At 40.3% G+C, this 266,843-nt stretch overlaps 2 protein-coding genes across 4 annotated transcripts; one reads left to right on the top strand and one right to left on the bottom strand.

Moving 5' to 3' along the window:
- Positions 1 to 9,062: 9,062 nt before the first annotated feature.
- On the top strand, positions 9,063 to 9,980 carry GJD3 (gap junction protein delta 3; the record flags this gene model as incomplete). Its single annotated transcript, XM_081343333.1, has 1 exon — positions 9,063 to 9,980. One exon carries the CDS (start codon positions 9,063 to 9,065, stop codon positions 9,978 to 9,980), a length of 918 nt encoding a protein of 305 aa, XP_081199459.1.
- A 14,981-nt stretch (positions 9,981 to 24,961) lies between these two features.
- RARA (retinoic acid receptor alpha) lies at positions 24,962 to 255,033 on the bottom strand (the record flags this gene model as incomplete). Of its 3 annotated transcripts, XM_081343819.1 has the most annotated exons (9): positions 24,962 to 31,027; positions 31,478 to 31,636; positions 40,561 to 40,765; positions 41,442 to 41,618; positions 42,631 to 42,791; positions 49,607 to 49,748; positions 55,468 to 55,616; positions 194,452 to 194,942; positions 254,812 to 255,033. In XM_081343819.1, 8 exons carry the CDS (start codon positions 194,624 to 194,626, stop codon positions 30,813 to 30,815), a joined length of 1,383 nt encoding a protein of 460 aa, XP_081199945.1. In that variant the 3' UTR covers positions 24,962 to 30,812. The 3 variants fall into 3 exon arrangements, with proteins under 3 accessions (XP_081199945.1, XP_081199946.1, XP_081199947.1); XM_081343820.1 differs by lacking the exons at positions 194,452 to 194,942; positions 254,812 to 255,033 and adding an exon at positions 102,045 to 102,213; XM_081343821.1 differs by lacking the exons at positions 194,452 to 194,942; positions 254,812 to 255,033 and adding an exon at positions 67,021 to 67,135.
- Positions 255,034 to 266,843: the final 11,810 nt, after the last annotated feature.

Genomic DNA, 266,843 nt, shown 5'->3' with positions numbered 1-266,843 from the left:
CTCAGCATCCTAACCCGCTGAGCCACCGCGTCCCTATAAAAACATTAGGGCTGGGCAATAAAGGTAATACATGCATTAGAATAGATTTGACTAGGAAGAGGATCTTTGGAGTTCAAGGAGCACAAGTGCAGTAAACTACAACTCATGAAAGTAACTGCCTTTTTGTGATCATCTGGTTACTTCATAGAAGTATAGGACAGATTGGCTTGTCCTCTGATCCAACAAGGGTTTTTGAGGGCCTAGCATCTTAACAGCTAGGAATCTGGAAAGTTAAGCCCTGGAGTAAGATACTTATTGAATTCCTTTCCACAGAAAAGTACTTGGCAGTCTTAATGTTATCTAACTGCATCATGAATTGGAACAGTTACACTTATTTATTTATTTAATTATATTTATATGCCGCCCTTCTCCCGAAGGACTCAGGGCGGTGAACAGGGCACATATAAAAAATACAAAATACAAAAATTAAAAAAGAATTAAATAGCCCAGCTAAAACAATAACAATATAAAAATCCCCATTAAAACCCCAACATATCCCCCATCAGGCCAGGCCGGCTTGTTCAAATAGATGGGTCTTCAGACTTGTTTAGATATTTTCTTTATTGTTTAGCCTTGTTTAGATATTTTCTTTATTTCAAGGGGAAAAAAGTGTTTTACAAAATGCTCCCTTCCTCTAAATCAGGGGTCTTCAAACTTGGCCCTTTGATGACTGGTGGACTTCAACTCCCAGAATTCCTTAGCCAGGCATGCCTGGCTGAGGAATTCTGGGAGTTGAAGTCCACCAGTCATCAAAGGGCCAAGTTTGAAGACCCCTGCTCTAAATAGATAGTAAATCATTTTCAACCATTTCTGAACTTTCCAAATAATCACAAAAAGGCAGTCACGTTCATGAGTTGTAGTTAAGTGCTGCACTTGTGCTCCGTGTACTCCAAAGCTGCTCTTCCCTGGTCAAACCTATTAACAGTATAATGCATGTATTGCCTTTATTCACAGAAGGACACATCTGAATTTAAGAGTGCTGCCTCAGAAAATTGTCCTTCCACTAAGATAACATTTGGGGGGAGGAGGGGGGCAATATCAGCACTGTGCTTTATCTAAACAATTAAAATTGAATATATTGATTTCTGCAGACTTCTCCAAGGAAGTCCCAGCTTGACAATTGTTTTAGTAAATTCCAGTTCAGGACATCACATTTTGAGTGAATCATTCATCTACTGAGGGAAGTTTTACTGAAAAACTGCATATTTAATGGCTTCAAGTCAGCAGTCATTTTCCTTTGTTGCTTTCTGTGGTCCAGGCAGAAAATCTTAGTAATTTGGATATAGTAGTCCAAATCTAGAATGTAACTTCAAAATCCTAAGAATAAAATCTGCCTTTCTTTTCTTGCTCCAGTTCTGGTTAGCAGAAGGGAAGAAATAGTAAGAGGCCATTCAGGAGTCCTTTCAAAAGGAATTTATTTGTCAGAAGTACAAGTTTTGGGTGGGGTGGGGGTTTCATCGGAGATCCAAGGTACAATTATCTATATTTACAAAATGCCTGACAGCATTGCCAAATCATAGAATAGATCAGGGGGGTCAAACTCAATTTCATTGAGGGCCGCATCAGCATTGCGGTTGCCCTCAGGGGGCAGGGTGGGCGTGGCTAGAGTGCGTATGGCCTACTGGCTGGGCGTGGCCAGCTCTACATCGTTCGCATCAAAGGTGCCTATGGGGGCCTAGGCAGGAGTGGGACAGGTCTGAGGGTCTCTGGGCCAAGGCAGAGGGGGCCGTTCCCTCACTGTTTCCAGGATGGCTTTGCGGGCCGGATCCAGCCCCCGGGCCTTGTGTTTGACATGTCTGGAATAGATAATATTGCTTGATTTTTGTATTACATTCTGTTTTACAAAAAGAGAGCAAAGATTCAAGTTTAAGTAGATTTTGGAGACTGTTAAAAAGCAAGCTATCAAACTAAAATCCTGAGAATATTTACAATCAAGCTGAAATGTAAAATGTTGGAATAATGAAATTTGTCCATTAAGAAATATCTTGTACCTCACCTCCCCGAATCTGCATTACTTGAGCAGAGTAAATAAGCATCAGATTGGAAGGCAGAAAATCTAGAACATACTGATACATAATAGGCAGCTCTGGAGATACATCATTTTGTCACATGGCAGCAGTGAGAGCAAGTGATAACGTAATTCCACAGCCTTGGGAAAAAAATAACATATCACCTGCAAAAGGTTATTCAGAAAGCCTTTTTAGGGCCAAACCCCAACTCTGTGTTTTGCCTTCTCTTCCACTGATGAATCTCATTTTTGAAAGAAAAAAAAACATTCTGAGCATGATGTTATCTGGCCCGGACCTTTGGTGTGGCCCCTTCCTCCCCACCCAGCATGGATCATCCAAATGACATTCCAGGGCCCTCTATCAGTTAGACCAAAGTGTTTATTGGAAAGCAGTCAAGTGTCGAAAGAGCTGTCAGAGTTTCCACTGGGGGGGTAGAGAGAGGGAGGGGGCGGAATGGAAAGGGATGACTGCAGAGTTTCAACCAACACTCCAATCTCCTGGACTGTGCTATTTAAAGGCTCTCAAATCACTAAGAAAAATCTCAGTAGTATTGAATGCACCTTATGGAAGAACCAGATGTCCAATTCCTTTGTCTAACAAGAGCTTTTTTAGAGTTATGGATGTGCTGTTGGACTCGGTGTGGATGTCCTGCTGGAAAACAGTTTTTGGTTATTTATTCTTTATAACAAGTATAGTTTACTTTACTTTCCCTTTGTTTTCATAATAATCATGTGCAGTATGGAAAGTTAAGAGATATCAATATACAAAACTGTATTTTCACTGTTTTCTGGCTTAATAGCTTCCCTGAACCTAGCCATTGTTATTTGCAGTTGCAAAAAGCGCACTGTTATTTTATGTACAAATGGTTTTTCTGTTTTTGCAAAATTTAAGACAAATTTCAGAAGTGTCCTTTAAGCCAGATGATAAAGTCATGAACGTGCTACACTGGTCCTGCTTCTTATAAACAAATAAAAAACAAAACAAGGAAATGTCTTCTGCTTCAAAGACTGGAAGAAAAGCCCTCAAAGCTATATAGCAAAGGTGTGTCAAACTCGCAACATCATGTGACGTGTTGCAACATATCACGACTTTTTCCATTGCCGACAATGGGGTGGGTGCGGGTTTAGCATGACGCATCCAGCCCACAGGCCAGCAGCTTGACACCTCTGCTATAGAGAACTACTCTTCAGGTGTGTTAAAAGGCTGTATTTGAATCTGAATGCTGGACAGCCATGTGAGATCATAATCAATAGAAAAAACAAGTTAGAAAAGGACGAGACAGTAAAATTATCAATATTTTAAGAATAGCTAGCAGAGAACAACTCAGTATTACCTTGGAAAGCAAGCACATATTAATAACTTCAGAATAAATAATGCCACACTATGGTTTAGTAGTGAACCCAATCAATGAAATTGGGTCAAAGGTTAATATGTTCTCATGTTTCCAAAATACTCTCAATGATAGCCAGCAACCAATATTTCCATACTGGCCCCCAATAATGCATTAGGAACAACAAGTAAATGTTCTAAGGGACGCACAGCTTGTTAATGATGGTAGGCCTATAAACTATTGTTGAGGGCATGATGTCATCATAGCTGCAGAGTCTGGAAGCCAAGATATCAGCTGCTCACCCTGCAGACAACCATTCATTTGGGTGTCAAGAGTTTTCCCTGATCTCTCTTTTTCTTGGCTTCAGACAGAGAGATTAGGGGGGAGGGAAACAAAATCAAACCTGGTGTGGCTTTGTTTATGGAAGGAAACAGGTCTGTTCCACAGGTGGAAAGCAGAAGACCATCCCAAACAGAATTGCACAGCAGAAGTTGGCAACGGTCTGGACTAGATGATCTTTAAAAATCCCCTCTATCTTTCCAGCTATGAGATAGATACACATTTGTAGCAGCTCAGAGGTACATCTATCCGGTTTGAAGGTCTTATGTTTAGTTCTTGGCATCTTTACTACAAAGATCTTTTCTACAGAGCCAAAAGGGGAAAGGAAAAGAGTCCAATTCTGAGAAATGAGACGTCCCTAGCTTGGGAGACATTTCCAGATCCCTTCTAAATGCAAGAGGGCATGAACCTCAGAATCAAAAATAACAAGGAAGAATGAGGGCTAATGACATATTTTTCCAATCTTCTGAAGTTTTTTTCTAATCTATTATCTTTTATTGGAGATTACTGTAACATTTAGTTGTGTTAACAGATGGGGCAGAATTCTGTTTACTTTTAAAATTGAGATTAAATCTGAAGAGACATCACCCCTGCCTGCTGCCCCTAAAGCATGAAAGAGTACCTGCTTCCTAGAGAGGAGGAGACATGGGGCATTGTCCACTTGCTGGGAAGACCACTCGGCAGGCCAGAGTAACAGCCCTGTCACTTTAACAGTTGAATATTTCCAGGCTGAGCTAAAGGAAAAGCCCAACCTCTCTCTCTCTCCATGCCACTGTCCCAGCTAGAGCTGAAGTCTGCAGGAAGAGAACAAAAGATGCCAGACAAACTCAAAGCCCAGCTTTAGGTAAAACAGGTGCCAGCATCCCAGGCGACGAGATATAATGGAGAGCTGAGATCCCTGAGCAAGCCAGAAGGAAGGCACCACATCAGAGCTGAAATACAGGTAAGATGGAGAAAAGTTACATGTGCTTTCCAAAAATAGCCCTCTGCAAATTTTACTGCCATATGGATATTTTTATTTAGAAAAGTGGGGTAGGCGATGCAGAAAAAAACAATGTGGAGTCTAAGGGAGAAGAACACCTTGCTGGACGTATGTGTATATTTCGTGTATATACCTTTGCAGTATAATATTTCCAGGTCTTTTCTTAGAATGAGGATTATCAGAAGCAAATATTTCATAGAAAGGAGTGGGCTGAAAAAGTCTACTAATCCTCCTCATTACTCCCAACTGATTTTATGCAAATATTCAATGATTTCAGGGATAATGTGGACCTTCCTCTATTTTATAAACGTTACAGGACAAAGAGGGGACAAACCATTTTTTCTGGAAGGGTCATAGGAAGAAATAGAGAAACAGCTAAGGGACTAGAATCATAAAATCATCGGGCTGGCAGGGACCTTGGAGATCTTCTAGTCCAACCCCTGTCCAGAGCAGGAATCCTTATTCCATTCCGAACAAATGGCTGTCCAATCTCTTCTTGAAAACGTCCAGTGATGGAGCACTCACACCTTCAGGAAGCAAACTATTCCACTGATTAATTGTTCTCACTGTCAGGAAATTTCTCCTTAGTTCCAGGTTGGCTCTTCCTCGGATGAATTTCTGCCGATTGATTCTTTTCCAAAGCTCTCGGGTGCTTTGGAAAATAATTGATCCCTTTTTCAACTATTGAAATATGGCTTTGATGCCACTACAAGCCTTCTCTTTCTTAGGCTAAACGTATCTTGTTCCATTAACTGTTCAGATTATTGTGCAGTTCATTTTCTTATTTGCACTTATATGTGCTGAAAAATTAAGAATCATTCTAGGTATAATCATCTCCGTTACTAAAAGAAATTTCATGTAGACATTTATGGTTTATTAAAAAGATTTCCCAATGCCTCTTATAAGTACACAAATATTCTTTTGTTTCCTAAACATTTATGCAGTAGCTTTTTAACTACACTGAAATTATGTTTGTATGTGTGTGGCTATTAATGAAAATAAGCTCATAGGCAAATAAATGACCATGCATATTATAATTTAACTATAGTGAGGCATACAATTATTAATCAATGAATTAGGATTAAGGCTTTGGGTACTGAATAGCCTGATAAATTTATAAATATGTGTAAGTGCGCATGAATACTACTATTTCTTTATAATATGAAATAATGTACAATTTAGTATACAAAAGCTAATCAGGGCTAGAAAAAAAATCTGCCATATATTCTGTAATATAGTCTAATTTAATCCACATACAAATCTTTGGTGCTTAATTATCCTATTAGAATAATTTAAAATAAGAAGCAAAAATGAGCACACCGTATATAAACATCTGCTTAGTGTGAGATTAAAAAAAATCTGAGTAATTCTTATTGTTCTATTATTGTTCTATCAGAAGCAATCATTCCTTGAAACTATATGAAAAGAAGAATTCAGAATGAACTACTTCCTCACAAAATTCATAATATATTTGTGGTAAACAATCTCCCTTGAAATACTAATGGCTAACCATTCATTCAGCAACCATTCAAAGTTATAACTGAACTGGAAATTTGACATACAAACAGTCCTTGCACTTAAAACTATTGCAGCATCCCCACGATCATGTGACCAAAGTTTAGGCTCTAGGCAACTGGCATGTATTTTATGATGGCATCCCAGGGTTGCGTGATTGACATTTGTGACCATCTCAGCCAGCTTCCAACAAGCAAAGTCAACAGTGGAAGGCAGATTCCATTCAACAACTATGCATTTAAAATTGCAGTGATTTGCTTAACAACAATAGCAAAAGATATTATAAAATTGGGCACGGTTCAATTAACAACCTTGCTTAGCAATGGAAATTCTGGTCCCAATTGTGGCTGTAAGTCGAGGACAGCCACACAAAGCCTCTCATGGTTCCAGAATGTTCTCATGTTCACAGCTTAGATTCTGTAGGTTTTGGCAACTTTCTTCCTACTTTTTTTGCTGGAGAAAGATCCTTCATGGAAAGCAGGACTGGTTAGCATGGGCTAGATATTTTGATCTACCCAGTGGTAGATGTATTTTTTAAAATTGAGACCTTGAGAAAAAGAGTCTATTTTTAGCATGAAAACTCCCCACTCCCCACTAGCACCACTTTCCAGTTCAGATGCCAGAGCCATTCCTAGAAAATAAAAATGGTGGAAAGTTTTAACCTAGTGTTGGAAAAGTGCATCCCTGCCCAGAGAAAGATCCCTGAAGTGAAAGAGAGCAATGTTTATAGAAAGGTGTTTTGTGAGTGTGCCTACTCTCAACATTCTAATTTTATCCACTAACCCCCAATGTTTGTGAACCCTTTACTCTAAAAGCACAACTTTTGAAGTGCAAAGATGTACTTGTCCTCTTTTAGTTCGAAAGATGTGCTTCATTCTCCTACTGCACATTTAGTCCACCTTGATGACTGCTTCTAGGCACTGATTTTCTCCAGGGACTGCTCCTGTCTCTGCAGTGCCCAGTGGAAATTCTTGTCTCAGCCTAATGAAGCAATCTCTCCCCAAAGCAATTTACCCACTTAGCTAGCTGGGATTGGGATAAGCTTTGAGATAGTAGTTGAAATTCCTTCTTTCCAGATAAGTTAACAACAGGCCAAAAAAAAAGAAAATAAAATCCAGCCCTGTTTTGATGTTGTCATTTACCTCTCTTGATGTTGCCAAGACTTTCAAGTTCCTTTCAAAGCAAAATGATCTCCTGTGGAATAGTTGAGATGAGAATGGAGAGGCTGATTCACCCTGATCTTTGGTACTGCCTCTACAGTGTAAATATTTAGTTCATGTATGGTGTAGCTAATTTGTTCATTTAATCCCATTTTCTTGAACACATGTGGACTCTTGGACCACATATCCTACATGGAGATGCTCTTGAGAATTGCTCAGAAGCTACAGTTGGTCCAAAATACAGCTATGCCTTGATATGCCCAGGCAAACCTCTGTTTTGTTAGCTACACTGATTGCCAATAAGCTTCTTGGTGCAATTGGAAGTACTGGTTATTTGTAAACCTGGCACACAAACCTATCTGGCACAGGGCCTTGTCTACTTGAGGAAACATGTGTTTCCTATCCCAAAGGTGCTTTTCCAAAAGACAACTGGACTTCCTTGGTTATTTTCTTTGAAAATGTTTTGATTCTCATCCTAGAAGCTTCATTCTGAAGAAACTTCTCGGATGAGTAGGAAAACATTTTCAAGAAAAAAAAATCAAGAAAATCCAGTTGTCTTTTTGAAAAGCACCTTTGTGAGAACCATGACTTGGATGATTGAGAACCTCCATAGACATGTGTCTCCCATGGTTTCTAACATCTTAATCTGTTCAGACAGTCAGGTGCTCTGGATCCCATCCATTAAGTAATATCATGTGATGGGATCTTGGAAGCATGATTTAATTGTTATAGGGCCTGCCCTCAGGAACAGCTTCCCTCCAGAAATTCAGATGGTCCCAGTCCCACTCTCCTTCTAATATGCTTTGAAGACCTGTCTCTTGCTCAAACCCTTCAGATACGGTGACTGCAGAATTCCTTTGGGATGGTATGTGGAAGTGAGACTGGTTGTGGATTGACCCTTCAGGATTAACCATTAAGGTTTTTAGTTGATTTAGATGCACAGCTGTCAGCAATAAAAGGTCCATTTGGAATTTACTGCATGGCTGGGGAAGGGGTATTCAGTTCATGGTGCGTGTTCTTTGTTTAGGTGTATAACAATTCTGTGAATAAATCTAGACTAAGGTCATGTAATCTGCATTAATTCTAAAAGAGGATTTGAACCCAGACATCTCTTCTCCTAAGACAGTACACCACATTGGTTATTTCAGTTATTTTCCTGAGAAAGTAGTCACCATGTATCTAGATATATTAGAGCACTTAGTTTAACAGAGCTTGATAAAAAAAATCTCTTTGGGATTTTATTCAGTTACAACAGCAAACCATGGATAACTTTAGGGGTTGCTTAACTTAAAATTGTCATTTCTCCTCTTAGATTGCTCAAAGGTTATTCCCAATAATGTGTTTATTTCTTTAATTTAACTTTTGATGCAGTCCTAAGCTTCTACCAGGATCAGGCAGAGAGGCTCACAATTGAAACAGCAAGATCTCCTGCTATTGCAAAATCATTCATTTTATTCTACAATCCATTATTAGTAGGATATTACCTACTATCTAACTGTCTGCTGGTAGATAATACCAAGTTATTCACTGCTTGTGTAGGTCCATCATTTGACTGAATTTGTCCTCTATTGCCTCTTCAGAATACCAATTTGTTATAACCAGTTGCTTTTAGCAAGATGCCAATTCCCTTTATTGAATGTTATTGAAGATGATTTTTCTGTTCTTCTTTCCTTTCTCCTGCAGCAGCCATGGGCGAATGGGGATTTTTGAGTTCCTTGCTAGATGCAGTGCAGGAGCACTCACCCATGGTCGGACGCTTCTGGCTGGTGGTGATGCTCATCTTCCGTATCCTCATTCTAGCCACAGTGGGCAGTGATGTCTTTGATGATGAGCAGGAAGAGTTTGAGTGCAACACTAAGCAGGTGGGATGCAAACAGATTTGTTATGACTTGGCATTCCCCATTTCCCATTACCGCTTCTGGGTTTTTCACATTGTAGTGCTCTCAGCCCCAGCTGTTATGTTTGTCATCTATTCTATGCACCAGACTACCAAGATCAACCGTGGCTTGAAGGAAATTGAAGGAAATCAGGAGGAAGCCAATCAGTCAGGGAGGAAAGTTCAGGAACAATTTGAACTCCAGCCCAGTCAACGAACCCAAAATATTCGGACTTTCTATATAGTCAATGTCATAGTAAGAATCTTGGCTGAGATGGGCTTTCTAGTAGGGCAGTGGATGTTGTATGGCTTCCAAGTAGGATATCAATACATCTGCAAGCATCGTATGTGTCCTCATCTCATTGATTGCTTTGTATCTCGACCAACTGAGAAGACCATCTTCATTCAGTTCTATTTTATGGTGGGGCTTGTTTCAGCTTTTCTCAGCCTGGCGGAGCTGGCTCACCTTTTGCTGAAGAAGCGGTGCAGGAGATGTCATGTGATCGCTCCTCCTGCTATTGCATCATATGAACAGCAGGACAATTGGTCCAATCAGAAACAAGAGAAATCACAGCACTTTCTCACCCCAGCTGATGGAGGTATCAAAGGGACATCATCTCATGATGGGATTGCTAACCATTATGAATCCAAGACTCATTATCATCATAAGAATTCCACCAAGAGCAGCCGATCTTCTCGTTCTTCGGCAAGAGGTGACTTAACAGTGTAAGAGCAGAGAATACTTCCTTGTCTCTTTGTTTTGTTCCCTGGATGAGCTGGATTCTTCTAGGGCAGGAAAATGAATGGACATCTATTTTCAGCTGAAGCTGAATAACTTAGATCTAAAATGCAACATTCTGCACTATGGGAATTGGTCATATTTGCAACAATTCATTATTTACTTTTGCATACATTTTAAGGGTAGATTGATATGTCTAAAAATGCTTAAATTTACTACCATGTAAAATACGTAGATTGAGAAGGGTCCTAATATTTTAGAAGGAGTAAAGGAATGAGATGATTTTCCAGTATTCTGGGATTTTCCTAAATAGTTGATCAATTCCCATTTGAAGCTGGAATTTATCTGGCTGTAGAAGAATATATCAATGGAAAAAAAGCAAAGATACCTTTATTTTTAAGTGAATATACCATGGAATTACAAAATGCCAGGGCAAAGAAAATTCAGGCCAATGGATGTCAGAGGACTATAAATCAGTTAAGGGGTATTAACCATTGTTCAAAAACAAGACTACGTGGTTTCTACTGAGATATCCACTAGGGCTTAATGTGCAAAACAAAACTGGGTAGATGTGGTGATGGGTGCACTCTCATTGTGGTTTATCTTCCAGAGAAATAAAAACTGCCCATTGGCATAGAAAGCCTGAGGGATCTTTGCTGAAGAATTTAAATTAAAAAAAAATTAAATGTATGTTTCAAATTAAAAACAATAATCACAGGGAGGGGGGGTTATAATATGTTGCAGAGTAAAGCTTCATTTTAATATGATCCCAATTTACCAGGGTGACTTTGAATACCATCTAGGACTCATGGACTTTCTTTACATATAAAAGAGGCAAGATGCTGTTTTGCTTAAAAATATCTCACAAGTAAGCCAAGAACAGAAGTCATTCTGTTAGAATTATAAAAGGGAGCAACCTGATCTAATTAACTTTGGGTACAGGGATGTTTTATGGTAAGCCCAACCCAATCATACATCCCTCTTGGCAGTTATTTTCTGATTTGATCAACTATATGCTCTCAAGATTTCAAGAATACCTATAGCCAAGGTTTTCTGCCCATGTGTTCAATGGAAGTTTTTCCTCTCAAAAAGTATTTAGGATAAATCTGTACCCTATAGCTGTTCCATATTTTTTTTAAAAAAAGCAGTGTATTGAAATATGGCGTTGCCTTTCAGTAGTTGAATCATAAAGGGACCTTTGAATGCTGTTTATTGGGGCAGGGGCAATCCAACTACACTTACCCTTCATTTAATTACCATTCACACTTATGATGGTGATGAAAAAAATAACTCACATTTAAGACCTTTGGCAAAAGAAAGCTGAAGTAAGATCAAACTCAATTGCACTTTCACTTAAATGACCGATTTGCTTAACAACTGAGTTACCACTTCCAATTGTGGTTACTAAACAAGGACTACTCATACATATTATGGACACCAAATCCTTGATAGCTAGTTCTGAGAAAAGATAGCATGCCCACATTTCATTTTGTTCCCTAGCTGTCACACAGCTCCAAAGTTAACTTAGGTAGAACATATAGTGGGAGATAGATAGTGAGAGGGCTGATTGTACTCAGGATCCATCAACAGCAAGTCATTTTTTTTTGCTTGACTTACATCATAGTCCCAACCCTAGAAAGCACCCACCTTGGGAACTGCTAAGCTCTTGGAGGGGGGGGCTCAGTAGTAGATTATCCCTCCACCTTACATCAAAGGTATTGCTCTGATCTCATTGAAGAAACTAATGTTTCATCATAAAACAAAAGGCTACTGTGAGTAATGTAGTCATTTTAATAGCAACCCGTTACACTGTGTACTTAAATCAATTGTTCAAAAGATTTTAACTATACCATTATGCTATTTATTATGTCCTACATTTGGGTAGGAAAAATGAAAGCATTGGGGCCTTCGCAGGTTTGCTTCTGCTCTCACAATAAATGCTCATTGGGAATGCACACAAATATTGCAATTACAGGAAATGATTTTTTTTAAAGAAACAAAGGCCAGAAACATTGTGCCTATGGAACCAGAGAAAGATGCTAGAGAAAGAGTGGGAAGTGAAAAATAGATCGGATCGGTCTATATGGAGAAGCCACAAAAGCTCTGTTTCCAGTTCCTTGTATTTTCTTTCCACATGGTCCATTTTTTTGTCCCAAAAGTCTCAGTGGGAATATTTTCATCTGCTTTTAAAAAGAAGTGCAGTTTGAACCATATACACAAGGTTTCTACAGCCAAAGGCAGCATTCTCCAGATGTCTGTATGATATGTAATATTTTTGAGACAACAACATCTTCAGGTCAAATAACTTGATAACTTCATTACTAAATCCATGCAGTGGTAACCAAAGATGGTTTGCCATTTTTTTTCCAAGATGCTAACCCAACCTGAACTAAATTCCTGAGGTCAACAAAATTTAAGTGCCATAATGTTTTTTTTGTTTTTCACTTTTTCATTCTGGAGTATATCGTCTTTTTTAGTCAATGATCAGTTTATGGGAATCTGATGGATACAATGTTAAGCATTCAACAAAATCTGGTACAATATCCTAGAGAAGAAAAAAAAGGCAAAATCTGGGCTTGATTAAATTACCATTCTATTGATAGACAACTGGTAAAGCATTTGTGTGCCTTTCATACACTAATGTCAAGTTGGAAGGAAACGTCAAATGGTGTACTACAGTGCTCCATTCTAGAGCCAATGTTGTTCAGTTTACTTATAAATGTTTGGATGATGAGCTACAAAATATGATTCTGACATTTGCAAATGATACAAAGATGAGTGATAACAAACACCCCATGGAGGACAGCTTGAAGCTTTAGGAGAACATTGGCATACTGGAACAATAGGTAGAAACCTTCAAGATGAATTTCGATCAGGACTAATGCAAAATTCTACATTTGAGTAGGAAAAATGAAAGACAGGAAAGAGTAAGAATCACATTGAGCAACACGTGTGAAAAGGATTTGGGTGTGTCAGTGACTCACAAGTTGAATGTGAGGCAAAAATTTGAGGCAGTTGAAAAAATTGCAAATGAAATTCTAGACTATATCAATTAGAAGTATATTGTCAAGATCAAGAAGAATCACCATTCTCCTATCTTTCTTCTCTATTATGTGTTGGTCATACCACATCAAGAATACTATCTCCTATTCTGGACATATTTTAGGAAGAACTGACAAACTTGAGCACACTCAAATGGCAGCAACCCAAATAACAAGGGACAGGGAAAAAACTTTATGAGGAACACTTGGAGGCACAGGAGATGTTTAGCCTGGGAGAGTAAATGGCTACCCTGACCTAGCACAAGGGCTCTCATTCTAGAAGACAAGGTGGAATGGTTCAATACAGGATTTTTAAAAAACAACAATGGATTAAATGACAATAATTTTGGGTATAAAACTGGGGGGCAGAAACATTTCTAATCCTAAGAGCTGGAACTGATTGCCGTTGAGATGTAGTGGACACGCTTTCACTGGAAACATTTAAACAAACTTTGGATGGCCATTTGGCGAGGATGTTTTACTGGTGGCTTTCTGCCTTGGTGGAGCAGTGGGCTAATGCCTCCTTAAGTAACACCAGCTGCCTGCAATTAGTGCAGGTTCGAGTCCCACCAGGCTCAAGGTTGACTCAGCCTTCCATCCTTCCGGGGTAGATAAAATGAGGACCCAGATTGTTGGGGGCAATTAAGCTGACTTTGTAATAATGCCGCTTGGGGGGGTGAAAGCCCTACTAAGCAGGCATATACATAGAATGAAGGCTACTGCTAAGTTTGTAAAGCCGCCCTGAGTCTTCGGAGAAGGACGGGATATAAATGGAATTTAAAAAAAAGTTGATCTTCAAGGTCCTTCTGACCTTTATATACTATGTATCCATATGTGTACATAGACATACATAAATATATAGACATACATAACAGTTGAGCCATGGAGTAGAAGAGATAGTTGTTTCCTTGTCATCTCTCCAACCTATTAATATCAAAACATTAAACTTGGAATATTTCATTAAAAGAAGTTCATTTATTTATATTTTAAATGTTCTGCACTGGGGGTTTTTCTAAATAGGTTTTTCTTCATCATGCAATGAGCAGCTCAGGGAGGTGATTTTGGACAAGGTTGTGTAGTATGCTAAACCAAAATTGTCAACCCTTCCAAAAATATATATTTATCCAACACTATTTTTAATATTTCCAGTGGCAAATGTTCCTCTTTTCCCTTGGGACATTATTTCCTTGGCCAATTGTTTTTAGATTAAAAACAGTTTTTTCTCTCTACTGTATTAACTCTTGTGTAGCATCACCTAGTGGGTTACAATTTTGAATGCATATCTTTCTGTGCTAGAGACAATTTAGTACCTAATCTATTTATGGATGGAGAAGGAATTACACTGCCAAACAGGCATCTTTTCAAACCACAACTGTTGCAGGCTCAAGAAACTCACCCTCTCAAAGCTGTCCAGAAAATGTCTTTTGAACTTTGAACAACAGAGAATAAAAAGATGATTGTAGGCTTATTTTTAACCTTATCCTATTTGTTTCATGCCTTCCCTCTTCAACAGAAAAGAGTAGAGAAAGCTGCTGCTCCTAGTTGTGGCCCAATAAGCTCAGTTGTTTAGGCACATTGTAATTTACAACTCTCTATATCACTTTTCAAAAATTCATCACGAACATAAATGTATTATTATTGTTGTTGTTATGGTTAATGTTTAATTTGAGTCATAGTCTGGGACTGGTAAAAACAGTTCAAGTCTTATTCAAGAACCTAAGACCTGTTAAGGTACCGTCTGAATATATAGGCAGTTCTGAGTAGGGTGTTTTTTTGTAAAGTCAGGATATTCAGGTCTAATAAGTTCAAAATTTCCATGTATCTAGGCAGCCTTTGGGTATTGCTCCAAAGGGCTCCTATTACTTTTGGTACAACCATTGATTTCTTCCTCCACAGTTGCTCAAGTTCAATATTTTTATATATTTTATATATATATTTCTAGCTGTTTCTCTTCAATTCGTGGATCACCTACTATTGCAATATCAATGAACCAGACTTTTTTCTTTTCCATGATAGTGATGTCATGCGTGTTGTGAGCCACGTCTATCTCTTTGGATCCGAATGTCCCACAGGATCTTGACTTGCTCATTTTCAAGAACTTTGTCAATTTGGTGTTCCCAGTAATTTTCGCTGCATTCGAACCCAAACTTCTGGCAAAGCTTCCTATTATTATTATTATTATTATTATTATTATTATTATTATTATTATTATTATTATTATTATTATTATTATTATACTTTTATTCATTAAACATGAACCTTAGTCAACTGAACATTCAAATTGACTGACACAGGTTGCTGCCAGCATCCTAGGTATCAACCAGGTATCTCCTTAAAATGTAAGATGTTCCGAGTAGCGCAGTTTTTTGTTGCTTTGCTGGAGTTATTGCAGGAAGCTGCAATTTCTTGATGTACTTTGCAAAGTTATACTACTACTACTACTACTACTACTACTACTACTATTATTATTATTATTATTATTATTATTATTATTATTATTATTATTATTATTATTATTTCTAACTCCCAGAAACTCTGGATAGTTTACAAATAATTTAAAACACAAAACAAGACAATAAAAACAGGAAACAAAAAAGGGGAGACATGGCAGGTTAAAATGAGGCTTCACTCATAACCACCAAAGGCCTAGACAAAAAGCCAGGGCTTTAGGTCCCTCTGAAACACCAGGAAGACTGGAGATGGGGGAGAGTGTTCAGATTTCAAAGGGTAACCCCTTTCCAGAGGACAGGAACTGAGAAAGAGAAGGCACACTTGTAGGATCCTGATAAATAACATTGCTTAATTGAAGGAGTGTGGCAATACTGCCAGATAGACCAGGCAGGTACTATGAGAAATGGGCATTATGTTAAGACCAACTTAACAATGGCTTAAACAGATCCAATTTGGGAAAAATGTGTTGTTGTTTAAGTGGGAAGCCTTTACCCTGTCTAATGAATAGTTGCATCCCATCATACAGTAGCACCAGCTTATGAAGGAGAAATATGCTCAAACAAATATCAAACCTGCCACCACCAAGAATAAAGGAGAAGATGGCAAGATCAAGCCAAAATTACTCTAGTTCAGCATTTTATGTTCTAGAATGGCCAAGCAGAAGGAATGCCTTCTTTTATTCCTGCTCCCCATCAACTATTTCAGATTAGATCTCCACTATCTAGATATTAGATAAACCACTATCTAACCTAAAAGCCCAGGGGTTTCTTGGTCCAGGGACAGTTGACACCTTTGGTCTTGGACTCTTGGATGGAGTGGCACTGCCCCAAAAACCTCCAGGAGCAGGTGGCATCCATGGCCAGAAAGGGTTAGGGTTAGGGTTAGGGAACCAGCTACCGGCTTCATTTGAATGGGAGGAAGAGGACAGAAGAAGGATATGTTAAGATGTAGCTGAATACATGATTGAAAGTGGTCTCTCTCTATAACCTTACAGAAATCCCTTTGGAACGAGTGGTTGACTGAGTCATTTGAACTGCAGAAACCTACAGTTTGACTGACAGTAATTACCAAGCTAGTTTGATGTGACTGGAATCAAGACGTGAATAAAGTAGCATTTGTTGTTGTATTTCCTTTGGCAAATATCACGGGTCTCATCAGTGATTCAAACTGGCCTCAAGAGTTGATCCTGGCCTGCTTATCATTACTGTCAACACTTGCCAATCTTTGGGAAGTTATTATGGGGAGTGACCTTCTAAGCTGCATCAGGGACTTAAAGGTAAAGGTTCTGAAGGTACCCAATAGGTGTGCTCCATTGGTCTCACAGCATCCTGTCTTCCAATCAAGGTTCCAGGGCTGGTGCTATTCCAAAGTAGAGATGATAAATACAATTTTGGGGTTCAAAAATTAATTGGCATCTATTTTAAAGTAAAGGCAAAGTTTCCTTTGAGTCAAGCTCAGCTCCTGCCGACTTTTTACTTACATGAAATGATACACATCTATGGTATGATGGACATGTTCTCTGCCTTTAAAAATAATAAAATACAAATAAAAATTTATAGTTTGCCATTATGTTTTTCCAGAATATTTTTTGATCCAGTATTTTACTAACTCATCTTGACTTTACTGAATTCTTAGCCTGCCCAATGTTATTTAATTTACACATAACATCTGCGGGTTTGTGGTTTACCCTTTTCATTAGGCAACCCAGTTTTGCTGCTTGTGTTCCATTTTGAATCATGAGAGGGTAAAGAGTGGGATAGGTGGATGGGTAGAGATCTCAGCTTGTAAAACAAAGGAGACCAAAATGTTTGCAGTAAGGAACAATTCCTGTTCTTTGCTCCTCTGCTATTTGGGGGTGGGGACTGCCAATGGGGGGGTGGAGTGGGGGGATAGAGACATGATGGCCAGGGGCCAACCATGGTGCTTCCTGTTGCAGATGGAATGGGACCCAAAACTCAGAGGTGGCTGTCAGGGGAGGAAAGTAAAAAGAAAAACAAACAGAGTCATCTGGCGTCGTTCACCCTCCCCTTCATTCTCATATTAACCCCTTTTTTCTTTTTTTCTTTTTTTTATTAAAGAGTTTTACAAAAACAAAATTTTACAATATATCCCCAAATCCCTCCCACCCCAAACCCACCCACCTCCCCCCCCCACTTCCCAGAGCTAAATTTTTTTCTTGACATGCATAAAAAAATATAACTTGCAGGTAGAACTTCATTAGAAGCTGTAATTATGGAACTGAGATATAAAGTATAGGTTTTCTAGGCCGATTTGAGCATTTCATATCAGAGGAGTGCAAATAATGTTCTACCACCTTTACAGTCTATTCTCTTCCAGTCACTCCACTTGTACCATCTCACTCCCTTCTTGCCCTTCAGTCTTCATCCAGACTTTTGTTGTTGTTGTTTCTAGAGATGATGTCCTTGAGCTTCCTAGGTTTTGGCAATACAGGCTGCTGATGGGGGGTTGCGTCTTTCCTCTATGTACTCAATATATACACTCAATATATCTGCATGGAGCTACTGTGGAGGGGAAACACTTCACTAACATAAGCGAAGGAAGACTTGCAGAACCAATAGCTCCAGATTTTTTTACAGTGGCATGTCAAAACCAGAAAAGACTTATTAAAATCAGAAAGATTTCCTTGCCTCGCCGACTCCCCATAAAAAACTCCAATGGCATCCACTCTCCAAAACAGGACCAAAGCTGGTACTCAGTGCAGGAAGAATTTGATCTCTCTTGTCTTTATTTATTTTTCTTAAAATGAAAGAAAAATGTCAACCTTTCTTCTGGAAATTGTCAAAAGTCAGTAGACTACTTAGTTTAGTTCAGCACTATTGATTGGTTTCAAATGCTGGGCAAAAGGGCTGTCTTAAATAGATCCCTTTCTTTCCAGCTTTTCTCAAAGCATTTGAACACAATTACTGTAAGGATTAGAATAACTAAAGTGAGTTGCCAGAAATGACTGTGATACTGTGCTGCAGTCCTTTAGGAAGGAAGGAAGGAAGGAAGGAAGGAAGGAAGGAAGGAAGGAAGGAAGGAAGGAAGGAAGGAAGGAAGGAAGGAAGGAAGGAAGGAAAGGAAGGAAGGAAGGGATTTGACACAGGTTTAGGAAAATTTCACATACAGAGATACAAAGAACCAAAAAGTGATGGTTTCTGAGGACTTTCCTAATGAGGAACCACGCATGGTGAATAATAATTGCAGTTCAATTGTGCCAGATGCATAAATACTTGAGAAATCTTCCTATCTTGCATTGTATGCATTGTTCTGTAACCTCGCCTTGTCCAGTTTACTACTTTTGATGTCAGTGGTAATTGCAGTTTCCAGAATTTAAGCAAAAAGAGAGAGAGATCTGGCCTAACAATAAGGGTATTACCCCTTGCCTGGCAATCCCTGCACTGGCTGGGTATTCTGAGAATAGTCATCCTGACATAGGCCAGGGGTGGGGGATGGAGGGCGGTGGGGGAGAGTTGAGTTTAGAGTAAGGAAGTATCAGCTATTCTCTATGCCCCAACTTTATGAAATCTCTGTTTCAACCTCAATGGTGGTGGGGGGAATGGGAAATGATTTTAAAAGCAAAAATGGCATGTTAAGAAAATGTCAAGCAAGCTGCTCTACCAGGGATGTGGCTTCAGTGAAGTTCACAGCCCCAAGCACCTCTCAAGGACAGAAGAGGGGGAGAAGGGGAAGGGAAAAGGAAAACAAAAATAGTCAGAAGACGGATCACAGGTCTGGTGACACAGTGAGTAACCACAGTATGAGCAAAGCTTATCTGTACAGGCTTCAGTCTGCAGCTATCTGAGGCTCTCAAGGGCACTCTGGTTTCCCATATCCTGAGGCCAGGTGCTTCTGCCAACCAAGTTCCCACAACTTCATATAGTTTAGTCTGAGTTTTATCTTTGTCTGGAGATAGGCATTTGTTTCATGTTCTTCCCCAGGGATCGCAAAGGATGTTTAAAGAAAGAATCATAGCTTCTAGTGAATATGCCCATCCTATTATATGCTTCAAGGTGTCTGTCAATCATTTCTGAGCCAGGCTTCTGTGTTAATGCTTAGCTAGCCATGGGATGAGACCAATGGTTGTGATTCTTGAGGTTCTTTGTGGATAAGCATGCAACTAGTCTTTAACTCAAATGCCAATATTAACTCAAGTCTTTCTCAACAGCTCTAATGATTACAAGGACATGGGCCTATTGCTTTCTTAGAAACAAATATGGAAGGGCTTTGTCATAACATCCTTTCAGGTTACAGGTAGTCCTTGACTTATGACAATAACTGATCCCCAAATTTCTATTGCTAAGCGGGACAATTATTAAGTGAACTTTGCCGCGTGTTATGACCTTCTTTGCCACAATTAAGTAAATCCCTATAGTTGTTAAGTTAGTGGCACAGTTATTAACTGACTTTGCTTGTCAGAAGTCACAAAAGTTGATCACATGATCCCAGGACACTGCAACCATCATACATATGAGCCAGTTGCTTAGAGTCCAAATTTAGTCATGTGAAAAAATCATAAGTAATTTTTTTCAGTGCCCTTGTAATTTTGAAAGGTCACTGAATGCATGGTTATAGAGGATTACCTGTAGTCTGGTTGGGGTGGGGGTGGGATGGGATGGAAGACAACATTGTGCATTTCTGTTCCCAAGAGTCAGCCAATAGTTGTTATTCACATTGGGTAAACTTGTTTGTATGGTACAAGCCATCCATCTGGTATTTTTAGAGGAATGGCAAGGACAACGGTTGGGATTTGGGGGAGACACAATTATCACAACTCTGGAGGTAGGCTGCTTTTTAACCATTATTCTGTTTTTAGGAACGTTTTTACTATATTCTAGCTCCTCAAGCAAGTCAAGGCAGTGAATGCATCCAACCCATCTTCCTCCTCTTGCTTTCTCCACAACAATTCTGTGAGGTGGGTTGGGCTGAAGAACACAGTTGGCTTTCATGGCTAAGGTCACACAACCTCTTGTTTTCTAGTCCGGGGGGGGGTGTTTGGTTTTTTTTTATTGAAAAGTTTTACAGTACATTTTAAGTTACATTTTAAGGCTACTGCTAAGCTTGTAAGCCGCCCTGAGTCTTCGGAGAAGGGCGGGATATAAATGGAATTAAAATTAAAAAAAATTAAAAAAATTAAAATAAGTATACTCCATCCTCCCCCCCTCCCCCCTGACTTCCCAGAGCTGAAAGCAGGATATTGCCTCTAACAAACTTAAACTAAAATATGCTAACCAACTATGAATACACTTTAAATCCTATCGCACTTTAACTCCCCTTATACATAGGTAATTCTATAATTCTAATATTCATTCATATGCTAGATGAAATTTTTTAGTCCCATTTTATTTATTTATTTATTTATTTATTATTTTATTTTATTTTATTTATTCTGAATATATTCAATCCATCTTCTCCATTCCGAAATATATCTCTGTTGCGATTGTTCTTTCAGGTATGCTGAAATTTTTGCCATTTCTGCCAAGTTTGAAAATTTTAAAGCCCACTCTTCTATAGTAGGCAGTTCCTCCTTCTTCCAATATTGCGAAACCAGAAGTCTTGCTCTAGTCTGGGGTTTTAACTACTAGACCAAACTGGCTCTTCACAAATTAAAGTCCCTGCTTTAAGCTTTAATTCAACAGCCAAATTAAATGGAACTGGGCACTCTGCTAAGAACACCTGGGAGGAAACCAGGATAACTGAGTTCATTGGGGGGGGAAAGGGTACAGCCACAGGGTATGGTCAAAAAAGTTGAGATGGCTGCATCAATAGTTGGGATGCTTGATTGCACAATAACATCTGCACATTTGACACATAGGTAAACCAAGCATAATTTCCATCACAGTGTAGTGACTGTCATTTTTACTTTTTTGACTCTACCCCTTGGATATTCTGCTTCATGTCCATCTTCCAATCTAAACAGCAGCATCTTCTTCTTACTTGTGTGGTTGGGATTCACAGAATGTGAACAAGGAAGGCTACTGCCATGCAAGGTTTGTCCGTCAGAGACTGCATCTGCTGAGGTGCTAGAAATATATCTTCATCATATTGTCATCATATTGTTTTTTGCTGGCCTCTTGTGGCCAAAAGTAGCAGCAATAAATAATTATTTCTGAGTGTTGTTTGTGATGGCTGCATACTCAGATCACCAATCTTTTAGGGTTAAATTAGACAAGGTCTTAGATAATGTGTGTGTCACATGTTAAGCAAAACTGCTCTAGGATTGGGTGGAATAAAAACAAGGAATCAAAAAGCACTTTCCAAGGCTAGTGAGCTGCAACTCCCATCACTTCAGCAGCCAGTTTAATAGTAGAGGACTGGGCAGGGAAACATTAGCTTAGGAGTGGAAAGGGCTGACATTGCATAAATAATAAATCAACAGCTGAAACTGACAGACCTCATTTTAAAAATGCCTAAGTAGGAGAGATAAAACACTGAGACAGGCATCATTTTCTTATTTTTTATTTAGGAAAAACTTTTCATGGGACTGAGCTACACTTCAAGTCCACAAAAAGGTGTGCCTTCTTTAAGCAGGCACCAACAGATACAACAAACATGGTCACTCCCCCCCTCCCGAGGCCTTTAGGACTCACAAGACCTGCACATCCCATTTTGAATGCAATTTCTGCATTGTTATCCCAATATTTTTTGTGTTATCTACAAATTTTAAACTACTTACTTTCTTTACTCATTAAGGTTTGAGGAATCTCCAAGATCCATCTGGGCCTGAGATTTAAACTTGTTTGAAACAAACAGGTATACTAAGCTATTGTTGAAATTATCTTTAACCTCGTGCTCCTCACAACTACATCTTTTTGGAGAAGCCTGAGCCAAAATACCGATAGGAGTGGCTGTCTTGGTTACTTTACTTCCTTTAGCAGCCAGCATGTGAATTCTGTTCCTTATATTTTGAAGACATCTAAGGATGACCTTTGTGATGTTTGAAATATTCCTTATCAAGCTAAGCTCACACTGAGCTTTAGCTTTCTTGACCCCCATCTCTACATTTCTGATCTATTTATATGTGTTTTCTTGATGACGTATTCTAGTTTCCATTTTCTATACATTTCCTCTCACTTGTTTCAAATCTTCGCAAGTTTTACGTATCAGACTGGTTTCTTCTACTGTCCTATTCCTTTTCCCATTGGAATTTATTTCTAATTTTCTTTCAGTTTTTCCTTTTGTAGGAATTCAGACTCAATTTGAGTCCTTTTCCATTTGCTCTGCCTGCTATGGAATTCTACTTATTATTGCTAAATGTGTTAAAACCGTATGGCCTGAAATCCAAGGTATGAATTTGAATATATTTAGCTGCCTGATAATCAAGAATTTCATGGTTGCATTATCATTATCCTATACCCACTTTCTAATGTTTCTACTATTTCTACTTCCTCTACTTCCTCAACTATTTTTATTAGTTGGATCAAGTCAGAGTAAATGCTCTTGACTTCTTCTATCTCCTGAAGGAGAAATTATAAGTGACACAAGTTAGGAATTTACTTCTTTTCCAGTAGGTGTTGATGTAATTAACATCCCCTATTATTTAAGAAACCTGCAGTCTGCTTTTGGAATTATCTGCAATTCCTTGAGAAAACACCAGCGGTAACAATTTTTCACAAGTTTTACACTCCCAACTCTTCCTATAGAAGTCAAAAAGTCTTTAAGATTCCCACTTCAGAATTTTCATTTCCATCTCTCATAGGATTAAATTAAAAGCCCTTCTATCCAGCTCATGCTTTGGCCAAAAAACATTTTTACCAGGTCTTACGAGGAATAACTCATGCCAGTAATCCATCATTTAGATAACTCTCATAACTCCAAAAGTAAATGTTCCTACCAACCCCATTTGCATATCCAATTATTCAAATACAAGTAGTCCTCGACTCAAGACTATTTTTTAGCTATTTTTCGAAATTACAATCGCATTGAAAAAAGTGACTTTATGACTCTCCCTTGCACCTACAAACGGTCCACAGCATCCCCAAGTTCATGTTATCAACACTCAGGTGCTTGGTATCTGGCATGTATTTATGACAATTGTAGCATCCTGTGGTCACTTGGTTGCCATTTGCAACATCCCCAGGCTGCTTCTGACAAGCAAAGTCAGTGGGGGAAGCAGGATTCGCTGAACAACAAACAGTATGATTCGCTTAATAATTGCAGTGATTCACTTAACAACTGTGGTAAAAAGGTTGTACAGTTGGGTGCAAGTCACTTAACAACCCAACTTGCTTAGCAGTGGAAATTCTGATCCCAACTGGATCGTTAAGTCAAGAACTTAGGATAGTTTGGAAAGTCGGAAAAAAACATATTGGAAAATAATGGCACATCACTTTTATTCAGTTATCAAGATGGATTGGTCCATTAAGTCACTAAGCACTGAAAGTGACTTTGAAACTTTTGAACTTACTGTCTTATTGGCTGAATTATGGCTGATCACTGCTCCAATCCTTTGACTCTGTTCCCCCCCTCCCCCCAGTGTGCAGCAATTGCTACAAGCCTGCATTTGATGCAACTACTATACGCCAGGTGGGTTGGGGGCAAGAATACAAGAATGTTATAAGCATTGCAGGTCATGAGTGTAACTACTTGGTTTGTTTGCATGTTTGGTTACTAAGGCATCACTAACAACCAGCTTTTATTCCTTGTTCCCTTCTCAGGCTCTCAGGTTAGTTGCATTCAGTGCTTGACTTAGAAAGTTAGATATTTCGTGGGAAAATGTCTGTTTAAATTCCCTGTTCAGTCAGCTCACTCCCTGGAACCCAGCTACCCTGTATTCTTCCTACAGTCTCTGCTTACTTAGCAGGAATCCTATTCCCAGTCACCCACAACAGACCATCAGCGGGTCTATGACAATTCGCCATGGCCAACTTACCACGGCCAAGTACTGCAGGACAACTCACCACAGGTCAACTTGCCACAGGACAACTCGCCTCAGGACAAGAGTTACATTAATATCAAAGAAATGGTGGAAGGGATGCAACAACAGGGACAAAATGAAATGTGAATGACAAAATTTAAAATATTTTTTTATTTATTTGAAATAATTAAATTGAATTGTTAAATTGCCCCATGGCAAGTTGTCCCTCTTCATCCTGTGGTGAGTTGCCTGTGGCAAGTTGGCCGGAGCATGTTGGCCACAATGTGTTGTCCCATTCCGCCAACAGCAGCTATTCTGTTTCTCTGGCCATTCTTTTCCTCCTGCTAAGCTATTGGGAAATATTCATTTGCTATCCCTAAATGCTGCACGATGTATAAGACGAAAGCTGGCGGTGCAACTATCAGTACTCCAGATTAATTAAAGTGACTTCTGAATAATTCCATTTGTGAAAATTCATGTCGCCAAAAGGCTTGTGTATGTCAACAGCTTCCGAGAGTCTTTTGCTCTGTCTTCTTGGTAAAATACTTCCAAAGATAAAGAACTCAAATACCATTCTCTCTTAAGGCATCAACACATTTCCTCATCAGAGAGTTACTCTCCAGTTCAAATTCTCTCTTTATTTCAGAAGCAGTTTATCACAACCATTCCCATAATTCTCTTTACATTTCTTTGATTTTTAAAGCCCTCCCCATCTTTGGCTACTGTTCATCATTTTGGGCCTTGCACAAGGGGTGTTCTCATCATTCTTGGAATGACTCCACATTTGTGTACAGTAATCCCATGCTTTTGTCTTCTTTATGCCTCCAGAAATGATGTACATCTGGCTCAGCTGCAGTGCAAAGGAACCTGCTTTGAAAGTTCTTTTCAGCTGGAAAAGCTTGAGCTTCGGGTCCTGAAATGGAAATGCTGGCCTCACAGCTTTGCAATTTCCTCACTAGCCTGGCAAAGCAGCGGGGGTGCCATTGACAGTTTCACTCTGACCTTCAACAGGAAACCAACATTTGTCAAGTCTGTTGTTTCCCCCATCTTTCCCTTTGTACAGAGAGAGAGGGAGGATGTTACAGAATAGGATCAGTTTGGACCAAGGCAATGAGATTTTGAAATAGCAGAAATAGTGACCAGGATACGAATTTTTAAAACGATGAGGGAGGAAAATGTTGTCTTTGTGGAATAGGCTTAATCAAGACACACTAATACACTCTAGCCTATATTTTGTTACATTTGTAGTCTCAATGTTAAACTTGTTTACCTATGGGTCCTATATTGAGGGAAGGAGCATTGTGCATAAATGAGATGTTGCATACTTGGTAATTTACCTTCTCACAGTACTTGGCAAAGAAGCTTGATTAATGAGTGGCAGTTATAGCTGTGTTACACTGTTGTGTACCAAACATACCCCTAAGTCTTCAGAAGCAAAGTTTTGGCTTTAGAACAGTTGAAACAAAAAACACTTATACAGGCTGAAATCAAATGAAATCTCATAAATGAGAGTTGACACAAGTATTTGATATGGTTACTATCGTACTGCAGCACAATGTAGAAATTATTCTTCCCTTCCCCGCCACCTACTCAGCCAGCCTCCATATTTGCCACCTGCACTTAAAAAGAGGAATTGACACCTTATTTCATTTTTACGAACTCTTACAAAGTATGTTTTCCAGAGCTAAGAGTTGCAGTTTTTAAAGGAAGGACTGAACTTCATTTCCAGAGCTGTAATTATTCCATTTTGATTAAGTAACAAAATACCATTAGCCTCATTTCTATGTCCACTGCTGAACAGGTGATAAAGCAACTCCATCTTTTCCTGGACTTGATTCTAGGTGCTGGCATCATTAAAACAAGGCTGAGTAGCTGCTATATCTCTTAAGTCACTATGCCCACCCCATCATATTATATAATTGATAAGGGGTGACAAACCTCATAAAAGGCTAAATTCAGCAATAAATCACATCACCAAAAAGAAAATAGAAATGGACAAAATTTTCCAACCCCATCTACTTGAATCATGTGATTGTATTACTTTAAATCCTGTGATTCTTCTGAGTCCATTCAATATTAATACATGATAAGCAAGATCCTAACAAAAAGAGATTGTTCATCCTTACATTAAAGGTGCAGCCTGATAAGCCTGATCCATCAAACCTGTCTGCCTTGTGTAAACAAATGTAAAAGCACAGAAGCACAAGAGGCTATTTATTCCACATGACAGCTGATCCACATTAGGGTTGTTGTCTTGACTCTGTGCAACAAAATGCTATTCAGATTGTCAACCTCCAATTTTTAATAGGTTTTAAGATAAACACTAATGGAAGGAGAACAAAATGCCACTGCCTGTAACAGAAGAAAACTCCAGGAACAAACATAATCTCATCATTTGAGAAATGTCAATGATCAAACAAATGTGGTATTTTTTTCTGAGTATCAAATAATGTGAACAAGTATTTTAGCTTATTTTTCCAATCACAATTTTGGGGTACCAGAAGATTATTGGCAACTATAAAATAGACATTTCTATTTTTCTTTCTTCATTCCATTTTCTTCACACCAGAGAAAGTTTATCTCGTAGAATTTCTGCCTGCACTATTCTTAAAAAGTTCTGGTGGAGTATTGGAATAAAGCTGCTGCCCAATCATCTCTCTACAGGAGAGTTTTACGAAAGATTCAAAAGCACCATCCCACTTCTTTAGGAGCCTTGCAAGTCAGATGTTCAACCACAAACAGTGCATTTTGGTAGTTAAGATACATTTTGTTCTCATGAATTGGGAACAGAGGATTTACCTTCCGCCTTCTCAAATGTCATATTCTCTAAAACAAAAGCATGAGGAAAACTGGTTTTTCTCTCAAGTGTTTTTCAAATGCTATTAGTATCTATATGTTGGAAGATTGTAGTCCAACATAACGGGAGGGTAGCAACTTGAGGAAAGGGGCTTTATGAACCTAAACTTCTTCATGCCCCTAACATTTCAATTGCAGCTTCATCAAAGAGATGCTCAAAAGAATTACAACGTTAAACAGCTGGTTTCCTATTAGAATGCTTCAATATGACTTTAAGGATTTCACACAACTAAACGAGAGAATTTTTTAAAGAATCTTTCTAGTCCAATATTTTGTGGGGTTATTTTAACATAGGTCAGGCAGATGATTTGGAAAGAGTATAGGTAATTATTTACTTTTAAACCTATTTATTATTCTCAGCCCAGAACGATATTGACAAACTCATCTGAAAAGGCCATCCAAACTTCTGTACTACATGGTTTTCATAATTAATCCATACATTAATGTTAATGTATGGTTTTTGTAATTAATCCATACATTAATGATAGGTTAAATATGGTCATGTTTCTCCACTTTGATTGGACAGCACTGAGTTGCCATGCAGAGTATTTCTGCCTCTACTGCCAAAAACATAAAATTGGGTAGTTGTAGTTCATATAGTAAACGGTTACTAAACAAAGCTCACTGTGCCATCAAAATTCCACCTTAGTGACCTTAAAGATGCAGCCTTTGCTATGTGCAAGGTTATAGACAATACTGCACATTGGTGTAATGAGAACTAAGATGTGGATTTACCTTATCATTGATCTAGTTCTATTTTCAGGGTAACCAGCCAAATATTTCTGAAATTTCAAAAGTAATTATAACACACAGAGGTTTCCTTCATTGTTACTCCATGGCACCTAATATTTAAAAGTATACTATCTTGCCATGTGAAAGGTGCATTGGATTACCATGGCTAACCCCTGTTGACTTAACTCTTCAATAAATTGCTGATCACTAATGCAATACGGCTGAGAATAAGGTAATTCATTTACACGAGAAAATCATTTGTTTAACTTTAAGAGGATTTAAACTCACCAGGATCTTTTTATATGAAATAACAGCTTTATATACATATCTGAGAAGTGTGGAGCACATGCCTTACAACCTGAGGGAGGAGCTTCTGTGAGAATAAAAATCTTGTTGCTACCTGACCCTCCATAATTCTGTTTAAATGTTATGTCACATATTCTACAACACTCAAATATCAACACAAAGAAAGAACCAAGAATAAATCATGCTGGAAATCCCCTCAGTATGCCCTAAAGAGATTTGGAGCTGGCTATATCTTTATATTTCGGCTTTGAAATGGAGATGAGCACCGGCCCCTAGAGTCGGAAACGACTAGCACGCATGTGCGGGGGAACCTTTACCTTTACCTTTTTATATCTTTAAAGCACGGTGTATACTCTACAGATAAATCAGGAATCCACCCATATAAGTTGTTTTGAACCTAATGGGACAAGCTTTTGAAGGACCTCATTTCTATTTCCATGGCCTTGGAACTAAGCCTCGCTGATTTACTTCTGCATAAACACAAGCAGGATTTACAGTTAGAGAACAATCCTTATTTCCAGATAAACAGGCATAGGGAAGAGGTCTAGTGGTGTCATGTTATGCATGGAACTTAGAAGCAAGTCCTATTATGTTCAGGGACTACAGTGATTATCCACCTGTCTTGTTCTCCTTGAAAAGCAATCCTTCCCCAAACTCTTGGTCCACATGACACAAGTTATCTGGTGATAGGGCAATTCAGATGTGTGAGTTGTTGTAGAAAAGAAACCCTTCAACCACCACACAGCTTCTAACATTAGCCCTTAATCTTTCTCCTCCGAAAGAAGATTCAAATTATTCAACCCAAAAACCAATAAAGTAAACAAAGGCCAGTGGAGTGAAGGGAAAAAAGTAAGATGTTTCCCCTGATAAAATTCTGTGCCTTACAAAATTAAGGGTTGCCCTTTCAAAAGTATTTCATAATAAGAATTAAGAGTTGAGTAAGAGGGGGAAATTGGCTTTTTGTTAGTAAGAACATGTAACAACATAGGTGTTTTTGACACACACACACACACACACACACACCTTTAGAAAACAAAGCATTTTGCTCAAAACAATACTTTTATCACAATGCTCAGAACCCCCTAATTTCTCAATTTTTCATTTGCCAAAATAGAAATAAAAAAAGAGAACGGTGAGATTTTGGCTTTGTATCCATGTGATCCAAATAAGATATATTGCAAATAAAAGCAGCCAGTAAGTACACGACTAGCCAAAATTAAGTATCTTTAACTCATATTAGTCACAGTTGCAGGAAACACTGAAACTTAAACACACTCCAGGAAATTCTGGTAGCAAGGAATGTTGTCCTATTGCTTTCAATTAGCTCTCCCTGAAAATAGGACCAAAGCAAATTAGAACAGTGGCTTGTGGGTTGTTGTTTTTTTAAAAAAAAAATGCTCTGCAGACTCTGTATTGTTAAATAAGAGACCAGCCAAGAATTCAGTTTTGAATGCAGTGCTAACTTTTTCCCCACCGTGCATTTCTGGCTATTTAAAACTGAGCAGAATTCATGAGCAACTTTGCATGAGCTGATTATTACTTACCAATGCCAGGTATCTCGGTCATTCCTGGCATAGTGAAGAGTGGCTACCAAATTCAAGTACTTAACTCTGGTTAGATAATAGTTTTGAATCTATAAAGAGAAGCGTGACCAACCCCATACATGAATCTCCATGGTTTGGTTTGTTTTTTTCTGGCCTTTTCCTTGCCACCCTCTTTTTAGAAACTCTTCAAATTCCAAACTTGTACAAAGTTTTTTTTTCAAATGTATTTATATATATTTATAGATATTTGTATATATAACAGTTATTCTTTCTTAAATGAATCCTTCCCTCCATGTTGTACTGTACTTTTAAAAAAAGAAACGGAGGAACTAATGTTTCTTTTTTTAAAAAAAAAATTGCTGGTGACATTTTTAGGAGTATGTGAGTGGACAAGAAGTAGAAGGAGGCAAGAAAAGAGGTAAGATTGCATGGTCAAATTGAGGATGAAGAGAAGGTTTGAGCAATTAAAAAAAAACATTATACCCTTTCCCCGAAATATCCAAAATGCAAACTCAACTGGAAAAAAAAAACCCCACTACTTCATTTTCACTGCAACAAGAAGCAAGCAACACCTTTGTGGAGGCATGTACGTGTGCATGACAAGACTGAAGAAAGAGTGGGTGGGGATGCGTGCCACAGAGAAGGGTTTTTTTTTCTGTAACTAGTTTCTTTTTTTAAAAAAAAAATCTTGCTCCTAATTTTGGGCAGCCGTCCTTCAGATCTACTTGCTGATCTGCTTTCAGAGGAGGTCTGGGCCTCCCTTGCAAGCAGAACTCTGAACGGCTAAGTGAGAAATAGTGTGCTGGTACAGGAGAACATAAGAAGCCTCCTCTCTTGGGTCTGAGCAGGACTGATGTGGTACACAGAGGGAGGAGAAGAATGCCTGCTGCAGCAGTCTGTCTCACTGCTTCGCCATCACCCCACCTCTGCTCCTCCTGAGACGTGTGTCCAGGCAGACCCAGGAAGCAAAAGACCAATGTGCGCAGAGGGAGGGGGGGGGGGAAAATCAAGCAACTAGTTCAGGGGTCCAGCATGGTCAGGGTGAATGTGTGGCAGGACTGCTTCTGTTGGAGCTGGGTGAGAGGCTAGGGCTGCAGCTGCCTGGAGGTGGAGCTAAGCTACTCATACGGGAAGGAGCTCCTGTTGAGCCCCCCAAAGAGTCCATGCCTTCAGAGTTCTCCAGCATTTCCTGGATGAGGGGTGGCATTGATCCAGGAATCTCCATTTTCAAAGTTATCACTCTTTCAGCACCTGCGGGAGAGAAGACAGCTGATTTACCAATACAAAACATAACCTGAGCATTTTCTAAGTAAGCTTAAGAGAATATACTGAGGGGGCAAGCAGTGCTTCAAAAACCTTCAAAAGTGCAGTATATATTGAAGAAGGCTCACTGTATTCCCAGAATTACCTTTCAGTTTTGAACATGACCAGAGGTGGGATTCAGCCAGTTCGCACCACTTCATCTGAACCGGTAGCTAATTTTTTGTTGCCCAGGCCCAGAATGGACTTCCGAAAGTGGCATCCACACAGAGAACTGGTTGTTCACATATTTGAATCCCATCACTGAACATGACGTTTAACACGATCCTACCTACCAGAAAGTTTTTAGTTGTGAATTCATTTTTTAAACCTTTGCTCCTTACAGATTTAAGAAAGAAGAAAACCTTTTTTTTTTTGCAGGATCTGAAACTCTGTCCTTACCTTTTGCACTGATGCTCCGTAGATCTGTAATCTTCATCAGCATTTTGGGGAACATATGGGGTTTGCTAGGTCTCCTCTTCCTCACATAAATTTTCAGGGCTTCCAACAATGGTTCTTGCAACTGATCCACTCGGTCTGGTTGTTCCAGATCTTGTCGGTCTGGAGAGGAGGGAGAGATGAAACAATTAAGATGGAATAGAACACATTCCACTTTTCATATCTTCTCTATAGTAATACAGTCTTTGCCTTAAAATGTATCACTTAACGTTTCTTTTGTGTGTTTCTGAACTTGGTATCCTCCAGATGTGCTTGACTTCAGTTCCCATTATCCCATTAAAGTTCCCACGGCACTTTCTTTATAGGGCCGTGGTGGTGGCCCACAGACCCCTCTCTGTGGGCACACCTGTCGTTGCCCCAGTCCTAGGCCTTCAATCCCATCCATGAGCAACCTGCATCAATACTGCACAAGGTAAGGTTGCCACACCCGCCCCCGCCTCCCCAAGCGTTTTTTTTTTCTTTTTTACTAACCTGCCTTCCAGCTGCATTCCGTTTCTCCATTCGCTTCTCAGCCTTCGCCGCGTGTTTGAGGGACTTTCGGTAAAAAAAAAAGTTCCACCAGACTTTCTAATTTCTTGCGAGATGTCAAGAAGTTAGAAAGTCTGATGGAACTTTTTTTTTTTACTGATAGTCCCACAAACACGCGGCGAAGGCTGAGAAGTGAACGGAGAAACGGAATGCAGCTGAAAGGCAGGTTAGTAAAAAAAGGCTTGGGGGAGGCGAGGACATCTGGGCGGGGGCGGCAACCTTACCCTGCATGGTGGCAGGAGGGTGGGGCGTGTGCCCTTCACATGCCAGCCCAGCCCCTGCAGCCCCAGGGCGGCCATGCTGGGCGGCAGTGAGCAGGGTGTTGAGGGGGCTGGCAGGTTGACCAAAACAACAGGCGGAGTGCCGGAGGCTCAGGGAGGGAGGGAGGGTGCTGAAGTGGGGAGTTGGGCCATTGGCAAGAGCAACGCGTCTGAGCGGAAAGCAGCCTCGGAACAAGTGGGGCAGGTAAGGAAAGAAATCCTCACTCCCCCAGAAATTGCCTTTCTTTCCTTACCTGACTTCCAGCCCTGTGCTGTTGCTCCTTTGCAATCCGCTGCCACCCCTTGCAAGGACAAAGGAAGGTTATTTTGGGGGGGGGGAAATGGTCAATCAATCAATTCCAGCTTCTCGTGAAAGATCGTAAAGTTGGAATTGATTGATTGACCTTTCCCCCCCCCAAAAAACTTCGTTTCTTTGTACGCAGCAGCGGTAGCAGATTGAGAAGGAGAAACAGCACGGGGTTGAAAGTCAGGTAAGGAAAGAAAGGCAATTTCTGGGGGAAGCAAAGGATTTCTTTCCTTACCTGCCCCACTTGTTCCGAGGCTGATTTCCGCTCAGATGCGTTGCTCTTGCCAATGGCCTAACCGCCCACTTCAACACCCTCCCTCCTCGAGCCTCCAGCGCTCCACCTGCTGGCTCTTCTCTGACAGAGAAGAGAACTTCACAGCTCTGCCTACAGAGCCACTAAAGCTGTAGCTGAATGGGCAGGTGAGTGGGAAACCTGCCCCACTTGTTCAATGGCTGCTTTCGGCTGAGCTGCACTGCAGCAGCATTGGACGCAATATGTGAGGTGGCAAACAGCCACGTCATGCCAAAACTGGCCGTTTGCCGCCTCCTGCCCAATGCCGCTGCCATGAGGCCACAGAACAAGCCGGGCAGCAGTAAGAAACCGGTTCCCTACCTCCACCCAGCTTGTTCCATGGCCTCATGGCAGCGGCACTAGGTGCAACGCACAAGGCGGCGGCAAACAGCCACGTCACACTGAAACTGAGGGGCCGGCAGGCTGTGGCTGCTGATGGACACAGTTAGCTCCCAAGCACTGTGTGCAGGGGCCAATGGCTTCAGGCAGCAGTCGCCCTGGCCCTTACCTCCTCTTGCCTTGTCTTGTGGCAATGGAACCCCTGCCCTGCCCCCTGCCTCACCTCACCCTGCCGGACAAGCCTCCTGCCCACAGTCCCACCCGCCAGAGACCCCCTAGTCAATCTCTATTACCTACCTTGCAGGGTTGTTATGGTGGTGGGAGAAGGGCGCCCTAGGCTCAGCAACTTAAATTAATAAAAAATAAAGGTGGAATATCAATAAAAAACAAACCCATGATATTTATGTTTTTACCTTCCATAGTGAAAGTAAATGTTTGGCAGCATCCAATGAAAGCTTTGTCACAGGAACAGAGAGTCCTCATGTTACAACAGCAATTGGGACAAGGATTGCTTGGCAGATGAGCTGGCTTGTGTTCTCAGATATTTTCAATCTCTCATTTCAGCAGGCAGAGGTCCCATCGTGTTTTAAGACGGCCATCATCTTGCCAGTGCCAAAAAAGTCCACAATTACAGGCCTCAATGATTACCGTCTGGTTGCACTGACATCCATCATTTTGAAATGCTTTGAGAAGCTGATAAAGGACATTATTGTATCTAGTTTCCCGCCAGCATTTGACCCGCTTCAGTTTGCTTACTGACCAAATTGCTCTAGGGAGGATGCTATTTCTTCTGTTCTCCATCTGAGCTTGAAGCACTTAGAGGAAAGAAAAACTCATGTGCGTTTGTTGTTCGCTGACTTCAGTTTGGCGTTTAACACAATCATTCCCCAGCATCTAGTAGACAAACTGGGCCTTTTAGGTTTAAACACTCCTTTGAGCAACTGGATTCTTGATTTTCTTATCAACAGGCCACAATATGTGCGAGTTGGAACAAATATCTCTAATACGATTTTCTTGAGCACAGGTTCTCAGGGCTGTGTCCTAAGTCCGCTGCTGTTCACCCTGTTGACCCATGACTGTTGTGCTAGGTTTGCCACCAACCATATTGTGAAGTTTGCAGATGATACAACAGTAGTGGGCCTTATGATGACAATGAGGGTTCTTACCGCAAGAAGGTTGAGGGGTTGGTGAACTGATGTAAGGAAAACAGCCTAGTTTTAAATACTGGAAAAACCAAAGAAATCATTGTCGATTTCAGAAAAGGCAGGCAGAGCCATACTTCTCTGTGCATTAATGATTCACCTGTGGAGAGGGTTACCAGCATCAATTTCCTGGGTATGCAGTTAACAAGTAGGCTGGCTTGGTCACTCAACAGCGAGACACTGGTGAAGCGGGCATAGCAGCACCTGCATTTTCTGCGTTGCATGAGAAAAGCACATATTCCTTACCACTTTCTACAGGGGGACAATCGAGAGCATCCTGTCATACAGCATCACAGTCTGGTTTGGAAGCATCACTGCTTCAGACAGGAAGGTGGTGCAGAGAGTGGTGAGGATGGCTGAAAAGATCATTGGCAGTTCCCTCCCTCCCATCGAGGACATAGCACAGAAGCGTTGCTTGAACAGGGTCCGTAAGGTTATCTGGGACACTACACATCCTCTTCACAACCTGTTTTCCTTGTAACCTTCAGGGAGGAGGCTTCGTGGTATCCGCAGCAGAACATCCAGTTTCAGCCAGTTTCGTTCCATACAGTATAAACCTTGTGAACTCTCAAGCTTCCTCCTTCCATTATACATTAAAGATGGACAGTGTTTAATATTCATATGTTATGTATATGTAGGGGTCTAGGCTCAGTGGGTTAGGACGCTGAGCTTGTCGATCAGAAGGTCGGCAGTTTGGCGGGTCGAATCCCAAGTGCCGCGTAACAGAGTGAGCACCTGTTACTTGTCCCAGCTTCTGCCAACCTAGCAGTTCGAAAGCACGTAAAAATGCAAGTAGAAAAATAGGGACCACTACGGTGGGAAGGTAACAGTGTTCCGTGCGCCTTTGGCGTCTAGTCATGCCGGCCACATGACCACGGAGACGTCCTCGGACAAGCGCTGGCTCTTCGGCTTTGAAACGGAGATGAGCACCGGCCCCTAGAGTCGGAAACGACTAGCACGCATGTGCGGGGGAACCTTTACCTTTACTTAGGTCTATACATATGTTGTATATAGTATGTTTATATGTGTGTCATGTGTGTGTTCACTTTGAGAGCAGGCAACTAAATTTCATTTTTGATGTGTGTCATTGTGCCCACAGTAAAAAATGACAATAAAGGTTATCTTATCTTATCTTAATCTTAAAGCGCATTGCCACATGAGTGTATTGCTTAGCAATGACAATCCTGATAAACCTTGTTGCATCATAACACTAAAATATGTAAGTTGCTTAATGAGAAGGGGTGGGAATCCCATGGAAAGAGCATGGCAGTACTGAGGGGCTGGGGGGAAGCAAGCACAGGTCTTGGAGGGCCAGCACAAGCCATGCACGAGTTGGTGAAAATGGGGTACTGCAGCATGCATGCAGGAGGGATTTTCCAGAGCTACTTGCAACTTTCCCAAATATTGACCTTGCTTATGGGAAGGCTTTAAAAAGTGATAGCATGGCCATGGAACACTGCAACTGTCATTATGTGCAAACTGGTTGCAAAACACCTGTGATTACATGATTGTGGGGACTTTATGATGGCTGGAATTTTGAGGATTGGTCGTAAGTACCATTAAGCAAAGTCCCAAAGGTGCTTTTTCACGAGGCAATTGGACTTTCTTGTTTTTCTTTGAAGACATTTCGCTTCTCATCCAAGCAGCTTCTTCAGCTCTGACTGGATGGTGGGGAATGGAAAAGAGTTGTATTCCTTGAGGACAGCTGGTCATTTGCATTCTTTTAGAGAGCCGTTGAGACCATTTGGAGGTTTATCTACAGGATGTTTTCAGCCCTATGTCCCTTCACTGCTGAAGACAGATGCAGGCTGTTGGGGATGATTCTGTGTTGTCTGCATCTTAAACTGAAGCGCAAATGGTTCCTGTAGACTGCATTTTTTTTCTGTAAATTCATTCATACTCCCGCACCATTCGAACACATGCTTCAGTTTGAGATGAACACATGATATTATGAACACATTTCCTCTATCTTTTCAGTCAATAGTATTAGTATTTGAAGGAATTAGAATAAATGGATACAGGCAATTCCCACATCACATCTCATTTATCAAAAGTTTTACAAAATACCAATTATCATTACAGATTTTTTTTAGTTCTAACCACCTGGTGGTGCTATTGGTCAGGACACAGCGCACTTACTTTTGGCCTCCCTCCCTTTCTTTCTAGAAATGTACACATACAATGAGTACCAGTAAAAAGCTGAATCTATTACTCTCTAACATACAATTGTGATTTTAGTAAGCAAATAAATCACATGAATTGTCTATTAGTATAACTCTGCATATCAAGGCACTACATATACTCCCTGGTTGGTGCAATGCAGGCAATGTGTATTGGCTTGCAAGAAAATTTCTAGATTAAAGATCCTAGCACACACAGAATAGTGTGAGCATCCTGAGAATAAAACAGGGTTCTGGCTACCCTTGTCCCATATTGGTCAAGATATGCAAAAATTGACCATTACTGTCCTTACTATTAATAGAGAATGTGGTATGTTACAAAGGTACCACCAAGGCTGGTAACCAAAACTACCCATCCACTATTCTACTGAAAAATAATTTGTAAAAACTGAAAGTGATCAAAGCCATAAGGTCTATTATGAATTTATCTGATCATGACTGTGTCATATGGATAATAAATAAAATCTTTATTACGGTCATAAGCTAGCATAAGAAGAGTGAAATACAAATAATAATTTTAAAAGCTAAAAAAATAATTAAAAAAAGATTTTTAAAATTAAAAAATATAAAAACAAAAATATTTTTTTAAAAATCTATTAAAAGGTTTAAAAGCACTAAGCAAACACAATCTCCCCTCCCCCACAAAACTTAATATATGGCTAAGTAAATCTATCATAATACAAAATCCATCTTAACTAACTACGGTATATTTTATGTTTAATTTTTAAAAGTATTGTATTCCATCCTTCTCATGTTAGTCCATGATCGTAATAAATATTTGATTGATAATTGATTGTCATATGGAAATTGTAATTTGGAATGTACCATGTTTCCCTAAAAATAAGACCAGGTCTTATATTAATTTTTGCTCCAGAAGACATATTAGGGATTATTTTCCGGTTAGGTCTTATTTTCGGAGAAATACGTGGGGCTTATTTTGGGGGTATGAGCATCATGCTAGGGCTTATTTTTCAGTTGGGTCTTATTTTCGGGGAAACACAGTAGTAAATACCAAGAACTAAAAAAATAGAATGAATTAAGGAAGAAAAATGGATGTAAAATAAAGGAGGTTTTAATAGATATGACTGAACGTTCTTTGATCTTGTGGAGCAGAGCTGATTAATCTTGCGGAGTTGATGAACACATGTAGAAAAGTGAAGCTGCAGGCAATTTAGAAATAAAAGCACTAAAATATATGTCAGAAAAAGCAAACTGGTGTGCAGGAAAGCAGGAATCCATTGGCTGGTGACAGCTACAAATTATAATCCAGTGCATGCCAATATCAAACTGCTTCTTCCCACATTGTTACATGAAAGCAAGAGTTGGATATCTCAGAAGAAACATAAAAGTAAATTGAATACAATGGAAATCAGTTATTTTAAAAAGTTGGGGTAATTAATCTGGATTGAATACAGAAGCTAAATGAACAGTATGAAAAACGTATGAGTAAGCAGTCTGATGATATAGAGAATGAATGAGGATGAAATCACAAAACAAGGAAAAAAATGGTCTTGAAAAAGAAAGAGACAGAGAAAATTTTGTTGTTTGGAGTTAATGAACCCTTAAAAGAGAAAGATATCTATTTTCAGGGAGATGCTGTCCCAGAATCCTGGAAGGAGGGCAATTTCGTTACCAAAGGAAGGACAAGACTTAACCTCTACTAAAAATTACAGACCAAATTACCTTACTGAATAATTATAAACTATTCGCATTAATTATTTAACCTATAGATTTAAAATGATTTTACAAGATTTTATTCACTTCATTCAATGTGGATTTTTATCTAAAATAATTAAAAGATATGAGAACTGTATTGAATGTAAGAATATTACAACATAGCGTAAAACAAGCCACATTAATCCTAGATGCAGAGAAAATTTTTAATAATTTGAATTGGCCTTTTTTCACATTAAAATTCTGGAAGATATGAACTTTGGCAAGAACTTTATTCAAGGATTCAAGTTGATACATATGCCTCAGAAGGCTCCAATTATGGTTGAACCATGTGATATCCAGAAGGAGTCAAGGCTTTTGTCTTTTGTCCCTTTTGTTGTTTATTTTGGTTCTTGAAGTGTTGAATAGAAATATCAAATAAGGCAAGAAGACAGTGTTCCAATATCTAAGGGGCTGCCACAAAAAGAGGGGGTCAATCTATTCTCCAAAGCACCTGACGGCAGGACAAGAAGCAATGGATGGAAACTAACCAAGGAGAGAAACAATCTAGAACTAAGGAAAAATTTCATGACAGTTACAACAGTTAATCAATGGAACTAACTGACTGTTCCAATACTGGAAGTTGTTAAGAAGAGATTGGACAACCACTTGTCTGAAGAGATATACACCTTCCTACCTGAAGAGGGAATTGGACTTCCAACTCTATTATTCTGTCAGAAGAAAGGAGAGTGAGAACAATTAATCAATCCTTCTCCTGGAGTTGTGGGTGTGCCATCATCATTGGAGATTTCAAAAATAGCAAAACAACCATTTGACCGGCGTAGAATAAGATCTCTTGCCTTAAGCAAGGGGTTGGACTTGAAAGACTTCCAAGGTCCCTGCCAGCCCTATGATTCTATGTTCTATGTTCTAATCTGAATTGCAAGCCTACACTACATTGGAGTTGGGTGGCCATAATAAATTTAAATAATAAATCATACATATACACTTTTGGTCATTTGTTTTGCTGATACCTTCTTAATAGGCTTTGTTTCTACTACTGTTATTTGTCTTTAACAATTTTGCTGATTGATTTTTTTTTCTTTTTAAAAGGTCAGTATATATTTGTCTGACATTTATCTATTTATTAATCTTTTTTAATCTGTCATTTTTTCTTCCCATGCATTATTTTGATTGAAGGTCTGCATTGAAAGAAACAATTAGAAACTTGGATTAATCAATCAATCAATCAAAACAAACTTCAAAGAGATGGTATGGTACTTTGGAATGTAGGTTGTGGTTAGAGGTTTATATGACTGAAAATTCATTTTGTTTGTAAGCAGCAAAGATTTTATAATACAGGAACAATGAAATCCCTTACTTCAAAATAAGAAAGCTCACATTCTTTCCCAATGAGAACTAGCTACATTGGTTCTCATCATTGGCTCCAGGAGGTTCAATGAGTACCAACAACGATCAATACCAAACAAACTTTTCTCATAAGAGAAAAGAGAATGTAGTTGAGCCATGCGTTGAGTACCAAATTTGATGAGTTTCAAAACAGTCGAGAGCCAAGGTACAACTGTACTTGGCTGTTTAGCATATAGAATAGATATCTCTCATTTTTCCCTAATTTGATGTGCTCCTTACTGTTGGACTACTACTTTCATACCCAAGTACAGTAGGCAAACATCATGCAAGCCTATGTTTCGCAACCTCAGAACTTTAAGAAGTGTGAACTTCAACTTCCAGAATTCTCCAGACAGCATGAAAATGAGAAATGCTAATATAAGAGACAACATATTAAGAAGCCTAGATTGTATATATTAACACCACTGCATTTTGTAGCAACAGTGGCATGGTGGAAGAGAATTCCAAAGATTTACAGACACAAAAGCAAGAAAAAGGAATAAAACTGAATATTAATACTATTAGGAACTACCTAAAATTAGTTCTGGGTCAATTTTGACAGTGGTTGGAGTTTACAGAGTTTTCATATTTACTCAGGAGCTGCTACACATAGAAACAGTAGGTCCAAGCAGGTATTATGACACTTGTCATCAGAGTGCTATCCAATGTACATTTTTCTTAGCTGTCTGAAATCCAGGTACCTAGCTGCATAGGCATGAATAGCTTGCTCTCTGCCTTTGGCAGGTAATGGTCAATGCCTCTGTGCATTCCATAGGAAAGCCCTGAAAATATGCAAATGTCCAAAACTTAATCTTGATCTTATTTATTATTTATTAGCCCAGTAATGGCACTCACCTCCACATATGAGGCAGATGGCGCTGAGGAGTCCTGTTTCAGCATCATCCATCTCAAGTGGCAGCAGCTGGTTGGCAAATGCAAAGACCAGGTCTGTAAGGGGTCCAAAGCCTGCATTATGCATCTGAGTGCGGTTGAGGGTCAGGCCATCAGAAAAGGTCATGGTGTCCTGCTCTGGTGTGTAGCGTGTGCATATCCGAAGGATCTGTGATAGAAAATATGTTAGAGGTATGCATCACAGTTGTTCCCCCATCCTTTCTATGTTCTACCTACAACATTGATCACATTTAGTGTGTAATATATTACTGCAAAATTCAGCTGCAGGACTTGTAATATTGTTAAACAGAGTAGGTCATTTGTTTCAGGTGGCAAATCCCTGGGAAGACACAATAGCTACCTTTCAAGCAATACTCTCAACATCCTGGCCACTCTGTTCTGCTGGACATTGTTGTGTATGACCCAACACCTGTCCTGAGCTTATCACCATAATTATGATAGACAGCACTTTTTGTTTCTTCCTAATGTTTTTTTGTAAGCGCAGGCTGTGCTTTTTTATCAACCAAGTATTGATCCATTGATTATGAGAAAAGGTAGCTAACAGCTAGCCAGTTTTCATGCTGAAGGCGGGCTATAACGCAAATCAATGTCTTGATTTCTAATCTGGTGCCTTGCCCTCTAGACCAAATTGGCTCTCCAAATAATGATTATATATAAGAAATGGAGATAGGGTACCACCATATCTTTCTCCTTTAGCCTTGGGCTGATCCTGTGAAAGTATGGCTTATGTGCTAATTAACTCCTCTCACTCCATAATTCTATACATTTCCTCATTTTTTTTATTGCTGAGCTTTATTTGAAAAGAAAAAGGATCACCTACTTACCAAGATATCAAGGCAGGCAGCTTTGAGGAGTGTGATCTGGTCAGCAATTGTGAGCGTGGTAAAGCCTGGCAACTGCTTGGCAAATTCAACCGTCTTGATGATGCACTTTGTGGACAATTCACTGAATTTGTCCCACAGATCAATGTCAAGAGATATCCGTTGATCTGAACTGTTGTTCTATTGGAGACAGGGGAATTGCATTTGACAAACAAGAATTACTGGATTAGTTTTTCAGCAATAAACCGTTATGCTTGAATCCAGAGTTCGTTACTAGCTTATTGATTATAATTCTTTGTGTGATGCGAGAAAGGCAATAGTTTCTTTTGATGGTTCCCTGACTTTATTTTGATTTGTTTTGTAACTATACAAAAAACAGTTAAAAAGGAGAAAAAGCAGACTAGGAATTGGCTAAACAAGCCACAATTAAACTGCTTGTCCAAAAAATTGACTTGAATTTGTTCAATGATCCATGCCTATATTAACTCAGGGCTTAACATGATGTATTAAAGTGGTAGTTTTTTAAAAAAAAATGTTTCCCATGTTATTTCTGGTGGTCCAGATATTTTGTCTACTCATGGAATAAACAGTTTTTCACTTTATCAATCAATCAATCACATTTCTAAACTGCTCATTCTCCCTCAAAATTCGTCTAAAGTTCTTTGTAGTTTTCTTCTGGCCATAACATAACTAATTCTTACATATTAAAAATGAAATTAGAAACTGATAAAAATAATCCTTAATAATATGGGAATAGTTAAGCCAATTCTAGCAACAGAAATGAGGACCTCTGCTTTTGCTTTCAAAAAACATGTGTTGAATGTAATCTTTAGTAGGTTCTATACCAACTAAATGAATGGACAAGGTGATTTTTGATCTTTATTGCTTAAAGAAATGATTTTTTAAAATGTAGAAAATTGCCTGATGAAAGCCAAGAAAGCTTGATAGACTGTTTAATCTAAATAGTAGCATAAAATTTCATTAACAAAATGAGGACTGTTTATATCTCTGTTCAGAACATCTAAGACTTTGAATTCTGAATCATCTATTATTTTACAAATTTCTCTGATGGATTGCAAAGGCTTAAGTTACAGGTTGCAAATTCATCTGGAGGACACTGAGTTTGGACAAAGTTGTCCTGCTGAGCTTTCCAACCCAGTCTTCTTTGGCCCTTATCTTGGCGGTCACTCACTGTGGTATATTTGCCCAACTGGCAGAGGGCAGGGAAGGTCTCCTGATGAGCCTTGCGCACTTTCTCAATGAGATCCTCCACCTCAGGTGTAATGATGTAGCTCTCTGAACATTCCTGTTTTGGAGCGTCTTTTTTCTTCTTGTTCCTATCATTCCGGACAGCTGCAAAGGGAAGCAAAGGGACAATAAACAATCAGAAGCTTCAATGAGCAACCAATCCATTCCTCGTGCAGATTTATACAAATGATAACAGTAGCATTACACTTATATATCACTTCACAATGCTTAACAGCTCTCTCTAAGAGTTTTACAGAGTCAGCCTATTCTCCCCACAATCTGGGTCCTCATTTTACCAATCTCGGAAGGGTGGAACCTAGAGTCAACCTAGAGCTGGTGAGATTCGAACTGCCGAGCTGCTGGGAATCAGCAGTCAGCAGAATTAGCCTGCAATACTGCATTCTAACCCCTACACCATCACATCTCTGTTGATGATGATGATATAGTTAATTTAAGATATTATAGGAATTTCTGGAATCAGACAATCAATTCTGAAAACAGAGTTAGTCGCACTAGAGAGAACTGGTTAGGTGATCTGGCTAAAAGAAGCTGTGTCCTGCCTTTCTGCAAAAGACAGCAGTATAGCCAATACAACTTTATTTTTCCTTGTCAAGAAAGATACATATTTCTTACTTTGTTTCTGATTGCTGATCTTCTGTGAACCTCATCCCACCCCCCACATTCATTTTTATTATATAATTAAATCTCAAATAAATAAGGTAATTTTTATGAGTGGTGCTTCCTATCCAAAATGTAGGTGATTTCATTTAAACTCCAAAAATAAAGAGGTGCTAAAAGATAGTGCTGCATTTCCCAACCTGGTGCTCTCCAGATGGAATAAAAACTTTTCTCCTCAACAATACCTGGTCATATTTTTGGGAAATTATGGAGGTTGTAAACTACTCAGTACCAAGTCAGGTGTGAAGCACAGAAAATCAGGAAAACCCAGGCAGTTCAAATGAATACATACATTTATTGTATGCTTAAGCTCTCTACAAGAATCTAAGCTACTAATGGTCAAAGCAAATTGGCAGTAGGTAAGAGTCAACAGACGCGGTGGCTCAGTGGGTTAGGACGCTGAGCTTGTCGATCGGAAGGTCGGCAGTTTGGCGGGTCGAATCCCGAGTGCCGCGTAGCAGAGTGAGCGCCTGTTACTCGTCCCAGCTTCTGCCCACCTAGCAGTTCGAAAGCATGTAAAAATGCAAGTAGAAAAATAGGGACCACTACGGTGGGAAGGTAACAGCGTTCCGTGCGCCTTTGGCGTCTAGTCATGCCGGCCACATGACCACGGAGATGTCCTCGGACAAGCGCTGGCTCTTCGGCTATGAAACGGAGATGAGCACCGGCCCCTAGAGTCGGAAACGACTAGCACACATGTGCGGGGGAACCTTTACCTTTACCTTTACCTAAGAGTCAACAGAATTCAGGCGGGCTGGACTTAAATCTTTTGTGACTGTGAAGGGACTTGAAACTGATGACACATTTGACCCTCCCTTGGGCTCAGCCTGGGTCATTTCCTACATCAGGGAAGGCAAAAATAGAGGAATACCATTCTGGGTGGCTCATGATGAATTTAAGTTTTACCAGAATCCCAGACTGTTTTTGTTCTTGTGCTTGCTTTTTTCTATAATGTAAATATGGGCTTAGGTCACAAGCTGTGAACCAGAATTGCTCCAGCGCATGTATCTCTCTTCACATTATCACATGTGGAAAATCATGATTTGGTAAGGAAAATCTCAATAGCAAGCATGAGACAAGGAAGGAAAACTAAAAAGTTAGTTATTAAATGTATTATGCTTTTATTTTCTTATGTCAGCTGCCTGATAAATAAGTAACCGCTGGAAAGGAACACAGAGATACTATCCAGATAGTTGGAAATCTTTAAAATTTGACTGAAAAAGAAAACAAAACTGTATTCCTGAAAGAGTGCAGAGAGAAGGCAAAGAGAAGGAAAAACAACAAAGATGCTGAGTTAGGAAGAAGAACTAAATGGGAATGCAAGTTGATAGAAAGCAGCAGGGGTCAGAGAACAAAAGAGACTATGGGGCATTTGCAAGAAGGTGCTGAAATGGAGATTTAAGATATGCATTTAAAAGGGGACACTGAAAGGAGGAAAGTCCCAGGACAATTATGCATTCCTAGAATTTGAATACTAGTTAACTAGAAAATTTGCAATGATTTCCCATATTGTGTAGAAGCAAGCTCAGTAAAGGAAGGGTAGAACAAAACATATAAAACAAAACAGTAAACCCAGGACGGAATATATTCATACAACAGAAGAAATTTCAGCCAGTAATGGATTTTTTTTTTAATCACCATCTTCTCTGGAAGAAAGAATCAGACTTGGAAATACAAGACTATAGCAGATCTCTCTATCATGCAGCTGATATTCCCTAGGATTGTTGGTTCCCAAGAACTCAAAGAGGGCGGCAGACTGCTTTCTTCACCTCTTGTAGATGACCTAAATGCCTCCTAACTCCTTCTTAGCCCCAAACCAATACACGTTGCCATGTGTTCCAAGTAGGACTAAACACAAGTTACAATACTGCAACGTCATATTGCATGGGAAATAAAAATACCTCTTGCATATTATTCCACAGCAAGAATACAAGCAAATAATTCATCCAATCCACCAAAGTATCATATTTATGTCATACTTATGGAACAACCTGCCTCCAGAAGTGGGGAATGCTCCAACACTGGAAGTTTTTAAGAAGAGATTGGCCAGCCATTTGTCTGAAATGGTATAGGGTTTCCTGCTTGAGCAGGGGGTTGGACTAGATGACCTCCAAGGTCCCTTCCAAATTATTATTATTATTATTATTATTATTATTATTATTATTATTATTATTATTATTATTTCAATAACTCTTGCCTTTAGTTATATTTTTAATGCCTTAGCATAAGTGGAAAAAAGAAAAAATGTGATTTTATGATACATATGTAGGCATGTGCACAAATACGTTCAAAGAAATCTCAAACATAAATATAACCCTATCTAGTCCTGAGAGATTCTTTATTCCCACAACATTTTTGAATTATTCTGATTACTCATTCAATTCCAAATTGCCAAAGCAGCATTTGACGAATAACAATTATCACATTGATTGTAAGAAAATGAAAAAGAACTAAAATAAATAAATTTAATAACCATCTAAACTATTAACATAAAAGTCAGCAAATTTCATTAAAAGCATTCTAAAGAACACAGAAATTTTAAGAAGACATTGAGATGCCAAATAAGACTTTGATATGCATTCACTAGATACAGGTATTCCAGAATGTCAGCACTATCAAATATGCTTCTCATCACAATTAATAACCCCATTCTACAGAAGAGATCAAAGGGACCCAGGAGGAATAAATGGAAGAGGTCTTCGCAAAGTGCACAGGCTCCAGAATTCAGCCTAGAAGCCGTTCAATACCCAATGCAGTTGGCCAGATTATGAATTTGCCATCCATTGTCCATGCCAGAAGGCACGACTCAGCACTCAAGATTAAAAGCAGCCGCTGTCAAGTCTTCTTCCAAGGTCTTCCCCACATATTACAGCAATCAAAGCACACAGTAACCCAAGGACTGAGGAAGTATTTCTATCAATTTATACAAATTAAAGTAGCTTAATTGAATGCTCTCCCCACAGCTGTCCTAGAAGGGAAATCTAGAAAATCCCATATGAAACCCAATACTGCCCCTGTGATATGGGTACCATAGAAAAGAAACTACAGTTCCTTCCTTCTGTATTGTCAGATCTACAGGGACATTCACCACTGATTAAGGTAAAGGTAAAGGTTCCCCCGCACATGCGTGCTAGTCGTTTCCGACTCTAGGGGCCGGTGCTCATCTCCGTTTCAAAGCCAAAGAGCCAGCGCTTGTCCGAGGACGTCTCCGTGGTCATGTGGCCGGCATGACTAGATGCCAAAGGCGCACGGAACGCTGTTACCTTCCCATCGTAGTGGTCCCTATTTTTCTACTTGCATTATTTTTTACGTGCTTTCGAACTGCTAGGTTGGCAGAAGCTGGGACGAGTAACAGCCGCTCACTCTGCTACGCGGCACTCGGGATTCGACCCGCCACTGATTACCCCTCTTTTATTTAAATTTATGGGGCACCCTGATAATTTTTATCTGTTAAATAATCACAATAAATTTATCTCTCTAAAAGTAGCAAAATATTGCTATATTATGTGTAAACATGGCCCACAAATGGCTGCTAATTGTTCTTGTTGTTGTGGAAGTTGTGTTTGTTTTATTGAATGTACTTTTTTTGCTTAATGATCAAAATAAATTTTCTGACTGACAGAAAGAAGTAATTACTTTCAGTCCATTATAGTTACCTGATAATTCAATAACAAAGTAGGTCAAATAAATACATACATATATACATACATGCATGCATACAAACATCTTTGAATCAAGGGAACTATCTTAGTTAGGGGAAAAAATGGGGCAAAAACCCTTCCAACCTAAGCTGGCCTGCTCTCATGATCTCTGCCTTGTCTGTTATGCTCCACTCATTCCTCACTTTCTTCTTTCTCTCTATTAGGGCTTCCTAAGGCCTATTTCAACCTGCCATTTTACTACCTACCTACTATTGTTCGCTAACCTAAAAAGAACATTCTTAGATCATATTCAGTGTGAGTTGTTAATTGATGTGTAAGAAGGAGCTAACCTAAATTAACAGAATTTTACTTCTCTTGACTAATTATTAGATATTTTATTCTAGATTTTAACTTAAAACAATTAACCTCCTAGAAACTTTAAAATAAGTGAAGCTTCAAGTTTCAAAAGACAAAAGAAATTCAGACCGCAGCTCCTACAATTATGAAAATTAATCTACAGAAAACAAAATTAAGTTCTGTTGGCACAAAAAGCAATAAGCAGGTGTATTAGATTTGAGGCACTGCTTTTTTGCATGCTGGATTTATGGAAGCATTACAAAACCTTGTTCGTTGTTGTCGTTTTCTGTGTGGTGTATTTTTTTTTATAAAGAAACCATATGAGAATATCCTGGTATAGGAAGCAAAACAACCTTTTTCAAACTGCAAGGTTTCTTGACTTTTATTTGCTAGGAAAAAGAATCTTCCTTTAAATTAATACAACTGGTGAGGGAATGCCAGATGTGTCTTTTGCTTGGGGTATGCTGGTACATATCACCATCCTGCCTGATGGAGGAGGGGGCGGGGGATAATTCGGAAATCAGTCATGTCTGCCTGGCAAATTCAATAAAGCGCAGACCAGACAGGCAGTTAGGAAGGGGGAGGGAGGAATGGTGCATCCATCATCGCATAGAGGGTGTGGGGTAAGCAAAAGCAGCTGTCATGAAAAAAGTGAAGAACACCAAGGGAAATGAGTAAGGGAGGGATTCAAAAGCACATTGTGCTCTGTGTTTGTGTGTGTGTGTGTGCGCACACACACACACACACACACACACACACACACACGTGCACACGGCACATCTTAAAAGCAGTCTCGGTTAAAGTGTCCACATTTTCGATTCCTGGACTCTCTACCACACCTTATTTTTGCCTACCAGAAATTTCTCCTTTCTCCCCACAATGCCTAGGAGAAAGGTGGAGCGCTCTATCCTAGATGGATGTTTCCATTTTCTCACTGAGACTTCAGAAAGTCCTTGCGTATAATGGAGTCCTTAGTCTCCTTGTTGCCACATGCTTCATCAGCAGGTAGCATGCCCTATTTGTTAAAATCTGGGGAACAAAACCAACTTCTCACCCCCACTTTTTCTACCCTCTGTGACAGACAGACCTAGTTCTTTGAAATATACAGTTCTATATTGTTAGCAAGCCAAAAAGAACACAAACTCACAAAGAATACAGTCTGCCCACATTCCCCTTTCCATCACCCTCTTCTCCTCACTTTTGAATGAACAGGGAAAAAGAGACAATAGGATTTGGGATGCCCCAAATTAACCATCGATTCTCTACACATCTGAGACATTTCTTTTCATTCCATGGATTTATCAGTCCAACCCTGGCAAACTGGGGTTCCGTCCCCCACCCCATTACAGTCGGGAGCCATGACAACTAAGTACTGCAGATGCCAGGAGGGTCCTGTCTGCGTCATTTATCTCTGACATCATCAATCATGGTTGCCGGGGAAACACCCTCATAATTAGAACAAAGCAGAGGGGTAAGTCCCCTGCACCGGGCCTTTGGGGAAAAACTAGAAAAATTCCCAGGTTTCTTCTTTTTTTAAGTGGAAAGAGAATGCTATTTGACAAAATATGCTAATGCAAACTTTCTGAAGAGTAGCTCAGTTAAGAACTAGTCACAGGAGGAAAGAGTCGTCCATTTCTTCTACCTAACATACAAATCTGGTTAAAAAAAAAAGTTAGAACCTGAAAATGTCTTTTTCCTAGCTAATGCTCCCTGGCTTTATTGGGACCATTTCCTTAATGTGGAATTGCTAGTTGGGAATTATGAGAATTGGAATCTAGTACTTGCAGATAGCATTGGGTGGGATTAATTTTTGTTGTAAGACTGCAAATTGAGTAATCATTACAATAATCATAATAAGTGATAACAAAAAATCTGTTTTTTCGTAGTTAAATGACTTGCCTCTCTCATCTTAATTTTTTTCTCTATATACAGTATACTATAGAATCAGCAGTTGTCTCATCTTTGCTTACAACGTCTCCCTTTCTGTCAGTTCTTTGCCTTCTTTCCTTCAAGGACCATTGTCATTCTCACCTTCAGAATTCTATATAGCTGGGGATTTTATACAGCATTTTGACTTGAATTATAATTTGAAAATGCCTTACCAAACAGTGGCTTCTAATGGATAACTGAGATTTAAGTCTTGGTCTTCATATGGATGGACATTTGAAATTTGCTATTATAACAAAATATTAATGGCCAACAACTTGGCCACCCATATTTTTCTTCTCTTCACAACTCACTCACATTCTTTGGACATGCCAACTTCAAAGCACTTCTGTAGGCGGCAGTACTGACAGCGGTTCCGGGTTACTTTGTTGATGATACAGTTCTTGTCCCGGTGACAGGTATATACCATGTTCTTCTGGATACTACGACGGAAAAAGCCCTGTAGAGTTCAGAGAAGAAAAAGAATGGCGTGAGCAAATCAACTCTCTCTCTCTCCCATGGTATGGAAACATATGGCTTGGCTTCTTCTCGTATCCCTGCTCCCTGAGAGCAGGTGTAGCATTAAAAAAAATCACAATGTCTCCAATTCAGAATTAACTATAACTTTAATGCTAGTCTTTAGACAATTATGTCACTTGCTACTAACATTTCTGGGCAGATTTAGCTAACAGTATTAAAAATGTGGCAATTCAACCATTTCAAAAATTGGTATAATGTTTTGAGATTTTAGGTATTAAAATGGGATCGGAAATCAACAATGGCATGTAGCACACTGAATTATCTATTATGTTTGTCAATGTATTCAAGACAGCATAATATTTGTCAGTTCATTCATTCAATTTATATGGTCTCCCATCTCAAACTGACCCTAGGTGGCTATCAGGAGTAAAAAAAATATGCAGCAAAAATCAGTAATAAAAATACAAAATAAACAGTCCATAGTAGCCAGAATAAAAACGAACAATTGTATTTTTGCTTTGATTTGTGAAAAAAACAACCATTAATACAAATACAATGAAAATACAGTAATATGAGGTCCTTGTATTATGTGTCATCCAAAACCTGCTTAGATTCAACAAGATGGCAAAGTTAAATTACATTCTGGGCCCATAGCATTTTCACTGTCCAGATAGTACAGTGCATATATTTTTTCTCAATAAAATAGGTTAATACTTTTATTTGATATTGCAGATGAAAATAAATAATAATAAGTCAGTAGCAGACCTGCCTAATTCTCTTCTACCTCAACATTCTAGAACCGTGGTGGCGAATCTATGGCACGCGTGCCCCAGGAGGCATGCAGACATGTGGGCATGTGCGCAGTCGTCCCAGTCCTAGGTCCTCAGCTGGGTTTTATAAAATGTTTTCGCTTCAGGCGAGGGCTGGGGTGGGGCCTGTGCATGGGGTAGAGATGCAACGTGGCAGCGCTAGCATGGTGGTAGACCAGTTGCTTCCTCCCCCTGCCAGACACCTACCGAAGCAGCACTTGGTAAGGTTGCCGTCCCCACCCCCGCCCAGATGTCCTCGCCTCCCCCAAATGCTATGGGCCCAGAAGTTAGAAATTCTGATGGAACTATTTTTTTAACTGATAGTCCCACACACAGCGAAGGCTGAGAAGCGAACAGAAAAACGGAATGCAGCTGAAAGGCAGGTTAGTAAAAAAAACACTTGGGGGAGGCGAGGGCATCTGGGTGGGGGCGGGCATGGCAACCTTACCCTGCATGATGGTGGGAGGGTGGGGTCTGCCCCTGCAGCCCTGGGGTGGCTGTGCTGGGTGACGGTGGGCAGGGTGTTGAGGTGGGGGCTGGCAGACTGACCAAAGCAGCCTGGAGCCCCGGGGAGGGAGGGTGCTGAAGTGGGCGGTTGGGCCATTGGCAAGAGCAATGCGGTTGAGCGGAAAGCGGCCTCAGAGGATGTCTTTCCTTACCTGGGCCACTTCAGTGCCCTCCCTCCTCGATCCTCGGGCGCTCCAACTGCTGCTTTAATAAGTCAGTAGCAGACCTGCCTAATTCTCTTCTACCTCAACATTCTAGAACCGTGGTGGCGAATCTATGGCACGCATGCCACAGGAGGCATGCAGAGCCCTCTCTGTGGGCATGTGCGCAGTCGTCCCAGTCTTAGGCCCTCAGCTGGGTTATTGTAGGCAGAGCTTCGCAGCTCTGCCTACAAAGCCACCATAGCTGTAGTTGAATGGGCAGGTGAAGAGAGAACCTGCCCCACTTGTTCCACAGCTGCTTTCAGCTGAGCTGCATTGCAGCAGCATTGGGCATAATACACGAGGCAGCAAACAGCCACATCACGCCAAACCGGCTGTTTGTTGCCCAATGCCGCTGCCATGAGGCCGTGGAACAAGCTGGGTGATGGTAAGAAACTGGTATACTGGTTCCTTACCTCTGCCCAGCTTGTTCCATAGCCTCATGGCAGCGGCCTTGGGTGCGACATGCAAGGCGGCAAATGGCCATGGCCAGCAGCAAACAGCCATGTTGCGCAGGTCCACTAGGCTGCTGCCCAGAGCTGAAGGCCCTCCCAGCATGAAGGAGGCAAACTAGTCAGCTAGGAAGCCCCACGTAGCTACCGAGCCACCAAAGCTGTAGCTCAGGGGTCCTAAAATTATGGCCTCACCTGTCTTTTTATCCGGCCTCCCTCAACCTCCCAAGCAAGCCGTCTAATCGCGAGGAGAGGATGGGTGGGTGGATGGTGGTGAGCCCCAGCCAATGGTGGGATGGCGAGTTGGTGGGAGATGTTTTTTCCCAATTTCTCCCTCGCGTGCTCACGCTTTGGCCACACTCCCTTCTTCTCCTCCTCTTGCCTATTCGCATTTTTACCTCAGGGTTGGGCTGAGAGGTTTAGGCCTCACTTGCAACCTCGGCCTCGCTTAGGGCAGCCAAGCCTGGTGATGACGATGCCACTGCTGCTGCTGCTTCAGAGGCGGGTCCCTTACTAGGCACTACAGAATGCGAGCCCCAGCCATGCTGGCCAAAAGGAAACTGGTGCCGCTGGCCTTCAACATCACCCCCACCATAGCCGAGGGACCCAGCTCCACCGGCAATTGAAGTGGGGCTGCTGGAGTGGGGCAGCGGTTATGGGTCTGAGGGGAGTGGGTGAAGGGTGAGGTATTTGTGAGGGGCAGCCGAGGTGAGTAAGAAAAAAGGAGAATTTTCTCCTGGAAGGTTATTTCAGTGTTGTGAGGGGTTGTGTGCAGCTGAGGCAATGAAAGGTCAGGGGAGTCGCCGGGAGAGAGGACCCTAACCCTAACCCTTTGGAGGAGCATCTCAATCCATGAACACGGGTGGTGGTGCCGCATCCAGGTGAAGCCCCGAGAGGTAGGCAAAGCTGGAAGTGGTGGAGCAGCTTAGAGGAACCGGGAGTGCCAGTGCTGGTGGTTGAAAGAAATTTCATTGGCCTTTAGGGTCCAGGAAATACTGGAGGAAGGATGGGGGCATTGGGATGTCCCCCATGGGAAAGAGGAATGAGACAGTCTGGAATGCCAATCAAGGAGAGTATTTCTGGCTCAAGAGTTAAAATGAAGGGTCCTTGGGAATGGTGGTTTTCTTACAGACGTTTCAGGACCCAAAGTGGGATAATAAGTGAACTAATGATGTTACCTAATTTAGGTCATGAAACATCTGCAAGAAAGCCACCAAGCTCAGAGAGAAGCAAAGACTCCACAGCCACCCTCCTTCTCCTCTTCTCCTCCTTCATTCCACAAACCTCCTCTCTTCTGGCATTGCTGATGTTACCTTGTTTGGGTCATGAGACGTCTGCAAGAAATGCTGAATGGAAATGGCACCCCTGCCTTGCCTCTCCCCACAGGACGAGCCTCCTGCCCATCGTCCCACCCGCCAAAGACCCCCTGGATCTCCCCCAATCATGCCCGGCCCCCAGAGGCATCCTTCCCCACGAGCAACATTGAGGTGGCCACACCCACCCAGTCTGCCATGACCAGTGCAGCCATGCTCACTCAGTGAGCCACACCCGCCTTGCACCCAACAATAAATAAGTGGGGTTTGGGTTGCAGTTTGGGCACTCGGTCTCTAAAAGGTTCGCCATCACTGTTCTAGAATAATAGTCATAGCTCCTGACCCATCTTAGATCTGTTACAGAATTAACTGGAATTAAAATTACAGAGAGATAATTTAGAAAGATAGTAATGGCTGAGTTTGCATATTATGTAAGATTTTCTCTCTCATACACACAGGCTACCTTCTTACAGACTGAAATCTTTTTACATATGGTGTGCTGAGAAGCAATTTAGTCTTCTGTTCTGTCTTCCAAAAAATTGTGGAATTTAAAAACGAATGCCATTAATCCTCAATCCTCAGTTCAGTGGAGAAAAACTGCAGTTTAGTCAGCAACAACAACCAATGAATAAGCCTGGAAAATCTTCATAATTTTTAAGCATATTTTAAATACAGGATATATACACATAAAAGGCCATTTGCCACTTACAGATATATCGTTTTAATGGATGCTCCATTGCCCTACTAGTGCATTAAATTTCTCTCCCTCTCTCTGTGTGCGTGCATGTGTGTGTACATACAAACATACATATATACATGCATATCAGAAGTAGTTCACCCAGCTGCCTTTGTGTCTAAAGTGGGACTAGAACTCATGATCTCCTAGTTATAGCGTGATGCCTTAGCCCCGCCTAGAGCACAGTGGAACTCTAACTGTATAAAAATTGATGATGATGATGATGATGATGATGATGATGATGATGATGATAATAATAATAATAATAATAATAATAATAATAATAATAATAATAATAATGAGGAGGAGGAGGAGGAGGAGAAGGAGAAGGAGAAGGAGAAGAAGAAGAAGAAGAAGAAGAAGAAGAAGAAGAAGAAGAAGAAGAAGAAGAAGAAGAAGAAGAAGAAGAAGAAGAAGAAGAAGAAGAAGAAGTTGGAAGGGCTTCATAATTTGGACTATATACCTGCAAAAACAACCCATCTAACTTGGAGAACACAGATTTTATGCTCAAAACAATGCAAGAGATTAAAGCTTTTAGCAAGGAAAAGCTAACAGAGAAGGAAGATGAGAAATGGAAAAATTATTTTAACAATTATTATTTTAAATTATTTAATAATTCAATAATACCTTCTGTTTGAAACCAAAGGCCCACAAATGTACAAATCATTTCAAACCGATTTCTAAAAGTAAGCTTACAATTTTAATCTGATTTTGAAACCAAAAAATAGTAAAGAAATGGCTTTTGTTTTTAACAAAAAGGTGGCTGTTGACGCACCTGACTGGTCTCTTAAAGCAGAAGCCAATTGATATGGAAAAGGAAGGAGGCAGAGATGGTAACCACAGAAGCAGCCAGACTTTTCAAGAACCCAGGGGAATGAATTCCTTAATGAGATTAAGGGACTTGGGGTGGAGAGGAAGAAAACCCTTTCTTTTGTGTCAGAGGCATATAGAGTTCTCTGTTAATGGAGGGAAAGATCAGCTGTTTGGGCCATGTCTTCCTCCCCAGTCTAATTTCTGACAGCTTAACTTACACAAAGTCATGATGATGGCCTAGTAGTGCAAGTGGAAGCACATGCCTGAACAGGTAATGTCACAGCAGTTCATCTTTCTTAGATATCGAAGTGAGGAATATGTTTAAAAATAATAGATAAAGTATCAAGAAGGGAATAGAGAATAAATAATTAACTGGTAGCCTCTATTACAAAAAGCAATCCAATAAAGCAAATGGTTATAGACAATGGGCGTTGTAACCCAAAATATCAAAGACAACCCAGCATTTCCTAGAGAAATAGAGGGACTGAGAGCTTGGCATCACTCTCAAATCTTCCCAGCTCTGTAAAAAACACAGTTCTGCTCCTCCACATTTTTAAAATCACAGGACATGGGCAAAGCCCATGATGACAGTTGCCAGATGATGACTGGACACTTCCACAAACACTCTTGAAGCCCTCTGGAATAGTTGAAAAAGACAGAGAAAATGGTACTTCCTGGGCCAGGAAAAATACACTAGTCATAGCTGATACCAGAAAGCGTGTTCTAACATTTGTGACTTCCTCTAAACCTCAGTGCTTGCATTAGCATTCTGCATTCCACAATTCTTCTTTGGAACCTATATATTTGAGTGACCCATTTTCTCTTTAGCTTTCCTGCTTACATATCCCTCCATCTATTTTTACTCTCACCTTGCATCCTTCACAGGCGCTAACACCATAGTGGTAGCCAGATGACTTATCCTGACACACAAAGCAGGGTTTGTAGATTCGGGGCAGTGGGGGTGGTGAAGGAGGGCTGGGTACAATCTCTTCTGAGCTGGTACTTTGTGTTTCAATGGCTACAGAAAAAGAGAGAAAAAAAATCACATAAAGAACTGGTGAAGTTTCAAACCTATCTGGAACTTATATGTGAGTTACTTAATCAATTCACCTTAGTTACACTACTTTTGAGCAAAACGTGTATGGCATTGCTTGATCTTCCAGTGCTTGATATGGAATAATGCTGTTAAAAGGATATGGTTTAATATGTTCTAGGGGGAAAAAGATGGAAGATTGGTCCACAGAGTTCTATCTTGGTTTCCCATTCACACGTACACAGATATTGATGTGGAATGTGATGCTGATCACTTGCAAAATGGACATAGATGAAGAAGGACTCGGCAAGAGCTTATGTTCTTAAAATGCTTGCATAGCAGAAATGCTTACTCTACCTTACCATATCATCATTTTAGATTAAAAGAAAAACTCCAACATTTCTGTTGAAGACTATTGGCATGAATAACAAGAGAAAGATACTTGTATAAAATTATCTATAATAACAAACTGATTGCTGTTTTTGTAATTCAAGTGGACCCCTTGCACTGACTATGGATTTTCAGAAAGGAATATGGAAATTGAGAAGGGGAAACATTCTGCAAAGCCTGTGAAGGTTGCTGATCAAAGATTGTCTCAATATAAATACCAGCAAGCTTCTTGGGAGCACCACTTTGTGGTTTTAACAACATCATTTAAGAATGAAACATCTCAGTATCTCCTGCTGGGGAATGCTTTCTAGTAACGTATATTTTGGCCAGACTGATTTTGCAACCCAAAAAGCTTTTAACGTAGCACATACTTCACAAGAAAAATGGAAGAGGAATGTAGTAACCCAGTGAGTAAGAAAAGCCCCAATTCTGTAAATTTGAAAGCCTGGAAGTTTTGAAAGCCGCCTCCAGCATGCTTTCTGCAAAGGAGGGATGGCATCTCTTCAAGATGCAATCTGACATTTTCAGGCCAGGGAAATAAAATGTGGAGTTAAGGCAGCCATAATCAGTCCCAGGTACATTAAATCTTGGTGTTGCAGCTTAAGGTGATGGAGGAGGAGAGAAGCAGAGGGGAAAGGAAGGTAAGCAGCACAGCAATAATTAGGTTTCCTGGAACTGAAAGCAAAAAGGGTTGGATAAAGCCATAATAAAAAAAGAAGTGTTCCAGAGCACACACAGAGGGCTTTCAGCAAAACAATAACTAATTTAATCTTCTTGTTCACGTTAATTTTCACTAAGCCATATACAGCACAAAATAGTGGATCACCTGTCCATCAAAGGACAAGAAAGGGAGGAAAATTCAAGTTGGGCCATAAGAGATATTTAATATTAGTTAAATATAGAAGTGATTAATGGCAAGCAGGCTTAATAATTTCTAGAGAAAAATGGATAAACAGCATAAGAATTAACAATGGTTTCATTTAACTGGGATATGGTTAATGAAATGGGAAGGTAGCTATTATCTCAGCTTCTAAAATGAAAATGAGTAACAAGGGGAATGGAGAAACAGGATTCTGAAAGGCCAGTCTTCAAAAGTAGACAACGAAAGAATTCCATCCATCAAAATTCCATCAGCATAAGCATGCAAGCTTCCAAGTTATGCAGAACTCATCAGCAGGCAAAATGAAAGAGGCACTTAAACAAGTGAAGGAAAGGGTGGTTGGGTCAATCCGGATAAAAGGGTGGCATTTATCAGCAAGGAAACCTCTCCTATTTTGGGGTTGCAGGTCCTTTTTAATATTTCAATTTGACTGAAATAGAACTCAGCCTTGGGCCATGCCTGTCAGGTGTTAAACAGGGGCCGTAATATTTTTGTTCTACTTTGGCTGGTAAGCTAATGTTGCTTTGTGTTCAAGACATTAGCCTGAGATCTGGATTTAGATTCCCATTGGTCAGGAAGCTTGCTAGATGTTCACACAACATTCAATCTCTCTGTTTACTCAACCTTCAAGGTTGTAGGGAGGAAAGCCTGAATTTGTTAGAAGCTACCTAATTTGACATATAAATCTTGGCTATGTTCAAGTTGGATCAGTACAGTGAGGGCTGCTTTTTAATTACATTTGGAAAACACAACTAATGTAAAATGCTGCTGCCTGGGTGGCATTCGAGATCTGTTACACAGAATATATTGCTCTACATTTTTGAATTTGGACTGGTTTGCAGTTTGTTTCCAATTCAAAAAAACCCTTTTTCCATTTGTATAACCATAATAGGTTGGGGCCAATCCATCTGGAGGATGGCTGATTTTCCTACAATACTGCTATCATGCTGAGATCATTGGCAGACCTTCCATGGTATAATGGATGAAGGCTTTTTCCTCTGAATGTTTACCCTTCTAAGGTAATTTTTAGTCTTTTCTTCCATCTATCAGTGTGGACTATAGTCTTCCATTAGGTTTCTAAGCCAAATTGAATTTTGGCATAGCCTCAGTTATTTTATTTAAGTGTCTTGTCATAAAAAAGATTTAAAAGTAGGATCACTCTATTACCATATAACATTTGGTTTAAAATTAATAGTTTACCATTTTTATTAATTTTCACGTCTTTGTGTTATTTTGCAGAACCCTTATGTAGTACATAAGATAACACAAAATATAAGAGTGTAATGTAATTGTATGTGGTTATATAACTTATCTAGAACCTGTTTGCACCACAGGTCCACACCACATATAGACACTTCTAAAGAAAATTCTATCCAATGACATCTAGGTTCAGATGGAGACCACCCTCTAAACTTCCAGCAGGCTGTCCTCTAGCTCCATGAAATCCACCAATCCTACTGACACTCACATACATAAATAGGTTTGTTGATATAGCCTCCACTCTGGCACAGCTTATTTCAAAAGACGATTCCCATGACTCCTGATTGAAGAAATAGCCCTGACTCCAGACACAAATATGACAGGGTTATTTGCTTTCCTTAACAATCTGGGGAAAGAAGATCTTAAGGTTGGGGACAGAGAAAAGATTGGGGACAGAGTAACTTGGAGGTTGCACTGCTGCGCTGAAAAGCTGCAAGGGAAGAAGTCACATGAATCCTGGCAAACCATAATGGCAGGACCAGACTTGCATGTGCACTGGGCAACAATAACAAAAAAGAATACCCAACACATGTGTGAAGGGTTTGCTGCTCTCCCAGACACGAAAAGGTTAAGGCATTTGGCTGCACATCCACAGCTCTTTTCCTGTAGGATGTCTGCCGATGTTTTTCTTCAAGTTATAGTCCGGAGTAAACCAGTCAGACAGGATATTAAAAAGTTTGGCCCCATTCAGGGAGAACAGGCCTTCAGATGGGAAAGGCCTCCAGGCCAGTCCCCCAAGGATGGCTTTGATTACCTCCTTTTTAGCAAAAAAAACAAGTAATTCCCCTATACATACATACGCACATGTGCGCATACACACACAAACACACACACACAATTTGCAGGGAAAGGAGCCAGGATGTGAACCCAGCAAACAAAAGAGCTGGCACATGCCAGGAGATTAGACATGAAAGGGGATGCATTGAATGGGGCCTCTACTCAGGAAGAGGCTCACAGCTGGGGAATGCACCCTGAGGATTTCCACCTACTCACAGCCCATAACATCCCCACCCTGACAGTGCAAAACACAAGTTTTCCCTGGACTAATCTCTCCCTCCATTAACACACATAGGTGTGGCCCAGAGCCAATTGCAAGTGAGGCTAGAGGCACACATCTTGCCACAGAAAAGCAATAAGGCAAGACAGCTGTACAACTGAGACTTGGTTTCCATTCCTAATTCTGGGCAGGATAACCATGGTCAACTAGGAGGAGAGGCTAGAAGTCTTGTCTGATCTGGAGTCCACAAATTATGACAATGAGTTAATTATAAGGTAAAAAGATACGCCGCAGATGATCAGAGGAACTCTTTTGTATTATCAGAAATTCATTGCATATCTATGGAACTGAAAGTAAATATTAGCTATGCAGTCCCACAAGAAGGCACCACTGCTTTAAAGAGTTGCAGACACGTATTAAGTTGAAGGACCTCTGAGAATTAAATCAGATATGCTGCACAGCCTTATATTTTGGAGGATTCCAAAATGTGATTACCTCCCTCAGCCAATGTGGCATAATCCAGGAAAGGTTTTATTATATAATTCTGCTGAGTAAATTTATTAAAGCTCAGAGTTTCTTACACTGGAAAAGAACTAATGATGTCCGGGTAGGGGAAAAAATAGGGTTCTTATATTAAGAGTGTACTGTGGCCTTCTAGAATGGAAAAACATGGATATTTATTTGGGAAGCCGAGTCTTTGGTTTTGATTTTCAATCTAGAAAATAACCATGGAAGAAAACGACAAAGGTCCAATACGTAAATTTTCAGAGTCCTATCTTTATCCTTATTTATATTATATTGGTAGATGCATAGATGCTCTCTACAAGTGGGGTAAAATACCATCATGGAATTGTGACTGTGGGGCGGAAAATCAAACTATCCAATGTATAGTATCTGATTGACAAAATAAAGCCTCTAACAGAGACTTTCCTGATTTCCTGGCTGAAGCAAAAACTATACCTGTAATCTAGGCATACATTTACAATATTTTAGATTTTATATTTCATATTTTGTATTTCTATTTCCCGTGTTTTTATCAAAATGTGATGTGAATGTTCCATATGACAGACAGACAGACAGACAGACAGACAGACAGACAGACAGACAGACAGACAGACAGATCTTAATCCAGCTACCACTCTTTCTCTTTGAAGAATAACCCAAATATCCTGAAGTGCAAGAACATATTCTGATTTGGAAATGGAGAGACTTTTCTGCCAAGAGTTGCCATCCAGCAGTGAGTTAACAGTGGGCAACTTAAGAGTAGGTGGGAAAGTCTAGATTTTCTACTTCTGCAACCCTCTTTCCTCCCTTTTTCCCATTCCTTGTCATCTGTGTAAAATAAAATTATTCAAGCGTCACAGACTTTTCATCATTACTCTGAAGTTTGGGGAAATATAGAACAACATAATCAATGCATTCTGGTATTTATGGTCAAGACACTGAGTGTATATAATTCAACATATTTTAAGTAAGTGATACGTGTCTCTTACTTCACTATTCCTGAAGAAAAAAACAAGCTTGTGAATTTATACCTTCCTCTACTTGATTGCCTGCTTCTCTTTTTTCCTCATTCTTAAATGTTCTAGATCTCTTTGAGATACTCTTGAATGCATACAAGAATGCATATCTAAGGGAACACCTGCTGCCAGCATCAGCTGCCCATCGTCCTGTGCGCTCCCACAGGGAGGGCCTTCTTAGGGTACCGCCGGTTAAGGAATGCCGGCGGGTTATCCCCAGGGGAAGGGCGTTCTCTGTGGGCGTGCCGGCCCTTTGGAACCAGCTTCCCACGGAGCTTAGGACCGCCCCCGACCTTCGCTCATTTCGTAGGGACTTGAAAACTTGGTTTTTTGAGTTGTCTGGCCCAGACTGAGGGGTTTTAATTTTTAATTAATGGGGTTTTAGTTAAGTTCAGGGATTAATTTAATCTTAGTTTTAATCATTTTTAATTGTATATGATGTATTTTAACTTTTAATTTTCCCTGTAAACCGACCTGAGTCCTACGGGAATAGGGCGGTATATAAATATAAATATAAATATAAATAAATAAATATACACACAACAAATGCCATACCTCGTTTCCTTCCTAATGTCTGCCATTTCTTGTTTCTTTCTAATATTTGCAATTTTGCCATACACATTGAAGTTTTATAAACATTGATGTCACCAAATAAAACATGAAACAATAGATTATGTACATTGATTTTTGAACTAGAAGCTTCTCCAGCTGATTTAGAGGACAAGAACTTGGAGGCAGTCTATGCTTCCTATTAACATAACTACAATATGTTCTAAAGCAGTGTTACTTTAAACTTTTTCTTTTGGGACCCCGATGCAATTTTAAACATGATGGAGACCCCAATAAGTATATGGTTATACTTATTGATATTTACTGTTATAAAACCTAAAATGGATCCATTCACTGACATTACCACTTGTTACAGTTGTTTGATGGGATTTTAATATTGCATTATTTTTGTAAACTGGCAAATGATTTTAAGAACCCCTGACATAATCTCAGGGATCCCCAAGGTTCTAGAAGACCACACATTAAAACCAATGTTCTAAAGGAGAATTCTAGCTCCACCAACCAACTTGGAAAAAATAAGCATTTTCCCAAATTTTCTTTCCACACTGATCTTACCAATCTTACCAATCTTAGTATCATACCAAAAGCAATCTTGCAATATTACCATCTTAGCAAAAGATCCAACATCAACTATAAAGTTCTAATTTATTACCATTTTCTGGAGTCAATATTTCCAGTAACAACACTTTTTTCCATCTTTCAAGTAGTTTTTCCTCACATTTTAAGGAACAGTAGCTGCCCAATCTACCTAACTTAGGATCTTAATTCTTCAAAATGGGGTGGTTGCCAAAAGAAAAGGCTATTCAGCACCTTACAAACGGGCTTAGCCCTAGAAAAAGGAATGTATAATTCAGAATGGATTGTTTCCAGCGCCCCCACTGCTAGAGACAAAGACAAAAGGCAAAGTTAGTAGCTGGAACAACGAGCGACTGTTCCCCTGGCCAAGAGAATGATTGTTGGGTTACCCAATTATGCCCATAGAGAAGCAAATTAACTGTTCCCTGACATGCCCTTACTGGGACGATGCCCACCTCCTACGATGCCCACCTCCTACCCAGGGGCTGAAAACAGACTTTGCATTCTTTGACAAAAACTGCAGGTGGGTGAGGAGAGACGTCCATGCTTCTGGACTTTGCAGAAAAGGAGACTGGGTATCATGCTCCCCATCCTATTTTCAGATTCATCCCTTTAAGTCACAGAATTTGAGGAAGGGACAATTATTCTCAGTAAAGTTTTCACAATCCTCTACTTTTACTGTAAAAAAGGAAGTGTTTCCAAAGTAGAATCATGTTTTAAAGTGTGAATTCCTCAGTTCTTTTGGAACAAACTTGTGCAAAGAGTGCTCATTTTCTCTCTTTATCCACATCCATTTAGCAGCATGTGCCACTAATCCTATTAAGTATTTAAAGTAATGGATGTGAATGAATAAAAAGAGAACTTCTGACCACATATACATATCTTCCCTTATCATTGAAGTTTGTCCCAGACTTGCACTTAAGAACCAGAGTTTGCTTCTAGAACATAAGGCAGGTTTACCAATTGTCTCACTTTTCTTAATAAATTCTGGAGAACATACAAAATACTTAAAAAGCATTTTAATAACACAATACAAAACCCTTTTGAACTCCTTAAAGCTGTTTCTTTCATTTTTGATAACATTTATGCTCACTCTCCACACCTTATCCCCTTAATTTCAATGAATGTGATGGGAATGGGAAGGGAGCAAATGTCAAAAAGGTAAGTCATTCTGCTAAAAGAAAATTCTTAAGAAAATAACTAAAAAGGAATGTGAACAAGATTGTTCCCATTTGGCAGAAAAATGCCAGCAATACCTTTTGACAGTCCAACTAATCCAGAAGTCAAATGGGAGAACATCTGAGACACTTTCAGATGAAAATCAGCTACTGCAAACGACTTTATAGAAGTAATAGCCCACTTTTCCATCTCACAAATTTTATTTACTAATGGGCACTGGAAAGGACTGTAAAATTAAAAATGGAAAAATGTATTATCAACTTTGTTATTCCAGAAAACAGAGCCACTAGAAGATTCCTTAACTATCAAATGTTAATTCCTTAACTCTGCTTTTTGGTACTATGCAGAAAAGTGAAAAAGGTTTTGTCAATTATAAAATGCAGGATGAAGGATTTGCCCATGAACACATGCTCTATTAACTAAGAAACAAAACAGATATCATAAGAGCTACTATAGATATAGAATAAGACATTGTCTTAAGCTAGGATTTCTGGTTTGCCACCGCAAGCTCCATCTCCAGCATCTGGTTTTATCCCTCTGGGGGACCCTGGAAAAGGTCGAAAGTTGCCCTGTAGGGGTGACGAGCAAGGAGAGGATCCGGGGCAGCTCTTCAAACCAACGGGAAAAAGATTGGTCATAGCAATATGGCCCGTCACTTAGCTGCTGACAGCCGAAGTCAAACTTACTAACCAAGCACACTGAAAGCAATGCAGATGAAGCTGGGTGAGATCTTATCTTCTCTTTACCCTAAGTACTTTCCTGTAAAAGCTTTTTGAAGTATCTTCCCCTGTGAGGAGAGAGTGAGAAGGGAATTTCTATCCCACCCTCTAAGAATAGCGGCAGCTGACTACCCAGGAGAATCAAGCATCAAAAAGAACTATATTAATTTAAATTGGATTTATATGCTTCTGAAACTTGGGAACCAAAAAGTGTCCTATTTTTACTGGAGACTCTTGTTATTATCTGCAAAAAAAGAAATAAAATTGGTAAAAGAACCTAGAAAAATTTGGGATTAAAAAAAACCTTAAATGGTACCGGTGACATCTTGTGGTGAAGCTTGGTATGGCAATTTGTTATTTCCTAAAAAGAGACTTGGCTCACAGTCCAGTGAAACAACCGAATATTAAGACAGAGGACTCAACTGACCAACAAATACGGCTGATGGATAATTCAGTCAAGGAAGGGACAATACTGAAAAAGGAAATGATTTTCTATATAAACCAGAAGAAATTTGAGAGAAGAACAGACTGAATTGAAGACAAATATACTGGATCAAATATGGGGGACTGGAATAACAGGGCGACAATCTAATGAATACAAATGGGCCAGTCCTTACAGAAAACTGGTAATCAAATGGTCTCTTTTAACTCAAATAACATATATAAGAATGGAGGGAGATTTATTTGATGATTTAAAAGTGCTGATATGGAAGCCTAGTTGGCAAAGGAAGAAAGCTAGAATAAGGTTGAAAAAATTAGGGTTTTTGATTTATTAGAGGGGATTTTATATTGTCAATTAGAGGGTTAAAGGGAGATGTTGAGATAAAGGGAATTTTGGTTATTAGATTTGAAATAGTTGGAAATCAGTGGAAAATAAGGATTTGATTTATTTAATATTGAAAAAATAGATTTAAAAGGGAAATGAAAATTAATTATCAGGAATATGTTTGATTTATTGATTAACCCAGGCAATATATATAATGTTTTTGATCTATCAAAGGGGATATTCTATTATTAAGTAGATGATTTAATATGATGGGAAACAGATAATTTTTAGGAAATAGAACAAGATTACATTTAAATAGGTAAAATGTGTATTTTGGACTTTATACTTTTATAGATATTATAGTTTGTTATGAAGAGAGATAAAGGAAATTTTGGTTACCCAAAGTTGGAAAATTATGGATATTAAAGGTTAAATTGGAATATTGATGAGAAATTAAAAATTAGATAAAAATTAATAACAGGATATGGATTGTTTATGAAGACTAATTAAGATATGTATAAGCTAAAAACGTATTGATAAATGTAATAATGATGTTTTCATTGAGTTGATACAATTAGCAAATGTACCAGCTTGAATATGAGATAGTAAATGTTAAGGGAAAAAGAGAAGAAATATTCGAGGATGTAACCAGAGATTTCTACTAAAGATTTTGTTAGTGAACTATTGATTAACACAGCCACCACGATGCTTTTTAAATTTGTTATCGCTGTTGTTAGTTACGAAGTCGTGTCCGACCCATTGCGACCCCATGGACAACGTTCCTCCAGGCCTTCCTGTCCTCTACCAACTTCTGGAGTCCATTTAAGCTCACGCCTACTGCTTCAGTGAATCCATCCAGCCACCTCATTCTCTGTCATCCCCTTCTTCTCTTGCCCTCAACCTTTCCCAGCATTAGGCTGTTCTCTAGTGAATCCTTCCTTCTCATTAGGTGGCCAGAGTATTTGAGTTTCAACTTCAGGATCTGGCCTTCTAAAGAGCAGGCTTTTTAAATTCTCAAATGTAAAATTGGAAAACCAATAAAATATTACAAAAAAAATTGTCTTAGGCCAGTATATTTTATAGATTAATAATATACTCGGTGGTAAAGTTCCTTCCAACTATCTTGACCAAGATGCCAAACAGATATTAGTAGGTTGTTACAGTATTGTGAGAAAGATAAAAACATTTTTATATCTATACCCTGTACCAATAAAGTGAAGAAATAATACCTCCTGGTCAATTCACTGAGGAAGATGGAGTTCATTTCCAAAGCTACTGGGAAACCAATAGCAGAGGAGGTATTAAAAAGAGCAGTTGACAAAAAGCGCAGGCTAGGAGGTACACCAAAGCAGATGCTTGGGGTGAGTGAAAGGGTCACTGAATGATAAAGGGGGAAAAAGGGATTCTAGCAGAGAGCTGAAAGGGCGAATTCAAGCTAAGTGAATTATCTCCCTCATCCAGAAATGCCTGAGGAATGCCTAGCCTGTCTCCTGCATGTGCAGTGTTCAAAACAAAGAACGACAAGATGTAAACTATGATTTAATTCTCTGCACATATTTATGCATACCTAACTAAGGAAAACTAAGTTTAAAACATTCTACGAGGAATCTCTTTGAATGGAAAAAGACATATATGAAAGATTTTATACTGAGTTAGATTGCACCAAGGACTGAGCGCTAAAGTTTTCTGTAAGCATAGTACGTATGTCTGGGAGGATCTGATGGGGCATAAGAGAGCCCAGTGACAGATCAATCCCTGTATGGATACAGCCTTTGCATTTGATCACTGTAAGAAAGAGACAGTTGTATATGCCTCCCATATCAAAGGCCAAGCCCTTGACAGAGAAGGGTGAACAGAATGAAATGGGAAGTGGGAAAATATCAGCTTCTCATTCCTAGAAATGACTTGGTATGGAGATTTTCCATATGTATACATCAAAGAGGGAGAGAGTAGGATCCTACTGTGCCTCATGGGAATTTCTTCATCCATAAAAAATGTGTCAGTGGTTGGCAGAATAGAGTGCAGTACATTTATCACATATTAAATGTCAATACCTCCCTAAAAGACATTCGCTCTGAAAATTTATCACCATCTTCTTGTTTATTACCTTTGCAGGAACCTGCTTTATATGAGATTAGATTATTGTCCACTATTATCTAGGAGTAGTAAACTGAAAACTGCTGTTTTCTCTATTCACCTCCTTTCAAACAGAGCAGCTAAGAACCTATTGTGAGCAAAACAGGCGCAGTGCTATTTTTTCAGGAAAAACCTAATATCTGTAGCCTCTCCAATGGACAGCAACATTATTATACTGAATTTGGAAGAATATTATATTTTAAAGAAAAAAGTTGCATTTAAATTTGATTTTGAATTTTTTCATTTTCAATTACTATCTTAATTATAAAATATAATTAAACACACATTTCAGTAGAACAGGGTTATGAAAATGAGAGGAAACAGAGATTAAAAGCAAGTTGACAAACATCTTAACAGTAATTATCCAAGCAATTTGCTTGGGGAGAATTGAATTACTTTTTCAGAGATGAAAATCAAATCTAAATAACATGAAGATTTATTCTGGTCTGAGTTGAATGAAGGCTTTTAATATGTATTTCAGATTGCAAAGATTGTTGTTGTTGTTGTTAGTTGCAAAGTCATGTCCGACCCATCGCGACCCTATGGACAATGTTCTTCCAGGCCTTCCTGTCCTCTACCATCTGCTGGAGTCCATTTAAGCTCACGCCTACTGCTTCAGTGACTCCATCCAGCCACCTCATTCTCTGTCGTCCCCTTCTTCTATTGCCCTCAATCTTTCCCAGCATTAGGCTCTTCTCCAGTGAGTCCTTCCTTCTCATTAGGTGGCCAAAGTATTTGAGTTTTAGCTTCAGGATCTGCCCTTCTAAAGAGCAGTCAGGGTTGATCTCCTCTAGGACTGACCGGTTTGATCGCCTTGCAGTCCAAGGGACTCACAGGAATCTTCTCCAGCACCATAGTTCAAAGGCCTCAATTCTTTGGCGCTCAGCCTTTTTTATGGTCCAACTTTCACTGCCATACATTGCAACTGGGAAGACCATAGCCTTGACTATACGCACTTTTGTTGACAGGGTGATGTCTCTGCTTTTTAGTGTGTTGTCTAGATTTGCCATGGCTTTCCTCCTGAGGAGCAAACGTCTTTTAATTTCTTGGCTACAGTCCCCATCTGCAGTGATCTTGGAGCCCAGAAAAATAAAATCTGTCACTACCTCCATTTCTTCCCCATCTATTTGCCAGGAATTGAGAGGGCCAGATGCCATGATCTTGGTTTTCTTAATGTTAAGTTTCAACCCAAGTTTTGCACTCTCCTTCTTCACTCGCAACAAGCTTGTAAGCCGCCCTGAGTCTTCGGAGAAGGGCGGGATATAAATGGAATTAAAATAAATAAAATAAATAAATAAGAGGCTCTTTAGTTCCTCTTCACTTTCTGCCATTAGAGTGGTATCATCTGCATATCTTAGGCTGTTGATATTTCTTCCGGCAATCTTAATTCCAACTTTTGATTCATCTAGCCCTGCCTTTCTCATGATGTGCTCTGCATATAAGTTAAATAGGCAAGGCGACAGTATACAGCCTTGCCGGACTCCTTTCCTAATTTTGAACCAATCAGTGGTTCCCTGTCCAGTTCTCACTGTTGCTTCTTGGCCTGCATATAGGTTTCTCAAGAGACAAATAAGATGGTCTGGTACTCCCATCTCTTTAAGGACTTGCCACAGTTTGTTATGATTCACACAATCAAAGGCTTTAGCATAGTCAATGAAGCAGAAGTAGATGTTTTTCTGGAACTCTCTAGCTGTCTCCATAATCCAGCATATGTTGGCAGTTTGATCTCTAGTTCCTCTGCCTCTTCGAAATCCTGCCTGTACTTTTGGTAGTTCTCGAACCACATACTGCTGAAGTCTAGCTTGTAGGATTTTAAGCATAACTTTACTAGCATAAGAAATGAGTGCAATGGTGCGATAGTTTGAACATTCTTTGGCACTGCCTTTCTTTGGAATTGGAATGTAAACTGATCTTTTCCAATCCTGTGGCCACTGTTGAGTTTTCCAAATTTGCTGGCAAATTGAGTGTAGCACTTTTACTGCATTGTCTTTTAAGATTTTGAATAGCTCAGCTGGAATACTGTCACCTCCACTAGCTTTGTTGTTGCTCAGCTTTTCTAAGGCCCATTTCACTTCACATTATAGGATGTCTGGCTCAAGGTCAGTGACCACCTCATTGTGATTATCAGGGACGTTAAGCTCATTCTTGTACAGTTCTTCTATGTAATTTTGCCACCTCTTCTTAATCTCTTCTGCCTCTGTTAGGTCCCTGCCATTTTGGTCCTTTATCATGCCCATTTTTGCATGAAACGTTCCCTTCATCTCTCCAATTTTCTTGAAAAGATCTCTGGTCCTCCATATTCTATTGTTTTCTTCTATTTCTTTGCATTGTTCATTTAAGAAGGCATTCTTATTTCTTCTAGCTATTCTCTGGAATTCTGCATTTAATTGGGCATATTTTTCTTTTTCTCCCTTGCCTTTCGCTTCCCTCCTTTCCTCAGCTATTTGCAAAGCTTCCTCAGACAGCCATTTTGCTTTCTTGCATTTCTTTTTCTTTGGGATGGTTTTGGTTGCTACCTGTTGTACAATGTTGCGAACCTCTGTCCATAGTTCTTCAGGCACTCTATCAGATCTAATTCCTTAAATCTATTTGTCACCTCTACTGTATATTCAACAGGGATATGATTTAATTCATACCTGAGTGGCCTAGCGCTTTTCCCTACTTTCTTCAGTTTAAGCCTAAACTTTGCAATGAGAAGCTCATGGTCTGAGCCACAGTCAGCTCCTGGTCTTGTTTTTACTGACTGTATACAGCTTCTCCATCTTTGGCTACAAAGCATATAGTCAATCTGATTTCTGTGTTGACCGTCTGGTGATGTCCATGTGTAGAGCCTTCTCTTGGGTTGTTCTCTTGACAAAATTCTATCAGCCTGTGCCCTGCTTCATTTTGTACTCCAAGACCAAACTTGCCTGTTATTCCGGTTATCTTTTGGCTTCCTACTTTAGCATTCCAATTCCCCATGATGATAAGGACATCATTTTTTAGTGTTAGTTCTATAACGTGCTGTAGGGCTTCATAGAACCGGTCAATTTCATCCTCTTCAGGACTGGTGGTTGGGGCATAGACTTGGACTACTGTGATATTGAATGGGTTGCCTTGGATTCGAACTGAGATCATTCTGTCATTTTGAGGATTGTATCCCAGTATTGCTTTTCCTACTCTTTTATTGACTATGAAGGCTATTCCATTTCTTCTGAGGGATTCTTGCCCGCAGTAGTATACCTGATGGTCATCTGAATTAAATTCACCCATTCCTGTCCATTTTAGTTCGCTGATACCTAAGATGTCGATGTTCAGTCTTGTCATCTCTTGTTTGACCACGTCCAGCTTTCCTTGATTCATGGATCTTACATTCCAGGTTCCTATGGAGAAAAAATCTTTACAGCATCGGGCTTTCCTTTCACCACCAGACACATCCACAGCTGAGCGTCCTTTCGGCTTTGGCTCAGTCACTTCATTCTTTCTGGCATGACTAGTACTAGCCCTCTGCTCTTCCCCAGTAGCATATTGGATGCCTTCTGACCTGAGGGGCTCATCTTCCAGCGTCATATCATTTTGTCTTTTGGTACTGTCCATAGGGTTTTCATGGCAAAGATACTGGAGTGGGTTGCCATTTCCTTCTCCAGTGGATCACATTTTGTCAGAACTCTCTGCTATGACCTTTCCGTCTTGGGTGGCCCTGCACGGCATAGCTCATAGCTTCATTGAATTACGCAAGCCCCTTCGCCACGACAAGGCAGTAATCCATGAAGGGGATTGCAAAGATATGTACTGCCAAAAAAGAGAGAATCTGAATTCTGAGCATATTCAGAATTTGTCTTTCCCAGTAGATTCATAACAATATCATTCAAATGCACACGTAAGTAACAGAAAAATCTGTATGTGTGAATGACCAGAACACACAACTCATAAAATACACACCACAAAGATGGTTCAAACACAATATAAAATATATGTAATGAGTCAGAAGGGACGCGGTGGCTCAGTGGGTTAGGACGCTGAGCTTGTCGATCAGAAGGTCGGCAGTTTGGCGGGTCGAATCCCGAGTGCCACGTAACAGAGTGAGCGCCTGTTACTCGTCCCAGCTTCTGCCAACCTAGCAGTTCGAAAGCACGTAAAAATGCAAGTAGAAAAATAGGGACCACTACGGTGGGAAGGTAACAGCGTTCCGTGCGCCTTTGGCGTCTAGTCATGCCAGCCACATGACCACGGAGACGTCCTCGGACAAGCGCTGGCTCTTCGGCTTTGAAACGGAGATGAGCACCGGCCCCTAGAGTCGGAAACGACTAGCATGCATGTGCGGGGGAACCTTTACCTTTACCTTTAATGAGTCAGAGGTGAGCCAAAGCCACAATCTAGGTACAGTTCTAAAGCTAGCAAAAGTATATTATGTCAAGAGTACACAAGACTAGAATGCACTGGATTAATACCAAGACCAATTTCACTGCTCCATCCATGAAGCTCAGAGGATAACATCATTATCAATGTTTACTTCTCAGCATAACTTATCTATTTTATCCTACCTCAGAAACTACTTGAAGGGAATAATATAATAAATACAGTGTTTTGCTTTGGAAACAAACAAAAAACCCGTTTTTCCCCCCACCCACATTTTTCTGTTTTTCCCCCTGAGGGCTTCCCATCTCCTGTTAGGGTTGGGGGGCAGTGGGGGTTAGGCCTGGCTATGGCCTTGCGTGGGTCAGATGGGGGGGGAATCCACCAGGCCTCATGGCCGGGCCATTGGCGAGTACAACGCCGTGTGTTTGTGGGGGGGAAAAAAGTTCAATCAGACTTTCTAACTTCTCATGAGATCTCAAGAAGTTAGAAAGTCTGATTCACCTTTTTTTTTTTACCAATAGTCCCACAAACATGCGGTGAAGGCTGAGAAGCAAACGGAGAAACACAATGCAACTGAAAGGCAGATTAGTAAAAAAAAAATGCTTGAGGGGGCAAAGGCATCTGGGCAGGGGCATAGCTTCGGCAGGTATCTGGCAGGCTGAGGGAAGCAATTCCTCCCTCCTACCCGGCAACCTTATCCTGCGCAGCTTCAGCAAGTGTCTGACAGGCGGAGGGAAGCAACTGGTCCACCACCACGTTCTCACCGCTGCATTGCTTTCCACCTCATGTACAGGCCCCATCCCACCCCCACGTACTCGCGGCCTACTGGTACCGGTACTGGCAAAAAGTAAGCCCTCCCCAAAAGTAAAACCTAATGCTTACTTTATAGAGCCCAAAAGAAAGTAAGACAGTGTCTTACTTTGGGGAAAGCATGGTATTAGAGGTCAAGAAACAATCCGATTATTAAGATCACTGGAGGCTGTTGATCCTAAATCATTATTTTCTCACTGTTCTTAACATGTATCTTGCCCAGGTTTCCTGGGGTCAGAGAGACAGTAGAGTTCAAGTCACACATCTCTCCTTAAAAATTCCATCTATTAAAAAAGCAGATTGTATGAGGGGAGATGCATGCAGGTAGTCCTTGATTTACAACCATTCATTTATCAACCAGTTACAATGGCAATGAAAAAAGTGACTTACAACTGCTCTTCACACTAATAACCACTGCAGCATCCCCATGGTCACTTGACTGAAATTCGGGTGCTTTGCAACTGGCATGTATTTACGATAGTTACTGTGTCACTTGATCTAGTGATCGCCATTTGCAACCTTCCCAGCCAGCTTCTGACAATCAAAGTCAATGGGAGAAGTCAGATTCATATAATAATCCCATGAGTCACTTAAGAACTGCGGCAAATCAGGTTATAAAATCGGGCGCAATTCCCTTAACAACTGCCTTGCTTAGCAATGGAAATTCTGGTCCAATTATGGTCATAACTTTTTGAAACTATATTAGACAGAATAGAAACACTTCCACATTTCTAGAATTGTTTGTTTCCACTATATTGTCTGTGTTCTGCTGCTGAGTATATTTATTTGTAGCTCAGTTGTGACGTATTCAAAATCATTAAAAAGGTTCAACCTTCCCATTGTCAGCAAAGAGACCAGAGTTTATGACCAAAGTCTCTGCTTTTTCAAAAGCAAGAATTTTTGGTTGACTTTGCAGATGAAGTAGCATTAGTAACAGGTCCTTAAACGGTAAGATGACTTGATTGGTTTGATCTCTTTTGAAAGTGCAGATCCTTGCAACTTTTCTGTTTTCACAAGTAAAACAAAAACATAGAAATTGACAGGGGTGGTAACTTCCCCTTGCCCCACCTCTCTTTTTGAGAAGGGAGTGATGGCTGAAAAGAATCGAGTTGCATCCTGTACTTTGTTTTGTTTGAATAACTGTTGCATGGATTGAGACTGCTACAAGTTTCTTTTCTTTCCATTTTGCCTAGGATAATGGGAGTGATGGGATTTTTTTATTGCTGCAAAACTGTTCCCACATCCCAGCATAGGGAACTTTAAGCTTCCTGTCCTGGTGACTGACTGTAGTTATTGTTTAGAATGTCTGTCCCTGATGATAAGGTATCTCACCCTATTCTTCATATAGTCATAAATGTAACACACAAATTGAATCACAATTACTGAGAAAAAAATACCTCACTGCAAAATAGCCAACACATTATTTTTTCACCACCATGGAAAGCAGTTAGTTTTTAAGTTTAATAAAAGAATGGTGAATTGGCAGCTTCACAGTTAACTTTTTCTAGCAGTCAGATACCTAAACAGAAATGGGCAACTATTGTCTTGGCACTATGCATTAAGATATGCACCTATATTGAATCTACAGCAACTTTTCAGCCAGCTACACATGTGGACCAATCAATATATCCTGAAAACATGGATTGGTGGAGCATGGCATTTGGAATTTATTTTATTAAGTTTTTCCATGTGGGCCTTCTTTTTCCTCCAAAATCTAGCCTAGAATGGGGCACTAACTGAATGATGGTTTCACAGCTGAAAAGAAGCATTGATTAATAATGAAAATAACTGCCTAGCCAACTTAAAAAGTCTTTGAGGGGGCTGGTAATTAAAATAATGTCATGTACATAAGCCATATGTATAAGTGTATGTAGATGAGTTTAAAGAGAGTGGGATAGAATCTATATATCTGTGTAGGCACACAAAAGGCATCACAGATAAGCACATAAACTTTCTTCATTCATAATATCCCCCAAAATATCTGTTACATCCCTTTAAAAAAGAGATTCTGCTATTGAATGATAGCAGATGTACTATCTGCTATCTGCTAGTACCAAGATAGATGTACTAGTAGTAAAGGTAAAGGTTTCCTCTGTCCAGTCTGTTTCTTAGGCAAGTAACAGGAGCTCACCCCATTGCACAGCACATGGTCTTGATCCTGGACTATCAAGTTTTCCAGCTGACAAGTTCAGCATCTTTAACCACTGAGCCAACTTGCCTCTAGATCAGGGGTCTTCAAACTCGGCCCTTTTATGACTCATGGACTTCAACTCCCAGAATTCCTCAGCCAGTGTGCCTGACTGAGGAATTCTGGGAGTTGAAGTCCATGAGTCATAAAAGGGCCGAGTTTGAAGACCCATGCTCTAGATCAGGGGTCGGCAACCTAAAAAAGGAAAAGAGCCACTGGGAACCGGTTCCATCACAAATTAAAAAAAGTGGGAGCCGCGTGCGTGTGTCCATGCACGCGCATGCGAAAAAAAAGTTTTGCGCATGCGCAAAACGTTTTTTTGTGCATGCGCAGACGCACGCGGTTGCCATTTTTTTTAAAGTGAGATGGAACCGGTTCCCGGTTGCCCGATGGCGACAGCCCGTCTGCAAAGCTGCTGCTTTCGGCAGCTTTGCAGACGGGCCGCGGCAGCTTCCTCAAAGAGCGGCGCCGCTGCCCGTTCGCGCGGAGGTACGGAGAGGTCGTTCGGAGAGGTGCGCGCGCACCTCTTGGAATGGGCAGGGGCGCCGCTCTTTGAGAAAGCTGCCGCGGCCCGTCTGCAAAGCTGCCGCTTTCGGCAGCTTTGCAGACGGGCCGCGGCAGCTTCCTCAAAGAGCGGGGCCGCTGCCCGTTCGCGCGGAGGTATGCGCGCACCTCTCCAAAGGTTTGGGGAGGGGCGTGTGCACCTCCGCCCATTCGGGGAGGTGCGCGCACTCCTCTCCAAACGGGCGGTGCCACTCTCCATTTGGAGAGGTGCGCGTGCACCACTGCCCGTTTGAAGAGGTGCGCGCGCACCGGGCGGCTGGGAGCCGCAGGAGACGGCTCAAAGAGCCGCATGCGGCTCCGGAGCCGCGGGTTGCCGACCCGTGCTCTAGATGGACTACTATCTGACTCAGTATTGTTAGCTGGATCCTGGACCAGCTGAGTGGTGAAAACATACCAGCATTAGTTTCAAAGCATTAAAAAATGAAATTAAAAACAAACTCATCCCTTTTCTTACTCTACTCAATAACATAACTACTTTCCTTGAATCAAGAGAACAAGTCCTGATTTTGAAATAACCAGGGTCAAAATTGTTTGGGGAGCTTATTTTCCCTCCCTCTTTCTTCTCCAGAAGGATTACTAAGAGGCCACAAAAAGAGCTTTTACTTTTGTGTTCACAGAGCACACCTTTATTTGACCAAATGAGTCAACTAATATTACTCCCCAGGATTGTTTAACTTCTAATTTACAAAAGAATTACTGAGAAAGTTTAGGGGATAAAGGGAGGCAGGGACAAAAAAAAATCTTAGTTGGGAAATAAGCATTTGAAAGTTGCTGATTTTTAAAACTGTTTTGTCAGAAGATGAAGGAGCCTTTTTCTCATTTAGAAGCTTCAACTTAATTATGGTATGGTTGCTCTAACATCTGATGGAGGGAAATAGGAGCACCTGAATTTCAAAATACAATCAGAGCTATGTTAAGTGAGCCAACTGATTCATTGAGGTCTGGACAATTCTGTTCTCTATCTAAAAGATCTAAAAAAAAATCTAAAAAAGAGGAAGTGGGTGGCTTGTCAACCAATTGCTAATAAATTAAAAACCTCTTCTTTTTACAAATTAATCACATAAATTACTCCTAGGTATTTTTGGAGTTACCAGATTATTCATGGTAGGGAACAGGAGAAAGTTAGAAATGCAACCTCTCATACCTCTCTGTGCTATATTACCACTTTCCTAATTTTCAGTCAGCACTTGAAAACTACATTTTAATCATTGCAAACTACTCACAATTAAGGTAATGGAAAACCTTAATCCCTAACCTCAAAGACTGACATAGAAGAACTAAGAAGGATCAGCGAAGTCATCTGACACAACTGGAGGCAGGTTGGGTAAGGCAGAGATGACTAATTTCACTCATATTGCTCTTCATTTTGGTCCCTGATTCATGTACATAGCTGAGTAACAAGCTTTATTACTTGGTGGAGTATCTAGTAATAAGGTGACCAAAAGGGGGAAGGGGGGTAGAGAACAACTATTGCTACATCTTTCTCAGAATTGGGACAATGTGAAAGGAAAGTGTGAGCCCACTAATGCTGTCTGGCATTAGTTCGGTGAAAAGGCTTGCAGATGAAAAATACAGATGTCCCTGTTGCTATTTCATGGAGTACTGAAGGGAGCACTATTGTTTCCTCACCTTATACCAAATTTTGATAATCATCACCAGGGCTTTTTTTTATCATAGAATGCCCAGAACGGAGTGCCAGCACCTTTTTTGGATGGAACCTTGTATGGTAGGCAAGGTGGGTTGTATGACGTGTATGAGTTCCGGCACCTTTTTTTTTTTACACAAAAAAGCACTGATCATCACTATTTGATTGGGCAAATGTTAGAACAAAGCAACCCTTTAGATCGGGGACGTCAAACTGGCGGCCCGCAGACCGGATGTGTCATGCACAGGCCACGCCAACCCTGTCTCCACAAAGGCAAAAAATGTCATGATATGTCACCATATGTCACATGATGCGATTGAGTTTGACACCTGTGCTTTAGATGGACCATAGAAAATCAAAATAAGCGATGTTGTCTTTGGAATGATGCTGTTCAATACACAAAGAAAGCCAGCAATCTCTGGACATCAAGATAGTGAAGTGATGACAATCTTTCCTTTATCATCAAACAATTTAAGAAAAAAGGAGGTAATATTTAACCTAGTTTAAATGGAATGCAAAAATGGATTTTGAAAGAGTGGAGAGATTTAAGGGAAGGACTATTTTTATTCCTATGAAGAATAAAGATAGGTGGCTTTATATGCAAGGCACATTACACCTTCATTTGAAAAAGCAATGTCATAGCAGATAAAAATGCCATGTTCCATAGTAGAAGATGATTAGGAATAGTAGACATCAATTTTACATTCATGGGGGCAAAATGAGAGAAGTTCACAAATAGGCAAATAAAAGTAAAACCAAACCTTTCATGACAAGCTTTACAGAGAGGAAAGGAGAGAGGAGAGGAGAGGAGAGGAGAGGAGGGTGGGGGAGGGGAGGGGAGGCAGGATGAGATGAAGATCAACATCTGCAAAGAATTCTTGCACTGCATGTATCAAAAGACTGAAGCTAAAGTGGCAGAAACCATCACACTCAGGCCAGAAATAATTGTGATATAAATAATGTAAGTACCTTCCAATTTCAAAAAAATGCTGAAAGTTCATGGGCATGAAAGGACAGGAGGAAGAGAATTAAAATTTAAATCTTAAGGCTGATATTATCATTATATAAATATCTATCTAGCTTGACTTCAGAGTTTTGCACTAGGCAGATCTCCCACATATGTATGACTCCTTCCTTGTCTTTTACAAAACAACTTACCTAGAAGCTTTGAACCTGTGAGGCTTCTAATGTTATGTAGTCCATGAATATGGGAAGTTTCTGAGAAGTAGAATTCTGAGCACACACAGCCTGATTTCTGCTGTAAAAACTCCCACTAATAGATTTCAAAAAATTAGTTGTACCTCCTTTACTTTGGCTTTGAGAGTAGGCAGGATCAAATTCTCCAAACTATGAAATGAAAGAAATTGAGGTGCAGGTAGTACACTATCTCTTGATAGATGAAGAGTAAGTTGGATCGAGATGGTTGAGGAAATAAGAAAGTTTCAGCAAGTAAAATGCAATTGGAGAATGAGTTGTGACTATAAAGGTCATCACAATGTGACAAGCATACAACTTTTAATCTTGAGTGGTCTTTGAAAAGACTATGGTGCATTAGCATTGCTAAGCTGGTTACCCAGGGTACTGTTGTTCAATGACATATGGATAAGGTGGTACATAGGGTGACCAGTATATATATATCTGTAACTTATTTATGGTCCACAATGTTGTTTGATACAATCTCCTACTCCATACAAAATCTACAAAAGCTCAATGTGCCTTCCAAATTATAAAAAATGCATGTTACAATGACTTTAATGTGGACCAATTGCCGGCTGCAAAGAAAACATGTTCCCTATTCAGACTGGATGTTTAAGCTCAGAAAGATTACAAAGCTATGAGCTAATAACATCTAGATGAAAATTTTTCAAACAGAGGGGAAAAGAACAAAATAAAGAAATATTTTAATATAATTGTGAGTTTAGAGAATGAATATGCTACTCCTGTGGTTGTTTAAAATGGAATTTATTTATTATTGCATTGTATGTATGTACGTTGGAACTCCTACCAAGAATTCTGGAAGCTCTGGAAATTTCTAAAGAGGCTCTACAACAAAACTACAACAAACAACATGTAGTAACTGCAGGAAAAAAGTGTTAGTCTGGTAATAATTTGCAGGCTACAAAAGATATAATTCATCAAAAAGCATAATTTTAAACGTTCAGATGCTATAGCTGTCTTCATCAGATGCATGGAGCAAATCATTATGGTAGATTAGCTGTAAAGAATTGTAGCCTCTGACTGAAAGGTTCTCCACACCTAGTTTAGAACGTTATCAGAAGTCCTTCCCTGAGAGAACTGCAATGGAAAAACATAAAGAACATAAGAGCTACCTGAGGGATAAGAGTAATTTGCTCTGGTATCCCTTTTCCACAGTAGGAATCAGCAGTTCACTATGTGGGAAAGGAATTCAACCCAACCTCCCCTCAAAGTTTTCATACTATTCTTGAATGTCTTAGACAATCTTAATACACAGGCCTGCCTGCTGTTTTTTGAAAGTATCTTTGGAGTGTACTCAGCACATTTGGAATGGTAATGAAGATTGTGTTCACAGGTTGGGGAGAATAGAAGCCATTTTCAATGCATAGTAAAACTACATACACAGCACTTCTTTTGAACATCCTCCCTATCTCCTGGGCCTGTACACTGAATAAATCACAGTTCCCATTTGAGCAAGGAGATCCATTAAAGTGATGGAGAGAGAGGTGTCAATAATTTATCACTTCTTTTATATAATTTAAGAACTTCCTCAGTGAAGAGCAAACACCAGCAAAGTATAGATTTGACAAGGTTTTGATGCATGGTGGCCTGTCGCTGGAGGGAAACGAGGCTTGAAGATGAAGGACTTCCTTCAAACAGAAAAATAAAGAAAATAAGAAGTACTTTGCATATTTGGCATTGTTGCTCACAAATAGAAGGATACTGGAGCACTCCTTTCATCCAGAAGAATGACAGAGAGGTTTGATTGAAAGTTCTAAAGTATCCCTCATTAGGTAAGTCCATGATGGAATTTGGACCAGGTGATTTATCTGGAATGGCAGATTACCTGAATACTTAATGTACAATATAATACTTCAAGAACAACCTAGCTTAATCAAATTGAATATCCAAGAATTAGTCTAGTATACTATTTCTAACCATCAAATCTCATGCCTGGATGTGCATAAGCAGGACATGAATTGCATTCCCTCCTTTATCAGTTATTTGCCAATAGCATCTGGTATCCAGAAATACATTCTTCCCAGGGGGGCCCATTTAAGTAATATCTCCCCTATCTCAGCACCATTTATTGAGGCTTGTTTAACTGCATCTTAACATGACTAAATTTATTCATATATATCTTCCCTTCCCATACTTCCAGATGTTCAGACTGGATTTATGAGATTTGGGGGGGGGGGAAGAACATGACTGGATTTAAAGTACTTTGTATTGTAAGTTTTTGACACTTGTATAATTAATGCCAATTTACAATTATTTTCTTTTTTAAAAAAATATTTCTACTTGTTAGGAGTAACAAAGAACACAGCACAAAAACTGTCTTTCTTTCTTTCAAAAAAATTGTGCAGTACAAAATAAACAAAATATGCAATTACCATGTTACAGGGACAAAAGTTAGCTCTGATTGCTGTAACCTTCTACATAAGACAAACTAATCAGCTTATCCAACCCTGAGCACAGTTTAAATCTAGCATCTTCTAGTAGCAACCAAAACTTTCACAGAAAAGACCAGTCTCCTAGTAAAAAGTGCACAATCTCAAATTCAAACCATCCTGTGCATTTAGTAATAAGGGGAAAGCAAAGTTCCAAGTACAGAATATAAGGGTGGTACAGGAAGTCATGGGGAATTATTGTAATAGCTTCATCCAAGAATGGAGAGGAGAGAGGCTCTGTGAGCATATTATTGACAGACTCCTCCAACATACTCAAAGATAAAGAATTAATTGTTGCCAATGTAAACATACTATGTATAACGAAGAGAATGAAAGAAAGACAATTACAATCAGTCTATATAAAAGTCCACAATAGAAGTTTCCACATTAATTATTTGAAATTTTGGATCTACTGTTCTGAAGATTCAAATTAGGAGCACTCAGTTTGATCTCCACCATGGCTTTCCTTGGGACAAACCAGTAGCAGAGATTGGACTGAGAAAGTGCAGTAAGACAATTCCAAGGCTAAGTACTTTTCCAGCTAACTTTCTCAAAATGACTGGACTGAGGACCCACCCCAGAAAATCAATCTACTCAGTATTTCAAACAGCAAATTATCTTGGGGGCTTCAAAAGAGGAAGCCCAGCTCAAGCCAAATAAGTTCATTTGGCATCGACTAAGGACACATACCGTACGTTTTTTACTGAATTGCTTCTAAGGCTTTCGTATCTTTATAAATGCAAAACTGTCCTCATAGCAGGAGCATCTTGGTTTTAAATAATTTACTGTTGCAGAAACCAAATTTTTATTGTTGCAACTAGCAAATCTATTTACAGAATTGGAAGCCTCAGGGGTATAGCCTGTGGTTTCTTGAGTTTGTTGCTCCAAGCTGTGATAGATTAAAAAATAAATTCCTGGATATTTAAAAACCTTGATCTGTTCAACTTGAACGTCATTAATTTTGTGCTAGTAGTGGCAGCTGGCACAACACTTGGTAAATAAAGCCACTTACATTTTTAAGTAATTATTTTTTTATTTTTTGTCATGGCAATCTGCTAGAATATGTAGGCTCGATCAAAAGCCAACCTGAATTTGGTACAGAATGATGATACCAATAGCATAAAGGATGATAAATATACAGTTGCTGTTTAACTGTGGATGTTAACATCTTTTTTGAAAACACATATACAATGCTAATCTCCTCTACTTCCATCACAACAAATTATTTAGGGGCATTCTTAGAACTGACACCTACTACATGAGTACTCAGCATCAACATTATATATGATTGATCTCATGGAATATAAAAGTCCAAGATCACTCCCAATTAGATATTTGCCATTAAATTTTCCAAGCCATCATTTAATATAAAATATATTATAACCCAAACTAAGTCAGTTGATGCATGTTGAGCCTCTACATTAAATAAAGAGCAATAGTCTCAGGATATTTTTTTTTAATTTTGAGAAATTTGTTTAATTTGTTTCTATATGTATAATAAAGTGAATGAAAGGCTGACCTTCATTATGAAAAGCAGAGACCATCCCTTGGTCTTGTTCAAAGCATCCTACAACTATATAAGTATAAGGGGCAAACTGGACATTTTATGAAACCTCCATGAAAGAAGGTCTCAGTATAATTTTGCCCTCATTTTCCCCTTACTATGGGAAGGGAAACGAATAGTGTCTTACCTCATAGAAACCATTGTCAGAGGAATAGCCAAAAAGGAGGGGGAAAAAACAGAACAGGAACAAGTAAGAACAGAACCATGCCCCGCCCCCATGTAAATATATCAGGGTAAGGCAGGGACTTATTGACATATATTAATCTAAAGTAAACAAGGGACAGTATGCATGTGCTTGCCTTGGAGAAACTCCACATTTTCTGTTTTAACCTACTAGCCTTCTGTTTCCTTTCCCTCAAACAGATAAGTGTGGAAACAGAAGTTTGGCTTTGAATCAGATATTAAGGCTGCATCCAAGAGAATCCTCTTTCTTTCTAAGAGGAATAACAGCTTCATTTGCCTGCCTGAAATCCACAAAACGTTGCTTTCCTTGAGCCCTTTACAAAGGAAAACGATCAGACATACTCAGGCATCTTCACACAGGAGGAACCGCTCATGCCGACTGCATGTTTTTCGCCATACACCATAATCTCCACCTCTGATCCACTGAAATGTCACTGAATAAACAGGACCCTTGTCCCTGACACTACATCTACACATTACATCTCACAGCTGGATCAACAGATACCCTTTTGCACAACCCGCTTTAGCTGGTAGTGTTTGCACTTGGAACAAGGACAGAGAGAAGATAAAACTTGCTTAGATCCAGTACATAATTTAATAGCACTTAATTCTTATAAATGATATACAGAATATAAGAATAATGAAGTTCTGTCCCATGCCTAAGATGTATATATTACGAACCCATCCTTAAAAAAGAGAACAATATCAAAAATACAACCTTCAGCTTCAATAAAAGAGAGATTATACAAAATATTGGGATACCGGTCTGCTTGATTTACACTATCTCATTCTGAAATTAAGATGTCTACAGTCAAGAGGAAAAAGGATACAGATATGCACATTTGTTAAGCTATACCTGTAGAAATTTAAACAATAAATTAACATTTATAACAGCAATTCTAACAAGGGGACATTTGGGCTGCTCCACAATTTATCCAAGTGCTAACAACTGAAGAATTTCCAGCCCCATTCTCCATTATGACTTAAGAAAGATTTAAATTGGACAGACCTTCAAAATAAAGGACTGATATCTATAAAATATGGACACAAATGTTTTAATTTGTTGAGGTTATAGTTTCTATCTTTCCATAATCTCCAACTAGGAAGGCCATGGCAGTGAGAGAACTGATTGTGATTGCTGAGAAATAAAAGTTTCTGCCTATGCTGTGAGACACAAATGTAATTTTGATTATTTAAATAAACTGTTAGTTTTAAAGATGTGTCCATTAGACTTTTATTGCTCCCAAATGAGCTTTGCCTGTCAAACTTAAAAAGGGAGCAAGGCCAGAAACTGAGAATCCACATTCTTATGTTCTAATTCAGTTTTGCCAATATGTCCATGCAGTTTATTTATTTACAATATTTATAGCTTAATTGTTCAAACATTATTCAAAACAGCTTTTGGAATCTTAAAATATCATCTAAAATAGCAGAAAAACTACTAGGTCCATGCATATTTTTACTGCCCTTACCTGCAGTGTCTGATTGGCAGAAGATGGGAGGAGGAATCATTGCCTGATTGCAATTCTATGTTGCCATAGAAAAGTGACTATTTACAAGCCTGCTATAATTCACTGGCTCAGGAAAAAAAAGACAAGAGAGTGAAGAACTCCAATTCTTAAGTACTCCTTATTTTAAATCCACTCCATTTGAAAATAAGCACATGAGAATCCAAAATCATTTAATCTAGCCTCCATGCTTCCTGTCTCTTTAAGATTTCCAAAGTAAGTCTTTCCAGATGTTTTGTTGTCCAAAAATAAAAAGAAAAAAAGATGCTTCCAACTGTGTAACAATAACAACAACAACCTTGGGTGCAATCCCAAAACAACTGGAGCACCACTTGAACACCATTGGCATTGACAAATTCACCATTAGTCAATTGCAAAAGGTGGCCTTACTAGGAACTGCTTCCATCCTGCAACGATGTGTATAATACCATCAAACATCCACATCTGCCTATCCCAGGTCCTTGGTAAGGACTCAATAGGTAGACAAAAATGCCAAATCCAGACTGAACATCTGGCTGACTGTGTGAAGATTGATGATGATGATAAATAAATAAAATAATAATAATAATAATAATAATAATAATAATAATAATAATAATAATAATAATAATAATAATAATAATAATAATAAATGGAAGGGAGGTCATCTAGTCCAACCCCTTGCTCAGGCAGGAAACTCTATACCATTTCAGACAAATGGCTGTCCAATCTCTTCTTAAAGACTTCCAGTGTTGGAGCATTCACAGCTTCTGGAGGCAGATTGTTCCACTGATTAATTGTTCTAACTATCAGGAAGTTTCTCCTTAGTTCTAGGTTGCTTCTCTCTTTTGTTAAGTTTCCATCCATTGCTTCTTGTCCTGCCTTCAGGTGCTTTGGAGAATATCTTGCCTCCCTCTTCTTTGTGACAACCCCTGAGATATTGGAACACTGCTATCATTCCCCCCTCGTCCTTCTCTCATTAAACAAGACATACCCAATTCCAGCAATTGTTCCTTGTAAGTTTTAGCCTCCAGTCCCCTAATCATCTTTGTTGCTCTTCTCTGTATGCTTTCTAGAGCAGGGGTGTCAAACTGCTGGCCTAAGGGCCAGACACGTCATCCCAAAACCGCGCCCACCTCACTGCTGGCAATGGAGAAAAAGCTCCAATACGTTGCGCGACGTCATGTTACGTCACAAGTTTGACATATCTGTTCTAGAGTCTCAACATCTTTTTTACATCATGGTGACCAAAACTGGATACAGTATTCCAAGTGCGGCCTTACCAAGGCATTGTAAAGTGGTATTAACACTTCACGTGATCTTGATTCTGTCCCTCTATTAATGCAGCTAGCACTGTGTTGGCTTTTTCGGCAGCTGTAGCACACTGTTGGCTCATATTTAAGTGATTATCCACTAGGACTCCGAGATCCCCTTCACAGTTACTACTATTGAGCAAGGAACCTTGTAAACCAGGGGTGTCAAACTGCCGGCCCACGGGCCGGATGCATCATCTGGAAGCCACGCCCACCCCATTGCTGGCAATGGCAAAATTGTCCCAATATGTCTTGCAACGTCACATGACGTCCCGAGTTTGACATATACCTGTGCACTTGGTTTTTCTTGCCTAAATGTAGAACCTTACTTTTTTCACCATTGAATTTCATTTCGTTAGATAGTGCCCAATGTTCAAGTCTGTCAAGATCCTTCTATATCCTAAGCCTGTCTTCTGGAGTATTGGCTATTCCTGCCAGCTTGGTGTTGTCTGTAAATTTCATAGACAAAACTTGATCAAACTGAAATTTATTTAACCATCATCACTCCCACTGCATTTAAGGATAGAAACCAATCAAGGATTGCTGAGAAATGTGTGTGGGATGTATATTGATTTACCTTTTAATATTTTGGAATCAAGGACCAAATGTAGCTTTTCAGAGGTATATCACATTCACACTCCCCATTTGGGGGGAGAGTGAAGGGAGGAAAAAAGGACAAAAACACATATAAATGCAATTAAAATTAAATTGAGTTTGTATTCTTCCCCAGGAAATTCAATTATTTGGACTGTGAAGAAGCAGGATAGAAATATATGCTTTTGAACTTGTAGAAGATGCCAGAGAATGCCCCAGACAGCCAAGAAAACAAATGGATCATCGAACAAATCAGCACAGAGTTTGACCTAAGATAGAAATAAGCAGGTTCAAAATGTTATTTTTCAAACAAATTATGCACTAAAGATCTAGTCCCCTGGAAAAATCTATACAGCTGTGAAAGGTGAAAAGAAGGAGGAGAACCAGCAGCAAGATGAACAATTGTACCCATGATGAATGCACACTGGAAGACCTGAAGGACCAAGTTGGGGACAGATCTTCCTGGAGAAAATCTATCTGTTTGCTAAGAGCTGACTCTTAATAATTTGACTTAATATTACACCACCAACTTAATTAGTTCTTTCTTCCCTCACACTATAAATAATTGTTTCATGGAAATTTTTGGTAGGCTCTTCAGAACATCCTCAAAATGCTGCAGGCTATGTGGGACTATGGGATCATTTTGTGCATCTCTGTACTGTGATCTGCACTGCCAAACGGGGAAAACTTATCATCACTCATTGCTTTCTTGATTACTAAAATCAGTTGGTGCACAGGCAAATGAAAGCAGGCCTTGGGTTCCTAAAATTATTTACTCCTACGTATTCTTTACATGATCACTGCAGGCAGAGTTAAGGCTTGTCTTTTCCATTATCACAAAGCCATGGACCAATATTAATTTTTTTATTCATAATACTTAGGTTTGCAAAAGGATCTTTAGGTGGAGGAGAACTCTAGAAATCCTATAAAACAGCATCTATCTGTTTGGTAGATCTATCTTTTTTTGACTAAAGATTTCAAGCCTGCTTACAATGTTAATAAAATCGATTTAAATTTTTATTAAAAGCCATTTAACTCATAATGACATAAAATAATACTGTATATGTCTGTTTCATAAGGGAATTGGGTTGTCAATGTGGATTTAAACTTTGGGCTCTATATTAGATTATTTGTCTCATATTTATCATTTTCAACAACAATGCCTGGAACTATCTGGGGATTATTTTCTGCATATTATGTATTCCACATCAGTTCCTTTCTGAAGAATCTAGCCAAAAGGACAGAATCTAAAATTCAAAAATTGGGAGTAATTTGGATTGGAAAAAAGAAGACTCTGACCTCTCTCCTTTGATTCAGGGCAGCTGCATCTCAGGGTGTGGCTGGGAGGCAAGGGCTGTATGTGGCTTCCTGACTAATGATAAGATCTCAGCACAGAAGGGCCCCAGCATGCTTCGCATTCCTGTGCTGGTTGGAAAGCGCATAGAGCCAGCCAGTCTTTTACAAATAACAGCAAACCGATAACACAACCAGGGAGGCCAGAAAAATTGTTGAGCTGAGTGTCTTAAAACGTCCCTTATTCCAGACTCAGGGGATTCTGCATTCTGCAAGGATATTCAACAAAGCAATGGGCTCACCCTTGGCAATACATTCCTCTGAGCCACTACAAAATATACCTCCTTCTGAATGTGGCAGTACAAACAGAAGACTTCCAAGTCTACAGTTGTGGCTTCTAGAACTGGAACTCTATAATCATTTTCCATGAATGAGTTTCTCTTCTTTCTATAGTAATTTTGCTTATTGAGTTTATCTCCCTCAACTTTTATTACTGCTATCAGCATTTATATACAGGAAATCCTTGACTTACAACTTTAGTGACCATTTGAAGTTACAATGGTACTGAAAAATTGACTTATGACTAGACCTTGCACTTACAACTGATATAGCATCCCCATAGTCCAGGGGTGTCAAACTCAATTTCATTGAGGGCCGCATCAGCATTGCGGTTGCCCTCAGGGGGCCGGGTGGGTGTGGCCTACTGGGTGGGCATGGCTAGAGTGCGTATGGCCTACTGGGTGGGCGTGGCCAGCTCTACATCATTCGCATCAAGGGTGCCTATGGGGGCCTGGGCAGGAGTGGGACAGATCTGAGGGTCTCTGGCAGGAGGAGGGTCTCTGGGTCTCTGGCCAAGGCGGTGGGGGCCATTCCCTCACTGTTTCCAGGATGGCTTCGCAGGCCACATGAAACCGCGGGCCGGATCTGGCCCCCAGGCCTTGTGTTTGACATGTCTGCCATAGTCACATGATCAAAATGTGGGTGCTTGGCAACCAACATGTATTTACAACAAATATAGCAGCCTAGGTTCATGTGATTGCCATCTGTGACTTTCCCAACCAGCTTCTGACAAGCAAAGTCAACGGGGAAAGTTAGATTCACTTAACAACTGCATTAATTTGTTTGATAACTGTGGCAAAATAGGTCATAAAATCCAGCACAACTCATTTAACAACTTTAACTTGCTTAGCAATGGAAATTGCTAAGTACATCATAAGTCAAGGACTATCTGTAGTTAATAGGCCTGATACATTTACAAATGAATTTTATTTAATGTTTATAGTTCGTCCTAACCTAAATTAGTCTCAGAATAGTCATTAAGAGTCAGTGAGAGTCAGTCAGCATTAATATTATTATCACAGGATGTGGGTCAAATAGAAAAACAGATCAATGTGAAGACAAAACACTACTGGTGATCTAGAACATTCCTTTCAAAGGATACTTATCTGTTAAGGAATGCCTATATGGCTGCAACATGTGGAGAATTCTGGAGGTCATATTCAAGCAACTTGAAGGTCAAGCCTGAAGACCTCATGATAGCCTCATATACACAATATCTGTCCTACAGCATATTCAATAGTTTCTGAGCACCTTCGGGCAAAAACAGATGAACCAACAAATTTCAATAAAGCTGATCCACCATTCATTTTTTCCCTTACTGAGGTTTCTCAGAGTCTGTATAAAAGGTATTGGTCTATATCCCTAAATAGTATCCCAAGAACTTCCAGAGATCAGTACAAGAATGTACTTATATTACACAATGACAATAAACAGATATTAAAGTGGTACATAAGGAAAAAGTCTCATCCCACAATGTATACAATTATGCAAATGAAAACCTACATTTGCTTAGGGCAGGGGTCGGCAACCTGAAAAAGGAAAAGAGCCACTGGGAACCGGTTCCATCACAAAAAAAAAAAAGTGGGAGCCGCATGCGTGCATCGATGCACGCGCATGCGCAAAAAACTGTTTGCGCATGCACAAAACGGTTTTTTCTTGCGCATGCGCGGACGCGCGCGGTTGCCATTTTTTTTTATGTGTGATGAAACCGGTTCCCGGTTGCGCGACGGCGACGGCCTGTCTGCAAAGCTGCCGCTTTCGGCAGCCTGCAAACGTGCCGCGGCAGCTTTCTCAAAGAGCGGCACCGCTGCCCATTCCGAGAGGTGCGCGCGCACCTCTCCGAATGACCGTAGGTGCGTGCGCACCTCCCCAAACCTTTGGAGAGGTGCGCGCGTACCTCCGCGCGAACGGGCAGTGGCGGCGATTCTTGGGAAAGCTGCCGCAGCCCGTCTGCAAAGCTGCCGAAAGCTCCCCAAACGTCGGCAGGTCTCCGGATGGCGGCGGCTTGGGAGAGGTGCGCGTGCACTCTCCAAACCGCCGCCATCCCGTTTGCACAGCCGCTGTGTTCGTCAATGTTTGACGAACGCGGCAAGTCTCCGGATGGGATGGCGGCGGTTTGGCGAGTGCGTGCGCACTCTCCAAACCGCCGCCATCCCATTTGCACAGCTGCCGTGTTCGTCAATGTTTGACGAACGCGGCAGGTCTCCGGACGGGACGGTGGTGGCTTGGAGAGGTGCGCGCGCACCTCTGCCCTTCGGAAAGGTGCGCGCGCACCTCTTGGAACGGGCGGTGCCACTCTCCATTTGGAGAGATGCGCGCGCACCACTGCCCGTTCGAAGAGGTGCGCGCGCACAATGACAATGACAATAAACAGATATTAAAGTGGTACATAAGGAAAAAGTCTCATCCCACAATGTATACAATTATGCAAATGAAAACCTACATTTGCTTAGGGCAGGGGTCGGCAACCTGAAAAAGGAAAAGAGCCACTGGGAACCGGTTCCATCACACATAAAAAAAAGTGGGAGCCGCATGCGTGCATCGATGCACGCGCATGCGCAAAAAACGTTTTGCGCATGCACAAAATGGTTTTTTCTTGCGCATGCGCGGACGCGCGCGGTTGCCAATTTTTTTTATGTGTGATGAAACCGGTTCCCGGTTGCGCGACGGCGACGGCCTGTCTGCAAAGCTGCCGCTTTCGGCAGCCTGCAAACGTGCCGCGGCAGCTTTCTCAAAGAGCGGCGCCGCTGCCCATTCCGAGAGGTGCGCGCGCACCTCTCCGAATGACCATAGGTGCATGCGCACCTCCCCAAACCTTTGGAGAGGTGCGCGCGTATCTCCGCGCGAACGGGCAGTGGCGGCGATTCTTGGGAAAGCTGCCGCAGCCCGTCTGCAAAGCTGCCGAAAGCTCCCCAAACGTCGGCAGGTCTCCGGATGGCGGCGGCTTGGGAGAGGTGCGCGCGCACTCTCCAAACTGCCGCCATCCCGTTTGCACAGCCGCTGTGTTCGTCAATGTTTGACGAACGCGGCAAGTCTCCGGATGGGATGGCGGCGGTTTGGCGAGTGTGCGCGCACTCTCCAAACCGCCGCCATCCCATTTGCACAGCTGCCGTGTTCGTCAATGTTTGACGAACGCGGCAGGTCTCCGGACGGGACGGCGGTGGCTTGGAGAGGTGCGCGCGCACCTCCGCCCTTCGGAAAGGTGCGCATGCACCTCTCGGAACAGGCGGTGCCACTCTCCATTTGGAGAGATGTGCACGCACCACTGCCCGTTCGAAGAGGTGCGTGCGCACCGGGCGGCTGGGAGCCGCAGGTTGCCGACCCGTGGCTTAGGGTACCAAATGTATAATGTATTATAAGAAGGAAAGTAAACAGTTTTCACAGCCCTGAAATTTTGAAATTCTGTTCTGCTCCATGATGTTTAATACATATAGATATAGAATTGCCTACATCTAGTTTCTAAATATCTCCTTCTTTTACACACATATAAAAATGGAATCTACAGATTCCTATCTGGTTGAGTAGCATCATACCTACTTCATGGCAAACACTTGGGGGAGGGGAAGCAGGGGGGACATTAGCAACATTATTACATCTCATCAATTTGGCCAAGAGCCTTCTCCAACTCCTCCACTGAGAGTCATCCACCAAGCAAACAAGCTGCATTTCTTTATTAACCTGTCTGTAAGTCCCAAAGAGAGAATTTGCTTTCTCACAAATGGCACTTTTAATTTCCTTTTAATGAAATGGGTATGGGGTCTTTTTGTGTGGCCACTGTTTGACTAGATCAGATCAAAAACTCTTGAAAAAAATCTTTACTGTTATATTTCAGTAAAAAAAGCTATCATTTGTTTTATTGTGGACCATATGAAAGAAATCAAATCAAGTCAACAAGGAAAGCAGTAACCTGTTGTAGAAATGCAGCAGTTAATGGAGCAATTACTCAGCATTGTAGCAGCATATGCATGAATTCACAATATTTTTTTAAAGTGCATTTCAATGATTCTTCTATAAACCTCTCCCATATAATACCAAATGTTCCCAGTTTCCAGATTAAGAACCGATATTGGCAGACAGGGATAAAAAAAATACATGTCATGATTTTTAACATTTTTAAATTTACGTAACTCTATCTTGTCATTATAATCTGCTATCATTATTATATTTCACTTATCTTTTCCTGGTAAAAGTCCAATGAAATCCTAACTTCCTTTGTCTTCTTTACTTCTATTCATTAGTTGCTCTTGCTTGTTTATTTTTATTATTCATATTGCATTAATAAAGTAGAATGTTCTACTCCAACTCTTCCTGTCCAGAATACTTGCTATTTAGATTTAGAGATAAACAACTGAGTAGGCACAGGCCTTAAACTAGTCCCAGGGTGGATGGCTATCAAACATAGCTTTTGTGCTGTTCCTCAACTAAAGCAAAATTAAGCTACACAGACATTTTACACTAACCATCTGAAACAAGAAATGTAACTCCTTCATCAAAAGACTGAAGTAACCTATTATTGCTCTCTGAAGATTCACATTTGCCTTACTCCCTTGCCCTACAGCACTAATAACTTCATAGGAAAGACGTAAGGGCAAAGAGACGGCGACATTAAGGCTGGCAGAATGGGGAAGAAATTAATAAATACACATAGGAACTTTCTTCTTGAACTACTTTCCTTCTCAGCGGGACTTGCGCAAGAAAACTTCCTAGTAGGCTTCCTTGTTAATTTGTAAGTAAACATTTGGATTTTTTTTAATCTTGGACTACAAAACATCAGGAGGAAACTGTGATAACATAGCTGACTTGAAAGATAGAAGGCCTAATGACCACAATTACTTTTGAGAGTTCAAAGTATTTATCCATACATTATCTCAGTAATTATTATGATAAGCCTGAACCAGTAACATTAATAAAACATGAGATAATAGGAGCTTTCCTAAGTATTTGTGGTAGAGGAAAGAATTAAGCCAAAAAGCCCTTCATTTACAATTACAATTTGGGCAAGGATGATAGTTGATACAATCCAATATGCGACCCAAGTACTTTAGTCTATGTGTGTGAAAAATTAGTGTTAAAACTATTGCAAGACTAAAATGGGTATACCACCAGAGATCTTGGTTTTAAAAAGACATGGGGAAAAGCAAGGCAAGATAAAGTTGGAGAACAAAATAGCAAAAAGTAGATTTATTAAAGCATGATTTCCTATCTCATTTTCACCCATTAAATACAATAAGAGCAGTCTAATGCAGGATCAAAATGGCCTAGGATGTTTCAGATTCAAGGAAATCCAGTCACTTTCCTCAATCTCCCCTTGCTATATATTATATTTCTCATAATTGTATAAAGTAGTAACTTCAGCCTTTATAGGAAAATAAAGAACAATTCACATTCACGAGGTTATCATATATTATCTTCATAAGAATCCTGTGATACAGGGCTGACTGTGATATGATAGGCCAGGGGTCTTCAAACTTGGCCTCTTTGTGACTTGTGAACTTCAACTCCCAGAATTCCTCAGCCAGCATGCCTGGCTGAGGAATTCTGGGAGTTGAAGTCCACAAGTCATAAATGGGCCAAGTTTGAAGACCCCTGTGATAGGCTGTCCAAGAGAAAATTGAATCTGAAAGTGTATTTTTATTGAACCCACACATTTGTTATTTGCCTTAATTGTAAATGCTCATTTGACTGAGCTGTCTCCTTGATACAAAGCAATATAATTTCCTGTACAACTGGAAAGTATATTTCAGGGAGAGAATCTAGATAACCTTCCTTTTCTCTTGCATGTTATTTTTTAAATTTGTGGAGACATTTCAAATTGCTGAAGGTACATTCAATAATATGAATTCCCAACCAAAATGCAAAGAATACAACTGACATAAACGTTTGGGAACCTAGGAATCTGCAGCCAAGTCCTCTATTGGCAAAACTGACTAGCTCAGATTTTCAGGTAAAAATATTTCTGCTTTCTGAAAATGCCAGAGGTTAGACCTAGAACTTTCTGTATCCAAAGTAGAATCTCCAAAACTTGGACATTAGATTTTTGTTTCCTTGTTCAACTAGGTCTGTATTTCTGAAATAAAAACTGAACAGACCATTCTACCATTCCCATTCTTTTAGCAGTGCCCCCTTCATCCATGCCATGTGTTCAACTTATTCAAAGGTTGGGAGATGTTTAGAATATTGCATTAAGCATTAAAGTGAGTTACCTATCCAATATAAAAAAACCAGGAGCAAAAAATTAACCCTAGACACAATGAAGCTCATTAATGATCAAGAGGATTTGCTTTGGTGACAGGAGATGGCCTTGAAGGACAGAGGATATATTGTGTGGTTTTTATATATCCTACCTTCTGCAACTAGCTCCTTTCACAATGATTTTAACTGATAAATTAAACCCTACTTGAAGGTTCTGGCCAGTTTTTCTAGGTGTCTCTTTCAAGTGTATAAGTGAATTGTATGTTCTGGTGCTGCCAAAATCCTACAAATCTGGCTTGCAATAAAATATTGCTGGCGAAGCTTATTTTAATGATAGAGTAACTAATCTTCTGAATAGTTGCCTTATATATCTCCCTAATAAAGTACAATAGCAACAATAAAAATTTAACTACAACTTATACACAGCCCAATATATAAACATTATTTTAAAGACTTGGACAAATAAAAGAGGGTTGTCAAGACAATACACACAAAAAAACCCACCAACCAATAGGAGAACTATTATAAAGGTAGCACACAAAACAGATAAAAAGTTGTCAAAGGCCACTTTCAAGTCCCTTATTCATACAGTATCTCTTCAGCTTTCCTGCATTGATCACTAAGATCTGTGCAAAGATTATGTCGATAAACATATGTGTGAAAGGAATTAGACTTGTTAAAGTTCTCGGTAATGGGATTCATTATAAATATCCTTTGTAAAGTACACTAAAACATTAATTAGGATTGTGTAACACTGTAGGATTAAATTTAAAAAAGTTATTTGAGACCATTTAAAATTATAAATGTAGCACTTGCATAAAATCTTTAACACTGTTGTGTCTTTTCTCTCATATTCCTACAGGAATCTAATTACAGAATTACAGAACAACAGAGTTGGAAGGGACTTTAAAGGTCTTCTATTCCAACCCCCTGCTCAAGAAGAGACCCTATACCATTCTGGACAAATGGCTGTCCAATCTCTTCTTAAAAGCTTCCAGTGATGGAGCACCCACAGGTTTTGAAGGCAAGCCATTCCACTGATTAATTTTTCTCACTGACAGGAAATTTTCCTTAATTCTAGGTTGAATTTCTTTTTGTTATGCTTCCATCTGTAATTTCTTGTCTTGTTTTAAAGTGCTTTTAGATTGTCCCTTTCCTCTCTGTGATAGTGCCTCAAATATTGAAAGAATGCAATCATGTCACTCTTAGTTCTTCTCGTTGTTAGACTAGACATTTTCAGGTCCTGCAACTGTTCATTGTATAGTTTAGCATCCAATCCCCTAATCATCTTTGTTGCTCTTCTCTGCACTCTTTCTAGTCTCAACATCTTTTTTTAAATGTGATGACCAAAACTGGATGCAGTAGTCCAAGTGTGGTCTTACCACTTCAGTATAAAACCAGCAGTATACTGCAGCTGCCAAAAAAGGCAATGTAATCCTAGAATATATTAACAGAGAGATATAATCAACATTATGTAAATTGTTAGTACAACTTTATAAGCCCTTGGTAAGAACACTTTTGGAATACGTTATCCAGTTTTGGTCACCATAATATAAAAAAGATGTTGAGATCCAGAAAGAGTGCAGTGAAGAGCAACAAAGATGATTAGGAGGCTGGAGGCTACACCATATGAAAAAACAGTTGTGGGAATTGTCTAGTGAATCTAATCTAGTGAAAAGAAGGACTAGGGATGACATGATAGCAGTGTTCCAATATATGAGGGGATGCCACAAAGAAAAGGGAATCAAACTATCTTCCAAAGAACCAGAAGAGGAGAGAAGGAGAGAAGCAATCTAGAACTAAGGATAAATTTCCTGACAGTAAGAACAATAAACCAGTGGAATGGCTTGCCTTCAGAGGTTGTGGGTGCTCCATCACTGCAGGCTTTTAAAGAGACTGGACAGCCATTTGTCTAAAATGGTATAGGGTTTCTGGCTTGAGCACAGGGTTGGATTACACGACTTCCAAGATCCCTTCCAACTCTTATTTTATTATTCTGTTAAAGCGGTACTAACACTTCATGTGATCTTAATACTATCCCTCTATTGATGCAGCCTAGCACTGTATTGGCTTTTTTGGCCCCTGCAATACACTGGTGGCTCATACTTAATATTTTATGTAGCCTGGTTTCTTGCACATTAAGAAGCCTGATTAAGATCAGCATGTATTCTTATATGCAAACTAAACTGAGCCACAATGCCATTAAAAATTATGATATTTATGAATCAAACATTTGCCCTAAATCTACAAACATCATATTTTACCAGGTTCTCAATATCGTAATTCATTTTGAGCAAAATCAGCTAACTGCTAATTTTCTGCCTAATTTTTGGAAATCTTTAATATATTTTAATATCCTGGCATAAAGCAAAACCATAGTGCTTTATTACTGTTCTCATTTATCATCACATGTTTTTGACTATTATATCTTCAAGACTGAATTAATGTCTATTAGAACAATTATAACTATCAAATATTATTAATATAATTATCCTTCAGGCATTATAAATAGCATTTTAAGGTTTAAAAAAATAAATGTTTACAGTTATGTAAAAAAACTGAAAAGTAATTGTTTCCATACATCAATTAAGAAATTCTCCTGAAGCTGTTTCTCCTGAAAGTTATACTCTTCATATTGGACCTTTTATTCTGGTTATATTTCATCAATTCTGTTAAAATATGAACTCAGGTGGAAGTCAAATTTGCTAACAGAAAGGAGGTTGATTTAATAGCCACTGCAATTTTTGTTTGCAAAATTTTTATCATGGTACATTTCTTTTAATAATCAATAAAGAAAGGTATTTATTTTTATAGCTGAAGGAATTAAAGCATCTTCTACTAAATACGAATAAAATAGTATGCAGTAGTCTGTCATATTCCCCTGAAATTCTACACCTATGTGTTCCTGTTCATTTTCACCACAGATTACAGTTTTTATAATTTTATCTTGTCTTCTTGATCTGAACATAGAATTTTTGCTTATATTTCTAATCATGAATGCTAGCTGGAGAAGGCTTCTAAAATATGCATATTAACTTTAGTCCTACTACGTAACTGCTGAATGCTGCAAATGCAATATCTTTATAGAGATAAAGGCAAGGCAAGCCTAAGTCTGAAAAGATTCTTAAATATTACCTAGGTCAGGGGTAGGCAACCTTGGCTCTTTTATGACTTGTGGATTTCAATACCCAGAATTCCTGAACCAGCCATGCTGACTCAGGAATTCTGGGAGTTGAAGTCCACAGGTCATAAAAGAGCCAAGGTTGCCTACCCCTGACCAGTTGTCATAAATCCATTTTATGTCTCTATAAAAGGTTAAAACATCTGGGCTCTGAAACTGCCCTTAACTTGACTTCCTATAAAAGCAAACAAAATATTATTTCTTCCTCCAAATAATTTCCAGTTTTAGTTTTTTGATATATTGTAACATAACCAAATTTTATTCCTTGGAAATGTTGTAATCTAAAGATCACGAATGGGGTTAGAATAAACTTCCTAAGATTAGAAGTATGAACTTTGATCATCTATATACTTAATAGCCATTGTTCCTATTAGTTGGACATTCTCCATCCCTATTGTTCTTATAGGAAAAATCCAAATTTAAAACAAAAGAAAGCAGATTTTACAATATTCACTGCAAAGTAGTTTGTGTTATTTGCTAAATTCTGATGTTTGAGGCTGAAGTATGATTAGCGCACAATATGCTGCATAATAAATAGGTATAATTATGTTTGTACAGTACACAAACATAAAGCACAATGGATGTACAGGAGAATGTACAAAATACGTATGAATCCAGAAATGCAGGGATAGACTAGCAAATATGTAGTGTTATCTGGATCTTTAAAAAAATATGCAGCTGTCCCATGAAGAAAAAAGAAAAAGAAAGTCCTACAGAGCATGTGATAAAACTTCACCATCTTTTGTGATGATGTAGGGTTCCTTTTCCCACTTAAATCTGTGCCAAAAGGATTTCCCTAGTGAGCCTTACGGAATTGGTAGAGATTTCCCTTCTGCGCCATGCAAAGCATCAGGAAAGCCAGCTTCAGCTATAAATAACCCCTCTGCAGACATCCCTGACTTCCGGTTCTACAAGTCCCTCCTGCTGCCTGCCCATCCCTCCCAGCCCGTTCTTCAAAGACAGAGATGAAAATTACCAAGGAAAAAAAAAGAATGCAAATTCCCCAAAGACTGCAGCCAAATATGGGGTTTCTTTCTTTCCCACCCCGATTTTCTCATGGGAAAAGCTTAAATCAAGTGGAGAATGAAAGAAAGACAAATAGCAAATATTCCCTCCCCCTCCATACACAGAAAAAACACACATGGTGCTCTACATAGCTATCTTTGAGTTATAAACGTATTTATTCATCCATATGCCTTTACTTACTTGAAGGAAGGGTTGTTCTGTTTTATTTTGCTTTCCTTTAAAACTGCAGGAACACATACATAGGGGTAACAAGGAGTGGACCCTGGGTGAAAACCAGCAAAGCAGCTATCCCAGGGGGCAGCTCTCATTTTATTCACTAGTGTCTATTCGCAGAAGGGGATCAAAATACCAGGAGCCAAGCAAAGCAAACAAACCTGGCTGCCAGAGAAAGAAAGTGGGGCTGAAGGAAAATCCAATGTAGACAGTGAGGGGACGTCAAGCATTTAGGAGAGATGTTGTTTTTCAAAAATGGGTGAAGTAAAAAAAAAGATCCAATAAAAACAGCTCTTAAAGATCTAATGAGCTCACTTGTAGATTAAAGGCTAAAGGGAATCTCCAGGGCAGGTGTTTTTTTATAGTATTTTCTTCAACATCTATTAATCCTAGTTGTATAAAAATATGAACAATCCCTTTTGGAGAGCAGGAGTTGTTGATTTTTAATTTGATGTTATTTTGCTACTTGAAGAAACACAGGAAAAGAAGAGAAAAGCTTATTAAATAATTTAAAATATTAATAGTAGCAGTCATGTATTGTGCCTCATAAATCTTTACTCCTCTGCCTTTCTTCCACAAGAAACAATATGATTTGCTTGTTTATTTATTTTGTATGGCCACTCATCTCACCAAGTGATTCTGGGTAGTGAACATTTTTTTTAAAAAAAAATTTAAACAATTATCATACAAAAATTAAAATATTTTATAAACATAGCCCACATGCTGTGCTGAGATAGCTTTCCTCACATGTGGTCACACCATGAACTGCATACTGTACATGTGAATACTGAACTGTGAGGCTGAAAGGAGCCTATGTTAGAGCAAGTCAGTTTCTGCATTTGATTGTGAGGATTTATTTAATGGCATTTCAAACTGCTTGAGGGCATGCCGTCTTAGCTATAGGTTCTTGAATAAGCATATGCTCCTCTATTTTAACATTCTTTATAATCTTGTATATTTCAATGTTAATGCCTGAAGATTCTTTACACGAGTTTGTTAATTAATTCTTCATGATCAATGCAGCCACATTTGCTACAACCTAACCTGTCCAAAATGGTAGCTAAAATGAAGGGAAATTTAAATATTTTATGAAAGCCTTGAACATAGTGCCTCTTCTAATGTATTTCTCCGAAAATAGGACCCAACTGGAAAATAAGCCCTAGCATGAATTTTCAGGATGCTCGTAATATAAGTCCTACCCCCAAAATAAGCCCCAGATAAGATTGTCATCCAGACATACATATTTCGTATTTCCCTCAAAGTAAGACTTAACTGGAAAATAAGCCCTAATGCGTCTTTGGGAGCAAAAATTAATATAAGACCTGGTCTTATTTTGGGGAAAAGATGGGGTATGGGACACCTCTATCTGAGAACCAAAAGGCTAATTAAGCCTTTTAAAATAAGAAGGGCTTTTAAAAATGTTTATCAGCTTTATCTATACTCTGATAAAAGACATAGATATGATAAACCATTTAACAGAAGTCCATCTTAAATAAATACATAAACCTTAGGGAAAGACAAGGAATCATGATTAGATTGATCATCTGTGGTTAAAAGAGTGAGCAATAAATTAAACTACTGGAATCTTCAAGGAACCAAGATTCAGGACCAACCTCAGCTCTAGAATCACCAGTGGATTTGGGGCAACTGTATCCTAGCTTTCTCCAAATTCCACCTACATGCACACAAACAGTCTTAGAAAGAGAAGGGATTGCAGCAAAAATGATTTTTTTAAACAATTATATGCTTTCTTCCTACCAAAGTCTTCTGGGTGGTTCACAGGGGATTATTCATTTTATCCTCCTAGCAACCTTGTTAATGAGTCTGTTATCTAACAGGTTTTCAAATATAGCTACATTCTTGTCCCTGTGATTCAACATGAACTCAACTATACCATAAGCAGATAAGTAATTGTGGGGCAGAGGAAGTGTCACTAGGACTCTGATGAACCTGTTGAACTGCAGAAATGTATATTCTACTTTTTTGTTCCAGCATTCAGTTCAGAAGATGCTCTGTAATACTTGCTTTCTCACTTGAAAAAATGGCTGTTGGTACTGAATAGTCAGGCTTGCAAGAAGTTTAATATAGAGCGCTGTTGCTAACAATGGTTGAGCAGTTATTACTACAGTATCAGAGACTCATCCATATCTGTTGTGTAAGACCCAATGCAAATTTTTATTTTGCCAAAGATATTTTTTTGAAGAGATAATACACCAAGGAGCTTGTTATTACCATTTATCTATGTCACTGGCTTCATTAAAATCTTATATTCAAGTTGTTCTTGTTTTACCAGAGATGACTGGCACATGATCAAAGGTATAAACAGAAATAACAGTATTCACAGGGTTTATTAAGGTAGATCTGTCTAGCTTTAACCTATGATTCCTAGGGATCACTCTTATAGCTGAGATTTCCCTCATTCAAAGTTCCTGTGAGACATGGACTCCCTGGGTGGTCTTAGACAAGTTTGTATTTTCAAGTCTTACTTTTGCAAAATGGAGATTGCAGTGTTTATATATAACCAGTGGTGGGATTCAAATATGTGAACAACCAGTTCTCTGTGTGGATACCAGTTCCGGAAGTCCATTCTGGGCCTGGGCAACAAAAAATTAGCTACCGGTTCTGTGATAGTGGTGCGAACTGGTTGAATCCCACCACTGTATATAACTGTATGGACTGCCTGGAGCAGACTCAAAAAATGAGCATTACCAAATTGTCAAACTTGCCCTGGATTGTTCACTGCAGGAAGACAGCTGTGTGTTGATCAATAAGAAAGATTAAACGGAATCCTTTTCTGCACATAGAAGATATCATATTAGGAAAATAATGCCAGAACTCAACTCTCCCTGACATGCTGATTTTCTGCAGATAGAATAACATCCCTTAGGGAAGCATTAAATACAGCACCTTTTCATCTCTAGGCTGAGCTGGCATGGTCCAAGAAAAACCTTACCGCTCAATTCTGTTGACTGTACAATTGCCTCTAAATTAAAATATATTAAATGTTTTGGGATCTCAGAAACTTTTATTATTAGGAAAAGACAAAGTGGACCTATAGTCTGATATGGTCCATGAAAACAAAGGTGTTAGGTACAAGAGGCATGTTGTAAATGAAGAATCCAAACTTATATTTATCCCTTGATTTAAGTCTTCCTACTGAAGAATAAAACAGGTGTTAAAGGTTATTAGCAAATCAAACTAACACTTTATGCAACAATTATTCCAAAAGGCATAACATTATATCTGCGAAATGCTTATTTCTTTCAACTTTGGTGGGTAGTTTATCCTTAGGTCCAAAACGTTATAGCAATTTATCTAAGTAGTATTTTTTTTAATTGCTGCAAGCTCCACCCTCAATGCTGCTTCCCAAGTCAAGAGTCAAATTGTGCTTCACAGATTATTCCCTGTTCCTGTTCCCACCCATATCTACCTTTTTGGAAATAAATTAATTTCAAAACAAACAAGCCTATATTTCTCTGGGAAAGAACAAAGAAAAAAATGAGAGAGAAGAAAATATATAAAATTAAAATCCAAATCGTAAGCACATTAGTCAGTCCATTCCAGGAAGAATCTGGGATAGATATTAGGGAAGGGATTAAAAACAATAATATTTACTTTAAAAAATATATTTAAGCTAGGGGGGAAAGTGCATTCACAAATTTTCGGTAGAAAGATGTGTGATTTTAAGGAATGTTCAGGCAGAGGGAAAATTACAATGAGGTGCAATATTCAAAAAATATATATTCTGACAAAGATCCTGAAGGACTACACCCAACTTTTGATTATTTTCCCAAAATACTACTTTCCTTTTTCCACTTGCTAACTCACCCACCTAGAGGCAATTCACATATGTATATATAGAAAGATTAAAAACGTGGTGTACTCTTTAGTTAATTGGATTTTGTCAGAGATCGTATCAGATCACCAAGATGGAAAAAAGATGGGAGGGGAGCTTATTTGGCACCACAAGTCTTTCTTATATCTTCTTCGCTAAAATTGGTTCATATTTTTCAAACACACACACACACAAACCCTTTACAATTTTAAGTTTCATGTATTACCTAAAAAGCATGGCTTAACAACAGAAGGAACAAATTAAACAGGTTGTGGAACTAGATATCTAGAACTGTGAAGTGAGAAAGGCACAAAGAAGAGAAAAAAAGTACTAAAATGTGTATGTGAAGAATAGAGACAGTTTCCTCCATGCAAATGCGGAGGACTATATTTCAATCTGGGGTGATGATAACATAAAGTTTCACAAGAATTAGAAAGAAATTCCTGATTCATGCAGAATTATTTTAAATACCATAATACTCTTGCTCTAATATGGATTTCTATTTTTTTTAATGGATTCATTCTGCTTTCTGCGGCTTTTCATAAAATGAAAAAAACACCTAATAACCAAAGCAGAATTCAATACTTTAGACGGATTAAAGCAAGAGGTTAGGATGTGATGCATTTAAGGAGAAAAGTATATTGGGAAGTCCTATACCATGGGAAGATGGGGGAAAGGGGGAAAGGAGAAGGAAAGCAAGATGTCAATATGCATACCTTTGTAAAAGCAGTATCCAAGCACTACAAAAGCAATGCATTCTCAATCCTTCATCCTCACCTCCACCCACCCAATTAACCTATAATACAACAGAATAGGTTTTCACTTGCCATAACCAACCAAGGATTTCAAATTCCATGGATGACAGATTCCCATACTGCAAATGTCCGCACCATTGTATAGCTCTCTATCTTTCTTAATAAGGTCACCTTAAAAGCTGGGAATAACGAAACAGGGCAACGGGGTGTCAACTTAACACGGTCAGGTCCCAGAGGATCACATTATACGTACAGTGGTTGGAACTGTTCCAGTGCTGGTTACGAACAGGGGTGCTGTAGGGATTGGGGTTCACAGCTCCTTTGTCCTGGATCAAGCATGCACGGTTCTGGTTGTAAAAATCCATCATGAAGAAGGAGTTAGGGCTGCTGTTTAAACCAGCTACCTCCACACTTTCGTACATCTTCTCCAAGCAGAAGAAGGGGTAAGAGGGGTTGGGATCTAGTGTGGAATGGGAATGAGGCAATCAGAACAGAAGTTTGGTGATGAAAGAGCAAAATTCTATAGTGATACTGAATTCACAGAGCTGAGGGGAAGTTGACTGGTTGTTTTCTGTTTTCTGCGCTGCTCTTGCTTGCTTGCTTGCTTTCACTCCCCCACCCCCTTGATCCCTGGTGGAGAGGTATTTAGGGAATCCAAAAGCAGCTGGGGAATCCACCAAACAGACCAGGTTGGTCACAGAAGTTTTTAAAGAAAAAAAAACATCCAAAGGACAATATTCAACTCTCCAATCTTCTATTCCAAAGGCATCCCTTGAAAATTAGGCTAGGAAGTTAGCCTGAAGTATGCTTCACAATCAAGATAGATTCATAAATCCAAACAAATATTTTTTTAGAAAATAAAATTGGTATTTTTACTTTTACAAAAATAATAGAATCCAAGACGTTCTGCCTTCCAAAGAGTAAAATTCTTTATAGAAATAGCTCCCTGGTATTAGATAGCATTTTGGACACATTTTCATCATTCAGTTCCATGCTTCCTTCTCCCAAACTAACAAGAGGAAAGGAGGGAAGGGAGGGGGATTCTTTGCAGTAACTCTTTTCAGAAAAAAATGGGAGAAAAAGTTTCAAACACACAGGCATACAAAAAATAAGACTTCCTGCTAGAATTCAAGAGTTGTTTTCCTATCTCTCAGATAACTGCAGGCAATCATGGATTACATTTACATGTATTAGAATTGCATCTCTATCCCACCACATAAAGAGGAAGGAAAGAGAGGGAGAAAAATAATGGAATTATACAAATGTCAGGTTCCCAATGCTTGGGAAGATGCCAGAGGCCTGAAACCCTTGAATCGCCTTGGATGCAGAAGGATTTTTCTCCAGCCGCTTGGTTCTTCTCTCCCTGGGAAAAAGGGAGGTTCGTCTGTGTGTGTGTGTGTATGTGTGTGTGTGTGTGTGTGTGTGTGTGTGTGTGTCTGTGTGTCTGTGAGGGGGGGGAGGGAGGGAGAGAGCACACGCGCATGTGTTTTGTGTGTGTGTGTGTGTGTGTGTGTGTGTGTGTATGTATGTGATGTATAGGACTGATAGATTAAAGGCAGCACAAAATCTTTCCTCTACTCGAAAAGTCGGCTCTCAACTGGCTTAACTCTTTCCTTACCTGCTGCGTGCTGTGTCTTGCGCAGCCCCAACCAAATGTGGAAAAGCATAGGCTGGGGGAAGAGGGAAGAAGGAAACAGAGAGAAATGAATGAATGAAATAAAGGAAGGGGAGGAGGAATGGAAGGGAGGAGAGAAAAAGGACGGGCATTAAAAAAAAAAAAGTGCCTCTCCAGCAGCTGTCTGTAGCTAAAAAACTGCAGACATCCCATCATCGTGTGTATTCTCCATCCCTGGAGTGCTGCAAGGAAAAAAAGCAAGCAGACCCCTCCCCTCTTTTTTGTTGCAAGGAATTGGCCAGGGCCGCCCGTTTTGCCTGCATCACCCCCTCTCCAAATCGGAGGTTTCTGCTGCTCCTTCAGCCACCCCTATTTGCGTAATGTTATGCAGCTGAACTCCGCCTGAACTCTCCTCACAAAAAGCTTCACCTCCAAATGACCCACTCACAGGCCCTCTCCTTCCCAGTGACATCACAGGGGCGCTCCCCCCCCACCTCCTCCTCCTCCTCCTCCTCGCCTGCCAGGGCAGCCACCAGCATGCGGCAGCCACACCACTGAGCCAAAAGCAGACCTACCACAAACAGATTAAGAGGTGTTCTGTGTGTTCAGGAAGCTGGTAAGCTGTTCATATATTTAAGAAAAAGACGACTAGCTGAGCAGTAAGGACATATACACACACACAAGGGGGGGGGAGAGAGAGAGAGAGAGAGAGAGAGAGAGAGAGAGAGAGAGAGAGAGAGAGAGAGAGAGAGAGAACATGATATTATTTAATTGATGAAGCCTTACAAACAGCCGTTACATATTTTTAAATTTGTTACCACTGTATTACATATATTTATGCTGCAATTGTATGTATTGTGTTGTCTTTAAAGCAAAGGGTATTAACACAGTAAAATCATTTCTTTTTTCTTTAAAGATCTTGAACAGTCAATTGAAATGTTAAATCTCACAATAGATCTGTCTGCTGAATAGCTGTAACATGCTTTCAGCAATATTTAGTCATCAAAAGGGATATTCAGTCTTTGTACAATCTCCAAACTGTCAGTTTGCAACCTTCCATTCTAGACACGTAATTATCCAAATAATATCATGAGTTCAGAACGAGCACAGCACTTGCAGTGGTAGCCTTTGTTACAGACACACATATACAACAAGCATGCACTAGATAGATAAGAACATTAAGAGCTTACTGGAGAACACCAGTGGCTAATCTAGTCCAGAATTCTGTGTTCCAAGGTGACCAACCAGATGCATTCAGGAAGTTTGCAACAGCCTTCTTCCACTGTTAACTCCCTAGTAGCTGGTATTAAGAGATACAGACAGTCTTTGACTTATGACCACAATTGAACCTCAAACTTCTGTTACTAAGCCAGACATGTATTAAGTGAGTTTTGCCCCATTTTATGAACTCTCTTGCTACAGTTGTTAAGCAAGTCCTTGCAGTCGTTAAGTTAGTCACATGGTTGTAAAGTGAATCTGGCTTCCCCACTGAGTTTGCTTGTCACAACGTTGCAAAAGGGGATCACATGACCCCAGGACACTGCAACTGTCATATATATAGGAGCCAGTTGCCAAGTGTCTGAATTTTGATCATGTGACCCTGGGGATGCTGCAATGGTCATTAAGTGTGGAAAATATCACTCTTTTCAGTACTGTTGTAACTTTGAGCAGTCACTAAACAAATTGTTGTAAATTGAGGATTACCTGTATTGCATTTGATTCTCAAAGCAATAAAAAGCCATTAAGACTACTTACCCAATGATAGCCTAAACGTCCACAAATTTGCTCAGTCCTTTTATAACCACGTTAATTTTACATCACTGCGGGCTTGTGGCAACAGACTCTGCCAATTGCTGGTTTGAATAAAAAAGTACTTGTATGCCTTTTTAAAGTTCATAAATTCCTTTTGTTTAATTCTAATAGATGAACCTCCAAACTCTACCACTATGAGAAAGGGAGGAAAAATGTCTCTAAACCACAATTGCCACACTATGCACAATTTTATATTCCTACTACTTTCACCTCAAATTAAAAATCCCAGAACCTTTAGCCTTTCCTCATAAAGGAGTTTCTGTATCTCACAATCACTTCTACTGTTCTTTTCTTTCAGTAAGATGTGCTTTTCTCTTAAAGATTTGATTTACAAAAATTGCACGAAGGAGGCTGAAAGCAGGACAAGAAGCAACGGATGGAAGCTAGTCAAGGAGAGAAGCAACCTAGAACTAAGGAGAAACTTCCTCACAGTTAGAACAATTAACCAGTGGAACAACCTGCCTCCAGAGGTGGTGAATGCTCCAACACTGGAAGTTTTTAAGAAGAAATTGGACAGCCATTTGTCTGAAATGGTATAAGGTTTCCTGCCTGAGCAGGGGGTTGGACTAGATGACCTCCAAGGTCCCTTCCAACTTTATTATTATTATTATTATTATTATTATTATTATTATTATTATTATTATTATTATTATTATTATTATTATTATTATTATTATTATTATTTTCACAATAGAGAGTATTAGTTAAAAAGAGGATTGAGCAACAGTGATAAAGAAAACCCCCCCTAAATCTCTTCAGAGCAAGTTTTTAATCACATAAATCAAGAAAACAAGCTTTGCACTGATTCAGACCCACTAAGCCACATTCTGTATACATGAATGGGAAATTACGCTAACTCTCTAAAGCAACTTTTTGCAGTTTAATGCTAAACTATATATAAAACACTTGGACTAAGATTAGTTATGATGATGAAATCTGCAAGCCAACATCATTTGCAGTCCAGGACTTCAAACAAATATAAGCCCTTTGTAGGGCAACGATAATTGTCACATATTCAACTCCATGTGATAGTTCTCTAGATTTTGAGGGTTTTTTTAAAAAAAGAAATATATACTTCTTAAATTTGAAACATTACATTCTAAATAATATCTGATGAAGCCACATGAAAACTACTAAGATGTTTGGGAGTCAGGAATTCCATGCTTTTATCTTGCCCAAGAGGAACAAAACAAGTTATATAGAGTAAAATGCTTAAACTGAACAATTCAAATTTGTTGTCTTGGAATTCAGATAACATACTGCTCACAGATTTACATTCCAGGTAGTACTGGCATAAATTCTTCAAGAAAGATCTGTTCTATTTGAATTATTTGTGTAACTTTTACAGTATGGAATGATTGAACACAAGAAACTAGAATGGGGCTTGCAGAACTGTGACTATATAATTAAGCTTTTTCAAGACAGAATAAGTATACAACATTTACAAGAATTTGGAGGGATAACAGTAGCCCAGATTTGGTGCAAATACTTTTAATTGGGCTTCTTTGGGCTTAGGAAGATCAATACTGAAAAAGAGTTCATCTTGAATTCTACCACTCCAACAAAGGAACTATCAGTGGATCAATGGAGCAGGATACAATTTACCATCTAGTCAAATGCCTGATTTAAACCATGCCAAATAGACTGATGAGGGATAATCAAAATAGGCTTGTACCATTCCTACTAACCACCAATCAACTGATACTTCCCAAGAAACCTCCAACACTTACCAAACAAGTTTATTTATTTATTTATTAATGGGATTTAATTCAACAGAGACCACAATACTGCAAAGCAACCCATACTTGCCCTATGAGAACCTTGTTGGAACATGAGGCAAAACATCTGTTAAAATGATATCTCTATTTCAATATTGATTTCCCCAATCAAAAGAGAATACCCGCCTCCATGTTCAACATTTACACTGACTGCCAAACAGATAATTCACAAATAAAACTGCAGTGAAGACAATCATTTCTGCATTTCTCCTTGCCCCAGACTGCTTAGTCAACTTGACTCATGAGGCAGTTCATTTCTAATGTTAAACGTTATCCTTAGCCCTTGAAGAATTAATAGCATCACCATAGGAAGCTTTTCACAGGTAGTTATCTACAGTAATTCATCAAACATTCCCTACAATTAATTCCCAATCTCCACCCCTCATTTTAAGTAATGTTCAGTCCTCCGTATCTTAATAAATATCATAATTTCCCACAAACAGAAAGATGCACAGATTCATAGATGCAATCACAAAGACCATGTAATGCAAATACTAGTGCATGCTTGACTGTTATACAGAATTTACCTGTTTAGGTAGATAATTCTGGTTTTCTCAAAATAAGAATTTTTATGCTGTTCTTTGCACATATTGAAACAACCTTTCTCCAGATGTCCATGTATCAGAAAAGACAGAATGCTTGCCATAGTACATTTATATCACCAGAATCAAATTAATCATCCAGCAAGTTTATGTGAAGTCCACCCAACATCTTTTCTAAAATACCAAGTCTACATTTCTAGCCAATGGATAATATCATATACAATATTTAATCTGTGCAATACTTATAATATTAATGTCCAGGCCTTCCATATTTGTTAAATGCCAGGTTTATCAAGGATCATGGGACAGAGGAAAAGCATTGAGGAATAGAGTCTTGAAAGAAAGAATGTATTTTCAAACACCGAAATGCTCAAACCATATTTTCCTATAAGTTAAACTCTGCCAGAAGTCACAACAGAAACCTAAAACAGACAAGTACTTGCATCTCACTTTCAAAAAAAAAGGTTAGTATTGGGAAATAAAAAGAACTCTAAAATCCAAACACAGAGGATAAAAAATAGAAATAATTCTTCATCTGATAAGGAAGCTCCTAAGGGCTTTTTGTCAAACTGTTTGATATAGTGTGAAAGCGTTTTTATGACACTCCTATAAACATATACCAATCCAACATAAGTGTGCCTTCCAAGCCCCCCTAGGCTTCAGATCTTTCCTAAGAACATTCAGAAACAACACGCACGTACCCCCATTCTCTTCTCCCTCCTAAAAAAGAAATTCTTGCACAAGATACATAAATATTATAATATGTGGGAGTTGTATATGGGAAAGATCACTGAAAAAAATGCTTTTTTTCTTTCACAGGACAATTCTCATTCTGGTTAAAACAGTAACAGATAAACAGAGGTCTTTTCAAACCTTCAAAAGTCTTGTTATCCCATACTTTAAAAAAATCATTCAAAATGTGATAAGGTTCAGGACCATGAATCACATACATCCATTTGCCTCCGTGTACAAAGTATACAAAACACACACACATACACATACAGCATTCGAAGTAATTCTTCAGTTCTGGATTTAGCATGGGAAAAACTGAAAGAAACATATATTCTAACCACCAAAAGAGTTTGTCTTAAAAATGCCTGAAAGTTTCTGCTAAACCCTGGACCTTCCCTACAGCACGTTAATTTCAGATGAAGAAAGGATAGCACTAACACATCCTGGGAATGCTCTCTGTTGCTGTCCAGTGAGTGCATTTTTGCAGCCAGATCTGCTAGCCTAAATCTGTGGAGGTAGCTTTCTAGTTAATGAAGATGTGTAATGAATACTTTAGCTGCTCAAATTTTATATAGCTGCAACAAAAAAGAAGCAAGCATAGTTATCCTCATTTTAAAAAATATTGAAGTTATAACAACAAATAACACATTTTATGAAACACACAAAATTGTAATACATGATTAAATCCAATACTAAATGTGATGGCTGAGTCTAATCAGCTTGATTTACATTAATGAAAATAATGATAATATACACAATATTACAATATGATTTAGAAATCTATTATACCAGTATGTTTATAAAGGTTCTTAGTGCTCATAAAAAAGTCATTAGCTTAAACCTTAATGGTAGAGAATTAAAATACTTCCATTTCTTCATTTCCACCACAAATTGAATCATGGAATAATTAGTTTTATGCTGATACATGCAACATAATGCAGGGCCTTCAATAAAGAAGAATATCCTGTTTAGCAAGTTCATTTTCTGGCCCACCCAAAAAAACCCTTTTATGTATTATATGTGTTATATGTTATATATAATTAATATATATGTTTTGAAAGGATTAAAAATACTGTATGAGTTATGTTAGTTACATACAGTATATCTGGGAGGATTCCTAATTTTATTTTATTATTCCAACTCTGCCTCTATAGTGACTCCACAGTGAGTTGGGCAAGCTTAGATTTTAAAAGTAAAAAGAAAACAAAATCTATCAAAGAAAAAGAATATAGTTGACCAGAAAAACCAAAGGGCTAATACCATTGTAATGCAAAGCCAAGGAGAATAAGTTCTTTGATAACTCCTTCCCAATATGACATCAGCATATGTATAACATTAAACCTGTATAAGCATTTCTATAGTATTAACCAGATGTGAGACAACCGAAATTATTAATTTAAAAAGACTTGAGTTTTTAAATCTGACCCCCAACCTGAACAGAAAAATTCAGCTTATGCGCATGTACATGCTGCTTGCATTGAACAGAAAAAGCTCAGTGGGCCCTGTTTAAATAATAATAGAAAGTCAGAGACTCTGCTTAGCCAGCAGATTTTCAAACAAAAAACCCCCAAATTTCCTGTAGGGAACATGACAAATGTCTGTTTTGACTCATTTAGTAAAAGACTGGCATGAAAGAGAAAGAAGGAAACATACAAAGAAAGAAAAAAGCATAAGAAAGAAAATAAAGCATAAATCAAGAGCCAAAATAGATTAAATATAGGAGGAGAAAAAGATGATATGCATAAGAAAAGAGCAACATAAGACAAGAATGAGAAGGAACAGAAGGACAAGTAAAAGAAAAAAAGAAGGGGAAAGAGCAACTAAAAGAAGAATTTAAAAAAGAGGTAAAGACTGAAACTTAATAAGGAAAAATTAAAAATTAGATGAAGAAGAGTGAAAGGGAAAGAAATGAAATACAACTGATGTTTAGAAGAGGAGAATAGGTTGTAGGAGGAAAATACAAAAAAGTCTGAGAAACTGCTGATCTTGCTTGTAGAACAGGGGTGTCAAACTCAATTTCATTGAGGGCCGCTTCAGCATTGCGGTTGCCCTCAGGGGGCCAGGTGGGTATGGCCAGGGTGGGCGTGGCCTACTGGGTGGGCGTGGCTAGAGTGCTTATGGCCTACTGGGTGGGCATGGCCAACTCTACATCATTGGCATCAAGGGTGCCTATGGGGGCCTGGGCAGGAGTGGGACAGATCTGAGGGTCTCTGGGCCAGGGACAAGGGCAGTGGGGGCCGTTCCCTCACTGTTTCCTGGATGGCTTCGCAGGCCACATGAAACCACTTTGCGGGCCTTGTGTTTGACATGTCTGTTGTAGAACAGTTCCTATTTAACTTTCCCACCAAAGTTAATGGAATTAAAAAGAATTCTAGCTAGATCATATCCTGAATCAGAAAGGACGTTTGGGGCCTACCAGTAAATCTCTTGCTGAAACCATGGATTCCTAATTTTCTCAGATCCTTCAAATTCAGTTCAATTCCTAGTGAATGCTTGGAAATATCCATGCATTTCCTTGGAAACAATATATGAAATCCCTAAGGATTTCCTGATTGCTCCCCATCCAAATAGTAGTCAGGTCCAAACCTACTTAATTTTTCCAGATCACCCAAGCGTAGTTAGTTGCTGCCACAATCAAAAGTTCCAAACAAGTTGCTGAAAAATGTTTGTCCGCGCACGCACCAAAACAGAGAGAAAAAGATATAGCAGGGCTTTTCAGGAAGAATGGATTTTCATATGGAAAAATATGAGTTTACTTCTAATACTTTTATATATTCCTATGCTCAGAAACATCCCTTCCTTAAGGCTTATTACATGTCTCTCTGCCTAAATCATTATGGTGCTTCAGGCAATACTTGCTAGAGCTCCAGGTTCTAATAAAAAAGTAAATTAGTTAGATTAAGTGAAATTAGATTACTATGTAATTCTTTTCATTATTTAAAGCAGAGTAATTTCTTCAAGAATAAATCAATATCATTATCAACTCCTCATTTGAAAATACATTTTAGTTGCCATTTCTAGTGCTCCCACATATTTTGGTCATATAACATATATGGTTAATATTATATAAGTAGTCCCCAACTTACAATTACAATTGAGCCCAAAATTTATGTTGATAAGCAAGACATTTGTTAAGTGAGTTTTCCCTGTTTTACAACCTCTTTTGCCACAATTGTTACTGCAGTTGTTAATACTGCAGTTAGGTTAGCACAGTTCTTAAGTTAATCTGGCTTCCCCATTGATTTTGCTTGTCAAAAGGCGATTGCCATGACCCCCAGACACTGCAACCATCACAAATATGAGTCAGTTGCCAAGCATCTGAATTTTGATCATGTGACCATGGGGCTGCTGCAATGCTAAGTGTGAAAAACAGTCATAAGTCCCTTTTTTTTTCAGTGCTGCTATAACTTTGAATGGTCACTAAATGAACTGTTGTAAGTCAAGGACTACTTGGATGTGGTAATCTTGTATGCTTTATTTGTATTTATGTGCAATTGCGTGGCTTGTATGAGATTCAGGGAATCTACAAAAATGTTATCTGTGGCTACATTCTGTCATCAGAGTAGAAGAGTGGGGATAAATAAATGTTCTAAATCTATGGGGACTTTCTCAGGGAATGTGTATAGTTGTGGCTACCTTCCTTTTAAACAGGTATAAAAAACAAGAAAAATTCAAAGCACATATATAAGAAAGATCACAAAACATACATTAACTTAAGCACTCTTACCTATTACTGTTTTGCTTTCTACTGATTCAGCAAAAGCAGAAGGGCAGGTTTTTAGTCATTTATACCTAATAAATATAAGGCAAGGCTACCCAATAATTGACAACTCCAGGGCCAATTTTGAGCAGCACTATAAAAATTCCTTCTCTATCTAAAAGTACTCTGAAGCCTCAAAAATGCTGGAAATTAAGGAATAAAGGTAAAGGTAAAGGTTCCCCCGCACATGCGTGCTAGTCGTTTCTGACTCTAGGGGCCGGTGCTCATCTTCGTTTCAAAGCCGAAGAGCCAGTGCTTGTCCGAGGACGCCTCCGTGGTCATGTGGCTGGCATGACTAGACGCCAAAGGCGCACGGAACGCTGTTACTTTCCCACCGTAGTGGTCCCTATTTTTCTACTTGCATTTTTACGTGCTTTCGAACTGCTAGGTTGGCAGAAGCTGGGACGAGTAACAGGCGCTCACTCTGTTACGCGGCACTCGGGATTCGACCCATCAAACTGCCGACCTTCTGATCGACAAGCTCAGCGTCCTAAACCCACTGAGCCACCGCATAAACCCCTTCAATTACAAACCAGCATTTTCAAAAAAGAAGATGGGCAGACTTAAATCCTCCTTACCTGTTAAGTTTGTTTTACAGGGTTTGTTTGTTTTATTTAATTCTGGAAAGTTCCTTCTTCATTTTATGGTGTGTATATAGATCAGGCCTCATTCAGGCAGTTCTACTTCATCTTTAACAATCCTCTTTATCCCTCTCACTCCACTGGGCACTCAGCCTCTACAAACAGATTCTGAGAATCATGAGAAATGGTTGATGTGGCAAGTTGTGTAATTCACCCTTCAACTGATATCCTGCAGATTTGTTAGGATTAGAACTCCCAAAATTCCTGGTGAGATCTGTACATGAAGGCAGAACTATTTGAACGCAAGGAGACTTTATTCGCAACAAATATTTATGCATCACAAGACTGTTCAACAAATGATATGAAATCCACCTTTCAGCCTCTCTCATGTGTGAAACTGTATTTGTATGTGATTACTTTTAACAATGAATTTAAAATGGAATACAGGCATGCTTTAAATTGTAACCCGTCTAAAAATTAATATTGACTTTATTGATGCAAAGAATGCCAGAATCAAAGTTCAATTTACAAAACAACCTAATTGTACTGTGTTGACTCAGAGAGGAGTTAGTAATTTATTCCCATTCCAGCTTTGATGCCTTCCAGAAATATTGAACTATGATTCCATAATCTCTTTTAATGCACAATTCCTATTTAAAACACAAAGCATAGTGTATTCACATATATATCCAATTTTGACATCCCCTCAAAAATGCTTGTGGATTCCATTTCAATATCTGCATACTCACATCTAAAATGCTATTTCTCCCTAAGTATCTTAAAATGCTAAGCTCTTTGAATGCATGTTTACAGGCCAATCTGTAAGGAGAGAAAAATAAAATGGAGAATTCTATTAAAAGACAAAACAGTATAAAGATGAAAATGATACTGGGGGAACATTGTGTGATCAAAGAGAAAGAGAGGGCACAAAATACTTTTGATCTTCTCAATTTCAAAGCTGACTCTTAAAATTAATTTAGAAGATCGAAACACAAAGCCTTTCCATAGATAGTGGCTAAAGAGATTCACAGAACATGCTACAGACAACACTAAAACAGGATGAGTAATTTGTGATTCAGGGGGCTACAGGAAGCCACCCATCATCTTAGCATAATTATAGGAACTAGGTCTTCAAGATTTATTGGGAGAATATAGCATATCATGAGCATATACCAACAATGTTTTTGTTTTTGTTGCTATGTGTATTTTGAAAGCGAGGAAAGTCTACAGAGTAGTCTGGCTGCCAGCAATTGCTGAATGATAGGTCCTTTCAGATAATAAAGGCGGACATAAGGAAGTTTAGAAGATTAAACAATGGCTTCCCACAAGGCTTTGTAATGGCACCTATACTATTCGAGTTATACATATCAGATATGCTGGCAATTAGGGGACACAAATTTGGCTACACTGATGATTTGGCTGATGATTACAAGAAAAACACATGGAGATAGCTGACAGGCTCCTGTCCAAAGATCTTAAAATCTTGGGAAAATTCTTCAATGACTGGAGGCTTACTCCTAACACGAGCAAAAGAGTAATTACGTACTTCCACCTTAATAACAAACTAGAATATGAAGACCCAAAGGTCTACTTAAACAGCAACTTACTCCCCTATAATCTAATAAGATTATAATACCTTGGAGTAACACTGCACTGGACTCCCCCCCTACAAGATACACCTACAGAATATGGTGGCAAAATCGATACTAGGAACAATATACGCCAGAAATTATGTGGAACTAAATGGGGAGCTTCAGCTGCCACCCTCAGGCAATCAGCCTAAGGTTGATCTACACCACAACAGAATACTGTGCTCCTGTATGCTTAGCAGCTGCCATACTAGTAAGTTGGACGCCAGACTCAACGACACATAAGGATTATGAACGCATGTATTAAAACCACTCCAACTTGTTGGCTTCTTGTTCTGAGCCATATAGCACCACCAACTTTATGAAGGCAAGATGCACTAGTAAGAAAATACAGGAAAAACTATGAACAACTCACTCCTACAGGTGCATGCTGACCTTCCTCATTTATCAGCAGGAAGATTCAAATCCAGGAAGCCCCCACTGGCACTTGCATATCTGCCCAACAACTTTAACATAGATTCCCAATGGAAAGCCAAATGGGTCACTGAACACCCAGACATAAATGACCTCACAAAAACGGTGTCAAGCTTTGAACTACCACATCAAAATGGACAATCCTAAATAGGATTTGCACCTGATATGGTGTCTGCCAGAACTCTCTGTATAATGGGGCATAGTATCCTCCCCCTCAGTGTGACTGTGGAGTCCCATGTCAAACTGTGGATCACATTGTAACCAGCTGTAATCTGAGGGCATATACAGGTCATCTGATTTTTTAAAAATATAAATGATGCTGTACTTCAATGGTTAAATGCCCTAGACCAGGGGCAGGCAACCTCGGCTCTTTTATGACTCATGGACTTCAACTCCCAGAATTCCTGAGTCAGCTAATCATAAAAGAGCCGAGGTTGCCTACCCCTGCCCTAGACATTGGTATTTGAATGTAGACCCTTTTAACATTTATATTTTATTGGATTCTACTAATCTAGTTGAAATGTTAATTTATATTGCTAGCCGATGTATGATATGCCATACAGTAAATGAATAAACAGTAAACAAACAAACAAATAAAAAGTAAACCAGTAATGTTTTAACCTGGGTTTAAACTTTAGCAGATTGTATTAACACAACCAATGTAAATAATTTTAAAATCTGATGCACCTTGAGTTCCAGCTAAGCATATATAGCATTTTCAGTCTTTAACATTCAAAAGAAGAAAATACTTTTTGAGCAAATTAAACTGTTTGTGTATTGAGCACATATCATAAGTGAGATATAACAAGCCGAAAGATACTTCATTCAGGTGGTCCTTAACTTACAACCACAACTGAGCCCAACATTTCTATTGCTAAGCAAGACAGTTGTTAAGTGAGTTTTATCTCATTTTACGACCTTACTTGTCATACTTTTTATGTGAATCACTGTAGTTGTTAAGTGAGTAGTACAGTTGTCTGAATCGTGCATCTATCAAGTAACTGCAATATTAGTGCTGCTCAGAAGGACCCTCTTGAATCAGGACCTGAGATTAGTTGTTGCGGGCCAAATCTGCTGCCATCAACAGATGTGCATCAATCCAAAGGAAAAACTGCAGAATTCCAAGTTTCTAGTTTTGTTATAGGCCTAGTAAAGGTAAAGGTAAAGGTTCCCCCGCACATGCGTGCTAGTCGTTTCCGACTCTAGGGGCTTGTGCTCATCTCCGTTTCAAAGCCGAAGAGCCAGCGCTTGTCCGAGGACATCTCCGTGGTCATGTGGCCGGCATGACTAGACGCCAAAGGCGCACGGAACGCTGTTACCTTCCCACTGTAGTGGTCCCTATTTTTCTACTTGCATTTTTACGTGCTTTCGAACTGCTAGGTTGGCAGAAGCTGGGACGAGTAACAGGCGCTCACTCTGTTACGCGGCACTCGGGATTCGACCCGCCTAACTGCCGACCTTCTGATCGACAAGCTCAGTGTCCTAACTGCAGTCTGTAATTCACAATTTGCCACCTAATCTTCAGATAGCTCACCAGGCTTGCTTCAAGTTCCAGAACCCGTCCCTCTGCCCTCTCCATTGCAAAGCCTCTGAAAGGATGATGACAGCAGAATTCAGCAAAAGGCACCAAAGGTATACCAGGCTGTAGTATGAAGGAAAGAAGAGGAACGATATGCTTGTAGGGATCCTTTCCTACAGGAAGAAAGCCTCAGTATAGATAGTCCTCAACTTAAAACAGTTCATTTAGGCACTAAAAAAGGGACCTATGACCATTTTTCACATTTTTGAGTATTGCAGCATCCCCATTGTCACATGATTTACATCTGAATGCTTGACAACTGGCTCATATTGATCACAGTTACAGAGTCCCAGAGTCAGGGGATTACCTTTTGCAACCTTCTGACAAGCAAAGTCAATGGGGAAGCCAGATTTACTTAACAACCATTTTAGTGACTTAACAGCTGTAGTAATTCACTTAACAACTATGGCAAGAAAGGTCATAAAATGGGGCAAAACCCACTTAACAAATTTCTCACTTAACAACATAAATGTTCAGCTCAATTGTGGTCGTGAGTCGAGGACTACCTATACTTCAAGTACCCCTTACTTGGAAGGTTTCTGCACATATATATCCTGTTAACTGTATGGTTGCTTCTAACTCTTAATGAACATACGGCTTAAAGACAACATAATTAATTGCATGGCAATTGCATGGCCAAGAGAACACTTTTCATCCATGTTTTAACATGGGAGGTGTTTAATGTGAACTCTCTAATGGGGTTCATCACATCGAAACAGGCATAAGATGGCATATTTTCTGTATATGGTAGGCAAGTGTGTTAAGGAGCAATTATGCAACTCCCAACTAACTAAATTCACATAGAAATAAATTTTAAGAAACTGGCAGGCCATCTTCCTCAAATTTGTTAAGTAAAAATGGGAAAATCTATATAAAGAGGTATATTGGTTGGTTAGAAAAAATGTTGGGAGAACATGTAGTATTTAATCCTGAATTTTTTCTGTTAGGTATAATACCAGAAAAGATTAATAAGCAAAGTTTATATTTGGTCCTATATATTACAACAGCAGCAAGAATAATTTTTGCACAATACTGGAAAAATGAAGGAACACCACCAGAGGAAGAAGTAATTAAAAAAATATTGGAATGCGCTGAGATGGACAGACTAACTATGAGATTGAAAGATAAAGAAGAAATAGAATACTATCAAAGCTGGAAATTTTTCTACAAATGGCTAGAGGAGAGAACCAAAGAGTAGGATTTGATTATGTATTTGACTTCCGGTGGCGGTGCGGCGCCGAAGACAGCCTTCCCCGGCTGCCCGCGGCTCAGCTGTTTGTTTTTTCGCCCGAAACAGCGCCGATCAGCTGTTCGGGCGAAATTGAAGCCCCCTCCTCGGGAGAAGAGGAGGGGGTGAGGCCCCTGGTAGGGGTAGAGTTCTCCGGGGCCGCCTGAGCATGGAGCTTGGGCGGCTGAAGGATTGAACTCCCCCGAAGCCTGGGTTGCTCCCAGCTGGCCGGCGTCTCTGCTCTGAACTTCTTGGAGCAGAGCCAGGCGTCTGCGAACCATCCCTGCCTGAAGAAAGGACTATGATTTAAAGGAGCAGGCAGAGCGGTACAAGTGGCAAAGGTGAAGAGGATTATTTTACTATACTTTCTAGCTTGTTGGACTTTTTAAACTTTAAGTGAAAGTGCGTCATAATTGAGGACTAAAAGATGGCGGCGAAACCTCCCCCTAAAACTCTTCGGAGCGGTGGATCCTCGCCGGTGCAACAGTCATCACTACAGGCGTTGCACCCTTCTGAAGCGCTGACATCGAAGGACTTACGAGATGCTCTGGATAAACTTTTGGAATCAATCAATCAATCAATGAGTGATAAATTTGCACAGATGGAGGAGAAATTGGAGAAATTGGAGGAGAGAATGGAAGAGAGGATGGAACAGAAGCTCAGCGTGATGAAGGTAGACATTTTGTCTTCAGTGCATAAAGTGGCGGAATGTGTGGAAGAATTAGATGAAAAAATGGATGATTTGGCTCAAAGGAATGCTATATTAGAAGTAAAAGCACGGGAGAATGAAATTGCAAGAGACAAAGTGGAAAGGGAGGTAAGCCTAGCCCAATATTACCAGATGCAGTTTGCTGTCAGAATCAGAGGTTTAAAAGAGAACATTAAAGAAGATTTAAAGCAGCTGATCTCTGAGGCTCTTGAAGTGGTATTAAATCAGCCAGCATCTGAAATAAGAGCAGCTATGGATAAAGTGTTTCGGGTGAATTCATGGATTGCCAGACAGAGAAAGTTGCCTAGAGATGTGGTGGTTTATTTTGCAAAAAGAGAGATTAGAGATCAAGTTATACAAGCTGCCTATGATGCTAAAGTGGTGATTGCTGAACAAGAAGTCTTGGTTTTAAAAGAAATTCCTCCAAGGATTTTAAGGGGAAGGAAGGACTATACATTTCTCGTGCATGAGCTTAAGCAAAGAGATATAAGGTTCAGATGGGAGATTCCAGATGGGCTGATGGTGATGCATGAAGGTAAAAGGTATCGGCTGATTACTGTAAAGCAAGCGCGTGATTTCTACAATAATGTCTTAAAAGCAACCCCATTAACACTTCTGGAAGCTGGAAAGGGATCTGGAGAAGGAGAACATCAAGAGGATGAAACAGAGGAAAGTGGTGCTGGAGGAGATCAAGCTACAACTTCTTTGGATGATCCTAGAGAGCAAAGAGTAACGCGTGCTGCTTTAAAACGAGCAAAGAAACTAAAAGAACAAGATCAGCAAAAGTCTTCAGATTCTTCACAACGTACATATAGTCAAGCTGTGGGAGGAGCACGGCCTAAAGAAGTTAGTCCTATCAAAGCTGTGGTCCAAGAGCTTTTGGAGGATATGCATGGCAACTAAATTTCTAACCTGGAATGTTAATGGACTAAATTCACCGCAGAAGAGAAAGAAAGTTTTTCAATATTTAAAACAATTTAAGATAGATGTTATATGTTTGCAAGAAACGCATATTAGAGTTTTGGATCAAAAGCATTTATTGAACTCGAGACTGGGTACGCAATTTGTTGCCTCTGCAGAGAATAAGAAAAATGGAGTGGTTGTTTATGTTAAAAGCGCCTTAACAGCAGACTTAATTGAAGCAGATAAGCATGGAAGATATGTTATGATTGAGCTGTTGTTAGAAGGTAAAAAGACGCTTCTAGTTGGATTATATGCACCTAACCAACAACAAGCTGATTTTTTTAGCTTACTCCACACAAAGCTTACCCAGTTGGATTATAAATCTTTTATTTTTATGGGAGACTGGAATGGTGTTTTGGATGTACAGTTGGACAAGGCTGGAGCTTTTAAGCGCATTCCAAGTCATGCTAGACTGCCTAAATCTTTTTTTGAAATGAAGGATGACCTGGAATTGCGAGATATTTGGCGTGAGAGACACTTGCAGGAGAAGGATTATACTTTTTATTCTGACAGACACCAATCTTTTTCGAGGATTGATTTTATTTTGTTGACTAATGATTTTTTTTTTGAGAACTAAAAAGGTGAAGATTTGTGCAAGAACTATTTCTGACCACAGTCCAGTTTGGTTGGAGATTGATAAGGAGAAAAGAGACAGGCGCTCGTGGCGCGTAAATGAGAATTTGTTTAGAAATCAGAGAAATGTGGAAGAATGCAAACAGCGGATGAAGGATTTTTTTGAGATTAATATGAATAAGGGTACCTCTATGGACATGGTTTGGGATGCTAGCAAGGCCTATATGAGAGGGGTGTTGATATATATGAATAATAGATATAGACGTGCAGTGGAAACTAGAAGGAAAGAACTGGAGAATGAAATAAAGGAAAAAGAAAAGGCTTTGATTTTGAACCCAGAGGATGTGAAGATCAAGGAGGCTATTAGACTGCTAAGAGGACAATTTGATAAATTAATGGCAGATCAAGTGGCAACCAATCTGCGGTTTGCTAGGCACAATACTTTTTGCAACGCTAATAAACCAGGCAGATGGTTAGCTTATAGACTGAGGAAAAAACAAAGGGCCTCTAATATAGATAAGATTGAGTATAAAGGAAGGGTTGTGTTTCAACAGAATCTTATTAAGGATGCTTTTGTGGATTTTTATTCGAAATTATATACTAAAGAGGAAATTAATGTAAAAGATATTGATATATACTTGGAGAATGCTAGCATCCCGGTTCTTACGCAAGTACAAAAAGAGGGGATTAATCAACTGATTACAGAAGAAGAAATTCTTACAGCAATTAAGGAGCTGAAGGTGGATAAAGCGCCAGGCACGGATGGCTTGACTGCGGCCTATTATAAAAATTTACAATTTGAGATGATAAAGCCGTTAAAGGAACTGTTTCAGACAATTCAGCGGGGGGGAAAGGTGCCACCGTCTTGGAGAACAGCTTTTATCTCTTTGATTCCGAAGGAAGACCAGGATGCTACTCAAGTTAAAAACTACAGACCGATATCGCTTTTAAATACAGATTATAAGATATTTGCTAAGGTTTTGGCTAATAGACTGATGAGGGTTCTGCAACAGGTGATTCATGGGGATCAAACGGGGTTTATTAGTGGCAGGCAAATGAAAAATAATGTGAGACATATAGTTGATGTGTTAGAGTTTTTGGAGAGGCACAACCAGATCTCTGCAGCGCTAATTTTTTTAGATGCTGAAAAGGCCTTTGATCAATTGAATTGGCAATTTTTGTTGAAAGTTTTAGATAAAATGGATTTTGGGGAAAATTTTTTACAGCCGATTAGGGCATTATATCAAAAACAAACTGCCCGAATCATAGTTAACAATAGCCTGACAGTAGCATGTAATATTGAGAAGGGCACAAGGCAAGGGTGTCCGTTATCGCCCTTGTTATTTGTGTTAACATTAGAGATACTATTGGTTAAGATTCGGAACTCGGAAAAAATTAAAGGGATAAAAGTTGGAGATCAGGACTATAGATTGAGAGCATTTGCAGATGATCTGGTTGTTACAGTGACCCAGCCAGAGAACTCTGTTGTGGACCTGATGGAGATAATAACACAATATGGGAAGGTTTCTGGATTTAAAGTAAATACACAGAAAACTAAAATTTTGGCTAGAAATATGACAGTTTCACAGAAGGCTCTCTTAGAAGGATTAACTGGATTTGAGATTGTTAAAAGGGTTAAATATCTGGGGGTGATTTTGTCACCCTCTAATACAAAGCTATATAAAAATAATTATGAAAAACTATGGGGGAAAATTCAAAAGGAATTGGAGAGTTGGCAAAAATTGCAATTGTCTTTGCTGGGACGGATTGCAGCAGTGAAAATGAATGTCCTGCCCAAATTTTTATTTTTGTTTCAAATGATACCGATTCTTAAGAAAGATTCTAATCTGGAGGAATGGCAGCGAGGTATCAATAAATTTGTGTGGGCAGGGAAAAAGCCACGAGTTAAACTTAAGATTATGCAGGATACTCGTGAGAGAGGTGGCCTTAAATTGCCTAATCTTAAATTATATTATGAAGCTGCTGCATTAGTAGGAATAAGCGATTGGTTTAATTTGACGCAATTGAGGTTATTAAATCTTGAGGGCCATGATTTGTTGTTTGGCTGGCATGCATATTTGTTGTATGATAAGAAGGTAGATACTGTGTTTAGGATGCATATTTTAAGACAGGCATTGCTGAGAGTTTGGAAGAAGTATAGACATAAGCTAAGCAGCAAGATACCATTGTGGGCAATTCCAAAACACGCAATAGAAAATATACATGCTGGTTTCAAACATGATGTGACTACGTACAAGGAAATTTTAAGCCTGGAAAGGAATGTTTGGTGTTTGAAATCATATAGCCTCTTGCGAGAAGAGAAGGTTGTTCAATCTTGGTTTCAATATATTCAATTACAGGCCAGGTGGAAAGAAGACCAGAAAAATGGATTTACAATGACTGATGGAAATTTGATAAAGCAGATTAGAAATCAGGGGTCAGCACATATTAAACGGATATATCTTGCATTGATAGAGATTGACTCGGAAACAGAGCTTGTTAAGGATTGTATGATAAAATGGGCCCAAAATATCCAGGAAGTTATTACAATGGACACGTGGGAAAAGATTTGGGTGAGGAACGTAAAATTTACTCAAGCTCAAAATTTAAGAGAGAACTTTTACAAAATGTTTTATAGATGGCATCTAGATCCTAAAAAGCTTGCAAGTATGTATCCGAATTATCAGCCTAAGTGTTGGAGGTGTGGTGATGAAGATGCAACGTATTTTCACATATGGTGGACATGTAAGAAGGTTAAGGCTTTTTGGATAAAAGTCTGGTGGAATATGCAGAAGATTTTTAAACAGAGGATAAAGTTTTGTCCGCAACTTTTTTTGTTGGGAATAATTGCAGACGCTACAGTTGTGGACACCAAGCTGATGTTGAACTTAATTACGGCGGCAAGACTTTTGATAGGCCAATATTGGAAGAAAGAGGAACTGCCGACCATAGAAGAGTGGACTTTCGAATAAGTCTTCTTTCGTTTTTTTTTCTTTTTCTTTATTCTAGTTTTTTATATATATTTAATATTGTTAAGGTGTGTCTTATCCTATATAAGCTAGAGAGTGATGGATTTTAGAATTTATAGTTGCTAGTATATGGTTGCTTATGGTTGTCTTTTTATATATATATACCTTGTATTTAGCTCTGGGAAGTCGGGGGGGGAGGGGGGGGTGGAGGGAGAGGGGGAGGGAGGTTGGGGGGAGGTAGGGGGGGAGCAGGGAGGGGGAAGGGGGGTTTCTTAAGGGAAAACTGTATTTTAAAACTTTTCAATAAAAAAAAAAGAGATTGAAAGATAAAGAAGAAATAGAATACTATCAAAGCTGGAAATTTTTCTACAAATGGCTAGAGGAGAGAACCAAAGAGTAGGATTTGATTATGTATTAGTGCTTTTGAACCCAGACTGCACGCTGGTTGAAAAATTAACATATGTATGTAAAGAAAAAAGAACTAATAAAAAGCTTATAAAAAAGAAATTTATTTTATTTATTATATTTTTATACCGCCCTTCTCCTGAAGGACTCAGGGCGGTGTACAGGGCAATAAATACGAAAACAGGATACAAAAGTTAAAAGCGATTAAATAAATGCCCAAGGTTAAAACAATAATTAAGATGTATTAAAACCCCAACCCTAACCCATCAGACCAGGTCAGACTGCTCAAATAGATACGTTTTTAGATCGCGCCGGAAGGAGCGAAGGTCGGGGGCCGTCCGGAGCTCAACCGGCAAGCGGTTCCATAGGTCTGGCGCGCCCACAGAGAACGTTCTCCCCCTGGGGGCCACCAATCGACATTCTTTGATCGGAGGCACCCTGAGGAGGCCCTCTCTGTGGGAGCGCACTGGACGGAGGGAAGTTGATGCCGGCCGCAGGTGTTGCCGTAGGTAATCCGGACCCATGCCATGTAGGGCTTTGTAAGTCATTACTAACACCTTGAATCTCAATAAATTTTAAGAATCTGGCAGGCCATCTTCCTCAAATTTGTTACCGTATATACTTGAGTATAAGCCGACTCGAGTATAAGCCGAGACCCCCAATTTCACCCCAAAAACTGGAAAAGGTTATTGACTCGAGTATAAGCCGATCTGCCGTTCTGCAAGCCTCCGCCACCGGCGGAGGCTGGATCCGCGCTCTGCAAGCCTCTGCCGCCAGCAGAGGCTCAATCCGCCATTTTGCAAGCCTGAATACACAGGAATACCCTGTGTGGCCGCGGCTCTCGGGGAAGCCCTGGCTGTCCGCTTCCTTGCTCCACGCTGCCATTCGGGGCCCGCGCGTTCCCCGGGCAAATCGCGGCACCCAGCAGGCGAGGAAACACGCCCGCTCCAGTCGCCCCCCCTTCCCTCAGGAGACGCGAAGCAAGTGACCGCCCGGAGCTTACCGAGGACTTGCGCGCGGCCGAGGCTTCGGTGCTTCCAGGATCGCGCGCACCTCTCCCAAGCCGCCGCCGTCCGGAGACCTGCCGAAGTTTGGGGAGGTCCGCAGCGGAAAGAAGCAGGCAGGAAGGGCGCGGAGGAACGGAGACCTGCCGACATTTGGGGAGGTTTGGGCGCCTCCCCAAACCTCCCCAAACGTCGGCAGGTCTCCGTTCCTCCGCGCCCTGCCTGCCTGCTTCTTTGGCAGGCAGGGCGCGGAGGAACGGAGACCTGCCGACGTTTGGGGAGGTTTGGGCGCCTCCAAAAAGTGGGCTGAAAAATTCGGCTTATACTCAAGTATATACGGTAAGTAAAAATGGGAAAATCCATATAAAGGGGTATATTGGTTTTTATTGGTTGCAATGCTGAAGACTAAGCATTTGTTTCTGCTATGACTGGAGCTCCTGTCTCCAACAGAAGACTTGGGGAACCCCATTTTCCATGGATGAAAACATGACAATTTTTTAAGTCAGAGGCTTCATTTTAGGAAGGATGCATTACTTTTTCAGAGGAATAGCAATCCTCCAATCTGCCTGCAATTCCCCTCCATTTTACAATGTACATTAAAAACTATTTTAACTTCTTTTATATATCTATGAACACTTAAAATTATGGACTCAAAAAATGGATAATTTACCTAACAAGTGAACTGGGAGTTAAGGGAATTCCCAGTTACTAAATTTCCATCAGTTTGATTATCACAAGCCTAATGATTCCGAGGTGAACTTTATTGCAGAGCTCACTTTCCAGAATCATAACTATTTTAAATTTGCACAGAACCTCCTTCCATTTAATTGAAGCCTCTGAGAGTGAGAGAATGGGCAAACATTTTTTCACCAACCAATAAAGCTTGGGAAAGAGACAGGACCCACTCAGTTCTCATTGTGCTAAACAATACTCTCTAAACCTGCTATAACTCCTGTTCAGCAACCAGTACAGGCATGCATACCTACACACAGAGAGAGAATCAGGTCCAAAGATATGAAATTTATAATCCATTTGAAATATGTAACTAGGGCAAAGTCAAAATCATGAATCCTGATGTGTGAAATGCGGGGGACAGGTGTAGAATCTTTGTTCCAATTTGCTGTGGGATTTTAGCTAACCTAGGCTATAGCAGCAAAAATATTTTTAAAAAATAAAAAATAAAGCTTGAAAAAAGGCTTTGATGGAAACAAGTGGAACTAAGATCTTTGGGAAGGAGAAATCAAAGAAAAAGAAGGTACAGCACAAAATTGATTGAACTGATGAGATTTCTTTTTTATACAACACTTAGTGATGATAAAGGCCAGACCAACATTCTCGATTCAGATGGATAAATCTCAAACTGATGTCAAGGATTTGATGTTTGCAGGCACTATGTGAATTAAACAAGAGAAAGTAATCTAAGCAAAATGTAGTTTACTCCTTGGAAATCCACCAACTACTAAAAGAAAAGGTTTTCTTCTAGGTGAAGGTCACAAAGATAATGGGCCACTACAATGGTCAACCAAGTCTGCAAGCTGTTGCTAACTATAGGCTGGTTCATATATGCATATCTAATGCTTTACAACTGCAACGTATCCTGGCATGCAAATCTGTCATCAACATGCCAAATTGGAGCCATTATACCATTATTTTATTTTTATTTATTTTAATTCCATTTATATCCCGCCCTTCTCCGAAGACTCAGGGCGGCTTACAAGCTTAGCAGTAGCCTTCATTCTATGTATATGCCTGCTTATTAGGGCTTTCATACACCCCCCAAGCGGCATTATTACAAAGTCAGCTTAATTGCCCCCAACAATCTGGGTCCTCATTTTACCTACCTCGGAAGGATGGAAGGCTGAGTCAACCTTGAGCCTGGTGGGATGCGAACCTGCACTAATTGCAGGCAGCTGGTGTTACTTAAGGAGGCATTAGCCCACTGCTCCACCAAGGCTCTTTTAGCATACACAGTCAATAAAACTAGTTCAAATGTTTAATTTTCAGTCATGATGCACGTTGAATAAACTGTGGCTGCTTAAACATGTTTTGAAAATAGCTGAAGTCCACTGATTCTTAAAATCAATGTGCCCTTTTTTTCTGAAATAGGTTTCCAATTATGCTTCAGGTAGGTGTACCCATTTTAATTTCCCTAAAATTACAATCTCTATCCCTTCACCTAACTTCAAAAATAAGAAAAGATGGAGCAGATCAAAGCCCATTTTAGTTTCTCAGTGGTCAACTGGGAGCCCAAAAGCAAACAGATGTGTTTACAGTAGTAGCATTTTCTCACTTGTCTTCCCTAGCAAATTGCTATTTGACCTGCTTACAGTCCTAATAAGCAACTATCTTGATGTGTAGCCAGTGAACATCCCACTTGCTATAAATTATACAACCTCCTTTAAAACCCATTCTGATTATGGCCATCACTAACTTGAGATAGTAAATTTTATAGTCATCTACTCTGAAGTGAAAAAGGATGACCTTTTGTTCTTTCACAATCTCTTGAGCTTTAGCTTAGTTGGATAATCTCTATGCTTACAGTAAGAAAAAATATTCTATTGATTCTAGTCACACAATGAATTATTCCATATATTTTTAAAATCCCAACCCCCACTTTATTCACTGTTTTTCTAAATTAAAAAGCTCCAAATATCTTAAATTTCTCTCATAGATTAATTGTTCCAGTTCAAGACTTGTTTCTCCAAATCATCTAGGAGACATTCTCCAAAATGTCATCTGGGGAGTAATGAGTTTCAAGGTCTCAAAGTTCATCTTTCAAATTTGTAAATGGAGTTGCAACAGGCATTTAAAACTTGTTTATAAAAGGACAAGTTTTTTAATGCCTGTATCAAGACTTCACTTCAGAACAGAACCAGGAATTTCTGAGCATGGGCATGGACATAACTTTTGTTGTTGTTGTTGTTAGTTGCGAAGTCGTGTCCGACCCATCGCGACCCTATGGACAATGTTCCTCCAGGCCTTCCTGTCCTCTACCATCTTCTGGAGTCCATCTAAGCTCACGCCTACTGCTTCAGTAACTCCATCCAGCCACCTCATTCTCTGTCGTCCCCTTCTTCTATTGCCCTCAATCTTTCCCAGCATGAGGCTCTTCTCCAGTGAGTCCTTCCTTCTCATTAGGTGGCCAAAGGATTTGAGTTTTAGCTTCAGGATCTGGCCTTCTAAAGAGCAGTCAGGGTTGATCTCCTCTAGGACTGACCGGTTTGATCGCCTTGCAGTCCAAGGAACTCGCAGGAGTCTTCTCCAGCACCATAGTTCAAAGGCTTCAATTCTTTGGCGCTCAGCCTTTCTTATGGTCCAGCTTTCACTGCCATACATTGCAACTGGGAAGACCATAGCCTTGACTATACGCACTTTTGTTGGCAGGGTGATGTCTCTGCTTTTTAGTGTGCTGTCTAGATTTGCCATGGCTTTCCTCCCAAGGAGCAAGCGTCTTTTAATTTCATGGCTACAGTCCCCATCTGCAGTGATCTTGGAGCCCAGGAAAATAAAATCTGTCACTACCTCCATTTCTTCCCCATCTATTTGCCAGGAATTGAGAGGGCCAGATGCCATGATCTTGGTTTTCTTAATGTTTAGTTTCAACCCAGGTTTTGCACTCTCCTTCTTCACCCGCAACAAGAGGCTCTTTAGTTCTTCTTCACTTTCTGCCATTAGAGTGGTATCATCTGCGGACATAACTTACTTATGCTTAAAGTACATATCAACAGTTGACCTTAGTATCTATTGAAGATCTTTTGACATTATCAGTTGAATTGCACAGCACTTAAATGCCTTTCTGTCTACTGTCTATTCCTTGCCAGACCACAAATCAAGTCAATAAATGCAAGAAAACAGTATATAATTTATGTGATTTTTTAAAAATCCCATCTTTGTTACTTTATAATTTAAGGCAGCAGATAGAAATAATAATCCTTCCTTCTCTTATTTTCCTACACAACCAGGGAGTGGGTTGGGCTGAGAAAAAGTGACTGGCCCAAACTCAGCCAACTGGCTTTCATGCCTAAAACAGAATAAGAATTCACAGTCTCCTAGTTTCTAGCCCAGCACCTAAACCCACTATACCACGGGAGTCAAACTTGCTGCATCACATGATGTGTCACAATGTATCTCAACTTTTTTCACATTGCTGAAGCTGGAGTGCGCGTGGCCTCCACATGATGCAACCGGCCTGTGGGCCGGCAGTTTGACACCCTTGCACTACACCAATCTTACAGTACATTTCTACCTTGACTTTCTGGCTTTTTGAATAATCAAGGCAGTTTTACAACAAAATATAACTTAAAAATCAAAATATCACACTGACCATTTGAATAATAGGGAAATATAATTATTCCCACTTTATGGATAGGAGAACTGAAACAAGAAAAAGATTAGGAGTCCTTGCGGATCTCCAAGCTTAGTTGTTTTCTTGAAGATGTTTCATTACCTAAACTAGGCAACATCATCAGTGCTAGACTAGCACTGAAGATGTTGCCTAGTTTGACCAGCACCGATGATGTTACCTAGTTTGGACAATGAAACATCTTCAAGAAAACAACCAAGTTCGGAGAGCACCAAGAATCCTTAATTTCAATCCAGAGCTACAAATATTCTCCTTTATTGCAAGAGAGAGATTGCAAGAATATCTAAAGCTAAGAGAATATTGAGAACATATTATAGCATCCATGCAAGACTATCTACTGAGAAAATAGACATCATCTTAATCAGTTTCATTGAGCTTTCCAGATTCAAATTCTCACACAACATACATAATCACATCCATTTAAAAACCCCACTAAAGATGACTAAATAGCCTTCAAGGTGGCATTTTAGACCCTGATGTCTCCCAGAAAGAAGCATAGGAGCCACAGAATTCTAGAAATATTCCCAAGGCATCTTTGTGCTGCTACAATTTTTCCAGAAGAAAATTCCAGACTTCATTTATAAAACATAAAGAGCTCATTTGCAAAATCAAAGAACTCACTGCTATTTGCCTTGAAGAAGAGGCTATATCTCATACTCACATCCACACCCACATACCAAGAGAGAAAAGAAAAGATGTTTTTTGTGCCAAATACCAGGAAGGATTCCCTATCCAATCAACCCCCCCTGTTGAAACAGGTCACATAAGCTTCACAACCTGTCTATGATAAACATTAACTCAAAGCAGAAATTCATCAGCACATGCACAGTATTCCTTCAGCAAAGCACTGTGAGGGCTATTGTCATGTACAATTCACTTCCTCCTTTCTTCTCTTTTTTAAAAGGATGGTCTCTGATGAAATATTTTGGCTTTTGTTCAAGGGATTCTCCCCTCCTGCGGTTTCTGTCAGCCCCTCCTTACTCCACCGCCTCCAAATAAGAAAAACTCATTTATCCAATTCAGCAGGCCCCTTTTAAAAGCAGGCAAATTCCAAGCAGAGAATTATGAGGTCCTCCAATACTACCAGCTTCTGACAGAATGATAAAAAGCCACCCTTCTATTAATGGGTATTTCCCATCCCCTGAACAACCCAGCTGGGAAAGACCAGTTATAATTAATCTAACTCTGCATCAAAAGGGAGAAAGGCAGGTGAAAGGATATGGTGGCAAATGAGAAAAGGGGGAACATCAGATCAGATCAGAGAAGAATCTACTTTATTCTCAGCCTCATTGGGAAAATATCACAAGAACTTATTACAGTCCACAAACCATCATATCGTTCTTAGGCATATAATGCTTCCTTCTTGTTTTTTCCCCCTCTAGAATTTGAAAAGCAAGAGGCATACTTCTTTAGTTCAAATTTTAAAGAAATCAGTTTGGTAATTTTGTAGAAATAAGTCTCATCTCATTAGGCAGAAGTCTTCATAATATTAGTATAATACAATACAAAATTGCCCCCTTCTAAACCCCCCTTCCAAACTATTCATTTCAATTGTGTCTTCATTGTGACATCACAACAATCCCAGTCGTACAATGCCTATACAAATGTTAATTCCATTGTACTTTGAAATGCAGACCAATTTTAAAAGTGGAAAATAACTCAAAAGTGGATCCAGCACTCATGGGAAAACAAAGAAAAAAAAATCAGCTGACCAACCATCTACAAACACAAATCTGGCCACCAATTTATTTTTCTGTAGCAAAAATGCTGGTCATCAACTGAAATTACCTATACTGAAGAATGTATTTTATTTGTAAAATAAAACAAATGTGTTATTATGCTTTAAACAAGCATATTCTTAGAAGATTATCACTAGTGGACATTTGTAGTTTAGTCTTACCACACCAAAATAGATTGTATAAGGAAGCAAGCTAGAATCAGATTAGAAGTCTTTATAAATTAACTTTAAAAAGAAAAAGAATGTATTAATCTTCCTCAACCTGATACTTTCCAGGTATCTTTGATTGTGAATTCCAGAATTCACAATCAGCATTGCCAGTATTTCTGGAAGGTCAGTCCAATGTATCTACAAAAGTACTCAGTTGGGAAATACAGTTGTTTTTTGAAAAATAGGGACCACTATGGTGGGAAGGTAACAGCATTCTGTGCGCCTTTGGGGGTCTAGTCATTCCGGCCACATGACCACGGAGATGTCCTTGGACACGACTAGCACACATGTGCGGGGGAACCTTTACCTTAATGTTAGCCTTTACATTACGAGTATAAAAATATATTTTCCAGCCTCATCTCCTGGAGAATACTCTCACATACATATCCAGCTCACTCATGTAATTAAGCAAGGTGAAAAAGAAGGTAATATAGAAAGCAAGGATGCTTGCTTGCTTTTTCAAAATTGTTTTTATATGAACATTTTATTATTTTTAAAAAATATCATATTAATTTCTATCAGCCAACTTGTGTTTAACATGAGCACTATATAACAGCTTTTTCTTTCCACCCCGAACCAACCCAGTGATGCCCTCGACGTGATGTCCCGTTGCCTGGAGGCGGTCCGGGTTTGGATGGGGAGAAACAGGCTTCGTCTCAATCCTGCCAAGACTGAGTGGCTGTGCATACCGGCATCTCAGACTAACCAATCTTTTCCATCGTTAACTATGGGGGGTGAGGTGTTACCCCCCGTTGATAGGGCCCGCAACTTGGGCATCCTCCTGGATTCACGGCTCAGTTTGGAAGATCATATAGGAGCCGTGGCCAGGGGGGCTTTTGCCCAGGTTCGCCTGGTGCGCCAGTTACGGCCCTATCTGGACCGAGATGCCCTACACACAGTCACCCATGCGCTCGTGACCTCCTGGCTAGACTACTGCAATGCTCTCTACATGGGGCTGCCCCTGAGGACCACTCGGAGGCTTCAACTGGTGCAGAATGCAGCCGCGCGAGTTGTGATGGGAGTCTCCCGATACTCCCATGTAACACCTCTTCTCCGCGAACTGCATTGGCTTCCAGTTGCCCTCCGGGTGAGATTCAAGGTGCTGGTGATGACCTATAAAGCCCTAAATGGCATGGGCCCGGATTATCTGAGGGAGCACCTGCTGCCAGCGTCAATTTCCCATTGTCCTGTATGCTCCCACAGGGAGGGCCTCCTCAGGGTACCGCCGGTCAAGGATTGCCGATGGGCGATCTCCAGGGGGAGGGCGTTCTCTGTGGGCGCACCTGCCCTATGGAATCAACTGCCAACGGAACTCCGGACTGCCCCCGACCTTCGTTCATTTCGCTGGGACATAAAAACCTGGCTCTTTGAGCTATCTGGTCTGGACTGAGGGGTTTTAATGTTTTTAAATTGTGATTTTAATTTTTGGGGGGCTAGACTTAATTTAATTTTATTTTTATTTTATATTGTATTGTTTTTAAATTTTGCCTTTGGGAGTAGGGCGGTATATAAACTGAATAGATAGATAGATAGATAGATAGATAGATAGATAGATAGATAGATAGATAGATAGATAGATAGATAGATAGATAGATAGATAATAGAATAAATAAGTTAGTAAGTTAAGTAATTTTTACCTAAAATATTTTTCTGAAGCTGTCCTATCTTCTGCTCCTTAAAACTTTTGGTATTATAAGCAAAACAATGAAACAAATATTAGAAAACCCAGGAAGATCGCAAAAGCAGGATAACTGCAGAATTCTGCACGTAAATAAGAGTGACTCTATAATAAAGCTTCATCTGGAAATACACCAGTAGTGTCCCTTTAAGGCCCACAGAGCCAGATGGCACTTAGGAGATGAAGACTTTGTGCTGAATATAGTGAAATGGAAGATGGAAAGGATGGTGTGTTTTAAAAAGCAATCCCAGCTCTGCTCCCTAGAGACCTGAAGACCTACCCTGAGAAAGTCTGATTTGGGAAACTCATGTGTTGTGAAATGTTGTGTGGAACAGAGGTTTCTTTCTGCAAACATGGAAAATGTGAGCAAAGGATCGGAGTTTTGAAAGCATGAAACTCTGTGTTCTTTTCCTCCACCGCTGTGTAAAAGAGAAAAGATTTTGGAAGAGTTGTAATCATATTTTATGCTGGAGACGACAGACATGATCAAGGAAAGAGGTGATAAATCAAAACCATTAGAGAGCCCCCAAAAGCCCAGGAATGAGTATAATGGAATGTGCAATGTAGGGGATGGTATAATACTTTTTGCCATCAACTACACCTCCCTCTGACTATTTTTCTTCACTGTTGAACTGGGAAGAAGGTGGCTGGTACTAGCGAAATGGGGAGGAAAGTTTACAAGTGTTGGCAGTTAAGTGTGAAAAGACAGAATGGCAGGGTGTTGACAGCAAAAAATCAGGGGTGTCAACAGGAGGCATTAATGGACTATACTGGTACTGACATTAAAGAAATGAAAACTATCTACGCATGCGTGCAACAGTACAATGAGAGCAAAAGCTCTCGACTTGACTTACAACCACAACTGTGACCAGAATTTTGATCATAAGTTATTGTGGTTATAAGTTGAGGCATCCACGTGACTAGATATGACTTCTTTTTTACCATTTTTACTGTGGTTAAGCAAATCACTTGGTTTTAAGTCCAAATCAAGATCTCATTTAATCGAATCATGCAGTCATTAAGCAAATCTATTATCTCAAATAGTCATTGGGATAAAACATTGCAAATTGTAGTTATGTGACTACAGGGCAGTGCAACCCTTTGTATATGTGAATCCATTGCCAAATGCCCAAAATGCAGTCATGTGAAACTTGTGGGGTGCGTTTTATCACATCCAGAAGTGCTTGTTCAGAAGTGCTTTATGGGTACTTAAAGCACTTTTCCCAAGGCTATCATAACTTCAAACAGAACAGTCATTAAAAACTGGTCATAACCTGAGGACTAACTGTACTTTATGGACATCTGCTTTGACGGTCAAGATTATGTATACTGTTATTCTACAACTGCACTAAGCACAAAAGTAATTTGATACAGTGTATAAAAACCAGCACTTTAAACTTCTAAAATATCTTTTCTTTGACATTTTTTTCCTCAGTTAAAAAAAAGTCAACATCCTATATCTTACTTAGGAAAGAGAACTTTCAGTTTTTCAATAAACAAGTTTAGATAGTCTGTGTTTGCCTCTCAAATGTCTGGTCCATGCTCAACCACCGGTGCTTTGAACATGCCAGTTTGTGTGGAATTATGGAAATAGTTGTGTAATGCAGGACCCAGAAATTTAACCTACTCAAATGTTATGTTACAACTGACATGGAGGGATCACATATGTTCCCCAGCATCTTTACCCAACACCATTCCTAATTAAGAGAAAAACGTCTTTGCCATCCCTTTTTATTTCTTTTTACCCAGAAGCAATCACATAATGCACGGGAAGTCCTAAATAATGGACGCTCAGTTCGAAGCGCTTTCTAAGCCTTTTAAAAAAGCACGGGAGATGAATATTTTATTGGCCACACTTGACTGGTCCCATTCTGTTATGGCAAGAAAACAGTCACAGTGAGGAATAGAAAGGAAAGCTATGGAAGAAGTGGGGGGAGATGGGGAAGGAGGGACAGAGGGGGGAAAGGGAAAAGAGGAGAGGGAGAGTGGAAGGGAGGGAAGGAGAGGGGGGAGAGGGAGAGGAAGAGAGAGCGCACAGTACTTGTAATGCTGGGAGAAGAAGATATGCTAATTTATCTTTTAGCAAAACTGGAAGTATTTAGTGTTTTGTGAATTGGGATTGATTCTCACTTATAGAGACATATAAGGCCAGTCCTGCAATTAGGCAACAGAGGGTGTTGGCTGCCCTAATAGATAGTTATTAAAAAGAACATAAAAGAATGTTACCGGATTAATCCAAATAATCCATAAATAGCACCCAGCATCTTTGTTCCACATAGTAGCTAAACAAATTATTTTGGGAAATCCACTAGTCCCCAGCAGAGGCGAATGTGTGTAGAATTAAGAGAGACAAAGTGTCAGTTTTTATACCTACAATACCAATAGCAACTTAGATCAGGGATAGTGCATTCTGACCCTCAAGAGCAGGGGTCCCCAATCCCTGGGCCACAACCCACTACTGGGTTGTGGCCCATTCAGAACTGGGCCATGAAAGCGGCAGTTGAGCACATGCGCACACTTACCTGCCAGTCATGTGGAACCATTACCTCCCCCTCCCAGTTGGTCCACAAAGCTGGAAAGGTTGGAGACTTCTGCTCAAGAGGTTTTGGAATAGAGCTATTCTGATATGATGGCTGAGACAGATGAGTTGTTCCTGCAAACCTAAGATGGTCACATTAGATCAGCAAAGCATTTAAATCCTGGATTCTGCTCTCAAGTGTAAGGGTCCACTCAACAACCAGTCCCAAAAGAATGCATAAATAGTACAAAGTTAAGATTTTTTCCCCAGCATACATTTTAATATTCACTGTAAAAGTTGGAAGGAAAGAGGAAAATTCTTGCTTCCTTGTACTCATATCACCCTTATTCAAATCTTATTACAGTACTGAAACTGTCAAGATTGATCATTCGGGATGAGAACACTTTGCTAAGTGGCAAAGTAGGAAATAAAAATGGAAATACATTAGTTAACTTATACCAAATAAGATATTTTGTTACAGATAGATTGCTATGGCTGGTTCATGGTAGCATTACAAGATCTTGGATAGTCTATTTGCCATGGTATCTTACTTTTATTCATTTTAACCAAAAAAGCTAAAGATACTTTACATAATTGTATTATCTTATTTGTTTAAATGTCAGGAGAGTTATGATTTCTTGTCATATTTTTACTTAATGATTTCTTGACATTTTTTTTTAATTTCCATCCCTAATACACCACCTCCCATTCCAACCTGTAATTTTCCACCAACATGACTGCAGAGTGATAAGCTTTTGACCTACTTTCATATGCCAGTACAGCAACATGTCCCCATTCCCAGCAGTTGCATCAACAACACTTCTCACCCTTCCACCCTCCTCCTCCTTTGGCATTTTCTTGGGCTGGTGGAAACACTAATTCTTCAAAGATACACAAAGTAGTTTCCTCAAACATCTGACTATTTTCCCAAGCCTCCTAGAGACATACAAGTCAGCCATATTTTTCAGTCCATCTGGAAACAAAGTTCTGCCTAAGATTCCTTCTCTTCCCATTCCAGCACTCACAAAAATGTGAGTGAGAAGTTGTGAGAAGAATGACAACGTAATGTTAGTTGGGCACATTTAACTTCCTAACACAGATATAAACTTACACAGTGTAATTATTTATCCCACTATTTTGGAGGACAAGGACTGATTTCCACCTTTGTGTAACTCTAAAAGTAGCCGGAAGAAAAAGAAAAAAGTAGGTCAGGGCAAAGTAATAAAAGTGATTGTTCTAATACAATTACATATAATTAAGTGCAATTAATATGATTGTCTTCTGATTTAGCGCTAACCCTATTTTCTTTCTTTTCATAATTTGCCTCACTACTTATCATCAGTGAAATTCCATGCTACATGATGAGGCCAAGTCCATTAGATTAAACAGCTTCAAAGAAAAAAAATATTTATGCAGATGAGCTTGTCAAAGGCTATTAACAGCAATAATTTAATTGAACCTCCATGTTCAAAACAAGTACATAAAGGAAACAAACAGATGTTCTGTTCTCGATTTCTCAGAGGCTTCTGATAGGACTAGTTTAGAGGAATGAAAACTAAATAAAGACATGGTCTAATCCATCAGTATTGTCCTTGTGTTCCCATTTCATACTTCATTTGATTCTCAATGCAACTAAGTTTACAAACAAGGAGACAAATTTAGGTTAAACAAATTTTGGAAAAGCAGATGACAACAAGCACATTTTCTGGTTCTATTGTACATATGGAGATAAGGGAAGGAAGATAAAAATAGAACTAGCTCCCCAACCTACCCCTCTACCTACATAGTAAACCTAGTTTAGCCCCCTCTCTTATTCCATCAACCCCTCTCATTCTCACACAGCCTCAACACAGTGGCCAGCCCAAGAGATTCAATAATAACACCCCTTGAATGCAGCTGACGACTTAGATCACATCAGATGTTCAACTGGCAACACTTTAAATGTCACTGACCTGGAAGGGTGGATAGAACTAGAGAATTAATTCAATTCCAGACCAAACAGGGTGGGGTGCATAGGGAGAAATGAGATGGCAAGGTGAGCTAAGAAGAAAACGACTTAAATAGCTGAGTCTCTCTACTACCCTAAAAATTGGAATTTCTCCCACTTAGCAAAATTCTAACATGCAGGATATAAACATACATGCAGGGAAAGAAAAAATAATAGTGAAATTAGAAAATTATTTCTTGCTTATATTGGTTTTTTCCTAATATTTCATATTTCCATTTTACAAGCATACGCTTGCATTTTTCACTTACATCCCAAATCCTTCAAATTAGACACATATATCCAAACTCTGAACCTACAACCTTAGGGGAATAGCTTCTATTTTTCTGTGAAAACTTCATTCTCTACAGAACATCACCATAACATGCTTCTCCAACTTCCTCACCAGTCACTGATTCATCTATTATGCCACCAAAAACATAAAAGGTGGAAAAAGGGAAGTTGATATAATGAAATATATGTTTCACACATCTTTAAAAAGTATATATACACAATCAGATCTATTTTTTTAAAATCACACAATGATTTAAATCTACAACCAAAAAAATCTTGTCAATACTGTAGTATCTAATTAATTATACCAGCAATGGGAAACTGAATCCAGATCAAGTGCAGATAAGCTGGGCCTTGGGCCAAAGTCTACAGTTGCACAGGACAGGATGAAGGCAGGGTGAACTTTCAAAGAATCACCAGGTGGAGCAATGTTAAGAAGACCTGGCATCAGTACTTGGGCTAGCAAATTCTTACATTAGGGATCTTCTCTCATTCATATATATATATATATATATATATATATATATATATATATATATATATATATATATATATATATATATGTGTGTGTGTGTGTGTGTGTGTGTGTGTGTGTGTGTGTGTGTGTGTGTATACATATATATATCCTACGGTGAACATCTCTGATGTGAGAATACACACACACACACACACACACACACACACACACACACACACATATATATACACACACTTTTCTTCAGTTTTTAAACTATAAGTGGTGTCAATTTCTTCAAAACAGACATGGCTGTTAAAGGCCTCCATAAATGAACACCCTAAGCTTAGGATCTAAAATCCCCAACTGTACCACTGATCCAACTGATATGATATTCTATGTTCTACATCAATTCCACACATCGTAACAGACTATTCACAGTTCTTGTATGATATTTATCTCGAAGGATGGGACTTTCAGTTGCCAAGACCAAGCATTTAGTATTGGTAATATTTCTTGCAGCCATTAATTAAGAATAGAATAGAATAGAATAGAATAGAATAGAATAGAATAGAATAGAATAGAATAGAATAGAATAGAATAGAATAGAATAGAATAGAATAGAATAGAATAGAATAGAATAGAATAGAAGAGAAGAGAAGAGAAGAGAAGAGAAGAGAAGAGAAGAGAAGAGAAGAGTTGGAAGGTCTTCTAGTCCAGGACTTTTCAACCTTTTCAACCTTTTAGGATATGGCAATATTCAAGTACCACTAGTCGCCTAGCAGGTGGGTGTGGCCTGCTCGATGCGTGGCCTGCTCACTGGACACAGCTGACTCGAGACAGCTGGGTCAGAACAGAACACGTTGCACCAGCTAACTCAATGTGGAGACAGCTTGGTGCCCCACAAACTCACATCCCCAAACTGCTAGCAGCCAAGAGCATGCGCGTGCACAGACACCACATTCCAGGTTTGGGGACTTTTATCTACAGAGGAAGGAAAGGGCCTTCTCCCCAAGCCCAGGCATGATTGGCAATTTGCTAGTTCAGATGTGGATACAAGTCTCTAAACTTGGAGTGTGTGTGTGTGTGATTAGCATGCTAAAAAGATGTTTTTTCCCCAATCCCAGACATCGTTGGTGTTCCCCGGTCCGGTGCCCCCTCCCAGCAAAGCAGGAGGTGGAGGACATTTGCAGGAAGCAGTTTCCTCCGAGCCCAACTTCTATCTTGACAGATATCTGGAGAGCAAGAGGAGGTGGCCTTCAGCCTCCCAATCCCTGCTTAGAGAGGGATTTGCATTTCAGTTAGGGTCAGGCCATACGTTCCCAATCAAAGGAAAAACCCGAATCCAGCGGGCCAGAAGGCAGCCCAGCCACCGCGCCTTCTTGCCCCCTGGGCACAGACGTAGTCGCTGCTCCTCACCATAGCTGGGGCTGGACTTGCAAGTACCTCTGCCTGCTTTGTCCTGCAAAGCAGCACTTCCCTGGCGCTCCCGCCCAGCACCATGCCAACAACCCCGACTAAACACTGCGCACTCCAGCCTCCCCCAGCCAAGGAAGGAGGCAGCAGCTGAGGTACAGCAGATCTGCAGCTTGTCAGCAGCGCTCAAAGGCTGCCCAACTTTACTCCGGAATTTCAGGGTTGGAAAGTGGAGGGGCAGCACTGCGTTTGCAGGTATGGCGGTACCTGCTGGAAAGCCTCCTGCTTCCCCCCATCCCAGATATCTCCTTCAGAGCCCTCCTGATGCCGACGGTCCCCTCATCATTGTTGCTCTTCTCTGCACTCTTTCTAGAGTCTCAACATCTTTTTTACATGGTGGTGGTATCACTGCTTTTCTGAATCCAACATTGTTAGCAAATAAATTCATTATTTGGGTACTTATGTAAAATTACTATCAGAAAACCCCATAAATTTAATGACTGGTCTAACTAGCTCTCATGAATTTTATTACATGAGACATAATAAAAATGCTATTTTTAAAAGGTAAGTGCATGCTGATTTTCAATGCATGGCAGGCCTAGGGACCTTATGGCTCCCATGGGTGGCTTTCCTTTGATTGTTCATGCAGCTGATGAGTAGGTGATTCTTCACATATCCAGATTCCAATCCATGCAACATTTTAATACAACATTGTGCACTGTGCTCTGCTTGAAGCAACCTGGGAGCCAAGAAACTGTTTAGATATCAGCAAATGCATTCCTTCTCATCAACCTATCATTAGCAACCTAGTGGAACTATTTTAAACTTGTGACAGATTTCAGTTCTTCAGGAATTAAACTTGACTGGAGAGAGATTATAAGTTCAAAGTTTAATACATTTGCAGGATACTGGGATGCAAAAAAAAAGCTCTTCTCTTGTGACTGAAATTTATTTTCAGTATTTTTCATTTTTCCTTATTATGCTGTTTGATTATTTTTTTTATTTACTTATTAAAGTTTTATGCCGCCTATCTCACCTCACCTCTTTAATTAATATACAGAAAGCAAAATGTGATCCCTGGGAAGAAAATACTTAATTCGGGCTTGGGGAGTTTACTCATTTCACCTTTCCCTCTCTCTGTGTTTTGTTTGCAACTTCTATGAAAATGATATACATCTTAAACTACTCTTAGACAAGAAAATACAGACTCAGAAGAGTAGTGGAGACACTAAGTACCGTATTTATCGGCGTATAACACGCACTTTTTCTTCCTGAAAATAGGGGGCAAATGATGTGTGCGTGTTATACGCCGATATAATGTTAATGACCCATAGTAAATACCGCACAGCAGCGCGAAATTTAAGTTTTTTTCCTGAAATTTCCTTTTTAAAATGAGGTGCGTGTTATACGCCGGTGCGTGTTATACGCCGATAAATACGGTAATTACAATGAGTGAAAAAATATTAAGTTCTGTAGTCATAAAAATCACAGATGTGGAGAACAGAACATGCTCTAAGATTAGGATGAATAAAAAGAATTCAAGCAAACAATGGCACAGAGAAAATGCTTGAAAACATCTAGCATTTTTCACATAAATATGTAATGCTATATCACCCAAGTTGCATAGATTACGATGAAATTATTTTATGTTCCTGCTCCTGTGAGGGAGAATTGGTAAAACGTAAAATACCTTACTTCAACATCTGTTTTCCCATGAAAAGTTTTCCTATCATCATGATCACTGACTGCCCCATCTTCCTCTTCTCACAGGTTCTGGAACAACATCAAAATCTCCTTCAAAAGCCTGGGAGACATTCAAGAGCTAGTTTTAATGATGTGCATAAGGGTTACAGGTGAGAGGAGAAAAAAATGTCTTTAACTCCCATATGAATGGAAACAAGCTCTAGCTGCTCATGGAAACCCACTACTGAATTTTGAACACAGTCATCCTCATTCCCGAAAGAACAATAATTTGGAGATAGTAATAAAGGGAAAGGAACAGGGCTCTTGGCCTTGAGATTCCTGCCAATTTCTCCCCAATTCCAATGATAGTGGAAGTCATGGTAATTAAGCAGATATAACGCCTACACAATTCATTTTTATTACCGTAATTTATTTGTTATATTAATTTACATGCTGCCACATTTCCAGAGACTCTGAGCTGCTTACAAATATGATAGGATTAACCATAAAAAATCAATTAATGCAGTTATAATTCAATGAACTTGATATGCCACCATTTCAGGATAGTATGGCCCAAAAGCACTAAAAGACTTCATGCTTCAGGAATTTGAGAGATAATCAGAATGAAAAGGAGAAGAAGAAGAAGAAGAAGAAGAAGAAGAAGAAGAAGAAGAAGAAGAAGAAGAAGAAGAAGAAGAAGAAGAAGAAGAAGAAGAAGAAGAAGAAGAAGAAGAAGAAGAAGAAAAAAAGACTTTCAGTTGAAGTGGAGAGAAGAAACGGGATATTATTTTAAGCTACAGTATCACTTTTTCACAGAATTAATATTTTTAAACAGTTGTAGTTTTTTGCACAGATCAGGGAAAAACAAACATCAGGAGAAAAAGGACTTTTTTGTCAAATTGAAGTAATATACAATTTAACTCGTAGTTCTTTACAATCAATAAAACAGGGAATGGAATTCCCAGGGACAAGAAGACAAAGCCTTTTCTTTAAATGCAGTCAGCAGAAGGTAGAAAGGCATAGCCTTCCCAAATACTGTTTGGAAACAGACTCCCAACAAAACTAGGGGGAGGAAGAGGAGGAGCAAGGAAATGCAATGGCAGAGATTCAATTCCCATCACTCAGCCAAAAAGACAAGGAGAAGCAATTTCATCAGCCCTTCAATCCCTGTCACCCTGAAATACATCTAAGAAATGAAGGGGTGTGTGTGTGTGTGTGGAGAGTCACAAAGAGTAAGCTTATGTCAAGACACTCAGCATATAAGTGGTTCCATCAGACTCCACAGTTGCTTCTGCAATCCAAATAATAATATAAAGCAATTAGACTAGCATCTATACATGACTAAATTGTATAACTCATCTACTTATATGGAGAACATGAATGCCTCAGCTCAGGCCCCTTTCAGCATTATGCCTTCCAATTTTTTAAACATATCTTCTTCATAGTACTTAAAGGCTAGAAAGGGGTTTTTTAAATTAAAAGTATGCAATTCATATCATATTTCCATTTTTTGTCTCTCCTGAGGGTCTCTGATTAATACCTTCTTCCCCAAAAGTCTTTCATTTCTGAAACAGTAGCAGATGACATACAATTATTTGATCTTACAAGGGCTTGTTCACAACACAGATCATCACTTGATGGTAGCCATCACAAGGCCTATACTGACTCTATCAGTCAATATATGGGATGTTAGAAAGGTCCCTCTCTCCACATCAACCGAGGAAGGCCAGGGACAAAGACATTAAGTACCTCTTATCATGCCTACTAAATATACTTAGTGATCATATGGTAAGAACTACTAATTAACAAAAGCTTTCACTTTGAAGACTTCAGAAGTCTTATCCTCCATAAAAAGTAGATATTTACATACAAAGGAAATGGCTGCTCTCCCATAACTACATGTATTGTATTGTTTTACTAACAGGCTCAAAGAAATGCAAAATAATCAATACAAAATAAGATTTTAATAGCTGTAAAGGTTTTCACAGTATAGGTTGCTAGAGAAACTCAAGTAGGATTGTGTAGGATTTCCAGAGAGCACTATTTCAACTTTCCAGCTTTAGCTGCTATTTATTATGTATTTATCACATATATAACCACTCATCTCACAATAAAGTGACACTTTGCAGCTTACCCTTTTTATGACTGGCAGTATCTTACATCAATTAAAGCAACCTTATTTACAAGGACAAGGTCACCACTGATTGCAGAGCATGATTTCTATTCAATATAGTATATGAGTAATATTACGGCTTAGATGTCCTTTCTTTCTCTGTTTGCTAAGTATTAGTTATAATGCCTACTCCTAATGTTTGATTTTACAGTGAGAAGTTGCTCCCCATCCCTTGCAAAGGCTAGATAAAGTAAAGAACATAGAATAACAGGTTTGAAAGGGATCCTGGAGGTTCCTCCAAGTCCAAACCCCTGCTTGAAAAAGAGACCCTATATCATTGCAAATTTTTTTACAAAGAAATTAAAATGAATGAATAGAAAGGTTGACTCAGCCTTCCATCCTTCCGAGGTAGGTAAAATGAGGACCCAGACTGTTGGGGGCAATAAGCTGACTTTGTAAAAAAAATGCTGCTTGCCCCCCCCCGAAAGCCCTAATAAACAGGCATATACATAGAATGAAGGCTATTGCTAAGCACATTGATTTGTGCTTCTTAGATTGTAAGCCACCCTGAGTCTTCGGAGAAGGGCGGGATATAAATGGGATTAAAAAAAATCAATTGGACATAAAACATATATTAAAACATTATACAAGATAAAAAATAATAATAAAATAAAGAATAAAATTGAGAATAGCTGTGCAATCAATTAACATATTTTAAAAGGCTTGGAAAATAAAAGTGTTTTTAATCTAGACCAAAAGATAATAAGGATAAAATCAGGGATGTCTGACCATCCATAGATCCAGTCAGATTCATAATGGTTTACAGAAATATACAACTAATAAAAAAAAATCCACAGTCAGCATTTAAACAATAGAAACACTGAAAAATGTACAAAAGAAATAAAAGTCCCAGACATCTTCCATGATTCTAGTAGACTGCTGTCAAAAAGAAGAGACTTTCAAATTATTTGCTAAGGCGAGTGAAGTCCAAAAAGCAGTTGTAGTTTTATCCGGACACAGCTATAGAGTGCTGGGGGCAGGAGAGAGAGAAAGCAGTGACTTAACAATACTCTAAACCAGGCTAAGACACTTCAAGTTTCTCCAATGCATTACTTACATTAAATCCAAGATGTGTTGCCAATAAATCTCTCACTTAACCAAGGGAAAATATTTAAGTACTCAATATGTTTCACATTGTATATATGAGTGATCACCAGGAGAACCCTCTAAGGTAAGCCAGTATTATAATCCCATTATTTATCAAAAATCATCACATAAACTCTCTGGCTGATGGGCTTTCTGAATAACATTTATGTCAGCTTGCCACAAAATGGCAAGCTGATATGTTGTACAGGGTTGGCAATTCCTAAAATGTCCATCCATCACTGGATGAGATATATAGTTCCAACACATCTGGAGGGTACCAAGTTTGAGGAAGTAGACATAGATTGTGCTCTTAATCATATATACTGCTCTGGGGATAGGTGAGTTGGAGCCCTCCAGTTATTTTGGATGTCAAATCTCATTATACCATCCAGCATACTCCAAAAGATTGTGGTAACTGTAGTTCAAAACACCTAAGGCTTCCAATTTGCTTTCTTCTGAGTTGCCTTATTATTTAAAACATTTTTTTTTCCTTTGATCTGTCAATGCTAGCAACCCCAATCCCACTCCCACAAACAATAGTACTTTTTCCAACATTAAATCTATGGTTTTAATAAACAACCTATTTCAAAACAGAACTGAAGGAAGATATATTTTTGTTCCCTATAGAAAAACATTGATTTGCACTTCGTATTTATTGCCCCCTGCTTTTTTAAAAAAGCAAATGGAAAAACTGTCCAGAGTATTCCAAGCCCCATTCACAATCTAAATTCAAGCATTCATGAGGTTTATTAAAAGCTGTTATGTCAGCAGGCACTTCATACCCAGCCTCTATCAATAATTGAGGATTTTAATGAATGAAGCTTGCAGAGAAGAGAGTCGTTGGCAGTGTAAAGGCAGCTGGGATCATTTGCTTGTCTGTCACTATTGGTGACAATGTGCTGAAAAGTTTCTCCAAGTCCAAGACTATTGCAGGCTCCCCTCACCTAGATTTCAGAAGATATATAGATGGGTTACAACCAATGTCATCCACTACAACATGGTTGAGAGATCCAGTTCACAAACCTAGCATTGAATATCCATTATGTTCTAAGTGCCATATAAATATTGTATTGGCAGATGACACTCTGCATTGTTGTAGAAACCACTTTCAGAGTAATAAGCTTAAAGATATTAACTCCAATATACATTCCCCTCCCCACTTCTAAAACCCAATCCTCTCCACACTCCTGGAAATGGGCCCTAGAAGTGTGTATGATGACAAGTCTTTACTAGAGGGAGTTAGAGAAACAGTGACTATTTTTCAGATTTATATTGTACACTTCCCTACTGTTCAGATCCTCTGTTGGCCTTCAGGAACACTGATGGTGCTTACCTTGCTACATCTCCCTCCCTCTCTCCCTGCCTCTGTCTCTCTCTCATATCTCTCTCCCTCCCTCCCTCCCTCCCTCCCTCTCTCTCTCTCTCTCTCTCTCTCTCTCTCTCTCTCTCTCACACACACACACACACACACACACACACACACACATTCCATTCTCACTTCTATCAATGGCCTGTGTCTTCCTCAATCTCAGGTCCCCCACACAAGGCCTGGGAATTTGAGAGTCAGCACAATAGCTTAGCTGTTTCTAACACTAGTCTCTTCTAGACAGGGAGTTCTGATGTTGTTCCTGGGATCTATGGGAATCATTCTCCCAGCTTAGGAGTCACAATCCTGAGTTTTCCTACTGCCCCTCCGACCACTTTGGCTTTTACTTGCCATATGCTCTCTAGTTGATCTCATTGCAGGTTTCCAATCACCTGTAGCTATGAAAGCTAAATGGCCAGCTGCCTGGGATGAATCTGGAAAGTGGAAGTTCCTGACCACAATCCACAGCCATTTTATGGAATGTCTGAGGGAGAAATTTGACAGGTTGGGGATGGGCGAAGGACAGGCCATCCGCCAGATGATCTCAGGTGGGCGAGAAGACAAGTTGCCCTGTGAGTCTCTGCCACCCTGGCGAAGTCCCAGTCCTATAGTGATCGAGGGGGCTGCCTCACCACTACTGAAACCTGACCTGACGTCGAGCCCAGTGCACTGGCAAAGCCCTGATCACTATCTGCACCACACCAGTCCAGATCAACCTCAACGACAGGTTAGTCTCAAATACTACCGGCAGTCTGCCAGCCTCAATCGACACAGGCATCCCGCTAGCCCAGATCAACGATGCCATTCTCCTAACCCTGATCGCTACCGACACCCAGTAAGCTCTGACCTCTATCGGTGCTACACCAGCCTTGAGTGCCGCTGGCGCCCAGCCAGCCCAATCGCCACCAACGCCGATGATCCCTATCCCTATCAGCATCATGCCAGTCCTGACTGCCATTGGTGCCCTGCCAGCCCAAGATCTCCACCAGGGGTTTTCCATTGGAGAGAATTTCAGCAGCCCCAACCACAGTTGCCTGGCTTGCTACAAGCTCTCTGGGATCGCTGTCCTGCAGATCCACCTTCCCTCAAGGACACATTCGATGGGAGACCCCCAAAAGATGACTATTTTCCTGAACCAGGTGTGGTCTCACGTGAATCATTATGATCAGGCTTACTTAGACAAAGCCGAGATGATTGATGCTGTAGCCACCAACTTGGAAGGGGAGGCTGCAGAGTGGATGTCTGGCCTACGAGAGGAGCAGGCAACTGAGCTATGGAATTTTGATCTATTCACTCGTGGGTTGAGGGCTACATTCGAAGATGAATCCCAGGCTGAACAAGTGGAAAAAGACATCCATAATGTTAAGTAGAGGGTCGGCCCACAAGAGAGTATGTAAGAGAATTTCGACGGGTGCTAGGGTGCATCAGGCAGTGGACTGACCAGTCATTGATCCACTACTTTAAAGCGGCGTTAGAGTGTGATCTGTTCCAGACATGCATCTGCCGGGGCAACCCTAATCAACCATTTGGCTACAAATCTGGATATTGAGTTGACACAGTACCATAAACCTGCAGCTTCAGGACCACAACCAAAGCAAGATCTGGTGAGACGTCAACTGTCGCAGTGCCCCCCACCTGCCACAGTGTGTAGGACCATTCGAGCTGGATCTCAGATCAAGTATTTCAGGTATGGGCAATGAGCTGCAGACTCCCTGGTTCCTTTCCCTTCTCCGAAAGGTGCAACCATGGTGCCCACAAACCCAAAGAGACAACCTCGGCAAACACAGGAGAAGTCGAATTGGGCCAGCCAGGGGTAAGTTGTACAAGTCAACTCTCCTCCCCAGGAGAAGCAAGAGGAATCACCTGAATGCCTGCCTGCACCCGATCCCTATGACAATGATGATGGGGGGGGGAAGACAACCGAATGGTGAGTCAGCTTATCCCACCTTTTGCCCTTTCTGCCAAACTATTGGTGCCAAAATCAGGGGCTCAGATGGACTTGAACATTTTAGTTGATTCAGGATGCACCCAATGCTTAATCAACCACCCTACCGTACTGAAATCGTCGCCTCCTACTCCAAGCAGTGGCCCAGTTGAGAGCCAAGGACAGCCCCTGGAAACCTTGAAATCTGCTGTGAGTTCCCCACTGGGAAAGCAAATCATCCCAAGTAAATATAGAGACTTAGCAGAAGCATTCAGCAAGGCGGAATGTGATGTCCTGCTTCCCCACCGAACCACTGACTGTGCTATCGAGATTTTACTGGGGCTCAATTTTGGAAGGCAAATCATACCCCGCCAGATGAAGTTATAATTAGGAGAATACTTGATTGTGCAGAAGCAGACACATTGACCAAGAAGTTGAAGGGTAAAGAAGAGACACCAGCATTTCTATCATGGAATAAATGGTATATTGGGATGGATAAAAGATTAAAGAAATGAGGGTGGCTTGGAGGTTGGTCAAAAATGAAGTGATATAGTCTTTGTTAATGAATAAGCTTTGGAGTTGAATGGTTATAAGAGACTTAATGAGTGGAATATAATTGTTAGTTTAGAAGTAGATATAATGTGAAATTTTTGAAATGGTTTTCAGTTTTTTGATTTCTTCGTTTTTTGTATATTGTAAATGTTTTTTTGTCTTTGTTGGTGTATGGTGTGTTTTTAACACGAAATGTAAATAAAGATTCATTTATTAAAAAAAAAAGAGGTTTTACTGGGGCCCAATTACCTAAGCCAAAAATGTACTCAATCACACACCCCCCCCTGTGAACTGAAAGAACTGAGAATATACATTGATAAGAACTTGGCCAGAGGATTCATCCAGCCAGCAAAATCCCGGGTAGCTGCCCCAGTACTGTTTAAAGAAAAGAAAGATGGGTCAATGGAGCTGTCTGTGGACTATAAAGGGTTAAATTGTGTCAGTGTGGAGAATATGTACCCCCTCCCCTTGATGAAGGTCATGTCGGCCCATTTGGCAAAAGGAAAAGTTTTTACCAAATTAGACCTAAGAAAGGCATATTACCGAGTAAGAATCAAGGAAGGAGACGAGTGGAAAACAGCTTTTAACAGTCCTTTGGGGAGTTTCCAGTTCAATGTTATGCCTTTCGGCCTGCAGGGAGCACCTGCTGTATTCATGCAATTGATAAATCAAGTACTGCATAGTCACCTGTATAAGAGGGTTTTAGTTTACCTTGATGACTTCCTAATCTACATAGAGAACATGGCAGAGCATGTCAAATTAGTACGTGAAGTGCTCAGAAACTGCTGAGCGCAAAACTTTACGCTAAGCTCTCAAAATGTGAGTTCCATCAGACATGCCTGGATTATCTAGGATATAGGATTTCCAGTGAAGGCGTTGAGATGGATCTGGCTAAGGTGAAAGTTGTGCTAGAATGGCAGCCTCCTCAGACCCATAAGCAACTCCAGAGTTTTCTGGGGTTCAGAAACTTCTCCCGGCAATTTATCCCCTCCTTTGCCGAGATTGCTTTACCAATTATCAAACTGTTAGAAACAGGGGGAAACGGGAGGAAGCCGCGACCCTGACAGCCTCTGGCGTAGAATGCCAGACTGCTTTTGAGAACTTAAAGAGACTGTTTGCAGCAGAACCCATTCTTAAACACCCCAATCCTGAAAAATAATTCATCATCCAGGCTGATGCCAGTGATGTGGCAGGTAGGAGCCATTCTTTTGCAGAAGAATGAGAGTGGGGATTTGCAGCCCTGCACCTACACCTTCAAAAAACTAATGGACATTGAACAACGGTGGGCGGTCTGGGAGAAAGAGGCTTTCGCGGTGAGGTGGGCTCTGCTTACATGGCATCATTTCCTTGAAGGGAGTGACATGCCTTTTGAAGTATGGACTGATCAGAAAAATCCAGAGGCACTTTCCCTAGTAAGTTATCTCCCAAACAAGTTAGTATTTTAACCATTTCAACTTCACACTAAAATACATCCCAGGGGGGGAAAAATTCCTAGCTGACACCTTATCCAGATGGCACCCAATACAAAAACTGTCGAGAGGAGATTGTGAACTCCATTATTCTGCAACCAGAGTCAATCTCTCAAGTAACAACAGGGGGGCCATCACAGGCAAAATCAACTGAACCTGATAGCCAGTTAACAAAGGGGCTAAAGGAGGAGTTGAAAACCAATTCCTGGTTCCTGGCAAATAAAACCATTCTAACTTGTAGGGATGGATTGGCTTGGAAGGGGTCGAAACTGTATCTTCCAAAAACCCTCAGAATTCAGTCCCTCCAACGCAACCAAGATAGCAAACAAGCAGGTCACTTTGGCTACCTAAAAACTTTGCCTTTAATTCAACGGCAGGGCTAAACAAAGACGTTGAGAATTATGTGAAAACTTGTGCGACTTGTGCAAGATTGAAAAAACATCCAAGAAAGCCCCCCGGGCTATTGCAGCGAGTTGCAGACCCTTCCCAACCTTGGGAAGAAATTATCCATGGATTTTATTGTGGAATTATCAGAAAGTAGAGAAAATATGGTAATATGGACTGTGATTGACTTTTTTTCTAAGCAAGCTCGCTTCATTGCTTGCACCAGTCTTCCCTCCGCAAAGAAGCTGGCAAGAATGTTTCTCAAACATATCTACCGACTCCATGGAGCTCCAAAGCGGATTATTTCAGATGGGGGGGGGGGTGCAATTCACTGCCAGGTGCTGGAGAGACTTTCTAAAACTGATTGGATCCACACAGGATTTGTCATGGGCTTTTCATCCATCTACTAATGAAGCTTTTGAAAAAGCTAACTCTATGGTGGAACAATATATTAGGTGTAATGTTGATTACCAGCAAACAACATGGGCTGACCTCCTCCCCTTTGCTGAGGTGGCTTACAATAACACCGTACATAGCAGAACCGGACTCACTTCTTTTAAAATAGATACTGGTAGGGAATTCATGCCCATTCTGAACTCCCTCAGGACCCTCCTGTTTCTCAAACTTTAGATTAATGGGTGACTTCTTGGAAAACCGTATGGAACAATGCGAAAGCGGCTCTAACAAAAGCCTCAAAAATATACAAAGAGCAGGCAGACAAGAGAAGGGCCCCCCAGAGGCCATTTCATGTGGATGAAAAAGTTTACCTCTCTACAAAATATCTAAGACTCAAGCTGCCTAATAAAAAATTGAGACCAAAATTCCTTGGATCTTTCCCCATTGTGCAGATTATAAACCTAGTCACCATGGAATTAAAGCTCCTTCCTTTTTTAGGGAAAGTTCACCTTGTGTTCCACTGCAGCCTCTTGAAGCCATACAGAGTCCTCATTGAGACCTCCTCCCAAGCAGGCAACTGGTCCCCTTGTCGTGGAGGGAGAGATTCATTATGAAATAAAAAGAATCCTTGATTCAAGGTTGTACAAGGGAAAATTACAGTATCTAGTGCAGTGGAAAGGGTACCCACTATGAGAGGTCACCTGGGTAAAAAGTGCTGATGTAAAGGCTGATAGATCAATATGTAAATTTTATGATAAGCATCCGAATAAGCTTAGGGATGATTCCTGACTCTAACTCTACAGGATTTCTCTCTTCTTTAGAGGATCCGACTGTCAAACCTTCAAACAATTCTGGCTGCAGCCATCTTCACTTTGTTTTTGGTTGCCAGAGCAATTAGAGGAGGGGAGATGCATTCTTCTGGTTTAGTCATAACAATACTTTTCTTGTGGGAACCAAGGTCAAGCTACCTAAGTTTTGGCGGGCCAGAACTTCCGTTAGAAAGCCCGCCAAAGTAGTTAATTGGGGATTGTGATTTATGACATATTACAGGGGTGGGAAGTTCAACTTGTTATTATGTATCCTGGGGGGGAAACTTTCTGTCTTGGTTTCACCTTTGATTGTGCCGATACTAGCCATTAAAAGTGTTCTTTGAAGAAAACAATTGCCTCATATTCCTACTAGTCTCATCTATCAGAACAATGACAACGTACAGTTGTAAGAAAAAGTATGTGAACCCTTTGGGATTACGTGGAGTTTTGCATGAATTGGCCATAAAATGCGCTCTAAACGTCATGTAAGTCACAACAATAGAAAAACACAGTCTGCTTAAAATAATACTACACAAACATTAGCTGCTGTCATGTTTTAATTGAACATAAGATGGAAACATTCACAGTGCAGGGTGGAAAAAGTATGTGAACCCCTAGCCTAATGACTTCTCCAAGAGCTAATTGGAGCCAGGAGTGAGCCAACCTTGACTCCAACCAGTGTGATGATATTGGATGTGTTGCTGACAGCTGTCCTGCCCTTTAAAAACACACACCTGTTTTGGGTTTACTGGTCTCAAGAAGCACTGTCTGATGTGAACCATGCCTCGCAGAAAAGAGCTCTCAGAAGACCTACGATCAAGAATTGTTTACTTGCATGAAGCTGGAAAGGGTTACAAAAGTATCTCCAAAAGCCTTGATGTTCATGGGTCCATGGTAAGACAGACTGTCTACAAATGGAGAAAGTTTAGCACTGTTGCTACTCTCCCTAGGCGTGGTCATCCTGTAAAAATGACTGCAAGAGCACAGTGCATAATGCTTAATGAGGTAAAGAAGAATCCTAGAGTGTCAGCTAAAGACCTATAGAAATCTCTGGCACATGCTAACATTTTTGTTGACACATCTACAATAAGGAAAACATTAAACAAGAATGGAGTACATGGGAGGACACCACGGAGGAAGCCATTGCTGTCCCAAAAAAATATTGCAGCACGTTTGAAGTTTGCAAAAGAGCACCTGGATGTTCCACAGCACTACTGGCAAAATATACTGTGGACAGATGAAACCAAAATTGAGTTGTTTGGGAAAAACACACAACACTGTGTGTGGAGAAAAAAAAGTACAGCACACCAACATCAAAACCTCATCCCCACTGTAAAACATGGCGGAGGGAGCATCATGGTTTGGGGCTGCTTTGCTGCCTCAGGGCCTGGACGGATTGTTGTCATTGATGGGAAAATGAATTCCAGAGTTTATCAGGACATTTTGCAGGAAAATGTACAACCATCTGTCCGCCAACTGAAGCTCCGCAGAGGATGGGTGATGCAACAGGGCAATGACCCAAAGCATACAAGTAATTCAACAAAACAATGGCTTCAACAGAACAGAATACGCCTTCTGGAGTGGCCCAGTCAGAGTCCTGACCTCAACCCGATTGAAATGCTGTGGCATGACCTTAAGTGAGCGATTCACACCAGACATCCCAAGAATATTGCTACACTGAAACAGTTTTGTGCAGAGGAGTGGTCCAAAATTACTCCAGATCGTTGTGCAGGTCTGATCTGCAACTACAGGAAACGTTTGGTTGAGGTTATTGCTGCCAAAGGAAGGTCAACCAGTTATTAAGTCCAAAGGTTCACATACTTTTTCCACCCTACACTGTGAATGTTTCCATCTTATGTTCAATTAAAACATGACAACAGCTAATGTTTGTGTAGTATTATTTTAAGCAGACTGTGTTTTTCTATTGTTGTAACTTACATGACGTTTAGAGCGCATTTTATGGCCAATTCATGCAAAACTCCACGTAATCCCAAAGGGTTCACATACTTTTTCTTGCAACTGTATACGTTAATGGAATGGAACTTGTTTTTCCCAATGAGCTGTTTCTCTTCAGATGAATCTTACCTTTGGTGGCACTTGGATGTTGTTGTCTTCCTTACTTCATCATCATGTTCCTACATGACTATGGTACTTGTAGCATCATGGTTCCTAAGTGAGTGTGGAATGCCAACATACACAGAGACAGACACATACTCAATCACACACATCACATGTGTTCATATATTAGTTAACTTCACACACACACACACACACACACACACACACACACACGAGAGAGAGAGAGAGAGAGAGTATTTAATTAAACCACAAAAATGGAAACTGCTGTGGTGAAATGCAAAGCACCTACTTGCACCACAATTTTTATCATTATTTTAGAAATATGTCCTGTATTTTCCAGGAAAAGAGCAAAGGTAAACAGAGACAACAGGGAGTGCCCTGTGGGAAGCCAAGAAGAGGTGGCAGAAAACATCAGTTTAGTAGAATGCTGTATTCCCTTGTGGCAAACGTTTCTGAATGCACAGTCCATTTAAGTAATCATTTTGAAATCACATTTCATTATGTTGTGTGTGTGTCTGTATGTGGATCATGGTATAGAAAAATCCAAAACTAAATCAGGATTATGATGCAGAAGATGGAGGGGAGTATTTGGGTCATTTCCTGTACGTACAAAAATGCAGGTAAATAGAAAAGAAAAAAGAAAAACCAAGCGTTCCAAGCAACCACTAAGTGAGAAGTATGGTAAACATATTTTAACTCTCTACACCTCCTAGTTTCAAAAGACAGTGTGAAAATATGAGGTCCCCATGCACAAAAGAAAGAGCCTTGGTGGAGCAGTGGGCTGATGCCTCCTTATTTAACACCAGCTGCCTGCAATTAGTGCAGGTTCGCATCCCACCAGGCTCAAGGTTGACTCAGCCTTCCATCCTTCCGAGGTAGGTAAAATGAGGACCCAGATTGTTGGGGGCAATTAAGCTGACTTTGTAATAATGCCGCTTGGGGTGTGTGTGAAAGCCCTAATAAGCGGGCATATACATAGAATGAAGGCTACTGCTAAGCTTGTAAGCCGCCCTGAGTCTTCGGAGAAGGGCGGGATATAAATGTAATAAAAATAAAAATAAAATAAATAAAATAAAAGCCTACAGGAATTAGAATAGTAACATTGGAAGGATTTTGAAGAAAATTCATAACTACAATGAAAGAAAACTAAAATATCCAGAACAGATTATTGCTTGATCTACCTGAAGATCTCCAGTGCAGGGACCACACAATCTTAGGAAAGTTTCCAAAATTGTGGGGGAAATTAGAACAATATGGTGAAGTAGCGGGATTAAAAATAAACAAGGAAAAAACTAAGATAATAGTTTTAAATGTTACGGATAAGCAAAAAAGTCGAATATCAGAAGTGACAGAGGTACAGATAGTGAAAAAGGTAAAATATTTGGGTATATATCTATCAGCTAAACGTTCAACATTAAAAGAAGATACAAGGTTATTGAAACAAATAAATTTAGACCTGGAAAAATGGAAGAATTTAAAACTGCCTCTATTAGGAAAGATAGCTACAATTAAAATGAATATATTGCCTAAGATTCTATTTTTGTTTCAGACAATTCCAATAAAACTTGGGGGAATTTTTTTAAAGAGTTGAATTCTTTAGTTTTGAAGTTTGTATGGCAAGGAAAAAAAGCTAGAATAAAGAGGAAAACTTTGCAAGATACTAAAGAAAATGGAGGTTTTGGTTTACCTGAGTGGGCTTTGTATTATCAAGCATCTGTATTGACATGGGTGAAAGAATGGATAATGCTTAGGAATAAAAGGTTGTTATGCTTGGAGGGACATGACTTACAGTTGGGATGGCACGCGTTTTTGTGGTATGGGAAAAACAAAATTCATGGATATTTTCAAAACCATTGTATTAGAAATCCTTTGATAACAGTATGAGAAAAAATTAAAATGAAAATATATGTAAAAATTCCAGGGTGGTTATCAACAATTGAAGCTTTTTCACATGTAAACTTGTTAGATTTTGGAAAAACATGGACATATAGAGAGACATTTTAAATATTGATGGGACACTGAAATCAAAACAAGAACTGGAACATCAGGGTATCAACATGTCATGGTGGGTACGCTTACAAATACAAAACAGATATGAAAAAGATATGAAAATGTATGGATTTTATAAAGAACAAAATGTGTTTGATAAGATATTATTAACTTCTGATGAGAAATTAATTAATTAATTAATTAAATTAATTAATTTTTTATTAACTTTAGAGATGGAAAGTGAACAAATTAAAGGGACAATGATAAGGTGGGCGGAAAACTTTGGTTATAACATAGATCTAGAAGAATGGCAAAAATTGTGGGAGAGAAATTATAAACTGACAATGTCAACTGCATACAAAGAAAAATTGTATAAAATGTTTTATAGATGGCATTTACCTCCAGCTAGATTAGCAAAACTGTTTAAAAATGTATCAGGTAAATGTTGGAAATGTAAACATAATTTAGGTACATATTATCATATTTGGTGGACATGTGACAAAGTAAAGGCTTATTGGAAAAAAATACATGCTTGGCTAGAAAAAATGTTAGGAGAACATGTAGCATTTAATCCTGATTTTTTTTTTATTAGGTATTGTACCAGAAAAGACTAACAAACAAAATTTATATTTGGTTTTACATATTGTAACTGCAGCAAGAATAAGTTATGCACAATGCTGGAAAAATGAACAAATACCGTCAGATGAAGAGGTAATAAAGAAGATATTGGAATACGCAGAGATGGACAGATTAACAATGAGATTAAAAGACAAAGAAGAAACAGAATACTATAAAAGCTGGAATCTATTTTATAAATGGTTAGAAGAGAGAACCAAAGAGTAGAATTTGTATATGTATTAGCAGTGCTTTTTTTGTAAAAGAAAAAGGTGCCGGAACTCACACATGTCATACAACCCGCCTTGCCTACCCTACAAGGTTCCATCCAAAAAAGGTGCCGGAATTCCGTTCTGAGCGTTCTATGAGAAAAAAAGCCCTGTGTATTAGTGTTTTATGAACCCAGCTCGCATGCTGTTTGAAAAACTAACATATGTATGTAGAGAATAAAAAATAACAATAAAAACTTTATTAAAAAAAAGAATGCCGTATTCCCTTGTGGCAAACTTTTCTAAATGCACAGTCCATTTACCGGTAAGTAATCATTTTGAAATCACATTTCATTATGTTGTGTGTGTGTCTGTATGTGGATCATGGTACAGAAAAATCCAAAACTAAATCAGGATTATGATGCAGAAGATGGGGGGGAGGTATTTGGGTCATTTCCTGTATGTACAAAAATGCAGGTAAATAGAAAAGAAAAAAGAAAAACCAAGCGTTCCAAGCAACCACTAAGTGAGAAGTATGGTAAACATATTTTAACTCTCTACACCTCCTAGCTTCAAAAGACTGTGAAAATATGAGGTCCCCATGTACAAAAGCCTACAGTAATTAGAATAGTAACATTGGAAGGATTTTGAAGAAAATTCATAACTACAATGAAAGAAAACTAAAATATCCAGAACAGATTATTGCTTGCTCTACCTGAAGATCTCCAGTGCAGGGACCACACAATCTTAGGAACGTTTGTCCAACAATTGGACAACAAGCTTTATAGATTTGTTTTTGTACCAAATAAATCAAATAATGGCTTCAGAAATATCCCCGTGTTCAGAATTCTGTATATATCTAAATTCCATTATCAAAACAGGAGGCTTACCAGAGTGTGCAAAGTATCATACAGCATCCTGAATTTAACATGCTAGCAAAATAATGCTTAGGATCAACCAAAGATTAAAGCTCTACATGGAAAAACAGATGCCAGATGTTTAAGCTGGCTTTAGAAAAGTCAAAGAGACATAAATATTATTGCTGATGTATATTTGATAACTGAGAAAGCCAACAAATGTCAAAAAGAAATCACTACATGCTTCAAAGGCTTGTGATTGTGACCATTGTGTCAAACTATAGAATGTTTTTAGAAAAATAGGAATCTCAGAACATTTCATGGTCTTCATGGGAAGCTGTCATATAGAGCTATACAACTATGAGAACAGTACAAGCAAAGGCATTTTCTGTGACTCTCAATGGAAATGAAAGTTGACTTGAAGAAGCCGAATTTTGAAGCTGGAGAAGACTCCTGAGAATACTTTGGACAGCCAGCCAAACAAGTAAAAAATGGATCACTAAACAAATTAACCCAGAATTTGCACTTAGAGGCACAAGTGATCAAATTCAAATTATCTTGCTTGAAATACAGTGTATGAAGACCCTGCTCTTTGGAGAAGGCTTTAATGCTAGGAAAGGTGGAAGCAAAGAGAAAAATATGACAACCAGCAACAAAATAGGTAGACTCAGTTACAGTGTTGGAAGACCTGAAAAACCAGATTAATGTCAGAATGACATGGAGAAAAAATTATCTGGTTGCTAAGTGTTGACACCAACTTGATGGTGCAGATATTCCTTCAACCTTCCACAACTTATGAATGCAATTGGGACCAAGAATTGCCATCATAGGTTAGTGCAGTTGCAGAGTGAGATGTCACATGACTACACTGACTTACAACAGCACTCTTGGTATTCCCCATTGGAGTTGTTAACTGACAATCATTGGACATTAAGTGAGCACCTACTCCAATCCAAGCCACTCCAAACTTGGTCCCTCCAAGCTCCAAGCCTCAGTAAGGGATGTGACATTCCCCACACATTTATTTACCTCCCATCTCTGCCCTTTAGCCAACCTGCAGCCTGTCTTATGGAGCAGCAAGTGGCCCCAGTACTGTGCAGCTCTGGGGCTGCTTGCCATACCCCAAGAAGCCTCAGACACAACAGCTCACCCCAACAGGTATTTGTTGCCTAACTGCCTTCTCTCCCATTTCCCTGTACCTAGCTTTTCCCTTTTCCACCCAGCTGCTGTGAGTAAAGCAAAAGCATCTTGTTGCCTTTGTTGTCTCCTTTTTCAGACCCAGTTTCTCCGACATTTCCTACATGTGGCCTCCTAAGCCTCCAGAAAGCTGCATTGCCTTTGGAAAGCTGCACTCTTCCAAAGTCTTTCCAAAGACAACTCAGTTCCAAAGTCTCAGGGAGCAACATGTAGGAAATGTCTGTACAAAGCCTGAGTTAAAAAGGAGACATCCAATGCAGCAAGATGCTTTTACTTCGTTCAAGCAACTGGATGCAATAGGCAAAAGGCCAGTATGGGGAACTGGGAGATAAGGCAGCTGGGCAAATAAATCTTTGCTGGCACTTGCTAAGGTAGCTGAGGTTTTCTGGGGTGTGGCAAACAACCCCAGAGCCCTATGGTTCTGGAGCTACTTGTTATCCCACAAGGGAAAATGCAGGGCAGCCATTAGGGTACAAGAGAGGAAGAGAGATGGGGGAGAGTTATGGCACCCTTGCAATCATAAATGTAGGTGGGCTGCCAAGCACCCAAATTTTGATCACATAACCCTAGGGGAGCTACAATGGCTGCAACTTTCAGCATACCACTTTTTTAGCAATGTCAAACAGTTCAAGTTAAAGACTATCTGTAATCAAATCACATTCACGTAGATATAGACACACACACACGCACACACACATTCCACTGTTACCCCCAACACAAATACAGCCCAGAAAATCTATGTTGATTAAAAAAATCAGTTCTGTTTTTTCCAACTTATAATCAATGGAAATGTTCCAAATTTTCCATAACCTACATTTTGTTGGAAAAACACAATTACAAAACATAACAAATTTGATGATACAGAGAAAGGAGAAGGACAAACAAAGCAATGTGGGCCACATTTCCATTTTCACTGCATGTTAACCTTCAATTCCACCCTGGTGGCCCTGTTTTCTGTTCTTTCAAATTCCCAGTGGCACCTTTGGTTTTCAACCTTTCACACTCATGCAGAACAGTAAGATGTACTAGCTTGTTTTTCAAGCTCTGACCAAATACCGGTATATAGGATTTTCCAAGTTTCACAAATCTTAACTCTGTCTGTCTCTCTTCTTCAATCTCTTAAGCCTGACATTTAGGAATCAGAAATATTATAATTCCCCCTCCCCTCAGCCTCAATAGCATACAGTGATGTTCTTTCCCCCAGCCTCAGCTCCCCCCCCCCGCCCCAATTCAATCTATAGCAGAACTAAATGACAGCTACTTCACAGATTAGCTTTGCATTGTTTAGGTTCAGATTTTAGATAATTTGGAATTCCTTTCTACAAAGATAGAGATGTGAATAAAAAAAAAAAGGAGAAAGCCCTGTGGGGACTGGACTAGCCCATAGCACACTATGAAGCTATGGGGGAATTATATTTATAAAACAAATTAATTTTAGGGTTTAGATTTAAAAGATTATCAAAAGCAAAAAAAATTGTTTTAATTGTTATTCTACATTATAAAATATTATAATTACATTGTATCAAATAATTGAAATTATTTAGATAGATTAAACTTTTAAAATGAGAAATATACAGTAGTTTATATCAATGTGAACCATAACTTCAAATATTAGTAAACCTAGTTTAAATCAATGCTAAAAAAGTAAATGATTTCTAACTGCACCAATCTCTGACACTGTAAAGTTAGGGAAAGCATATTTATAATGGAGGAGGGTCCTTTCAAAAGTAAAATGATCCCTTGATATATCTGACCACGGATCTATCTAAACTACAAATTTACTGCCAGCTAGATGCTTTCAGGGGACAAAAGTAAGGATAGCATTCCTATATTGTTTGTCTGGCACATAAAAGTATACTACCTCTGGCTTTCGGTTTTATACAGTAGCGCAGCAGCTGAGAGATCACGGGGCTCCACACCCTACAGCCAATTACTGCTGGCTAGGGGACCCTAAATGGGCCTGAAGTTGCCCCGTAGAGGCAACAAAGAATGAAGGAAGTCCCACTGACTGCAGATAGATGGCAGTTGATCCAATCGGTTTGGGAAAAGCCCTCCAGAAACCAGCAGGAGAAAGGCTAGCTTATCTTCAGAGTCTAGCCCAAGCTACCAGCAGCCGAAGGCCAAAAGCACTACTCTAAGCTGACTGTAAACGTGTTTGGAATTGAGTAAGAATAGTGATTTTCTGTTTTGTACTTGAAAATTGATTTCCTAGAAAAAGAAAAACCCCAAGAAGCAAAAAGCCTCCAAAAGTGAAAAGGAGTGGGATCTTTGCCCCACTGTTCTACAAATGGAAGCGGCGAATTAGACTTTAGACTTAGAATTAGACTTCAGGAGGAACAGAAATATACTGAAATGTAATGAATGTAAAACTTAATTTGGATAAGTTTGAAATCTGTGGAATCTGTTAAGATTTTCCTTTTAAACCATGAAAATAGAAGAAAACAATTTTCTATTAATGAAAAATGAACTGGTGCTGACATCTAGAGGTGGATGAAAATATACAACAGTAGTTGCTTTATTACAGAAACTGGCAAAGCCCAGGAAAAGATATCTTGTTTTTGGTGACCTTCAACACCTTAATAACAGAGAACAGCTTTGACAAATAAAAAAGAAAACATTTTGGGCTATATATAAATGAACTTATATATAAATGAACTTTGGGCTATATATAAATGAACTTATTTTGGTTGTAAGTTAAATTTCCAATTTAACTTACAACCAAAAATTCTCAAAAAATAAAAATAGAGAGCGAGTAGAAAAAAATAGACAACTGAATATGAGACAGAGGAGAGAGATTTCAAAATGGAACTTAACAATAGAAGGAAGTATGACTTAGCCCAGATGGAAAGAAACTTACAGGAAATACTGGACATGGAAAAGATAACCTATACTCTTAAGACAGTGATGGTGAACCTTTTAGACACCGAGTGCCCAAACTGCAACCCAAAACCCACTTATTTATTGCTGAGTGCTAGGTGGGCGTGGCTGTAGTGGTCATGGCAGATTGGGTGGGTGTGGCCAAGGTGGGTGTGGTCACTTCAATGTTCCTTGTGGGAAGGAACGCCTGTGGGGGTGGGCAGCATTGGGGGAGATCCAGGAGGTCTCTGGCAGGTGGGGCGGTAGGCAGGAGGCTCCTCCTGTGGGGTGAGGTGAGGCAGGGCAGGAGTGCAATTGCCATGGGACAAGGCAAGGTCGGCTGCTGCCTGACACTATCAGCCCCCGCACACAGAGGAAAAGGGAAAAGGAGAGCATGCAAGGCCAGGAGGGACGGGATGGGGGGGAAATCAGCCGTGCCGGGATGCAGCTGGCCACATGGGGCCTCAGCGAGTTAGCAGGCGGCTGATTGAAGAGGGACAGTTGCCATCTCCGGGGCATGGCGCATGTGCCCACAGAAAGAGCTCTGAGTGCCACTTCTGGCACGTGTGCCATAGGTTCGCCACCACTGCTCTAAGATCACAAAATAAGTTTGAGGACAAGAAAAAAGATCTGACAAAATGGATTCTGCCAGGAGAACTATGAGAACTTGAGCGACAAAAATGATAAATGAAATCAAGAAAGAAAGGGAAAGATTTTTAATGAATATGAAGGGCCAAAACCTTCCTATAAAAACATCTTACCTGTTTTGCCACAACAACATTTACAAGATTATGGGAAGACTCTTTGATTCAGTGAAGCAATTCAGTGAAGCATATTGATCAAGAAAGATGTTTGGCAAAAAAAAAAAAGGCTAAAGTGAGAATTCAGAAATTAGATGATGGGATTTACCAGAGGAAATATTTAAAAATTAAACATCTATTTGAATATAGTTAAAGAAATAGAAAGATTTTGGATATAAATGAAGATTAGTTTGAGAGGGACAAACCCCTCAAGTAACATAGTACTTTTTCTTTCTTTTTTCCTTTGTGTTTGTTTTTTGACATGAGAAATATAAAAATGTTGGGATGGTTTATATAAAAGAAATGTTTTCTCTGTTTTTTTTCTTCTTTTTTGTTTTAAAGTATGAGAAATGTAAAAGTGATGGGATGGCTTCTATGAGAAAAAAGACTTAAATACTTAAGTGTAACAAATTTTGAGAAAATCTTAACCAGTAAGAATGTTTTGAATATTGTGGGGAAAACAAATTTAAATAAAAATTTTGTAAACAGGATGTATGAGGAGGCAATCAAGATGATCAATTAGAAAAGAAGCTTTATACTGATGTGGTTATTATTTGCAGAGATGTGATAAAAATGTCTATATTTGTCATTTATTAAAATAATAAGAACTATATTAATTTAAGGTTGGCGAAAGAGAATATTATTGGAAGAAGAGAAAATCAAGCAAAGCCATTATATGGACTATAGAATTATAGAAATTAATTGTTATTGCTTTTTTAAAAATATAAACCCAGACAACATGCTGTTTACCAAATATTAAGGTGATTATGTTAAAAATGAATAAAACATATTTTTTAAAAAGTATAATACCTCTAAGCAGAGAAGCTTCTTTCATGAATTATATGATCATTAAAAGCGACTGACACGCAGCTGTTCTGGATGTGAACTGCTCATTGTTAATTGGAGCCAAATGAGAAACAAGAAACCAGAATCATGCCCTTAATCAGTCTGCACCTATGTAAAACACACATATTATATAATAGAAGATCTAAACATGATGAGAAGACATTATGAAAGCACTTAAATATACTAAACCAGTCCTGGTTGGTATTTAAGATTCCTTAAACCAGTGGTTTTTCTTGGGTAACAATGCACAAACATTACCCATCAAAAGAGGGACACTTAAATTGACTTAAAGAATGTCACATATATTAAAATATATTCAAGTATTTCTATTTAGATGAAAAATGATTATGTTAGATTTGTTGAAATGATTTGAAGATCATTCAATGATATTATTTCTATAATATAGGTAGTCCTTGTGTTATGACCGTTTGTTCAGTAATTGTTCAAAGTTACAAAAATGCTGAAGGAAGATAAGACATGCTGATATAGTTTTGAGTAATGAAAGAAAAAGTTTGGGAAACACTATTTTTCTCCATTCTGGAAAGTTCCAGATGTGTTGGACTTCATACTTTTGCAGGTATGATAAAAGTTAAAATTCCACTTTCAAGTTATCTGGGTGATATCATTGGAGAAGATTAGAAAACAGGATGAAACAAAAGGTAAGTAGCATCAGACTGGAGACAACTAAAGATATGCATGTACATCCCACAGTTTCAGAACTGACTTTTTTTTTCCTTCGTACAGGTTTATATTTATAAACAATAAAATCCACAGTTTCAGGATCAGGACCTGCCAGAGTTATCTTCATCTTTAGACTAGACTTATTTGCTCTACTGACATCTTTGTGCAGCCTGGCTGCATTCTGCTTATTGTACACAGAAGGGTCTTTTTTTTCCATAGGAGCCTTTGTAAGAGAGAAAAAAGTAAAAGGTAAAGGAATCTTGCGGATTTTAGTCTGCTAGTTGTTGCTAACATCAAGGAGTGCTCATCTCCATTTCAAGAACATTGAGCCAACGCTGCCCGAAAACATTTGTGGTCATGTGGCCAGCATGACATCACCTGAATCATAACATTTCCCTGAGACCCAACCAGAAAATAAGCCCTAGCATGACTTTTCACACTGCTTGTAATATAAGCCCTACCCCCAAAATAAGTCCCAGTTAAATCATCAGCCAGAAAGACACATTTACGGTAGTATTGTGGTTGCAGGGAGTGATATGGCCAGCTCGATGTCACTTGCGGGGGGGGGCACCTGTGTGGGGAGGAAGATTTCTTCACACACACACACACACACTTGCTTTTTTTTCTCCCTGAGCAATTGCCGCTTGGCTCTTTCAGCGACTGCAGAAGAGGCTGAAAGGGAAGGAAGTGCCTTCTCAGCTATCCATTCTTCCCCTGCTTGATTTCAAAAGCTGCCATCATTGCCTGGCCAGCCCTTAGACACAACTGCTGGGCCACCTGCACCTGCTGATGTTGGGGACTGGTGGCACCTGGGCTAGACTGTTCTCTGGCCAGACCAACAGGCGGCACTGGGAGCAGCTACCTGCGCTGGCCATGTGGCTGCTGCGTGACCTGCTGTTACCTGCTGTTGCTCTGCCTGACCTGGGCTCTGGCTGCCGCCCTGCTGATGATTTCATGGAGCCAAGGTCTTGGCGGACCAAGCTCTTGGCGCACCCCGGCCTCCACCAGCCCTGCCTGCTGGCCCTGCTGTTGGCGGGACACATCTCGGCCACAGCGGGCACTGTGCTGGCCGCTGAGCAACTGTGCATGCTGCTGCTGGCCTCGTGGGGGCTCTTCACCCTCCTGGCCACACTGCTGTCAGCTGCCCTGCCGGGCTGCTCCTGCCTGACGTAGGGGGAGTCAGCCCAGATCTACGACCTCCATAGTACCACCCCACACCACCAGCCAGGGCCCCTTCACCAGTGGCCGCCAGTGGAACCATGCCACCTGCGCCACCTCACCCACCGCCACCTTCAGAATTGCAGAATAATTTGCCATTTCCTTAAAAGATGTGCCTGGCTGATAGAAGATGAGTTTCCATTTCTACCGCAAGCATGGGTGTAGATGTGACAAATCCACATCAAATACAAGTCAGCTGTCATCCCAAAGCAGTACTTGCCTAAAGAAGTAAAATAAACCATGCTCAAGTTCTCTGTCTTAAATCTTAGGGTATGGTTGAATAGGTGACCTTTGTTGCAAGTGCCTTATTACCTCATTTCTGCCTTTCACTCCGGTACTTCAAGTCTCCCTAATTTCTGCTCTCTGGAAAAGGAACAAGCACTTCTCTGCAGATTATTAACTTTTCTCTGTGGTCAAAAAGCAAAAGTGTGTAGCCATCATGCCCAATATCTTCCAATTCTCCCCCCCCCCATTTCACCAACACACATACTGCAGAACCTTCCTAGAGTGTTTGTGATTATCCCGGCCTCTTTGTGATAAACGATGCTGTCAGGAATAAATTTAATCAGAAGCAGACAAGATTATTGTATTTATCACTTTTTACTGATCGCGGCTTCCAGGGGCCCTGAGGCAAGCAGACATTTCAGTGGGGGGAGCACTATAGGTTGAACAAAAGACACCATTAATAATCTCCAAAGTCTTGGGGCATCATTTAGGAGGGGGTGGGAAAGACAAAAGAGAACATTTTTTTTTAAAAAAAATGTGAATGGGGAACTGTTTTGTCCACTTCAGCCAATTGCCAAGAATATGGCATTTTTATCAAAGAGTTTTATCATTCCAACATTACTGTCCCTGGGCTAAATTTATTTTACACATGGATTTAAAGGCCTAATTAAAGTCTTGGGGTCCCTCCCCATCTCCTTAATTCCTAAGGCCCAATGGCATTATTTCTTGTTTCATGTCCCTGGTTTAATTTTTCAATTTAATTAAGGAAAGCAACAGCAATAACAGAGAAAATAGCCCACATAGATTCCATCTACCCACCTTTACTCTGCTACCAATTGAAGCAGACAAAAATGTGCAAATTCTAAGTTCTGTTGTCAAGCAAAAGTTCAATTTAATGAGAGAAAATAACACAGGGGGAGACTTATATCAATTTATTTTTAAAAGGGGAGAATGAAATTTCACTCCAGTGAGAGTACAAACAAGAAGAATAAACTCCTGATCAGGTGGAAGAAGGGTAACCATGATTTGGAATTATCCTCCAATTTATTGCAATTATAAGCATGCATTTTGCAAAAAGTGCTTATTTATAAACTGAGATTTGCATAATACTTTAATAATTGTTCAATATTTATTTGCTTTCATAAATATTTTACAAAGCAGGCTTTGTCTTACAGCAGTTGATACCATAACAGAAAAGCCATCTTTTAGAGAATATCAGCCACTGCTGCACAGAATTTGGGATAATACTAATTTCACAGAGAAGAAAACAACTGTGGACAGTGGGAAAATTGGTTGAAGTTCTTCCCTCCTGAGTTTCTTGAAGGATGAGATAAAATTATAGTTTTCCCCCTCCCAAAATGGTTCTCATATAGTTGTCATGGGAAAAACAATAAAACAAGATAAAAGGTACTTCAAATGTCAAAAATATATCCTATACACCTGAAGAACAAAAGCTACGAGTGGCACAAAGAGTCATGGAAAGATACATGACATCATCACAAGACAAGATAGAAAGATCTGCACATGGATCAGAGAACAAACAACAGTAAACGATATCATCAAGAGAGTAAAAGAATTGAAATGGAAATGCGTTGGTCCCATAACAAGAAAAACTAATGGACCAAGGCAGTCACAGAATGGATCCCACTTGATAAAAAGACTCCATGAAAGAGACCTAAAACAAGATGGATCAACGACATCAGCAAGTATTGCAGGCCCAAATGGCAAAAGAACTATATTGATTGGAAATATGCGGAAGAGGCCTTCATCCTGCAGTGGATAGACAATGGCTAAAATGATGATGATGATGATGACGAAGACATCTAAAGAATGCATTGACATGTATTTTGTACACATAGAGAAAGGGGGAAAAACACAACATAGAGCTATGGCAGACTATCTGCTTTCAGCACCAGATACTAAGACTACATTGCATTCAAATACCCAGGACAAAATCTAATATAGAGTTAAATTAGAAGATAATAGATTATAGATAAATTTTATGAGAAATGTCTTCATGACAAAACTCAATTGATAATACTGTAGAATCAATTCCTTAGAGATGATCCAGTTCCACATTTTTAAAAAGAGTAACTTTCAAAATATATGACATATCCTGGTTTCCTTAGTAGTATTGTATGAACTTGGCAATGTAGTTTCCAAATCATTTATAACCTAATGTGTTATATGAATGTCCAAGAAACAAACTGTTATGCAATAGTGGTATATTAATGTAGTTATATTACATAATCATAAAAATATCAGACACATGGAGAGTGCACTTCTAATCTCATGCCCACCTTTTCTTCCTGAAACAGAAGGCTATTGCTAAGCACACTGATTTGTGCTTTAGATTGTAAGCCGCCCTGAGTCTTCGGAGAAGGGCGGGATATAAATGGGATTAAAAAAAATTCTCACAAATAATGCATTGCTGGACTGTTCCACTTCAAGACTTCAATTCACCAGCTTTAAACCCTTTTGCTTGCATCTATGCACAAAAGGAGGGGAGGGATGAAACATCTAGAAGAGGGCTTTTTAAACTGGTTCTGTGAAGAAGGGGTTTAACAAAGGGCTACAAGAAAATAACAAAACAAAACCACAAATACTCTTCAGATGCACACTCCCCTCTCACTGGCTATATGTCCTCAGCATTTGTTATCACCCACAATAGGAAGCAATTGTTTGTCACCTCCTGTGAACCTCCTGTCTTCCCACATGCACAAAACCCATCTCTCTGCCTGCCCACCCCCAACCACTATTCTAACTTAGCAGCATAAGAACAGTCAAGGTAAATCCTCCCTCCCTCCCTCTTCACTTCAATTCATTCTCCAGGTTACAGATAAGTATAATATATGGAATATTTGAAATATATAAAACTTCAATGGATATCAATTGCAAATTTTTAAAATCCTGATCAGAATTATACAATAACCAAAGAATGTGTAAAATGAAAATATGGCCTTTCTACATAAAAATAACCTACCACATTTAAATGATACACAAAAATACCTTTTATTTCTCCCAATACCTGAGGTACAGATTAAATAATTGTAAAAATGGCAAGTTGCATGGATTTCCTATAGAGTGTCATAAAATATTTATAGATTTTTTGGTACCAAAGCTTTGTCAATTATATGATGAGATATTTTATAAGGGAATATTATCAGAGGCTTTTAATCAGGCTTAAGCCAAAATGAGGTAAATCACATGCACTAATTATTCTCCAATATCATTGATTAATATTAAATACGAAGTTTTTAATAGCAATGTTAGCAAATGGATTATAGCAAGTGATATCATTTATTATTAAGAATGATCAGGCAGGGTTTATAAAAACTAGGCAAACAGCAAACAACCTTAACTTAGTTGTAGGTTTAATAAGAGTAGAAAAAGAACAAAGATGAATTTGTAATTTTATCATTAGATATTGAAAAAGCCTTTAACAAATTATATAAATAATATACATTTGCCACAATAAACATTAACATTTCCTTTGGAATTCATTAAATAGTTAAAGATATTCTATGAATCTCCTATATTTAAAGAGTAGTGTAATGGCATATTTTCTGCTACTTTGCAAGTGTTTAGAGGAGTTGTTGTTGTTATTATTGCTAGACAATCACTTGTCTGAGATGGTATAGGTTCTCCTACTTGAGCAGGGGGCTGGACTAGAATAGGGCTTTTTGACCTTTTCACCAATTGTATCATTTTTAAAATATGGCAATATCCGAGTACCAACAGTCATCTAGCAAGCTGTCAAAAACTTGACCCCCCCAAAAAAAGGAAAAAAGTGATAAAGTACAGGTAGTCCTCGATTTACAATAGTTCGCTTAGTGACTATTCAAAGCTACAATAGCACTGAAAAATGTGACATGACCATTTTTCACATTTATGACAATTTCAGCATTCCCAGGGTTATGTGCTTTACATCTGGATGCTTGGCAACTGATTCATATTTATGATGGCTATAGTGTCTCAAGATCTGTGATCCCCTTTTGCAACCTTTTGACAAGCAAAATCAATGGGGAAACCACATCCACTTAACCTTTTATATTAGGGGTGTCAAACTCAATTTCATTGAGGGCCGCATTAGCATTGTGGTTACCGTTGGGGGGGTGGTCCTTCCTTCCTTTTTCCCTCCCTCCCTGCCTCCCTCCTTCTCATTCCCATCTCCTTCCTTCCTTCCTTCCTTCCTTCCTTTCTTCCTTCCTTCCTTCCTTCCTTCCTTCCTTCCTTCCTTCCTTCCTTCCCTGATCCTGGCACTTGTGCTGAGCCCTGACAGCTGATCAGCACATCTGAGGGGCTCAGCAGAAGCCCCAGGATCAGTGCCGGGTTCCAGCTGATTGGTGATTCTGCAGGGCTCAGCAGAAACGCCAGGATCAGGGCTGTGTTCCAGCTGATTGGCGCTTCTGGGCGGCTCAGAAGCACCAGGATCGGCACCGGGTTCCAGCTGATCCTGGAGCTCCTGCTGAGCCTGCAGAAGCGCCAATCAGCAGGAGCCCGGTGCTTATCCTGGCACTTCTGCTGAGCCCTGACAGCCCTGCAGAAGTGCCGATCAGCTGGAGCCTGGCGCTGATCAGGGCACTTCTGCTGAGCCCTGCAAAATTGCAGATCAGCTGGAACACAGCCCTGATCCTGGCGCTTCTAAGCCCTGACAGCGCTACAGAAGCGTCAATCAGCTGGAGCACGGCGCTGATTCTGGCACTTCTGCTGAGCCCTGCAGAAGCACTATCAGCCCGAGCCTGGTGCTGATCCTGACACTTTTGCTGAGCCCTGCAGCTCCAGCCATCTCTTGCTCAGGCTTATGCGGTGCTGCCGCCGCTTTAGCTCATTCCCCTCCCCCACTACTTCTCTAAGACGGTTGTGTACACCTGCCAGGTGCCAATATACCACCGGTGATATGCGTACCACCGGTTGAAAAGCCCTGGACTAGAAGATCTCCAATGTCCCTTCCAGCTCTATTCTATTATTATATTATTATTATTATTATTATTATTATTATTATTATTATTATTATTATTATTATTATTATTATTATTATTATTGTTGTTGTTGTTGTTGTTTTGTTTTTGTTGTATTGTTATTATTATTATTATTATTATTATTATTACTAGTAGTACTACTATTACTACTAGACAAGAATATAAGCCACCCAGAGTTTGATGTATATATAAATGGGTGACTGTATAAATGTTTTAAATAAATAAATGCCCTTTTTCACCTTTCTTTTTTAAAAGCATAGAATCCTTGGTTTGTGCTATTCTGGGTGAAAGCAGATGATTATATAAATATAACTGCAACAAAAACTAATATTTTCAGAGCGTAATATTGTCTTGAATTACATAACCTATTACATGGAATTTGACAACTGGCTGATATAAATGAATTCAATATGCCCTTATTATGGCTGAAAGACTGATACTGCAGCATTGGAAACAAAATTGTATGGCCCCTTTTATTCAATGGATTGAAGACCTAATTATACTTGCCACCTATGAGTGGATTCTTTGGAGACTGTAATCTTTGTATGGACAAATATAATGAAATATAGGATTATTTATGCAAAATGTAGTAGCTTACAAAAGTAGTTATATAAGTGTTTCAGAAATAAATATATGTGTACTTGAATAATATTTGCATTAGATAGGTATACAGAGAATTTTTAACTATAGGCTGCAGACAATACGTGTGTATGCATGCATGTGTCCCCAAGTGACTATCTTAATCACCAAGATAGTATTATGTGCTCACCTACTTAGGAATAAGTCCCACTGAGTTTTGTGGGAATTAATAAACTTAGAATTGTACTGCTAACCTGCAGTGCACCTGTGCTTCAAATCCCTTTGGAGGGGGACTTCCTTTGGAGTAAACATACTGTACATGCAAATGGGTCTGCAGTCAGGAAGGAGGAAGAGAGTGTTAAGTGGCATCAGCCAAGCATTCACAATGGAAAATATTTATGATATCAACACTTATCCTAGATATCCCTCAATATATGCATATTATTTTCATTTTGTTTTTGGTGAAGTCTCATAAGTATTATTCCAGATAGGGAATACTGTCTACAAACCAGTACAATTGCAGATAGGACAAAAAAGGTGAAAACCCAGTAACTTAAATGAATTCCTCTGCTGCTGTGTTACTGTTGCTTCTTAAGGAAAAACATTTGAGAAATTAAGCACAAGAAAGAAGTGCAAATACGATCGGAATTTTATGAACTTTAGTTTTACACAGACTGAAAAGAAAGACAAATCAAATGGATAGCTGCTGAACGTGAGCAAATATTGGGCCACAGTAGTTTGAATTGTGCAAAATCACAAAGACATCTGGAAACCAAATATCTCCACCTAAAAGACAAACCTCCTGAGCATTTCCAAAGCAAATGGGCAAAATTCCATAAGAAGAAAATAGTATTTTTGCACATTGTTGTGTAACAAGAAAAATTGCCCCAAGGCATAACTCTCTTGGTTAATACATTAACTTCTATTGAGAAGTTCTACTTTTACTATTCTTTTCTGTATACGGTAGTGCAAATATTAATTTTGTAGTTCCCTTTTCATTACCAGTTTTCTATCACTGGTGTTCTGCCTCTTGACCATAGGTCCCCGAAAAACATTCTATTTTACTAACACATTTTGTAGCCTGAAAATTTTTGAAAGCCTCTGATCCAGAAAACTAATTGTCAGAAAGAAAGAAAATTAGTTCTATTTCCTAGGGAGGAAATGGAGGAATTTTGATATGACCCAGATTGTTGGGGGCAATTAAGCTGACTTTGTAATAATGCCGCTTGGGGTGTGTGTGAAAGCCCTAATAAGCAGGCATATACATAGAATGAAGGCTACTGCTAAGCTTGTAAGCCGCCCTGAGTCTTCGGAGAAGGGCGGGATATAAATGGAATTAAAATAAAATAAAAAAATAAATGACATTCCAGCAATCTGAAGTGGTCCTCTTGAGAAACAGATGTGCTATGCAGTCTGCAGTTTCTGAGGGTGCCAGCATCACTATGTGTGGTTTCAAGGCAGAACCTTTTTGCTTCTTTTTTTTTTAGAAAGGAACATGCATTTACATACATCCATACAAAAAAGCATATTCTTCTTGATTATATTGTAATAAATGGGCATACCTCATAACTCTGTACCTCAGTTCTATCTTCCGCTAGGCACAAATAATCGGGACTATTCGTAAGGTTGCATATAAAAGATTTATTCAAGCCTATACATATGAATCTGGTCAACTGAGGATCAACACTGAATGGCACTAGATAAGGATCAACAGAATTCATCTGGAGCACTTGTGGGAACCCAACAACTCTAAGCTAATGATATGTTTAACTTCACACTTCAGCTCTTCTCTTACATTTTCTGATTTGTACTACTATACTTCTCAAAAACTTCCAGACAATGTTTGATCAGATAGTGCTGACCTCTGACGAAAAACTGATCAAGAAATTATATAATTTCTTATTAAATTTGAAAATGGAAGATGAACAAGTAAAAGAAACAATGATACAAAGGGCAAAAAACTTTGGATATAATATAGAATTAGAGAAATGGCAAAATCTGTGGGAAAGAAATTATAAATTGACAATGGCAACTTCTTATAAAGAGAACTTATATCAATTGTTTAATAAATGGCACTTACCACCAGTTAGATTAGCAAAAATGTTCATAAACATGTCCAGTAAATGTTAGAAATGTAACCAAAAACCAGGCACATATTACCATATGTGGTGGACTTGCGGTAAAGCAAGAAATTTTTGGATTAAAATACACACCTGGTTAGAAAAAATGTTAGAGAAACATATAGATTTTAAACCTGAACTTTTCTTATTAGGTATAGTACCAGAAAAAATAGATAAACAAAGTATATATCTAACATTGCATGTACTGACAGCACTGAGAAGGAAGAAACACCATCAGATGAAGAGATAATTAAGAAGACATTGGACTGGGCTGAAATGGATAGACTTACGCTGAGGATTAAAGAGAAAGAAGATATAGAATATTTTCAAACATGGAATTTATTTTATCAATGGCTGGAAAAACAGTGTAGAAACTAGGAATATAATTTGTATTACTAAGCAAAACAAAAAGTGACCCAGATAACACGTTTATCAAGTACTAATGAAATATAATAATAGAAAATTAATAATAATTTTTTAAAAAAAGACTTTTCCAACTCAAAAAATGCTGAATTCCTAGATTTGTTTTTCAAAGTCTTTCTTCAAACAGATACCACTTTATCTTAGGCTGTGATTTTCATTTGCAGCTCTTTTTTGCTTGTATTCAAATTTCATCATTTTTCTGATCCATGATCATATTTTAATTCATGAAAAATAAAATCATGAATCCCATTCCTAGACCAATTTATTTTACCTCAAATGAATCAGAATGCAGTGCCACAATATTTGAAATATAGAATATTTCTTAAAAATGTACCAGTTGCTTCTTTTGCACACAAGATAATCAATCCCTATGTGTATAAAGCATCTAAGGCAATGTGGGCCCCCTCAAAACTTCTTTTTACAGGATTTAATTATTGTCTTTATGCTACTTGGAGACGTGTCTCTAGCCCCTGTGGTAAGAAACAGGAGGGAGAACAAAACAAAAAAAACAACCTGTATCATACAAGTCATTTGTAAGAGAAAGGGGGAGAAAAAGAAATGTTTTTGCAGACACGGGATTGCTATGGAGTAGTAGTAGTAAGTTACTCTGAGAATGTTTGTGAGGTGAGAGAGGAGGCCTCAAGAAAGGGCCATGTGCTTTTAATCAGCTCATGGCCTACACCATGACCTCAAGTTGGCATCAAAGGACTGTTCTGGAGTACTGTAAGCATCAAGCATACAGAAGGAGGAGGAAGGAACAGAGAAAGAGCCAGGGAAAACAGAGCTAGTAATTATGAAAGCAGAAGAGAGGAATCTTTCTGCTGCCCTCAGTCTTCCACCTAGGGGAACATGAGATAAATTCCCAGGTATCATGCTATTTGCTACTCCAAGAAGCATGAGCCCTGTTTCCCATCCATTCTCCTCACTTCTTAGCTCACCTTATTTATTCACCTGATAGCGCCCCAACATTTCTCTCACATTTCTCCCTAATATCCTTCTCTATTCCTAAGGGTACAGAACCTAGGAAACTGGACCTCACATTAAACATGAGCAGCCCATGGATCAGATGTCATCATCACTCAGTACAACTAGGGGCTCCCAAAGAACCTCTAGATTTATGCTGCTGGAATTTGGCTGCAAAGCTACTAACTAACTGCAAGTAGTATGCAATACATTTTCCTCTCAAAAATCTCTCCCCTCTTTCAAAATAAGATATCTGAACATGAAGCTTTTATTTGGATTTGGATTTGAGGAGGAGTTTCCTATATTAAGCATTCTTTAGAGCTTACATTACAACTTTTATGTTCCTCACCATAATGTCTAGGAACTATCGATTACAGAAAGGATCTGGGGATTGCACTGGAAAACAAAGCTTCAAGATATCTACTATTGCCCAAAATTTCCTTGGGAAAACTCTGGCAATGCACTGATTTCCGCCCCCCCATGCCTCTTTTCCCCCCTCTCAAATGTTAACCAATGTCCCTTCAATCCTTTATATCTGATAAGAAGGCCCAGGAAATTTCCTTTTTGTGAAGCTACAGGCAAACAGATTATATTTATATGAATTACAAATTAGTCAAACGCCTTTTTGCAAAATATGTACAAAGCCAGCCCCGATTAATTTATAGTTCAGAATACAATGTGAACCAAAGCAAACCAGAACATCTCATCCTTCTTCCCATGTACTTTTCCTCAACACTCCTCTAGGCCAGACCCTTCATTCCCCTTCCTGAATTGGCACGTGCCCATTCACCCTTAATTGAAGCAAGACCTACTTCAGTTCTCCTGTATTAGCTGGATCCAGCCAGACTATTAGTTTGGCAGAGACATAAATACTATAATTATCAAATAAAGGAAGACTGTAAGAGGAGGAGGAGTATGCATTCAATTTCTTTCATTAAAATTACATTAACTTTCACTACTGCATTAAAAATAAAACAGAAAAGGCTTCTTCTACGACATGCCTATAATCTAAACACATATCTACAGTGTGTAGCAGACTATTTTGTTCTTGTTGTTGTTGTTAGTTGCAAAGTCGTGTCCGACCCATCACAACCCTATGGACAACATTCCTCCAGGCCTTCCTGTCCTCTACCATCTTCTGGAGTCCATTTAAGCTCACACCTACTGCTTCAGTGACTCCATCCAGCCACCTCATTCTTTGTCGTCCCATTCTTCTATTGCCCTCAATCTTTCCCAGCATTAGGCTCTTCTCCAGTGAGTCCTTCCTTCTCATTAGATGGCCAAAGAATTTGAGTTTTAGCTTCAGGATCTGGCCTTCTACAGAGCACTCAGGGTTGATCTCCTCTAGGACTGACCGGTTTGATCACCTTGCAGTCCAAGGGACTCGCAGGAGTCTTCTCCAGCACCATAGTTCAAAGGCTTCAATTCTTTGGCACTCAGCCTTTTTTATGGTCCAGCTTTCACTGCCATACATTGCAACTGGGAAGACCATAGCCTTGACTATACGCACTTTTGTTGACAGGGTGATGTCTCTGCTTTTTAGTGTGCTGTCTAGATTTGCCATGGCATTCCTCTCCAGGAGCAAGCGTCTTTTAATTTCTTGACTACAGTCTCCATCTGCAGTGATCTTGGAGCCCAGGAAAATAAAATCTGTCACTACCTCCATTTCTTCCCCATCTATTTACCAGGAACTGAGAGGGCCGGATGCCATGATCTTGGTTTTTTTAATGTTAAGTTTCAACCCAAGTTTTGCACTCTCCTTCTTCACCCGCAACAAGAGGCTCTTTAGTTCTTCTTCACTTTCTGCCATTAGAGTGGTATCATCTGCATATCTTAGGTTGTTGATATTTCTTCTGGCAATCTTAATTCCAACTTTTGATTCATCTAGCCCTGCCTTTCTCATGATGTGCTCTGCATATAAGTTAATTTTGAACCAATCAGTGGTTCCGTGTCCAGTTCTCACTGTTGCTTTTTGCCCCACATACAGGTTTCTCAAGAGACAAAGAAGATGGTCTGGTACGCCCATGTCTTTAAGAACTTGCCACAGTTTGTTATGATCCACACAATCAAAGGCTTTAGCATAGTCAATGAAGCAGAAGTAGATGTTTTTCTGGAACTCTCTAGCTTTCTCCATGATCCAACGTATGTTGGCAATTTGATTTCTAGTTCCTCTGCCTCTTCAAAATCCTGCCTGTATTTCTGGTAGTTCTCGATCCACATACTGCTGGAGTCTAGCTTGTAGGATTTTAAGCATAACTTTACTAGCATGAGAAATGAGTGCAATGGTGCGATAGTTTGAACATTCTTTCGCACTGCCTTTCTTTGGAATTGGAATGTAAACTGATCTTTTCCAATCCTGTGGCCACTGTTGAGTTTTCCAAATTTGCTGGCAAATTGAGTGTAGCACTTTTACTGCATTGTATTTTAAGATTTTGAATCGTTCAGCTGGAATATTGTCACCTCCACTAGCTTTGTTGTTGCTCAGCTTTTCTAAGGCCCACTTCACTTCACATTCTAGGATGTCTGGCTCGAGGTCAGTGACCACCTCACTGAGATTATCAGGGACGTTAAGCTCATTCTTGTATAGTTCTTCTGTGTAATTTTGCCACCTCTTCTTAATCTCTTCTGCCTCTGTTAGGTCCCTGCCATTTTGGTCCTTTATCATGCCCATTTTTGCATGAAACGTTCCCTTCATCTCTCCAATTTTCTTGAAAAGATCTCTGGTCCTCCATATTCTATTGTTTTCTTCTATTTCTTTGCACTGTTCATTTAAGAAGGCATTCTTATCTCTTCTAGCTATTCTCTGGAATTCTGCATTCAATTGGGCGTATCTTTCTTTTTCTCCCTTGCCTTTCGCTTCCCTCCTTTCCTCAGCTATTTGCAAAGCTTCCTCAGACAGCCATTTTGCTTTCTTGCATTTCTTTTTCTTTGGGATGGTTTTGGTTGCTACCTGTTGTACAATGTTGCGAACCTCTGTCCATAGTTCTTCAGGCACTCTGTCTATCAGATCTAATTCCTTAAATCTATTTGTCACCTCTACCGTATATTCAACAGGGATATGATTTAATTCATACCTGAGTGGCTTAGTGCTTTTCCCTACTTTCTTCAGTTTAAGCCTAAACTTTGCAATGAGAAGCTCATGGTCTGAGCCACAGTCAGCTCCTGGTCTTGGTTTTTACTGACTGTATAGAGCTTCTCCATCTTTGACTGCAGAGCATATAGTCAATCTGATTTCTGTGTTGACCGTCTGGTGATGTCCATGTGTAGAGCCGTCTCTTGGGTTGTTGGAAAAGAGTGTTTGCTATCACCATCGTATTCTCTTGACAAAATTCTATCAGCCTGTGCCCTGCTTCATTTTGTACTCCAAGACCAAACTTGCCTGTTATTCCGGTTATCCTTTGGCTTCCTACTTTAGCATTCCAATCCCCCATGATGATAAGGACATCATTTTTTGGTGTTAGTTCTATAAGGTGCTGTTGGGCTTCATAGAACCGGTCAATTTCATCCTCTTCAGCACTGGTGGTTGGGGCATAGACTTGGACTACTGTGATATTGAATGGTTTGCCTTGGATTCGAACTGAGATCATTCTGTCATTTGGAGGATTGTATCCCAGTATTGCTTTTCCTACTCTTTTATTGACTATGAAGGCTACTCCATTTCTTCTGAGGGATTCTTGCCCACAGTAGTATACCTGATGGTCATCTGAATTAAATTCACCCATTCCTGTCCATTTTAGTTCGCTGATACCTAAGATGTCGATGTTCAGTCTTGTCATCTCTTCTTTGACCACGTCCAGCTTTCCTTGATTCATGGATCTTACATTCCAGGTTCCTATGGAGAAAAAATCTTTACAGCATCAGACTTTCCTTTCACCACCAGACACATCCACAGGTGAGAGTCCTTTCGGCTTTGGCCCAGTCGCTTCATTCTTTCTGGCGCTACTAGTACTAGCCCTTTGCTCTTCCCCAGTAGCATATTGGACGCCTTCCGACCTGAGGGGCTCATCTTCCAGCGTCATATCGTATTGCCTTTTGGTACTGTCCATAGGGTTTTCATGGCAAAGATACTGGAGTGGGTTGCCATTTCCTTCTCCAGTGGATCACGTTTTGTCAGAACTCTCTGCTATGACCTGTCCGTCTTGGGTGGCCCTGCACGGCATAGCTCATAGCTTCATTGAATTACGCAAGCCCCTTCGCCACGACAAGGCAGTAATCCATGAAGGGGAGCAGACTATTAAGAAGTGAAATTCCCAAATACCATAAAGATGTAACAAGAAATCAGATTAAAATCAGCAACATTTTTTTAAAGTGAGTATGCTCATATTTTTCTATTCTATACAATACATAGACCAAGGATTTGAAAAAGGATTTTCTCTGCATTAAGGCATTGGGAAGAGAGACACAATAAATGTTTTAATATTGTGCTTTATTATAGTGTATACAAAAGTGTGGGTCTCTATTTTTTCTTGTGAGTTTTTTTTTTAGCAAATATGTCTTCAGATGGAATGGAAGAAGAATAAGTGGTAAAGAACAGGAAGGGGAGGGGAGGGGAAGGAGTTTGGATGGCAAATTTAAAAAAATATATAATATAGGTAATTGACTGAAATTCAGCACAGAATTATGGTTGCATCTCATAGTATTTGTTAAAGGGGCCATCACATGAGCAACACAATTTTACATTTTTTGTGGCAATTACTAATTGAACACAATGATTGTAAGTGAATGCCACGTTTGTAGGTGTAAACAAACTCACACAATAGGCATTTTTTGCCAGAAAGCAGAAGTAAACACCAGTTTCTGGCAATAAAGATTGTAAATTGTAATCACGTGAATATGAAATGCTGTAAATGGCTGTAAATGTTAGCCAGCTGCTGAGCGCCCAAAATATGATCATATAATGGAGAGGGTCCAGCTTGTCAGAACTTCAAAACCAGGGTGTAAGTACCTTTTGGGGAGTTTGTCATAACTTCAAACAGTCACTAAATGACCATTCATAGGTCAAGGACTATCTGTAAATCTGAATCACAGTTCTTAAAGAATTGAGTTGATAAACAGATACAGAGAAGCAAAAGTGTTGTTTTAATTATAAATGAAATGGCAAAAAAAATATTTTTTGGAAAATGTAAACTGGTAGGGCACACATGTCAAACTCGCAACATCGTGTGATGTCGTGCAACGTATCTGGACAGTTTTGCCATTGCTGGCGATGGGATGGGCGCAGCTTCCAGATGACGTGTCCGGCCCGCGGGCTGGCAGTTTGACACCCCTGATCTAAAATCTAAATCTATTAGGTGATATGAATACATCGGTAGAAACAAGATGAGTATGGAAAATGTTATTGGACCGTCTGGAATCCCAAAACTAAATTAGAACGGTGACTGTTAATGAGCATTTAAGAAACAAATCTTTTTCTGTAATATATTTCAGTAATATAATTGAAATTACAGTTTATTCATATGAGTATGTCTAAGGAATTAACATCAATCTAAAAATATCTAAAAATTCAAAGATACAGGCTTTAACTGACTCTCAACCACAGAAACTTGCTGGATGACATTGAGCCATTCTTTTTCATGCCAATTTACTCACAGGGCTGATACTAGAAGAGCATATCAAATGAAAATACCAGACTAAATGCTATTCAATCTTAAAATATAGAAGTGGTTTTCTAATTGAGTGCTATGTGCCTATACTAGTGCCTCTGACTGGATGGGTACTATATTTTTTTCTTATGCCAAGGGAAATAGATCAAGAGTGAATGCAAAATCTACTGAGAAATTAGTTTGTTTAGTATACCTTGAAAGTGTTTGGTAGAATCCTGACTGAATAGATACAAGAAAACACAATGAATAACATCTGGAAAGTGCAGTGGCCAAGCAGAGGGTATGCAGCCCAGATTTTGTGCTCTAACAAAAGTATGCATGTGAGGATAAAATTGTATGTTTGTAATTTAGAGAAGTATATAACATAATGAATAGACTTGAATTGTGGGGTGTTTAATGCCAAAAGGGAGCAAGTTTGGTTACCGAGTGAACTAAGAGCTGTATATATTAGAAACAAACCATGGACTGTTAAGCAAATTGATCAACATTGAGCAGGGAGGAAGCCTTCTTGCTTATTTTAAGGTACTTATCAATAACTATTTAAGGAAGACCTGTTGGGACATTGGAGATGTGTTGATTAAAGACATGAAAGCATATATTCTTTGCAAATGATGCCATGCTGTTGTTTAAGAATCCAAATGATTTTCAGTAAATGCTAGGTAATATAATGTTATGAAGCATATAATGTATCAAAGACCAAAATGAATAATCTCACTGTAGTTATGCATAAAGGGTAACAAAGAGAGGAAACTGATGAATTTATATACATTGTCAAAACGTTTGCGCAAGATGAGAAACTGAATGAAGAAATTTTAAGACCTGCAATTATTTGCCAAAAAAATGGATGTGTATTCTTGATTACTCATATTAAGAGCATTTTTCTATCCACAATGTTAAATGGAAAAGAAAGCTGGATATATCAGTAGTAACATAATAGCAATTGACTGCCAGTAGAATGGGGGTAATTAAGGAAGGGGGACAATAACTGGTTATGAATGAATGTAATTGTAATACACAACAGTGAATGGTTGGTATGAAAGAAGAATGTTGCTTAACTGCCACAAAAAAAATCATAAAATTGGGTGCTGTCACATAGCGACCTGCTTAACAACCAGGATGTTTAACAATGATAATTCCAGAATCAATTATGGTTGTAAGGCAAGGATTATCTGTGGTGGAAAAAAGAATGATTTGCAAGAATAAAATGCATGAAATGGTGCATGAAACTTATTTCTTAAATGTGCATAACCAAAGGCCACTACAAGAGAGACACAATAAATAGTGTAAACTAGTTTTAGCTTTACTAATTTTCTTTTTATTTTATTCCCTTTTCTCTGCACTATGTACAATACCTTAAGAAAACAGCATTGGTATACATGTATGTGTTAAAAGCAAAACAGAAGCACAAAGCTAGAAGGACTACAACCATCTATTTTGAAGTAGTAGAAAAGTCCACAAAAAAGGAAGGGGTGGGGAGTGAGTGTTCAGGGGCATTAAAAACAAATCTTATCAATTATGACCCATAGGCTATAGTACAATCCTTCCCTGTTATACTACTGATTTATCAGAGTGCCATTAGGAATCATTTATCCAAACATTTTCTCCAAGGAACAGTTAGTAAATAGCTATAACTAACTGTAGAAAAAGAGCTAATTTTAGCAATATAATACCTTTGGTGGTGAAATGTTTGCCTAGCTGCTACTTTAATATCTTTTGGTGCTGACAAAACATCATCTCTGTTTCTTTGCTGCTTTTTGTTAGTTCTAATCCCTTTAAACTGTCCAGAGGACTTTCCATAAAAAGGCAGCCCATATAATGTATAAATAAATAAAGGTTAATTCAAATTTTCCAACTCAGATGCCCAAACATTATAAGCATAAAAGCATAAAAAATGCTGCATTCATTCCAATGCACTTCTATTTCATATGTTTTGGAGAATTAGTGGTGTGCAAAACATTTCAAATGCAAAACACTGCATGTTAAGTTTGAAATCCTCTGTTCTGAGTTGGAAACAGATGTTCCAATCCTGCCAGAAGTGTTTTGACACTGTTCTGATCATCCCGGAAATGTTCCAAGCCTAAAAACATTGCTTCAAGCCCAAACACCTCTTTCAAATTTAAAACAGAATTGTTTCAAGCTCAAAAAACCTCTGGAGCTGCTGGAAGACCCCACTTCAAGCTTGAGACAACAGCTTTGAATTTATTGGCATATCGTTATGGGAAGAAAATCAAAATGGCCTCTCTTTATTGAAACTGAAGCTGGTAGCACCAGAGAATTCATCAAGACTGGTTGGGAATTAAGAGCAGTCAGTCAAATTCACCTTGAGGACACCAGAGGCTGCATGAAGCTACTTACAGGAAAGAGCTTAGATATTGATCCAAGTTAGATTCTAGAAAATCAAGAATCTTTAAACATTATTATCTATACCTCTTAAAAAGGAGGAGATACAATTGGGCCAAAACCATTATTCAAGATTTTTTTTAATGGCAACGCTTTATATTAAAATACTGACACTGTTGAAGTACAATGTGTCTGAGAGCCAATTTAGTCTAGTGGTTAAGGCACGGGAAACTATGATTTCTAGTCCTGTCTTAGCCATGAAAGTTAGCAAGTCACATTCTCTCAACTCAACTCAATTCACAGGTTTGTTTTTGTGGGGAAATGAGAAGGAAAAAGGAATATTATGTTTGCTACCTTGGGCTATTTGTAAAAATATTAAAAGCAGGATACAATAAACCAGACATGTCAAACACAAGGCCCAGGGGCCGGATCCGGCCCGCGAAGTGGTTTCATGTGGCCCGCAAAGCTATCCTGGAAACAGTGAGGGAACGGCTCCCACTGCCTTGGCCCTGGCCCAGAGACCCTCCTTCTGCCAGAGACCCTCAGATCTCTCCCACTCCTGCCCAGGCCCCCATAGGCACCCTTGATGTGAATGATGTAGAGGTGGCCACGCCCACCCAGTAGGCCATAAGCACTCTAGCCACGCCCACCCAGTAGGCCACGCCCACCCAGGCCATACCCACCTGGCCCCCTGAGGGCAACCGCAATGCTGATGCGGCCCTCAATGAAATTTTTTTTTATTTGATTTCTATACCGCCCTTCTCCCTAGGGACTCAGGGCAGTTCACAGGGCATATATAAATAGCTATACAAAAATTAAAAGAGAATTAAACCATGCCCAATTAAAATACAACAATAATAGAATAATAAAAAACCAATTAAAAAACCCATATTCCCCATCAGGCCAGACCAGCTAACTCAAACAAGTGGGTCTTCAACCCGCGACGGAAGGATCGGAGGTCCGATGCCATCCGGAGCTCAACCGGCAGTTGGTTCCATAATGCCGGAGCACCCACAGAGAAGGCCCTCCCCCTGGGGGCCACCAGTCGACATTCCCTGACCGGAGGCACCCTGAGGAGGCCCTCTCTGTGGGCACGCACAGGGCGGAGGGGAGTTGACGCCGGCCGCAGGTGGTCCTCGAGGTATCCCGGACCCATGCCATGTAAGGACTTAAAGATCATAACCAAGACCTTGAACCTCACCCGGAAGACAACTGGTAACCAATGCAGCTCGCGGAGCAAAGGTGTAACATGGGAGTACCGGGAAACTCCCAAGACAACTCTCGCGGCCGCATTCTGTACCAGTTGGAGCCTCCGAGTGGTCTTCAAGGGAAGCCCCATGTAGAGAGCATTACAATAGTCTAGGCGAGAGGTCACGAGCGCATGAGTGACCGTACACAGGGCATCCCGGTCCAGATAGGGCCGCAACTGGCGCACCAGGCGAACCTGGGCGAAAGCCCCCCTAGTCACGGCCACTATATGGTCTTCCAAGGTAAGTCGTGAATCTAGGAGGACTCCCAAGTTGCGAGCCCTATCCACGGGGGGTAAGAGCTCACCCCCCATAGAAAGCGATGGAACATTTTGAATGTCCCGGGATGCCGGAATGTACAGCCACTCAGTCTTGTCAGGATTGAGTTGAAGTCTGTTCCTCCCCATCCAGACCCAAACCGCCTCCAGGCAACGGGACATCACAGCGAGGGCATCACTGGGGTGGTTTGGGGTCAAAATGAAAAGTTGGGTATCATCGGCGTATTGATGATACCCAACTCCAAAACCACGAATGATCTCACCCAGCGGTTTCATGTAGATGTTGAACAGGAGAGGCGAGAGAACCGACCCCTGAGGAACTCCACAAACGAGAGACCTAGGGGCCGATCTCTGCCCCCCTGCCAACACTGACTGCGAGCGTCCCAGGAGATAGGAGGAGAACCACTGAAGAACTGTGCCTCCCACTCCCAATCCCCTGAGACGCCGCAGCAAGATACCATGGTCGATGGTATCGAAAGCCGCCGAGAGGTCTAATAGGACTAGGACAGAGGAATATCCCCTATCCCGAGCCCTCCAGAGATCATTCACCAGAGCGACCAATGCCGTCTCTGTGCTGTACCCGGGCCTGAAACCCGATTGGTAAGGGTCCAAATAATCCGCTTCATCCAGGACCAGAGGGAGCTGATGCGCCACCACACTCTCAACAACCTTCGCAAGAAAGTGAAGGTTGGAGACTGGACGAAAGTTGTTCAATACAGCTGGGTCCAAGGCAGGCTTCTTGAGGAGAGGTCTCACCACCGCCTCCTTCAAGACGGTGGGGAAATAACCCTCACTCAAAGAAGCAGATATAACCGCCTGACACCCCTGCAATAAACAAATAATCTTCCCTTTATTAATTACAATAATTCAGGCTCTGTAGTTTTCAGGATCATGGCTTGTGGTACCTCTTATCTCAGAAAAACACAAACAACATTTAACTGTTTTGTTTTCCAAAATGGATTTGAGAAAGACATGGGTACAATGCCAAAGCAAGTCAGGGCCTGAGGAAAATGGAACCAGTCTCAGCAGCTCAGGAAAAGTTGAAGTGGGTGAACTTTCCCCCACTATGCAAATGCTAAGAATGTGAAGACAGTCCAGGCAAGTAGGTGGAAAGAAGGGCTGGGAGCCAGATTCAGACACAGAATTCTCTGATCTGGGAGCAGGGTGAGCTAATGACTTGGGAAGCGGGGGGGGGGGGGGAAGGACTTACAAATTCCTGGAAGGTCTGTGACCTGAAGCTGGCAGGTCTTACTTCAGGCCCTTCCTCCTAAAATTATGTCCCAAACTTTTAGGTACAAGTAGTCCTCAACTTACAACCATTTGCTCAGTGACTGTTCAAAGTTACAACAGCTCTGGAAAAAGTGGTTTATGATCATTTTTCAGACTTAGGACCATTGAACATTTTGCAACTTTCTGACAAGCAAAGTCAATGGGGGAGCCAGATTCACTTAAGAACCGTGTTCAGCTTAACTTAAAACTTAAGTGATTCACTTAACTGTGACAAGAAAGGTTGTAAAAGGGGGCAAAATTCACTTAACAATTGTCTTCCTTAGTATCAGAAATGTTTGGCTCAGTTATGGCCATAATTTGAGGACTACTTATATTTCTCATGCTACAATCTTATTTTATCATTCAGTTGTCTATAAAAATTGAGTCTGGGCACTTGAAGACTCAATTAAATATCAATGGAAGAATCTATTTTAAACAATATGTAGCAGTTCTGCAAAAGTAGGCTTAATGAGAATACAGAGATTAATGAAATGTCTCTGCCTCTTATGTGATATGAGCTAGATCGAAGAACTGAGCAATCACAAGACATACAACACTGAATACAATGCTTTGTGTACATACAGCCTTTGTCTTCCTACATGTCAGGAGCAGGGATTTCCAGAACTAATGACACAAGTTCCAGGCAGCTATATTTAAATATTCACCCAAGTTAGCCATTATATTTCACACATTCCTCACCTGAACTTTTGCTGAAGGCTGGTCTACTTGGAATCCAGCCCCAGAACCTATATGAATAGTTACTGTAAGCTTGCAATTTTCCCATAAAGTCCAATTAACTCAGCAATTTAGCAAGCCTAACTATAAGAGTGAAGATCCCAAGAAAGGATAAGCTACTACTCCACATGGATCAGCGAAAGGAATTCAGGCAACTATTAATACAAGCTTCAAACCCAAAGATACTATATACTGTGAGAGGATATCAGGCTCCTCACTGTTTAAAAAAAAGTTTCTCTCCTATTCAAAGAAAATGCAAACACACACCCTTCTTTCCTCTGACGAAGGAGCATCATGACCTGGAAAACAGAATAATTTAAATAAAGAATATTTTTTGTTGACATTTGGTGTTGATAGGCTGCCTGTGTGGAATTTCTTGTTTAAAAGTTAATCCTTCTGTTAACTTACTTCAGCACTTACTTTCAAAAGGATACAAATAGTCCTCAACTTATGACTTTTTGTTTAGTGACCATTCAAAGTTATGACAGCCTAGGAAAGGATCTTTTATGGTCCATGAAGCACTTTCATCCACCAAAAGATATTGTGTGCACCTCCAGTCACATGACTGCAATCTGGGTGCTTGGTATCCTGTTCACAGTTGCCAAGTGCCCTGCAGTCATGTGATCACCATTTGCCATCTTCTCTGACAGCTTCCCCAAAACATCAATGTGGAGGCCAGCAGGGAACATTGCAAGCTGCTGCTTCCTAACAAGAGGATTCCCTTTCAATCTTTGGGGGCTGGCTGAGAAGCCTTCGTGCTGAGGGGAGCTGAACTCCTTCAGTAGGGTGGAAAAATGATCCTCAGGTCCCAAAGTTCTGACCTCCATTCCAGCACACCACAAAAAGCAGCTTCTTCTGCACACAGAGTAAGCTAAACTCTTTCGTCAGGCAGTTCTCTCAGCCAGCCCCTAAACATGAGAGGAAGCCAAAATCCAAGCTAAGAATGGGAAGGCATTGTAGTAAGATAAGGAGCTCATGGTGCCTCAGGTAAAAGGAGGAGGAAGCCCTGAGAGATCTGGTGCAGGTCCCCCATGTGTATCTCTCTGTTTCTCTCTTCCTCTCTCTGTCTCTCTCTCTCTTTCTCTCTGGAAAATCTTGCCTGAATTTTGGTAGGGAGGATTCTCAGAACTGAGTCTCCCAGAGTCTCCCTATCCCCACCCTCAGAGGCACCCCAAGCTCCATTTTACAACCCACACAATTTCTTAAGCCATTGAGTAAAACAGTTATGTGATGTCTCACCTAACAAAAGTTTCATTGAATGACTGAGATTCCAGGCCCAATTGTGGCCATTAAGAAAAGGCTACCTATATGTCAGTCTTCCCCTACCTGGTACCTTCCATTAAGCTGGATTTTACCTTCATGATTCCTGAACAAAGGGATTTCAGAGGGCTTCTGCTTTGGTAAAGCTGATAAAACTGCTAATGTTCACTATTCCTTTAATGTCAGAAATTATACTAATGACTATTCATATTTATGTTTATCTATGTCAGATAATTATATCTATGCCTGCACTTATTTTATAATATAATTTATAAGATTGTACCCTAGTATATTAGTCCTAATATATTTCCTTCAGCCTCAGTGGCTAACTGCAGGCAGGCTGAACTTTACACGAGATCTTATCCTATCCACCAAGCCAAATGCAGAACACTTGCTTTGGAGTGAAATATATGGGCTCCTGAGTAGATTCTTTGGGACCTAGGCACCCTGATTTCATCTATCCTAATAACTCTTTGAAAACTTATAATATCCAAAGGAACCCGATGACAAATGAGGCGGGAGTGAGCAATCAATACAGATTCTCATTTCATCTCTCTAGTCCCTACTCAACACCACCCACTCCTAAGCACTGCCTCTTTGGCCTCAGTGTTATGTCAAGAGGTTTGTTTATTCCTTTTAAACCTTTGTTTCCTGTTATTCAAGCTATTTATAAAAAAGGGCCCTCTTGCCTGGAAAGGGAGGAGACAATAAGAAATAAGAGAGAAATATTTCTAAAAGGGGAGGCAGAGAGATGATGTTCAAACCTATCTTCCAAGGCTATCTTCTGGACATCCCTTTTAATAAAACCCATCTGTGGGACAAGCATAAAAGATAGCTAATCACCATAGAAGGTTTATTAAAAAGAGGGTGGGAGAGAGAGAGATAGAAAAAAGAGACAGAGAATTTTAAATAAAAATATAATTCAGCCAAATGCTGCCATGGACACAGAGACTAAAGAGTTTCTAACAAGCACAAAACCAAACTGTAAAATGAAGTAAGTTTGTATTACTGAGAAAACAGAGTCCCAGATACAAGCCCTTTTGACTAGTATAACAACAACAACAACAACAACAACAACAACAACAACAATAATAATAATAATAATAATAATAATAATAATAATAATAATAATAATAATAATAATTTAATTTCTATACCGCCCTTCTCCCGAAGGACTCAGGGCGGTGTACAGGGCAATACAATAAAATACAACATACAAAAATTAAACAATATTAAATATTACAGCCCAATCCAATACATTAATACAATAACATTAAAATACCCCTAAACCCATCAGACCAGGCCGGCTTGTTCAAATAAATATGTTTTTAGGTCACGTCGGAAGGAGCGAAGGTCGGGAGCCATCCGGAGCTCCACCGGTAAACGGTTCCACAGGTCTGGCGCGCCCACAGAGAACGCCCTCCCCCTGGGGGCCGCCAGTCAACACTCTCTGACCGACGGCACCCTAAGGAGGCCTCTGTGGGAGCGCACTGGACAAAGAGAAGTTGATGCCGGCCGCAGGTGCTCCCGTAAGTAACCCGGACCCATGCCATTTAGGGCTTTATAGGTCGTAACTAGCACCTTGAATCTTACCCGGAGGACAACCGGAAGCCAATGCAGCTCACGTAGAGGTGTTACATGGGAGTATCGGGACACCCCCACAACTCGCGCGGCCACATTCTGCACCAGTTGGAGCCTCCGAGTAGTCTTCAAGGGCAACCCCATGTAGAGAGCGTTGCAGTAGTCCAAACGGGAGGTCACGAGTTCATGAGTGACTGTGCGCAAGGCATCCAGATAAGGCCGCAACTGGCGCACCAGGCGAACCTGGGCGAAGGCCCCCCTAGTCACATCTCCTATATGATCTTCCAAAGAGAGCTGTGAGTCTAGGAGGACACCCAAGTTGCGAGCCCTATCTACGGGGGGTAATATCTCACCCCCCATAGTTAACGGTGGAACAATCTGAATTTCCCGAGACGCCGGCACACACAGCCACTCAGTCTTGTCAGGGTTGAGCCGAAGCCTGTTCCTCCCCATCCAGACCCAAACCGCCTCCAGGCATCGGGACATCACATCAGGACATCACTGGGGTGGTTTGGGGTAGAAATAAAAAGCTGGGTATCATCCGCATATTGATGATACCCAACCCCCAAACCACAAATGATCTCACTCAGCGGCTTCATATAATGTTGAACAGGAGAGGCAAGAGGACCGACCCCTGAGGGACTCCACAAATGAGAGGCCTCGAGGCCGACCTCTGCCCTCCTGCCAAACATGCATGTGTTTATCATTTAAATAGCCAATTCCCAATTTTCCATTCTATTCCAATATAATCAATAGGCAAAACTTAAAATGCATATACATACTGAAAGACACATGCATGCCTCACATGTGCTGCTTTCTTTCTTCCATGTTTATGATGAACACCTATCATGCAATACAATAGGAAAATATAGTCTTTTATTTGAAGGTCAAGTCTGATGTGAGTCAAAGCTACTTCAAATATCTTTTCACGATCCTACAAAAGAGTGTAGGAGTATGTCCTTGCAGATCATAATGATTTCTACATTGGTCCATGATTAGTTGTAATATAGTTGTCCCATCTCTGAAGGGGTGGAATATGTGAATCATGCTTTTAATCATTAAATTATAAAAGTCCTCAATCCCCAAATAATATCTTTTATAAAGGTCAAAGTGTTCTGGATATAAGTCTACTATTTCATCTACCTATCTAATGTTGTCTGTCTCCAGATTTCCTCACCAGGTGGGCATCTACAATGAAGAGAGCTTTTTCTGTGATGGGACCCTATTTATGGAATTTCCTCCACAGAAACCTGACTAGCAACCACATTAGCATCATTTTGGCAATAATTAAAACTTTATTTTCCCAAGCCTTTTTATTAGCATTTATTTCTTTTTAATTCTTTGCTTTTGAGTGACTGCTTTATGGCAACCTAGTTTATATGGTGCTTTTATCTTGCCTTTTAAACAACAACAACAACAACAATAATGGAAGGGATCTTGGAGGTCATCTAGTCCAACCTCCTGCTCAGGCAGAATAACTTATAACATTTCAGACAAACGGCTGTCCAGTCTCTTCTTAAAGACTTCCAGCGTTGGAGCATTCCCAGCATTCATAACTTCTGGAGGCAGGTTGTTCCACTGATTGTTATGTCAGGAAATTTCTCCTTAGTTCTAGGTTCCTTCTCTCTTTGATTAGTTTCCATCCATTGCTTCTTATCCTGCCTTCAGGTGCTTTGAAGAATAGCTAGACTCCCTCTTCTTTGCGGCAACCCCTGAGATATTGGAACACTGCTATCATGTCACCCCTAGTCCTTCTTTTCACTAAACTAGACATACCCAGTTCCTGCAGTCGTTCTTTATATGTTTTAGCTTCCAGTCTCCTAATCATCTTTGTTGCTCTTCTCTGTACTTTTCCTAGAGTCTCAACATCTTTTTTATATCGTGGTGACCATCTGATTTTATTATATACATTTTAGTCATTTTTAGTATTTTTAGTATAGTATTATTAGTATATTTCCTGTAAACCATGCAAAGAGCTTCAGCTACTGAGTAGTTTAAACATTTTAGTAAATAAAATAGCTGTTTGAAATGAATTTATTACCAAACAGGAATGATTAAAGTTTACTTAGTATATCCATTTATTTCAGTTCAATTCCTCCCTTTATAAATTAGGGTTCATGCACACAAATATCCTATGAAGGGTGAAGAGCACCGCCATGCCTATAAGTATCTTCAGTATTTAAGAAAGAACCAGAGGAAAAATTAAGAGGAATAATGTGGACTTTTAAAGATAAGCTTTAGAGCCCGGGTGTCCAACCTTGGCAACTTTAAGACTTGTGGGCTTCAACTCCCAGAGTTCCCCTGCCAGCCAGCCAGCCAGCCATTTTCAGCTCCCACAATTCCCCAGAATTCTCTAGCCAACCATTTTAAGCATGGCTGGCTGAGGAATTCTGGGAATTGAAGACCACAAGTAATAAAAGGGCCAAGTTTGAAGACTCCTGCTTTAGAGAGTAAGAAAACATTTCTCAATAGCTACCCCAGCTTTGGCTTAATCACATTTTATCACAGTATAAGAACCCTCTGCACTCATCTATGTTCTAGGTCTCTCCAGCCTTCACTTTCAGACAAAATGTCTGAATACTATACTCCCCCTGAGTTGTGGAACTCTAGTCTGAGACATTGGAATCCTGGCCTGCAACAACTTTATGTTGAGTATATCTAAATATTCTTACACTGCATATAAACCAATATTGTTATTACATAACCCTCCCCAAAAAGGAGAGAACTTCCCAGCACCTCTTAAAAAGAAGTTAACCATTCAGTTTACTTCAACCTTATGAAATGAAAAGATCCAGTTCATGAAATTTCATACATGTATCTTTGTTTCAAAAAATGGTCTAATACTTTTAACTGAAGAGATCAGCTTGAAAAGATATAGGCAATACTTTAACAGCCAAAATTTAAGTACAAATTTTAAATTTTAAATTTTAAATTTTTTAAATTTCCAATTCTTAAGAGATACGTTATAGCAAAAGTGTTTTACATAGCTCCTTGTTCTATCTCATAATTATTTGCTAGAAGAATAAACAAGCTTTCATTTTGTCATCCATTTATAGGTTTCAGAGTCCTGCCTTCCTTTATGCAAGATAGCCTTCTTTTCAAATTTAAATTATTTATCACCTAAATAAATGCAGACTTTGGAATGTATCAATTAAAAATATAACTTCTGTATAACTATCACAAGGGGGAACTATTCTATAAAACATGCTGTTGTACTGCTTTGTATTTTATTGTTACAAATAAATGGGAAAAGATTCGGGACCAACAGATGGAACAATATACCCAGGATTGAAGGATCAGAGGATATTATCTATGAAAAATAGAGCATATGAAAAAACTCATATAAATATTTTAGCTAATTATTGGAACTAGAAACATTTTTAAACAATAATGGTCAGTCAAGATAGAATACAAAAGAAACTCTGGGATATGCATAATTTTAATATTTTGTAAGCAATGTTACTGCTTTTGAAAAACATGAATCTCCTCAAATTAAGGAAGCTCACCAAGTGACAATGAGCATGTGATATGTGGTATAGCAATTGTGCTGCAGCAAAGTGACTAGCAACACATGAAATTTAATTTTATTTTAAAAATAAGCTACTTAAAGCTAGTTTAAAAAAAAGAAGCAAAAGAAAAACAGATTTCAAGAATTATAATAATGTGTTCAATTATTTTGGGAGTTGGTGTTTGCTGTTCTAAATCTTATTCAACAAAAATACAGCACTTGTTCAGTACTTATGTATAATTCCTTTTTTGTCACACAATGATGTTCCTATACTTTCCTCAGCTGCATGAGGAAAGAGATATATTAAAGAGATGCAGCTTATGACGAAACCAGAGATCTTGGAAGAAGCATAGGGCTTCAATAGATGCAACAAATAATCTTCAATGCAAGTAGTTTACTAACAAGCAAAATTACATTCTGTAAAAGGTTGTCTCCAGGTCATCATGACAAAACCATAAAGAAATATTTATATTTTTGTTTCAACTAGTATAACATCCAAATATCTGGTTGGGGGGGATCCTAACAGAAGAATATATATGGTATCATTCACATGACACAAACAAATCAACTGAATGCATCATGCACATTGTCTGGCAGCATTATTGGTACAGTTTGCCATTCCCTTTTCTGGGATTTTTTCTTCTTCCAAAGCCTAGCCAACAATTCTGGAATTCCCAGATAGGTCCCCAACTAGACTGACTCCTGCTTATTTTCCAAGATCAGCTAAGTATTGCCAGCTGTTGAAAAACGTAAATATACCCTCAAATTAAGCTTAACTGGATATGACTATATAGCTTTCTTGGTAACATAAAGAAATGGTTTGTCATTAGCTTCCTCAGGATTGATTTTTTTTATTTCCTAGCGCAAACCCCTGGTTTCTTGGTAAACTTGGTAAACTTCCATCCAAATGCCAAGCAATTCCAACCTTACTCAGCTAGATATTTAAGGGATTTTGTGAGTAGGTGGGTGGGAACTAAATTAATATTAAAATATAAGTGAATTTTATACAGATATTTTTGACTGAAATGAAAAGACACCATTTAGTATCTATCAGTATACTCAACATAGAAAAGTATACTGATAGCTCCTTTCTATCCAGCTTGATACACTCCCCAGTTTATTGTGTAGTCTTGTTCTACAATAAACAAAACATCAGGAGGACGACTAAATTGTAACCAGGATCATTTCATGACTTATCCTCACTGCCAAGACTCATATAAATGTGATCTGGTAACACTGTCACATCAGTTCTATTTTTCACAATAAGAGCTAAGTATGTTCTGGGCAGTAAACAAAATAAAGGCTTACATAATACAAAATCAAGTGAAAGAGAGAAGATTGACGAAGTTAAGGTTCCAACAAAAATCTCATCACCAACAGATAACACATAACTATGCCAGTGCCTGGGGAAAAAGCTGGGTTTTTCACCGCCTTCCTGAAGACCAGTATGATCGAGGCCATCCGTATCTCTGTAGGAAACCTATTTCATAAGGCAGGCACCATGACAAGAAGGCATATTTCCAGTATTTACTAGGCAACATTGCTTTACCAAAGGGACCCAAAGAATGTGTAATCATTGTGGATAAATGAATCAGCAAATAATCTGACTCTGTAATGTAGGGCTTTAAAGTGGCAACCATATTTTGAATTGCACTGGTTGCTTTTACAATTGTTGCCAAAGATGCCTTTCTCACATACATTGTACTATATACCATGCTACACTATACTCTACAATTCTTATTTCAGAACCTATTCTCCTAAGGAGAAGCGCTGCACTGAATGTGCAAAACACTGGTATTGTAATGGGCATATATTGCATCAATCTGCAGCTCCATGTGAGCAGAGCCCTCTTGTTTGGGACATTTCAAAACTTCTGAAAAGGTTTCCTGCAGAATATAAGTCAGGAATTGATTATTTTTAATTCAAGTGATAGTGGGAAGAATGATCAGGAGAACTAACATTTTCTGTTTCCCATGAACAGAATCAGTACTGATGCACATTTCTACCTCTATAACATTTAGATACTCTTCTAGAGTTTTCCTTAGAGCAGAACCAGAAATGTACCTAAATAACTGTCTAGTGACTCTAGTCTGTACAAAAGTGGGAAAACCTTCTTCACCAGCATGTCTTTATGTCCATACACTAAAACTGAAATTAATTTATCTAAAATAGCTAACTCCAGATCTGTCTGTGAAGTTATTTCTAGAACTTACCAAACTCAGATTTCTATTATACTGTAGTTCTTTGACCCCCTTGAGTTTTTAAATTGCAGACTCAAGCGTAATCTTTAATTTGTCCTAATTCCCTTCCCAAAAACTACATCATTCCTCATTCTAAAGAGGAACCAAGCATGAGAAACAAGTATTTGCCCAAAATTGCTCAAGAAGAGAATAACAGAGCAAGGTTCAAAATGAAGTCACCAAAGCTGCCAACTACAGTTTACTCTCTTCTGTAACAAATGGGGCAATCACACTTTAGCATGGTTGCATAAAGAGATGAACACAAATTGGTTTTGACATAACATTCAAGATTAACTTTGTTTCTCAGATACAAATTCAGCAATTCTTAGCCTAACTTGATCCACAGAGTTATGATTTTACATCATTTTTTCAGTATCTCTGGAGAAAAACTGAGATAAAAAGAATAATAGATATGTATTCAGGATGAGTGTGATAACAAAACTAAGATGTTTAGAATAGTGCTTGTTCATGTGTATGCCAATTACCGTGAGAAAACTTGAATGTCAATGCAAACTACCCAATTAAAAAAACCAACAGAGTTCCAAACATATTTTGAAGCTGAAGAAATTCCTAAACCTGATTTAAAAAAGCTTCAAAAGACATGTAAGTCACCTAACCACAGATTTGATTAACAAATGGTCAAATCTATTTTTATTTAATTAGAAAGTGGTGAAATAATATCCTAAAATAATGATTACAGATTTATTATTACGTATAATAAACATTATACATCAAAACTTTAAAACTGAAAAAGAAGACATTTCAAATGTAGCATTCAGGAAGTATGTCAAACTTTAAAAAACGTGCATACTAGCAAAGACATCATCACTAAGACCCATTTTGGAGTTCCTAGATGAGGAAGACAGTACAGTTCAGGATTTCGAAAGTGTAGGAAAACCAAAAATAGCTTGTATAGCTCACAATTCCTCCACAAGTTGTCACTTGAATTGTAACAGAATAGAGCACTTATGAAATACATCAGCCAATGGTCATTTTTGCTTTATTCAACAAAAAAATATGAGCTTGTACCGAATATTGTGATGGTGTTTTCAAATCTGCTCTAAACACAATAAGAGCCTCTTCATCCTAAGTGTGCATCATCCTATATTCGCCCCTACTAACCACTGAGCTACTGAATTTGGTTACTTACTAGCTGGTGAAGGTGTACTATACCCACTGACTGGCAGCTGGTGTTGCATTCCAGGCAGATTTCCTGGAGGTGAGAGGCCTCCAATCATGTGAGGAAAGAAGAAATAATGTGGAACTGGATAGCTGCTGAGATGTCCACTCCCTGGTGTAGAACAGGAGCTACTGTTGCTCGCCATAGCCGGCACAATCCACAAGCCTGATCCTTGATTAAAAAAAGACTCACATAAGAGCTGAATGCAAAGCACTTAATATAGAGGTGCAGTCCAGAACCATGAAACTTTGATGCAAAATCAGTATAATTTCCTCTTCCCTTGGGGTTCAGGACAAAGTTAAGCAGAAGAAATATGTTCAGTTCACCAGAAAATTCCCCAGGCAAGCAGAGTGTATCCTCAAGATTTCAAAAATATTTCAGGTGTCTTTGGGAACAGATCTTCTAAAAAAAAAAGCATGTAGGAGAAGCTGCAAGGTCCTCTGCGCAAGGTGGTGATAGAGCTGTAGAAAGAGAAAGATAAGAGTAAGCAAAGATGCAAAGGTCTGCATTACAAAATCAGACTGTATTCTAATAATTAGCAGTCATAAAGAAGTGGATTTTTTCAAACAGGGATGTAGCCCGAAGCTTTGGGAACTTTTAGTTCAAAGAATATAAAGAATATAAAAAGAAAAACATATCAACATAATTATTATAATGTTGGAAAACATTTCTGTTTATATGAGACCTTGATTCACATTTTATCTTGTAATCTATATAGATTTCCCTGGTACATATAAATAAATAAATATGTATTTCATTTATTTTTTTTATAAAGGGCTTACTCCAATAGATAAGATATCTACGGCCAATATATTCCATATTATTCCTGTTGTACAATTTAAGGAAGTGAAAAAGAGTTTGTTTTCTGCTATTGTACAAAATAAAAAAGTAAAATAAAATTCCATCATCCTGACAAGGATTTACATTCTAGTGTTCTTTTTTTGCCAGTATGCTAAAGTTTGACCTTTTTGTATTTTTTTAAGGCCCTCAATGCTTTTATTACATTTAATCAACACAGAATAAATATCATTCTTTAACAGGTATTGGTAAAAATATATAAAAGAATTTTTTTAAAAAGTATAAAAAAGTGGCTCAATCTTTTTTTACAGCCATAACAAAATACATTTAACCATACTAAATTATTTAGCAAAGAGAAAAGTTAAGAAAACTTTAAGTTGAGCAAACTCCACCTTACCTATTACGATTCTTAATGTAATGCTGCTGGCAAACTTACCTACAGGAGCTATTACAGGAGCACAACTATCACATAGAGCTATTGGGAGTCAAGTAATTGGGATTACAGCAGGGAGGAGGATCCATCAGAATTTGAGGGAAAATTCAAATCAATGCTCAACCCCTGCTGCCAACTCATATTTTGTTCTTACATTCCACTGTATATAATTTCCTACATGCCACTGAGTATAATTTCTTCTTTGGCTTTCTTGTCAGTCAGTCCTGCTATCAACACCATGCCTTGCCCCTATTCTCCACCCCCATCCCCACCCCCACTTAATTACCACAAGAGACCATTTATCGCTCTCCCTTGACAGGAGGTGACAGGTAGCCCAGCCCCTCCAGACAAATGAGTTGGAGGTCGGAAGGTTTGGCTACCTGCTGCCCTTGCCTTACCATAAATCATGGGAGGGGGAACAGAATGGAGCCCAGGACACTAAAGGAAATGCTGATTAATGAAAAACAAAATGAAAGGCCTCTCTGCTTTCCCCTTCCTGAAAGAAACAGATGAAGGGAAGTAATTCCAATAGAAGTCTGAATTCAAATTCGAAGTCTGAACCGAAATTAGGGAAGGGGGCTAGAATTACTGTAGTCTATCACTTCCACACAAAAACCCATGCTCCACTTACTTCATCACATGCCGAAGAGAAGAAATATAAAATTGCCTTTCTGACAAAAGCACAGCACACATTACTGGGAAGTTGTCCTCAGATTCAGCTGCCATGGAGCCTTTGCGAGGCTCCTGTGCATTTCACTGGAGTTTATGAAGTAAAAGGGCCGGGAGACAGAGGCAATCCCAAAGACTGATTGACCATCTACTTTGTTGTTTCATATCACCAAGTACATTTCTATCTCCATTCATGTATTTATGCAATATCCTAAACCATGCAGAGGCTTATTTGGTCTTAGGTAAGGATATTATGTAAATCCAAGCTATTATTGGCAATTCAATAAATTATCAGCAAAAATGATTTACAGTAGTGAGCTGTCTAAAATAAATCAAAACTTCTGACTCTAAATCTCAGCTTAGTTATATATTGCTATTTCACACTGCTGCACATGGATGACTTAAAACAAAGCAGCTTCTCAAAACTCTTCCATGCTTGGGATAAATAATGGGATAGCTGAAAATTTGCTAACCGATTTTTGGGGGTATAAATAGCCATCCTAAAAGCCAGCCTGGTGTGATGTTTAAGATGGTGATCTAGAGCAGGGCTCCCCAAATTTGGCCACTTTACGACTAGAGCCATGCTCTAGTCCAACCCTCTGCTCACGCTGGCTGAGGAATTCTGGGAGTGGAAGTCCACAAGTCATAAAGTGGCCAAGGTTAGGGACCTTTGATCTAGAGATCTGTAGTCCTCCCTTAAAGCTGGCTAAGTAATCTTAAACTAGTCACTCTCTCAGCCCAACCTACCTCATAAGGCTCTTGTTAAGAGAAAATAAGAGGTGGGAGCATTGTGTACAAATAATTCTGATCAATAAATCAAATGGAATTTTAGAAAAAATAAATGTTTCAGAAATGGAGGCAGGGACAATATTGTAAGACTGGTGGAATTCAGACCTGATTTTTTTCCCCTCAAACAAATAGCAGACTAGTAAAAACATTATGTAAAAAAAAACTCCCAGGGGTAGATTAGATTACATTCCCAATTAAATGGAAAATTGGGCATATTTCCAGATGCCTGCACAGCACGCTGAAAACAGCAAGGACCTATTCTATTAGAGTACTCTTCCCTTTCCCAAGGTCCAAAAAGTTTGTATTTTGCCCTGGGAAGAAAGGTTGCTGCAAGGCAGATTTTTTTTCCTTTTGGCCAAGCAAGTAAGTTGGCCAGAGCCTCTCTTCTGCCTGACATTAAGAAGGAGACACTCAGCCAATCCAGAAAACAGGAAACATGCTAGTTGAAGCCAAGTAAGTGGAAAGATAACAGACTGGAGCCCCAGACTAGAAGCCATCACTAAAAAGGCAAATCCCACCCCAAAATCATCAATCTCCATATGATACCTGAAGCTACATTTTTCAGGGATGGCTTCTAACTTCCCAGCCTAAACTTCTATTAGTTCCTGGCTTTTTTTTTCAAGTATTAACCAGACTTTACTTAAGTTTTAACCCAAATCCCTGCTGGGACAGATGTAATTCTATCAATTATTCATTTCATTTACATTAAATTCTATGACCAAAAGGACTGTTTTGGGGCTTACACTTAAAAATAATCACTATATATTTAGAATGAGTATTCTAACTGCTATCAGCTCAATAAAAAAAACATGAAATTGCTAGGATCACCTTTTGTCAGCCTTCTAAATGACAACTCAGTTACAGAGCTGTCTTCCTAGATACTGCCTCACAGCCATTCTAGCATCCAGAAATGACAGTCACAAAGATATTTTATATAATATAAATAGTCTTGGGAACTGATCTAAACAGATAAATAATAATTAAATAATCACAGACCACGTGATAGCATTTAGGAATACTATGGTATTGGGTTTTTTTTCATGTTTGGGCTGCTTTTAAGTATTCTATTTTGCTTTTGGTTATGCTGTTTATTGTTTTGGATTCTATACCCATAAAGCCATGTAGAGAGCACTGTTGTGAGGAAGCACAAGACAATAAGTTGTAAAGTTAGAGGATCAATTTTTCTCACTATTAATATTTTACCATTGAATCAAAGGAAAATGTAACATTAGATTTAAATTTAAAGAGAATAATTCTAGAGAATAGTTATACATGCAGCTGTGAAATTACAGCATTTATATTGATTTGGATGAAAAAAGTAAAGGTTTCCCCAATCCAACATGTCCAACTCTAGGGGGCAGTGTTTATCTCCGTTTCTTAGCCAAGGGAGCCAGTGCTGTCCCAAGAAATTTCTGTGGTCATATGGCAAGCATGATTATATGCTGAGGTGCACAGAGCACTGTTACTTGCTGGCCAAAATGGTACCAATTTATCTGGTTGCATGATTTCGAACTGCTAGGTTGGCAGGAGTTAGGGTAAAAAAGAAAGCTCACCCCATCACGTGGTGCCTGATTTGGATAACTATGCCCAAAAATCCACTTAAAGAAAGGATGGGCAATCTGCATGCCATCTTCAATCCTTCTCAACTACTCCCCCTGCACACTTGGAGGCTAAACAAATTAAAACTGCATGTACACGCACATATACATCTTAATCTTTAGGAGAGTTCAGTGGTACAGTATTAAGGCAGCAGACTAGAAACCAGAATACCATGTGCTGTAGTCCTGTCTTGGCAAGAAGCCAGCTGGGTGACTTTGGGCCAGTCATTTTCTCTCAGCCCTAGAAAGGAAGAAAGGAAAAAAAAAAAAATCTTGCCAAGACAACTGCAGGATTTTGTCCAGGAGTTGCCAAGTGTTAAAAGTAACTCAAAATTCTTTAAGGATGCAACCAATCTTATCCTTTACACAAAATCCAAAGATGGCTGCAAGCAACATGAAAGAATTTACTTATTTTGTACTAAAGTAAAGTAATAAAAATCAATATAGCCCTGTTCAACTGACAACTGCTGAATTGCCCACTGCTACGGCTTATTGTGGAAAGTGCTTTTCCACAGAGGTAATGGATGAGAGACCAGAAAAGGAACAAAACTGCAACCAAGCATGAAGGATACAATAATTCACTAGTGGGATTGTGTAAACCCAAAGAGGAGGGAAGAAAAGGAAACAAAGAAGTGGGAAGAGGGGGGGGGAAACTAAAACAGTGTTTTAATCCCAGGTATTGGGGAAGAAACAATAAAAAGAATCGAGTATAGACAAAATACCAACTAAATATTATTTTTATTTAAAAAAAAACAGGTTTCATTTCAAAGTAGATTAGGTTAACATATTTCATTATCCTATCCTTCCAGATATCCCTTAGTTCACAGGTCGGCAACCTGCGGCTCCGGAGCCGCATGCGGCTCTTTGAGCCGTCTCTTGCGGCTCCCAGCCGCCCGGTGCGCGCGCACCTCTTCCAACGGGCAGTGGTGCGCGCGCACCTCTCCAAATGGAGAGTGGCACCGCCCGTTTGGAGAGGTGCACGCGCACCTCCCCGAATGGGCGGAGGTGCGCGCGCACCTCCCCAAACCTTTGGAGAGGTGCGCGCGTACCTCCGCGCGAATGGGCAGCGGTGCCGCTCTTTCAGGAAGCCCGCCGCGGCCCGTCTGTGAAGCTGCCGAAAGCGGCAGCTTAGCAGACGGGCCGCGGCAGCTTCCGCAAAGAGCGGCGCCCCTGCCCATTCCGAGAGGTGCGCGCGCACCTCTCCGAACGACCGGAGGTGCGCGCGTACCTCCGCGCGAATGGGCAGCGGTGCCGCTCTTTCAGGAAGCCCGCCGCGGCCCGTCTGTGAAGCTGCCGAAAGCGGCAGCTTAGCAGACGGGCCGCGGCAGCTTCCGCAAAGAGCGGCGCCCCTGCCCATTCCGAGAGGTGCGCGCGCACCTCTCCGAACGACCGGAGGTGCGCGCGCACCTCCCCAAACCTTTGGGGAGGTGCGCGCGTACCTCCGCGCGAACGGGCAGCGGTGCCGCTCTTTCAGGAAGCTCTTTCAGAAAGCTGCCGCTTTCGGCAGCTTCCTGAAAGAGCGGCGCCGCTGCCCCTTCGCACGGAGGTACGCGCGCACCTCCCCAAAGGTTTGGGGAGGTGCGCGCGCACCTCCGGTCGTTCGGAGAGGTGCGCGCGCACCTCTCGGAATGGGCAGGGGCGCCGCTCTTTGCGGAAGCTGCCGCGGCCCGTCTGCTAAGCTGCCGCTTTCGGCAGCTTCACAGACGGGCCGCGGCGGGCTTCCTGAAAGAGCGAGACCGCTGCCCATTCGCGCGGAGGTACGCGCGCACCTCCGGTCGTTCGGAGAGGTGCGCGCGCACCTCTCGGAATGGGCAGGGGCGCCGCTCTTTGAGGAAGCTGCCACGGCCCGTCTGCAAAGCTGCCGAAAGCGGCAGCTTTGCAGACGGGCCGTCGCCATCGGGCAACCGGGAACCGGTTCCATCTCATTTTTAAAAAAATGGCAGCCGCGTGCGTCCGCGCATGCGCAAAAAACCTTTTTGCGCATGCGCGTGCATGGACACACGCACGCGGCTCCCTCTTTTTTTAATTTGTGATGGAACCGGTTCCCAGTGGCTCTTTTTCTTTTTTAGGTTGCCGACCCCTGCCTTAGTTCAACTACTGAGTGCCAGGAATAGGATAGTTGTTAAAGCTAAAGTACAGTATGAAGTTGAAGATCTATGAGTTAAATTCTCTGTACAAGGTTTGAACCTCATGAGGTAACATCAAGCTACCCACATGTAGGGAATTCCAATAAGGATGAAACCAGTGTTTCTTGGTAGTCAATGCATTGAAAATATCTCACAGGATAAACGTGTATAAAAATAAAGAGAAAGTGGATGTTAAGTAAAAGCCCATATATGACATCATGTAATTATCTGCTCTCTCTATGCTCTTAAGGGAAGATAGATTGTATATACTCGTCTGATAGCTTCATAATCTTACGCAAGGTGGGGGTAGAAGAGGAAGGAGCAGCACCATGGCAGGGTGTGTGTACATGCACATAGTATACTATGGATAAAAGAGTGTAGGAAGGAGAGTTGTTGGTTATTAGTTACTTTACTATTCAGGAAACCACAGGAAGAGAAATGATAACTTAGCCAAAGAGCTACTTTAAAGTTAATTATATTGCTTAAAAATCTGGGATGCCATCTTTGATACAGCCTGTATTTAATTATTGAACAAAAACTAAACAATGTGATCAGGGATGGTCACATATGCATGCCACCAAACCTTTATTTTGTTTCCACTGGATAACTGCTAAACAAAACTCAGTAGAGTTTACAGAGAGCACCAGAATGAATTAAAGGTTTGCTACATTGCCACACACTTAATTCAACCCACCTCATGACTTCCTACTAAATTGTAGAAGTGACATTATACTGTCAAATTTCACCATCTTACAATTGAAAGACTGATGGTAAAGTAACAGCATTATGGTGTAGAATAGTTGTTAGAGATACCAGCTGACATATACCAGCATGCTCTGGCACAATGCCAATCAAGGACCTCCTGTTAGGCCTGCAACCAGCATGTGTCCACCACAACTTCCCTGTCATCAATTTCAATTCCCAGTGTTGCCCAGTTTCACTTCTCCTCATTAAATATAGTTTCCAAGACCTACAATCAGTGCCTGTCTTGTGTTTTCCAGGTGTTCAAAATAAGCTGGACTAATGACCCCCTTCAGATAGAGAAAGTGCCACAAATACTGAACAAAAACCACAACTCAGATACCACAACATGTCTTGTTCTTTCAACCATACTCTTGTATTTTAGTACCAATAATATTAACCAAATGTTGTACCTCAAAGTTCACTCAAGAACTGAAATGATGCATGGCAATTTCAGGTCTGTTGCAAATCTGTTTTCTCACTGATGAATTTCCATAGTTGGGTTTTATTTATCTAAAATGGCAAATCTTGAAAGTATGAATCATAGCATTCTTCAGTTTAGTGACTAGGATCCTTCATTACTTCTCAGCATGTTAAAGAAATAAGATTTCATAAGAACATTCAGGTTTCTGCACTCCCTACCTCACCAATGAATTTAAAAAAAACATTGGGCAATTTTTTTTTTTAAGCTAGGCATTTTGCATCCCTGCAACTTCCCATTCTGCATTGGAAAAAAGAGTTCTGGTCCCAACCCAGTGGACTGTAGATACCATGTTTCAGAACACTGGCTAGTATAACACAAGAGCTACCGTAGTTACAGGCATAACAGGACAACACTAAACCTGTCGCTATGGCAATGCCACCCTCTTTCCTCCACTCTTGCTTCCCCAGTAAATGTGAAGTGGGGACAGAGCAGGAAGTGTGATGACAATCTGATGTGTGGTCACAGCTTTGTGGATTTCCTCCTTGTATCTGGCATTGGCCTAACATGCGACAACAACATTGTTTCAGGGAGGGGGGGGGAGTGGAACCACAGATTCAAAGAGACTGAGATGACAATATACAAAACCCCCACCCTTCCCAAGAGGTGAGTATGGTGTGATTATTAAGAAAACCTTGCTTGGTCCGAGAGTTATGTCCAAATGGGATAGAGCTAATGGAGCAGGAAGATGAATTTATGCTATTGCATTTGAGTCATAAGTCATGCTGTTGAGTGAGATGGCGGGAAAGAAAAGAACATATACCACAGCAGATCCCTCCATTCAGGTCTTGGCCCATGGCTCTCATAGCTGGCACACAGGAGAACGTGTAAGACAAGGGGGACCTGGCTTCTCCAGCAGGCTGAGTAAGGTGGCATCAAGGGGACTTTCGGATAGTACCCATAACACTAATCAAAAGCACCAAAGAGTTATTTTGGGGTGGGGGGGAGAAAAAAAACTGGAAGAAGCAAAAGAAATGGAAGAAGCAAAAGAAAAAGAAAGGTTAAAAGAGTACCTTTTTTGGGGCTGCCATTTGTCCCTTGCTCAACATAAAATTTTGTGACTGAAGGAAGCAACTGTGCAATAAAAGCTTCATCAAACTGAGCAGCACTGGATTATATTTGCTGGAAGCTTTCCTTCTCACCACCTTCAGTCAGCGGACCCATGATGGATATCCTTTATTAAATATTTATCTGGGCATGAAGTTGCCCAAGATGGTCATCATAAAAGGAAGTGCACAACAGAGATAATATAATCCAAATATTTTTGGCAAGAAAGCATTAGACCACTCCATCAGAACTAGGGGAATTGGAAAAGTGAAATTAATTCTCATTTCCGATTTTTCCCCGTGTTTTTCCCCTGGCAAAAAATTATGTGTAATTTTCGAGCTTGCTACTTTTATGCTAAACAGCTCAGAATGGGGATCAGTTTGTTGGTTCTGAGTATCATATTTCCTAACTACTAAAGAAGAAACACATTAATAATTCTGAGACAAAATAGTCAGACAAATGACTCAAAGTGCCTGACTTAACTAAGCACTCTTCCCACTCATCTGTATTAGAAAAACAATCAAATCTCTTTCTCCACACCAAAAAAGGTCATCCAGGTTCACTTCAAATCACAGATACCTTTAACCACACTGCTTATCAATTCTTTTACAACAAACCAGACCAGAACCTGATGCTGAGAATACAATCAAAATTATTGAATGGAAACTCAGCACAGAGATCACTTCTTTTAATCTGCAAAGCACCATAAATAACCTAAAGCTATAACAAATATTTAACTTCAAAGAAAAAACAACAACCATAATTTCTACTGAGTTTTTATCCTCACCCCATTAAGGGTAAGAAAGCAAGGACAAACCTCTAGATCAGGGGTGTCAAACTCAATTTCATTGAGGGCCGCATCAGCATTGTGGTTGCCCTCAGGGGGCCGGGTGGGTATGGCCTGGGTGGGCATGGCCTACAGGGTGGGCGTGGCTAGAGTGCGTATGGCCTACTGGGTGGGCGTGGCCAGCTCTACATCGTTCGCATCAAGGGTGCCTATGGGGGCCCGGGCAGGAGTGGGACAGATCTGAGGGTCTCTGGCAGGAGGAGGGTCTCTGGGCCAGGGCCAGGGCAGTGGGGGCCGTTCCCTCACTGTTTCCAGGATGGCTTCGCGGGCCGCATGAAACCACTTCGCGGGCCGGATCCGGCCCCCGGGCCTTGTGTTTGACATGTCTGCTCTAGATTATATTATACTTGCAATGAGGGTATATGGTGAAGCATCCAACATAAATTAATAGGCAAAAGTTGGTTTCATCTCCAACTGTCTCTTTCTAGGTATCTCTTTAAAGAGACTACATTAAAATTTCCTCATTCACTTGATACAATTTTATTATTTATTTATTTGTATCCCATCTTTATTGTTTTTCAAATGACTCAAGGCAGCAAACATATCCAAAAACACCTCCCTCCTCCTCCTCACAACAACACTGAGAGGAGGGTTGGGATGAGAGAGAGAAAGCGTGGCAGACCCAAAGTTACTCAGCTGCTTTCGTGCTGAAGGCAGGACTTGAACTCAGGGCCTCCTGCTTTCTAGCCTGTTGCCTTGGCTGCTAAACCAAACTGGCTCAGATGTTTCATCATGTATTTTCATACCATACAAGTAAAATTTTATTCATTTATTTTTATTCTAAGCTATGTTAAGAAATCCTAGGGACGCAGTGGCTCAGTGGGTTAGGACGCTGAGCTTGTCGATCAGAAGGTCGGCAGTTTGGCGGGTCGAATCCCGAGTGCCGCGTAGCAGAGTGAGCGCCTGTTACTCGTCCCAGCTTCTGCCAACCTAGCAGTTAGGAAGCACGTAAAAATGCAAGTAGAAAAATAGGGACCACTACGGTGGGAAGGTAACAGCGTTCCGTGCGCCTTTGGCATCTAGTCATGCCGGCCACATGACCACGGAGACGTCCTCGGACAAGCGCTGGCTCTTCGGCTTTGAAACAGAGAGTTGGAAACGACTAGCACGCATGTGCAGGAGAACCTTTACTTTACCTTTATGTTAAGAAATAGGTAAAACAGCATAGTACAACTATTTCTCATTAAAACGCTACTAAAGTCTTCAAAAAACCCAAATAAAAAACTTAGCATCAACCAGATAGAGACATAAGTAAATTGGAATTAATTTAGTTTCAGTGGATTTACTTAAAGTATGACTATTAAATATATGCTTCTTAAATCTTTGATTAAAAATTACTACATGTTTAGATACATGTTTGGATTTTCAAAAGAGAAAGTTTTTGTAAAAGAAGAGGGACAGGAATCTCAATGTGATTATACCCTATTATTTGCTAACAAGATAAAAGTATATTGATGTTTAATATAATAGTAAAAATCAAAATTGTTATTCCCATTAAACAAATTTCCCATTAAACATTATCAGTCCTACAATGGTTTAATCAAAATCTTCACTGTTTTCAACATAATTTAATGTTTGCTTATTTGGGCATAAGTTAAAAGAGTTGAGTAGATTTAGAAAAGCTTTTATTTCAAAATACCCCTTCTCCTGCATATCATGTTGCCTCTTGCAAGCAAGAAAAAGAAAAAAAGCCTCTTTAATTAATGACTTGCCTTGGTTTTTATATTAACAAGACAAAATGTATTGCCCACGTGGCACTAACCAAGAAAAGAAGGTAGATTACTATAATGTATTTTTTATGCAGACTAGCAATGCTCATTCTCTAGGTGCTTACAGTAAACTACACAGACTGCCTTGGAGTTTCCTTTTAAAAAAAGTCCCTGCTCCCTAAATAATTTAGCCCCCTCAGAAACCGGATGTCTATCATTTGCACAATTCCTTGTCTAGAAAGCTACTGGGCAGTTTGCAAAAGTTAACAAATTCCCAGGAAATTTTAGATATAGGGAAGGGTTAAATGGCACGAGACAAAAAATGAAGTGATCCTGCTGTCCCCCGGATGTTAATACTTCATCCAGCATCTATTGCATTTTCCCTTCTTCCTCTCTCCCACCCATTCCCAGCCTCAGCAGAGACAAGCCTCCCCCTCCTCCCAACAACAGGCCTTTCAACAGCAAAATGAAATTCCACCTGTTGAAGCAGCTCAGCTTCAGCAGCTAAAATTACCACCAAGAATGCACCACTCCAGTTACCCCATAGAAGGCCCAGACACACCATGCTGCCTCAGGAACAGGTGGCAGGACCCCACCCATCCTCCTACGCCTTTAGAAAAAAGGCTACGGGCATTTGGAATTGGGGGTGGGAGGAATATAATAGTCTTATCTTTAGAAAAACCCAACTGAGCAGTGTGAAGAAGCTGGAAGAATTTGGGTACAGCAGGGAGAGAAAAGAGCAGAAAGCAGCTCCTTTGCGGTATCCCTTTCTTCAGATATGTTATTCTCCACCCTTAAAAGGTAAATTAGCATCTTCTGCACAAACAAACTAAATTAAAATGGAAATGGGCAGTTTATAATTCAGCATGTTCAGCATCCAAGCATCTCTTAGTACAATACATTGTATAAATCAGGTCACAATAACATTCAATTTGCTATGCCCAAATATATAAACTGTGTTAAATGAACACAACAAACTGCTTTGTTAACCCTTATTTTAGAACTGAAGCATAGGGGTACACAAGTTCTATCAACTCAAGGAACACACTAAACTTTGCTTTCAGCTGCACCCCAGAATGGAGGAAGCTAGACCCCAAACCAGAAAGTCTCAAAAAGCTAAACAGGATTGGTTTTCCCTAGTATTTGGATCAGACACCAACTGGAAAATTTACTGTACTATTCTAAACACTAAACAAAAAATCCAAAAAGACAATTGTAAATCAACCATTTTTATGGATCCATGAAATCTCCAGGAGTTGAGATAATCTCAAAAAATTGCTGGAAAAATGCATCCCAAAATAGTCCAGGATTAGTCCCTGAAGTCATTTTTTGCCAGCCAAATTATTATCATGGCAGTCCTTTCTCTCTCTCTTTCCTTTCTCTCTCTCTCCCTCTTTTTAAAAGAACATCAGGTGAACTTCTGACCATTAGAAGGTTGCTTTTTGCTGCTTATAGTAAACTAAAAGGACACTGGATGGTCAGATCTACAAAACAGATTTTGTGTTGTTGTGTACCTTAGCCCTCCAAAATGAACTAAGCTGGAAGCAGTACCTAGAATTGTGCACTTTTTTCTCATGATGGTGCCTTCTACAATCAAACTAGGAAACCTACACCTGTGCTCCCCAAACCTCTGGAGGGCAGGAGGTGAGAGAGCCAAAAAAAGAGGATCAGCTTTCAGATATTCAAGGGAAATTCCAAGAAATGGGATTGTGTGCAAAGAGCCACAGAAGGTATCTTTAACAACTTTACTGAACAAAAACGTTAATCTCTTTCATAATAAGGGGCACTCCACTTGTGTTGTAGATAGTATTTCATATAAATATGAATCTACACTATTATTTACAGATATTAAATGTGAAATGAAAAGGTGAAATGCAATATTAATGAGAAGATTTTCCATGGTTTAGAGTTTCTTTTCTCCTTATAAATGAAATTATTGTCAAAGCTTTTACTATATGTTACTACAAATGAAAAAAATTGTTCTGTGGCTACTGCCCATTGATCATTAATTAGGAGAAATTATCCACTACCAATTCTTGACAAAACGTACACATTTCAACTTCACTTCCTTGCATACATATTTAAGGCATCACACAGAGATTTATTCAAGCCAATAGGATGGCTCAGGATTAAAGAATGCTAGGCTATTCATCCAGCCATTCAAACAATTCCACACCAGCTACCACAAAAAAATGTTTTCTAGCACACCTGAATACACACAACTAGTTTAACTCTTTTCAAAGCTACAAGTGACTAACATTTTCAAGTTCCCATGATTTAAGAGATTAACATCCAGGAGACCAACCACACTCAGTAAACATATGACTATTTACACACCTGAGTTAAATATATTCTAATGACAAAATAACTGACAAAGATGTATTATGGTCATAAAAGTCCCAAAGCCAAATTTAACAATTGGAATTAATTATACAAATTAATATTACACAGATCTGCGTATTTTGCATTCCCACCTTTTGAACAACAGAAAACAACATATTTAGCCTTTTTGGAAGGAAAAAAAAATCTCATGAAAACACTGACCACAAACTTTCAAGTTGCTTTTCATAGCTCCGGAGTCTTAGAATCTTACTTTCAAGGATATAAAGCTAGTCACCCAACTCCCGATGATGCAGCACAGTTAGTGTAGAAAGACATGCATTCAGATTATGCAATCTGCTTGATTTGAGCAGCAGGACAAATTCATCTGCACAGCAAAGAGGCTGCAAAAACGGGGCTTCTCCACACCATCCCTAAACCCTCGGTGGGGCAGGCCTAGACACAGATAAGGGAAGCGCCCATTTTGCTTGGCAGCAATCTCACTGGCAGGCCCCTTGATGACTCACACATTTCCTTCCCCCAAATGAAGGCTATAAGATACACTGAGTAGATTGAAATATATGTCCACATGCCAAATCCACAAGGCCTCTGATATGCAGTCTACAGATTATACGATTTGCAGTCAAAGGCATCTAAATGGCACCTGTTTGGATAATCTTGGCCACCACTATGCTTGCCCCATTTTGTGTGACAACTCCATCCCCTGGCTGATAACAATTTCTTCCAATGGTCAAAAGACAGTTGCTCCTTACCATCACCACTATTATCCTTGTAGGGGAGTCAGTCTCCCCCCCCCTTAGAGAATGCATAAATACAAGAAGACTGGAAATGTGTGCCAACCATGCACACAATCACATAGTGAAGCCAAGGGAATGACTCAGTGGTTATTGACCTTTTTGTATGTCAACCAAGTCTGTTTAAAGAACTGACCTACAGCTCACCCATCCCCTTTCTGTTTGTCCTGCCATGTCAAGGAGGTTAAATGAAGCTGTCCACTCATCCACTGATGTCTCTCTCCTGGTCCACTCTGCCTGCCCCTTCTGATATTAGAGAAACCCCCTTCTCTTCTCTATCTCCACTAAGCCACCTCCAACTGTGGGAGGCAGATTAACCCATTTTCTTTAATAACCACATTTGTCACCGTAAATGTGATTACAGTTTGCTACCCAACTGAGTGTGCAGTGACCAGTGGGAAGTGGGAAAGGCAAGCACATATGCACGAGACTGGGGGGAGGTGCAACAATACAGGAATGGACAGGTAATTACTCCTGCCCTCTCTGGGGATGGCAGGGCTGCCTATGTCTTGTTAATGTGGTCACTTTATTCACTCAGTTCTCATTTACTTCAAGAGCACACCCAGAGAAAACATTCGAACGCCAAGGGCTGTGTCTGGGGAAATATAAAGATGAAGCAAGATCAATGCAACTCCCCACTCCCCCCCCCTTAAACACAAAGGGCAAAGAGTTTGTCCCCCCCCCCCAAATTAACTGATCAGCCAAGAGTTACTTGGTGCTACAAGACTCCAGTTGCTGTGAGGCAATTTAGTGATGGTCATAGATCATACCCCTAAAACAGAAGGCTACTAGTAGCCTTTACAGGAAAACTGCTTTTATTCATTTATTTTTAAGCACACAGTCTCTTTGGCTGCAGAGAAACATCTGAAAGAAAGGGTTTAGAGATTAAATGCTTCAAATAGGTGCTCAGCACTCCATAATCTCTGTCCCATATTTTTTGTCATACCTGCTCCTTTGGTTCCATACCTGTTCCTTCCCACTTCAATAACAAAAATGAAAAAAATTATGTAAGTTAGGGATGGCTAGGATGGAGTTCCTCTACAAAAGACAGGATATAAATCTAAATAAATAAATAAAGCCACTGAATACTCAGTTTTGTATTGGTTTAAATTTCCAATCGAGTGTTTATTCCATGATTTTTGGCTAGTTTCCTAGCTATTTGACCTAACTGGGTTATGGTGAGGATTAAGGAGGAAGTACTATATATTGTTTTTGTTTGTTTGAACAAACTGATCTTTTTGAAAAAAAATCAGGTAAATACATTGCACATGAGCTGTCTATTTAATATACACAAGAAGCTTCAAGTAGCAGGTTTCCTTGCTACATGCATTCATCAAGGAAAGTTTTGTAGTCAAAACTTAACAAAAAATAATTTCATTCCCTGATAAACTAAATAAATTCAGACATTTGATTGAACTGTTAGATCTATATCTTTCTAACAGTACAAAAGTGCAGCACCATTAACTGACAAAACACAATCCTCTCAAAATATAGGACTAGAAAAGCTAGAAATAATGCTTTCGGAACATGAGGGAGATAGTTCCTTGGATCAACTACAGAGAATGACTTGTATTATCTCTTAGTGGCCCAAAGATACTTTCACTTGAACTGATGTATTCAGTAAATCTCAAGCCTACAGAGTCCCCCTTTCTCCAAGTTCTCATTGTAATTCACATCCATCCATTCCATTTTTGGAACATTTTTATTTATATTGGCAAGATCCTTCTTTGGTTTTGTATATTTTGCTGAACATATATGGAGCAATTTGGCAGAAACAAATTGAACTCCTTATGTCCAACAGCTCAAGCAGCTGCTAAACCTACTGAAAATCTTTTCTTAGAATATTGTTTTAGATTATGACTGGCTTCAGATCCACTAGTACATGTTTCAGCAACTTTATTTGCTCCACTATTAAAATGGGGGAGTCCTTTAAGAGCTCTGCTAGATCAAACCTCTCTGATCCAGCATGCGATTCCCACAAGAGTCAACTGAGGCCTCTGGAAAGCCAGTGGGTGCTCTTTATTTATTTATATGTTGAATGTATGTCTTGCTTTCCTGTCAGGAGCTCAAGGCAACTTATAAAATGTCTCCTTCACATTTTTCATCACAATTATACTCCTATGCAGAAGGTTGGACTGACTGTAACTTTCATTCATACTTTCATAATGAGTATACAACACCCAATAAATAGGGCCCAGATTGTCATCATGTCCTGAAGCCACAATAATTGTATCATTCAAGAATCTACCTAGCCACATATCCACTTGAACATTAATGAGTAACCCCAAAACCAGCTTTCTCCACCTGTCTTTCAAATAATGAAAACTAAAAAACTTTATCCTTTATCTACTCCAAACTAAAAAGTCCAAATATTTCCATAAACCCATGGGATTTTTTTAAAGATTTGACTTTTATTGAATAACAGGAATTTCCCTGTGGTATGTAATAAAGACATAAGTGGCAATGGGTGAAAACACCCAGCAATGTTTAAGTTTTTCATCACCATCCACAAAACCCATTCTCCTTCCCTAATCCCCCACTTCCCTGACAATGAGGCCATTCCAAGGGAGTTTTGGCTGCCAAACCTCTCCTTTTCTCATCACAGCGCTAAACCTCCCCAACTGCTTACAAGCGGAGAGAGGAGAGAGAAGCCGGCAATCTTGGCGCCCAGCTCCCTCGGAAATGCTGGCCTTTCCATCCCCAGGTCTTTGCTGAAGGGGAGAGAAACAAAGGCTAGAAGTATCATTTCTCTAGCTCAAATCCGGGAATAAACTATTTCCGATCCATATTGTGGAGGCGGAATGAGGGGAGGGGGGAGAAGCGTCTGGAAGATACAAGGCATACAGAGAACCAGTCCGCAGCAGTGCAGTCTGGGCAGAAAACAGCGGACATGGCAACATAAGCAGCTTCCCAGTTATAAATAGATACCCCAAGAGATGGAGCGCAGAAGGATAAAGGTTTATAATACCACCACTAGGGACCACATACGAATTATAGAGGGTGATCTGATGCTGTGACGGCATGCTTTTTGATTACGGGAATCCTTAGGCGAGTGTCTGCTTTCTCTTCTTCCCTCTGCAAATATTGCCACCCACATAGATATAAACATTTTTAACCTCAGGACCAATAAGAATGCCTGCTGTCTGTCCTTTTTACTATTTGTTAAGATATGGGGGGTCAAGGCTGTGTGGGAGCAGAAGCAAAGCTGATAGTATTTCAGCCTCTACTATTCTCACTTTCCTTGACCTCTCTAGTGAAAAAAAAACATATTGGAACATCCTCCCCAAGTCCTGCTCCTAAATGAAAAAAAAAAGAATAAAGACAGGGGCAAGAAGAAAAAAGTTCATATTTATATTTTTGGGCTTTCCACTGGGATCATGTGAAGGAGGGACATTCCACATCAATATATATATATATATATATATATATATATATATATATATATATATATATATATATATATATATATATATATATATATATATATATGTATGTATGTATGTATGTATGTATGTATGTATGTATGTATGTATGCATGCATGTATGTAGATCTTTGGTCATTCGGGTTTTTCCCCACGTAAAATTGGAGGTATCAGGGCAACGTTCTGACGAAATCTCATCCGTCATCCTCAGGCTGGTGACGTCAGCTTCATTAGAAACATGGGTTTATACCATGGAAGTGGACCATTAACTTCACAACATGACTTGGCCATGTGTCACTCTAAGCCATGGCTTAATGAGTCATAATCAGATGGGCTCTTTCAACACACTAAGGTTAAAACATAAGCCATGGTTTTCAAATCATACCAACTAGGTTCACCCACCATCAAAATTAAGGCAAACACATACTGGTACAACTCACAAATATAAGGATTTTTGCTTTAAGGTCATGCTCTGCCAGAGATTCATGTCATTGCCTTTTTAGCCCCCAAATCTGGGAGTCTCTCTGCCTAATGCCCTCCAATGTTAAAAATAAACAACTTTCCAGTTTATTCAGCAACCCAAAGCAGAATTAGTCTGTGGGTAATTATATTTTAAAAATTTGAATCTAAATGAAAACCTGGGAAAGGTTTATACATCAGTACTCTAATGACAGCATGTTAGAAATACACAAAGACCTTTCCTATTGTGGGACCAGCCAGAATGACAGACTATAATAGCAGAAGGCAACTATATCAGCTGTATATAATAACAAGCAGAGGAGACAATGCAACATCTAGAGTTTGAGACTATGGATCCAAAAGAATGAGCAGCCTTCTAGAGCAGGGCTTTTCAACCACTGGCACCTGGCAGGTGGTACGCGACCATCCTAGAAAAGTGGTAGTGGGGGAGGAGAATGAGCTGAACCGGTGGCAGCACCACACAAACCTGAGCGAGAGATGACTGGATCTGCAGGGCTGCAGGGCTCAGCGGAAGTGCCAGGATCAGTGCTTCTTCAGGGCTGCCAGGGCTCAGTGGAAGCACCAGAATCAGTGCCAGGCTCCAGCTGGAGCTCGGCTGATCCTGGAGCTTCTGAGCCCAGAAGAAGCGCCGATCAGCTGGAATGTTGCAGCATCCCCACGGTCTTGTGATGTACATTGAGATGCTTGGCAACTGATTCATATTTATGATGGTCACAGTGTCCCAGGGTCATGTGAAATGACCAAAACCTGCTGCAACCACCCAGTAGATGGGGGGAATAAAAACCAAACACCACCCCACACCACCCCTGCTGCCAATCCTCAAAAGAAATGCTCACAACAATAAAAACCTCGGACAGGAGGAAGAGCGCCGCGGGGTGGGCAGGCAGGTGTCTTGCTCAGCTGTGGCTTGGGGGGCACTTTTTTCAGTGCCACTGTAACTTCAAACAGTCACTAAGCAAACTGTTGTAAGTTGAGGACTACCTGTACTTCATCACTTTTTTCCTTTTTTGGGGGGGTGTCATCACGTTTTTGATACCTTGCTAGGTGACTGGTGGTACTCGGATGTTGCCATATCCTAAAAGTGGCACAATGGGTGAAAAGGTTGAAAAGCCTTGTTCTAGAGTAGCCTTCACCATCAAAGGCAATATGCTGCCTGTGAATTCTGAGAGTCGTAATCTCACTTTCCCAACTATATAATTTCTAAACTGTTGTCAGTGGAAGAGCTCATCCACGACAAAAACCATGTTTATTTAACAATTTGAAACATTTCTGGAGGGGGACAGGAAGATAATGGAAAAAGAATTCTCTCCTGTACAGTGTAACCTGTAGAATTCCTGCATCAAGGAACTTTTATGCAAATATTTCAAAATACAGCACTTGCAAGTTCACTTTCAAGTACAAGTTAGCTTCCTTAACGATGCCGTTTCCTTTTCCTAACCAAAGTCCTTTTTCAGGTGCTTTAATTCTACATCCATCAATGATTTTCTGTAATAATCAGGCATTCCAAGAATGGCAGCTCATTCATTCCCAATGTAACAACACTGGCACATTTTTTAAACACGAAGCACAAGATCTCCACTGAACTGCAGGACTCTGATTCAGTTCATCACATCTTTATCCACAATCTCCAGCTTGATCATTCAAAGGAGAACCTTGCTTGTTCACTACCCCATTTCAAAGTGCTATTTGGATCCAATCAAGCGAAGCGCTGCAAATAGAGACATTTCACTCCTTATGAGAGGCAAGAAGAAAAGATTTCAAAGGAACAGAGAAAAATCCAGCTGGGTGGATAAATACACATAACCCAACCCCAAATATCGTTACTGTAGGTTTAAAGTTTTTAACTCTAGTGAAACTATTCCAGATTGGAAGACTCGGGATGCTGTTTGCAAGCAAGCTAATGAAGTCAAAAGGCAAAAGTGCATTGGAAAAATAAAAAGTAAAGAATGCACCCTAGGCAGAATTAAAATGGGGAAATTTAATGCTAGATTCATTCTATAAGGAGACATATATACATACATACAGATGCATACACATTCCCCATAAGAAAGGGTTAAATAAGACATCAGCAATAGAAGTCAATTAATAGAACCCAGGAAATCTCATTAAAGAAGACACAGGATATAAAGTTATCTTAAATATGACTGAACCAGAAGGGACCACTTAACATACCCCCAATGCAATTTGGAGTTAGCATTCATTTATTAATTATTAATATAAGAGCAATCTGATATAGTGAGTAAGGCATCAGACTAGAAACCAAGAAACAGTGGTTCCTTCTAAGCAAAAAGCCAGCTGGGGACCTTGGGCCAATCACTTTCTCTCAGTTCTAAGACAGAGGCAATGATAAACTATTTCTGAAAAACTTTGCCAAGGAAACTACAAGGCCTTGTGCAGGCAGCCTCCAAGAATTGGACCTACATGAACAGAAGAAAAAAAATCATTAATAACAAGTTACTGTACTTGCACATAGAGATGAAATATTTTTGACATCTCGAACCATAGAACCATACAAAAATAAAAAAAAGAATGCTAACCTTTAAAAAACAAAACTGTACAGTTTTGCTCCTTTATTTTTTATTTCTGAAGGTATTCAAATATATTTTAAATATGAAATCAACTCAAACTATATTTTAAGGACCAACTTATTAATTAAAAAAAGGTCTCTAGTTTAATTCACTTATGAAAAACCAGGTTTTTTTCAAACAGGAAACAAAGAGTATTTTATATTTTTTTAAAAAGATGATTAAACTTATATGCATCTTCATCGCAGCAAGCCCAAGGAAAAGACCTAATTAAAACCTGGACTACAGGAGAAGGCTTTTTTGAAGGTTGAAAACCCCCTCCACTACGGACCTCAAGGTTATATGTATAAAATTTGAGATGGAACAGTGTGAGGTTTTCAACCTTCAAAACACATTCTCCTGAAATATACACAGACTCACAAAAACATACACACAGATTTTTTAACTTGAACGTTACCTGGTATATGTTTGATGTCACTATACAGAATGAGGATACTGCATTTTTAGTAAATGATGTACATAGCATTTTTGGTTACTGATGATTTTCCTGGAAAATAACGTAAAAGGATCTCCCAGTCGCAGTGCCTTCATGCTATGTTATGTTACTATATGAATTTATTTTATCTCTAGCACTGCATGTTTCTATACCCATTCCAAACTACTATACTAATTTCTACTTGTAGTTATCACTAGTAGAGCTATTGCTCTCTATTAGGGATACACTTATTTGCTGTGATACTATATTACTCACCAGGTTAGACAGACCTGTTGCATTTTTATCCAGTCAGTATCGTTTTTAACGTTTTATTGTTATTCCATCTTGCTAGAGTTGCCATTATTTGTCTATGGCTGTTTATTTGACAAAGCAAATATATCAGGAAATTATTCTGCCTAGTGGTCATTCCACCACTGGCAACCCAATGGAAGCAGCTGAAGGCCTAAAGGTCCAGCTTCTGGAACTTGGAATTAATATTAGCATTGGTCTAATATATATTTAAGGGACGCGGTGGCTGAGTGGGTTAGGACGCTGAGCTTGTCAATCAGATGGTCGGCAGTGTGGCGGGTCGAATCCCGAGTGCTGCATAACAGAGTGAGTGCCTGTTACTCGTCCCAGCTTCTGCCAACCTAGCAGTTCAAAAGCACATAAAAATGCAAGTAGAAAAATAGGGACCACTACGGTGGAAAGGTAACAGCGCTCCGTGCACCTTTGGCGTCTAGTCATGCCGGCCACATGACCATGGAGACGTCCTCGGACAAGCGCTGGCTCTTCGGCTTTGAAATGGAGATGAGCACGGGCCCCTAGAGTTGGAAACGACTAGCACGCATGTGCGGGGGAACCTTTACCTTTACCTTTAATATGTATTTGGAATTTTTCCCAAGTCAAAACTTGGATACAATTGCTTTGTATGCAATAAATCCTTTATAAAACAGCCAGGTAATTCTGCATTCATCTATTTTTTATTTTTATTTTTTGTACATGTATTGAAGGCTTAACTCATCTATTTTTCTTTTTTAAAAAAAGAAGTCATATCACAATGCCACATTTTGGTCACCTTTGGAGGTTCCAGAAAGGAATTATATATAATCTGCAGCTTTACGCCTTTCCTTGAAATTCTACAGAAAAGTTTAAAATTTCCAAGGGGATGGATTGGCTGTGGCCTTTCTTATTTATCAATCAAATGTGTTGGGCACCAGAGTCATGGGAGTTGGGCAGGATACAAATCTGCTTTAAAAATAAATAAGAAAGATCACAGGAAATCCATTTCCTTGGAAATCAAATATTTGTCTTCCTACAGAAAGCATTTCCTCAAAATGTTTGGAAGTCAACAGATACCAATGGCAGTTTAGGCAAAACATCATACTTCTCTTTTTGGAGAATCTGTCACTCTCTGGGCCACATAACCAATTTCTCCAAATCAGGCTCTTAATGACAGCTGGGTTTATTTCTATTGAAGTGGCCACTACAGCTGTGCAAACATTAGAAAGAAGCACTTCGCAACATGTGGGCGTGCAAACAAAGCACCTCTCTTTGAATCCAAGTGTGAAGCAGCCTTGCAAAAGGTATGGGTCTTTTAACAATTCAAAGAGAGGTGCTTCATTCTTGCTTCCACACATAAATTTCTGCCTTTTTCAAATGCTTTTGCACAGCTCTTCAGGCTACTTACTGCTAAACATTATAATACACAAGCCCTCCCAGAGTTCCTCAACTTGAATTCTTATTCTGTGCAAAACTTGTTTTACATTTTCTTCCCCAGGTACATGAGGACTGTTCCATACTATCTAAACATCAAACTGATCAGGTAACAGGAGGAAAGACAAGAGGAAAAGAGCTTCAGAGATCCATGGCAAGTTGTGATGAACTCACATTTCCTAAAGCAGAAAACAGCAGTAAATAAGATACCTTTCTGGGCTTGCTTCTCTTGTGTTCTGCTTTTGCCATGCTGGACACAAAGAGATTTTCAACCAACTGCAATATTCCCGTGCAGGCATGCAACTATTATCATACAAGAAGAGGAAAGGCAGAGTATACTCAACTAAACTCATTACTCAAGATAACTAATGCCATGCCATGCCTCTCAAAGGAAAACAAACCAAGAAAGCAAAAAGCAAACACAGTCCTACCAGCATTCTGTATCCAAGTGTCAGAAAGGGACTGCCTAGTACTCTTCTAAAATCCCCCTAGGCTAAAGATGATTTTTAAAACTGGCAACTATGATAGTTGGGAAGAACGCCCTGTCACAAAGCAGAATATAGCCAAGGTATACTGATTCTGTTAAATCCACATGTAAGACATTCATTCTACAACCACCCCACCCCACCCCACCCCCCACACACAGAATTTCTCATCAACAGTCAAAAATATTAGAATTGCAAAAATTTAACCTTTAGAAAGCATTGATGGATAATCTGTGGCTCAACTAATGTATCTGGAAGAAATTAATAGAAGGCCTCTGATCATTTTTTTATCTAAATTTTTTATAGGGTTAGGGAGAGGGGCGGGTGATACGGGTTGTTTGGCTTTGGGGGGTGGCCAATTAACCATGGTTCAGGCCAGACTTGGGTCCGACCGCGCGGCGGGAGAACGGGGTGTCGCTGTCTCCGGAGCTCACGAGCGGGTCGTGGGATTACCAATTCCCACGACGGGGAATGGCAGCAGGCGGATAGACAGGGGGCCGTATCGCTACCGGGAGGGCCATCTCCGCTACTTGCAAGCGGTGAGGCGCTCCGACCCTCTGCTTCTTCCCCGAGGTTCCGGGAGCGAGGATGTGCAGCCTCCTGAGCTCCGGCTGGTGTATCTGAATGCCAGGTCCGTGGTTAACAAAGCTCCCCTCGTTAGGGATTTAGTTGAGGGTGAGCATGCGGACCTGGCCTGCATCACGGAGACCTGGTTGGGCCCAGAGGGTGGGGTCCCTTTGGTTGACCTCTGCCCACCAGGCTTCCGGGTGCTGCACCGGCCACGAGCTCAAGGTAGGGGTGGGGGAGTGGCGGTTACTATTAGGGAGACCTTATGTCCGCGGGAGACCACCGTTTCTCAGATAGTCGGGTGTGAGTCTCTCTTTGTGAGATTTGGTTCTGGGGCGCAGTTGGGCTTGCTGCTGGCGTACATTTCGCCTAGTCGTACAGCAGCAGCCCTGCCCGAGCTGCTCGATATCCTCTCAGGGCTGGTGGTTGAGTTTCCCAAACTTATAGTTTTGGGAGACTTCAATCTACCATCCCTGGGAGGCTCATCTGAGCTAGCTCGGGAGTTCATGGCTTCCATGACGGCCATGGACCTGACGCAAGTAATTTCGGAACCAACTCATGAGGGAGGCCACACCCTTGACCTGATTTTTTTATCTAGACGGTGGTTGGATGATCTTGGTGGGGGCTCTCCATTTATTATGCCCCTGTCATGGACCGATCATCACCTCCTGCGGATGGTCTTCCGTTTTGCCACCCCCCGCCGTGGGGATACGGAGCCAATCAGATGGTACCGCCCCAGACGCTTAATGGATCCTGATAGATTCCAAGCGGCGCTGGGGTCCCCACCTGCCTCCATTGCTCACAGCTCGGTGGATGCCTTAGTGGAAACCTGGGAAAGGGCAGCCACTGAGGCACTTGACCGGGTTGTACCCTTGCGGCCCCTGACCCGGCGCAGATCCCAGCGAGCTCCATGGTTTACCGCGGAGCTCCGGGAGATGAAGCGTCGGAAACGGGGCCTAGAGAGCTGTTGGAGGTCGAGCCGATCCGAACCCGACCGGTTGCGGTTAAGAACCTATATTAGGTCTTATCTCGCAGCGATGAGGGTGGCGAGGTGTAACTACTTCTCTACCCTCATTGCGTCCGCAGATAATCGCCCGGCCGCCCTGTTTAGGGTGACTCGCTCGCTTCTTAATCAGGAGGTGAGGGAGGATCCCTTGCAGGGTCGTGCCGAGGAATTTAGTCAACATCTGTCGGATAAAATCGCTCGGATTCGGACCGGTTTGGACTCCAACTGGGCAGAGTCTGGCGATCAGGACACGAGCGGTCTTGTCAATGTTATCTGGGAAGAGTTTGATTCTGTGACCCCTGATGAAGTGGACAGGATTATGGGGAGACTGAGCTCCTCCACATGTTTGTTGGACCCGTGCCCTTCCTGGCTGGTCTATGCAGCTAGGGAGAGGACACGAGGCTGGCTCCAGGCAGTTATATCTGCTTCTTTGAGTGAGGGTTATTTCCCCACCGTCTTGAAGGAGGCGGTGGTGAGACCTCTCCTCAAGAAGCCTGCCTTGGACCCAGCTGTATTGAACAACTTTCGTCCAGTCTCCAACCTTCGCTTTCTTGCGAAGGTTGTTGAGAGTGTGGTGGCGCATCAGCTCCCTCTGGTCCTGGATGAAGCGGATTATTTGGACCCCTACCAATCGGGTTTCAGGCCCGGGTACAGCACGGAGACGGCATTGGTCGCTCTGGTGAATGATCTCTGGAGGGCTCGGGACAGGGGATATTCCTCTGTCCTAGTCCTATTAGACCTCTCGGCGGCTTTCGATACCATCGACCATGGTATCTTGCTGCGGCGTCTCAGGGGATTGGGAGTGGGAGGCACAGTTCTTCGGTGGTTCTCCTCCTATCTCCTGGGACGTTCGCAGTCGGTGTTGGCAGGGGGGCAGAGATCGGCCCCTAGGTCTCTCGTTTGTGGAGTTCCTCAGGGGTCGGTTCTCTCGCCTCTCCTGTTCAACATCTATATGAAACCGCTGGGTGAGATCATTCGTGGTTTTGGAGTTGGGTATCATCAATATGCCGATGATACCCAACTTTTCTTTTCGACCCCAAACCACCCCAGTGATGCCCTCGCTGTGATGTCCCGTTGCCTGGAGGCGGTTCGGGTCTGGATGGGGAGGAACAGACTTCAACTCAACCCTGACAAGACTGAGTGGCTGTGCATTCCGGCATCCCGGGACATTCAAAATATTCCATCTCTTTCTATGGGGGGTGAGCTCTTACCCCCCGTGGATAGGGCTCGCAACTTGGGAGTCCTCCTAGATTCACGGCTTACCTTGGAAGATCATGTAGTGGCCGTGACTAGGGGGGCTTTCGCCCAGGTTCGCCTGGTGCGCCAGTTGCGGCCCTATCTGGACCGGGATGCCCTGTGCACGGTCACTCATGCGCTCGTGACCTCTCGCCTTGACTACTGTAATGCTCTCTACATGGGGCTTCCCTTGAAGACCACTCGGAGGCTCCAACTGGTACAGAATGCGGCCGCGAGAGTTGTCTTGGGAGTTTCCCGGTACTCCCATGTTACACCTTTGCTCCGCGAGCTGCATTGGTTGCCAGTTGTCTTCCGGGTGAGGTTCAAGGTTTTGGTTATGATCTTTAAGTCCCTACATGGCATGGGTCCGGGTTACCTCGGGGACCACCTGCTGCCGGCTTCAACTCCCCTCCGCCCTGTGCGTTCCCACAGAGAGGGCCTCCTCAGGGTGCCTCCGGTCAGGGAATGCCGACTGGCGGCCCCCAGGGGGAGAGCCTTCTCTGTGGGTGCCCCGGCTTTGTGGAACCAACTGCCGGTGGAGCTCCGGATGGCATCAGACCTCCGAACTTTCCGTCGTGGCCTGAAGACCCATTTATTTGAATTGGCCGGTCTGGCCTGATGGGGGAGTTGGGTTTTAAATTGCTGTTTTTAGAATTGTTTTATTGTTTTTTAATTGGGCATTGATTTAATCTTTGTTTTAACTTTTGTATGGTATTGTATTGTATTGTTATTTATATGCCGCCCTGTGAACCGCCCTGAGTCCCTAGGGAGAAGGGCGGTATACAAATTAAATAAAACGTAAACGTAAACGTAAATTATGGCAGCAAATTCTGGAGTCCATTGTATATCTAAACTGTAAAATCTAGATGACTACTATGGTATATGGCAGGAAAGTAGTAGAGTTTTCTGTAACTCTTTGCTGCTATTGAGAGGTCATCCAGATTTTTGCAAGCCAAATGTAAGATTCCTATATAAAATTATTTTTCCTCTCTTTTTTTTAAGGGAAATATGTTAAGATTAGCTTTTCGTTTAGCTGCTCTTTGTTTAGCTGCTATTTCAGTCACATTAGTTACTATAGAAATGATAAAGCAATGGAACCCTTTCTTCTAGTATTCTGATGAAATCTCAATTTAGAAGACAAACAACTTTCACAACTCCATTTATATATTTATACTTAAACATTGAGCAACTCTGAAAGGATTACAACTAAGATACAGAATACAAATTGCAACAAATATTCCAGGGCACAAAAAACATAACATCCAAACAAGCCATCAAATGTAGCATTCTTCTCCAGTAAGAACCAGGTTCATGTCATCCCCCAAAGCTCTCTCTCTCTCTCTCTAGGTCTTGATGAACATATGAAATAGCAGTGGTTAGGATTGTTTTGATCTCTGTTCCAGAGAAAGAGAGCTGCTACACAGAACACCTGCCCCAATGACATAGTCCCAAATGGCTGGGTCCCAGAGGAAGTCCCTTCCTCCAGATTTTGCTTGACAAGCAGATGGCACTGGGAATAAATGGTTTCTAAGATACAAGTCTTGAGCCATGTAGAGCTTTGAAGGTGACCATTACTGAATTACATTTAGAAGTTACCTGGCAGTCAGTGCAGCTCTCAAACTAGCAATATCTCCAAACCTGGTTGCATCTGTTGCCTTTAGGCTTTCACTTGGTCTTTAAAGAACACCAAGTATAGTAGGTATTCAAGTCTAATCCAGAGGAAATCAACACATCAATTTCCCTGAGCACAGCCTCTTGATACAGAAATGGCCATAACTGGCACACCAGAGGAGACTGTGCAAAAGCCTGACTGGCCACAACTACTTAGTGGGGGAAAGTGGCAAGAAGGTGACAAGCAACAGGGAGAAAGCAGAACTGTTTGACTCGTTTTTTGCATCTGTCTTTACACAAAGGGAAAAAACAGTCCAACCTACCCAAACCAGTGCCATAAAAAACAGAATAGAAACGCAAGTTAAGATAGGCAAGAAAATGGTAAGTGAGCACCTGTCCAGCCTAGATGAGTTCAAATCACCAGGACCAGATGGATTACACCCCAAAGTTCTCAAGGAACTGGCATACGTGATCTCAGAACCACTGAACTATATTTTTCAAAGATCCTGGAGCACTGGGGAACTACCAGAGGACTGGAAGAGAGCTGGTGTAGTTCCCATCTTCAAAAAAGGGGAAAAAATAGATCCAGGAAAGTACAGACCTATCAGCCTGACCTCAATACCTGGGAAGATTCTGGAAAACATAATCAAACAACAAATCAGTGAACACCTTGATGCAAACAAAGTCATCACTAAAAGTCAACATGGGTTTGTCAAAAACAGATCATGCCAGACAAATGTTATTGCATTCTTTGACCAAGTGACAAAATTAGTGGACCAGAGGAATGCTGTAGATATAATTTACTTGGACTTCAGTAAGGCATTTGATAAAGTAGATCACAACCTACTACTTGATAAGATAGAAAAATGCGTGTGGTCCTCAATGGAACTGCATTTACATGGAAGGAAGTGTGTAGTGGGGTGCCCCAGGGCTCTGTTCTGGACCCAGTGCTCTTCAACATCTTCATTAACGATTTGGATGAGGGGATAGAAGGGGAACTCATCAAATTTGCAGACGACACCAAGCTGGCAGGAATAGCCAATACTCCAGAAGATAGGCTTAAAATACAGGAGGATCTGGACAGACTCGAACACTGGGCGCTATCTAACAAAATGAAATTCAATGGCGAAAAAAGTAAGGTTCTACATTTAGGCAGGAAAAATCAAATGCACAGGTATAGTATAGGTGGTACCTTGCTCAATAGTAGTAACTGTGAGAGGGATCTCAGAGTCCTAGCAGACAATCAGTTTTTAAGAAGAGACTGGACAGCCATTTGCCTGAAATGGTATAGGGTTTCCTGCCTGAGCAGGGGGTTGGACTAGATGACCTCCTAGGTCCCTTCCAACCTATTATTATTATTATTATTATTATTATTATTATTATTATTATTATTATTATTATTATTATTATTATTATTATTATTTACTACTACTACCTTATCCTCAAGCAGGAATCCAACAAGACATCCAGACTACTACTACTATTACTACTACTACTACTACTACTACAACTACCTTATCCTCAAGCAGGAATCCAACAAGACATCCAGACCACTAGTCAAACCTGTATAGGCAGTGCCACCCTCTATAGGAGAAAAGATGGAAAATTACTGGAACTGACTGCTTTCTTCACTTATCAACATTTCACTCTGCTTATTCCAGATCCCAGCACCCTCCAGACACTTGACTGGCTCTGTGTCAAGATGTACAACTGGCTATCATCAGCATATTAATTGTACCTGACTCTATATCTATAAATGAACTCCCTCATGTAACTCTTCTTGGTCCAGGAGGATCAAGAGTATTAAACTCTCTAACATCTCAATCCATAGTTATCTACATGCTCAGGCCTGAAACATGACTGAAAAGGATCCAGATAATTCTCTTTTTAAGCACAATTTTACAAAATTCCTTTCCTACATTCATTTTATCACACACACGCACACATAGACACAATATAAAAATAAAAAGCAAATATAGAGGGGACAATACAAGGTGAACAGGTTAATACAGATGCTTTAAGTAATCATTAATTTGAGTTTGGCTCAGCACATTATGTAAAACTAATTAATGTGGTTTATGAGCCACTACTTATTGCTTACTATGTGTGATCCAAGCCACTCTAGTTAGTTCTACAAACTATGGTTGAAAGCATGAACTCAGGCACTGGTTTATGTCTTTGGGTGAATGATTCCACCCAAAAGTATTCAAATGTACTATCTTATTATTGCATTCTTATTTAAAGTACCATGTTTTTGTATGAAAGGATTGACAACCTAACAGAAAATGTGACATTAAAGATAGAACAGTAGTTATGATGCACTCAAAGATGGAAAAAATAGTCCAGAACCACATTGGAAGTATTGAGACAGATATATATTCATCTAGTTCAGTTTTTCTCCTTAAAAATGTCCACCAATGCAGGACTAGAGTCTCAACCATCTTCTCTAACCCTTAATTCTCATCCATTATCTCCACAAATATTCTGTTTATGATTACTGAGGCAGCCAGATGACCTGTTCTCTCACTCTGCCATAAAAATATTTTTCAATATTGAAAAGATTATTATTATGAGTTAAAATCAAACTCCATCACTGCCAACTCCAGACAGAGAACCGGGGAAAAGATTTGGAGTGCAGCCTCAAGTTCATGTGTGATTAGTTCTTGAATTGTGAATACCTCAGCTTTTTATGGCAAGGAGTTCCATAGGCCACTAAATTGTATTTATCTTGGAAACACTATTTTTCTTAATGTAAGCTAAATTAAATCAAGCTTGCCAATTTCCAAAACGCTTAACCTTGAATTTCCACCTGCCTACAACACGATAAAACATATCACAGAAACAGATTCTCAATTTGTGTTACAGATGCCTACCCTCCCCCATACACACACACATACACACTAAAACAGACGTATTTTCCCAGGGAAACCCAAGTTCCTTTTTTAAAAGAAAAAAGAACTAGTTGACAAGAAGCAGTCATTAAGCCTGACGCAATGTTTCCTGGTGTCACCCACATCATATAGTTTCATTCCACCTAAAGAGGAACATCTCTGAGCAGGCAGGGTGGAGGGAGCAGAAATCAAGTCTGACAGCTTTCTTACCCAATTTGCCAACCCCTGAGTAGGCATGGGAAATAGTTGTTCAATAAGGAAAATGGGTTATTGCCATCAATGTAAATGTTTACACTAGAAGTGAACAATCCCATAGGTTTTCACTGTAAACAAACTATAAAAAGGTATTCATTTATAATCTTGAATTCACAAATGAAGGGTAGCGCTTGAGATGTTGAACTAGAATGGTTGAGATCTAGAACGGGTCCTCCACTATCCTCAGCCATGGCTGCCTTTGAGAACAGCAACTCTCTCAACTCAATCTACTGCGCGGAGTTGCTCCTATGCGGAAAGCAGTAGGAGGGAAAAAGTACTAAACTGTATATATATCCCTTTGAACCAGAGAAAAGGGAAGAATGCCTCACTAGAAGAAAGTTTATACAGTTGGGAAATGATTAAATAGATGGTTGGAGAGTTACCATACTGTTCTATTTTAGTTAATGTAAATCTACATTAAATCAAGCATAGGTTTTGTTCTAGCTGTAATCACTTATTTTTTAAGCTTCCCCCTTCTTCAGACAGACCATTGAAAGTTGCAGTGCAATAGTGCAATTAAAAGGCCAATCCACCATCCTCAATAAAAGCTCCTATTTATCTTCACATCCATCCTTTGTGCATCCTTCTATTGTCTATTCAGATACGCATATACTCCTCTAAGCATTACCAATCAAGATTCAGCCCTCAAAGATGTTAACTTTATTAGACAAAGAACTATCTTAGAATCCTCAAAGATGATGGATTCAAACAAAGTGATGGTATTCACACAGAGTAACATTTTGATGATTTTGTTTTGTTTTTGGACCTATCCAATTCTCCTACAGAAAAGGAGAATTGAGGTAGAAAAGGGTTTTCGATGAAGCCAAATTTTTCTGTAAAGTTTTTTTAAATGTTCAAGTTTTCTTGCCCAGGAAAAAAACAATAAAAAATTCAGAGATCACATGGAATACCTTGCCAATATTTTTCACCAGCCATCAAAATGCAGATACCAAGCCTTCCACAACACAGAACTGTAATTTCACTATATCTTATATAGGCATTCTAAGATCTAGATCAAGAAATGGGAGATTCTGAAAAGCCAAGCTCTAACCAGAAAAACGTATAATCTGGGGCTTATACATACATACATGCAATTAAATATATTTTAATTTTGCTAGTGATAGAATGGAATAGAAAATTTATAATAAAAGGGACTGAAACCCTGTTGTCAAACTCTAGAAACAGCATCCAACCTCCAATATGTTAAGAAGTAGTTCTCCATCTGGCTATGCAAATAACCAGAAACTGCCTTCCTTCTTTTTTAATGAAGTTGAAATTCTCATGAAATAAATTCTGTATTCAATAGTACATGTTTCTCCATTTTGCAGAATTTTACACCTATTTTCATCCTTGGAATGCCTCCTATTTAACAAATAATTAAAATCCTGGTTTTCTGGTATTTGTACCTTTAAGACCACATGTATAAATGACACAGCAGTTTGCACATATTTGATTATTTTACTTAAATCATGTGATTTATTCTAGAATTGAATTCTAGAATTTTATGCAATAGGATTGAATTTATGCAATTTTTACTGTGCAACACACTACTATTCTAGTACAACTCAGTATCATCTAATCTCAATTAATGTTACATTCTAGTTCAATAAAAGAGAAGCATTTTATTGCATACCATGATTAATTTATTACAAAATCCACTGCTACAACATAGTGTAATTCATGCTAGCTGCTCAGGATGCTAGGCTCATCTCTGGCTATGAACAGAACCACTAAGAGCAGACATGTCAAACTTGCAACATCACATGACGTGGTGTGACATATCGGAGCTTTTTCTCCACTGCCGGCAATGGAGTGGGCGCGGTTTCCTGATGATGCATCTGGCCCATGGGCCAGCTGTTTGACACCACTGAAAGAGGAACCTCTAGGACTTATAGCAGTGTATCTGTGGCAGTGAAGAAGTATATACAATAGAGAAGTATCACGGGCTTTAGGTCTATGATAGATATGTAGGGCCTTGGTCTGATTAGGGCAATGTTTCTCAACTGCAGCAACTTTAAGATGTGTGAAGTTTAATTCCCAGAAATTCCAAGCATGGTAAAAGGTTTTTTTAAAAAAAACAACACTGCTTTAGGCTACTCTTTACCTTACGTAACTTAAGCTGTAAGTACCTTAAAGCAGAGGTCCCCAGTGTTTTGGGCACCAGGGACCAGTTCCGTGGAGAGAGGTTTTTCGGCGGACCGGAAGGTGCGTGGTTTTGTGCTGCCTGCATCTCATGGATGGGGCTTTGCTTGTTTGTGCAGATCGGTTACTGGCATGCCACAGACCGATACTCGTTCACCAACCGGAGGTTGGGGACCCCTGCCTTAAAGTATAGTCTATTCATTCATATAGGACTGCCTCTCTATGTCTGTCTGTCTTACGATAATCATATATAGAGGGCCGGCTTCCATGAAAGTTAATACTGTAAAAACACTCTCAAGATATGGGTAGGCAAAGTGAACCCAGAAACTCATGCAATCCTGAATCCCTTATCTGCTGCTATGGAGATCCTTTCATCTCACTGGTGCAAATGTTCTTTCCTGCCATTTTGAGACACTAAACACATGAAAACTGCCCTGTAAGTCTTAAAATAAACTTGACATGTTATAAAATGAAAGTTCACAAATCAGATTCTAAAAGATCCTCAGACGTAGAAGGAAAATTATAGCTCCATTCTTGACTGTGACATAACACAGTCCACTTTATAGCTTCAGTCTACCTTTGCCCACCAATCCTTTAACTCAGAAGTGAACAACTATGAAGTCTTTACAACATGTGGACTTCAATTCCCAGAATTCCTAAGCCAGCCAGCCAGAAGAGGCCATAGTTGCCCACCCCTGCTTTAAATGCAAACTCTGGCCATGAAAAGGTTGAACATCCTATGTTCATTTCAGAAGACTTTACGCCCCCCCCCTGCCTCTTATTCTTCATCCCTTCTGCATATACTTGCTTCCTAAACAGACAACCATCTCTCTTGAAAGGATTTCTTGAAAGAAATCAATGTATTTGCATATACCTAGTCACAAACATCTGTTACAGATTTAGATGTAAAACTCCCAAGAGTACCACAGAGTGAAAAGTATATTATGATTGTACATTAATGGAGAAGGAGGGAGAGAGGAAGAAAAAGAAGAAGAGGAGGAAAAAGAAGAAAGGAAGAGGAAAGAAGAAGAAGAAGAAGAAGAAGAAGAAGAAGAAGAAGAAGAAGAAGAAGAACAACAACAACAACAACAACAACAACAAAACAACAACAACTTATTTTCAGATTGTAATTAATTTATTCAACCTAAGGTTTTATTTGCATTTTTTTTAAAAAAAGATAGAAGTACAAACCAAATAAAACAAAAATAGAAATAACAACAAAATAAAATTCACACATTGCACAATAACCCATTTTCCCCTTTTTAATCAAACCATCTTGGACAACTCATCCATATCGATCTTATTGTGATAATAATTGGAGACTTAACTGTATTCTCTCTATTTACATCATTGGTGTAAAAGTGAAAGTAGGGCATGATAACCCTGGATACTTTTACCAGGGTTATGCGAGGACAAATATATTTATGCATTTATCGAATGCAGGGCAAGTAACTTTTTATCAAGAAATGTTAAAAGGGGGATTCCCAGAGTTCCTTTTTGCCCTTTAAAAAAGGAAGGTATTACTCCTTAAAAAAGAAGATTATTTTTCTAATCTCAGGAAATCTGCTTTTTGAACTGCCTGCTGTGAATTCCCCTGCTTCAGGGGTACAGGCCATTTTTTTCTGTCAGGAACAGGTTTCCTGACTGCCACAAGGTAGGCCAAGCTGAAACCAAAATCACTTTCCTCCTCTTTGCCTGCATTCCTTCCACACCCTCGTTCTGCAACATGCCCTCACCAGCTTCCAGAGGTCCACTCTGTTCACAAAGGTATCTTGGAAGACAGCTGAGGTCTGGGTGAAGTTAAGCCAAGAGCCAGCTGTAACACCCTACAGTTATGGATTGCCCAGTCCTACACAACTCAAAAACCTGAGAGGAATTTAAAACAAACTCACTGCTTCCTAAGCTTGTCAAGTCTGCATAGAGAACAAAACATATTTACTCCCTTTTTATTTACAGGGGGTCTTCATTTAGCAATCACAAATGGGACACACAACTCAGTTGTTAAGCAAAGCATTTGTTAAATGAAACCACAACTATGCTTATAATCTTACTTTACTTTACACACCTGCAACTTTTTAAGCATGGGCATTGGTCACAACGTTACTTTTTCATCACCATTGTAACTGCAAATGGTCACAAAATGAAGCAGTCTCTAAAAGACTACCTATGTGACCTCTCACAAGTACAGTTTCAATAACCATTTAATGGGTCAGTGGGTTAGGACGCTGAGCTTGTCGATCAGAAGGTCGGCAGTTTGGCGGGTCGAATCCCGAGTGCCGCGTAACAGAGTGAGCGCCTGTTACTCGTCCCAGCTTCTGCCAACCTAGCAGTTCGAAAGCACGTAAAAATGCAAGTAGAAAAATAGGGACCACTACGGTGGGAAGGTAACAGCACTCCGTGCACCTTTGGCGTCTAGTCATGCCGGCCACATGACCACGGAGACGTCCTCGGACAAGCGCTGGCTCTTTGGCTTTGAAACGGAGATGAGCACCGGCCCCTAGAGTTGGAAACGACTAGCACGCATGTGCGGGGGAACCTTTACCTTTTACCTTTTAGTCACAAATTGTAGCTAGACTACAAAAGGTCCTGCTCGCAATACTACATATCAGTACTTGGAGTCCCATTTAGAACAGAATCTGGTGGGATCTAAGCTATGGACAACCTCCCCAAATGGGCCTTGTTCCATGCCAAGCAATAGATAAATTTGGAGGCACCGTAAAAGCTACTTTGAATCAGTTCTGATTGCAGCAACTTATAAACAAAGCAATTGGCTAAGTGATAGCATACAGGTAGTCCTCGAGTTATGACTATAACCGAGCCCAAAATTTTTGCTGCTAAGCGACACAGTTGTTAAGTGAATTTCACCTCATTTTACGACCTTTCCTGCTATGGTTGTTAAGCAACTCACTGCAGTTGTTAAGCTAATAATATGGTTGTTAAGTGTATCTGGTTTCTTCACTTACTTTGCTTGACAGAAGGTTGCAAAAGATAATCACATGACCTAGGGACACTGCAACTGTCATAAATATGAGTCACTTGCTAAGTATCTGAATTTTGATCCCACGATCATAGGGATGTTGCAACAGTTGTAATTGTGAAAACTAGTCATGTTACTTTTTTCAGTGTTGCTTTAACTTTGAATGGTCACTAAATAAACTGTTGTAAGTCGAGGACTACCTGTACTACAGCATTGCCCAAAAGGAAAAATCATGAGATTGCTTTAGCCTCTCAAAATTTCTTTATTACCCCAGTTTACTTTTGGCCTGCTTTTCTGAATAAGTGGCTCTATTTTTAAAAAAAAAAAACACTGGAGTGGAGCCATCTCCTGTTACTATTGTTTAAAAATGCTTATGAAACCCATAAAAATACAGTACAAGAAATACAACAGGAAAAAAATTTGAATTAATGAGATGACATGTTTTGTTATTGAAGTAGCCGAAGGACCGCTCGGGACGACAGGCTAGTTAACAACAAGTTTATTTAGAGCAAGACAACAGAGAATAACTTGTCCGGCTTTTATAGCCGGCAGCTGGTAGCAAGGACCAATCAGATGTATTTATTTTGGCGCCGTGTCAGGCAGGGACCAATCAGCGTCGTCTTCTGTTGACAGCTCCGGCTTCCGCGTGGTGTGGTGTTTTGACAGCCGCGAGCTGTCAGTGGCTGCGCCTGCGCAGTGTGGCGGACGCTTTGACAGCTCAGTCTTCTTCACGGTCCGGAGTTTGACAGCCGCGAGCTGTCAGTGGAGGCGCCTGCGCAGTACGGGGAACTTTGACAGCTGTCAAAGTTCCCGCGTGTATTCCTGTCAGGCGGCTCTCCTTATATATGCTTTGACGATGCTTTTGTGCTGTTAACATATACACTCAAGGGAATGTTTACATCATGTTACATCATATATAATACACCCCTTACCCCTCCCCTGGTGCGTTTCTTTCCTCTTGGATGTTTGACCCTGCCCACTGATAGTCCTTTAGGTAGGTGGGTGGTCTTCGATTCCTGGATGATCGGCGAAGGGGTGGTGGATGGTCTGGTTCTGGTTCTTCGTTTTGGTGTTCAACTTCCTGGTTTGGGATAGGCAGCATTTCCGGTGGGGGTTGTAAGTCGGCGTTGGTTGGTTGCTCGGAATTGTGTGGCGGTTGTCTGGGTCTGAGCTGGTCAATATGGCGGCGTATGTTGCCCTGTGCCTGCGTAGCTATGAGGTATGAGATGGGCCCTGTTTGTTTTATTACTGTCCCTTGAACCCACTTGTTTTTATCTGTGTATGATCTTGCCCATATTAATTGACCAGGGTTGAGTGTGCGGCCGGGGTGGGGGTGCTGTTTTTCTTCTGGGTATGTGTCGGGGTGCAGTCTGTCGAGACGTGTTATTAGCCTCCTCCCCCATCTTAATTCCGCCGGTGATTTGCCTGTCGTGGAGCATGGCATTGTGTGTTGTGACAAGAGGAACTGGCTGAGTCGCCTCTGCCAGTTCCCTTTAACGAATTTTTTTTAATGCTTCTTTCGTGGATCGTACCATAATTTCAGCCATTCCGTTCGACGACGGGTGGAACGGCGCCGACGTGACCAGCCTAATACAATTCTTCGTAGCGAAGATCTGAAATTCACGAGAAGTGAATTGAGGTCCATTGTCGGAAACTATGGTGTCAGGTAGGCCGTGCGTTGCGAACATTTTTCTTAAGGCTTGAATAGTGGCTGCGGACGTTGTTTTTCTAAGGGGCGTGACTTCCAGCCATTTGGAATAGCTGTCTACTGCTATTAAGAAACTTTGGCCCTGGATAGGTCCTGCAAAATCTATATGTATACGTGACCAAGGGTTCCTTGTAGTCTCCCATTTATGGATCGGTGCCTGGGGGGGTTCGCTCCTGGTCTCCTGACAGGTATAACACCCACCTACATACTTTTCAATTTGTTTATCTATGCCAGGCCACCATACATAACTTCTAGCCATTGCCTTCATTTTTACAATTCCAGGGTGCCCTTCATGTAAAATGTGTAATGTTTGGTCTATGTTTTTCTCTGGTATGATGACCCTATTTCCCCATAGCAGGCATCCTCTATGTGTTGAAATCTCGTTTTTCCTGTTATAATAAGGTTGGAATTGGGGTTGTGGGTTTTGATCCGGCCACCCTGTTGTGGCCCATTTGAGGACTCTGGCAAGTATTTTATCTTTTGCTGAATTATTAGCTATAATGTTTGCCGTCAGGGGGCATTCTGGAAGCTGAGAGATTGCTAAAATTTGGCTGGCTGGGGCTGGATCTGAGTCCCCGGTTTGTATGGGCAGTCTGCTGAGACAGTCAGCATGTCCCAATTCCTTACCTGGTTTATGTATTAGTTGATAAGAATAGGCTGCTAAGAACGTTGACCATCTTAAGATTCTCGGAGAGAGAATTTGTGGTGTAATTTTATTCCAAGTAAATATGCCTAGCAGGGGTTTGTGATCTGTAAATATCGTAAATGGTCTTCCATACAGATAATCATGAAATTTTTTGACCCCTGCTACTATCGCTAGGGCTTCCCTGTCAATTTGTGCATAGTTTCTTTCAGCTTTGGTCAGAGTGCGCGAATAGAAGGCTATGGGTCTTTGTGTGCCGTCCTCGAATAGGTGACTTAAGACTGCCCCAATTCCGTAGGGAGATGCATCGCAAGCGATGCATATTGGGGTGTCTTCTCTGAAAAGGGTGATGGTTGAGCTTTGACAGATGATCTTTTTTAACGATTGGAAACTATTTTCATGTTCCTTGGTCCAGGACCAAGTTGTACCCTTGTCGAGGAGCCTATGGAGAGGCTCTGCAATAGTGGCTTTGTGGGGAATGAAAGCATGGTAAAAGTTTAACAGTCCCAAAAAGGATTGAAGCTCTTGCTTATTCCTAGGGCTGGGTGCGGTTTGAATAGCCCTTAGTTTCTCGGAGGTGGGGTGGATGCCCTGGCTATCGATTTTATACCCTAGGAATTCTGTAGAAGTGACTCCAATGGAGCACTTTTCCCGCTTAAGTTTGAGACCGGCTTCTCTGAGCCGGCTCAGCACAGCTGACAGCCTGTCAGCTAAACTAGCTTCATTTTCTCCGGCGATGAGAACATCGTCGAAATAGGGGCAGACCCCGGGTATTCCTTTCAGGGTCTTTTCCATGATACCCTGGAAGATACCCGGGGCTGCAGATATGCCGAACTGAAGCCTCTTAACTTTAAAAGCACCGCGGTGGGTGACAATAGTTTGCGCTTCCGCGGTGTCGTCTGTGACAGGCAGCTGTAAATACGCCTGCGAGAGGTCAAGCTTGGCGAAAATGGTGCCAGAGCGGATGGAAGCAAATACGTCCCTTACCGCTGGCACCGGGTAAGCATGGGGGCTGAGGGCTAGGTTGACTGTCGCCTTATAGTCAGCGCATACTCTCACTTCGCCATTAGGTTTGATTGGGGTGACAATAGGGGTCTCCCAGGTTCCCCCATCTGTTGGCTCTAGCACCCCTAGACTCACGAGTCGGTCAAGCTCGTTTTCAATTTTTTCTTTGAGGGCAAAAGGTACCCTCCTAGCTCTTATTTTAATTGGTTGGATTGCTGGATTTAATTGCAGGGAAATGGGGGGACCTGTATATTTCCCTAAAGTGCCCTCGAAAACGTCGGCGTACCTTTCGCAAACGGCTTCCAGGCTGGGTGTTTGAATGGTATTAACCCCTGATAAGGCGATGCCTAGTGGAGTGAACCAGTTAAGCCCTATCAAGTTGGTACGGTTCCCTGGCGTAACTAAAACCTCCAGGGTGCCTTTGAACCCCTTATACTGTACAAGGACCTTGGCTTTCCCTTCCAACGGAATAGGGGTTTTCTGGAAGTCTGCAAGGTGAACCTGAGTTTGTTTCAGGGGAATTTGTCTTCGGCCTTTCTGACAGATCTCCTGATAAGTAGTTAGCGAAATTAAGGAGACCGCTGACCCTGAATCCACCTCCATGTGGCAAGGCACCCCCTGAATTCTGACCCAGACCTTAACCTTGGAACTTATGCAGTTTACCCTATCGATTGTCTCAACCCGGTTGCCTGGTGGGGTTTCCCTGTTGGCCTGGGCAGCTGGCCTACCTGGGGGGTTTGCCTCCACCTCATTGACGTTGTCCCGGCCCTTGCTGCGGCACACCGGCTTGATGTGGCCAGTCTTCCCGCAGTTGTGGCATTTTGCGTTCCTAAAGCGGCAGCTTCCACGGGCATGGTTGCCCCCGCAGCTGGCACAGGCGGCTCGTTGCACGTAACGCGGGGGTGGCGGTGGTGGGTCCCTGACTCCTCGGCGGTCCGACGTTTTTCCCCTCCTCGGCTGTCGGTGCTCCATCCTGCGTTGTAGGGCTTCTCCATCGGTGAAATCTACCGACTCTCCGCTGTCGCTGAAGGTTGCGCTTTCCTGGTAGACGGTCGCTGGGGTCTCTGGGGTCGTGTTCGTCGGCTTCTTTTTGTGGCTGTGTTCATATGCCATGATCTCCCTGGTCAGCTCAGCCAGATTCATGTCAGGTTTGGACGTCAGTTTTTTTTGTAGCTTCTCGTCCCTCAGACCGATCACCACCTGGTCCCTGATGCGGTCTTCCAGGTCGGGGAAGCAGCAGTTCCGCGCGGCGTGTCTGACCCCGGCGATGAACTCGTTGGCGGGCTCGTCCTGCCGTTGTTTCTTTTGTGCGAATTGCACCCGCCAGTACAGTTCCGAGCGAGCCGGCATGTAGTACTTGTTCAGCTGGTCCACCAGGTCCGCGTAGGAGACGTCCGTGATGGGCACTGGGCTGAACAGCCCGACGGCTGCGTCGTACACCGGGGGCCCGCTGATGTACAGCAGGGCGGCGGCCTTTGCTCGGTCGTCAGTAATTTTGCTGACGAGGAGAAATCCTTCAACTTGGCCGAGGTGTGATTGCCATCTCTCGGGATGGCGGGTATCAAACTCCCTCACACGGCCGAAGTTTGCCATGTCGTCCGGTCCTGGGTTGCTCCGATGGAAGTTAAAACTTCCGTGTCAGCTCTTGCCGGGAACTCTCTTCCTCGGCCGTGACTTCAGCTCCGGAGCGATCCCATCCTCGTCGCCAGTGAAGTAGCCGAAGGACCGCTCGGGACGACAGGCTAGTTAACAACAAGTTTATTTAGAGCAAGACAACAGAGAATAACTTGTCCGGCTTTTATAGCCGGCAGCTGGTAGCAAGGACCAATCAGATGTATTTATTTTGGCGCCGTGTCAGGCAGGGACCAATCAGCGTCGTCTTCTGTTGACAGCTCCGGCTTCCGCGTGGTGTGGTGTTTTGACAGCCGCGAGCTGTCAGTGGCTGCGCCTGCGCAGTGTGGCGGACGCTTTGACAGCTCAGTCTTCTTCACGGTCCGGAGTTTGACAGCCGCGAGCTGTCAGTGGAGGCGCCTGCGCAGTACGGGGAACTTTGACAGCTGTCAAAGTTCCCGCGTGTATTCCTGTCAGGCGGCTCTCCTTATATATGCTTTGACGATGCTTTTGTGCTGTTAACATATACACTCAAGGGAATGTTTACATCATGTTACATCATATATAATACAGTTATCTTTGCGGTACTCGAAATATACATGTAATATTAAAAATAACATAAACATCTATCTTTCTCAATTAAATGTGGTATTTTATGCAAACTATCTAATTGTTTTGGAAAAGTGGGATATACAAAAAAAAGTTAAACATAGGTTTTAGTGACTTTGGCAAGAACACAGGAGAATTCCGAGGAGGATCAGTGCAACACTTTCTTCAAATCTGTAAAATGACTCCAGTATTTCAAGCTACAATAGGATATTGCTCTTCATATTCACCTGGTTTGCCTTTCTGTTTTAAACTTTTCTTGCATCATGTTGCCCATGTCATTCGCTCTCTAGCCAAAGTCAGTTCTGTTAAAAGTGCAAATGGAGCCTGGATTTGGTTTTAGCACACTTCTATAATACCCTGTCTGTCAGTTTAAAGACAGGACATGCTCACAGAGTAGAGGCAGCTTTTATGGTCAGGTGCGAGTTTTTTTCTTGCTGGAGACCCTTCCCAAAATTCAGAGTTAATGTAATGGATCTGTCATCACATGCCCCCAAAATTGGAGATTGTGACTGAAGATTTCCAAGACCCTGCAACACCAAAGGAAAGGGCTGATGAGTTATTGTGCCAACAGACCCCACCTGGGCATGTACAATATTTCCATTCCCTTTCCATCAACCTAACATGCTCTTGAAGAGTCAAGCAGGTACTCAGCTCAGAATTGGGAAAGGCCCACCCAGTTAGAGACCTTGACGTCAAGACTCGGCTTTTTTTAGCTTATCTCTTGTGCAAAAAGCCACAGATGCTGACCTTCAGCCCTAGTTCCCAATGCCAGATATTTCTCTGGCCTGCTCTCTCCCTCTTAGATAGAAGGGGATGGACTTTGCGTAAGTGATACTGAAAAAAGCACTCCGAAATCCATCTTCCATTCAGAAGGCTTTGCACCTACCAAAGCCAGATTGTCCTTTCAAACATATCTCGATATCTTCATCCAGATAAATCGAACTGTCCCAAATCACCAGCTTAGCCACCTGCTAGGTATCTTATATTTTGGAGAAACAAAAACATAATAAGACAAAGGACAATTAAAGTCTGCTAAATTTTCTTACTGATGCAAGGAAGCCCACAAAACCACAAAAGTTGCCATATCAGCCTCAGTTGACCCATTCAGAATTCAAATAAGATCACTGTTAAAATTCCTGGGAATGTACCTGACACAAAACACTAAAGACCAATTTAAAAATAATATATCACAGACCTGGAAAAGTATAATAAAGATTTATAAGATGAAGAAAGTTAAAAGTATCTAGCTTAGGAAGAATTGCAGCATTAAAACGAACATTCTACCAATTTTCTGTTCTAAATTTATTGCAATGAGATTGAAAATACCGGTATGTATTAAATGAGTGGCAGAGATTAAATGCTCCTAAATGGCTTTCTAAAAGACCAAGAATTTAAGATACAAGATTAGAAAAAGATGGTGATCTGGTAACCCTGAAGTTTAAAGTATAGGTTGTCCTTCCACTTATGCCCTATTAATTCAGTGATTGTTCAAAGTTATGATGGTGCTGAATGAAAAGACTTACAACTTACAGCATATCCCACAGTCATGTGATTAAACTTTGGGTGCTTTGCAGCCCATGCACACTTATGACCAGAGAGGAATTTCATATCTCCCTTTCCCACCTATCCCCCACTATTTATGCACTTTTAGCCCCCTGTACTCCAAAGCCCCTGCACCCTAGCTGACTTTTACTATCTGCTTGCTTCTGCTGACCAAGCATGTCTGCCCTGGCCCTTTGTGAGACAGCTGCTGGCTGCACAAGTCCTTCTTCACATGGCTGTGCATGGCAGTCTTCTCATGAGACCTCTGTAAGATGGCCTCATGTGGCCAGCATGAGCCTCTCAAAAGGCCAATGGGTGCATGTCTCAGTAGCAGCAGGAGCAAGAACACAGCAAAAGTGAGCAGGGGGTGGGGGGCATCGTGCAGTGTCGGGGTCTTGGGGTGTTTGGCAGTGAGGGCTAGGGCTTTCTAGGGTAGCTACTGGTTCACACTGCACTGGTGGGCTGTGGTTTTGTGCCATGCTGCTTGGGCTATTCAGGATACTATGGTTGTGTTGTTGGTGTTTCTCGGGACACCGTGGCTCTGGGCTGCACTGTTGGGGCTTCCCAGGAGATTGTGGCTTCAAGCACAGCAATTGCCTTGCATAGAGCCATATCAGACACTCCTCAGCAGCAGCAGCAGTAGATAGAAGACCACAAAGATCAGCTGAGAGTGGCTGTGCCAGCAGGACAAACAGAGCGCAGGGCAGCAAGGCTGGCAGGGCTAGGAGAATGACAGGATGAGTGTAGCACAAGCAGCAGGGTGAGTGAAGCATATAAAAGGTAAAGGTAAAAGTTCCCCCGCACATGCGTGCTAGTCGTTTCCGACTCTAGGGGCCGGTGCTCATCTCCGTTTCAAAGTCGAAGAGCCAGCACTTGTCCGAGGACGTCTCCGTGGTCATGTGGCCGGCATGACTAGACGCCAAAGGCGCACGGAACGCTGTTACCTTCCCACCGTAGTGGTCCCTATTTTTCTACTTGCATTTTTATGTGCTTTCGAACTGCTAGGTTGGCAGAAGCTGGGACGAATAACAGGCGCTCACTCTGCTACGCGGCACTCAGGATTCGACCCGCCAAACTGCCGACCTTCTGATCGACAAGCTCAGCGTCCTAACCCACTGAGCCACCGCGTCCCTTATACACCGCGTCCCATATACAGCAGGACAAAAACAGCTCAAAGTAGTAGAGCACAGAAAAGAAAAGCTGGTGGGATAAGCGAAGTGCAGAGTGACAGGGCAGCAGGGGTGGCTGAGGCTCCATGCTGTGGTACTGAGGTGGCTGGCCATAGTGTGGAGCTTTAAGTATGTTGGAGCTGAAGTAGAGGCAGAGGGGGAGGGGTGGCTGAGACTGCTGAAGATCTCTACCTTAGCCACAGTGCCGATGCTACACAGGATGGCCAAAAGGGCAGAGATGTAAGTGGGGGAGATAGGAGGGTTTGGGGAACTGAAGTGCCCCTGTGACTGTAAATGTGAGGGGGCTGCCAAGAACCCAAATTTTGATCCCTTGATCGCAGAAGCACTGCAACAGCCTTAACTTTGGGGACTGAGAACAAGAATCATTTGCTCAGCACTACAAACTATAAACGGCCACTGAAGGGATAGTCATAACTCAAAGATCACCTGCGTACATCTTTTAAGAGATTATGCAACAATGAACTTCTGAGATTAAACCAGGACATGAATAAGAAACAGGCTTATTACCTTTTACCTATATTGTATATTTAATTTCATGAAGACAAAAGCAGGAAGAAAGCCACTTACTCAGTGAACAGACTTATGTAAGTGGCAGGTTTTGATTATTATTAAGAAGACAAAGATAAAATTATCCTAGACTTTCTCTTCTGTACGGCCAGGACTACCCAACCAATTTTGGTATTTTCAAATGAGCAATATACTTTGAAGGAAACTGCAGAAAATAAAGAGAATACTTAGAGCAGACATGTCAAACTCGCGACGTCACGCGATGTCGCGCGACGTACTGGAACTTTTTCCCCATTGCCGGAAATGGGTTGGGTGCGGTTTCTTTGTGACGCATCCGGCCTGTGGGCCAGCAGTTTGACACCCCTGACTTAGAGACTTGAGCAGATTTGAAAACCTTGTAACACAAAATCCAGAGCATCTGATGAACTTTATTTATAATTTGTCATAAGTTACTTTTGTTCAGATCTGTTGTAACTTTGAATGGTCATTAAGCACGTGGTTGTAAGTTGAGGACTACTGGCACTGCTGTTGATATTCACATACTACTTGAATTTTAATAATGGTTGACAGTTTTTAAAATATGGTACATTCAATTACTTAAAATTAACCACTGAAACATTTAAATGTTAATCTTATTCTATAATGCCTATAACTTGTTCCATTTTGGGTCTATGTCGCCCTTTTTTCCTTTTTTGTGTGTTTTTCTTTCTTTTTTCCATTTTTTAACTATGCCTCATTAAAAAAAATAAAGTGGAATGGACTCATAATAAAGGCCAACTAAAATACTGGAGATCTTTCTTGTAGCAAGGATAACTTGCTTCTATTAGCTGCAGCCACAGCCATTCTATCACCTACACCACAGGTGTCAAACTCGCCACATCACGTGACGTGTCGCGATGTATCGTGACTCTTTTTGAATTGCTGGTAATGGGGTGGGCACCGCTTCAGTATGATGAAACTGGCCCACAGGCCGCAGTTTGACACCCCTGACCTACACTAAAGAGACAACCAATATATTTAATAATTTTGCAACCCCATCAGCAGACTGCTGATAGGGTTGCACAACCTAACTGATTGCTCTCAATGCTGGCAGTTAATACAGTTCACAAATACCTCATGTTTTTAGGTCTGCAATGGAACTCTACATCAAAGGGAAGATTGTGTGCTCCAGCAGAAGTACTGTATCTCAGGATAGCTGGGTGCTTAGTTCAAAGCCCAGCTGAAAGAGATGATGGGAAGACATGAAATGTAAGTTAAAGAAGCAGAAAGCATCCAGAATTTCTGGATTTAATCTACATTGACAAATGAACAGTGGCATGAAATGACAAGACAGGAGACTTGGCCTTTGAAATGGTTTAGAACAATCTGTTTTCTATTGCTACCACATAGCATCACTTTCCTCCTTCAGAAAACAAGAGCAACAACTTAAGCACAAGAGGATTAGTAACTTTTACCAAAAGTGCAGCTTTTCTTTCTTGGCATTCTCCACGTTTTGGAATAGTGTTTCCCATAATTCCCAACCAGCCATGTCTTGAGACAGTTGGAGATTGTAATGCAATGTATGTGAGAAGGTAGCAGTATTGATATTCATGGTGAGAATATTGATCAACACAAGCCAGGGAATGGAGGGGAAGTGGGAACATCCCATTGATGAGATTGAGAACATCTATCCCTTCAATTTAATATTTATGTATGTGCAGACCATATATATGTTCCATTTCATATTCTATAATAGCCTTCCTTTATGTGATGCCCTCCAACATTGGTGAACTTCACCTTCTGTAATATTCAGATAGTATTTTATCATAATTAGAAAGCAGTAGTTAGGTACGGCCCCTCAACGGGACCCAAATTACAATATATAAGAAGAAAAGAAATTCTGTTTCATGAAAGGGGAATGACTGCTTAATGCCATCAAATCACTCAAGATAAGAGTCTGAAGGATATATAAAAACTAACAAATGTGTGTAGCATTGTTGGTTCTTGGAGAACTGGGGGTGGAGAGAGCTACTTCTACTGAATATTTACTCTGTGGGAGGTAGGCAAATTACTGTTGTTTAATGGATATAACATAGAGAAAATATCAGAAAAGTTTACACAAAATTCTTAACGCCTATCTTACAGGCAAAACTTCCTACATTCAAATTGTTTAGAATAACCTTGAACAGACTCATTGTATTAGAATGCAGAAAGGATAATAAAACTGCAAACCATCTTCATGATGTGTCTCCATCCTTCCTACTTTCCATAAGTAGGACCAAAATGGAGGTAATTCCTGTTTAAACACTGCTCTTATGAAATTAAGGAATTGTAAAAATTTGCAGATGTGCTGTAATGGATCCATTTTTCTTTTTAATGTGATATAAGATATAAGATGGCGGCGCCTGGAATGGCTGCGGCTGCATTGGCTCTTGAAGGCAAATAGTTTTGGGAGGGATAGTAAGGGCTATAGGCCACATGATCAGGAAGATTTTAATGTGTTTGAGCAACATGGTGGAACTAAAGCAGCAAGATCTGACTGCTGGCCCAGTGATGGATTCTATTGCAAATCAGGGCTGTTTCCAGAGGAGGCAGAGGAGGAGAGGACCTGGAGCTTATGGAGCGAAGGAACTGGATGAGGCTGTCGGCAGGCCCAGAGGAAGAGAGAGAGGCTTTTGGAGGAGTTGGTGGTGGCGGCGGCAGCAGCGTGCTCCAGGGGCGAAAAGAAGCAAGGCCTCTTTAAGGAAAAGGTGGAAGAGTCAGGATCAGAAAAAGGAAAGAAGGCAAGGTTGTCAAAATACAAGCGAATTTGAGGGCTAATCCACATGGAGCCCCATTTCCATCTGTCCTGTGTGCCATCGTTCACTCCCTAGAGACTAAAATGGACAATGTGAAATTTGAGCAGGCCCCGAACAAGGAGTATATATCAGAGGTGATGACCCTTTGAGAGCTGTATGCAACGAAATTTCATTTTGATGTATGCCGATTGGTGTACATTCAAAGTGACAATAAAGTTATCATCATCATCATCATCATCATCATAAAATGCAGAAAAAAATAAAAATTTGAATCAAAACTTGGACTTCTTTGTTCACAGTGGCTCCCAAAACTCAATCTGTTAGCTTACTATACATACAAGGATTGCCAGGTCTATATTGTGACAGACCTTTCAGACAATTAAAGCTGGTGGCTGTTAACCATAGGATAATTTCAATAGGAACAATAAGAGCCTTTTCTACTCTCACCGGGAGTCATTTCCGTGAGGGACCCAGAAGTTCATACAACTGCAGCTGGCAAGCCGCATAATACTCAAGAGACTTTCAGGAACAATAAATGTTGCTGCTAGCCGATATCCACAAATAAAGTGGCTTCCAAGTCCACAGTTTATGTGAACGCAAATAATTTCCCTGAAGTGCAGGAAAAGACTGCCACCTGGTATAGGAACAAAAAGATGATTACCTAGCAAAAATACTCCAAATTGTTGGGAAATAAATATGGTTATCCAATCCTTCAGGATGAAACTGATATTATAATCCAAATCTCTCAACCCTGAGATAAAAATGTTTTATACGCCACATCTGGAAAACATATCGAGGGAAGGATAACCACCATAATACCACCATTCAGGAAGGATTCCTATCTGAAACAGCCCATAAATCATCTGACTAAATTTCCTCCATAATTCCAGTTGTCTGGAACAAAACCTCACATGGACCCTTAGTGAGCCAAGGGTTCAAGCCAAATCTTTTTCCCTGAGTATCTATGCCTTCACATGAGACTCCAGGGGATAAAGCAGAATCACCTAGAGCACTTTTCCCCAATCTGACATTGAAAACTCCAGTCATCCCCTTGAGACTCTAAACTTGACAAAGACTTATTGCCTCAACTCAGCCTCAGACACTTTGGAAAATAAGTCATCAAGAGTTATACAAGTTTTCTACTTATCTGAATCATTCTATACTGCCCTTCATTATACAATGCCCCAGTGTCAAGGAGGTCAGAAAGAGGACTTTGATCAGTGTAAAGTACTAGCAGAATAGTATGAAAATGAGTACCTCTGGATCTTCCTATTCTAAAACAAATATTTCTTTTTCAAACCATATGATTGGATGCACTCATACCAAGCAACTTAAATATTGCTTTAAAGGGGGAATGCTTGTGTTGCTTGATGTTTCAGATAAGTACACAGAATAATTTTCTGCTGTACAAAGAAGAGCAGTTCCACAGCAAAAAAAATTCCCAAGAGGAAGGACTGTCTCCGGAGCAAAGCACAACTGAGAAGGCTATAGCAGGGCTTTTCAACCTTTTCACTCATTGTACCACTTTTAGGATATGGCAACATCCAAGTACCACCAGTCACAAGGTGTCAAAAACTTGATGACCAAAAAAAAGAGGAAAAAAGTGATGAAGTACAGGTAGTCCTCGACTTACAACAGTTCGCTTAGTGACTGTTCAAAATTACAATGGCACTGAAAAAAGTGCCCCCCTAGCCACAGCTGAGCAAGACACCTGCTTGCCCGCCCAGCAGCGCTCTTCATCCTGTCCGAGGTTTTCATTGTTGTGAGCATTTCTTTTGAGGATTGGCAGCGAGGGTGGGGTGGGAGGTGTTTGATTTTTATTTCCCCGTCTGCTGGGTGGTTGCAGCAGATTTTGGTCACTTCACATGACTTTGGGACACTGTGACCATCATAAATATGAATCAGTTGCCAAGCATCTGAATGTAAATCACAAGACCCTGGAGATGCTGCAACATTCCAGCTGATCAGCGCTTCTTCTGGGCACAGCAGAAGCACCAGGATCAGTGCCGAGCTCTATCTGGAGCCTGGCGCTGATCCTGGCACTTCTGCTGAGCCCTGACAGTCCTGAAGAAGCGCTGATCCTGGTGCTTCCGCTGAGCCCTGACAGCCCTGCAGCTCTGGCCGTCTCTTGCTCAGGCTTGTGCGGTGCTGCCACCGATTCAGCTCCTTCCTCTCCCCTGCTATCACTTTTCTAGGATGGTCGCGTACCACCTGCTAGGTGGTAATGTACCACAGGTGGTACCAGTACCACTGGTTGAAAAGCCCTGGGCTATAGGACAGGAGCTCCATTTCTGTGTCACATTGCAAAGATCCTTCCCCCCCAAAAAAATTGAACAGTAAACGGAACAGTTTGCAAACCAAAGCACTATACTTTCCAAGGCATATGCATGTCTGCACTTGTTCGCAGAAATGCTTTTAAGTGCAGTGCAATAGCAACATCTCTCTATTTCCAGATTCTGACACACACATTGGAAAGTGGCAATAGGGAACAGCTTCCTGATGCATTTAAGTAGAAAAACAATAGCTCTGTGCATAATATGATGCTATAGTTCTGATAATAAGCTAAAAAAAATGAAAACACACCAACAGGTCTGCCAATGTGAACAAATAATGTGGAGTTTGTTATGTGCTTGTCCACATGAACTGTCATAAGACCTGCTATGATACAGTGAATGTGCACATGGGAATCAATATTGAAGTTTCATATAAGTACTACATTAATTAGGTATACAGTCTTGGCCATCAAAACCCATTCTGCAGAATTTGATTGTAAAGATACAAATTATATCCTAAGTTCTTTAGAAGAAAGAAGGGGTCATTTAGAAAAAAAACTTCTATTAAATCCAACTAATACGCTTTGCATAAAGAAAGTAGTAGAGATATGTTACCTTCCGCAATCTTGAACGAAATATATAATTCCATAATTATCACATTTAACATATTAGTTTCCCTCTATGAATAACATAAACTTGGTGGATAACGTATTTTGCACATACTTCCATTATCCATTTATATCATCACAGGAACTTCTTGAACGAACATCAGAGATACTGGGTAGTAATTTCTCGGTTCCAATAGGACTGATACTCATTCACATGAACAAGGCGGTTAAATAAGTTCATCTTACTAAACTTTTAGGGCTGTGAAAGAGACAACTAACCTGGTGCCCTATAGAATGCTTTGAACTAAACCTCTCTCTCGTTATTGATATTTAATAGGAACTCTGAAATTTAAAAATTTGAAAATCACCCATGAAAAGAAATATATAAACCAGGTTTACCAAGAGCCAATCATCTTTTTACCTCTGATACGTGAGAATCACCAGTAGATAACTAGTAGATAACTAGCTAGTAGTAATAACATAAAGGTCCAAAATGGTATACAATAGTCCTCAACTTACAATTATTTGTTCAGAGGCTGTTTCAAGTTATAGCAACATTGAATGGAGTTACCACCAGTCCCTGAATTACAGATACTGTGGCATCCCTGGGGTCATATGATCAAAATTTGGGCGCTTGGAAACCAGGCCTCACTTATGACCGCAGGAGTGCTTCAACTTCTCACACCCATCTATCTCCCCTTCCCTATCTATGCCCTTTTGGGCCCCTGCACTCTGTAGCTCCTGATGCCCTAGCTGTCCTTCACTTTCTCCTTGGTCCCGCTGCTGATCAATCTTGCTTATATTGGGCCTTTGTGATGCAACGGTTGGCCACGAGGTTTTGTTCCCCAGGTTGTGCATGGCAGTATCCTCCAGGCCTGGGAAAGATGGCATCATGTCTCACAAATGGTTGGGGGCAGGCATGTCTCATTAGCAGTGGGTAGTGGGAACAGAGTGTGGGATGGCAGGGGTCTCAGAGTACAGGGCAGCGAGGATGACTGGGCTATGATGGCTAGGGCTTGTTGGGGTGCCTAATGCTTTGCACTGCATTGCACCAAACTCAGGGGCCTCATGCATCTCCAGAGCCAAGCCACACCGTGAAATGCCAAGCCAGTGGGGCAAACCGCCTCAGAGCCAAGGCAGGGTGTAGGGTATTTATTTATTTATTTATTTATTTATTAGTTTTTATAAACCGCCCTTCTCCCGAGGGACTCGGGGCGGTGTACAGAGGAAGGAAGGTATACAGACCGAACAATAAAATAATAAGAAACACTAATGAACACAAACTGGGACCCCAATTAACGTTATCATGCCAGGCCAGCCTGCTGGAACAGGAAAGTTTTTAAGTCGCGACGGAAGGTACGGAGGTCAGGGGCCATCCGGATTTCGGTTGGTAAGGTGTTCCAGAGGGCTGGCGCATCCACTGAGAATGCCCTCCCCCTGGGGGCCACCAGCCGACATTCCTTGAGCGGTGGCACCCTGAGGAGGCCCTCTCTGTGGGAGCGTACAGGACGGTGGGGTGCTGACATCGGCAGAAGGTGCTCCCGTAGGTAGTCCGGACCCATGCCATGTAGGGCTTTGAATGTCATTGTTAGCACCTTGAACTTCACACGGAAGGCAACCGGAAGCCAGTGCAGCGCACGGAGGAGAGGTGTGATATGGGAGTATCGGGAGGCTCCCAAGAGTGTCCGTGCCGCCGCACTTTGCACCAGTTGAAGCTTCCGAGTGGATCTCAAGGGCAGCCCCATGTAGAGAGCGTTACAATAGTCTAGGCGAGATGTCACAAGGGCATGGGTGACTGTACGTAAGGAATCCAGGTCCAGATAAGGCCGTAGTTGGCGAACTAGTCGAACCCGGGAGAAGGCCCCCTTGGTCACAGCTCCAATGTGGTCTTCCAGGGAGAGCTGCGAGTCTAGGAGGACACCCAGGTTGCGGGCCCTATCAACAGGGGGAAGTAACTTGTCCCCAATGTTAAGCAGTGGGACGTTCTGAATCTCCTGGCTTGCCGGTACGTACAGCCATTCAGTCTTGTCCGGGTTCAGTTGAAGCCTGTTTCTCCCCATCCATTCCCGGACCGCTTTCAGGCAGCGGGACATCACGTCTAGGGCATCACTGATATTGTTAGGAGTTGAGATAAAAAGCTGGGTGTCATCAGCATACTGATGGTACCCTACTCCAAAACTGCGAATGATCTCACCCAGCGGTTTCATGTAGATGTTGAACAGGAGAGGCGAGAGGGCCGACCCCTGAGGGACTCCGCAAGCGAGAGGCCTCGGGGTCGACCTCTGTCCCCCTGTCAGCACCCACTGCGAACGACCCTGGAGAAAGGAGGAGAACCAACGCAGAACCGTGCCTCCCACTCCCAGTCCCCTGAGGCGTCGCAGCAAGATACCATGGTCGATGGTATCGAAAGCCGCCGAGAGGTCTAATAAGACTAGGACAGAGGAATGGCCCCTATCCCGGGCTCTCCAGAGATCATTCATCAGAGCGACCAATGCCGTCTCCGTGCTGTAGCCCGGCCTGAAACCCGATTGGTACGGGTCTAGATAAATCGCTTCATCCAGGATCTGAGGAAGTTGGTGCGCCACCACGCTCTCAACAACCTTCGCAAGGAAGCGAAGATTGGAGACTGGACGAAAGTTATTCAAAGAGGATGGGTCCAAGGTGGGCTTCTTGAGGAGAGGGTAGCCAAAAGGGCAGCAATGGGGGGGAAGATGGACAGGTGGGGGGAGCTGAAGAGGAGGCAATCCCTTAATTTACTGAGGCTCAGGGCTGGGAAGGCTTAAGCACCGAATGGCTTGGCTTGGGGTGGGCCCCCAGCTAAGGACTGGTGGAATTTGGTTAACAACAGCAACGGGATCCCTGTTGCTAAATGATAGTCATGTGATATTATACTTTATGACTGCATCACTTAGCAATGGAATTCTGATCAACCAAGGACACTGCTATGGATATAACTTACTTGGCCTTCAGTAAGGCATTTGATAAAATAGACCACAACCTATTACTTGATAAGATAAATGTGGGTTAGACAGCATCACCACCAGATGGATTCATAGCTGGCTGACCGTTCGTACTCAAGTGTGTGGCCCTCAATAGAACTGCATCTACATGGAGGGAAGTGTGTAGTGGAGTGCCCCAGGGCTCTGTTCTGGGCCCAGTGCTCTTCAACATCTTCATCAATTATTTGGATGAGGGGATAGATGGGGAACCCATCAAATTTGCAGAAGACAACAAGCTGGGAGGAATAGTCAACACTCCAGAAGATAGGCTTAAGATACAGAAGGATGTTGACAGACTTAAACATTGGGCACTATCTAACAGAATGAAATTCAATGGTGAAAAAAGTAAGGTCCTACAGTTAAGCAAGAAAAACTAAATGTACAGGTATAGTGTAGGTGGTACCTTGCTCAACAGTAGAAACTGTGAGAGGGATCTTGGAGTCCTAGTGGACAATCACTTAAATATGAGCCAGCAGTGTGCTGCAGCTGCCAAAAAAGCCAACACAGTGCTAGGCTGCATTAACAAAGGGATAGAATCAAGATCACATGAAGTGTTAATACCACTTTACAATGCCTTGGTAAGGCCACACTTGGAATATTGCATCCAGTTTTGGTCACCACGATGTAAAAAAGATGTTGAGATTCTAGAAAGAGTACAGAGAAGAGCAACAAAGATGATCAGCGGACTGGAGGCTAAAACATACAAGGAACGGTTGCTGGAATTGGTTATGTCTAGTTTAATGAAGAGAGGGGCAAGGGGGGGACATGATAGCAGTGTTCCAATATCTTAGGGGCTTCCACAAAGAGGAGGGAGTCAAGCTATTCTCCAAAGCGCCCAAAGACAGGACAAGAAGCAATGGATGGAAACTAACCAAAGAGAGAAGGAACGTAGAACTAAGGAAAAATTTCCTGACACTTAGAACAATTAATCAATGGAACATCCTGCCTCCAGAAGCTGTGAATGCTCCAACATTGGAAGATTTTAAGAGGAGACTGGACAGCCAATTGTGTGAAATGGTATACGGTTTCCTGCCTGAGCAGGTTGGACTAGATGACCTCCAAGGTCCCTTCCAACATTATTATTATTTCATCTGGGTGGCTAGAAGCAGATGAACCAGTAAAAGGAGCCTTGGAGCAGTGGGCTAATGCCTCCTTAAGTAACACCAGCTGCCTGCAATTAGTGCAGGTTCGCATCCCACCAGGCTCAAGGTTGACTCAGCCTTCCATCCATCCGAGGTAGGTAAAATGAGGACCCAGATTGTTGGGGGCAATTAAGCTGACTTTGTAATAATGCCGCTTGGGGTGTGTGTGAAAGCCCTAATAAGCAGACATATACATAGAATGAAGGCTACTGCTAAGCTTGTAAGCCGCCCTGAGTCTTCGGAGAAGGGCGGGATATAAATGGAATTAAAAAAAAATTAAAAAAATAATCTTGGGCCAGTCACTCTTTATTTTAGCCCAAAAACAGTGTCAGCGTCTGCCACAAGCCAGCTGAAGAATGACCCCCCTTATTATATTATCCATGATTATAAAGTAGAATGACTGATTAAGCTAAGTGCGTGCACATAAAAGTAGACCTAACAAATATATTTGCAGGTTAATAATTTTTTTAGACTAATGTGTAACAAGATTTTTAAAATAATAAAATTAAACTTGGCACGTTATTAGAAATCATATGGGTAGTCCTCAACTTACCACCATTCATTTAACTAATGTTTGAAGTTATGATGGTGTTGAAAAAGTGATTTACAACCAGTCCTTGAAATTATGACCATTGCAACATCCCCATCATCACGTGGTCATGATTTGGGTGCTTGGCAATAAGCACATACTTATGACAGTTGCAGCATGTTGAGGTCACATGATCACCATCTGCAACCTTCCCAGAGGACTTCTGATAAGCAAAATCAATAGGCACAGTCAGATTTGTTTAACAATGGCAGCAAAAACATTGTAACATCAGGCATAGTCATATGATAATTCACTTAATAACTGCTTCACTTAGCAACAGAATTTCCAGTTCCAATTGTGGCCACAAGTCGGGGATTTCTCTAATATATATTTCTCTAATATATGCTCTCATTATCTCCTAACTCAAGCAGAAATTTAAAGGTTTGGAGACTTGTGAATAAGCACAATTGCCCAATAGTGACTTGGAAAACCATAGGCAACCTTGGCTCTTTTATGACTCGTGGACTTCAACTGGACTCCATGCTGGCTCAGGAATTCTGGGAGTTGAGTCATAAAAGAGCCAAGGTTGCCTACCCCTGATGGTTATGTAATTCCTTTTTTTTTTTTATTGAAAAGTTTTAAAATACAGTTTTCCTTTAAAAAACCCCCCTTCCCCCTCCCTGCTCCCCCCCTACCTCCCCCCAACCTCCCTCCCTCCTCCCCTCCCTCCATCCCCCCCTCCCCCCCCCGACTTCCCAGAGCTAAATACAAGGTATATATCTATAAAAAGGCAATCATAAACAACCATATACTACCCACTATAAAATCTAAAATCCATTACTCTCTAGCTTATATAGGATAAGACACACCTTAACAATATTAACTATATATAAAAAACTAGAATAAAAAAGAAAAAAAAACGAAAGAAGACTTATTCGAATGCCACATAAAACTTCTTAACCCTATACTTGTTCTGGATAAACTCAATCCATTTTCTCCATTCCATAATATAGCGTTCTTGCGAGTGATCTTTCAAATAGGCCGAAATCTTCGCCATCTCTGCCAGGTCGGAAACCTTTAAAGTCCACTCTTCTATGGTCGGCAATTCCTCTTTCTTCCAATATTGGCCTATCAAAAGTCTTGCTGCCGTAATTAAGTTCAACATCAACTTAGTGTCCACAACTGTAGCGTCTGCAATTATTCCCAACAAAAAAAGTTGCGGACAAAACTTTATCCTCTGTTTAAAAATCTTCTGCATGTTCCACCAGACTTTAATCCAAAAAGCCTTAACCTTCTTACATGTCCACCATATGTGAAAATATGTTGCATCTTCATCTCCGCACCTCCAACATTTAGGCTGGCATTTACATTAACATTTAGGTTATGTAATTCCTTGTATGGAAGTCAGACAAAAGAGCACTGACTCTATATCCTATCTCCTAGAACAGGGTTTGTCAACCACAATAACCTCCAAGATATTTGGACCTCAACCCCTCAGAGGTGGGCATTGGGGATCTAGGAGTTTTGGAATGATATACAATGAGAATATTCTGTATAGATCAAACAAAACTATAGAAATAATTTCACCATGCACTGAGTAAATAACAGAGTCACAGCCATAAGATACAATAGTGAAAAGCTGAAATGGCTTTTAAAAATGGGATTAAATAAATTTAGGGAAGACACATGCTGAATTCACACAATTTACTGCATCAACATTTTTTTCTAACCACTGCAGTTGAACAAAGCATACAGAGCTGGTTCTCATATAACATTAAGCCATAAATAATGGTTACAAGCCAAAAATGGTTTGGTTCACACATTATGCTAAACCAAAACCAAACACATGCTTTTCACAATGTTTGTATTCAGCCAATGGTCCCCATATAACGTTAATGCATAATGTGGTTCATTGGATTTTTATTCATTTACTGTAATATACCTATTTACTATGGTATATAAACCATAGAGTTTGGGCTGGAAAGGGGTGAGTCTGACAATAAGCCAAAAAAACAAAATGCATTTTGGATTGGGACTATACGAAACCCAGCTCCGATTATAATATTTCATGAAGTTTTTTTCCAAACCTATGTTTTGAGATGGACAAAACAGTCTTATGGGCTTGAAATTAGAACCAGGATTCTACCATTGTGTTTCCCTTCTGCCACAATAACTGAAAAGGAAATATCCAGATGTAGATGTACTACACTTTGTCCCTAATGACTCTTTACGGGAATAAGAAAGGCTGTCTCCATCTAACTTTCCTTATGGGCTTCCTGTCCTCTTCAAGGAAATGTGACAAAACACTGTTTGGGGAGATCATCTTTGATCTGACTGCACAAAGACATTTTTATAAAGTTTATGTTTTCTGTATGTCCATGGTAGCGTGAATTGACCACATAGGCAGTATTTAACTCAACTGATCCTGCAAGATCACATGAGGAGCAGACTTATTTTACAATCCCAGCAGAAATTATAAAAAAGATTCACTCGTTTGAAAGGCACTGGCTTCCCAAATGGGATCTGCAATCTTGCATATTCAAGATGGTCAGAGACCTTGGTTGTCAGCCAGAAAGACAACTAACAATTACAGCAGGTAATAATTCTGAAGGATCTCATACGATATACATTATAAAATTAAGTTAAACATTTGTGAAACTTGATTGATGTTTTAAAAGGAAAGATATAATTGATAAAACTGGATTTTTAAACACTACAAGCGAAGAAACGTGTGCAATCTAGAAACATGCTACTTATTCACTGTTTGCATATCACATACATCTTAAACTGTTCCAGTCCTTTCAAGTTGCCAGAAAAATAAAACCTGGAATGTAAAAAAAAAATTAAAAATAGAACTTCTACAAATTAAGAACATCAAGATCTCTGCTCCAACTCTGTCCTCAGTCACAAACTCTGTATGCAAGCAGAAATATTCTCAGTTTCTCACCCTCACTTGCAATACTATGGTAAGACATTGAACTTGAAGCAGTTTGTGGACATGTTACATAAATTATAAGGATTCCCATCACTTTTATTAATATTCTACAATAAGAAAGCCATGATCACAAATGTAAAAAAACCCAAGTTCATCTCCTTCAAGAGTTCTTTTCAGCTAAGGACCTCAAGTATTCAAACTGAACAAAGTTGTAAAGCTGGGAGAATTAAACACAGATCCAAACACAGATGCATACATACCCCAGACGTGCTCTTTTCCTTCCTGCCTGATGTCTGAAGTCAAACCAGCTGTTAATTTCTCTACATGGATGACTGCTTCCCTCTTTACAGATTTACCTTTTATGACTGACAGCAAAGCACCTGACCACAAGTTAGAGTTCTTTTTTCTAATACAAGCTGAGGCTGGTAACCATCACTGCTTCCACACAGCTGCTGACCATCTTATGTGGGATTTAGCTGCCAACCTGTTTTTTCCCTAAGTGTTAAACCCATTTCACAGCTGCCACACAAGCCACCTGTAGGACTTGGTCAGGCATAATATCACATCTTAGCACTAGACATGCCAAAAAAAAAGTATCCAAACTGCTGCTTAGTCCAAAACCCCACAGGACTAGATATCCCAATTCTGAAACCTGGGCATGAAAAAATATGTGAGAGCCATGGCTCCAATTTCACACCCACAAGGCTGCTCAGACACTGCAAAAACACAGACCAAGTTGGAAACATCCTCTTGAAAGCTAAGCCAAGGTCTTGTTTTTCCACCCACAGGTCGACCAACCACTGGTAGTTTGGCAAGACAGACATCACTGGCTCTGTCGTTTATTTTGACTGCAAGGTTTCCTACAAAAGCCAAAAACTTTATGACAGAGAAGTGGCACAACCAGAGCTATTTCTACAGCATTTTGAATTTTAAATGTGAAGAAGAAAGAATCACATAAACAGACCCTTTGCACAAGAAGTATAATGGGCAGAGGGAGGATTCGGAATTCCCTTGCCAATAATATGAAGTACAAAATTTCACTTGGAAGCAGCAGAATTGCCAGCCACACCCACACGTGGCACTGAAGAAGAGATCAGCAATTTCTTTCAGGATCTGAAAGGAAAGAAACTTTGGGAATTGCTCAAAGAAAAGAAACAGGGAGTCTCCCTCTCCTCTGAGTGCTTTCCTTCACTCTGTGGAGATAGGACTCTGAAAAATACTGTCAAAACATTTGTGGTGCAATCCTGTCTATGCCTACTCCAGAATGTGGCTGCCACTATAAAGTTGCCACTTAATGAGCAGAGAGATCAGGACAAACCAGCAGCTCAAACCTTGGGATGTCTTCCTACTGAGAGAATCTCACTATATTCACACATCAAGAACAGTGAAGAGGCCAAAGGAAGAACAGAGGGGCCTGATGACAAGAATATTAGATTCTGTGGGCAAAATCTCCACCTCCAGTTGGCCAGATTAACCCTTGCAGCAGAAAGCAGCAGGGGGTGAGGGCAGCCCCATGACAGCTGAATAGGAAGACTGAAAGCAACAGTTAAGATTTATTAAGAAACTGCCCAAAGAGTATGGAACAGAAATAAAATAATGCAATCTTCACTGTCCCCCAAACTGGAACCTCTGAACAGCTACATCCACCAAAACAAATCTGAGGAATAATTACAACTTCAGGAAACTATCAGCAACTGCAAATTGCTGATCTCAGAAAGATCTTTCAGAAACCTACAATCTCCTCTGATGTGAAATACTATTAACGAAATTGGGGAGATGGGTACACTGAGGGGAAAGGAGATAAAGAAAAGCAACCCCATTCAACTTCAAACAGGTACTGTATGGGGCACAAACAGAGAGAGGGGGAAGGAGAAGGAAAAGGAATGGGGAGCTGCAATGTAATCCTAGACTTCGATCGGAATCTAGAAGGAACAAAACAAGACAAAAACGACAGAGACTTTTCCTCTGCAGCCGTTAACTTACAGAGAACGAAGAAAAATAAAGCCAACTCTCCGTTTCTCCGTTGCTTTCCAAACACATATCCAGAACAAAGTCGGCAAAAGGAAGAGGCGCAGGTAATCAAAACTCTTACCTGGAAAGCAGGTTCCCTCTCCCTCTCTCAGTTTCTAGGGCACGCACAAAACTCTCGCCAATACCATCCCCCAAACCAGTCTTGTTTTCACGAAGACAAGAGATACACGCTCAGGGGTCCCAGCTCTGCAAAGCCACACCGAACGGCTGCCTGACCCGAGTGGGACGGAGGGGAGGAAGGGAGGAGGGAACGCAACGTTGCGCTAGCCAGCGCGCGCGCCCCAGTGCTCAGCAGCCATTAAAGCCAGTCATGTGCTTCGGTGAAACTTTACACTGGAACCGAGTTGGGGAGGGGCTGGGGGGAAGCGAGACAGAGAGAGTGAGCGAGGAGACGGAGGTGGGCCAAGCCACGCCCATTTCCCCTTTCCCAGCCAATAGATGCTGCTGCGGGGATCGTGGAGGAGGAGGGGGTCGGAACGAGGAAAAGAACGGGGAACGCTCTACCCTCGGTCGTTACAGAAGTAACCCTTTGAAGTAGAGACTTTGATGGAACTGGGCAAGGGAAACTTTCGGGGGCTCCCTTCGGGAACAGCACTCACACATTTCAGTATTTCAGGGACCCCGGCTTGTAAAGGCTCAACGAGCACTTAATTGAAAGTCAACCCCACTTAGAATGTAACCCTGCGTAGGCCAGTCTGCAGTTTCCATTGAAAGCAAATTGAGACTTTCCCCATACCTACGTACGTATTAGTATTATTCGAAAAACTCTGCTGATGATTTTGTCTGGTATTCCGTTCAGGTCATCGCGGGCTAAGATAACCCTATATATTGCTCGGGAGCATCACACTTACTCTCGGTCGTGTGCGCATCTTAAAAGGTGGTTCCTGAGAAAATAGCACAGGAGGATGCCAGGGCCAAAAGTTGACGCTTGCAATAAGAAACGGAGTTGCAAGTCTGAAATTTCCTTCTTCGGTTCTCCATCACAGATTCCTTGTGTGATTGTCAACAAGCCTGTCTCCTGCAACGTGGGGAATAACCACAGGCCTAGTTTATTGTTAGCATAAAGACTGTAATGAGTTATAGTGAGCAACATGAAAAGTAGACTCCGTAGTTGCTTAGAAATAAATCCGATTGTATTCAATTCACTGTTTTTGAAAGCCTTTATCTAGCACATTTTTTTCAGGCAAAGGACAACTTTTGGTTTTTTCTGGTGTGCTGGGGGCCACACTTCCCTCTGCACTCACAAAAAGTGATGGGGCTAAGAAAAAATATATTTGATTTAATTTATATGTAATTAAAATTATTGAAGCAGTAGGTGAGCCTAAATGGACTCCAGAAGATGGTAGAGGACAGGAAGGCCTGGAGGAACGTTGTCCACGGGGTTGCGATGGGTCGGACACGACTTCGCAACTAACAACAACAAATTAAAATTATACACTGTTAATATGATCATTCTCGAGTCCTGTTTTAAAATCTTTTCTGTTATGAGTACTTGATTTCTAGACTGCTTTTCGTAGGGGTGTGTGTGTCCATAGTGCTTCATCTATATTGCTCCATCAGAAAACTGCTGCAATATAACTAACAGACTTTAACATTACAGTTTTGTGGTAAACTTGGTGATCTTTGAAGGCTGCACCAGGGCTTTGGGGAAGTTGCCCCCTCTAGTGAATATGACTGCAGCTTAGAAGTACTAAGACAGATGAAAAGAAACAGTGATAGGCCAATCACATTTGCAAAGGAAGAGAAGGGAGGAAGAACAGCTTCTTTGGGGGGTTGCCTTAAAGCCCTCCCCCCATCTGATGCAGGGCTGACCCAAAACTCAGAATTAGAATTCAAGATTCAGCTCTTGATTTCACACTGTGAATTCAGTATGGTTTTCCCAATCATTCATTGTTAAATGGAAACATTTGTCCTTTTCTTCCAGCATAGTTTTATTATTGCTAATTCAATAAATAATTTTAAAATGTTTTGTTATCCCGGTGGTTCTCAAACAGTTTGACCTCAGAACTCCTTTATGTTCTTATAAATTATTGGGAACCCAAAGAGCTTATGTTTATGTGGGTTATATCCATCAATGTTTACTGTACTAGAAATAAAACAGTAAATTTAAAATGTGTATGTTCTTGATCTTAAAGAGTCTGGGCCCAGGCTGCCTTTTGAAAACTGCTGTGTTTTAAGATACATGGAAAAATAACCATAGAGTCACCATAGAGTTGCCATGTCCAAACATTATGACAGTCTTTTTCAACTTGTTGCCTCTAGATGTGTTAACTTCCAAAATTCTGATAACTGAAAGCTCTATATCTAGAGAGCATCAATAGGGGAAAATAGACTGATTAGGCTTAAAGTATGGTTTTTATGTAATTCTTTATTTTCATGAGGAAGTATAATTCTATACAATCTCTATTTAGAAATAAATCTCAATAAATTTGATGGAATTTATTTGAGGCTAAAGTGTAAAACACTGGGGTGTGCTAAATTCCTTTATTACATCTTAGTTTAGATTAGATATGGAAAGGAATACACTTATATAAATTAATAAATACATCAGAATGTTGCCGTAAAGTGGACACTCTTTTGAAAATTGTTTATTACCAAGAGGTCCCAGAAAAATGCAATCAAGTAATTTACCATCAGATCATAGAAGCAGCCGTAGCTAGAAGATATACAACTGTCAATAAAATTTCCATTTTTATTGATTTACATCTTTAACTGATTTTAAAAAATTAATCAGGATTGGAATAGGTAGTTGTTTGATGGGACAATATCAAGAGTAAAGATTAAAGAAAGTTTTTTTAAAATTCAATATATTGAGAAGCAATATCTTCTAACCAATTCTCCATCTGGCCTCCCAAACATATACATATACATACATGTATACAGTGGTGGCTCAGTGGGTTAGGATGCTGAGCTTGTTGATCAGAAGGTCGGCAGTTTGGTGGGTCGAATCCCGAGTGCCACGTAACAGAGTGAGCGCTTGTTACTCGTCCCAGCTTCTGCCAACCTAGCAGTTCGAAAGCACATAAAAATGCAAGTAGAAAAATAGGGACCACTACAGTGGGAAGGTAACAGCGTTCCGTGAGCCTTTGGCGTCTAATCATGCCGGCCACATGACCACGGAGACGTCCTCGGACAAGTGCTGGCTCTTTGGCTTTGAAACGGAGATGAGCACCAGCCCCTAGAGTTGGAAACGACTAGCACGCATGTGCGGGGGAACCTTTACCTTTTATCTTTATACAGTGGCAATGGCTGCATTTCACCTTGACAAACTCGCTCTTCATTTATATTAATTGCCAAAAAAGAGGCCAAGGAACAGATGTGAGGCTGAGGAAAAGTAAGAGAAGACTTAAGCCCAACCTTGATATATTGCTTGATGCTAGGCAAAAGTTTCTAGGCATCAAGACTGGGGAAAGAGAGAATGGAACTAAGTTACCTTGAAATAGACAACATGCAATTTAATGAGGATCAGCAAAGTTTTTACAACATTGCAGGGACTGTGATGTTGGGAGGGAATTTTCTTTTGGGGTTCTATCAGGGCAATGAAATAGATCTGCCTGTATATGAGTTAAGGTGACTGAGTGCTAAGATCTTTATTTTCCTTACTTTTTGTCTAATACTGGATAGAAATTTAATAGGTTTCAAACAATATAGCGAGAATTGATGTGGAATCCAATATTTTAGCCAAGAGAGCAGAAGACTGACAAAAAATGGTGTTGAGTTAATCAACAGGAAGCAACAGTCTGTGTTTGTATATTGTACACCATGCAGAATCATTTATTCATGAGATGGGTAGCCAAATAAATTTGGTGGGTAAATCAGTAATAAATTCCCTGCTTGGCTACATGTTCAACAGCTATAAGAGAAGATGTTTCCAACCTAATTGCTTAATTTTAGTACTCAACATTTAATGACAGGGTCAGACCTGGTTAATAATTTGAAGAAGAAACCACCAGGAATTCCCAGAATTATAAACCGGATTGGAATTTTTTTTTTAAAAAAAAAGTATTTTGGAAGAAGGCATTACAAACCATTTTCACCCTGTTGTCAGAAGATTACCTGGCATGGAGCATGAAAGATCTTTTCCTTTTTTATCTAATGGAAATAACCCACATTTCCTTTTTAACATTGGCTTTTTGCTTTGTTTATGTCACAGAGCAATTTCGAGCATACCATGTGTTAATGTGGTATTATTCCTTCCTCTTCTTTGGGATACAACTCAGAATCATGCCCTTATTTTCTCTCCTACTTCTGTTCCATGGAGAAATGAGCAAGATCAATACAATTATCATCCATGGTGTTTGTAGTAAACAGTATTTGCTTCTCTTGTTTAGCTAACTCAGAATCCAATTGCCTCCTGCATATTAGCCACTCAGCTTGAGGGACCAAGAAACAATTGGCATTTATGGAAGGCCACTGAGTTTGTCACATGGATGGCACAACAGTCAGCCTTGGGTTCAGAATAGATGTGGGGAAACAACCTATTTCAATCCAAGGAGGCTTCAGAAAGTTTTCATTAATAAAGGGCTTGCTATAACCAGTGTTGGGAGTTCTGGACACTAACATGCTTGAACGATACACAATTTTAAATTAGGCATTTGAGGTTTTATTCCTAACTTGCCTAGAATATAGCTCTGAGCCTGCAACTTCTTCAAAATCTAACCCTCTTTTTTAAATACTAACGCTATGTTTTAATTTCCTTTTGAGAGCACTTTCCTGGAACCATTTAACAAGAATTATCTAAATAATCAGATGCCTAGAAAACATTTTGCAGTTCTGGTTTCTTAAGTCAGAAGTCCTAAACTGACATACCCCAACTGATTTCAGAGAAGTATCTGTTTGAATCTTTTGCTGAAAGAAAAAAAAACATTAGGATGAGTGCTATGGTACCTCTGTGTAAATGTATTGTGGCAAAACAGAATCCCTCAGCTGATATTCCACAACAGAGAAATTCTAATTGCTTCAACTACCATCTCTATCATAATGTTCTTACACTGTGATTTCTTCTCCACAGCAACAAATTAATAATATTAGTTTATCTAATAAAGAAATGTGAATAGACAATTTCTACCTGTCTTCTTCAAAACCTCTTCAAATCATCATTTCAACTCTTCTAAGGCTGATAGGCTATATAGACAATTCCTGAAAATCCATTCCTCACGTAGCGTATTGTCTGCCAAATGATAATGAATGAAACCCAGGACATGTTTCTCATGTCCACTGCTGAATTGCCTGACTTTAATTTGAACCCTTTCAAATGGTTTAATTATTTTCCTGGATGTTGACCAAAATCTCAGCCCACCAGACTGCCTAATTTTTCAGAGAGACAAGGAATACTCTTCCCTCTGCAAATTAAAAAATCCTGCTTGCCCTTCACCCTATCCCATCCCGGCAAGCTGGCTGTCATTCTTGATGGAGCCCAGCCTTCAAGAGTGGTCCCGGCCAAGCTGGGAGAGAGCAGCAGATTTATCTTTCCTACAAAGCAGAAAGCCTTTGGGACTCTTTGAAGCTAGCAAAGGGGCCTAGGCAGAGGGCAGCTGGCTGAAGTGCAGCTCTGTGGAGTGAATACTCCCCCACCAACAGCTTATTCCGCCCCATCCAGATTGCAAAGGACCTTCCTTTTAAAAAGCCCATGCTATACATATTCAATTAATTGTCCCAAAACTTTGAACTGGAAACAATAATAATTGAGTCATAATAATTAAAGAGTTGGATTCCCCACCCCCAAAACTGGCTAGTATAGAAGAATAGCTTGTCTTCTTCATGACCCCCCCAAGAGAGAAAAGAACCATCTGGAACTTAAGAGGAAGGCACCCCAGAGTTTGCTGGTTTATGGCCAGCCTCCCCTCTGGAAGCAGAAATATGATTCATGCCCATCATTGGCACCCTAAGCCTTAATCATACACTCTGTTTCAAGAAGACCAAAGTCCTGCTCTCATTCCTGAAAATTCATAGCCTTATTTGATTTCTCACACCCAATCAACGTGGTCAAGAGGTGCATAAAAACACATCCAAGTATTTATTTATTTATGGCACCTTTGCAAATAAAAGTCACAGCAATTATTACTCAGCCGCTTGGGGCTAAAAGAAATCAAATACCTTCCAATTAAGTAAAACTTCCATGCCTGTTCACCTAAAATGTTTCTCAGTCAACATGGTTATGAGGTCTGGGAATCTTAGTCCGGATACATCTGGAAACCATATTGGGTATATCTTCCTACCATTCCTATATGCAACTTACAAAACAGTGAATGAATAGCACTAAAACTTAACAGGATGCAAACATGACTATGTATTACTTTTACTTGGTTATTGGTTTAGCCATTTGGGGGGGGGCACTATCTCTGTTACTGCTGACAAGTCCAATATTAGCTGTTCCTAATTAAACACACAGTATTCTGCAGTCTATTTTCTAAATACTGGTTTATCGGGATTTTAAAAAAAAGAGCTGCTGTATTGTTCTAGAATTCAGATTCCTGTGGACTTCAGCCAAATCCAAAGTTTGGGGTTGTCTTAACATAAGATCGTGAAACACCCAATTTTGTCCAATACGACTAAAGTTAAGGAAGAATTAGCCAGAAATTACTGTCAATCCTTATCGTTTTTGACTGATTCATATTAACGTAATTTTAAGATTAATGTGTCTTAATCCCTGACTTGATTCTAGTAGTAGTTTTTAAAATGCCAAATTGATGTACAATAGTTCTTTTATATACTGTCTTAATGTTTTGATAGAATAGATATAATTAAATATAAAATAGATTGCTTTTTTCTCTTCTTCAATTATGTTAAGTGTTTTTAAAAATAATGTGAATAAATAAAAAACAAAAAACCTATAGAACTCAAATTCAAATTCCTGTGCAAAGCTGCTATAAGCTTCTTTGAAATCTCAGAACCCTTTTTAGACTGGCTGAAAAAGTATGCTGAAATAAATCTGAAGTCTTCCATATTTATTCCATTAGTTCCTGGGAAAAGTGAACTTAGATTGGGGAAGTGAAGAAAGTAATTCTACGTAAATATACAGAGGTAAACAAAAATAAATTCATTCTGTTCTTTCTACAGTAAAGCCTTCTTCTCCAGACCCTTCCATCCATACATACCAAGTGTCCGGCAGCCAAGGATGGTCCAAGGATTTGCCACCTGTGCCCTTTCCCAAACTTACCACAAATAATTCTGGACAAATGCATCTCTGTATTCTCAAAACTGACAGAAACAAAAGTAAGGAGCAAAATATATTGTAAAAGACATACTTCAAAATATGCTAACTATAAGGTATTGTGTGTTATAATTGAATGCCTGGACAGGAGCTTAATTTCATTTCACTACGTACCACTTTTATGGAGTTCACTGGAAGTATGCTATTGCTGGACTCAGCCAGTGATTTCTCTGCTATAGTAATGTTTATAAAAAGAGAGTAACACTGTCTTCCTTTCTTTAAAAACTGGAGGATATGACAGTTCTAGGGTTTAAACCCTCCCACCATGCTTTCTGATTTGGAAGCCCTTTTCCCTAACTTCAAATAAGTCAGATTTGGTTCTGGATGCTTATTTGTTCTCTTCTCTGGGACTGATCCCTTAAACCAGGAAACACTCATCTCTCAAATAGGAGCAATTCCCAAAATAGGTTGCTTTTCCACCACAATAAGAGTGAGGAACAGCAATTGTATCTTCCTGGTTTGTTGAAAAGACCTTCCAGAAAGGGAGAGGTTCAGGGACACTTAAACCCCAAACATTATTATTTATCTGATTTCCGCTGTGGAAGCAGAAGACCCTTGCTATGAATGTCCATCAGCAACTGGCACTCCTGGCTCCATCTGGAGCCCAAATACTATTCATCCAGCTGGAAGAGATTTGCAGGGACAAGGAGTGAACATACAAGTGTGAGTGTTCATGTGTATGTGAGAGAACTTCAAAACATACTTCACATCCACCCCCTAGATAGGCTTAGCACAGCTGGGAGAAACATGTAGAGAAATGTAAGTCCCTTCCTTTGTTCCATTCTGTTCAATTGTGTTTGATTCTTGGAGACTGCCTGGACAAGTACCTGCATTTTCCTTGGCAAGGTTTTTCAAGAGTGGTTTGCTATTGCTCTTTTCCTAGGCTGAGAGAATGTGGCAAACTCAAGGTCACCCATTTGACTTTGTGCTCAAGCTGAGACTAGAACTCCCACTCTCCCAGTTTCTAATCTAATGCCTTAACTACTATACCAAATTGATCCTGTAATATAGATGATATACATACAGGATCAAAGAGTCATGCATCGTTATTGCAATATGGGGAGAGAATCATCTCAATTTTTTGGATCTGTAACTGCAGTCCAATCTTTGTCAGGCTCCTGTATCCAAGTATTACTCGTTTATAATAAGGAAACCAATCAATTTATTGTTTCAGCACAATGCCAGCTTTATATAATGTGCTCTTCCCTGTAACTGTCCAAAAATCAAGTTGAGAATAGGTTACCCTTTACTGAGAGAGGGAATTTGGGGTCCCCTTTCTCCAGCATTGCTCCTCCAGCGACACAGAAGCCCAGCCATGTGGAAAAGCCTTTGCCTGTCAGAAGAAATCTGGGCCACACTGGTGACATCGCCACATGCAGTTTACATAAGGAAAGGGCAGGGGAGGACAGGTTGGAGAAGACAGGACAGGCAGAGGTGGGAGAAAAGAGGATGCACACTGGAAATCGGGGCCATGTGAGGAGAAGCCGAGATGCCTCCACAGAGAACAAATAGGACAAGGAGAAGCATCAGCTGAATACAACACAATATAGCCAGAGCCATTAACTTGATGATGGTGTCACAGTGACTGCCAAACTGAAAATCTGGGCCCCAATAAGGGATTTATGACCTGCAGAAAGATTAGAGAGAAACAGCATGGAGTAATTCTTTGCAGGTTGATGGAAAAAGGCCTCCTGCCTGATTTGGATCTGATCCCTGGTATATGCAGGAAGCCACCATAGATTGCAGCAATACAATTATGAAGACGGGGGAAAAAACCTTAAGAATGAGATTATTCTTGAAGTGTACATTCTTGCATTTTATTTACCGTATTACCAATATTCAGATCATTTGGGGGTTTTCTAATGCCAATCAGAAACATATTATCTTCAAAACACATTTTGAAGCTTGATGTCCTCCAGATGTGCTAGGACAGCAGCTACCAGAATACCCAGCCACCATAGGCGTCAGCTGCATGAGATGTCATACAGAGATTTTTAAAGGATATCAAGTTGAGGAAGATAACTTAAAAGAAGGAGTTTCTGGCCCACGCTTTTCTCTAATATAGCTTGAAGGATTAGGGTTATGAAGGCATTCACCTAAAACCAAAGAAAAATTAAGTGAAGGAGGGAAAGTAGAAGTGTACACTTCTCCCCTCAACGTCCCCACAATACTGACTGCTTTGAAGACTGTCATACAATGAGTACAAGTATCCCAAAGGATTTGTAAGATCAATGGACATCAAATATAAATACTCAATTATGGTCAATAGATTTTCTCACAGTAGAGAAATTCTTCTGGCTGAGCTCAGAAGCCAAGGAAGGTTAAATCTTGTTACTATTGGATTGGAACATCACCTAGGACAGGAGTCAGCAACCTGAAACAGTGAAAGAGCCACTTGGAACCGGTTCCCTCACAAAAGGAAAAACTAGGAGCCGCAAAAAATGTGTGTGCATGTGCGTACATGCGCAGAACAGGGTTTGACTGAAGAGTGGAGGCCAAGGTGAGATATGCACCTACCCTGCATATTTGAATTGATTGGTTGAATTTTTTTAGTCCCACTTTTTTTTTTGAACTGCACATGGCAGAGGACTGGGAGCCACAGGAGACAGCTGAAAGAGCCGCATGCGGCTCTGGAGCCGCGAGTTGCAGACCTGTGACCTAGGAGATCAAACGTTGTAAACTAGATTGGGAGGTCAAAACACTCAGAAGAGGGCAGTGCTAAACCCAGATATTGTTGTCAAGAAACCTACATGGTTGGAACCATGAAGTCACCAAAAGTGACATTTACATTTTTCAACAGTTTCCATCTAAAATTCTTTTCAGTCTCCACACTCTCCAGCATGTACTCCCATGCTCCATCCCAGGTGAAGTGTTGAAGCAAAAAGCCTGCATACGCCTAAAGAGATTTGAGCTTGCATAACTTACTCATTTTTATAGATAGTACTTTCAGGGTTTCTTGTGCATTGGTAAAATTAGTAATAGTTGCTGGAGAGGAAAAGTGCCATAACAGTCAAGTTTCAAATCAATAGCTGTGTTCGTGACATCTTAAAAGACACAGCTCTTTGCTGTATTATGGCAAACATTTTCATGGAATAAAACCCACTTCATGTAATCATCAATCAAGCCTTCCATCCTTCTGAGGTAGGTAAAATGAGGACCCAGATTGTTGGGGGCAATTAAGCTGACTTTGTAATAATGCCGCTGGGGTGTGTGTGTGAAAGCCCTAATAAGCAGGTATATACATAGAATGAAGGCTACTGCTAAGCTTGTAAGCCGCCCTGAGTCTTCGGAGAAGGGCGGGATATAAATGGAATTAAAATAAATAAATAAAAATAAAATAAAAATAATTAGAATGAATCTCATAAAATCACTAGAGATATTTCATAAGACTAGTGATTTTCCACTCCATTCAGATAGATCTAGATATGTCAATAAATATTCAGCGCATAAAACCACATATGGTTTTATCATGATGATATCTTGGCAGAAAAGTCCCAGCCTCTGTGTGTATACTTTTAGAATGAAAATAAAAGCTTTTATTTTATGAGATTATATCAAATGGATTTGGAATATGTCTAAAGAACTGGGCAGGTTAAAATTGTGTTTTACTGTCTCACCAGCATGTACAGGCCCTGCTTCTAACTGGCCTAGCAAATTTTGCTACTTAAGGATATTGAACCATAGCTGCCTACCTAGGAATCACTGTCAGAAATTGCCAATGGTATGATCTCAACAGGACAGCATTACCAGTATAGAAGCTGGAGGCCTATGATCACTTTGTGGCCTACCAACTATTTTTAAGAGGAACAGGCAGGCACATCTTCTGTCCCCGTAAGCTAAAGAGGGTCATAGTAGTAGTGATTGGAATTCTCACATGACTAAGAGGGAGTAGAGAGACAAGACATTTACAAATCAAAACCAGAGTTTGAAATATGTGCCCTGATTATGAGTATGTAACATGCATATAGTATATGGCTTCTCTGCACTTTTGAGACAAACTCTAGATTTTGGCCTGACTTTTATTGCTAGATGGAAATCAAGATCTGAAATTGTGCAGGAGTTTCCACAATACCTGCAACCTTCAGAAGAGAAAACAGAGTAGTTTGCTAATTGCCTGCTTCTTACCTGACCCAGATGCTAATTCCCTTTGCTTTTCTAGGCTCCATTCCACAAAATGCCACCATGGAGATCATTTGCCCTGGGATGAAAACTGCACCCATTTCTATTCCACTGCCTTAACTCAGTGTTTCATCCTTGAAATAATTGACAGCTCCTGTCCTGCAGAGCCTATCATCCTGGTTAAATCCAATCTCAGGATGGGTATACCCCATCATCCCAACATAGCTCCATCAGGGAAGCTTCTGCCATGCCATTAAAACAACCCTTACTCTAGCAGCCCTTAAGCAAGTGGGGGGGTTAGACTGGGATGAGGATCCGGGTGTTCTCTGCTAAGCAGCCTTCTCCCCCTCTGTCCCCACCACACACTCCCAACCCCCAACAGTCTCCCCCAGGGAGCAGTTGTTTATAAGCTTCTGTTGAGGGAATTGATTAACGGTTCCTGAGGGAGGGGGTGGTCTCGTCGCCAGCGGGAGTGAATCAATTTGCGCCATTGATTCTTCACGCACTGCGGCAGAAATGGGAGTGGAAGGGATGGCGGGAAGATGAATTCCCCTGCGGTCAGTTAGCCTGCACCAGGCCAGGCCACAAAGAAAGTCTCTTTTTGCAATATAAAAGCACAGCACCACAACATACAGAGACATACACAGACAAACAAACACAAACAAAAACACTTTCCTCTGTCCCAAACATCCTGCTGAGCACTGCCTAGTGATGCTATCTACAGCTTTCCAAGCTTCGATTCCTATTTTAGGCCTCTCCTA

The sequence above is a fragment of the Vipera berus genome (genome assembly GCF_964194415.1).
Source record: "Vipera berus genome assembly, chromosome: Z".
Lineage (NCBI taxonomy): Eukaryota > Metazoa > Chordata > Lepidosauria > Squamata > Viperidae > Vipera > Vipera berus.
This window is presented reverse-complemented; position numbering and strand designations above follow the sequence as displayed.